Raw genomic sequence first — 285,002 nt, forward strand, 5'->3', positions numbered from 1 at the left:
ATGATTGCTGGATTCTTCAAGGTAGATTTTTATATGATATTTTTGACATTTTTATATGATAATTCCCAGCTCTGAAGACACCCTAAAAATAGATTATTGGGATAATATGCTCCCTGGACTCCCTCAAAATAAATTATTTCAACTCCAACCTCTACGGATTCCCCAAGAAATAGATTATCCTGCTTTTCTTTGTCTTTATATTTTCTTTTTTATTATTTTTGCATGTCTTTTCTTTATCTTCTTTTTTTCCCCTTCTTTCTCTTCTTTCTTTCTACCCACCTCTTTGTCTTTTTCCTTTCCCTGTTCTTCATTTCCTTTTAGTTAGTAGGTTAATGTCCTTGAGTAAGTAAGGGTTCCACACAACACTGTTATATTCTAACCCGGGTCTAACATAAACGCAAAACATTCGAACTAAGAATGCTGGGTTCTTGTAAAAGTTTCTGTAAATGTTTGATGCTATGTTATTGGCTTTGTTGGTAATTTTGGCGATATGCGTGATAAACTTTAAGTTTGAAGTAAGAGTGACACCCAGATCCTTATGTTCAGTAACAACATGCAAATCATGATCATTAATGTTATACAGCGGAACAGAACCATGTAAAAACGACTGTGCTAAGCATTTATGAGATGACAATTGCAGTCGCCACTTTTCGGACCAAAGAAAAACTGATTTAATGTCATTTTGGAGAGAATCAATTGTTCCTGTCACCTGGGTTTTTGGTAAGAAAGCTGACAGTTTAGCATCATCGGCAAAAATTGAGATGTCACTACTTTGAATGGCCTCAGGTAGGTCGTTCACAAAAAACAGAAATAATAATGGTCCTAGTACTGAGCCCTGCGGTACCCCACTACAAACTTCCGACCACGCTGAAAGAACATCATCAATTTTTACGCATTGTTTACGATTTGACAAATATGCTGTTATCCATTCAGGCAGTTTTCCCCTAATACCATAGCATTTCAGTTTTTGTAAAAGCTTGTTATGAGACACTTTATCAAAAGCCTTGCAAAAGTCTAAGTAAACAACATGACCAGCCATATTGTGAACAAAAAACATACTGGTAATATTATTCAAATGAGCTATTAAGTTAGTCATGGTAGAATGTCCGGACCTAAACCCATGTTGTTTAAACGTAAAAAGATTGTGCTCCTGTATAAATTTCCAAATGGCTTCTGAGATAATTTTCTCAAACACTTTACAGACGCGGGCAGCACGGCGGCGCAGTGGTTAGCGCTTGTGCGGCACAGTTCATGTCATGGGAACCTGTCGTGGGTTCAAATCCAGCTCCAGACTTCCTGTGCGGAGTTTGTATGTTCTCCCCGTGCTTGCGTGGGTTTCCTCCGGGCACTCCGGTTGCCTCCCACGTTCCAAAAACATGCATTTCAGGTGAATTGGCCGGTCCAAATTGTCCCTAGGTGTGAATGAGCGAATGAGTTGTCTGTCCCTGTGTGCCCTGCGATTGGCTGGCAACCAGTTCAGGGTGTCCCCTGCCCACTGCCCGGAGATGACTGGGATGGGCTCCAGCCCCCCCGCGACCCTAATGAGGATAAGCGATACGGCTGATGAGATGAGATGAATATGATATGAATATGATATGATATAACGAAACACACGTACAATATAACATGTTAAACTACATAAACAAACACGTTTGGAAAAAAAGAATATGGTTTAAGATTATTGTGCATTTTGTAAGGAAAAATACGACAGTTTGTAAGGGCATGGAGCCGTGGAGGTTGACAGGTATGATATATATGTGTACGTTTGGAATGTATATCAAATTTAAAGGTTAAATCCTCCCAAACAATTCTTTGACAACATTTTAAAATGGGTGTTTAAATTTTTGATGTACAGAATATAGTTTTGTGGATAAAAAAAATGCTACAGAGTACTGAAAAAAATAGATCTATTGCTTTTTCATCGTCATATTGCTGCACTACTAAAAGTGGGAAGTCAGAGTTTTCTAAGCTCGGACCAAGATAAAACATATTACACAGTACCCCGAATTTGTGAGTTGGATCTCTAACCTCGAGTGTCATTTCAATTATATTTTCCTGGTCGGAGGTTGGGAAACCCCGACTTCCCACCTTTCTTGGAACGCTTTTTAGGTCGTATCTGGTACCATCAGAGTGGGAAAATACCGATTTTCCAATTTTCAAGAATGCAACATAGGTATCGGATGAAATACGTCAGTAAACCCGGAATAGAACGCTAGAAGAACTCGGAAGTAAACATTGCAACAAATTCCAACATGGCGCCCTCCTTGGCGCTGCTTCTGACACCTTAACTCATTTTACTTCAGAACAAATATAGTTTTCCTTATGTCGGCTTCGTTGCTCATCCGGCAGCGGTTCTCCCAGCGCCGGCTGCTGTCCAGCCTCCAGTCCGGGAATGCCTCAATCCCCTCCCCGGTTGCCGAACCGAGGGTACGGAAGGACCCCAGCGAGCGCACGGTCCTCCTCTTCCCTGGCCAAGGAAGCCAGTTCGTGGGTATGGTGGACGGTCTGTTGCATTACCCTAAAGTCGGCGAAATGTTCGAGGCAGCCCACAAGATCCTCGGCTACGATTTGTTGGCTTTGTGCCGGGACGGTCCCGAGGGGGAGCTCAACAAGACGCTCCACTGCCAGCCGGCCGTCTTCGTCACCTCGATGGCGGCCTTGGAGAAGCTCCAGCACTGCAACCCAAAAGTATGATTTACGAGCTTAATATTTTCTCAGTAGGTATGTGTTGAAAATTAATAACTGAGTCCAAAGACCCCAGATCCTTTATTTTTCATCATGCTCGTCTGCCTTGATCTTTCCTTTAGCAACGCTGTTCGGGACGGAACATTTAAGTAGGAGGAATTGGTGAGGGGGGTGGTGCTAGAGAGTTACGTGATGGTCGTCCCCACAGTTTTTTGTTGTTTTGTTTTTGTTCGTGTAGCAGGCAAATGCTTAAATTAAGGTGAAGCCTTTTTCAAGTATAGTCCAAATGTCAACCCAAACTAAATGGTAATTGCTCTGCATTTATATAGCGCTTTTCAAGTCAATGAAGACCTCCCAAAGTGCTTTATAATGTGCTTCACACTTACCCATTGACACACACACTCGCACATCAATAGGGAGTCAGCCATGCAAGGCACCTACCTGCTTATTGGGGGCATTAGGGATTCAGTGTCTTGCCCAAGGACACTTCAACATATAACACGGAGGAGCTGGGAATCGAACCTGCAACCTCTTGATCCCAGGATGAGCGCTCTACCTCCTGACCAAACCCCAAGAGAGATTTAAAAAAGCTGACTTTATTTGAATATAAGAAATGCATGTACCTGCGTGTGCATCATGAACAAGCTGACATAGGGGGGCTGGCCCTTCCTGCATATCTCCCCAACCGCGGTGCGGCAGCAGCGTTCCCTGCTCTGTCTGGTGGGTCGCCTCGACTGGAACCTAGCAGCTGGCTTAGAACTGGTGAGGACAAGAAAAAATAATCCTCACCTGTGACATCTTTCTGTATAAATATTCAAGAAAACAGTCAGCATATAAAAGACTGCAGTGACATCTTGAAAACTATCTTGGAGAGAAATCAGCTTTTGTTTTGGCCAACATTATTCATATTATACATAACTGGAGCAAAAAAGGAGGTTTGACAGTTGGTACTTTATTCAATAATTACAACGTACTTACAATATTTGGACTCTTGCACCCATAAAATCATGGCCTCAACTTATACACCCAAATTGAACAGCAGTGGAAGTTATCTCCAAAGAACTCCATTCTTATCTCTTTCTAATCCATGTCATCAGCGTCAATATCAGGTCGCTGGAATTTCCTTTAATCTTTGAGGACCGATGTCAAGCAAATGCAAGACATAGTCCTCGTTCTCTAATTTTTTTTTTTTTTTTGCTTATTCGTAAATATTGTATTTCTTCGGCTTTGAAATTGGCACCTTGATCCAAAAACATGTGACTTTGGCTAATTTGGGTAGGGGGTTGATGGTGCTGCTAAAAATGTCAATTCTTCTTACCTATTGAGTTTGCCCTTGAATGGCTGTCCAAAAGGTAACATAAAAGAATATAGGTGTGGTAGAAAGATAAAGCACAAAGGCTCTTTAAACTCAGATGGACATTGTTAACAAATATTTAATAGAGAAAGCATTTACCTTTCAACTTTACGGACCCCTCTAACGATTCAACCCCCTTCTAATCCTGTGCCTTTTAATCCGGGGTGCTCTGTATTTCGTAATTTATGGTAAATAGTAAGTTGTCTGTCCCCGTGTGCCCTGCGACTGGCTGGCAACCAGTTCAGGGTGTCCCCTGCCCAATGCCCGATGATTGCTGGGACGGGCTCCAGCACCCCCGCGACCCTACTGAGGATAAGCGGTGCAGCTGATGAGATGAGATGAGAAAAAAAACACTCATGATTGGTTTTAACAATATATCGTGCCACGCTACTCATTTTCTAGTTATGTTTTCTCTTTTTAAATTATGATCATGTTGCCGATTTCACCAGGCTGTCGAGAAATGCGTCGCCGCCGCCGGCTTCAGCGTCGGTGAATTCGCCGCGCTTGTCTTTTCCGGCGCCATGAGCTTCGCCGAAGGTAAGCTCAGGCTCATTCGGTCACCATGGGAACAGCTCGAATATATTTTTTTCCAAACTATAAGGCGCACCCAAAAACCCCATATTTGCCAGAAATTTGAAAGGGCACTGTAGAATCCTGAGTGCCTTATATGCAGGACAGAAATGGAAATGCGATCCATATTTGTGCATTTGTTGATCAGTCGATACATTTTCCCAATAATGGTGGTTGACAGGGATGGAACAGGACAATGAGGGAGCACGGAATCCTACCAGGCTGGTAGGGACATGGATGGTTGGTAAATATTGCATAACATTATATGCAACGGGAATCGAATGAGGTCTTATATCATTATCACACAATTTTTAGTCTCATTGCCAGATATGTTAAAGATAAGTTAAACAGAAAGTGATAAAAAAAATGCCATAAAATATTGTTCCACTTTTTCTTAGCACAAAATAAGAATTGTAACAATTTAAATAGGTGCGGCTGTGCGTTTATACAGACGCTGCCCTACCTACGAATGAGATGAGGTTCCGGACGAATTTGCAAGTTGAATTTGTTCGTAAGTCGCTTCAGTGCTATATTTTGTATGCTTAAGGTTTATATAAGTATTTTGAAGGCTTGTATAAGTAACCTGTATTGTTTTGCACTAAACAATAAACATTTCATAAAATAATATGCTCTATAAAGATGAATCAAGTGAAGTTTAACTTACTTTTGGAGGGTGGGCTTCAAGAGTTAAGCTACTTCCTCCTCCGTGTTAGAAGGTGGGTGAAAAAAAGCTATCCAACCATTTTCCCAAGCGCATCAATCTCTCTTATTCCACTTTCATTTCACAAGAATTGTCTCGCCTCTTCTTTTCATTTTACACCAACCATATTGAATGGATGCACGAGATATTATACAATAAAGATGTCAAAGTTCTTAATGTGCTGCAGATACAGTATAGTATGTTTACACACAAACTAGGAAAAGTAAGCTGTACAGCAATGTCTAGATATTTTTTTGACATCCCGAAAAAAATGGTTTGTATCTGCCGTTTTTCCTACCTCGAATGTTTGTCAGTAGGGGAGCATCTGTATGAATTCAGAAAGGCTGGTTTACTTACAGAACGACCCACCACGTCCCACAATGCATTTGTCTGCATTTAGTTCAGAACGAGCAAATTACTTCACACAATGCCTTTCTCCTAATTCAGTACAAAATTTGTGCGCTTCATTAAGTCAGCAATACAATACTGTATTTCAGTGGTCCCTAACTTTTTCTGTATCACGGATTGGTTTAATGTCTGACAATATTCTCTTCAAATAATAAAATCAGCGATTTGGTAGCTTGACTCAAAAGAGTGTGATGATGAGATAAAAACCAATGTCTTTTCATGTGTTGTCAGGACCATAGTAGTCTTGTAGACAGGATCTGGTTAGAATATGATATGGTGAAATTGTGAATGTGTTTAATTTCTATTAAAAGTGTCAATAAAAAATGTTCAAACCCAGCAGCGATCCAGGTTCAATTCCCATTGCATTAGATGTTAATCAATTGTGATCAGTAGGGCTGGACAATTGACCAAAGTCTAATTGACATTGCGATGTGATGCACTGTGATAATGTAATCGATAATGTAATCGTATGACACTTCGTTTTTTTTCCAAGGATTTATGTACAAAAACCCTAACAGTGCTCCCCAAAGGAGGGCGCTGTTCACTTAAATTTAACCCTTTAAGGTAAAATACTCATGAAATTTCAATCCAAGATGTACCCAAAGTAAATTGAATGCTATTGTTGAACCATTTGGAAAATCCGGACAGTTTTGGTCTCTATTGAATGGAAACACTCAGGTTTTGACCCTAACTAAAATAATCATTGCAATTGCTACTAACATTTAGTTATCTAAATGGGAACACACAGAAATAGGTTTTTATCCTTGCTTGAATTTTGTTTTGCAATCACATGCCGGCAAGTGAGTGTAGAATGCGCTTCTTAGCTGGAAAACAGCTGAGACCATAGCATGAAATCATACCTGTTCCCAGGTCAAAGTTGAGTCATGTTTATTTGTGACGCCCTGAATCACAAAGAGTCTCAAAGGGCTGCACAGACCACAGATTATTGCAAATCACAGACTATTATAACACCATCCCCTGATCTAAAACCTACACGAGGGCAAGGTAAACCTCAAAATCTCAACATGAAGAAAACGAAGAAAACCTTAAGAATACATGAATTTATAATTACCTATTGACTTTTGGGAGCTTTTCCTCGTGTTTTGCTAGAGTCGTCTACGAGAATTCCGGAACATACTTCATCTCCCAACAACGCCCCTACAATCTCGTAAAACTGCGATCACCATCTGAAAAACTATACTAAATTTGTATTTTTATACATTTTCTAAGGGTGTGTCTAGGTGTAACTGGTGACAACATACAGACATGTCTCAGCTTCTCAACAGTCTGATGGCCCTAGTTTCAACCCTTGAAGGCAAAAGTGGGATAAAAAATGATCCCTTTCATTGTTATTCTTCAAAATCATTAAAAATAAAAAAACAGTTGTCATATTACAGGGATTCCTCATGTGCCTTAAATATTATATATAAAATTCACAATAGACTATTTTTGGGGGGAGTGCGCCTTATAATCCAATGCGCCTTATAGTGCAGAAAATACAGTACTTAATCTTTCTTCCAGCCTTGTACGCGGTGAAAGTGCGCGCCGAGGCCATGCAGCAAGCGTCTGAGCTCGCGCCCGGCGGCATGCTATCGGTGGTGGGCGGAGCTAAGACGCGCTACAAGTACGCCTGTTTGCTAGCCAAAGAGCATTGCCGCGGGCTGGGCGTGCAGGAGCCGGCCTGCGCCGTGGCCAGCTATCTTTTCCCAGACGGCAGAGTGATGGCCGGACACCGGGCGGCGCTCGACTACCTGCGGCAGAACGCCACACGGTTCCACTTCCTGCGGGTGAAAATGCTGCCGGTGAGCGGAGCTTTTCACACGGAGATGATGAGCACCGCTGTCCAGCCTCTTCGGGATGTCCTGCGGCAACTGGAGGTCAGGACACTTTGGTTATTATGAAGTGGCACACTTTTAAATTGTAAAAATGATAACAGATCTTTTTTTATTTGCCTCGTGAGGAATCACAACATTCTTATTAAATAATAAAATGTATTAGCAATATCGTTTACAATGAGGCCCCTTTGTTTTTATGATTCATTAAAGGGACAGTTTAGTTGTTTGTTTAAAGTTACAATTTAAGGTTACGTGAGCTATCACAGTTTTTGGGTAAGCTTTAGGAAGTCAGGGTTTAGGATTTAGTCAAGTCATGTTTATTTGTGACAACCTTAATCACAAGAAGTCTCAAAGGGCTGCTCAGACCAGATTATTGCAAACCACAGACTATTATGAAACCATCCCCAGATCTAGAACCTACATGACTACATGAGGGCAAGGAAAAACTCAAAAACCTCGACATGAGGAAAAGAGAAGGGACATTAGGTAATCCCCCTTCCAGGATGACCAGGCTGCAATAAATGTTGCAATAACAAATAATACACAGATATTGTCAAAATAGAGTATAGATTATTCATATGCTATAGAATGGAAGTGTGTTTTAAGAATAGATTTAAACATTTCCACTGAGGATGCAGATCAAATCTCAGGGGGAAGAGCATTCCACAACACTGGGGCCCGAATGGAGAACGCTCCCGAACCTGCTGATTTCTTCTTGGCTCTTGGGATCACTAGTCGACCAGCGTTTTCAGAGCGAAGGCTCCGAACCAGAACATAGGGGGAAAATTAAATCTGAAACATATGAGGGAATTTAGTTTTTAGTGGGTTCAGATAGAGGTTTAGGGTTCCAATTTAGGGTTAAAGTTTAAGGGATTAGGCTTCTCATTTAGGGTCAGGTTTTAGGATGTTAGCTTTTAGAGCAGGGGTTTCCAACGCGCTGTCCGCCGGCACCAGGTAGCCCCCAAATAACACCTGAGTAGTCCAGGGACCTGATCTGAATATAGCTGACCAGTAAAGGGTCATTGGGATTTTCTAGAAAACTTGATTTCTAACTCTTCAACTGGCTGGCAACCAGTTCAGTGTCCCCTGCCTACTGCCTAAAGATGGCTGGGATGGTCTTTAGCACTCCTGCGATAGTACTGAGGATAAGGAGGCTGATAATGGATGTATTTGATTTGTAACTTTCATGATGTTAAATGATCTGCATTTATATAGCGCTTTTCAAGTCAATGAAGACTTCCCAAAGTGCTTTATAATGTGTTTCACCCTTACCTATTCACACACTCTCACACACACACACACTCACACACCAATAGCGGCCGTGCAGCAATGCAAGGTGCCAACCTGCTTATTGGGGGCATTAGGGATTCAGTGTCTTGCCCAAAGACACTTCGACATATAACACGGGATCGAACCTACGATCTTTTGATCCCAAGACGAGCACTCTACCTCCTGAGCTAATCTATCTAAGGCTTTACTGATTCTATTTTAACTCTAATAATTACAACCTGGTAATAACAGTGATAACATAGCAATAGTATGATAGGTTATTTTACAAAGCTATTTCAAACTGGTATCCCTCTGGGCCAATCAGCAACAAAAGGTTCAAGACTGGCTAATAGTGTTAGGATTCTAATTTAGGGTTTGATTTACAGGGTTGTGGTTTAGCATTAAGATTTAAGGTTTGGGTTCGGGCTAAGGATTTGGATTATGGTGTTATGTTTAAGGGGTCTGGGGCTAGTGTTAAAGGGTTATGGTTTGGGCTTAGGGTGTAGGGTTTAGCGGTGGTCTAAATCATAACCAGCTTTTTTTCTGCTAAGAGTTAGGACCGAGGAAATTCTCTCGGGTGCTTTCCTCAAGGTCCCTGAAAGTGTACCTTCCCGACAGGTGCGTCGCCCTGAGATCAGCGTGTACTCCAACGTGGACGGCAAGCGCTACATGAGCGCCGATCACGTGCGACGGCAGCTAGCGTGTCAGCTCACGAACCCTGTCAAGTGGGAGCAGACCCTGCATGAGCTCTTTGAGCGGGCCCAAGGAGAGCGCTTCCCCCAGGTATACGAGGTGGGGCCCGGCCGCCAGCTGGGGGCCACGCTGCAGCGCTGCAACCGCAAAGCCTTCGCCGGCTACCGGCACATCGACCCTGCCACCATGGATGACCAGGAATTGTGAATCAAGTTTTTTTTTACCTTTAATGCTGATTATAATCAAGACTTAATAAAGGGACAGTGAATTTTCTGTGAAGCCATTTTATTTGGTGAAAAAACAAGAAAGTCCAGCTCCCTTTGAAAGACATTTCAGTGTCCCAATACATTTGAATAACACCTCAGAAATGCTACATACTAGATTGTGCTGTTGAATTTATAAAGGGGAAGGGTGATGCCCCAATCCCTTTTTCATATTTTATGTAATTTTTATCACTTTTTAATTTTTATAAAAGGCTTTTTATATATTACAATAATTTAACTTTGGATATAAATGTCCTTGTGATCTACTCAAACAAAGGCAGCAAGCTGCTATAGGTTAATGCAGACGCTCCCCTACTTCCGACCATTCGACTTACGAAAAACGGTAGATACGATCCTTTTTTTCGGGATGTCGAAAAATAACCGGACATTGCTGCAAGTTAGATTTTGTATTGTGTGCATCTTTTTGCGTGTACAGGACAGTACTGTAGTGCTTCCTCCAGCCGCGTGGCGCTGTGTAAGGTCACCCAGCATCCACACTGAAGAAGAAATCCGCCTTACTCTTCCTAGTTTGTGTCAATCTCCAGTGCGCTAAAAACTTTGACCTTTTTATTGTTTAATATCTCGTGCATCCATTCAATATGGTTGGTGTAATCTGTAAATAAGGGGCGAGTCGTTTCTTTTGAAATGAAAGTGGAATAAGAAAGCTTGATGCGGTTGAGAAAATGGCCACTTTTTACTACGGAGGAGGAAGTCGCCTATCTCTTGAAGCCCATCTTCCACAAGTAGGTTAAACTTCACTTTATTTATCTTTAATAGAGCAGATTATTTTATGAAATGTTTATTTTTCAGTTCTAAAACAATACAGGTTACTTATACGAGCCTTTAACATACTTGTATAAACCCTAAACATACAAAATATAGCACTGAAGGAACAAATTCAACTTACTAACGATGGTCCGAAACCTATTTCGTTTGTAAGTAGGGCAGCGTCTGTACATGTCAGTGGCAGGCCAGGAGGGACAAAAACGATTGCTGATTCCTGCAAGCTGCCAATACAATGTCCCGATCCGATACCATGGCAAGGCATGAAGAAAACATATCTTTTTTTTTTTCAGTATTTATTTATGAATATACATGTTTTATTTATTTTTTATTATTAATGATTTATTATTAGATGAATTTCGTCAAATTCGCTTTGAAACACTGTATTAAAGCAAAGTAAAATACCTATTATATATATTTTTTAGTTTAATTTTCGTTACTCGAGTGCTTTTATTTTTAGAATTTGTGTAATTGTTATCATGCATTTATATTTATTTTTAAAAAATTAAAATGAATACCTGATTGCAAAATTAGAAATATGGAAAAAAATATATAAAATAGACATTTACCTTATCTGATCGTACCCAATTTTTTTATGAAAAATGTTTTTTAGAATGTTTACAAATTTGAACCTTTAGAAAAACAAATTGCTTGTCAGGAGATATTATACAAATTTGTCAATTTGCCTTTTGGCAGTCTAGATTCCGTTTTTAATCATTTAGACTTGAAAATATCCCTGCTTTAAAGTCAACAGCACTCTTCAAATTTAAAGCGGAAGTGAAATTAGATAGAAGTAGAATTTTTCGCTGAAGGTCAAGTCTGCATGAAATTGAGAAAAATTGTTATAGGTGAAAAACAAACACACGATAAAAGATTTCACATTCTTGTGGCCAAAAGTCGCTCTTTAAGGCCTTTTCTTCATGAAAAGTGCGCCGTTTGTGACGTCGCTACAACTTCCGGCTTTCAAAGTGGAAACCTGAAAGGGTCAAATAGTGCTCTTAGACAAATCCCAAACCACTGAATGGAATCAGGTCGCATCTTACCCAGAATGCCCCGCTTTCCACCCGGAAACGCCACAAAGGACATTGAAGCTCCCTGTAAGACAAGGACAAGGTTTGACTGAGAAATTGAGGAAGTTTTGGGACTTTAACTGGTCAGGGATTTTTTTTTTTTTTTTTACAGTTTTGACATCACACTGCAAAACAGCTCGAAACTAAAAAATGTCCGACATCAGTCTACCTGATCCACAGGTTCTGGGTTTGATTCCGGTTCAGTTGGTCTCCAATGGCAGCCAGTTGGCGCCCCACTGACCTAAAAAGAAAAGTGGGGGAGGAATTTAAAATAAAAGACAGAAGTACCATTAAAAATGTTTTTTTTTTTTTTTGTGGGTATTATGGGAGAAAATCTTCCCCCAAGGTTGTGTTGGAAAAACCTGATGGTGGTGTCCCTTAGCTGATCCGTGACGCAGTGGCCAGGTCCCGCCTGGGGGGGAGACGAGGTTATGACTTCTTCTCGTTTTTGCTCCACCATCTTGTCGGCTGAGGGATGCCAAATTTGCAAATGAGTGTCGTGCACGCGCTCGGGCAACGTTCCGGTGCTGCCTATGTCAACATGGACGGGAGGACTGGGAGGGGTTCTATTATCAGTCAGCCTAACCAAACAAGGTCACGTACACACAATAGTGGTTCATTTTTTTAAGGCATTGAAAACAAGCCCTACGTCCATTTGACTTTGAGAGGGGTCTCAAAGTCAAATGGACCTAGTGTCAAATCTAAAATATGACTGCAGGGGCTGGATTCTAATGCCAGTTGCTGATGTTGTGCTTGTCTAGCAACCCCTAAAGCAGTGTCTAGACCCAAAAGTGGGTCACGGACCCGTTTCCATTGAGTTACAGGCCTTTGCCCTGGCAAAATAACGCTAAGAAGAAGAAAAACCGTGTCAATTACACAGTAGATGGCATAGATGCCCTGCTCGGCCTCTTCTTCCTGTTCAGTCCATCGGCACCATCACAGTTGTGTTTGAGAGGGATTACATCTCATTTTATTGTGATTTTTTTTTGTTGTATTTACTTTTTCTGCCCATAATAGTGGGTCCCAAGAAAGTTGGTGACAAAGGTAAGGAAAAATGGCTAAAAGTGACAACAACGATCAAGTCGAAGATGGAAATAATTAAATATGAAGCACGGATTGAAGGTACAGTACTGTCAATGGTTTAAAAATGTTATATTTCCAGGTTTTTAACAGTAGATTTACCTTTATTATCTAGATAATTTAGTAATTATCATTGTTTAGGTACAGTATTTTTTAATATATTGGGTACAATCTGCTATTTTAAAGAAGTTTTAAAGCAATGTTAGGCAATACTAGCTAACCGCTAAACCTAAATATGTGCTCATTTAAGACTGACGACAGCCAAAAATCAAAGAAAAATAATAATATAATATTCCATTGTTTTAATTGAGCAACGCCGGATGTCAAGACGAGTTAAATAATGCGAGTTGCTTATACGGCTAGTGACAGCATAAACACATATAGTGTATATTGATTTGAATAGTGGGCAAAAACTACTATAAACAGGCATTTTTTGAATACTCATAGGTCAAGAAAAGTGTATTTACTTTACACAACTTGAAGAGGGAGCTGACATGATTGTCTGCCATCTTGCTGCTACAGCAAGTGTGGACACGCTTGAGTCGTGGACTGCATTGGGTTAAAGTATGGCAAAACAGCCCAAAAAATAATATATATATATTCATTTCAGAATTTTTTTTATCGACTGATAATCTCAAATCCGGAAGCCCGGCAACACACAAGAGCAAAAAATAATGTACGCTTATCCATTCTTTGCATATTCTATTCAAGCAAAAGTAATAAATGACAATAAAACGGAGAAAAGACTATGTAGAATCGCAACAACCTTGTGCAATAAACTAACCTTGACAAGTACATTTTATACAAATATCGTTATTTTTGTCCCGAGGCAAAGCGTTTATTCAAATTTGTTGCCAAATATTCAAAATTAAATTAAAATTTCCTTATAAAGCACTATATTTGATAATATGCAAAATGCTATATGGCTTGCTCAGAAGTTTTTCTTGAAACTTGATATAAAATAAATACTGTACACAATAGAAATCAATCCAGTTACTTGAATGTTGGGTACATTGGGGATAAGAGTGGCACCAAATAAACACCTTTTCATGAGTAGTTCTTTTTGAAAGAGCATTTTATGCATATTTTTAAGTTTTGTTGGGGGGTGGGCTGGATGTGTGGACTATGGCTGGTAGTTTGTCCACGCCTGTGCTAGAGGAACCCCCAAAAAACTCAAAAGTTTGGGCAAAAAAATGATGCCGTTTTGCTACTTTGATCCTCTGTCGTGCTACTTTTTGAACGCACTACTCAAGGGGTCTCCAATCTGGAGCCCGTGGGGACCAGGTAGCCCCCTGAAACCACCTGAGTAGCCTGCGGACGGGTTCTGAAAATATATCATGGCCCTCATTAATTTCTAACTGTTTGGTGTTTGACTGAGCCTATTTTAGCCTTATTACAACCTAGTAATAACATAGTAATAACATGTTATTTAAGAAATACATATAAAACTGGTAGCTCTTCACGATAATCAGCAATAAAAAAAAAAGAACTCTCGGCTTCTAACAACTTAGCGACCTCTGTGTGAACCCAATACAGTGGCATCTAGTGGTCAAATATTACACGGTGGCCCTTTAATAAAGAAATAATTTCTCAGATGAAGAACCTTTCTGCTTCCTGGCCGTTTATGCAAAGGGACACATTTGCGCAATTCAACTGCTGCTCCATCCAGACATGTTATTTGTAATCATCATTCCCTTATTTTCTAGTCCTCACGAAGTTGGGGGGGTGGGGGGGGGGTGGGTAGCTTGACTTGCCAAATAACCCACCATGTTTTTGGAATGTGGGGAGAAAGCCTGGAGAAAAACTAGGTAAGCCGGTAGCAGGAATCAAACCCCGGACTTCTGAACTGTGAGACACACGTGCTAAGCAGTCAGCCACGGTGCCGCTTCTTAATTATAATGTCCATTAAAATCAAAATTTGACCAGCTATTAAACCAGGCTTGTCCTTTTTTATAACAGGGAAAAAGATAAAAGTACCTTTGTTAATAGACCACAATGGACGCCGCCCTGTAAGAAGCACAAAATCATTATATTAAATAAAAAACATTTTTCATTTATTCATTCATATATATATATATATATATATATATATATGAATATTTATTGTACTTACAGCAGCGTCCCTTTAATCTCTTTGTTGTTGAGTTAACTGCCACCACCTGGCTTGGCCACACCTTTACCTGTTCAGGTGGGGGAGGGAGGCTAAATGCAAAACTTGTTTTTCCCCAACACAGTGCAGTAAGTCACACTCATTCACAATTTTTTATGATTCTTATTGTTTTCTTTATACGGTAAGCCATTTTATTTTGAATCATCGAATGTTTATTTATTGACACGGAACACAACATGAAAAGATGACAAAAGGTATGTTGGAACACCAACTAGCTCTAACTGGACAAAACATGAATGAAGGAAGAAACGGGATTTGAAACTGGGAAAAAAACACACATTAAATTAAGACAACAAATGGTATTCTGAGATAACTACTTGTTTTTGCTGAAAATAAAAACTAAAGGAAGCACAATCATAAGGTAAAAAGACAGCAAATTTTGGAACACAACTAGGTTTAACTGAACACAACCTGAAAAGATGACAAAAGACATGTTGGAACATAAATGAGCTCTAACTGAACAACACATAAAAAGAAGACGCAGGATATTGAACGCAACGTGAAATTTAGACAACCCCATGTAGGTAGGGATAACTTGTTTAAACGGGAAATAAACAAGAAATTAAGCTCCAACTGAAGAAATCATCAAAATATCAAGACAGGATTTTTTGGAACACAACCAGCTCTAACTAAACACAACATGAAAGGGAGCTGATGAAAGACATGTTGGAACACAAACATGCAGTAACTGAACAAAACATGAAACGAAGAAGGAAGGGATATGTCTGTACCTCAACAATACATTAAAGTAAGACAAAATAGGGTCTGTAGGGATAACAACTTATTCTGACTAAAAAAAACATGAAAAGAGGCTATAACAGAACAAAACGTAAATTAAGTAAGACAAGACAACCCGGAACACAACTGGCTCTAGCTTCACACACGCTCTCTAGTCAAAAGTTTATTTTTCAGCCCATTTTATTTCACTGTGTGTCATTTGATGATTTAATCAAATGTATGAAATGACAATAATGCCAAATCCTGTGTCCCAAATCAATGTAAATATGCCATTTACAATTTGTCTTCTACCTTAAGTTAAGAGTGTTGAGGCAATTTTTTTCCATGAAATTTGTCCTTAATAACGGTTTCAAAACAATGTGCATGCAAAGTTCTTTTGTAAAAATGTCACAAATTACTGCAAACGATAAGCATATCGTCATAATCACTTTCGGTGTAGACTGCACTGAGCGAGAGAGAGAGAAGGAAGTGCCTTGCGCTGTGCGCAGGGATCCGCCCACCTGTAGTGCTCACCCAATCAAAGTCCTTTGCCAGCGTTTTTATTTATCGGTTTGAATGGTTTCTTATCGAACATCTGCATTAAGTTGTTCGGCTTTATATGGACCAAAATCAAGATGGAATCACTTGACTTAGGAACGCCACAGAGAGATGTGCAATAGTTACATTTTATTTCGGAGCCATATAGATAGATAGATAGATAGATAGATACTTTGTTCATCCCCGAAGGGAAATTCTGTACTCATGAAAAGAGCCATAAGTGGCTCCCGAGCCATAGGTTCCCTACCCCTGCTCTAACTGAACACAAAATGAAGGAAGCTAACCAAAAAAAATTGGGGAATTTTTTTAACGGAACAATACATGAATGGGGGATGATTTGCGACACATCCCTATTGGGACAAAACATTAGAATAAGACAAGGCAATGTAAGTCGACATAACAACTTGACTGAAAAAACATGAATGAAGCTACAACAGAACAATACATAAAATTAAGAAAACAGGATATGTTGGAACACAACTCGCTCTAACTGAACAATATATGAAAGAACGATGGCGGTTCTGATGAGATATGACAAAAATTAGCTGAACAAACATGAAAGTGAAAGAGAGAAAACGAGGGATGTCTCTAACTAAACAAAACATCATAAGATAACTCAAGGTATGTACGCACATATGGACAGAACAACGAGAGCGCCATGGCGACTAGACCATTGAACTTAAAATGAGTGGGTGGGTGTATCCCTTAACCACGAGGGTAGTCGGGGCACCATTTCCTGTGGTGTGTCTTTGACAAGTACAGCCTGGTGGCGCCCATCTCTCTCCAGGCCAACAAATGTTTCCACCTGGTCTCGAACCGAGGACCTTTCGCCTGTTAGGCGAATGTGCTAACCATTGTACATTACAAATAGGGAACACTCAATAGTTCTCATTGAACAAAACATGAAAGGAGGACAAAGTAACTGAACAAAAATGGAAAAGAAAGGAGAAGATATGTATACACACCTAGAAATAACAAGGAGTGCCAAAACGAAGAGGCCTAACTGAACAAAAAGAGAAGGTAAGAAAACGCAGGATACATACCCTGCAGCAGAAAAAGGATCAACTCTTATGTTGTAATGTTAAAGAAATGAAATCTTGGATTGCAACAACACACGGGATGATCACTTTCTACAGTGTTCATATGAGATTAGTCAAGAAAATAAAATATACAACTCTAATAATTAAACTTGGAAAATATAATTGTACCATCTGCTTATCTTTGTTTTAAAATGAAAACTTATACATCATGAATACGTCCCAAACAAATTCCATTAATTTTGTTTTTATTTTCTTAATAAAGGAAACATTGACACAGCTACGTTTAGACTGCATGGTTTGAGGTGGTGCGTTCGAATTATTCTTAAAGTGCTTCGCATGGGCGGGCCCGGTTTGCCTATCAGGCGTTGGAAGCGAGATTCCCCGCCCGTGAAAGATACAGTAAAGCTTAAATCAAACCGATTGCCTCTCACCTACAGTCAATCAACATGGAGAACGGTCAACCGCAGCTCATTATGATATAGTGAAGGAAATCAACTTAATATTGTTAGATGTTTGCGTGTTCGTCAAAATCACGAAGTACATTTTTAGTCTTCTCTAATAAAAACAATATAATAAATAGTGTTTTTTTTGTAATAATCCGACCGCAGAACAACTGCGCCCCCCGGAAGTAAGATTTCCGAGTGAGCGTCTGGGTCCTAACGCCTAAACTCACTTTGGCGTTTGTCATTGCATCTCGGTTGCTAGGTTATTTGGATCAAAACATGCCGCCTCAAATTCATTTTCGCAAATATATTCTTCTGTAAAAAAACGTCTTGTCTGAATACAGCGTGCAGAATCCTGCTAGCTGACGACTGGTGCTTTGCACGCCTTCCTTCACCGGTGAGACAATCTTAACGATAATAGCAACCATTCATATTTTAAATCATATTTTTGGCCCCACATTTGATCTTTTTCTTACTTTTTCTTGCAGAAAAATGTCTGGAAAGGTCAAGTGGGTGACGGATATCGAGAAATCCGTGCTCATTAATAACTTTGAAAAGAGGGACTGGGTGCAAGTGACGGAAAATGACGACTGGAATTTTTATTGGTAATAAAGACTCATCTCATCTCTCATCTCATTAGCTGCACCGTTTATCCTCAGTAGGGTCACGGGGGTGCTGGAGCCCATCCCAGCAATCATCGGGCAGTGGGCAGGGGACACCCTGAACTGGTTGCCAGCCAGTCGCAGGGCACACGGGGACAGACAACTCACTCGCCCATTCACACCTAAGGACAATTTGGCCAATTCACCTGAAATGCATGTCTTTGGAATGTGGGAGGAAACCGGAGTGCCTGGAGGAAACCCACGCAAGCACGGGGAGAACATACAAACTCCGCACAGTAAGGCCGGTAGCTGGATTTGAACCCACGCAGGGGGTTCTCAGAACTGTGCCGCACACGCGCTAACCACTGCGCCGCCGTGCTGCCTGTATGTAGGAGTATTTTATTGTAAATATGTATTCACGATTCCATTTCCACAGAGACAGACAACTCACTCTCTCATTCACACCCAGGGACATTTTGAACAGGCCAATTTATTTGACATGCATGTCTTTGGAATGTGGGAGGAAACCCACAAGCACGGGGAGAACATGCAAACTCCACACAGGAAAGTTCGATCTCATGACCTCAGAACTCTGCTGCACACGCACTAACCACTGCGTCGCCGTGCTGCCCCCTATAAAATGCAGTATTTGTTAATCTTTTTATCATCTAATCAAAATTCTCTGCTGACTGAATGCTATAGCGAGGCGTCAAGCGACCCATTATCAACTTGTTTCTTTTCTTGATCGGGCCGATACCTGTGACCTCATTTTTGGTTTTACCAATTTGGCCGTTGCCAGGATGAGCATCCAGACCATCCGCAACGTGTTCAGCGTGGACACGGGCTACCGTTTGAGCGACGAGCAGATGGTCAACCACTTCCCCAACCACTACGAGCTGACCAGGAAGGACCTGATGATCAAGAACATCAAGCGATACCGCAAGGAGCTGGAGAAGGAGAACAGCCTGTTGGCCGAGAAGGACAACAACGGGAAGTACATCCACCTCGGTAAAAAACGAAAACTTGCAATTCTTTGGCTATACAGTAAACCAATTTAAATGTTTGAAATAATGCCAGACTCTGCGACCCATATCAACAATACACAACTTTAAACTCCCCCCCCCCCCCCCCCCAGTGACTTGAGATCGTTGAGGCTCATTTTGACCTTCTTTTTTTTCCATAAATAATGGTTTTCAAAACAAGGTGCAAGCAGTTCTTTTGTAAAAAAAATTCACAAAATGCTGCAAAAGAAAAGTGTTAATTATTTTCCCTCAGTGCAGTGGGCATCTCAAGAAAGTGTACAGCGTGCTGTGTGGGCAGGGATCTCCCTACCCCTACAACTCACTCAATCAAATTGCTCTGTGTGCTTGGCTGGCGTGTTTGGGAGTTTACATTTTTTTCTGTGGGTTTCATCATAAAGTGTCTCAAACAGCAAACATACACTATTTCATGAGCTTCCATCTAAGGCATTCCTCAGCAATGTACAGCCAAAACAGGGTCTGTTGGTGTGATACCTTGACTGTAAACTGTAGTCGAAACTGAGCCCTTTATATAATGGACGGAACCATTATTTTTACCAGTTTTGTATTGGTTTTGCACACAACAAACTCGGTTGAACACAATGAAGGATTCGAACAACATAGAAGTAATTGCACGGGTAAAATTTTATCTCTGACCCATATGTACTCATGAAAAGAGCCATAAGTTCCCGACCCCTCCCTTAAACCCTCCCAAAAATGGCCAGATAAATATTTCCCATCTTGGAGAACAGAGTTAATATTCTAACTTCTTCAGATTTCGTCCCGGTGACCTTCATGCTCCCGGCGGATTACAACCTTTTTGTGGAAGAGTTCCGCAAGAACCCATCTAGCACATGGATCATGAAGCCGTGCGGGAAGGCGCAAGGCAAAGGCATCTTCCTCATCAACAAACTGGCGCACATCAAAAAATGGTCGCGGGACAGCCGAACGTCCACGTACGTACATGTAGTTTAGTGTTGAATGAAAACCCCTCATTTTTCCAAATTTTTCTTGTATAAAAAAGTAAACATTCCACAATTTTTGTTGGGGTTGTATCTGAGAAACAACAAGAGACATTGGATTCAATGATTTGGTTGGTCATTTTGAACCCAAACTTTATAACAGCTTTTTCTGTTAGCCTTGTAGGTTTCTGTTACAACTGAACAAAACATGAAAGAAAGACAACACAAACGTTCCCAGAAACACATGAATGCCATGACGACAAAACGTTGAAATATAACAATTAAACATTCACTAGCCCTAGAGAAACAAAACATGAAAGTAAGACGACGTTGAGTATGTAGGAATTACCAACTTGTTCTAAATTAAAAAAAAAAAAACATGAGAAAGAGACTACACATAGAGCTTTGCCACATGTGGACAGAACAATAACAAGAGTGCCAAGACGGTGAGACTAGAATTATAACAATATAACACTAGCTCTAACGAAACAAAACGTGAAAGTAAGACGATCCAGAACATGCACATGGATACAACAGTAACAGGGTTGCCAAAACGATAAAAGCCTGAAACATTGTTTGGGCTTCCGTAGTGACTGAGCTGTCTTCTGATAATGGGCGCAGGTTTCTAGCACCGTCCAGCGGCAAAGAAGCATACGTCATCTCCTTGTACATCGACAACCCTCTTCTGATCGGCGGCAAAAAGTTCGACCTTCGTCTCTACGTCCTGGTCACAACGTACCGCCCCCTCAAATGTTACATGTAAGAGTCCGCCCAATTTTGGGGACCATCATGACGTTTATTGCTAACCCTGCGTTGTGTTCAATGTCATTAGGTACAAACTGGGATTTTGCCGCTTCTGCACAGTCAAGTACACGCCTAGCACTAGCGAGCTGGACAACATGTTCGTGCACCTCACCAACGTGGCCATTCAGAAACACGGAGTAAGCCTTTAAATTGATTTTTACCTGCTCTCCAGATTCCCCCCAAATGATTTTTTTTAATTTCCTGCTTTCTGAATCCTCCGAAAATAGGATATTGAAATTTCACGCTTTCCGGGTTCCTCTAAACGCATTATTGTAATTCCCTGCTCTGGGGATCCTCCAAAAATATATTATTGTTATTCCCTGTTCTTGGAATTCGCCCAAATAATATTATTGTAATTCCCTGCTTTCCAATTCCCCCTTAACACATCACATTATTGTAATTATCCTCTCTCCAGAATTCCCCAGAATTATATTATTGTAATTCCCTGCTATCCTGATTCCCCCAAAACACATTATTGTACTTCCCTGATTTCCAGATTCCCCCAAAATACACGACTGTTATTCCCTGCTTTCTTGATTCCCCTAAAATACAATATTGTTGAACCCCTGTTTTTAGGAATTCCCTAAAATACATTATTCTTAGTTCCCAGCTTCTGGATTCCCTACAATACATTATTGACAATTCCTAGATTTCTGAATTCCCCCCAAATACATTATTGTTAATTTCCTGCTCCCATAATTGCTCCCAAAATTATTGTTGTTATTCTTTACTCTCTGGACTCACCCAAAATATCTATCCGTCAATTTCTGGGCCGCTTATCCTCATTTGGGTCGCGGGGGGTGCTGGAGCCCATCGCATCCATCATGGGGCAGTGGGCAGAAGACATCCCCGATGAACTGGTTGCCAGCCAGCTCACAGGGCTCACCCAAAATAGATTTCTATAATTCCTTGCTCTACGGATCCCCGAAGGGGGGAAGATTTTTCTGCACTTAGTTATATTTCGGGGTCTGAAAGGTGCGACAAAGTACAACTAAATTTAGATTTTTTTTGCGTGTTTAAGGACGACTACAATCCAGTCCATGGCGGCAAGTGGACGGTTAGCAACTTGCGTCTGTACCTGGAAAGCACCAGGGGGGAGGAGGTGACCAGTCGTCTTTTTGATCAAATCCACTGGATCGTGGTGCAGTCTTTGAAGGCCGTGGCTGTGAGTGTCAAGAAATCAAATATATATAAAAATGATAAAAACCCGACACGGTTGCATCATTTCCCCTGCAGCCGGTGATGAACAATGACAAACACTGCTTTGAGTGTTACGGCTATGACATCATCATCGATGACAAACTCAAGCCGTGGCTCATCGAGGTGGGTCAAGAAAGTCTTAAATTCTACTTTTTCTTTTTTTTTTAAAGTGACTTTTTATTTGCATTTGTATACTTCACTTTCGAGTTTCACATAAATATTACCATACGCTTACCCTTCAAATTCGTTTTTTTTAAGGATGCCTGATGCTAAACTTTTTTTAAAAAAATTTAATTTATTGAAACCAAAACTATATGTCAATAGAACATTGTTTTAAATAATAATCATTAAAATAAGCAAACACGATTTGCAAGAGGAACATTTTTTGATCAAATAATAATTAAAATGAGCCAAAATGATGTAAATTGAACATTGTTTAAATAATAATGATTAAAATGGGCAAATACATCATTTTTTAAATTATAACTAAAATGAACAAAAATTATCTGCCAGTGTAACATTTTTTTCTATCAAATAGTAATTAAAATGAGCCAAAAATATACAGTATAACTGTAAATTTGTAAATTATTAATTTAAATCAGCAAAAATTATCAAGCAAGCGGAGCATTTTTTGGTCAAATGATGATAAAGTGGGCCAAAATTATGTCAATAGAACATTGTTTTAAATAATAATAATTAAAATAAGCAAAAATGATCTGCCAGTGCACCAATTTTTTGTCAAATGGTAATTAAAATGAGCCAAAAATATATAGTGTGACTGTGGATTTTTCTAAATATAATAAAATTCGCAAAAATGATCTGCAAGCGGACAACAGTTCCTTCAAATCCATTTTTATACTCGGCTAAGGAGTTAGCTATGTAGCTATGATAGCTTCCGGAACATTTTTGTCGGAAAAAGAACTTTGACCGGGTCTGAATGAGTTTTAAAGCTTTTAATCATATTCGTAAAGAAACATCTTCTTACAAGAATACTGACTTAAAACAGAAATTGCATCCGAGGACTGTATGGATACGGGTCCCGTTTATTATTATTATTATTATTATTATTATTATGGTTAGTATAGTTATTTTAATTCCACGCAAACCCGATGCTAAAGGTATTTGCATGCTAGCAAAGAGAATCCAACCTTCTTTCTAATCTTCAAAGTCGGTGAAATTATATAATTTGGGTCCAGGTAAGATTTTGACGCTTTAAAACAAAAGATGTCGTCAAATGTAGTTAGTCAAGGAATGTTCTTAAACAATTGGTAGGATCATTCAGTCATCTCCTTCGATAGCTCAGTTGGTAGAGCGGAGGACTGTAGTGGAAATCGCTGAAATCCTTAGGTCGCTGGTTCAAATCCGGCTCGAAGGAATTTTTTTTGGATATGCTTTTAAAATGAATTTCATTAAGTACGTAAAGTCATTTTTAAAACACTGTCCTAAAAATCGTCGTTAATTGATAAAACTCACTTAATAAAAAAACTACTTATATTTTTCCTGGTCCATTTAACTCTAGAGACCCTAAGAACGCATCTTTGAAAAAATATGACCCGAGGGTTCGCCAGGGTTAACATAAAAACATTTTTTTTAAATATAAAAATGTATAACATGCAAGAAAGAAAATGATGATATCATAGGAAAACGCTGTTTGAATTCTCAAGACGAGGAAAAGGAAGTCTAAAAGCGCCTCTAGTGTTTATTACTGGTATTGCATGTAATATATGTCATGTTTACATTGCTTTATTTTGAAGGAAAATACATTCACATACATTTATTTCATTATATCTTTTTTGAAAGTTGCTGGCTATTATCAACAAGGTATTTTTCTATTTTTATGTATTTATTATTTACCCTTTTTAATTCAGAATTGAAAAAACAATCGAATATTCTTCATACATTTTATTGTAGTATGTTCTCGTTTTTTTCATTCAAAATAAAATTGAATTACAATTAGAATAGGAGAAATTATCCACCAGTGGAAGTTTATTTTATTAGGTTGTAACATTTAAAATCATTTTAATTTGATTAAAATATCATATACATAACATATTACACATAATAAAATATCATACATGTCAACCTCCACGGCACCATGCCTGTATAAACTGTCGTATTTTCCCGTAGAAAATACAAAATAATCGTACACCATATTTTTTTTTTCCGGAATGATACAGAAAATAAAAATAAATAAAGATTAAAATAACATAAAAATACTTAATAAATGATAATAAAAATGAATGACAAATAAAATACAATTTAAAGAAATTTCATTACAAAATTACAAAAAAATGAATTACATGTCAAAAAAACAATCACAATTGAATAAAAGAAATCAACAAGATGAAATAAAATTAAAATGCCATTGAATGAATTTAAAATAAAATGAAAACATAAAATACAAAAAAATACCTACTAATTGGGTTCAATCAATAATAATAATAATACAAAAATTATAAACAAAAAAACAATAAAAATAAAATCATACAAAATAAAATAAATCAAAAATTAAAAATAAATAAATGCAATACAATAAAAAAAGAAATACATTTTAATAAATAAATAAATTCACTGTTTACGTTTCCTTTAATTGGGCAAGTACAGTGGGGCCAATCCTTCTCCAGGCAGATGTTTTTGGGAAGGGGTTTGCTACCTCACATGAAACAGATAATACTGGTTTCCATGGTTACCAGTACCAGCATTAATAATTATAGAAATAAAAGTCAGAATGTTAAGGTTAAAGAACGGAAATGCCGACCATGTTTGCGCAGTGACATGACATTCTTCATCTTGCCCCTGAGGCACATTTTTGTTTGAACAGATTCATTGTGTTTGGATGCTAAAGGTGAAAACGGTGCGGTAGATAAGGGATTTCCAACCATTTTCAATCTACAAGCTGCATTTTGTTACTAAATTGCAATTAATTTACTTGAATTTCTAAAATAACAATGTATCTTGTTATTATTATGTTATTACTATATTTTTACCAGGTTAATTTTTTTAAATAGGGTTAAGTAGACTCAGTCAACCAGTGAAAAATCATTTTACCCGAAAATCACAATGACCCCAGTGAACTGGGGAGCTTTTTTCAGAACAGGTCCGTGGGCACCTCAGCTGTCCTTAGGGGGCACTCTCGTGCATGCGGCCATCACGTTGGAAACCCCTGCAATAGATATTAAGGAATCATTTTGTTTGACCGCCTCCAGGTCAACGCCTCGCCATCGTTAACTTCTAGCACGGCCAACGACCGCATTCTCAAGTACAACCTCGTCAACGACACGCTCAACATTGTCATGCCAAACGGCGAGATGCCCGACAGCCGTTGGAACCGGAGCCCGCCCAGAGACGCGCTAGGAAATTACGAGCTTCTGTGAGTCCTAGCGACCTCAATTGCCGAAAAACGCTTAACTTCTTTCAATAAAACACGATATGTTCAGATAATAGGCAAAAACACATGTTTGAACCCTTAAACCAGATTTTTTTTAAGATGTTCAGGCAGGATTTTTTTTTTTTACTATTTCCTTCTCCAGCCACTCTTGCTAGCCACCTGGCTGCAGGCTATGGTTCGCTGGTACCTGCTACTGTTAGCTTCTCCATGTACCGTATTTTCCGCACTATAAGGCGCACCTAAAAGCCTTTATTTTTTTCAAAAGCTGACCATGAGCCTTATAATACAGTGCGCCTTATATATGGATCGACATAAAGTTTTCCAACTAACTTGCAGCCGCCGACTTGATTTTCCCCTGAACGCCAAGTAGTACGTGGTGTATGCTGGGATTTATTTACCGGCGTTTCATTGGCTAACCAATGTGTCAATCATCATTTGAATCGATCACTATTGGCTAAAGTTATTTAAGTAAAGGGGGCGGATCCTTTTTATCATTTACAGGCTGGCATTGGCTGAAGCGACAAAACAAAGCCTGCAATTGGCCGAAAAAGATGAATGTGAATAGCAGGGTTGTCTACGGCATAGAGGAAACATGTTTTACCATTCTGTATTTGTAAATATTTTACTCTCCTGGATTTACTACACTCATATAAGAGGACCATGGCTGCACATTATTATTGAACACAACAACTTCGGTGAGCTACTCCGGCTATATATTTTCCGTGTATCTTGTTTCAGAATTAACTCGATGTTTCTGTGATAAGCGGTGCAGATAATGGATGGAATGGAGTGTCTATTTTTAAATTCAACTCAATTCCAAGTGTTTAGTGTCATATGCACAGTAAAGTTGCGAGCGAAAAAGAAAACAGAAACTAAGGAATGGTTGGCATTTCTTGAATCCCAAGACTTTAACCTTCCGAATGATGGAACGATGCATTTGAGTGACATGGTACGGACACCGCATCCGCACGTATTTGCGTCTTTGCAAGCTTTGGGAATGTTAAAGGGGTAATCAGTTGGACTGAATCATCTGACTGTTTTGTCCACGTTCCCATTGTAGCGCCTTATAATCCGGTGCGCCTTATGTATGGAAAATATAGGACCAAAAACGATTTTTTTCGGGGTGCGCCCTATAACCCGCCTTATAGTGCGGAAAATACGGTAAATTAAGCTTGATTTGTCCTCTGTTTCATGAACTCCGAGTCCCGGTATTCAAGCATCTGGCACTTTTTTCCCACAGTTTCCTTTTCCAGCCACTATCTTGCTGCTTTTTTCACTGTTAGCTTCTCTGTGAAAATAATGCTTGCATTGTCATCTTTTACTTTTTTGCACTGTTTCCTTTTTAGCTGCTCATGTTAAACACTTGGCTGCAGGCCTTTGCGTGCGGCTAACCGCTACTGTTAGCTGCTTGTGCTTCGTCCTTCCAGTGTCACTTGCCTTCCACAGCTGAATTCTGTCATTCAGGCCTCTTCCACTTTTTCCCACCATTTCCTTCTCTAGCCATGCATGTTAACCACTTAGCTGAAAGCTATGATCTTTTTTTAGACTCGCAGATATATAACTTTATAATCATACTACACAACTTAAAGAGGGTGATACCTTTGGTCCCTATCTTACTAAAGTTTTAGGCATCTCAACCTTTTTTCCATAGGTTTTTCCTCTAGCCACTTATGTTAGTTATTTTACTGCAAGCTATTGCTCGTCGCAATTGTTATAAGCTGCTTTGCATAAATAAAGCTTGCTCAAGCAATGTTTTACCAGGATTCTTAATAATTTCTCCTGCTGGTTGCTAAACTTAGCTGCATGTACCAGCTCTGACCACCTCTGGGTCTTTTAAGACGCCCCAGTGTAATCTGGATCTATGTACCTCTACCAATCTGAGTCTCGATAGCTGGCAACTGCCTTCCTACCTACCTACCTACCTACCTACCTACCTTCCTACCTACCTACCTAGCTCTTTCTCCATACCTACCTCCCTACTTACTTACCTACCTAATGAGCTAGCTTAACTACTTAACTACCTAGCTATTCCAACCTACTTACCTACCTATCTACCTAGCTCTATCTAGTTAACTACCTACCTCTCCCTACCTACCTACCTACCTACCCACCTCTATCTATCAACCTACCTTTCTATCTACGACCAACCTCAATTTACCTACCTCTATTATCTTTTATCACCTCCCTCCCTACCAACCTACATCTATCTACCTAACTACTTCATTCTGTGGTAAGTGAGTAGGTGGATCCCTCAACCACTGGGGTCCTAGGGGCAACACTTCCTGTGGTGTTTCTTGGGCAAGTACAGCCTGGCGGTGCCCATCCCTCTACCTCATTCAGCCAACCTTTATATACCTTCCTACACCTCTATATCCCTACCTACGTATGTACCTACCTACCAAGATTGCTCTCTTTACCTAAATCTATCTATCTATCTATCTATCTATCTATCTATCTATCTATCTATCTATCTATCTATCTATCTATCTATCTATCTATCTATCTATCTATCTATCTATCTATCTATCTATCTATCTATCTATCTATCTATCTATCTATCTATCTATCTATCTATCTATCTATCTATCTATCTATCTATCTATCTATCTATCTATCTATCTATCTATCTCATTCTACCAATTGTTTACCTACCGATCTACCTACAAACCTAGATGCCTACCTCAACTTACCTACCTACCTACTTACCTACCTACCCACCTACCTACCTACTTAAGCCTACCAACCTCTACCTTCCTATATACCTACTTCAGCCTACCAACCTCTCTAACCTACCGACCTACCTCTACCTACCTCTCCTTCCTTACCTTATTCCACCGACCTCTACCTACAGACCCATCCGTCCATCCATCCATACAGATTGCCAATCTGTGATATATTTATATTTAGGTACGACGAAGAGCAGGCTCAGAGTGACAACACCGACCTTCGGAGCCGCTCGGGTCAGTCGCTCGGGTCAAAGGGCGCCAAAGGTAGCGGTAGCCTCCGTGCGATGGCGGCTACGTGGAAGTGACTCGTTAGAAAATCATGGACGCCCCAAATAAATAACAATTATTTTATAGTTATGTTGGATTGTGCCTCATTTTGCCTTTAACTTCTCTCATAGGATGTCATTTGATTTTTTTGTATGCCAATAAAAGAACTCTTTCTTTCTTTTATTTTGAAACAACAAGCGAAATGGGATACAGTGTATATTTTTTGTTATTTTTCTAATTCCAAACAAAAAACAACCCCTGTCTTTTTTGAACATTGGTTATTTGCTTGGAACTATATGATATTATTTATATTGTATTGTTATGTATTTTGGAAATGGTATAGTTTTAAAATGTATTAACAATTCATGTTGGATGTCATTTTATTTTATTTATGCCAATAAAGTAAGTATCTGTTTCTTTTATTTTGAAACAAGAAGCAAAATGGAATGTATTGTATATTTTTGGTTCATTTTCTCTTTTCAAACTAAAAACAACATCTGCCTTGTTATACTTGTGGGTTTTTGTTTGAATTTATATCCTATTACTTCTATCATGTTATATTAGTAAGTATGTTTATACAACAAATATGTATACATATATATAATTGTAAAATGTACTAGCGATAAACTTTTTGAACACTATATTGAGTCTCCTTTTTTACCCGGTTTTGTCGTCATAATAGATTTTTCTCTCAAGAGGAGTCTTTCAAAGTAAAGTAATATCAAGCTACACAAAAGGCCATACATCATAACAAGCGTCAGTACATCTTATTTTGAAATCGGTTTCTCAAACCGGATAAGCTGTAAGACAGTCAGGCTAATTTGACAACGGTATCAGCCAGTCGTTCGCTGGTGGTACCGTTTCTCATCGTAAAAAAAGAAACCTAAAAGCAAGACGAACTTTCTCGAACAGCCCAATTGAAGAAATTCGAGGACAAAAAAATCATTGCAAAGGAATATTTAAAAGGTAAGAGAACAATGTCGAGTTGTTTTCGTCCATTTTAACTTTTTGGGTTTTTCAAATGGCTAATTCGCTGACTTCGCGAGGTCAAATTTCGCTTTTTTACAGTTAAATATGATCATTAAATAACATGTTAAGATATTTTTGTTAATTTCCGGGTGCTTGTTAATGTTAATATTGAACTTTAAAAGCCTTAAGTAAACAGGAAGTGATGAATTTAGTCGAGAATTGTGTAGTTCGAGAGTGATGAAGGGAGGGGTCGCCTTCTGTTCTGTCATTTAGCCCGCTCACGAACAGCCTGTGCTCATACTGCGGCCCGCGGGCCATTTGTGGCCAGTTTTTTTCACCCCTACGGTCCGCAGCGCATACCGGTACTTAAAAATTATACGTTTTCAAACGGTTTCTTTAAAACTGCTTACAGATTTTTGGGAATATTTAAAGATATAAATATGCTAATTATTTCAAGACAAAATGCTTTCCTCAAGAATAAAATTGCACACGCATTACATAAATCAGGGGTGGGCAGAATACAGCCCGCGGGCCACATGCAGCATGTCATACTTTTTGATTCAGCCCGCCAAATAAAAATAGTAAAATTGTAGTGACATGTATAATGGTCAATAAAGTACTACTCCAAAATCCTTGTTGCAGAGTACCTTTGTGTATGAAATGACAATATTTTTCATGAAGCATTAATAGGTACTGCGATAAGGCCAACATTGAAAAACCCAGCTTTTTTTTCTTCACTGTATTATTTATATTTATCAGGATATTTATCTTGTGTCCCTGCTTATTATCAAAACAGTGAGTTATTAGATTACCTTGCTTTACTTCTGTGTATTTTCAAACCGATTAGAAAGAAAATATGATCCATAAACAAATCTAAAATGAAATTTACTCCTGGCCTGGCCCCCCTACCAAATTTTTTAACTGACTGCAGCCCGCGAAATAAAATGTTTGCCCGCGCCAAATATAAATGATTCCCAAGTAATATTTTGGTTCTAAATTTGAATTGTGCTGTTTTTTTAAATGCAGGGGCTGAATTTTTTTGGTGGGTCATAACAATCTGGTAAAATGACTATTGTTTTTCAGGCTTGCTATAAAAAAAAATCTGAGAAACATTTATTTAGGTGTGCTTGAAATTAAGAAAACAAACGATAAGTGGTGCTAGCATCATCCCATTTTCCTTCAAGAAAGAATTGCATACCTCTGGCCTTGAATGTGCCCTAACGCCCTTCATGGTTTAAAAGAGGCTTCCCCAGGAAAGACTGCTGACCTGATGCTCAACCACGCTGAGCCCCCCCCCTGTTCTATGAAATTCTGGCGAGTCCATTGGAAATATTTGAACCAGCGACTGGAGGTCGCCACCTCCCGTTGTCATAGAAACATGCAATATTTCTTGAGTCTGGACGGATTTTGCAACATCTCAGAAGGATCAACTCACACTTTTGTGCAACACAGGCAGGAAGTGGAAAGCGAGCCTCCTCCTAACTCTGATACATTTATTATTTTTTTGTGTGTCATTGCGACTAGGTCATGTGACTCTATCCTGAAACACTAACAGGCTTGAACTGAACAAAACATAAAAACGAGACGATGTAGTATATTTACCCATTTGTGGATAGAATCCACATATGGGTAAATATACCCATATCTGTTATCTTGTTATTTATTACTTGCTTGTTTTACTCTTGTTTTACTCATTCTTTATTGTTGTGTCCTACTATATGTAGAGCGACCTTGGGTGTCCTGAGGCGACAATGTATTATTATCATTATTATTATAATATCAAGAGTGCGACAAAAGCAGGAAGTGGAAAGCCAGGTTCCTCTTACCTCTGCTATAATTATTATTTTGGGTGTCCCATGACGACGAGACAGCAAATTGCACTGTAATGTGGAATACCGACAAAACATGAAAGGAAGTTGACACATGTAGCAGCTCTGCACGTGGACAGAAGAACAAGCATGCCACGATGACAAGACCGTGAAATAAAATGCAAGAACACTAGCTCTAACTTAACAAAACTTGAAGGGAGAATGACTCGGACTATGTACTCACACGAGGATAAAAGTATAAGTAGAGGGCCATGATAATGAGTCTAATAAATATAAATGGGGAAATGGGAAAGAAGGAAGACTCAGGATATGTACTCATGTGCGAATAGAAACATAACGAGAGGGCCAAGATGAAGAGAAGTTGTGACACTAACTCTGCTTGAAAAAAACAAGAATGTAAGACAATGTAGGATATCTACTCACATTTTCATAGAACAATAACAAAATTGTCATGACGTTGAAACCATAAACTATGCTGGAACGCTAGCAAAGTCCAAATGAACAAAACATGAAATGAAGACTACGCTGTGTATGTTGGAATACCAATTAACTCTTCACTGAACAAATAACTAAAGGATGACAAAGCGTCCATTGATATTGTCTGATTGCGACACGGTAAAAATCTGCTAACAATTTCATACCATAACCCAATCAGGCAACCAGAGCTTAATCAACCTTTGCAGAAGAGTTAAAAAACTCAGACTTAGCTAGCCATTGGACTTCGGTCCTTTGCTGAGTCAACAAGCGTGTTTGCCCTGGGGGGTCAAAGCCCTTTTTAGTTACTGTCGGCCGTTGATCATGTTTGAAGTGAGGACTGCAGCTGCATGGGGGTGTGTGTGGGGATGGGGGTGAGGTATAGAGAGTCTTTTCATAATAGGGGGTCGGAAGGAAGCGCTGGTGCTCGCATAGACTTTCAAAGAGTCGTATTGGAACCTAGCCGGCTTTTCTTCTCCTAGTTTGTTAAAGAAGAATAATGTTGAGTTAGGTAAAAAAAAAAAAAAAACATGTTTTGAGCCAAAAAAATGAAAAGCCTTATATAAGCCTGTGTCTGTGTGTGTACGTATATATATATCTCATCTCATTAGCTGCACCGCTTATCCTCAGAAGGGTCGCAGGGGTGCTGGAGCCCATCCCAGCAAGCAGTGGGCAGGGGACACCCTGAACTGGTTGCCAGCCAATCGCAGTGCACACAGGGACAGAGAACTCGCTCGCCCATTCACACCTAGGGACAATTTGGACCAGCCAATCCACCTGAAATGCATGTCTTTGGAATGTGGGAGGAAACCGGAGTGCCCGGAGGAAACCCACGCAAGCACGGGGAGAACATACAAACTCCGCACAGAAAGTCCGGTAGCTGGATTTGAACCCACACAGGAGGTTTCCAAGACCTTAGAACTGTGCCGCACACGCGCTAACCACTGACCCCCAAGTTAGGGTGTGATTGATATGGGTAAAATATTATAGTTTTTTTCTAAATAAAGTATAATCTCTATTTTATCATAATTCTTTTTTAAAGCCCTAGAGTTTTTACAGGGATCTCCCAACTGGGTGCCCGCGGGCATCAGGTAGCCCCCTAAGAGCACCAAAGTAGCACACGGACTGGTTTTTGTCAGTTTTTTTGATTCCCCACTAACCACAAAACTGACAAGGCCAATGCTAGTCAAATTATTTTGGAAGTCTTATCAGTGCTACTTTCCAGGCAGCAGCCATGTCGGGCTCCTACGACGACTCCATGATCGACGTCTCCAGCGACAGTTTCTGGGAGGTAAGGACATAATTGGACAGAGGGAATTTCAATGGATGGGGATTTATTCATTTTATTGGCGGCGTCTGGGCCAGGTTGGAAACTACAAGCGCACGGTGAAGCGTGTGGACGACGGCAACCGGCTCTGCAACGACCTGATGAGCTGCATCCACGAGCGGTCGCGCATCGAGAAGTCCTACGCCACACAGCTGAGCGACTGGGCCAAGCGTTGGCGGCAGCTCATCGAAAAAGGTCACCCAATGAAATCCCATTACTTCCCCTTCCTCTAAAGCGTATTCTAAACCCTAAGTATAGGCCAAGGTAAGGAAAGTCCAAATCCGCTGGCTGCAAAGCATGTAAGGTGGAACACAAGGGACACAAGGCCTGTTTCAGTTACAGAGCACCCTAGCCAGGTCCTGACCACATCCCCAGGCACTATGGAAGAGCTGGATGTCCTTTGATTTTAAATAATTATCGAGCAATGTTTTTATAAGTGTCCGTGTCCTGTATCAACATTTCCACTTGACCACTGCTCAGTTCCATTCTTCCCCTTCCCTTACTCTTGATAAGTGCGTTCACGTTGGGTGTACAAAAGTCCCTCACAAAGAAGTTAAAAACAAAAGTGCACGTCCCGCAATTCAGCCCAGGAGCACCTTAGCCACGCCTTGTCGGCTGTACCGACCAGTCTAAAACAATCGTGGAAGAAAATGAACATATATCTGTTTATGTTGTGTTATGGGTTTTAAATTCCTTCAGAAGGCGCCGCCAGACAATAAAGTAATGAGTGGTAAGCAGAAGGTGTGTTCCTAATTCTTACAGTAATCGTTCCCTTGCCCTCCTCGAGGAGGGTAAAGAGGAAGAAATGGGATTCAGCCTAAAGTCCTTTTTTTGTTCCGTCCATCTTCAGGCCCCCAGTACGGCATGCTGGAGAGGGCGTGGTCATCGCTGTGCTCTGAGGCGGAGAAGGTGAGCGAGCTGCACTTGGAGGTGAAGGCGGCCCTGGTGGCTGAGGACCTAGAGAAGCTCAAAAACTGGCAGCGCGACGCCTACCACAAGCAGATGATTGGCGGCTACAAGGAAACCAAGGAGGCCGACGACGCCTTCCGGAAGGCGCAGAAGCCTTGGGCCAAGAAGCTCAAAGAGGTACGGTTTCGAGAAGGCCAACCTAGGAAGCTTTTCTCCGATACAAATTCAAAATTATAGGTGGAGACCATGAAGAAGTCGTATCACGGCGCCTGCAAGGAAGAGAAGCTAGCGGCCAGCCGGGAGACCAACAGCAAGCTGGAGAGCAACAACAATCCCGAAACACAGAAGAAGCTCCAGGAGAAGGTGGACAAGTGCCAGCAGGAGGCACAAAAGGTACCACCGCCACAATGTCAGACCCGAAGCCCCTCGCCCACCCTCCTCCTCAACCAGGCCAAGGAACGTTACGAGAAGTCCCTGGAGGAGCTCAACAAGCTGACACCTCAGTACATGGAGAACATGGAGCAAGTCTTTGAGCAGTGGCAGCAGTTTGAGGACAAGCGCATTCGGTTCTTCAAGGAAGTTCTGCTGGAGGTCAAGCAGCACTTGGACCTCTCCACCAATCACAGGTGGGGATCTACATCTTGGCTCCCTTGTCATGCACGAGTAAAACCGACATATTTCTCGGCAGGTTCCAGACTATCTACCAGACGCTGGAAGACACTATCGCCGCCACCGACCCGGATGAGGACTTGAAGTGGTTCCGGTCCAATCACGGACCTGGCATGCCCATGAACTGGCCTCAATTTCAGGTGGGCTAGCATCTGAATCAGAGACGCAAGCTGCAAATGCTACACCACCATCTTCACTACCTGCAGGACTAGCTGCTAAGATTAGCCTGTATGTCAGAAATGCTAGCGGCTAATACTAATGTACAAAAATATCTACCAATGTAGAAAAGGGCAGCCCGGTCCTCTAGGGCTGCATGTACTGCATGTTTTTCTTCTTCAACGCGGTTAATACAAATTATCGACCTTTTAGCAAGCTAACGGGAGCTTGTTAATGTCCCTGGTGATTGGAATCACCTGTATTGGAGAGAAACCTTCATGATCATGCAAGATGTGCTGCCCTTGAGTGCCCACCTCTGCACTAATGCTAGCACCTGCATCAGAGATGCTAGCTGCAATGCTACAACAGCATTTTCACTAGCTGCAGGACAAGCTTTTAATTTTAGTCTGTACATCAGCAATAAAAGCCACAAATGCTTTCGTTCCTTGGCAAAGATAGCTATTAATGCTAGCATCTGAGACGGACGCTAGCTCCAAATGGTACAAGACCAGTCTAATCAGCTGCTGTTTCTGACCAACCATTAATTCTGTCAGCCATTTTAGCAAGACTAGCCATTTATGCAGGGGTTGGTAACTTTTTTTTGATGCAAAAAAGCCATTAAGGAAACCATTAAGACGTTTTTTTTAAGAGCCAAATCACATATTTTAAGATGTTAGTCAACAAAAACACCAAACCTGTTCTCTAGAAAAAGGCTAATTCTTTAGCGGAATTCATTTGATGATTTGATAACATTTATGAAATAATAATACCAGAGCCTGTGTCAAATATCAATATAAATATATTACTTAAAATTTGTCTCCCTCCATGGATACTTACGCTCTTATTGACCGTAATTTTTTTCCAAAATAATGGATTGTAATGCTAGTGTCCATTTTTTATTTATTATTGCATCTGCGTTGGTATTTCTGTGTCCAATGTATTATAGTCTGCTAATTCAAAAATGATCTCCTGTCTAATTGGATATGGCTCAAATTGTTAAAGTAAGCTAATCCAATCGAATTTTCGGATTTGGCAATCAGTCCATATTAACTGTACCGCCTGCCTTCCCTTTCCTCCAGAACTTGGACTTGTCCCACGCTGTCTCCTTTAAGAGAAGGTCCATTGTCGTGAGTGCCTCATGGGCCGACCGCTCTTCGTACCATAAAAAATGGGGCGGGGCTACACTCGTTTGTGCTTCAATTTGTCTTTGTCCTACCTCACAAGGACAAACACGGGAATCAATGTGCTCACTTTCATGAGATTTTCCCGTCCGATTTTCTGACTTACGACACGTCCGGAACGAGTTTCGTCTCGCTCGGGCGAGTTCTGCTGGGTCGGCGGTCTCGCCGGCTACGCGGCACATTTTCTCGGGTTCACTTCTGGTGGCGGGAAAAAAAAAACCTTAACGTATCGCCAGGTGACGGGTATTAAACGCCTCGCTGCTCTTGAAACTAGCCATTCCAAATCGCAGCATTTTTGTACTATTTTGATGATTAATTGGATCTGATGAGAAAATATTTTTGTTTTCAAAAATTAACGATTGTAAAAACAAATTGTAACTTCGGCAGCACAATAACTTTTTTTTTTCCTGCAGATAACCAAGAAAATCCTCCTTCTGGAGACAAACAATTACCAATATATTTTTTTTTGTTTTAACCTTCTAAGACTCGAGCTTCTTGTTTTATGTGTATTTATGTCCACGCATGTGGATGCCAGCTTTTAAGTAGATCGAGGCATTAACAACATGTTACATTTAGAAAAAAAAGAAAATATGCAAAATCAACATGCCTTGGCTAAGAAAAATAGATAAATTCTTCTCAACAAAACAAATGATTGATAAAATCCTGGTTCTGAAGACTGATGCTAATAAATGATAACTTTACTTTTTAACTGCATGCTTTATTAAGCAAAATGATCCAAACACACACAATCCACATGCTCTGAAATAGAAAAATATATCAATTACTTTATTTTTATTGGTTACTGATAACTGATAAAATCCTGCTTCAAAAGACATATAAGAATAACTTTTTTTAACTAAATGTTATATTTAGAAAATAAAATCAAAACACATAAAATCCACATGCCTTGGCTAAGAAAAATATATCCTTTATCAGATACCAAAAACCTATAAAATTCTGGTTGTGGAGACAGATACTGACCTACTGACATGTATTTTTTTTTAACTATGCGATATTTTGAAAATAAATTCGAAACACACATAATCCACATGCTTTGGCTAAGAAATAATAAATCCCTTTTCTTATCAGCTAAATAATAAAATAATGGTTCTGGAGACCGCTAAAAATATTTATAATTTTAACTGTATGCGATATTTAGAAATATTAAATGAAGGAACGTAAACTTCTGTTCTTTTTACACATTGCTCTAAACATAATACAAGTGCCCAAATGCTTAAAGTTAGACATGCTTTTGGCTAAATAAAATACTGTATGTATGTAATATATATATAATATCCCTCATTCTTATCTTAGCTGTAAAATACAATTGCTTGTTCTTGTGCCTCACTCAGGTAACGAGGAGGTAGAGAGGATACACCACCAAATTGTGCTACTAGTTGTATAGAAAATCCACATCTATTGTAATGAGGAACCCAAATGCTTTTAATCTTTCTAACAAGTTGTGTTGACTGATTGAATATTACAAGCAAGGTGACTCGTTTTGTTTTTCTCCTATTCGGCCGATAAGTAACGTCATATTTTTTTCTAAAATGATCGTGTATTCCTAGTCTTAATCATTTAGTTTGTTTAGTTTGTAATAAAAAATACAAAAAAAGTATTTTCAAAGTCAATTGTATGACATGAGATTTTTAAAAAAATGAATGTCACAAAATACGCTGCCCCCTTCCTGTTGGTGGGAGAACTTTGCGCTAGCCTGTTCTCAATGTGACGCCTTTATAAAAATGTACCGTATTTTCTGGACTATAAGGCACACCCAAGACCTCCAAATTGGCCAGAAATTCGAATGTGCGCCTTATAACTTGGTGCACCTTTACATGTGGTCTTGATTGGAAACGCGTTACCATGTTTGTGCTACTATTGATCAGTCAACAGTAACCGCTGTTGCATATCAATAGTGGTAACGGTGATCGAACTGGATAGCAACGGTAAGAGCACCGAAACCGTGCGACCAGGCCGCTAGGTACATGGATGTTTGATCACAATTGCATAAGATTGAATGCAACAGGATTGCAGCGTGGAGAGCTCAGGGTCCTATCTACTAGACCACTAGGGATACAGCCGACATATGAAAAAGGCATTAGGTCTTATCGTCACACTATTTTTGGTCTCTCTACCAGATATGTTAATGAAACGGGAAAGCAGGAAGTGATTAAAATCAGTAAAAAGATTGGTTTAACATTTCTTTAACTCAAACCAAGCACTAAAATAGTGTAATAATGAGATAAACCTAAAGCATTTTCATGTGTGATCTGTATCCCTAATGGTTTACTGCACTGGTTGTCAACTGGTCTGACTTCAGGATCAACTGTTCCACCCAAATGACAAGCTTGGACCCAATTCAAGAAATGATATGATTATTCAATTTAAAGCAAAGATAGTAAAATATATTTACTTTACCTTTTCACAAAACAAATTGACCAGCTAAACCAAAACAACTTCATGTACCGTAGACACTTGCAAATAAGCCTACATCTCACAAAAACAATGTTCTAAAACTGTATTAAAACAGCCCCACACTGAAATTTATACAAAGTATTAATAAAGCAGCACTTCAATGGTAGACACTCGCACACCATTTTTATATTTCACAATCGCTTTTTCCTTCGCCTCAATCGTTGTCGCTGTTTTCCTCTTTTTCTTCCCATTATCACTAACCTTAATAGGACTCATTACTATGGAAAAGGGAAATAAAACCAACAAGACCACGATATAATGCGATGTGGTCCCTCTCAAAGGTGCCTAAATGGTAATTGGTCTGCCTTTTGGTCGCACTTTTTAAGTCATTAAAGACCTCCCAAATCGCTTTAGATTTTGCTTCACACTTACCCATTCACACACTGATAGCGGTGACACCATTATCGGTGGCGTTAGGGGTTCAGTGTCAAGCCAAGGACATGTCGACATTTTATTCGGAGGAGCCGGGAATCGAACCTGCAACCTTTCGATCGCAAAATGACCTCCTGAGCTACTGCCGCCACTGCCCCCTAAAAAGAGATCAAGCAGTTAAGTAGGGGGATTTACCCTTTGTTTTTTTCTTAGCATTACTTTGCCAAGGCAAAGGTCAGCGACCCTCTGAAAACAGGTCCGCGACCCACTTTTGGGTCCTGAGCCACCAGTTGAGAACTACTGGTCCAGTGGATAGGATCTGGCGTCCTTCCCGCTGGAATCCGGGTTAGATTCCTGTTTCATCAAATGTTATGCAGTTGTGATCAATGATATATTCTGACTGAGCAATTAATGCACAAATATGGTACGTTTTGTTTTTTTGTGCAACCATTGCCCTTAGTATACTTTGGACTTGTTATAATCCCGTGTGCCTTATATATGAAGAAATATCACAAAAGACTATTGAAGGGGTGCTGCACTTTATAATCTAGTACGCCCTGTAAGGCAGGAAATAAGATATTCATTATTTATTTTGTTTCCAGGACTGGACCCTAGACCTGAACCGGACCTTGAGCAGGCGGGGCACCAGAAAATCCCACGAGGGCGTGACCTTGACAGCCATCAGTCAAACCGGATCCGATCAGCCGGTCCCGCCCCCCAAGACCGACAACAGCGGGTACTGTTGCATCATCCTTTTTTTCCCATTACCATGGAGACTGCAAACAGCGGGAAAGACGTCTTTGCCGCATAGTTGAACGCAGGCCAAAGCGGCGCCACCTGCGCCGGTAAATGAACCGAAGTAACCCAGTTTTCACGAGTACGTGAGCGAGAAAAGGGAGCGTAAGGAATGTGGCCCACCGGAAAAATTTGATCTTTGTTCCCCTTCTGAAAGAGGCCGCGTTTATGACGTAACGTTGTTTGTAAAGGAAAAAAGATGAAGGGAGCTAATCTTAATATAATTTTAGGATTTATGTGTGAGATGCATGCCACCTATGCTAGTGTCTGCTTTGGAAACTGTGACAAAAAATTGCTACTGCTGCACCACAACATTTGTCTTTAGCGTCTTAGCGAGACTAGCTGATAATACTAGCCTACACATGCCTCTAAAGCAGGGGTCACCGACCTTTACGCAGCCAAAAGCTACTTTTTTGGGACAGATTAGCGCAAATGCCTACCTGTTTGATATGCATTTGAAAAAAACAACTAGTCATGTTATTACCCGGTTGTTTTGGTTAAATGTTGGGTTATAATAGGCTCAATCAATGTCTAAAACCCCACACATGTTGGACACCTCATTTCCTATAAAATCACAATTTCTAATCACTGGTGAGCTATTTTCAGAACCGTTCTGTAGGGCAACTCAGGTGTTCTTAGGCAGCTAGCTGGTGCCCCGCGGGTGCCACGTTGGAGACCCATGCTCAAAGGCTAGCTTCTGTATTGGTCACCCTTGAATGTAATGGTAACATCTGCCCCAGTGACACTAGTCGCTTATGACGGCAAGGCCAGTCCGTCATTACCGCATTGGAAAGAATAAACGCTAATGCTCGCCTTTACGTGAGAAACGCTAGTCGCTAATGCAAGCATCTGAATAGACAATACTATCAAATGCCTGCGTTATGGTAGCTGCTCAGTCGGTCTCCTCACAGGCATGGCCGGCTACTCATTCCGGGAAGTAGCATAGGCAAGAATAGCCTCGCAGGTTAGCATCTGGTGACACTTGAAGCTAAAGCTAGCGTCTGCCTCAGGGACATTAGCCGCAAACGGTGGCATCTGCATCATAGACTCTAGCTCCTTATGCTAGTACCTGTTTCAGGGTCCACTTGACCAAGGCAGGCTGTTGTGTTAGTTTCACTACAAGCTAATATAAGCGTCTGCTTGAGTAGCTCTAGCCTCTAATTCTAGCCTGTACGTCAGTGACACAAGCCCCTAATGGCAGCATTTGCATCAGAGCCGCTGGCTTCAACTGCTTACTCTCTAGCTTCTGTTTCTCTCTACAGTGGCAGCAAGGCCAAGCGGTCATTACCAAAGCCAAGTTGGAAAGGATAACCACTACGTTAAGCCTCTACATGAGCAGTGCTAGCAGCTAATGCTAGCATCTGCATAACAGACGCTAGCTGCCAATGCTACCTCGTTAGCTGCTGTTTCTCTTTACAGCAATGGCAAGGCTAGTCAGTCATGACTGCAGTCATATTGGAAAGAATAACTGCTCATGCTAGCGTCTATGTGATCAACACTAGCTGTTAATGCCAGCATTTGCATTACATATGCTAGTCGCAAATGCTCACCTTATGTTAGCTGCCGATTCAGTCTCGTGCCGGTGAGGTCTGCTGCTCATTCCGGCAGCAGCTTGGGCGGAAACAGCTGCTACTGCTAGCACCTGTATCAGAGACGCTAACTACAATGCTAGAATTAAACTAGCAGCTAATTCCGTCTTCTTAGTCCGAAAGGTCGGTTGCTCATTCTGTCAGCCATGTTGGCAATCCTATCTAATGTTAGCGTCACTGTGACCAGCGTTAGCCGCTTATGCTAGCATTTGCAATGGCAACGCTGGCATTTAATTTTTATTATCTCTGAAATGTACCCAATTAACAATCGTATACCTCTAGGTTTGACTAATAGATAATGGGAAAACCAAAGAAAGGAAGAGGCAGCTTTCCCTCAGCCAATCACCTTCGTTTGAGGGCTGAGCTTGGGAAAAGCATGGTGTGTGTTGTGGCTTGATGATGATCTCCTCTGTCTTAGCCCGGCAGCGCCCGCCAAAGCGGCGCCGGCGGGCTCCAACCCGTTCGACGAGGATGACGACGAGGACCAAGAGGACAAGCACGAAATGGCGCAGGAGGCGCATGAGGACCTGACGCCCAACCACAAAAAAAATGAGGACGGGAAAACGTTGGTGGCCACGCCCCCCCCCTGCACTTGTCTCCTCCTCTCGCTGCTTGGTGGACTCTGCTGGCTTTTTGATCTAGGCGCCCGATGCTCGCTGGCGCCGAGCACCTGCGCTTGTATCTTACAGTCAGATCTGACAGTTACCGTGGCCATTGTGTGTGCTCACGATTACTTAATTCGACGATTATCGATTAATTGATGAAGAAAAAGTTTTCTAAAATGACTATGGATGTCTGACAACACATTATTTAGAATGATACTGTTCATCAAATTGATAGTGATACCATTCATGCATAAGATTCTTGTGCCAAAGCTTTTTTCCCCCACATTGTTTCCTCCTCTAGCCACTCAAAGGCCACTTTGCTGTAGGCCATTACATTGTTGCCATTATTATTTTTAGCTGGGCCTGGTTCGTCCTTCAGTGTCCTGTGATTAGGGCATCCTCCACTTTTTCTCCTATTCCCTTTTCTAGCAACTTGTGTTAGACATTTGGTTGCAGGCTATGGCTCCCCGCTAGCTGCCAGTGTATGTTTTGCTGTTGCTGCTTTGTCTTTCATTGTCACTTGCCTTACACAGCTGGGTTCTTTGATTGGGTCATTTGCTCTTTTTTGTCTTCTGTTTCCTTCTCTACCCACACATAAGCCACTTGTCCGCAGGCTATGGCTTGACGCTAGTTCTAATTATTATTATAGTTAGCCGTTCCTGGTTCGTTTTTAGTGTCCTGTGTTTTGGGCATCTTCCACCTTTTTCATCTCTTTCCTTCTCCAGCCACTGTTGGTTGCAGGGCATGGCTCAATGCTATCCACTATTGTTAGTCCCTTCATGTCAATAAATTTTGCTTTTACAACCTTTTGCTGGCCTTTTTAGCTTCTCCAGGTAGCGGTTAAAATTGGGCACTTCCACTGGAATTAAGCTTGGGAATATTGTCAAGTGGTATCCATCGGGCTTCTTCCAATGCACGCTGTTAAGCTACAACAACCTCTAATGGAGAAATATTACACACGGTCGCTTGAATAAAAGATCTGACTGTAAATAATGTCATAAATGTGGTGGTCCAAAAAATCACGCTGGCTCCAATCACGCCCTGTCCTCTGTGATTTGCTTGCCAATGGGCTTTTTTACCGCAACCCCAACCCCACTTGGAGTTTTTAAATGGTGACCAGCGCCCTATTGTCTGCTGTGTCCAGATTCGGCGAGAAGACGACTGAGTGGTCGGATGAGGACACGGCGTCCAATCCGTTCTCGGGCAATGGCGACGGCAACCCTTTCGAGGACGAACCCGTCTCCCCGCCTCCCCTTTCCGTCCCTGTCCGGGCCCTGTATGACTATGAGGGACAAGAGCAGGACGAGCTCACCTTCACAGCGGGTAATCCCATCCACAAAACAAGCACCAGACTGGCTTTAGAAGCAATGTTTTCATTTTTTCCATTCCTTTTTTAATTTTCTGTTTTATCAACTCATTTTGCGTCCCAAATTATTTTGTTCATGCGTTCAGATTTGTTTTTCTTAAATCATTTTTGTCTGTTTTTTATATATGTGTTTTAAAAATATATTTTTCCCTTTTTGAAAAATTTGCTATTTGTTTTTCAGAAAAAAAATTGAAACATTTAATGAACAACTTTTTGAATTTTTTTTTTTTTTTTTTTTCAGATTTCTTAAAAAAAAACGTAAATATTTTATCAATTTTTTGTTCAAGTAAAGGTTTTGGCTTTTTTTTTAATAGTTATAAAAAATATTTTTTTTTCAAAAATCTGTATCAAAATTTGATTTCATTTTTTTAATAACTTTTTTTCCTGTTTATCAAATTGTTTTTTGACTTTGCAAAAAAAAAATTTCAAAAGTAATTTTTTTCTTTAGTTTTTTTTTTCTGGAGTGGAAAAAACACCTTTTTAAAATAATGACAAAAATGTTTTTTAAAATGTTTTGAAGAACAGGAAACCGCTGTGTATAAAAACACAAAAAACATATTTTCAAACAGATAAATAAAAAACAGGGAATTTATTTAAAAAAATATATATATATAAAATAAAACATGAATATTTTGAAAAACAAAAAATATTTAATATTTTTTTTTAAAAACAAAAACAAAAAAAAGTAAAATATGTTCACCAAACAAATAATTAAGAAAAAATAATTATTTTTTCCAAAAACAGAAAAAAAATCACAAACAGAACAATAAATGAAGAGAAATGCATCTTTTAAGATGAAATTCATAATAAATAAAATTTAGTTTTCTTTTTTGAAATATATATATTTTTAAAGAATGAAAAATAAATATATATATACACACACACAATTTTGAAATATTTACATTGTTTTTCAATACATGTATGTATGTGCATCCAATACAATCTAACAAACAAATGAATTTTGATAATGTTTTTTAAATGATAAAAAATATCCAAACATAAAAATAAAATAAAAAATCAGTAAAAAACAAAAAAACTGAAATATGACTTCGATAAATGAAAAGTAAACCAATCTTTGCTGTGATTGTTCCCCAAGGCGATGAGTTGACCAAAATGAGTGAGGAGGACGACCAGGGCTGGTGCAAAGGTCGTCTTAAGGATGGCCGCATTGGCCTTTACCCTGCCAACTATGTGGAGGATATCCACTGAAGAAGACGGAGGTCGAGTCAAGGTCACAAGAAAAAGGGCGGAGTGAAATGACACTTGTTGACTCTGTTACAGAAAAAAAATGTGTGCTCTTCCGTCTTCATGTTCTCCATGTTGCTTCAATGAAAGGGAGATTTTGAGAATGGTTGATGTGACTGGAGTGGCGCCTCTTAGTGGTGTCCTCTGGCAATGCACTTGAATGTAAACCACACTGATTGTAACTGTCTTTTTAAACCACTGACTTAATGAGATGAAAATTTATTCATAAACGACACCAATTAAATTAGAACTTGATTATAATTTATGATACTAGCCACTGTTTTTATTTCTGTTACAGTCAGAATCGTTTTGTACAAAAACATGAATATTTTATGGTTTCTTTTTTTGTGTAGGGGCCAAATTATAAAAACAATTATGTAAATCGTATTTCACGGCCTATACCACAACATTAGTCTTTTAAAAAGAACTTGTATTTGTTATAAGTAGCAGTAAGTTTATTGTATCTGTGATCAAGATATTAAAAAACTGTTGACATGGTTACTGAAAAATCAAGAAGCCATTTGCACATTTCATGTATGTATGTTAATATTTTCCCACCCAACAATAAAAAATGAATACGTTGTTGTGTGAACTTCATTTTTTTCTGGTTTCAGGAATGTCCGTTGAGAAACAGGATCTAAGTTTAAGACAGTTATCATCAAATATAATGAAATGATATGTTTAAAGTTACGTCTTTTGCTGTTTTTTTGCGTCATGTTAGTATCTAGCTGTTTTGTGGAAAAGGGTAATTTCACATTTATTTACAATCACATTAACAAATGTATCACAAAATGCTTGAAACACATTTATAACAAATCAAATAGTCTTAAAATATTCATTCGATGAACAGGGTTGGGTAGGGTTACTTTAACTTGATAACTTTCAATTACTTTTAGATTACACCAATACCAAATATGCTAATAAAAGACAAAATAAACTAAATATGAATAAAATTATGGCTCACAACACGTGGTAAGCTTTCTGTCCTGGCTTTGATCTCCGGCAAAACTAACAAAAAATGCGACAGAAACAAAATGAAAATAAATCCAAACAGCTTGCCAACATCATTTTTGCCGTTCCATGTATTCCGTTACTCCCCAAGTAATTTTATTCATATTTAGTTTCTTTTGTATTTTATTATCATATTTGGTATTGGAGTAATCCAAAAGTAATTGAAAGTAATCAAGTTAAAGTAACCCTACTCAACCCTGTCGATGAATCAGCAAATGCTTAAATTGTATTTCTACCATAAAAACCTCATTACCCACAAAGCCCAGCAGCAACAACACAGCCACGTCTCTTTGCCAACCAAACACAAGCGAGCTTCTCTTATTTGCGCCTCCTGTCATGTACGTGTCACTCGGTCTTGCTGACCACAAAACGCGCTTCTATTTACTTTTTCTTTCCATTTTTGGATATTAAAGTTACAAGAAAACCATGACAGAGCCCAGCAAGCAAGACATTTGTGCCATTTTCAAGCGACTTCGCTCCATACCGACTAATAAGGTGAGACTTTCTCCGATCGTATCCCGGAAATGACACGTCGCACTTGTTGTGCTAGTTCGCTAACAAAGTTAGCCGTCCAAAATGGAAATATTTCATAACCGTTTTTTTATATTTTAAAAACATATTCCGGACATTTCTTTTTTTGTCAGGCTTGTTTCGACTGCTCGGCGAAAAATCCCAGCTGGGCCAGCATCACCTACGGCGTCTTCCTTTGCATCGACTGCTCGGGAACTCACCGATCGCTCGGGGTGCACCTGTCTTTTGTCAGGTAACACAAACACACCCTCCTGTCGCCTTTTCTTATTTCCTGAATGGTTCCTTCTATCCACTGTCTCCCTTTTCTGGAGATTTCTTTCTGCCCTTTTCTGGATTTCCCCAAATGTTGCCTTTCTGTATTTTACCATCTGCTTGGTCCTTTTCCCGGATTTTTATCTTTGGATTCTTTTTTTATTATCCTGGATTCCACCCATCTGCTTTTGTCCTGTATTTTTTCTCCCTCTTTTCATGGATTCTTCTATCCATCTTACTGCCTCTGGATTTGTCTTCTGGCCCCTTTTCTAGGGTTTTCTGTGGTGTACCCGTCCGTTGTCAGGTAACACAAATATCTCACCTGTGTTTCTTTTTATTTCTTCCTAGATCTTTCTTTTTATCAACCAGTTCCCCTTTTTTGGGTTTTGTTGACATTTCCTGGATTTTCTATCTGCCCCTCATCCTGGATTTTTCTAACCCCCTAACGTCAACCCGTCTGCCTTTTTCTCTGTATTTTTCTTTTTGCCGAACTTAACTTCTTTCCCTTTCCTGAAATTTTTTTAATCTATTTTGCTACTTCTGGATTTGTGTTCTTGCCCCTTTTTAGATTTCTGCCCATTGATCTGGATTTGTTTATCAATACTTATCTTCCTCTCGCTCTCGCTCTCGCTCTCGTTATCGTTATCGTGGTTATTATGGACCAGAACCACCCGAACTGAAAATCCGCAAAGTGGCGGCACATCTTCATAAAAGCCTCCAAGGGGTAAACTTACTTCAGGATGCCTTGATTACTGACAGAGGGTATACTGTAACAAAACGACAACTAAAAATTTGAAAATAAAACACAGGACACATAATTGCAGTTGAATTAAGGGTTTTATTGTCATTATACACAATAGAAACGAAATTGGAGGACTTCTCCCTTTGGTGTAAGAAAGCAATTAAGAGAGTGGCCCGCTAGCTTTACGCTGGCATAGAGTAACCTCAGGTTGAACTGGGTCTCTGATGATTAAAATACAAGAGTTTGAAGTGTAGCGGTTTCCCACGAGTTGTGGCTCCACGTCATGTGTTTCATAGGCAATGGACTGGCGTTGTTGAGATTAGTCTCCGCGGGGGTTGCTTGTGATGGTTGTTAGCATTAGCAGTGGCAGTAGGCCAGACCCACAGCACTGCTATTGCCTTCTCCCGACGCCACCTTAGTCGCTTCTCGAACCTGATAATAATCCACGGAGCACTTGCTGGTGATCACCATTTTTTTGCATTGTTCTGACTTTCGTCGGAATCAGATTTAATTTAGTTTTTTTTTCAGTGAAACAATCCGCTAATAGCTAGCGGTTGCTATGCTTCCCAGTTAGTTTTGGTAGCCAGCGCCAGCCTGCTGTTTAACTGACAGCATAGACCGGCCCATCAGAATCGCAAACACAGACAATCGCACCCACCCAACACACAGAGCCCTTCCAATCTGCCCTGGGTGTCTGCTGTCTATCTTAACACAATCCGCGATATGTTGATATCAATGACATAGATAAAGACAATTCAATTACAAATCCACAAAGCGATGAACCAGTGATAGCAGAAGTGCGAAGTAGTATTTTCTTTCTTTGCTCCTTTTTTTCTCCTTGGAGTTCTTTCCCCATCCTGATCTTTTTTAGCCATGTAATTTGAATTGTTGCTCTTTCCACATTTGGCGCCAACAGATCCACCGAATTGGATTTCAACTGGTCCTGGTATCAGCTGCGATGCATGCAAGTGGGCGGCAATACCAGCGCGGTGAGTCCGGAATCACGCCGACGAACAGTCTCCACCCAAACACAGCCGAGGCAGTTCTTACCCCCCAGTCTTTTCCAGGTGTCCTTCTTCAACCAGCATGGCGGCACGGCCGGCGCCGCCAACGTCAAGTACAACAGTCGGGCCGCTCAACTGTACCGTGAGAAAATCAAGAAGCAAGCTACCGACGCCACCCGAAGACACGGCACACAGGTGACAGCCATGCACTTGTCCATCAATTAATAAAAGATAATAAAGTTGACTTTAGGAAATGACATGAGTTTGTTCTGATATGGAAATTTCATAGTGAGATTGACTTAAATCAGGGGATATAAACAATGCTAATTAGCTAAGACAAGCTGGTCAAGTGGAGTAGAAGTTGGGTGCAGGGCAAGATGAAGACTGCGATGGCGGATTACAATTTAAACTGACTTGAACACTTCCACTTGCGAGAATTCCTTGCTTCAATCGCCTGCGTGTTTTTATTTCAATCAATGCCAGACATTTTGCTCATATTGGGAGTGCCGGTTGAAGGCCTACAGCAAATGTTGTATTGGCATAAAAAAATATCTAAAGAAAACAACCCTCATATTTCATAACAAAAAGTATGTATCTTGTATCCCGGGGCTCTACTGTATATTGATGGAATTTTTTATTCGACAGCTTTGGTTGAGCAGTCAGGATTGCGCCTCACCGGAGGAGAAGCCTATCGATTTCTTCACTTTGCATTCCCAGGTCTCAACTTCCCAAAATATTGCAACAGTCTCAATGAGCGCAACACTTGATATTTGTTTGTGCGTCGGACCCACAGGAAATTCCAGAAAATCTGGAAAAAATGAGTCTCAGCTGTGTCACGCCAGAGACGCAAAGTAAAGACCAAGAAGGTACTAATATAATTATTTTCATTTTCTATTATCCGTCCTCCATTCATCGAATACATTAAAAGCCCTGTCATTTAAACACTATTGTACATGAAATATTTGAGTATTATAGACAAAAAGCATAAGTACTGAAGTAAATTGAAAATACTCAAAAGTATAAAATAAGTCTTTAGAAGAACAAAAAAAATATTGGAAGCAATAGAAAGTATTGCAAAGCACTGCAAATATACATGACATCCTGAAAACTGAACAATTACTGAAAAGTACTGGAAATTTGTAAAATACAAACAGCACTCACAAGTATGAAACAGAAACCCCATAAAAACAATTACAATCTGATTTAAGTGCTTGTTTTGTCCATAACATGTAAAATAAAAAAGTATCCTTATTTTCGTAAATAGAAAAGAACCGCCGAAATATTGTTTCAACAATGCTATTACAATTTATTTCTCCCAATTGAATATACAATGGTAAATAAAGATAATAAAGAGAATTCCACACATGTGTTAATTGATTTTGAAATACATATATATATATATGTTTTTCTTTTTTTTGTACCGTCAGGCAATTTTGAGGACGGCCCCAGCGTGGACATGCTGAGTGCTTCCCCGAAAGCTAATCCAGGTAGCTAACGGAAACGTTTTCACTTTCACTTAAGCACAACAAATACACGTTTGCAATACAAATTGTTTGATTTGCATGTAAATCACATTTGCATAACAGACACAGCTTTGTATACAATTTGCACACGTATGGCATTTTGTATAAGAAAAGGGGTCAATTCACATATAGGTGGGATCTTGTTCGCTTAACAATGGGATAAATTAGCATATCAAATGGGACATATTTGTAGATGAATGATATCTTTATAGCATATCATACATTTTTAAATAACACCAGTGTCTAAGCATGCAATTTTGTTTGTGTATTAAATTATCTATCTTGGTCCTTCGCAAATGGGCGGGTTCTTATCAGTATAAAGCAGTGGATCATTGTCATATTATTGGGACTCATTCGTAGATTTATTACATCATATTTGCATAACAAAGACACTTAAGTAACATATCAGCCTAAGCATGCCATTTTAGTTGTGCATGAAATTATCTAAATTACTTAACAAAGGCACTCGTTTGCTTACAGGTTGTTTCTCATTTGCATAAAAAGGGGATCATTTCGGTATTAAAAAGACTAAATTCCAAGCGGATTCGTACAGGTGTCCGCTTATTTGCATAACAAAGAGACAAATTGGCATATGGGCGGGATCTTAATTCCATAACAAGGTGATTTACTAGCACTCATTTGCAAGCAATTTTGCATATTTGCATAACAATCTTTCTTATACAGCGCGGCGGCTGATTGGTTAGCCCGTCCGAGGCACAGTTCTCAGGTCATGAGGTTGAGTGTGTGGATTTCGTATGTTATCCCTGTGCTTGCGTGGGTTTCCTCCGGGAACTCCGGTTTCCTCCCACATTCCAAAAACATGCATGTCAGGTTAATCGGCCGGTACAAATTGTCCCTAGGTGTGAATGAGCGAGCGAATTGTCTGTCCCTGCGGGCCCTGTGATTGGATGGCAACCAGTTCAGGGTGTCCCCTACCCACTGCCCAAAGATAGCTGGGATGGGCTCCAGAACCTCCGCGAGCCTATAAGCGGTGCAGATAATGGATGGATAAATTGATCTTTCTTATATAGGGGGTTATTAGCATAACAATGGACCAATTGCATATCAAAGGGACTAATTTAACTAATATACACAGGTATGGCAATGTATTTACATACAGTGACTCATTTGCAAATGGACGTGATCGTGTTTGCCTAGCAATAGGACCAATTAGCATTTTAAAGGGACTAATATGGCAGCTGATATGTGAAGATGTGGCATTTAATTTGAACAAATCTTACCTTTGCATCGCAAATAAACATAATTTGCATACAAAAGATGGTCATCCCTCAAAATGCTGACAGCCTTGTGTAATCGTTGCAGAAGCATCGTTTTCCCTAAAGAAGCCGGGCACCGGCAAGAAAACGGTAGGTGCTCACCACTGGCTCAGATTGGTCGACTTTTAAAGTCGACCTTCTGCACCACTGCCTCTGATTGGTCGACTTTTAAAGCCTGCCTACTTTCCTAGATGTCTGTCAAGAAAGGCCTGGGCGCTCAAAAAGTCAGCAACCGGAATTTCAACGAGCTGGAGAAGAAAGCGCAAGCGGCCGACAAACTCCGGGAGAAGGACGGCGGCCAGAAGCTCCCGGCTAGCAGCAAACAGTCCATGTGAGGTGACTCTCCGGAGACGATCTGACAATATGTTCATCTTACATATTTTCGCGTGGTGCCTTCAGTGCCCCGTCCCTCCGATTGGCCTACCGAGACCTAGAGGAGCAAAAGAAGACACTGAAGAATTTGGACAGCAAAAAACGCGAGCAAGCGGACCGGCTGGGAATGGGTCTGGCCACAAGAAGGTATTTTTCTCCAAATATTTTTCATTTAATGCGCTACGCGGGGAAACATATTTATTATGCTAATTGTTAAATTAAAAACTTTTTATCCTCAAGCTTCACTCTCACTCTAAGCTACAACCTGTAGTGAATATTTTGCACACCGTCACTTTAAGAAATAATATTCCAATGTCTTTATCTTTCTCCAGTAGCTGCCATTTTGCCTGAACTAAAATTGATTGTCCTTAAATTCGATCCCAATCATTATTAAAAACCTTTTCTGAATCTTCTTCTGATCTTAAAATGGACACCAGGTTTGATTTCAGAAACAAGCCTTTCAAATGAATAGCAAAGCTGGTAGTTAGCATTAGCGGTTAGCAGCCATTCATTTTTATATCTAATTTAATTTAAGTATGTTATCATGACTTTTGATTTCGTATTTTCTAATTGATTCATCATTTAATTATTTGCTATCAATTTTAGTATTATGTATCTATGCTTTGCTATTATTTATGTAAATTGTAATCATTTAATAATAGTATTTATGATTTGATTTTTAAGTGTTTGATGTTCTTCATATAAATGTTGATTTATTATTGACTATCGATCATTATTATGATTAACTGTTGTTTACTGTTTAATTTTTACATTTTTTTTTTAATTGCAAATTGATAAATCATAGTTCATTATTTACTTTTAATTCATTATTTTATTAATTACCATCAGATTTTTTTATTATTTTATCGTGATGATTTACTTTTTATTATTTATTGAAATATTCAGTATGTACAACACTATATAGTATTTTTTGTTTTTCAAAAATATATAATATTCATTATTTACGATGAATTAATAACTGTTTATCATTATTTTATCATTATTTGTTTATTCTTTACAAATTAATTTGATTATTCCGTTATTGTTTATTTACGTGTTACTGAAATATTAATCTATTATTTACTATTTATTATTATTATATATTTTTCTTGATTGTTATGTTTTATTATTTACTTGCTAATCATTTTCAATTTAATTTTGAATAATGTCTTTGTTTACTTTTATTTATCTGTTATTTCTTACTATTTGTTATTTATTGAATTTTTAATTGTTTATTCATTCATAGTTATTGACTATTTATCATTAGTTCAGATTTAATTCGTACGCATTTTTAACTTCATAACTTTTCTTTTTTTAATTGTGATTAATCTAATCTCGTCCGAATTTCTTGCTTGGCCCCCTAGTGGTGTTTCCCACTCGGTGGCGTCCGACATGCACATCATTCAGCAGGAGCGGCCCAATGCGGGCAGAAGCCTCAAAATGTCTCATTTCAGCGACGACGAAGACGACGGGGCACACTTCAGCTCCAGGTAGGACGCTTAACAAGACAAGATTTTCTGTCCTTATTTCCTGAACGTTTTCAGGATCAAATCCGATTGGTCGGACTCATCCTCCGGGTGGAGCAAGGCGACGGGGGAGGATTTCTTCTTGACATCTGCCATCACCTCGCTCGATGATAAGTAAGGACAACGTTGCGCTCTTTTTACTGCCGTGACCAATGAGCACGTCTGTACCCTTTTAGGCCCGCCTCTCGGAGGAAAGGTGACACCCTCTCCATAGAAGAAACCAAAGAAGCTCGCAACAAGTTCAACCAGGATGTCAAAGCAATCTCCTCAGAAATGTTCTTTGCCAAGCCAGATGTCAAAGAGGTACACGCATCACATCTTCCACTTTTTTACGCCCCACAGTTTCCTTATCTAGCCACTCACGTTAGCCACTCGGCTGCTGGCTCTGGCTGGGTATTAGACGCTATTGTTATTGTCAGCTGCTTCACCCTTTAGTGTCACTCACCTTCCACAGCTTCTCATCAACTTTTTATCTTCTGTTTCCTTATCTTGCCACTCATGTTAGCCACTTGAGCTTAAGCTTCAGCTCCATTGTAAGCTAGAATATCCTCTAGTGAATAATTACATACTGCCACTTAAAGAGGGATAATTTCACTCTGTTTAGTAATCTCCGTTTTGCTTGAAATGAAATAAATGTATTCTCCTTAAATTCTATCGTAACCATAATTGAAAACTTTTTTTGATTCTGAAGAGAAGCTTTTAAAATATATACTTTTTACAGTTTGACTGATATTTATCTTTTGAATATCATTAAAGGTGGATCACAACTATCATAATTCATAATTTATATCAGTATCGTCAGCAAAAACATTGATTTACCTATACATTGAATAATAATCGAATAATAATTTCATTCATAATCTGAAATTATTCAATTATATTTATTTTATATTTTTTTGGCTCATTTTTTGAGTTATTATTAACTATTATTATTTTTTATCATTATTGACTATTTATAGTTATTATTAAATGATTTCCTTGGTATTCACATGTACTACTTAATCTCTTATTTATGATGTATTTTATATTTACTCATCTATTTATAATTAATATTCTTTTATTTTAGCTTCTTAAACCATTATTATTATTCACTATTCATTCTTTTATTTATTTACTATTTATAGTGGTTGGTAAATATTTTTTTATTTGTTGTATTTACCTATTTATTATTATTTACATTTTTAGTAATTACCCATTATAATGTACTATTATTTAAGATAAATTGTTATTCTTTTATTTAATTTTGTGCTATCATTTATTTGTATTTACTTATTGATTTATTACTTTTATCATTTAATCATTGTAATTATTTTATCATTTATGTACTGTTTTTTGTTTTTGATCAGTTATTTTGTATATTCATTATTCAAATTTCAATGATGTATTTAGTATTGATAACTATTTTTATTTATTTGTAATTTACTATTTATTATCAATTTTATTATTTTTAATCTTATTGTTATCAGAGTCTGCAGGAAAAACACTTCAAATTATTTGAATTTTATTTTCCAAAATGATTTGCTTCCCAGCCAAATAAAATCACTATTTTTTTGTAACTCAGTCATTGGGGAAAAAAAAGTCGGTAAATCCATTAATTTTTTGTAGATAGAATATTTAAGTATTTTATTATTTTGTCCATTTTTATTTACTTTATTTAATTTTTGAAATATAATATATCTTGAACTTGTTCTGGACAGAACGAAGCAAGATGGCGCCTGGAAAGACTTTCTGGAAGTTCTTCGATAAGTTCCGCTGACTTGTTTGACGACGACAAAAAACAAGGTAGTAAGTGTCTAGCAGTTTATTTTCTTGTTGGCGTGGCGACCCATTTTTTAAAAATGCTTTCCGTTTCCCAGGTAGCTCGTACGGGCTGAACAAGGTGCTAGCCAGCGCCCCTGACATGACGCAACTGAAGACAGGCGTGCGCAATGTGGCTGGGAAGCTCTCGGTCATGGCTAGCGGCGTGGTCAGCAGCATCCAAGTGGGCAGAGCCTCAATAAAACCTTCTCTTTAGCCCTACCCTTTTTCACTTCATGTTTCTTTTCTTTTCTAGGACCACTACAGCTCTTGAAGGATCCGAAAAAGTCATCAACTGACGGAAGACAAAAAACACTTTCAATATTATCATGAATATTTCGATGACCAAAGTGCTCTTAAGTGGGTTCTGTGTCCTTTAGATCTCAAGAATGCTTTTGGGATATGCTGCTTTTCTTGAATGCCAACAATAAGGTCTATTTTACCCCCCAAAATGAAGTCCATGCTGTGCTTGACTAGAATTGCCACGCCTTTGCACCTTTATGTGGGGTGGGAATGTCTTTTTTTTTTCATTTAATGTATTTTTAAATTTAAATATATAAACGTGTTTCCTCGACAGCAATGTTGATCTCTTCAATCATAGTTGTTACTAAATAAACAAATAGATAAATTCCATAAAATATTAATTATATCATGAAATACCTAAACATATAAAATGTGGATTATCCTGATTAGATTAACTTTTTGAGACAGAATAAACGTTTGTGCCATAGAAACGGACACAAAGAAATCCTGTAATACCAAAAGATATCAAATAAATACAATTCATTCATATAATTAAGCCACATTTTATTTGTTTAACCTTCACTGTCGTTTTTCTTTTGGGTCATTTGTTTCATAAACTTTTCGCGTACAGTAATTTGTCATGTTATTTTGTGTTATTCAAATAAAAGGGGTGGGTCAAACGGGCTTATCGTTTCCCCTATTGGTTGATCAAGTGATGAACGAATTGGCTACTACACCGATCAACCAATAAGTGAAAAGCTCAGCCATTTTGACCCGCCTCCTCATTTGAGGAATATTTTGTCGTGATAAAATTAATACTCAAGTAAATGACGACATATAAATACATTGCATTTGTTATTATGTATTTGTGTTTGTGTTATTTAACCCATAGCATATATTTGTAGCTATGTATTTATGTTTGCATTTACTTCTACAAATGGCACATTCCTACACACGCTACTTCGTTTCCCAACTAATGTAACTTGGCTGCTGACCATTCTGCAATCTGATTGGCAAGTGCAGAAAGTTTATTTTTGATTCTCTACCCGGCGTCTCTTACACGGGCGGGGAGCTTTGCTTCAAGGTGACAGGGCCTCGACCCCGTCAAGCAAATGTGCCCGCCCGTATGAACTGAGAAGACTAAATTCAAACGCATTGCTTCAAACTCATTTGGTGTGATTATGGCGATGATAAAAAGCAAAATAATTAAATTTATTAAGCTTTTAAAAGGCAGTTTGGGTTTTTGATGTCATTATGAAGTAAAATTGTGGAATTATAGTTTTTTGTTGTTGTTAAAATATTAAAGGTGTATTTTTTTCTTGACTCAAACTCTGTGATCGCTGTAAAAAGTGATCATTTTGTAAAGTTACCGTTTATCATTATACTTTTATGATGACGTTTCAAAACAAGACTTGATAATACTGTACTGTTTTGCTGCAAAGTGTTGAAGTTACACATCTTTTGGTGTCTTATTTTTGTGTTTTGTTCAGTTAGTTTCGCAAAAAAAATTCTTTAATAGTTTTGTCCTCTTGCCACTCTCGTTATAATTCTATCAACATGCGAGTACATTCCATGCCAGCGCCCTTTCATGTTTTGTTTAATTAGAGTCAGTGTTCCCTATATTAAGTTAATGGTTACATCCTGTTTGCACTCTCATTTTTGTTCTATCCATTTTTGTCCTATTCACATCCCCTGGTGTCGTATCTTACATGTTTTGTTCTGTTAGAGCTAGTTAGTGTCTTGACATGTGCCACGTTGTCTCACCTGTTTTGTCCCGTTAGGGCTGTTTGTTATTTCAATGTAACATATCCACCAGTGTCTCATGTTATGTAAGAGCTAGTTTCTTTCATGTTGTGTTCACTTAGAGCTATTTGTGCTCTCCACTTGTGGGATTTTTTGGGGGTCATCTTCTCTCATATTTGTTTTGTTAGGATAGGTTTTGATTCAACTAGTTCTATGTTGTTAGAGGTACTTGTTTGTTGTCCTTTCATTTCTTGTTCAGTTAGTGCTAGTTGATGTTCCAACGTTATATTTTATTGTCTTGTCATGCCACTGTAGATTTTGTTCTGTCCATATGCGGGAATGTTTCTTGTGTTTTCCCCTTTCATGTTTTGTTCAGTTACAGCTAGTTTGTGTTCCATCATATCCTGCGCATTTTTTTTCAGATTTTGTTCAGTTAGAGCTACTTTGTGTTCCAACATGTCTTGCCTAGACTTTTTTTCATGTTTTATTCTGTTAAAACTGTCGCTCCAACATACTCTGCCTCTTCTTCCTTTCATTTTTGTTTATTTTGTTTCTGTTGCCGTTTTGATAGTAGGCAACAGGAGAGGTGTATTTTCAAGTGGGGCTTTCCCTCTCCATTAATCAAATTTTTGCCACATTTGTAAGCTTTTTATTGAATTGACTTAAAAGTGATTCAATTTATCACTAAGGAGATTGTTGACTCATCGTGTTATTTTAAAAAACTGCAGAAGCTCCAGGCAATCACATTGTTGTATAGAGGCTGTTTTGGGAGGGACTTTTCAAATTAAAATACTTGCTTTTAAAATCACAACTCTTTGATTTTGAAATGTAACGCAATTTTTCCTTTAATTTACCAATATTCGCCAATTGTCTCCCCCTTTTTCCAATATGAGCAGGGACGCATACGTGGCTAGCTGATGCGTTCAAAGACATTTGATGAGCGTGGTAATAACGAGCTTTTAGAACAATCCTCCCATTTAACTTGACTAAAATCCACATTATAGCAAATTTTAAAGAATTTATAAAAATATAAATCAGTTGTACTTCAACTCTTAATCCCCCCAACCCCCATCCGCATTTTTTCAGCTTTACAAGCAGTACTTAAACACAAGTTCCTCAAACGCTAATATAGAACTTTACGAGTTCTTAAACCCAATATTCAATTACCTTAACTGAGTTTCTTGTTGAATACCAATGGAATATATTATTCAGCAATAGTATTACTCTGAAATTGTTTTATATCTATGAACGTTAAATTAGAACTTTACGAAGAGTACGTCAACGCACCTTTCCGTTTTGGTATTTTAGGATTTGTTCTTGAACCCAACGTTCTACGTATCACAGAGGAAAAGAAAATGGAGTACTGTACTCTCTTTTAGGACTAATTAATTGATTTTTTTTGGAGATAAGAAAATGTCGTTGGTTTAAAAATATCATATTGGATAAAAAAAACCTGCAGAGCTTTTATTTTTATTTTGCAAGTTAAAAGTACGCAAAAATGTCCGGCGAAGTGAAGCAAAGAAAGAAAAAAACCGCGGATTCGTTTTCCGATTCTGCAGCCAAAACAAACGGAAACAAACATGAAAAGAAAGAACAAGCAAGCACAAAAACAGAGACGTCGAATTTGGACCTCAAATGGACCTTGTGTGTCCTCTTGCTTGCAGTCTGTGCAGTACTAGCTTGGTAAGCGATCATTTCCCTTTTAAATGTACTTATTTCCAACTCTTTTTCAATCCTGTTTTTTTCTCTTTTTGTCAGGGTGGTGCAGCAACAGAATACCAAGTTGTCCATCATGGAAGAAAAAATGACCATTTTCTACCAAAAGACCTCTAGTTTGCCCGAAATGGAGGAGAAAGTGGAGAAAGTCTGCAAAAAAGTATGTTTTCAACTACATTTTTTAATAGTAAGCAAAATGTTTGCATCAAAAAGGCAACACTGAAAATATCGAACCAAATATCATCTCCACATATGTGATAGTATTTGACAAAGTTCTGCGTGAATTCTACTTCGGCCAATCAAAAAAGGGCAGCGTGACTTGCCACGCCCTCTTTAGAACAATTAAAAACCGGGATATCAAATCGGTTTTGGTGATACGTCATGGCCAATTTCCCTTAAAAGAGCTTTACATGTTATGTACTTTCTCTAAAGTCAGTTCTGTGTTTTGTGCTTTCAGTGGAATTTTGGTCTTAAGTGTTTTGTTCAGTTAGAGTCGATTAGTTTTCCCAATTTTGTGTTCCATATTTTCTAATTCGCACTCTCATTGTTGTTTTGTACACACGTTCGTACATATCCTTTGTTTTCTCCTTTCGATGTTTGGCCCTTTACATCGAGTTAATGTTACATCATATCACGGGTTGTCTTTATTTCATGTTAGGGCCGATTAGTGTTCCAAAAATTCCATTTAATGGCACCTCGTTGTCTTGGCACTCCCGTTTTTGTTCTATCCGCGGGTGAGCACTTGACCATGGAATATTATGCTGGGAAAGTAACTAGCTCTAACTGAACTAAACATGAAAGTAAACGGCACAATACAGGAACAGCCAGTCCCATGATTAGAAGAACAAGAAGCTATTTTGTAAAACTAACTGGCTCCGACTGCACAACGCATGAAAGGGAGACAAAGGACTAGTTGTAACTGAACAAAACACAAAAGTAAACAACACAATATATGTACATATATAGCGGACAGAACAACAACAAGAAACAATGTTGGAACACTAACTGCCCCTAACTCGGGGGTCTCCTACGTGGTAGCTTCTAAAACCACCTGAGTAGTCTGCAGACTGGTTCTGAAAATCTATCCTCGGTCAACGTGATTTTCTACTAATTTTGATTTCTAACTGGGACGAGGTTTAGTGGTTTACTTAGCCTATTTGAACCTCTAGTAAATATAACCGGTAATGAAAACATAGTAATAACATGTTATTTTAGAAATGCATATAAAACTTGTAACCCTTTGACTTATAACAAAATAGTAGCTTGACGCTTCAAAAAGGTCGGAGAACCCTGTTATAATCTAACAAAACATGAGAGGAAGACAGTGCAGGATGTGTTAGATCACAAACTAGTTCTAACTCGGGGAGGTCAAACGCATTTTAGTTTGAGAGCCGCATAGTACCCCCCAAAAAATTACGGGGGCTGGGAGATTAAAGAGAGAGAGGGAGAGTACAAGAGAGAGAAAAAAGGAGAGAGATAAGGTTAAAAGAGAGAGAAAAAGAGGAGCGAGATCAGGGCAAAGGAGAGAAAGAGAAAATAGAGAGTATAAGACCCCAAGAGAAAGAGAGAAAATAGCGTGAAAGAGGGAAATGTGAGAAAGAGAGAAAAAAGAGAGCAAGAGAAAGAAAGAGCTCTGGAGAAAGGGAAGAGAACGATAGACAAAGAGAGAACTAAACAAATCATGCTACAGTTGCTTTGTAACATCCAGAGGACAGATTTAAAACTGCTGCTTATTTTCTATTGCGCTTCTCTCAGTGTTGTCTCGCGGGGCAAGATTGAATGCCTTGGCAGGCATAATTTGGCCCGCGGGTCGCATATTTTACACTAACAGAACACAAGCTGAAAGTACGTTTTTCTGACATCAAAGCGCAAAAATCCAGTGAAAGCGCCAAAACGCAGCTGTACATCAAGTACAGAACATGAGACTTATCTAGCCTGGCTCCACCGTTTCGGCAGTTGCTGTCCCATTTTAGTGAGAAACGGCCTCCCTGTTTTGTGCAGCTGGCCGCCTCGAGAGACCACCTCCAGGTGGCGCTCTCTGCCGACGGTCTCCGGCGGGACGTGGCGGCCCTGCGCGCTGCCGTAGCAACCCTCCAAACGGAGGGCAGCACCGCCTGGGCCGACCTGCAGGCCGTCAACGCCCGTTTTCTCAACGCGACCGAGACGTGGCAGGACCGCCTGGGGGCCGCCGCCTCCCAGTTGACCACCCTCAAGGCGGAGGCCCGGGAGGCCCACGCCGGCGCCGCCCTACGGGTCAACGAAGCGGAGCGCCGCCTAAAGACGCTGGAGGAAAAGCTGGAGGAGCTGCGGGACAGCACCGGCAGGAACGCCAGGGCGGTAGAGCGCGCCGAGGAGGAAGACGCCCGGCGGGTTCGGGCGCAGGTGGACTGGAACACCCGGCAGGTCCACAAAACGGAGGCGGACCTAAAAAGACTGGCCCGCCAGGAGGCGGAGCTTAGCGCGCAGCTGGAGGAGCACCTGCCCCGGGCGGAAGAGTGCGAGGAGCATCTTCCCCAGGTGGAGCAGGCGCTGCGTTCCATCGTCAAGATGGCCGCCGACCTGCGCGACACGGAGAAACGCCTGGACGAGGTCTCGCTCCAACTTTATTCCGCCGAAGACGAAATGCTGAAGACGCTAAACGCCGTCGTGGTCCTGCGGGAGGAAGTCGACGCCCGCCGGGCTAAGCGCGACGTCCTCAAGATGAAAAACGAGCTGGCGGTGGTGCGGCAGGCGGTCCGTGAACTCACCGCGGTGCTCGGGGGCGGGGAGATTCAGGAGGGGGAGGAGCCGGATGAAGATTGGGAGGAGCCAGCTCAAGAGGACATTGCACAATGATGCTATGGGAAAGTCAGACCTTCTCCAACTATTTATTTGTTTTACTATTTTAAAAAAACTATTACTTACTGTATACGTCAACCTTTTGACATTGAAAACGGGGATCGTACAAGTGCTTGAAAACACAACATTGTTCTTAAAACTTTCAAGGATTTCAAGGTTTGAAAATCACTTGAATTTAAGGTGTTTTCGCAACACTGCGGTTTGAGCCTTGTGTGAGCAGATGGAAACCCTAACAGAGCACCCCCAGAAGAGGGCGCTCTTTTCTTAAGAACGCATGTCAATATCATTAACCCTAAGAACCATTTTTGTATTTTTTTTATATGCAGCTTACTTGGAAATATGAATTCAAACCAAATTTTACTTTTCAACCGTTGGGACCAATTTAGGAAAAGAACACTTAAAGTGAAATAAAATAGAATTCCTGGGGATTTTTCTGGGTTTTTAACAACACAGTGGCATGTCATTTGGAGTCGAGGACAACAGGAGAGTTAAGTACTTACAAAAAAATGCACTTTTCTTTTAAAATCGAAATGGCATGAAAATTGAAATACGTTTCTGAAAAATCGCAATTGGGTTTATTTCCAAAATCGTGCAGCCCTAACTTCTACATGCTTGAAATTATTCATTCATCCCAAGTCTGCCCTAAATTGACAACAACATTTCTCCCTGGTGGCTTCTCTTTGCCATTACATTTCTTCTCCCCTCGTGATTAACGGCGTCTGGCATTATTTTGTATGGCTTTGGTCCTGCCCAAGAGGACAGGTGCATGCTAACCCTAAACAGGGCATTATGAAATGTGTATTAGTGTAAAGATTACGTATCAACTTTTCTTATGGGCCATGCAAAAAATGAACGTATTGTTCCCTGGTGGTAAATTCTAATGGGAAGACCTACGTAAATGTAAACTACATATCATTTTCACCCAAAACCTATATGAGGAGAGATTTGACAAAAAAACACATATAATTGCCAGTTACTCAAGATCTAAAAATCATATTTCTTGATAAATGCACATGCAAGATTAAAAATCCCATATGTAAATCTCAGACGTATTTGTGGATCTACCAAATACATGAACTACACCGGATCACTCATTTTAAATGGTATTTTTCCGCACAAAACACAATAATGCATCTCTAGAACACAAACGAACAAACATGTGCTTGTTTAAAACCGGAAGTGCCAAACTTATGAAAATGGAAATGTAATGCCATCGTTGTAGCGGTGTATTCGCACACAAATACTTTCTTCTAGTTAAAGTAGCTAAAGGTCTAAAATACTAGTTTCAAGTCAGTATTTTTGTTGTAGAAATTTTTGGGGGAGAAAAAAATAGTAGGCCTTTTTAAGGGGAGAAAAGCAGTAGTCTAGCGTTTACAAGAATACAGTAGTGTTGTTGATTATTGTATTATGTTAAATTATAAATTTGTTTACTACGTTTATCTGTATTGACAAATTTATTAATAAAAAGTGAAACATTTTCTTGTATTGTGCTTTTACCTCATCTAATGATTACAGAGCTTTCTTTCATATTCTACCGAAAGCTGGTGAAAAGAGCTGGTCAGTGCGATTGGAAGCAACCAACACTAGCAGCTAGCAGGAGAAGTTAATAAAAAGGACCGGAAGCTATTGCAGGAGCTAGCAAAAACAATACTGGCGAGCCATAGCCTGTGGAAAAGTGGCTAACATGAGTGGCTGGAGAAGGAAACAGTGGAAGACGCTTGAATCACATAACTCAGCTGTGGGGGAAGAGTAACACTTAAGAACAAAGCAGGAACAGTTAATACAATATTGGCTAGCCATAGCCTGCAGCCAAGTGGCTAGCATTAGCAGGGAGAGAAGGAAACAGTGGGGAAGAAAATGAGCCTGACTTGGAAAAGTGTGGAAAAGATGTAGCAAGCCGTATTTACACAGAACAACTAACAACACTAGCAGCAAGCTATAACCTGCAGCCTGGTGGCTAACATGAGTGGCTAGAGAAGGAACCAGTGGAAGATGCTTGAATCACAGAACTCGGCTGTAGAAGGCAAGTGGCACTTGAGGAAGAAGCAGGAGCAGCTAAAAAAAACTGCTAGCTGTTGCATTCAGCAAAGTGGCTAACATAAACTACTAGAGAAGGAACCAGTGGAAGATGCTTGAATCACAGAACTCAGCTGTCGCAGTTGAGTGACAATTTGGGACTAAGCAGGAGCAGTTAACAACAATACCAGTGAGCCGCAGCCAAGTGGCTACATGAGTGGCTGGAGAAGGAAACAGTAGGGTAAAAGTGCTGGATGCCTGACACTTAGAACTGTGGAAAGACATAGTGAGTTTTATTTTACATCGGGCAGCTAATAATAATAGTGGCTGCCGTAACCTGCAGCAAAGATGCTGACGAGAGCGGCTACAGATGGAAACAGTGAAAAAAAGCTAGATCATTATGACATCACGTTTGGGGCTCAGTTGTGCGTGGTATGTGGCTGATAAGTGCTAAATGCATCACTGGGACAAGCTACCTTAGCTAAATCCCTATTCATTTTTTTATCCAGTGCTCATTTATTTATTTTGTGTTTCTGTAACAATTTGAAATTTTTCAAAAAAAGTCAACTTGTTAGTCTGCGCCTCACTATTGTCATACTTTTATTCATTCCTTCCCCATTTTGTGTGTGTATGTCTGATACGATTTAAATAAAACATCCCGTTTTTTTGTTTTTTTCATTGCTGTGAATTTCAGTGTGAAAGCTTACACCTGACACTGGAGGATGCCCGGGTCCAGCTGGAGAGCCTGGCACGCGACATCGGTCATCTTAAGGAGCAGACGTCCGGCTTGAGCGAGCGGCGCTCCGACTTGCGGTCCAATGTGGACGCTCTGAACGGCGCCGTGGACCAAATCCAGGAACGAACCTCGGCCGTTGCGCTGGATTTTGCTAACAAGGTGCGTTTGATTTCCGTCTGTCGAATCCTGTATTCCGTGGCATGTCCACTAGTTTTGTTTCTGTTTTCTTCATTTCCTTTTCCTCTGATTGTTCCCTCTTCTTCCCTCTTGAGGTTTTTCTCTTCTTTCCATTTTTTCTTTTCCCTTGTTTCTTTTTCCCTAGCCTTTTGATTATTTTTCTTGCTCTTTGTTTATTTGTTTCTTTTTCCTTTGTTTCACTTGTTTTAGCTTTTTACTTAATTTTTCTTGGCCATTTTCTTGCTTTTCCTTTATATTTTCTTTGTTTCTTCTTTCCTATCTTTTTACATTTATTCCTTGATTTGGACTTTTTTTTTCTCTCTCCTTTTTCTTTTTGTTTTCTTTTTTCTCTTGTTTCTTTTTTCTTAGCTTTGTACTTGTTTTTTTCTTGATTATTTTTCATGTTATTTTTTGTTTATTTTTCCTAGCTTTTCACTCATTTTGCCCATTTCTCCCTTTTCCCCTTTTCCTCCTTTTGTTTCTTTTCCCAAGCGTTTTTACTTTTCCCCCTCTATTTACTTGGTGTCTTTTATTTTTTCATTAACTACTTTGTCTTGTTTTATCGTTATTTTCTCTCTTTGTATTTCAATTTTTTTAACTTTTGTTTATTTTAGTCTTTTTTGCTTTATCCCCTGCTTTACATCACTTTATACAGTGGCTCGCGAAACTATTTGGCCCCCTTGAACTTTGTGACCTTTTGCCACATTTCAGACTTCAAAGATAAAGATATAAAACTGTAATTTCTTGTGAAGCATCAATAATAAGTGGGACACAATCATGAAGTGGAACGCACTTTGTTGGATAGTTTAAACTTTTTTAACAAATAAAAACGAAAAAGTGGGTGTGCAGATTTATTCAGCCCCTTTACTTTCAGTGCAGCAAACTGTCCAGATGTTCAGTGACGATCTCTGAATGATTCAATGTTGATCTAAATGACTAACGATGATAAATGGAAACCACCTGTGTGTAATCAAGTCTCTGTATAAATGCACCTGCATTGTGATAGTCTTAGAGGTCTGTATAAAGTGCAGAGAGCATCATGAAGAAAGAGGAACACACCAGGCAGGTCAGAGATATTGTTGTGCAGAAGTATAAAGCTGGATTTGGATACAAAAAGATTTACCGAGCTTTAAACATCCCAAGGAGCACTGTTCAAGCAATAATATTGAAATGGAAGGAGTATCAGACCACTGCAAATCTACCAAGATCGGGCCGTCCCGCTAAACCTTCGGCTCATAGAAGGAGAAAACTGATCAGAGATGCATCCAAGAGGCCCATGATCACTCTGGATGAACTGCAGAGGTATACAGCTGAGGTGGGAGAATCATTCCATTGGACAACAATCAGTCGTATACTGCACAAATCTGGCCTTTATGGAAGAGTGGCAAGAAGGAAGCCATGTCCTAAAGATATCGAAAAAAAAGTGTTGTTTAAAGTTTGCCTCAAGCCACCTTGGAGACACACCAAACATGTGGAAGAAGGTGCTCTGTTCAGATGAGACCAAAATCAAACTTTTTGGCAACAATGCGAGATGTTATATTTGGTGTAAAAGCAGCAGAGCTCATCAACCTCAACACACCATCCCCACAGTCAAGCATGGTTGTGAAAGCATCATGGTTTGGACCTGCTTTTCTTCAGCAGAGACAGGGAAGATGGTTAAAATTGATGGGAAGATGGATGGAGCCAAATACAGGACCATTCTGGAAGAAAAAGACCGGAGACTGGGACGCAGATTTGTCTTCCAACAAGACAATGATCCAAAACATAAAGCAAAAGCTACAATGGAATGGTTCTCCAAAAAACATATCAAGGTGTTAGAATGGCCAAGTCAAAGTCCAGACCTCAATCCAATTGAGAATTCGTGGAAAGAACTGAAAACTGCTGTTCACAAACGCTTTCTATCCAACCTCACTGAGCTCGAGCTGTTTTGCAAGGAGGAATGGGCAAAAATATCAGTTTCTTGATGTGCAAAACTGATACAAGCAACTTGCAGCTGTAATCGCAGCAAAGTGTGGCGCTACAAAGCATTAACTTAATGGGACTGAATAATTTTGCACACCCACTTTTTTGTTTTTTATCTGTTAAAAAGGTTTAAAATATCCAATAAAGTGTGTTCCACTTCATGATTGTGTCTTGCTTATTGTTGATGCTTCACAAGAAATTACAGTTTTATATCTTTGTTTGAAGTCTGAAATATGGCAAAAGGTCACAAAGTTCAAGGGGGACAAATAGTTTTGCAAGCCACTGTACATATTACATAATCTGTGATATATGGATTAAAGCAGCGGTTGGTACAGTGGGCTGCACAGAAAGAAAGAAATGCCTTATTTTTGCTTATACTGACTGTATTTACTCATGTATACAGATTTTTTTCACCCCCCAAAAAACGCTAGTTATAATTGAGGTTTTACAAAAGAATATGACTCTGACTGAACCAATATTGAACAGTCGACAAATACTGCTGACCCCTTTTGCTCAGCATTGCATGCAACAAGGGTTGAACCCGGATCAAGGCATCGAGCGTGCCGAATCCTATCAATAGGCTTCGAGAGTTGTAGATGACCAAGTCAAGTCATGTTTATTTGTACAGCCCTTTATAACAAGGAGTCTCAAAGGGCTGCACAGACTATTGCAAACTACAGACTATTACCATCCCCTGATCTAAAACTTACATGATAACAAAGAAAAACACAAAATCTCAACATGAAGAAAATGAAGAAACCTTGAGAAAGTCATTAGCTGGTATCTATTAGCATGTACTTGTTAGCATCCACCCGTAGAGAATTTTTTTAATTTTGAACTTTTTAAGAACACCTTTAAGTACGCACCCCACAGGAAAGATATTTGATTTGATGTCATCATCACACTATTTTTACTCACAGTGCCACTCTGTACAATGTTGTAACTGAATATTATGTTGTACAACTTGAAAAAGAAATTCTGCGATGAGACAAACAAAATGCCTTTTCCTATGTCATCTACATTTGTAGTGGTCCAATGATAACACAGATTTGCTTATCATTTTTAGTGTTTAAAGATCATAATAAAAACAGATATCATACCAGTTGGTGGTACAGTAAAAGTTGCCGACCACTGGGTTAAAATCACCGAAAGAGTCCCAAGAGTCGTCTTTTAGTGAGCTCAGCCAAAAGAGCCGGTTCTATAGGAAAACAAACGTAATCCCATTCACTACCACCCCCAGATATCGTCAATGAGGACGGACGTGCGACGCATGGACGGGTTGTCTTCAGAACTGGACGCCCTCCAGACACAAGTGTCGGCGCTGGAGGATCGGCTCTCCCGGGCGGAACGCTCCACTGCGGCACGGGTCGGTGAAGTTCTAGCCGGCAGCATCGAGCGCGTCTCCGATTTACGTGCGGCGTCCGAACGCAATGCGGAAGCGCTGGAGCGCCTACGTCGGGAACTCCCTAAACTGGAGGCGGCCGACGGCGCCGCCTCGGATCGGCTCCGGGAGCTAGAGGCGGGCCGGGCTCGTCTCATACGGACAGTCAGCTTCGCGGCGGATCTCAAACCCAAAGTGGGGGCCATCAAGAAGGACCTCGGGGTTCTGGGGCCCCGTCTGGACGACCTAACCCTCCGGGTGGGGAGCCTGGCTGAGGACTTGAGCAAGGGGGGAACGGAGCTAACCCAGCTAAGACGCACTCTGGATCAAATGACGTCAGAACAAGTTTGTGGCACCGATGATACGCGGGAGCTCACATGAACGAGCCGACTGTGAATGTCACACTACTGATCCGATGTTTGTCATAGAATTGGTTTCCAAACACTAAGAATTGAGTAAACTAACCACTCCAATTTTAGAGGGTACCCTTGGCATCAAGATGGTGGAAGATCATGTCAGCTCCCTCTAGATTAGCGAGTTATATCAAAGGAATACAAATTTTTGGACCTATGAATATTTAAAAATAAAATTTGTTATTTATAAATAATTTTCTCTGTAACGTCCATTACTTTGCAGTGCCATGTCCTATCTCATTGCAAACAATGTTACACAACATTGATATTAATGAAGACAATTCATTCCAATGATAATTTACATATTTTGGCTTATTATTCATATCTATATATCTTATTGACAAAATTATTTTTTTTTAACCTCAGGGTGATGGGAAATAACAATTCCCCAGTAAAGCAAAATATGTCATTGGAATACTATTTTTTTTTTTTTATTAGACATTTTGAAAGTTACGTGAATCCGGCTGCAAATTACCATCACAATTGTCCTGTCAATTCTCAAATGTTGGCTTTTTTGCTTTAACTATTAACAAAATCCTAACCACAATTCTGAAAACTGGGAGTTACAGTACGAGTTCGAATAGAGCGAGAGAAGATTTGTGTGTTGTTTCGTTTTTAGTGTCACAATTTACAAAAACATCATGCCCAGCTCAGAAATTGCAGTTTTAAGGAACACAATTTTTGCAATTCCAAGAAGAAACGAGCTTTTTCAAATGCACCTCAGGAACCTGTGGCGTCAAGCCAGTAAGGAACTGACTGGATTGAGGACATAACTAAAAATCTCCTCGTTCGCAGTGTTTATTTCATGTCTGGTTAGTTATTGTGGTTATCTGGTTTGGATTTACCTGCCTGAACTCCTCACAATTGCAAGTACTATGCCTACTATAGACTAAGTTTTGTACTAGTGGGGCTAGTGGGTGTTAAGAACTTGAAGTCTTAATTTTTATAAGCACAAATAAATGGTCTTAGGGGAAAAAAATAAAAGCTGTTTGATTAGAAAAAATAGCCATTATAATAAATTAAAGTAAATTATTTGGCCGTTGTTTATTTCGTGTAATACATCGAAAAACAATAGCGACCAGACAATGAAAGTGCTGTATCTTAGTCGGATCAGTAGGTACTCCTTGCTACTCTTAACAATGGTAATTGATATGATCGGTTTCATACGAGGCAGAACACCCCTACCTAAAATAACAGCCTGGAGTGGGATGAGCGCTGCCAGGCTCTACTTGCCCAAGACACACCACTGGCAGTGGTGTCCCAACAACCCAGGCGGTACAGGGAACAGTGAATGGATATGTTACCACAGAATCATGACTGAGGTCACCAAGTGTGTTTTTTATTGTAAATTTAAAAAAATAAAATAAGAGTAAACCGTGGAGTGCTCCACAAGAGCTAAATATGCTGGAAAAGAAAAAGAAAAAAATAACAGTGCAGATCACGGCTCAGCAGTCCTCCATTTTGTTTTTCCGGCCCGCGCCACTTCAAGTTATTTTTGAGAGTCGGAGTTTGCAGCGCCGCTATTCTTGTGTGAAGCTGGCCAGCGCCGTCTTCAAGGACTCGATGTCCCGCCGCTGCTCCTCAAGAAGCTCCGCGTTCCGAGCCGCTTCGTCGTTGCCCCGCTTCTCCAGCTCGTCCAATCGCTGCGCCGCTAACGAATCGGCATGGGCCAGAGTGTCCTGCGCCCCGCCCACAGACGCTAGCTCTGCCCTCAGCTCCTCCAACCCAGCTTGAAGAACCGCTACCCCCTTCCCGGCTAGGGCACTCTCCTCTGTGTCCAAATGGGAAAGGAACGATTCGACCCGGGCGGCGGCCGACTCGTTACTCTCCTCGGACGCTTTGAGGCGGGCTTCCAGGTCCTCGTTCCTCTTCTGAGACTGGGCGACCACCTCGTCCAGTTTTTCCTTCATGTGGTCCACAGCCTCGCTTGTATGTTCCAGGTTGCCCTCCAAGGCAACAGTCTTGTCCGCAAGGTTCTGGACTTTGGATTCTGCGGTGGACACTGATTGCTTAAGGGTTCCAACGGTTTCCTGGAAGACAGTCCGGAAAGACTCTACCTCCAAGGAGAGCGAGGCCACTTCCTGGTTGCGGGTTTGAAGTTCTGCCCTCACCGAGTGGATCTGCTCCCGGATGGAATCGGCGGAGGCGTCGGCGTCCTGCTTGGCCGATCGGATCTCGGCCACGGCGTCCACGATGGCAGACAACTCCGCCTTGACAGCGGCGGGGTCCTCGATGCCGCCGAGACGTGCCTGGAGCTCGGCCAGCTGGCGTCGTTCCTCCCCCTGGTTGGCGGTGAACTCTGCCACACTGGTGCGCACCGAAGCGCTGGCCTCCTCCAGGCGCTGCTCCACCGTGGCCTCCAAGGATGAGAAATCCCGTTCCCGGGCCTCCTTTACCTGGCCGAGGCCATCAGAGAGCTCGCGGAGGAGGTCTGACTGCAGCTTCTGCAAGGCCTCCTCCACCCGTCGGGTTTCCTCCTCACCTTGGGCCATCCGGCTTAGGGCACCTTCCAGCTGGGCGCGACTGGTGCCCAACGATGACTCTAAGTTGTTGACCACACCTTTCAGGGCGGCCACCTAGTGGTGGAGAATCAAAATGCAGTCAAACGGAGCCAAGTTCTGAAACAAACATTGTTTTTTACACCTTATAAACTACAGAATTCGGTGGATAAGATTTGAAAATGGCCCTAGTCGCAATGCATTGTATGCGATGAGATTCGAACTCTGGGTGTGGTGGTGAAGGCCCAACACATTATTTATGACATACAAAACGGCATTAGAGCAGGGGTGGCGAACACGCGGCTCTAGAGCCGCTTGCGGCTCTTTGCCTCATCATATTTTCTATATACTGTGGCTCTTCGCCTCCTTTCATGCTTATTTTTTGCTCCCCTCTTAAAACACCATTGAATCCATCAGAGTTGATAACAAATAATAAATAATATTTTGAAATTAATTTGGCAGATTTGTCGTTTTTAGGCTGCTCCGGACACATAACTGACGGCCAATCATCTGCGTAGGTTACGTCTAATGCTAGTCAGTGCGTGGTGGGGCTCTTTGACTCTCACGGTTAAAAATGTCGGCTCCTTGTGTCAAACTTGTTCGCCACCCCTGCATTAAAGCTTACCCCATTATTACGGTTTTTATTCAATGTGCCAGAAACACTGATTTGCATTATTAATTGTGATGGGTTAAAAAAACAGTCTCTCTACTTCTTCACCCGTGCGTCAATAACCCTCACCTTGTGAAAGACAAAGTCTTTCAACAAAATTCTATACAAGCTCTTTGGCGTACATATACATACAAATCAAGAGGTTTGGGCTGAACTCTTTCCCATAATGCTCCATTATTATGTTGTACAATATGGCACCCTAAGTTAAAATAGAGCAATGATGCCCATTAAAAAAAATGCCTTTTTTTATGTCATCTACATCCTTCGTGTGTAATGGGTCGAATTTGGCGCGGTTAACGCCACAGTTCGAGTTTAATTCCAGCGATATCTATCGACTGGTCAACTGTTGCTTGGATATAACACTAAAAAACACGTGTACACCTTAACTTTGAGAGGTTCTTTTGGGGAGGGGGGAAAGGGGTCAAAAAATAACATACAGTATCAGCAAAATAGAAGGAAACTTGTTTTTACTTTCTATGCAGCCTGAAACTAAATGGCCCGGTGGTTGCCGACAACTGTCTAGAATACTTGTTTTCGGTACGACACAATACAGCGGCATCTAGTGGTCAAATATTACACAGTGTCCATTTAACTCACAGGTGTCAAACAGGCGGCCTGCGGGCCAGATCCGGCCCGCTAAGGGATTGAATCCGGCCCGCGAGACAACACTCAGAGAAGCGCAAGAGAAAAACAAGCTGCAGATTGAAATATGTCCACTTGATGTTGCCAAAGCCAGGTGCCTCTCACAAAGACACTGTACTTGTATTTATTCCTCTCTCCCTCTCTTTTCCACCACTCTCTCTTTCACTGTGTCTCTCTTTTTTTCTTTTTGTGTTGCTCTTTGTCTCTTTCTCAATGTGTCTTTTAACCTCTTTTGTTCTAACATCCTTTTTTCCTTTTCTCTCTACTCTCTCTCTTTATACCCTTCGCGCTTTCTTTTCTCTTTTCTCTCCTTCTGTCTTTCTATTTCTCTTTGGATTTCTTTCTTCCTCTCCCATTCTTTACCCCCTCTCTCACGACTTTTTATCTTTTGTTCCTCACGCTTGCTCCCTCTCTCTCTTTTTCTTTGTCTCACCCTCTCTCCTTTTCCCTCCCTCTCTCTTATTTCTTTATCTCCCTTTTTCTTTCTCTTAATCTACTAGTCCGGTCCCCGACAGAATGTTTGTTCTATCATGTGGCCCCCGAGTTAAAATGAGTTTGACACCCCTGATTTAACTGAACTTTTGGGAGATTTCGCTGTTGATAAGGGAATGTCCTTGAGTAGTTTATAGAGACCGCGCCCCCCACAAGTCCCGGAAATAAAAAAACACTAATTAGCTAATTGAAGCCACGTAGACGAACCTGTCGAACCACGCCGTCCATTTTGTCGACGACGTCTGCGCCCTTGTCCGCGTTCTCGGCGTATTTGGCGCTGGTCTGCCGGACCTCCTCCAGAACTTTCTGCACGTGGAAAGCGAGCAGAACCGCACCGGCGACGAGCACCGTGTAAAAGAGCGCCGAGCACAGGCGGCCCAGACAGCCGCCGCCGGCGGCGCTGCTTGTGCGGGTACCGGCATTGCTGCTGATTTTGTTGCCGGCGTTGCTGTTGCTTTTGTTGCCGCCTCGATTGCCGGCGTTGCCGGGTCCACCGCCGCCGCTTTTCTTGGAGGAGGGGGCCGCCACACCGTTACTTTTCTGCGGTTTGTCCTCCTTTTGCGCAGCAGGAGGGGCCCAGCGGTGGCGGCCGGGGCCGTGGGGGTTTTGTCACTCTTCTGTCGGTTCTTGGCAGCCATGATCGTGGGACTGATTCTATGTGAAAAGGGACGAGACTTGCGTGCGTTTCCCTTTTGCTGCCGTGGACGTCCTGGGACACTTTTTGTTTTTTTTTCTTCTTTTTTTCTGTCAGCGAATCAGGCAGCGAGTCGTGTCTTTCTCGCGTGGAATTTGGGACTGCCCACTGTCTTAAATAAAGTAACAAAATGTGACTTGCAAAATCCACTATACGACGAAAAACGTATTTTATTCTTCGGCTCTTTGAGAAAGTGTTTTTATGTCTTGTTTTTGACTTTTAATATATGTTATTATTGTGAGGGGGCGTGGTTGAGAATCCAAAGTCGCGCCCCTCATACGTGGCAAAGGCCGTCTGAATGGCTGCTAAAGAGCAGTGCTTGAGGACTTTAGTGTACTTTATAATACTTATCAGTACCCTTTAATACTTCTTAATCATTCAAGTTTCTTTAGTACCTTTCTGTCTTTTTTTTTTATAATTTACAGTACTTGACAACTTTTCCGTTTTTTTTAGTATTTCGTCATACTTTTTATTTTCTTTATCTACTTATGGAAGATTTTAAAACTTTTCAGTACGTTTTCATACTTTACAGTGTTTATCTACTTTTTGTTTTTTGTTCATACATTTCCATACTATTCCGTACGTTTGAATGTGTTGTGTTTGTTTTTTTACTTTTTGGTAGTTTTTAGCACTTTTCGGTACTTTTTCATTCTTTCCAGTACTTTGCTACTTTATTTGTTCTTTTAAGTACTTTATGGTTCTATTTCATTCTTTATTGCTTTTTTCAATGCTTTTTGGTACTTTTCACTTTTTCCATATTGTTTAGTACTTACTCCTACTTAACAGTACAGTAATTCGTAATGCCTTTCTGAACTTTCCACTACTTTTTAATATGTTTAACTACTTTTAAGTATTTTTCAAAATACTTTTTTTTCAGTAAGTTTTCATATTTTCGGTTATTTTCGACATTTTTTAATTCTTAGTTCGATTTCTTACTTTCCACTACTTTTCACTACCTTCTTCATACTTTTTTTCAAAGTCTTGTTTCATATTTTACAGTCATTTTCCCATATTTCAATACTTTTGATTTCTCCTTGCTGACTTTGTCAATATTTGAATATTCTCTTTAACACTTTTATTTTTTTTGTTAATTATTCCTCTTTATTATCTAATTTTTAACCTGATTTCCAATCCTAATTTTAGACTTCTATTGGATAGTGTTCTGATTTGGGGGCGTGGTTTAGAATCCAAACCCCGCCCCACATACGTGGCAAATGGCCTCTTAACGCCAGCTCTATAGTTCTTCAGGAACAAAATGTTCTTATTTTTCTATCTGTGCGGAAAAAAACAAATTATTCTTCAAAATATCAAATATGACCATACCTCAATAGCACTAATAACTTTTTATTTAATCAGAGAAAACATTACACTAGGGGAAGTTTGTTTTTTCACACTCGAGAATTTTTTTTCAATGAAAAAAAGAAGAAAATGTAATGAAAGTAAGATAAGAATTAAACTCTACAATATTGTACACTAAATAATTGTCCAGTTCCAGTCATGGCTGCTAGGGAGCCTCAAAATAACTACAGTACATAAAAAACGTAGACTGGATTTGACGCGAGATTAAAAAAAGATAAATTAAGGAACCCCTTTATAATTACAAACTACATAATAAAAAAGCAGTAAACAATAATATTTTAAACAGAAACTTAACTAAAGTTTTGTCTGTCAAGATACTGTAGTATATTTAAAATAAAATCTACTTTGTAAAAAACACATCCCAAAACATTTTTAAACAGGCTTTTTCCGAATATTTTTAACGTTTTTTGTTAATATTTGAGTATTTAGTAATTTGTTGATGTTGTTGTTGGTGACATTGCCAATGTTCTTTGACATTTAATTTTTTCCTCTGTTATTTTTGTGGTTGACATTTTTTTCGGTTCTTTTTTCTTATTTTTGTTAATTTTTAAAATCTCTGTTCGTCCATTTTATCTTTTTTATCTCATGAAAAGTGTCTTCCAGTGTCCAAATAATCGCCATAGAAACGCAAATCAGTGTTTCTGGCACATTATATAATAAAAAAAAAAATAATAATCACTTGAGATGATTTTAATTTGTTTATTTTAATGAGCTTTTGAAAGAACAATGTACTGTACAACTGCCACCGCTAATATGCTCATATCTATTATATACTGTTGTTATTATTATATATTGTGTTTTTTACATTTTTTAATTTTTTTTTTACACGTATTTATTTTTTAAATTCATCTTTACCTTGCCAATTTTGTTCCACGTTTGTGTAATGACAATAAAGGACATTCATTCATTTATTTTTTTTGCATTTTTTGTGTGATTTCTTCTATTTTCTATTGATTTTGCACATTTTTAAGTATGTTATTTACTGCTATGCTTATTCAAATTTCCTTTTCTTCCCCAGCATTGAAATTATAATAACTGTCAACTGTTTTTAAAAAAATGTTATTTTTTGTTCGACTGATCGTCTTCGTATCAGTGAGGAAAGAACTAAGAAGATGTTGAAATATTTGTTTGTGTTGTTTATTTGGTAAATTAAATAAACGCATTTACACAAATTAACTTTGTTTATATTCTTCATTAACCATGTCGAGCACACGGCCTGCAGGCAGGATCCGGTCCGTTGGATGATTTAATCCAGACCGTCGTAAATTTACAAGTATGTCGAAAAAAGAAGTGAGCGTCTTGATCATTTCTATCAAAATAGTGTGATATTTTTTTCAATAAATGCAAAGCAATTGCTCTCTTCGGTCGCTAGAAGTCGGTGTTGAGTTTCTATAGCGTAGTGACGTCATTCAATCAACTGTTAAAATACTGTAAACCAGTTAACACATTCCATGCCAAGCATAGTACTAAAAACAAAGCTAAAATTTGTATATGACATTTTTTTACTGACCTGACCTGACTCAGAACAGAAAGTCTGGTTCTGGTCCCAGGGCCAAACTGGGATTGACATCCTTGTGCTACATAGTATGTATTGCCGTGAGTAAATAGGTGCTACGTTGTGTTTGTCAGGTTTGATATCGCTTAATAAGGGGAATTTCAATCATTAATAAGCTGAGGTTGACAGATCTGATAATAATACATTTTGATTCGATTTGGGTAAAACTGATTAAAAAAGACGTTATTCCCCCAAACGCACCACGATTTTTTTTCACAATGTCTTCGAACGCACCACGAATGGAAGCCCAGCCCCGGGTGACACCGACGCCGCTCCCCGCCGTTCAGGTGCTTACCTCTTGGGATTCTTCTCTCTGAGACCCCCCCTCTCTAGCTTGATGTGGAGGACGACCACCCTCGCCTTGCTATGCTTCGTAAAAGGGGGCAACAACACCTAACACCCCGGCCCCCCTACCGGTCCTGAAATGAAGACGACGGCTGCATTTTGAGTTGCGTCGTGTCCGCCCAAGCCGGCCTCGCGAGCGGCCACCGGGGGCGAGTCTCCCGGCCTCCGAGGAGCCATGGCGGGTCTCATTAAGAAGCAGATATTGAAGCATCTTTCCAGGTGAGTGAGGAGTCGAGGGCGGTTGGCTGGGTCAATAAGGCCCCTCGGTAGTCAGCGACGCCGGCGTCGGTCGTCATGACAGCCGGCTAGAACCACCCAGGTACCAGGTTAGCTTAGCATAGCTAGCTAGCCAGCTTGCTACCTGGCCGTCAAGACCCAGTTATCCCGCTAACACGACTAGGCTAACAAGCTAGCAGGCTAATCCTTCGACAGGTTAGACCGGTCGTCCTTCAGAGTCTTGATTTATTCAAACAAAAAGAAAAATCTCAGTGCATACTTTAAGTATAAACCCTATAAACGAAAAGGACAAAGTGTGAAATATTTTTCGACGCGCTTTAAATTTAACTTGCAATGTCATTTCGTTTCGAGTCGCATTCCCTTTAGACGTCATCTAAATTCCATTTAACTGATTTTCAACAGTTTTAGATTTTTTTTAGACATTCAATTTCTTAAGGGGGGTTCTTAATTTGTTGTGACGCAACCCATGCAGTTTAGTGAACATTGCATCGTTCTAAACCAAATCGGCATGATACATCCAAACAATAATACAAGTCTCAAGGGAACAGAAAATGCTGTAAAATACAGGAAAGAAAATAGGTTGAATAAATCCAGTAAAAGAATAAATTATAACGAAGACTTTTTTTAATTCAAAAGTCGAGTCATGTTTATTTGTATAGCCCTTAATCAAGTTATGTTAATCAAGATTCTCAAGTATATTATATATCACTTGGTCGTTGCGAGGTTTGTATGGGTGTTTGAAATCCTTAAAAAATATTTTATAAATAATGGGGGGGTGCCTTTAAATGCTTGAAATTGTTGCCCTGTTTCACAACCAGTCGATTTAAAAATGACGTCGACACTACTCTCTGGTGGCTTTGCTTCGCCATTGCATTTCTTCTTCCCTCTTGATTAACTGCACCTGGCATTAGTCTGTAAGGAATTGTCCTATGAAGTGTCATTGCCCCCGATGGGTCGCGCCCAAGATGACAGGTGCATGTTACACCTAAGCAAGGCACTACGAAATGTGTATTAATGTAGCGTTTTCCCATTGGTAAATTATAATGGGAAGAACTTCCTGCAACTGAAAATGTAAGCTACGGTATATCTTAAATCATCATTTTTACTCAACACCTATATGGGGAAAGCTTAGTCAAAAAACAAATGTATACGCAATATATTCAAGATCTAAAAATCATATCTTAAAAAATGCACACAAAATATAAAAAAAATGCATATGTAAATAGTAGATATATTTTGGCTCTGCAAAATACATGATTCACACTGTATTTAATCCTTTTAATGGTATTGGATAAATTGCAAAATTGGCTTTGAAAGTCCTTAAAAAGTTATTGAATTTGGCCATTGAATTATTATTTATTTATTAATTATTTATATCTGTACATTCAAGGAAACTGTGCGGGTCAGATGTATCGACATTTCGTTCTGTATACACGTGTACTAGAATGACAATAAAGTAGATCTGAATCTGAATCTGAAAAGGTGTACGAACACTGCATTGGGAGTGTTTATCATACTTAAAGATTCAACCAAAGAAATAATCACTGACATAATTCCCCCAAATTATTATTTTTTGATTTTTTTTTTTGCATAAAAAATGTCGCTACACAATAGAGTAAGATTTATTGCATTTTAATCATTCTTGTTCTGTTTGATAAGTCCAAATGTAATATGATCTCTGAAAAAGGTGGTAGGAAAAGTGGAGATGATAGAAATCCTTGGGGGCTTAGGTAATTTTAAATACACATACATACCTTTTTATTACAGTGTCATAAAATTTATCACAAATTCCATTTTGGTTTTGTCTTTGTTTATTTTTGTGAAGTATTGTGTTATAATGTTATTCTCGCCAATTTAATTGCTTCACCGTGTCATTGTCTTCTTGCAAAATAAGGGAACTAATAAGTGTGAACATTGGCAGTGGAAGTGTCCTCATTAGCCGTGACGTCCCCCTTCCTATGCTCAAATAAATGATTTCTACCATAACGGTTAAAATGTATTAAAAAGCTCGTTTTAAATACAATATTAATATGGTTGGAATCACATTGATTAACTGTATTTTCTGCACTATAAAGCGCCCCGCATTATAAGACACGTGGAATTAACTACAGCAAGGGCTAGGGGTTGCTCCAAAAAAATGTAATAAAATTCAGTATTTGCGCCTTGATTGATCAGTCGGAGTACATCACTCATTACAATTGCATAACTGTAAATGCAACGGACATCAAACCCAAATGGCAGCTTGGAGTGCATCGAATCCTATTCACCAGATCACTAGGGATATAGAAAACACATGAAAAGACATTAGATTTAATCTTATCACATTATTTTTAGTCACGGTACCAAATTGTTGATGTTAATATTTGGATTATTTGAATATTGTCAGACATTATACTGATCCTTGGTACCACCTTAAATACAGTACAGACGCTCCCCTACTTACGACCATTCGACTTACGAAAATCGGTAGATGCGATTATTTTTTTTGGGATGTCCAAAAATATCCGGACATTGCTGTAAGTTAGATTTTGTATTATGTGCACCTTTTCCGAGTACAGTACATGACTGTAGTGCTTCTTTCTGCTGCTAGCGACATGTCGTGGCGCTGTAAAAGGTCACCCAGCATCCACTCCAAAGAAAAAAATCCGGCTTCTACTTCCTAACTCGTGTGTAAACATACAAAGCTACGTGCACTGAATCCACAGCGCACTTTGACGTTTTTATTGTTTAATATCTTGTGCATCCATTCAATATGGTTGGTGTAAAGTAGAGGTGAGCCGTTCTTTTAAAATGAATAAGAAAGCTTGATGCGGTTGAGAAAATGGTCCAAACGCTTTTTTTCGGCCTTTCTTTTTACCATGGAGGAGGACTCTTACCAAAAGTAAGTTTTTGGGTGCATTTTATAGTCTGGAAAAAACTGTAATTCCACTGTGAGGAATTCAATCCCGACAACCCACCCGAGTTGTATCTTTTGTTTACACAAACCTAATGTGGACACACATGGAGGAAAAAAATAGCCCTCTTGGACTTAAGGCAAACACTGAAAGTGCAAAAGACTTTGTTGTCAAAAATGGTGAGATTAGGGTCACAACTAACGCCTATTTTAAAAGTCGCCTAGTCACAGACTTTTGAAAGCATTAGTCGAATAATCAGAAGATTGTTTTTTTTTTTTTTTTTAATTTAACATGAACTTGATTTCATTATGTGGAAAATGATAATAGACACAAGAAAAATTGGCACAATGAAAAATAGTTTTTTTTTTTTTAACATACCGGGGATTATTACTGGTAAATGCCCTATCTAAACCAAATGGTCACAGTGCTCAGTCAGTAGGTATATTAGCCCATGAATAAACCTCTGTCTATTTTAAAGGAAGAGGCAACGAAATAAAAAAATAAAATTAATCTTTTTTTATTCTTGTAAAGCAACGGTCTCCAATGAGGTGCCCACGGGCACCAGGTTGTCCCCTAAGAACACCTGAGGTGTCTGCAGACTTGTTCTGGAAATAGCTCACTTATGCTGGTCATTTTGATTTTTTTAAGTGGTTTACTGGGTCTATCTAACCCTACTTCCAATAATTAATCTGGTAATAACCTATTTACAACATGAAAATAATATGAGATTTTGTTACATATGAAATCAGGCGCCTTTTCGGCTAATTCATAACAAAAAGTAGCTCTCAGCTTGAAAAAGGTTGGGAACCCCTGCAGTAAACCAAGAAAAAAAATATATTAACAACAGTAGAACAGTAAATAAAACAAATATGTGCATTACTGAAGTACATTCAGTGGTCCATTGCTGAGTCTGTAACAAAAGCACTTAACAATTCTAGACGGTTTAAAATCAAATGGCTTTAATGAGTGACGTTTGTCATTTTTTACGTTGAAAGAACTGCCGTTTCTCATTTTTAATGTTCGAACAATTTACCTTTTTTCTTCAGTCAGCATGCATTTACTATTTAATACGGATGGCAGGTACAGTCCGGCATAATGCTCAAGCCCCCTTTAAAGCGAAATATACAAGTATCAAATGTACAGTGCATGTCATCAAAACCATATTGGCTTGAACGTTACTTGAATCTTACTGAGGTGAGTCAACTCGTTCAACTCAAATGTTGCTGTATCACTGAGGCACTGCCATGATACGCCAGATCTGCTTTGCAAACCTCGCAAATAGTCTTTTTATTGTCTGTATCTAAGCTCCCAAACTTCAGAAGTTTTGGTACAGTTGATTGATGTTGACACCGTCCTTTCTGTATGTTACCGTTCAAGACAGAGACACTGTTGCACGATAGCGAGTCTCAGCAGAGATTATGTTCATGTAAAGATGCCCCACTTTGTTGGAAAAACGTGTCTGGCGAGGCTAGTTGACAATGGAGTTAATTGTCTGCTATTTCCACAATAGATTTTGCAGCCCTAAATAAGAGGCTGACAAAAAAGAGTTTGTGGGTCCAACGAATCACATCTCCCTTCAGGTTCGCCAAGAATTTGTCGCCTGACAAAATCAACCTGAGCACGCTGAAGGGCGAGGGCCAGCTCACCAACTTGGAACTAGACGAGGAGGTGCTGCAGAGCCTGCTGGACCTTCCCACCTGGCTGGCCATCAACCGTGTCTGCTGCAACAAGGCCGCCATACGTGTATGCAAGAAAGAAAAAACAACATTTGCCTTGAGTTTGTTTTTTTCTGTTCTGTTATTTATTGAAAAAATGCATGTTTATTCTTGATTTTGATTCAGTGAAGTGCAAACAACAAGAGTGGAGGATGGAATTCTTGTTTATTTGAGTATTTTTGATTTCCAATAATGCTTTCTAAACATGGTGGGCCACCTGGCTTTTGTTGACTTCCTAACTACAATGAAAGAAGTGTTTAAAGCCATTCCACCAATGTTTTTAGAGGGCGAGGCAGACATCTTGATCAGCGGGCTGTATTATGTTAAAAAAAAAAAATCAGCAGAAGCGGTGGGGTCAGGAGGCAAAAAAAAAAAGAATTCATTCTTTGCATCTGCCAACACAGTCTAGATCTGATACCTCGGCAATGCATGAGGCGGGAAAAATACTTTTCAATGTACATGTTTCATCAGCTATTATTTTATCAATACACCATTTCATGAAAGTAGTTTTATAGCACTCACAATTAAAGCAAGCTACGATATATATTTTCTGTTAATTTATTTTTGTTATGAATTTAATGAAAATTGAATTAGATATTTATTTTTAAATTTTGTTTTCATTTTAATATTATTTGTTTTAAAAAACTGCAATTTAAATATTTTGACATACAGTACAAATAATAAACGATGAAAAAAGACAGAACAATGGCCAATTAAGATTATATTAAATAACAAATACATGATTTGAATCTACATAATGTTTAATAAAATTAAACATTATGTAGATTCAAATCATGTTTGTTTTGAATCTACATAATTATTTGTAGTTCTTTGTTTTTTAATTCAGTTGGCTGAATTAAAAAGTCTGACGGACCATATTTGGCCCGCAGGCCATGAATTGACCACCTTAAGCTAGTTGCAAAAAATGTTTTGCAGCGGAGCAATTTATGCGTATTATCCAAGCACAAGAGAAGTAAGCCTGGTTTGTTAAATCAACAGGATCTGTGCACCTAGGGACTTTAAGCCAATGCGAACAGCAATTTCTTTTTCACGAGATCACTAGTTAGCATTAAACTGAGCTACGCTAGTCGCTATTACTAGTATGAGGATTTTTCCTTAGCGGCATGAGCCTTTTGAATAAATAGGTGCAGTTACACAATCTAAAAAGATAAATTGTTAATGATGGTTGTCATTTTGTTGACAGATACCATGGACCAAGTTAAAGACTCATCCCATTTCCTTGGTGAGTTAATCGCGATTTGATCTTTTTTTACTCAACATCACAAAAACGTGTTTTCCTTCCAGACTCTTGACAAAGTGGAAATGGAAATGAGCACCTGTGAAGAACCCCGCCCCCCTAATGGCCCCTCCCCAATCGCCACTGCGTCAGGTCAAAGGTGAGGTGAAAAATACATTTAAAAATCAGTTTGAGTCGATTATTTATCGTGGCTCGGTTTTTAGCGAGTACGGCTTTGCTGAGAAAGTAGTGGAAGGCATGACGCTGTGCGTCAACTCCATCGTGGTCCGGATCGGCGCCAAAGCATTCAACGCGTCCTTCGAGTTGTCCCAGCTGCAAGTCTACAGTGTCAACACTGCCTGGAGCCTCAGCGACCTACGCTATACGCGCATTCAGGACCCGCAACGGGGGGAGGTATGACTAAATAAGAAGAAATGAGGGCTCACGCCATTAGCTTCTAAAGTTTTATATTTTGCGACTGTTTTCGTGAGAAAAATAATTTTCCAGTTAAATTACAAAAGCATGCACATTCAGGGCCCTCAGTGGGGGGAAGTTCAACTTAAAAAGAAGAGATGGTGTATCATAATACTGCACTCAAATTTAGATATTTTCATTATCAAAAAAAATAAAATGTGAAATAAAATATAATAAAAATTCAAAAAAAAATAAAAAAATATATATATATATATATATATATATATGAAAATAAAAAATTATATAAAAATACTTTAAACGTGTCTTAACGGGGCACACGATGTGTTACCTTTTTAACTAGACTCACAAAGTTTTGCATACATATTTAGTTTTTTTTTTTACTCCTTCAGAGAATCATTTATTCAGTATTGTAGCTCTTGTATCAAGTTTAGAAGTGACCCATTCATTTTAGGCACTGCTTATCCTCAGTAGCCCATCCCAGCTAGCAGTGGGCACGGGACACCCTGAACTGGGGCACACGGTTTCTGGAATCAAAACGCTGGACCTCCACACCAAGGGACTGCGCAGTAATCACCCAGCCGCCATACCGCCCTTAGAAGTGACATCTCAAATCATTAGAAATTGTCCAAACTGTTATTGTTTTTGTTTGAAAGTTCAGTGTCTTTTGTTTTCCTACGGCGGGGGTATATGTAGGGGTCGAATAAAGACCGAGGTGATCAGATCCATTCAGTTGGATATAGTATAGCAGTTAACCACAAAAGTTAACAGTAATTGCTCTGAGAAGACAGTTATGGTGCCGTGCTACACATTTCTAATGGTCGTTAAAGTAGTCTCTGGTTTGCGTTCCAGCTCTTGAGCTTCAAAGAGATAAGCTGGCAGATGATCCGCATCGAGGCGGACGCCATCCAGAGCTCAGAACACGACATGCTGAGTGCGCCTATCCGCCTCATCACCAACCAGTCCAAGATCCGAGTCACGCTCAAGCGTCGCGTAAGCCGCATAAGAAGATGCCCGCTTCCTTATTCGTTTCCACGTCCAACCCTCCTTTTCTTGTCCCTCTAACCAGATGAAAGACTGCAATGTGGTGGCCTCCAAGCTGGTCCTCATTCTGGACGACCTGCTGTGGGTGCTGACCGACTCGCAGCTCAAAGCCATGGTGCAGTACGCCAAGTCCCTCAGCGAAGCTATGGAGAAGTCAGCGCTGCAGAGGAAGAGTCTGGCCACCGAGGAGGAGGTAAGGAACTAGGTCCAAATTGCAGATGCCGAATTTTGCTAATTTCTATTGTATTTTGGGTTGGCAGGTGCAGTCTGAGCCACCCTTGACCCAGCAGGCTCGCATCCAGCAGACGTCGGCCGACCAGAGCGCCACCATAGCCAAGCTGTTCAGCGCCTACGACGTGTGCGAGACGTCGCACCATCTGCAGATCAAGCACTTGGATTTGCACATTTGCGACGACATCCACGCTGAAGCCGATAAGATCGACAAGAAGATGAGTGGGGGGGCCATGCAGCTGTCCTTCAGCTCCATCACTCTGGACTACTACCCCTTCCACAGGGCAGGTGTGTCACCTTTTTTGTATTTTTGTCTTACAACTTACACTTGTTCTACAAAAATTGAAAAATAAAAATTTGATCAAGGCCGGGTATATTTTATGTTTAAACTTTATTAGACTCTCAAAATAGGAAGAGAACACATTGATAGATTTTGAACTTGCAAGAAGCAGGGAGAGGAGCCTTCAGATAAGAGAATTCCGTTCGTTTCTGCCGCATAAAGTATTATGGAATAAAAAGCGTGAGGACCTTTACAAGACAAATATCGCATGGATAGGTAATGACAGCAATAACGGAATTAAAAAATGTCAAGGTAATTCCTTCAATCCATCCCAAAATGTTCACGTTTTTGAAGAAAAAGAAAAGGGTATAGGGTCAAAAATTTTAGTACAACAAGAATAAGGGTTTCCAATTTTTCAGGGACCCGTAAATATGAATATTGTTTGTTTTAATTGTGGCTTTTTATAGCACAAAAAAATAAAAATCATGAATTTACAAAAGCAAACTATAAACTATTTGCACTGAAAACGCTGTACAATATTAACAATACAATACATAAACATGTTCCCAAAGAGAGTAGGTCATTTCTACCTGCAATTCCTGTAGATTTGTACCTGAGCCTAATATAGCATCATCAGCAAAAATACATTTTACTTTTGATGATACATTTTACAATTCATTTATATACAATAAAAACAATAACACAGGCACTTGAGGGACTTCCTAGCTAATGCTCATAAGAGTTGAATTGCTGTCACCAATCTGTATGTATTGAGATCTGTTTGAAAGAAATGATTTTACCCAGTGATGAGCAATTCCTCGTATTCCATATTTTTGTAGCTTTTGAAGTAGTATACAGTAATTGATTATGATTTAGTGTGTCAAAAGTTTTTCTTAAATCTATGAAACTACAGATGGAATATAGTTTCCAATTACAAACCTCATTACATATACTACTTTTATATTTGGTTTATATTAGAAACATGAATATTCTTTTGGGCTGATTCTATCAATGGCAGGCGAGAGCTGCGCTCACTGGCTGCATTACAGCGATGCCACCAAATCTCGAGAGTCTTGGTCGTGTAGCCTTCTGGACGAGTTCAAGTCCAACGTGGAGATGTTGAAGAGCGCGCTGCGAAGCCAGCAGAGTGCTCCGGCGCCAGCGCATGGCTCTCCTGGTAATCACATTCTCATTGGATTATATGCACACACACACACACACACACATTTGGTTTTGTACCCTCAGTGTCCTCTAGGGCCGATTGGCCGATTGGGCTGACTGAGGCAGATGGAGCGTTAGTAGAATGGAGCCCTCACACGCAGTGCTGCTGGTGCCTGGAGACAGGTACCGCGGTGTGCGTGTGCCGTGATCCACACCTGGGGCTAGGCTCCGCTTCCCTTCTTCCTTACCTTCTTCCTTCCCTTCTTCGCTCTTCTCATTGATTCTTGATTCATACAATGTTTCACTACGTTAATATCTATGGCTATTAAGATAAAACAAGTCTTTTCTGTTTTCCCGCTTCCTCCCGAAGGCAAGATCAACACCACGTCCACCTCGTCCTTCAGCCCGCAGAGTCCCAAGACGCAGCTCATGTCCAGCTCGCTGGTTCTCAGGATGGCCGACTTCAGCATCTATCAGGTGGGTCTCGTCCAGCCAATAGAGCGATTCGTTTTACTGGTGCACAGATTGTTTTTTCCTACCCATAAAATCCTGCTTCTGGATGTATGTAAAAAAAGTGAAAGAAGTACAGAAAGTATCAAAAACCACTGAATCGTAATGAAAAAGTTCAGAAAATTGTGTAAAAAAAGACGTACTGAATATGTTTTAAAAAGTACTGAAAAGTATTAAAGTGATACTAAAAATTATTTCTAATGTCCTGAAAAGTATTTAAAGTGTGCAAAAGTACTAAAGAGTATGAAAAAATACTGCACATTATTTTCAAAAAGTATGGAAAGGAAGGATGGATTGTACTAGATATTATGATTTAACTGTGCACAAGTACTTGAAAGTATGTTTAAAAAGTGAACAAAAGTACAGAAAAAATACAAAAGATTAATAGAAAAATATTCAGAGGTTAAAAAGTACTGAAAAGTATGAAATATACTGGAAATGATGTAGTAAAAGTGCGAAAGTACACATTAGTATGTAAAAAGAGTGAACAAAAATACTGAAAAGTGTGAAAAATTACTGAAAGCTAATTTTCTTAATTTAAAAAGTATTTAATTATGAAAAGCACTGGAAAATATGTATTAAAAGTGCAAAGATACAGAAAAATATGAAAAAAACGCGGATAAAAATACTGAAAAGTATTAAAAATACTAAAAATGATTTTTGCAAAAAGTATGAAAAGTACTGGAAAAGATGAATTTCAAGTGCTAAAGTTCAGAAAAGTATGTCAAACGAAAGTGAACAAAAGTAATGAGAGTATAAATAATGACTGAAAACTATATCCAAAGTGTATTTATAGTATAAAAAGTACCAAAAATTGTCTTAAAAGTGCACAAGTACAGAAATGTATGTTTAAAAAATGAACAAAAATGCGAAATAAAAAAAATAACTAAAAACTATTTTCAAAAAGTTAAAAAGTACAGAAAAGTATGTAAAAATGGAAATCATGAATTAAATATGCTAAAGTACCAAACATTATGCATAAAAGTGCAAAAGAACTAAAAAATTGTGTAAAAAGTAGGGGAAAAACGTTTCATAAAAATAATATGAAAAAGTACTGTTATTAACAAGCTCATGGCCAAAGTCTTTGCAAGGAGGGTCCAATAATTTTTCTGCACCTTAAATACATTTCCAACGGATACGGGCAGGTGTCCACAGCAGACCAGCGTCGTTCAAGTCCCAAGACCATGATCTCATGCAACAAGAAGTCTTTGTACCTTCCCCCCGAGATGCCGGCCGTTCATGTGGAGTTCACCGAATACTACTTTCCCGATGGAAAAGACTACCCCAGTAAGAATTAAAAGTCAATACTGTTTAGGGATACAACATTAATCCATTCTGAGGTGGGGATCTCATATTGAAATTGCGGTATAGCGAGGGATAGAAATCTTTGCAAATTTGTTGATGCCTTCTGGACCATCTTCTGGCCATTTCCCTTAGCATAAGTAGTGATTTTTGTCCCTTCTTCGTATTTTTACATCATCAAGAGCATAGTTTCCATAGTTATCTTGTTTTTACTTTTATCTTTTGTGTCATTTTAAATCTTAGACATAACTAAATAAATTCAACCTTGTTACACGAGATTCTACGTGAAGAAGAAAAAAGAAAACATCCATGTCCTAAACCCTTAACCATCAGAGTCGTAGGGGCAACACTTCCTGTGGTGTGCCTTGGGCAACCACAGCCTGGCGGCTCCCATCCCAAAAAGGCCGTGTTTTTTTTGTTTTGTTTTGCTCTCCCACATGAAACAGATAGTAGTAGTTTCCATGTCTAGCAGTTGCAGGAGAAGCCCCCTGACCTGGCTCAGATACAGCACCTTCATTCACACCATCTAGTCACTGTTGTTTTTTGGTGTAATATTTCACCCAACTTTTCGGAGATGAGCCAGATCTTGGCAGTGATGGGCAGCAGTGGGTATGTCTACTGATACTACATCCTAAAATCACTGGGAAAAAAACTCTTTCGTTCCGAAATTTAGAGTAACCAAATGTTTTATACAGCACTTAGAGTATTTATTGGCTGAAAAGTGCCTTGAAAATAAATTTTGATTTGATTGGAATCTTTGATTGGCCACAAAGATTAAAGACAAAAAGTAGTAAAATATGAACAAGGCAAGGATTATAATTCCCTCTTAGCTTTAACTTTAGCATTGGCAAAACAAAGTAAATTTTGTGTTTATATCTACGATATCTGTCATTTTTCTGCCTATTTATTCGTTTATAAAATTAAGACAGGGAGTTGAGACAAACTTGTACATTATTTGATTTTCCGTGATGCTGTGACGCAAAACAGCATTTTATATGACTTAAAAAAAATGTCTTGGAAATATAACTCGCCATAAGCACAAAAAAATTGTTTTCGACGAGGTATAGAGGGGAAAATGCCGTAATGAAGAACTGAAAAAACATTACTCTACACCCCTAATGTCGCAAGGCGGGTGTACCATATCCTGCGGTTCTACTGTAGATCAAATCCATTTTCAATGATACCCATGTCTCACAAGCTTCATAAGTCAATCGAGAATCGCTCTGGTTTGCAGTCCCATGCCCCAACCTATACGCCCAACTGAACGCCCTCCAGCTGGTCTTGGACCCCAGAAGTCTGGTGTGGCTCAACAGGTTCGCTTTGGACCTCCAGCAGAGCCTGGAGCAGTTCATGGAGATCTACAAGCTCAACGACTCTCAGAAGCCCGACGAACACGTGGACGTCAAGGTGGACGGCCTCATGCTAAAGGTAAAAGCGAATACAGAATATCCGCTCGGACTACGGAGGGTTTGTTATTGTTTGTGTCTTGGTAGCTGGTGATCCCTGCAGATGGGGAACCCCAGCCAAACCAGCCCCGTTCAGTCTCTGTGCAAACGTCGGAGATGGTGGCCACCAACACCCGCCACCCAGCCAACTGCACCCGTGCCCATTTGGAGGCGCTCTTACAGGCCTTTCAGGAGGAACAGTTTTTCTCATCTTTTTCCTTCCCGCGGTCCACCTCCTCCCTCCCGCTCCTTCACCCGGTTTTCCGCCAGCATGCCCACGAGCAGGACACCAGACTACATGACATCTATAGGGGCCTTGTGGCGCCCGGCATGAGCTCTGGGGCCTTGAAAACCCCAGCTGCTGCTGACTTCTGGGCCTTGCATTTTGCCCAGTTCTGGGTGGACTACGAGGGCAGGGGCCGGCCCCAGCCCTTTGTGGACTCTTTCCCCCTCAGCGTTTGGGCCTGCCAGCCCACCAAGATCCTACGGCACCGGGATGAGCTAAGAGGCCTGTCTCGGAGCGCCTCGGCAGAATCAGCCGGTCGCGTGCAGAGGAAGCGGCTCCTTAAGGAGTTCTACAGTGCTGACGGGGCCCCACCACCATCCCACAGTCCCTACAATGGACTTCATAAACCCGAATCCTTGGACAGTTTGCCGCCTTTCCCTATGGCGGGCAAAGATGCTGATGTGCATGTGCTTGTGCATGTGCACAAGCACCTTAGCGCTCAGGTAAGCTTGCCTCTCTTTTAATTCAGATATTAACCATCGGCACGGTTTAAATCAGTTTTTTTCTTTTAATTATTAAACTATAAATGAATGAATAAAATATAGCACCATTTTCGATTTTAAAAATTTAGCAACATGAGAAAAAAAGAGAAATTGAGTGATAACTTGGCCATTTTTTGGGTTGAAAGAACCCAAAAAGATTCACGTTCTAAATTTCCCTGAGAAGCATATCCCCAAAAAACGTAGACACAAAATATCTTTTAGAAAATGATTTGACAGAAAATAAATTGCTCAAGGAGAATTACTGCTATCTTCTGAGCTCAAAGCTTCGACAACACGAGCTTGACGACTAGTCCCTGCTACATGATTTTGAAAGACTACATCTAACTGAACAAAACATGAAAGGTTTCGATGTAGAATATGGTGGAACACAAACCAGCTCGCAGTGAACAAAGCATTAAAAAAAAACAATGCAGAATATAATGGAATACCAACTGTTCCTAACTGAACCAAACATGAAAGACAGGGAACATTCTCACGCGCAGATAGAACAACTACATAATGTGTCAACACCGACCAGCTCTGGCAGAACAAAACTGAGAGATATGATGCCAGATACCTTCCCACTCGGTGAGAGAACAAATACCAGATGGCAATGATAACAAGACCACGAAATATAAAGCTTTAACACCAGGGTCGCCAAACCTTTGCGCACAGGCGCAAAATTATAACACTATTAACCTTTTTAATCTGGCCTGCGAGAGGATACTGAGAGAAGCATAAAAAAACAATGACCTGCGGTTTAAATATGTCCACTGGATGATGCCAAAGTGACGCACCACTCCAAACCAACCACTGGAGATGTAAATTCTAGTTCCTATTTATCAAACAGAAAACATTTGTGTAAACGCTCATCCTGGTTTTATTTATTTTAAAATAAAGGTCTTTGTTCAAGCCAATACAATTGCACTTACCTGGATTTCTTAGCCTCTGCCCTGTTGTGTACCCCATAAAAACTATAATTTTCATTGCGCTCATGGCTAACATTCAAATCTGAGCCAAACGTGTGAGAAAGACGATGCAGGTTCAATTGGAGCACTAACGAATGAAACAAAAGATGAAGGACACCTGTTTTTTCCAGGTGAGCCACCAGCAGTACATTTTCCTGATGCGTCTGCAGCGGAGCATCAAAGCCCTCCAGCAGACGTTGCAGCTGGACCGCATGGGCGGGGCCCGCAAGGCTCCGCCCCCGCACGTCGAGCACCAGCGCCCTTTCCAAGCCTCTCTGGCCCTCCTGCTCAAGAGCGCCGAGGTCTCCCTCCTCCTGGAGCCGACGGAGGACCCTGGATCACCTCTCGGGTCAGAGACGAGCCCCCCAGAGAGCAGAGGGGCCCGGGAGGTGGAGGAGGACTTAGTAGTGGACCAAACCCCGCCCCCAAATCTGCAGTCGGCGAACCAGGACAGGACGATCACCGACCGAGGCGGGGAGACCGGTGCCGAGTCTTTCCCTTGCGAGGACCAAAACAAGGCAGGTGAGCCACTTTGTGGGGACAAAGTGGTGTGTCCCGCCAAGATGCCCCCGTCCACATCCAGGTATTTCCTAAAACCGAGGAATTGCCCGTTTTCCATCATTCTCTATTATTTTTTTTCCCATAACGACATAATTTAAAATGCCCAAGCCAAGGTTATGAATAATATTTTTACCATCCTCATTTTGAATAAGAGTACAGATGCAGATATCGCTATCCATGCCGATACTAGCCTTATGATAATGCATAATAGGGATGCACCATAATTATCGATCTGATGAGGGCCAAATATTACATTGGAAAATTTTGCGCACTTAGGAGAAAAAAATCCTTGATTATCACTCACTTTGACATTTTATAGCAATTAAACAATTTTATGATGTTTATCTCATCTCATTAGCTGCACTGCTTATCCTCAGTAGGGTCGCAGGGGTGCTGGAGCCCATCCCACCAATCATCGGGCAGTGGGCAGGGGACACCCTGAACTGGTTGCCAGCCAATCGCAGGGCACACAGGGACAGACAACTCGCTCGCTCATTCACACCTAGGGACAATTTGGACCGGCCAATCCACCTGAAATGCATGTCTTTGGAATGTGGGAGGAAACCAACGCAAGCACGGGGAGAACATACAAACTCCGCACAGTAAGTCCGGTAGCTGGATTTGAACCCACACAGGAGGTTCCCAAGACCTTAGAACTGTGCCGCACACGCGCTAACCACTGCGCCGCCGTGCTGCCCTTATGATGTTTATATTTTTAAATAAAATTTTAAATAAACGTTTAATCAGTTTTTTTTCCGAGTGATTTTTCTTTATAATACTTGAAATTCTATTTTATACTGTTATTTACAAATGTTTTTTTTTTTTTTTTTTGTATTAATATATATATATATATATATATATATATATATATATTTATTTATTTTTTATTACAAATGTACTTTTTTATCGTATTCGTATTTATCGAGTGCCGGGGTGTATTTTTGTATTTATACATATATTTTATTAATTCATAACTTAAAAAAATTCAAAATAAAAAAAATAATCAATTAAATTTTATATTTTAATAGTTTATATTTTTGTGTTTTTCTAACATATATTTTATTTTTCATGACTTTGTTTTATTTCTTCCCCCACGAATAACCTTGGCTGGTGCTTCACGTCTCTTTGAGTTTTGCATCCGCCCAAAAGGTGGAAAAAGCCTTTTCTTCCATCTTGGCTTTGCGGTCATCTCATATTACTTCATTCCTTCTTTTGACTTTTGCGAGTTTGTGTGTTTGTGTTTCTCTTGACCTTCACCAAGGAAAGGAAGTTTGTCTTTGGTTTCCGACCTCCTCAGCTCTTCTTCATCTAACAGCAGATCCTCCTCCCTTTATTCCATGTCCAACATGTAAGCCGCAAAATGGATCTGCGTCTTCTTTATCCTTTACGTCTTTGTGTGCTTGTACTCGTTCAGTGCTATGCTAAAGTGTTCACCAACATGAAACTTCTCAAAATAATAAATACAAAAAACAAAACTTAATTAAAGCAAATGGTGGCGCTACAAAGTTAAATTTTTTTTAAACGTTATCTCATTTTGTATTTTTGTATTTGCATTAAAATTTATAATTTATAAAAGTTTGTGTTCTTCCATTATGATTATTTGCATTTATTTAATTTTGATGTGGATGGCCTTTTATATATATATATATATATATATATATATATATATATTTTTTTTTTTTTATTTTTATTTTTTTAAATGTGTTTAAACATTTCATTAAGCTTTATTTATTCTTACTTTTTTAAAATTATTTTTCTTGTGTGTTTATTTTTTTTTTCAATATGCCTGGTTTTTATACTTTTTTTAAAATTATTTTTCTCTATATTGTATATTTGTGTTTGTATATTGTTTTTTAATTTTCTTTATGATTATTTTTAATTTTTTGGATTGTATTTTTTTTATATATTTTAAATTTTTGATGTATTTATAAGCATGTTATTATTAACATTTCTACTATTACTATTTCAGTCTTTTGAAACCTTGTCTTTGTATATTAAATATTTACTTTTTTGTATATATTAATTTTAAGATTAATTATTTTTGTATACTTTTTCTTTCATGTATCTTATTTTGTTTTTATTATTGATGTGTTATCTTATAGATTTTTCTAATATTCATTAATAATATTTATTTATAGTTTAGAAAAAATAAGTTTTATTGTTATGCACTGTATATTATTATTTCTTTTTTTAATATGATTTTTTTATATATATAATTTCTGTTATACTGTATATCTAGTATTTTTTTTACTATTATTTATTTATTTTGTGCATTTATTTTTAATTTTGTACTACAAAATATTAATGCAAGGTGCCCTAATAATAGTGCATGTCCCTTCTTTTCAGTTTTTTATTTGGTTATTCTGAAATATCTAATCAACTTCCATTGCTTGATTTTCAGTTGTTGATTCTTGACAAAACAATTTTTTTGTTTCAAGCCTGAATAATGGCCAAAGGCAAGCACTTCTCAGGGCTTGAACACTTTTTGCAAGACGTTTGCATGTGATATGCTTTTTCACTGTGAGAAAATAACTGCTAAGGAGCAACAAGTGCATTCTATTTTTTTTTGCAGTGGTCGTGCGATTCGCGAGCGTTCCCAATCCACTTTGTCGGTGTCGTACAAAAACAGCAAGAAGAGCCCGTCTCTGCAGTCCCTGGACGATATCTCCATTGACAGCTACCTGATGGAGGACGCAGACGCTTACGGCCTGCTTCTGGAAACGGGTACACTATTTATGGACTTGTATTCACACTATTCTGAGGTACAGTGGTAATTCTATATACGAGCACCGCTAGACACGATAATTTGGTATATGAGATTAATGTCAAACAAAAATCTTGCGTCACATAAAAAAGAACATCCCAGAGAGGACCGCTAGAGACGGCTCACCGCCAGCATCAGCTCATCATCTGTACTTTTGTAAATCGTACTCTAGGCCTCTTTGAGTGTGGGCATGCGCTTCAAGCCCAAAACATAGCACTTGAAAAAGACAACAGTGGCTACAGGTCGTGCTACAACTTTCCTTTATGACACTTGTCTAATGCATTTCTTGAACAGTTATTCTTTAAAATACCTGAGTGAAAGAGTTGCGAGTCCAGCTAAAGGGGCAAAAGAAAGTGGTGAATAAGAACTAAAACAGGCAAAAAAAAAAATCGCTGTAATAAAATGTTTGCGTGTATGTTTATTTAAAGTTTCAGTAACTTTAGGTTCTCAGTGCTTACGTATCATCAACAGGCTTGTACTCTTTAAAGGCATGATAAAATACCTGCAGAGAACATGAGTGTTCCCCCCCACAATCATGCAGACATGTTGCAAAATATTCCACGCGCAAAAAAGTTGGTATAGAGGTTGGCAGATTTGCCTCATATCCTCAAGATTTGTGACGTCAGTGGATGAAAACAAGACTCCTAACAATGGCGAGTGCCGTTAAAATAACATATGACAAACGTCCAAAACACACAGTGATTGTAAGTGAACAGCTATTGCCTGAAGCTCATTTTCGCTTGGAGATATTGTAACTTTGCTTACCGTGTCGCTGGGGGACTTATGACTGTTTTGTCCGAGTTGCGTGATTCGATCTCCAGAAGTTGCCTGAGGTAAGTTTTCCTGCTTCCGTTACATTGTGCATTCCTTCTATTCAATTTTAGCTTTGTGGTTTTCCCCACGTGACTTGCAATTGGTATAATATTGTCCGGATAGCTCCCCAATAGCGTAGGGGCTGCTGCCAAAGGTTTGCAGTTTTGTTTGGTCTGGGTTAGCCCCGTTAGCAGTTGGCAAGTAAGCCTGCCGTGTCCATTGTTTTTCTTCTGGCTTGGTTTCTATCTTTTGACGTATTGGTTTTTTATTGCTGGTTCTCTGGTGGCCTGGGTGCTTACTGCATGTTTTTTTCAATCGGCCAGTCTTACGTTTTTCTGCCGATCGGTCTTTGTTAGCCCTCTTCAGCAGCCGGTTAGCCTGCCGTTCCCCTGCTGAAGTACCCTCCGTTGTGTGTGTTATTTTTGCCAGTTTGCCCCAATTTGGCTGCTTGCCATTTGTTGTACCATTGCGGCAACCACTTGCAACACAAGGCCTAGGCATTCTCTACAAAAACTATCAAAACTTGGCTTAAAACACTCGTTACTTATTAACTAACACGTAAACCAATATCGGGACTGGCTTGAGAGGGGGCCAGGGTTACACGGATGACGTCACGGCTCAGGAAGTCAAAGACGAGACTGTCTTCAAAATGCATGATCTCACAAAATAATTAGAATATACCGATGAAATGTATACAGATATTATGAAAACCTATTTTCTCACGTTTTGCATGTTTTATAATTTGGGTATCCCTTTAACCCCTCCCATCCCTCCCCCACTCTTCCTGAACCACATGCATACATCGTTGCGGCGATTCCCTCATAATAAACTCGCATTTTATTTGGTTTATATTGGCTTATTTATCCTATTATTGTATTTTCTTTGTTTAGTGTTTTAGTGATCTGGAAGCTGTGTTTTATAGATGATTATGGTTGATTTGGATGCTTTAAGGAGGTTTGGAACAGACCAATTAGTTTTAATTGTTTCAAAAAAGTAAAGTTTGGTCTTTAGACAAGAATTTCGAGCTACGAGCCCGATCCTGGAGCAAATTAAGCTTGTATGAAAGGTACCCCTGTACACTCTTTGAAAGCCTTGCTTTTTATGATTTGTAATGACATGATTGTAACCTAATTATTACAATAAAGCAAAACAAAAACCAGAACACCTAAACGGTTGATAATTTTTAGAATAGAATATAATTGTCATTTTGTCATTGAAATCAACGTTGTGAAACAACAGCAACAGGATTAGACATGGCACTCCATGGTAAACATGAAATACAAACATCTCAAAGAGAAAAAAGATAAGACTGTCACGATAAATAAGCAAAACATATTTGCAACGTAATGATTAGCGAATGGCCTGAGTTATTTTAATAGTGCTACGAAAAAATATTATTGTATTGTAACAATTGTGCAATTAATCAATTTCATTTATATAATAACAATAAAAAATAAACGTAAATGTACGTTATTTATACAGCCCTTAACAAAAATCCTTTTGGTGTACTAAAATGCTTTACTATAATAACGGAGAAAAAATAAGTAAAAACCAAAAGATACAACTAAGTAAAAACAGTAAATACAACAGTATTGAATAAGATTTGATAAAATAAGTCTCTTCGAGCTACTGAGTATTAAAAGCCATCAAAAAGAAACAAAAAAAATAAAACTGTCAAATATTTTTTCAAATACCGCCTGCAGGTGGCAGTGTTGAATGACTCAAAACCTTTATACTTTTAGATAATACTGACAGCAATATTAAGAGTGTATTGTCATTGTAACATGTCAAATGTTAAACAAAACGAAAAAGTGCCATCCTGGTGGTCCAAGAACATTTGCAAGATAATTATTTTTCTGTATTTTGAATTCAACCTGACTAACGCAAAACAATTTTTATATATTTAATTTGTTCATTTATTTTTAAACTTTGTTTTTGAAAATAATTATGTAGAGAATGCTATACCCCTCTCATACTCAATGAATTTTTTGGGATTTTTATGTTCTAATGTGATTTAAATTTTTTAAAATTGTTTTTTTATTATATCTTTCATTCCTATTAAACCTAATGAAAACTAAACTTTATCGACGCGCTGCACTAAAAAACAACGGCGACCAGATGATAAAGGTGCTGTATCTGAGTCGAATCAGGAGTTTTCTCCTGCTACTGGTAAACATGGAAACCAGTACTATCTGTTTCCTGTGGGGGAGCAAACCCCTATCTAAAAAAAAATAGCCCAAGACACAGAAAGTAGAACCCCTATGACCCAAGTGGTTAAGGGATCCGTGAACCATGATATTTATGTATTTATTCCCTTCAATTATCATTTTATTCTTTTTAATTGTACTAATTATTTTCAATTAAAGTCATCCTTTATTTATTTATTTGTTAAATTTATTTTTTTAATCTAAACTACTTTATAAATCCCTGTGTGTGCGTGCTGGCGGGCAAGTGCGATACGGCTAAACTGATTTTTGTGAAAATGTACACAGTTGTAATTTAGGCCTCTTCAAGTGTCTTTAGCTATGTTTCAGCCTAGATGGTAAGGCGCCCGCTTTGAGACTGGGAGGTTCGGGTTCGCGCCCCGGCCGAGTCATTCCTAAGACTTAAAAAGTGGTCGGCGGCGCCCTCTGTTGGCTGCGGCTGCATCGGCTCGCTACAACGGGTCAGGTGCAATCGACATTTCGTTCTGTGTACATTGTTACACAGAATGACAATACAAGGAAATTATTATTATTATTATTATATGAAGTCACCACCAATAAATACTGTCAAAATCGATAAACATTTGCACTTGTGGAGGGCTCTAATGTCCTCTGGTGGCGAATTGGGTACTGCAGCTCCTGACCACTCCAACGGGCCGAATCCAATCTTTTATTGGCCTGGTAATGCCAGGCCGTAATGCTTGTTATACTGTACACTAAAACCAAAGAAAAATAAAACTTTTACATGCACAACATATTGGTCTAGCAAAATAGTACAGTATAATACTTGTTTTATTTGATGATGTTTTTGTATTGTCTGTTGATGGCCTTGCAACATCCATTGCAGCAGTCTGTAGTCTGTACAGCTCTTTGAGACTTCTTATGCTCAAGGAATGTACAAATAAACAGGACTTCTTTTTTTGCAAATATCAACTGTATTGACACATGATTAAGCAGGAAGACTGAAAAGCAATCAGAATGCAGAACACAATACATGAAGCAAATCCGTGAAGCAGCGAAACTGTAAAGTAAAACGCATTACAGCGAGGGATTGCTGTATATTTATTTTAATCCAATGTTATTTTTGAATGAATTATTTACACAGACGACACGTCCATCTCGGGGTTCAAGGTTACAACCGACACCTCGGCGGAGGCCGCCACCCCCTCCTCGCCTGGTCCCGCCCCCTCGCAGGAAGGGTGTGTGTCTCCCGACACAGTTAGCGGTGCCTCGCAGAGTACGGACGAGCCCTCCAAGGACATCGTTAGTCTCCCGAATGTCCCCGTCCCCACCCCGACTGTGTCAAGTGTCACGGACCTCTATTGTTGTGCCGTAGGTCTCGGTTCTGGTGCTGAAGGTCTACTCGGTCTGCGGCGGCGTGGAGGTGGCGGGCGAGAACACGGGTGTGGCATTGGAGGTGAACAGAGTTACGCCCGTACAGCTGGGGAACGTCAGCTTGCGGCAGTACCTCGGCGGGCGCGGCCTGGGTGAGCCATTTGCCTATTTCCCCTCCCGGGAAAACTACAAAAAAATTCGCCAACTAATTCTGTGTGCACCTTGATCACTAAAAGGCAATGTAATAAGCTCAGCAACGATTGCCATTGCATTTCCCCACTCGTGATGAACGGCAGCTGGCATTTGTTTGTATGGCATTGTCCTATGAAGCATCATCGCTCCTGTGGCCCAATATGACAGGTGCATGCTACACCTAAAAGGGGCATTAGAAAATTACGCAATTTTTAAGCTTTTACAGCGAAATAATATTGGCTCCATATATCAGCTATCGGCCCTAAAAAACCCCTAGGGCATACCTTAGTTTAAATTCACTATACAACCATCCAACATAATTATTATTTAACTTTTTGTTTTATTTTTACCCCTTAGTAAAAATCAGTCAAACAGTTCACTCACTTACTTACTCATTTTTCCTGTATAGATTAGGTGTGCTTTGCCCCAAAGATTGTGTTGGTGTTTTACGGATGCGCCTTTAAGAGGCGTGTCCGTTAACAGGCTGACATTATCTGCGCCATGAAGCACGCGACCTGGGGAAAAAAATAAACAAGGCGTACGCCAGTGGAATGAAATGCAGATGGCCAATCTTGACTGAGCTCCCACCCTCCTCCCTCTCTCATACTCCCCAGTCCCTTTCCTCTCTTTTTCCCTCCTCCACCTCATCTCGCCACTGTTGCCACAGATTTTGCGGTTTCAGTCCAGCGATTCGATTCGCACCAATGAGAGGGAGAAAGTCTCTCACTGATTCCAGCTATCTCATCTCCCAGTCCACCATCCTCGGTTGCTATGTTATTAACACCACAGGACTGCTCCTCTCTCACTAGACTCTTCGTTTAATTAAAAAAAAGCAAAAAAAAAATCCTGTTTGATGAAAGAGTAATAACCGACAATTACCAACCAATAGTCGTAAAACCAAAAATGATGTCAGTTAAGAGCACTGTTGGGCACATTATTTTTGAAAATTAATTAGTTATAGTTACTCACTACTTCCAAAAAGTAACTGAGTTACTCTATAGTAAAAGTAACTACTTACTGGATAAAGTAACTATTTTGTTACTTTAAATGGAAGTTGTATGTCAAAAAAAATTCTGAGTTGAGTCAGTTGAATAGTTATTTGTTTTCCGCATTATTTCCATTTACAGATAAACAGACTTGTAAAATCTTTCCCAATATGGTAGTTGATTGACACCTTTTCCATGATGAGGGTCCGTTCATGCTAGTTTTATTCATGCTCAAAGCGCAAATTTACATTAAACTTGGTTCTTCCTCGACACATATATTCCACCTCTCTCAGTCTTAACTTCACTGCTCGAGCGCCCCTGACGGCCGTTAAAAAAATGCATAAATTGGCCGCATCGTTGCATTAGCCGCAGGGTTGAAAGCTTGGGAAAAAAGTCGTGGCTTATAGTCTGAATTTTACGGTATATTTTTCTCCCCCATTTTTTTCAATTTGTAAATTTTTTGGAAAATGGCTAGAGAGCCACATGCGCGTGTTGCCCACCCCGTTCTAGACCTAGCATGATACAAAAAGTGCTTTTTCTACCTGTAACATTCCCATTTGTTCTCCTAGCAGGTGCGACCGAGACTCTCCCTCCGTCCACGAGGCCCCCCGGCCGCCCGGAGGTCCGGGCCCGTCTTGAGACCGGGCCCTCGGCCGCCGCCCACTCCCCATTGGCCGAGCACAACGGTTTCCTGCGTCTCCGCCTACGTGGCCATTGCTGCCACCTGCTGGCGTCAACATTGCGCAACCTGGCGCGCTTCATGGAGGACGACGCGGCACCGCAGGTCTTGCCCTTGGAGATTAGCGTGCATGACACGCGCGTGCACTTGAAGGTAAAAATGGCTTATCAAATAAAACTAAAATGATGTAACTTAAAAGAAATATCACATTGAAATAGTCATCATGTCGAGCCATTGGCTGCTATTGTTATTGTTTGCTGCTACTGATTGTCCTTTAGTGTCATTCGCCTTCCGCAGTCGAGTGATGTGATTTAAGCATCTCCCTTTTTCCACTGTTTCTTTCTCTAGCTGCTTATCTAAGTATTGCTGCAGGCTATGGCTAGCTGCCACTGTTATTGTAAGCTGCTCCTTCTTTGTCTTTAAGTGTCACTCCTCTTACACGTCTTGGTCCTGTGATTCAGGCATTTTCCCCTTATTTTCCCCAAACGTTTTCTTCCCCAGCCACTCATGTAAGCTACCTGGCTGTAGTTAATGGCTTGCCACATCTTTTTTCTATTGTTTCCTTCTCTAGCTACTCATGTTAGCCTCCTGGCTGCAGGCTTAGGCTCGGCGCTAGCTGCTTTTGTCATTATTAGCTACCCCTGCTCACTCCTTCACTGTCATCAGCTTTCAACAGCTGATCCCTATAATTTAAACAATTTCCGCTTTTTTCACCATTTTCTTTTCTAGCTACTCATATTAGCTTTGCTACAGCATATGGCTTGCTGTTATTGTTAGCTGCTTTATCATTCGGTGTCACTCTTCTTTCACAGCTGAGTCCTGTGAATCAGGCATCTTCCCTTTTTTCCACCATTTTCTTCTCTAGCTGCTCATGTTAGCCCTGCTGCAGGCTACGGTTAGCTATTAGCTTATTTTGTTAGCTGCATCTGCTTCTTCTTTCAGTGTCACTCCCCTTCCTCATATAAGTGCAGGGATTCAGACATCTTCCACTTTTTTCTACTCTTTCCTTCTCTAGCCACTCGTGTTAGCCACCTGGCTGGAGGTTCTGATTCATCTAATGTTGTTTTTATGTAGTTCATTTTTTTTTATTTCATGTTAGTTTATTTTGTGCATTTTTGTCATCCATAATCATGCTAAGTATATTTCGATGACCAGCTCAGTGGCCTTGGGGTAGGGCGCCCCCCCGTGCCTGGCAGGTTGCTGATTCGAGCCTCAGGGGAGTCATATCTGACTTATCCATTGGTACATTTGTACTTCCCTGCTTGGTGTTCGGTATTAGGGGTTGGAATTTGGGGTTTGGTCACCTAATTACTCCCAACGACAGGTGTTGCGACACATCGGTGGGGTTGAGCGAGGGGCCTGGTAACCCCCTCCTCTCTATCCATCTCCCAGAAAGAGTCAAAAATGTCAAGTCATGTTTATTTGTATATCCCTTAATCACAAGGAGTCTCAAAGGGCTGTTTATTGCAAATGAACGACTATTATTACACCATGCTCTGATCTAAAACCTATATGAGGACAAGGTAAAACTCAAACTCAAAAAAATGTGAGTTTGTTCTTGACTCTAGCCACCTACAACTAAGGGGATATGGCTCCGGTGTATGCATACAATACATACACAATTTGATGACAATGACTCTTATCTTTTTTTAATTTTGGATTTCCTGAAATTTTAGTTATGTATCCATTTAAAATATTGTACTTGCTTTTAGAGTTTAAGTAATTTAAGCATTACTGTTTATATACTTTTGTATTTATTGTATTTTCCGTGTTTATTTATGAGGTTTAATTAATGATTAAATAATTATTTCCCCCCTTTCGCAGGACGACGACCAGCACGACTCCCCTTTGGACTCGGAACCCGTCATTGTGCACGTGGACAACCTTCTCATCCGGCGAGGGGACGACGGCGCCTTCTTGGTGGGAGGTGAGACGCCTGACGCTCCCTCCCCATTGGGCAGGGATAACACGGGTGTTATAACAGTTTCCCCCCCACCTCACAGGGGACTTCGATGGCCGACGCTCATCTTTACCAGACGGTGCGCCAAGTCCTGTCAGCGAGGTTTCGACGTCAGACAAGGTGAGCTGGTGGCACTTTGACTGTTCTGGGGGAGCGGGTTACAAGACGAGCTTTGCTCCCAGCAGATGCTAACGGAGGAGAACCAATGCCTGAAGGCTGAGCTATCACAAACCAAAATGGCTCTGGCCGAGCTCCAAATGGAACGAGACTCGCTGCTGCATCAGATCAACAACCTGAAGGTCCAAAGCTCTTCATGAAGCAATGCAGAGACGCGAGAAAATTCCGTTTTTTGTGTGTTGTGATTCCTTAAATGTTGATGAATGTCGTCAGCCTGAGAAACGATCAATTTTGCACATCATGCTCTTATGTCTGTGTCCTTTCATAATAAGAGTGTTTTTTGTACACCACTGTGTTGAATGTGCGGCGAGAAGAAGCATTTCCCACGTCGGACGTTTTGGGACGCTATTTTTCTAGGAAAAACGTTTGGCGTCTTTGGCTGTCAGCTTGAATGAACTGAACAAAAAAGGGAAAAAATTATCATGTTGCACTTTGATTGTCAAAGCTGCTGAAATGATAAAATAAAATCTAACACAAATAATATAATCGTTATTTATGGCGGGAAGTGAGATCTTTACTTCAAATGTTTTATTTTGGCGTGGCCAAAGAAGATTCTGTCTATAGAGACAAAAAGATTTTAGAAAATGTTTTATTTACAGCAAAGGAATTTGAATTGTATAGTGTACTGGAAAAAACAAGGAAATTTACCACAATCTTCAGAATTCAAATACATTAAAGCATCTCTAACACACGTGAGCAAGACTCCTCATCACTGCTACATCAGGCTGATATGCTGACTAGATCTAAATGAACAAAACATGAAAGTAGATGCAGGATATGATGGATTATCAACTATCTCTCACTGCACACAACAAAGAAATGTGACGCAGGGAACATAGTTCCGTGTTGATGTCCCACCAACCACCTCCAACAGAACAAAACATGAAAGTGAGACAACACTTAAAACATTACCAGCGACTAAGACCACCATGTCACAATGTTGGAACTGGCTCCAACTGAAAGGAGGAAACTGCAGGTTATGTTGAAACAAATTTAAAAGAACAAGATATAAAAGTATACACACTGAAATAACGGTAAAAGAAAGAAAAGAACAATTTCCCTTTTATTTAGTGGTTTAGTGCGATTGAGTTTAATTCACGTAAAGTCAAATGTATTTATCTAGCCCCACAAAAATGTCTCAAAGGACTGCACAGGTTTACAATGACACAATTACCTGATCTTAAACCAACATGCTGGCAAGGAACAACTCAAAACCTTAGCGTGAGAAAAAGAGAAACCTTGAGAAGGGACCTCACAAGTGCTATTCCCCTTTCAGGATGACCAGGGTGAATTACATTTAGCATTACAGTACACAAACATAGTAAACACTAGGTAACATGTTGAAAATTTGTCCGGAAAGTGCATGAGAGCAGCGACGCTCCCGGCGTGAAAACTAGTCCAGAAAGTCTATGACGGCCACGACGCAGCTTCTCATCTCTGCCAGCTGGTCCATGCAGGCGTTCACATGCTTCAGGTCAAACGCTAGTCGGCTGACTCATCTCAAATCGTCCCTCTCCTTCATATCACCCCCAGGCAGGCAATCGGAAAAAGACAGGAAAATCCAGTATATGAGGTGGGCATCAATCATAAGCTCTTTGGAATAGAAGTGCGTCTTAAGCCTTGATTTAAAGACTTCCATTGAGGTTGCAGATCTTATCTCCGGAGGCAGGGCATTCCATAGCACCGGGGCCCGGATGGAAAACGCTCTCAAGCCTGCAGATTTCTTGGCTCTCGGAGTCACAAGTAGACCGGCATTTTCCGAGCGCAGACATCGGGAGACCAGAAAGCAATACATTACAGTAATCAGGCCGAGAAGTAATAAACGCATGAATTAAAACCTCTGCATCTGATTGGGACAGCATCGAACGAATCTTCGCTGTATTACGGAGGTGGTAGAAAGCTATTCTAGTAATATTTTTCACGTGTGACTGAAACGACAGATTAAGATCAAATATAACGCCTAGATTTTTGACTGAGTCACTATGGGTGATATTACATTTGTCTAGGTTCAGGGTAGTGTTTGAAAACAACTCACGACAGTGAGCTGGACCAATAATCAACATTTCAGTTTTTTCTGGGTTAAGGCGCAAAAAATTAAGTGACATCCATCTTTGAATCTCAGTAAGGCAAGCCTCCAGATTTCTACAACTTAACAGTCCAGTTGTCTCCACTGGCACATACAGTTGAGTGTCATCTGCATAGCAATGGAAACTAATATTATATTTGCGGATAATGTCACCAAGCGGGATCATATAAATACTAAAAAGAAGGGGGCCAAGTACAGAGCCCTGTGGAACACCACAGGGGACATTAGATTGTTTAGAGGTCAGATTGCCATAGTTAACACATTGCATCCTGTCTGACAGGTAAGACCTAAACCATGAGAGTACAGTTCCTGAGATACCAATGCATTCCAGACGAACAAGTAATATGTTGTGGTCGACAGTATCAAAAGCAGCACTGGGATCCAGCAGCAGTAACATTGATGAGGCACCGGAATCTATTGCTAAAAGGAGATCATTGGTTACTTTAGCCAGGGCTGTCTCAGTAGAGTGATTTGCTCTAAATGCTGACTGGACAGTTTCAAAGACGTTATTTTCTGACATGAAGTCATTTAATAATAATAATAATAATTTCCTTTGTATTGTCATTCTTTGTAACAATGTACACAGAACGAAATGTCGATACACCTGACCGGTTGTAGCGAGCCGATGCAGCCGCAGCCAACAGAGGGCGCCGCCATTTTACCAATGTTATAAGTCTTAGGTATAACTGCTGTGCAGCGACCTTTTCAAGTAATTATTTTTTCACAAAATCTGTCTGTCATATTCAAACATAATTATTAAAATGTAATAATTTTATTTTGAAGAAACAAATGCGGGATATTCTGTTTCTCATGCCTCTTTGAGAAATAATTACAGGTTTGTTCATTTTTTTTCCAGAAAAATCTATCAATTGCAATGTGCGAAGTTATGACAATGTGCACGTGACTCTCACAACAAACCAAAAGAGGTTAAATCAAATGAGGAAGATTATTCCCTTGAATATGCAAGTTAATTTGTTTTTAATGCTTTATTGAAGAAAAAAACTCATACACATTTCCATACAAATATTCCACTGCAGTTTTATGTTAAAATTATAAACAAATAATTTAAAATAAATTACATATAAACACCTTGAGTCCAAACATGGTAAACAAAACTACCAAAATATTTAAAACTACTAAAGCAGTATTTGGCCGCTCAGAATATTTTCATTTTATTTTGAAAAAACAAAAACGCATCCTATTTTTACGCCGGGACTGTGCGTCTCGCACACGTGTGAAAGTCCGGAAAACGCTGCCTGCGTTTTTCAAATATGAAAGATGAACTCTTCGGTTTATGGAGATATAGTTATCTCATCTCTCATCTCTCATTAACCGTACCGCTTATCCTCAGTAGGGTCGCGGGGGGCTGGAGCCCATCCCAGCAATCATCGGGCAGTGGGCAGGGGACATAGTTATTTGGTATTTATTTTTTTTCAAATCTAATATTAAAAGCCGTCTTGATATATGAACCGGGAAACTCTTTACTATATTTATGTTGTATTTGGATTTAAAGACATCCACTTAAACCAGCAGTGGGCAAACTACTTTCATCTGTCCCACTGAATAAAATGGTCAAAGAAAAATGACATTTTATACTATATATATATATATATATATATATATATATATATATATATATATATTGTATAAAATGCAATAATAGTAAATAATGTAATACTAATAGGAGTGTTTTGGTGACAGCTTTGTCACCATTGTCCCTGAGTGTGTGTGTACTACGAAAGTACTACCTAAGAAAGTTAAAAATTACTACAAAACTAAATATAACATTTTGTGCTTAAAACAGGGACTTGATATTCTGCTTATTCTGAAAAGAAAAAATATTACTACAAAACACTACTACAACAATTCGACCACAGAATTACGAATCAAGCCGTGTTTATTTGTATAGCCCTTGATCACAAAGAGTCTCAAAGGGCTGCACAGACCACCATTACACCATCCCCTACAAAACTACCCAAAAAATACTACTTGATTCAAAGCCTAGCTAAACACGACAAATAATATTTTAATAATATCACAAAAATACTATTATGGAAATACTACAGCAATACTACAAAACATCTAAAGTGATACTACGGAAATGTTGAACAAAAATCCACAGAAGTACTACATAAATACTACTACGGAGTCACTCTAAAATTCTAATACAGAAATACTACAAACACACTACAAAACTACAACTCCATTCATACTACAAAACTAAATACCAAATAATTTGCCTGAAAACAGAGATCCTATCATGTTATTTAAAAAAGCCGAGGATAAGGAAGCGTTCTTTTTTCCTACTGAAACCGATAACCCATAACGATTTTAACTGCATGCAGTATTTACAAACTAAAATAAAAATACACACACACACACACACACACACACACACACACACACACACACACACACACACACACACACACACACACACACACAAAAAGTGTTTTTTGTTTATTGTGTCTTTATTTTGGTCTCTAATCACAATAAATGTTTCAATGCTGAATGTCAAAACATGATACGCTGTTCCTGTTTTATCATTTTGTTATTTTCTATACTTTTTCAAGAGTTTTGTTCGATAGATAGATAGATAAATAGATAGATAGATAGATAGATAGATAGATAGATGCTTTATTCATCCCCGTCGAGAAATTCACACTTCCAGCAGTATCCTTGTATTAAAAATAAAACAATAATAAAGTAAAACAAATATAATACATAAATACCCAATGTAACATGTTGATATAGAGTATATAGATAGTGCTACATAAAATACACACTGCAATAAAAATAGGGTATTATGCAATGTGGGGGTGTGGTTTAATGTGCGCTTTTACTCCCCCGGGTGGAGTTAAAGAGCCTCACGGCATGAGAAAGAAATGATCTCCTCAGTCTGTCCGTGGAACAAGACTGTGACAGTTAACTATGATTTATTTGTGTAAAGAAGTGAGGTTGTTTTAAAGAGCTTTATTTATAAAGTTGAGTTGTGTGTTTCAAAACCAGTTTGATCAGACTAATCTTATTTAAAACGAATGTAGAAGGAAGTTTTCTAGAAGCTGTACCTTGACCATTTTTTTATCCCAATGCAGCCTCAAACTGTTTGGCCAGCCCTGATTTCCGGTTAGCGTTTTACTTTTGCAGCTCTAACCGGAAATCACGTGTCGTCGTCACGTGAGCTTTACACCTGCCCGTACTCCAGCTTTGTGCGGAACGAGAACCGGAAAACCAGCTGAGGAGGTGCACGCTTTCAGCTCGGGTTGGGGGTAGAGCGGGTGGGGGGGTCACTTGGAGTGGGTTGGGGGGGCACGTCATCGCGACTCTTTTCCGGGGAGGCACCGGAGCTCCTCCGAGTCCCGATGGAGCGGACTCGCTCTGCGGCATCCAAGCGGGGACACGCGCCCCCTTCCCGCGGTGAAGCGACCAAGCAGCGGGGCTTGATTTGATGGGAGATCGCCCCCCGCCCCCGGTTCCGTTTCTGGGATGGGGAGGGAGCAGGAGCTGCTGGAGGCCGCCCGCACCGGCGACGTGGCCGCGGTGGAGAAGCTGCTGAGCTCCAGGCGGGGAGGCTTGCTCGGTTCCGCTTCGGCTTCTATCCCGCTCCCGAACCTGCTCAGGTAGGTTCCGAGTTATCCTGGTCTAGGGGGGAACCCCCATCCCCCTTTACAAGCCATTTCAACTTTTCCCCCCCATAAACCTTAGGAGCTGAAATGCCACTTGAATAATGAGTAGCGCTATGCTACTATTCCTTGTATTCGTTGCAGAGGATAAAGAAAATGCTGACATAATTGTTGCTCTCAAAGCCCCAGTGTGTCATTTTTTACCACTATGTGGCACTGTATTGTCTAATACGAACGAAAACTAGTGCCGGGCATAGCGTAGCAGCAAGTTGCCAGGCAAAGATGGCTTCCACTTTAGGTAGGGATTCTACTATGTAAAAGAAATACAAATTTGTCAACCTATGTTTTTTTTAAAAAATAAAAATTAACATAGTTATGACAGTTCATGTGTTTTTGCCTAGTATTCAAATGTTTGTTTCTTTATTGAATGAAAGTTTTTTTTTACCACTAGGAGGCACTAAATTTTACACACTCTCCCTTTAAAATTGGGGTGCGCAATAATATCGGGGCGATAGTTGTCAAACCAAAAATCGTGTCACAATTATGGGACGATGATTTTTGTATTTTTTTCAACTTTAATTCAAAATTATTCATTTTCATTATTATAAGTATAGTTCATGTATTTATTTATTTATTTTTACTTTGGCTTGTGTTATTTGTTTAGTAATGTAGGTTTTAATATTTTATTTTTGATTTTATTTCATTTCAGTATATATATTTACATTATATATTACTATATTACCTTATATTACAAATATACCTATATTATATATAGATATATTTGTCTTTATTTTCTATTATTATTTAAATAAATTTTAAAAATACTTCATATTATTTATTTTTCCATTTAAATAAATAATACAAAAATTTACAAATAACTATATGAATAAAAGTAAAACAAAAAGTATTTACTGTGTTTTTATGCTTATTGTTTGAAAATATATATTTTTTAACTTTATAATTGTTCTATTATTTGTAGATGAAATACAATTATGTAAAACAATGATCAAGATAAAAATATATTTGATAAAACATTTTTTTCGTCACTTTATTTTTACTATTTAAAAGTACTTTTACTTTATTATTTTAATCGAAATGGTAAGAATTTAAGTAAAACAACAAATGAGAAAAAAATATATATATCTCACTGTTTTTATTCTTGTTGTTTAAAAAATACTCAACAGTTTATAATTATTTGTAATTAAAATAAAACTATGAAAAATGCCAGGAATTGAAATAAAACATTGAATGAAAAAAATAAAAATGTATTAAAAAAAACACATAAATGTGACTCTCCTGCTTGTGTTTGCGTGCAAAATTTCATTAGAATTGATCGCTCCTTGTTTAAAAGTGACACAGATGTACTTTTTGCTCAATTTATATATACAAGCATAATGGCCCAACGTTGCTGAGCATTCTTCTGAAGCTAAGTTGTTAGGGTCATGGTTTGTTAATAAGTGCCAGGGAGCCACTAGGGAGCCCCAAAGAGCAGCATGACCGCATGTGGCTCCATAGCCGCATATACAGGAAACAGATGGTTATCGATTTTGTTGGTATTTATTGGGGATGCTTGGATACAAAACCTAGCTAAAGAAGCTTAAGGTACAACTTCGTCAACTTTCATGAAAATCAGTTCGGCCATTTTGTAGCCTATAAGCCACATACGAACACTTACGCTGGTGCGCAAATCAGGATTTATGACTACGTTTGGACTTGGATTTATTTTAGCTACCGATGCTAAGCTGGATAAGAACCAGAATTGTTTTTTTTCTTAGCCAAGGCATGCGTGACATTCAGCATTGAAACACTTGTAATTAAAAAACAAAATAAAGACACAAACTCATTTTTGTGTGTGTTATTTTGTATTCATAGCATGCAGTTAAAATCGTTATGGGTTATCAGTAGGAAAAAAAAAGAACGTTTCCTTATTCTCGGCTTTTGCAAATAACTTTTAGATGAGTCCCAGGAGAAGTTGAGTGCTCCCAGACCCATTCGACCATATTTGGACTTTTCATTCTTTTAGAGGCGGGGCTATTCATGCTAATAAAAGAAAGAAATATTTGACATCCTGCGTAGAGGCCAGTAAACGAAATCTGTTGTTGTGAGAACAGGGAAGTTATCCAGACCCGACCCCGGCGGGACTGTTCTTGTTTAAAAGGACTTATTTACGGTCTGGCCCCCTACTGTCAATTATTGACAAAAGAAATTAGCAACTCCATTTGTATAAGACCAAAAAAAATATCTCACTAGTTTTGGACCAAACAGGCTACAAACTATTAATCGGGTCTGAAGCTTGTTCCATAAAACAGAAACTATATGCACCAAACGAGTCGGGCCTGAAATCACGACACTGTTTTCTGAAAACAGACCTGTAGTTTTGTATCTTTAGTGCTGTTCAAAATAATAGCAGTGGCATGTGACTACCCAGAATATCGCAGGTTTTAGTATATTTTTGAATGTTACACGCCAAATAAGTTACCAGCATTTGCAGTAGATTCTCAGAAAACAAATAAGACCCAGCTTTCATAGTTTGCACACCGAAGGCTGTGAAGTTAGGCAAATAGTTCGAAGGGTGTGTTAAAAAAATAGCAGTGTGGCAACCAATATCTGAGTTCATTAATTTTGGGGTAGGAAAAAACCCAAAACAGGTGTGAATGGAGTGGCGCCCGTTTAAGGACGATGAAGCCAGCACAGGTTGAATATGCATTTGTGAAAAATGGGTCGTTCAAGACACCGCTCCAAAGAATATCGTCTTTAATTAATAAGTTCATTGGGCGGGGAAGAACCTATAAATGGGTGCATGAATTGTTGGCTGTTCAGCTAAAACAATCTCAAATGCCTTAAAATGGGTTGAAAAGCCAGAGACAGATGGATGAAAACTGAAGACAACTAATAAAATGGACCATAGAATAACCAGAATGGCAAAGGCTCGGACAATGATCAGTTCCAGGAGAATCAAACACAGTCTGAAGTTACCTATAAGTGCTGTGACAGAAGATTTCTGTGTGGAGCAAATTTATTTTCAAGAACCCCACGCAAAGTCCCTCTGTTAAAAAAAAGGCATGTGCAAATGAGGTAACAGGTCGCTAAAGAACACATCACTAAGCAAAAGAAAAATGGAGGAACATTTTGTGGACTGATGAAATTAAAATGATCCTCGTTAGGTCAAGGGACCACAGACGGTGTGTGAGACGACCCCCAAACTCTGAATTAGAACCTCCAGTACACAATGAATACAGTAAAGCATGGGGGTGCAAGTATCATGATCTGGTTTCTCCTACTCTGGTGTTGGGCCCATTTATTGCATACCAGGGATCATGGATCAGTTTGTGTATGTTGAGATACTTAAAGAGCTTATGTTGCCCTAGAGTAGTGTTTTTCAACCTTTTTTGGGCCAGGGCATGTTTTTTACATTGGAAAATCTTTGTGGCACACCACTTACCAAAATGTTATAAAATGACACTGAACAGTACGTTTAATTACAATATAATTTATAATACCCCCAGGTTTTACAGCACAGAAACTTGACAATGACATATTTGCAATGATTCATAAATGTTTTATAAAATTTTAAAAAGTGACATTGGATAATTTCTCACGGCACACCTGACGATCTCTCGAGGCACAGTAGTGTTTCACTGAACAGTGGTTGAAAATCACTGCTCTAGATGACATGCCCTTGAAATGGGTGTTTCAACCAGACAATGACACCAAACACACAAGAAGATGAGCAAAGTCTTGGTTCCAAACTAGTAAAATTAATGTTGTGGAATGGCCAGACCAATCTCGAGATCTCAAACCAATCGAGAACTTGATAGATAGATAGATAGATACTTTATTCATCCCCGCAGGGAAATTCACATTTCCAGCAGCATCCCTGAGTTGAGAACAATAAATAATAATAATAAAGCAAAGAGAATACAAAATACAAATACCCAATGTGACGTGCAAATGCCTACTGTAGCGTGTTGTATAGAATATCTAAATAGTGCTACACAGAATACATATTGCAATAAAATTCGGCAATATGCAATGTAGGGGGTGTGGTTTCATGTGGGCTTTGACTCTGCCGGGTAGAGTTAAAGAGCCTCATGGCATGAGGAAGAAAAGATCTCTTCAGTCTGTCCGTAGTACAAGACAGTGACAGCAGTCTGTCGCTGAAACTGCTCTTGTAGGGTGATATCAAAAATACTGTTTGTGAAAAAAAACAAGAAATGTAAAAAGATTGTGGAATATTGTTAAGAAATCATAGAGTGAAAAAAAACTGAAAGGTGCGACACGTTGGTTGACTCTATGCCACACAGATGTGAAGCACTTATCAAAAACTGTTCATGCAACTAAATATTAGGATTGCTCAATCCTACCTTTTTTGGGGGAGGAATACAAAATAGTTTTGAGTTTGTACAGTCAATAGTAGAGACGGCTATCTTTTTTAACACACCCTTTTGAACTATTTGCCAAATTGCACAGCTTTGGGAGCGTGCCTATTATGAATGCTGGGTCTTTTCTGTTTTCTGAGAATCTACTGCAACTGCTGGTCACTTGTTTGGCTAGTAACAATAAAAAATATACTACAAACCAGGGATATTCTGGTTAGTCACATTGCACCGCTATTGTTTGGAACAGCACTGTATGTAGGTATTAGAATTGATGGAAGATGGCCCATTGAAATTGGGTCTGAGTTTTTTTACGTAAAAAATAGAGTCTTGGCAGCTCACAAGATGGCCCTGGATTGTTATTGTTGACAAATACAAGAAACGTAATGATGATAATACAATTTGTAGTAGCAGATTTTGCCACCTGACGAGTCAGGCCTGAAATAATACAACACTAAAGTCCGTCATTCAGACTTCCTGAAGACAGTTAATGACCCCAAGATTGAAAATCCCAATAAATAAAAATCAATTGATTAAGCCAGTTTTGACAGCTGAAGAATCGGGCCTAATTTATTAACACTGAAAACCGTCATCCAGAATGTGTGACCTCAAGTTTGGAAACCTGAAAAAACAAAAAATCAATTTATCGGGTCTCTTTTTTTCTGATTAGTAATCCACCACCAAGCCTCAGCGGGCGTGGAGTCAATTTCCCATCAACCTTTGCTGGACATGAAATATGCGCCGAACGGGATTCATCTTTTCTTAAAACGAGGCATCAAATATTCATCTGCCGCTGAACGGCTCGGTGAAAAAAAACGGTATTAATCGTCGCCCGACCGAGCCTCCATCAAACCAGATACTGAGTCGAGAATTTGCTACCGTGATGATGATGAGACGGGCATGAATCATTGATTGGAGTTGGTGAAAAGGTTTTGGCATCAAGCTAGGGTTTCCAACTAGGATTATGACTACAATTTATGGTTTTAAAGCATTCCTATGGTTTCCAACTACCGTTTCAAACAAGAGTTTCTGCTTCAGCATTTTTAGGATTTCAAACTAGGGTTCGGACTCCATTTTAAGGATTTAAAGCGTTTTTTATGGTTTCCTACTGGGGATTTGCCTTCAAATTGAGATTTTATGAATTTTCAGGGTTCCCAACTAGGGTTGAAAAATGAGGCTTAACTCCTTGTTATGGTATTAAAGTGATTTTAGGGTTTCCAACCAGGGTTTGGATGCCATAGTAGTGTTAAGGTCAGGCTACGTTTATTGTTAAAGTTTCAAATTAGGGTTTTTAAGCGTTTTAGGATATTTTCAGAGTAAGGTTCCAACTTTAAAGTAAGGATTTAGAGCGTTTAAAGGGTTTCCAACCATGGTTTGGTACTGGAGTTTCAGCCTGAACTTAAGGTTTTTAAGCGTTTCTAAGATTTCCAACTAGAGTTTGGACTCCATTTTAAGGATTTAAAGCATTTTTAGGGTTTCCGACTGGAGCTTTGCCGTCAAATTGAGATTTTCAGCGTTAACCAGGGTTCCCAACTAGGGTTAAAAATGTTGGTTTTTGTAGCTTTAATTTTGAAAATCGTTAGGATTGAAACAAATGATTCTTTACTGCAATCATTAAATGAATTTGCCTCTAGGTGTTGCTGGTGCTCCATCATAAATCTTTTTTTTTCCCCTGAAGGATGCTAGAATTTCCTACACTGATAAATTTAAATTATGTTATTACTTGAGTTCTTTGAGTTCTGATACGAATGACTAATCCCAAGAAAATGGAATAAATAAACTAGGTCGTTTGAAAAAGCATACACAATTTTTTAACACAGAGAATCAATGATAAAAAAAAGAGGGGGCGGCGGAGGTGCTGGAAATTATAGGAGTTTTCAATGCTGAAAATCTGGTAGTTACTACCACAAAAAGAAAGTTTCCCACAATAATATCCTGAGTGGATTTGGGGGATTCCCTTGTACAGAAAAAAACGCTCATTCCCAAGAACCAGCAAACATGGTGTTAAATCTGAAACCGTCTTGTTACTTGTTGTCGCGGAGAGATTTGGTCTCGTGCTCCAGATGGTCGCAACGTATGGCCAAAGTGCTGAGCTCAAGGCCGCAGAGCAGGCCCGCACGGCTGCTAATGATCAGCTCCTCTTTTTATACGGATCATGGACGCTTGACCAAATCATGCCTCTTTGGGCGTGGTCTCAGATATCTGAGATATCTGAGACCACCAGAATCAGATGACGGTGTTTGAAGTTGTTAAACTTGTTAGAAAGCCAAAGAAGTGAGAAATTTGCGTATTGTACTGTACTTGAGAATGCCCCTCCAATCGACATAATTACGTACGATGAGAACATTATTTTATCAATTACATTCAAACCGGGGTTAGAAAGTTTACTTTTAGCCATAACTTAAGGTTTTAAAGCGTTTCTAGAGTTTCCAACAAAGGGTTTAAATTGGGGTTTGGATGGAGTTTTTGGGTTTTAAAGCATTTTTCACTTTTCAACTGGGGCTATGCTTTCAAAATGGGTTTTTGGCGTTTTTAGGGTTCCGAACTAGGATTTTGAAATTATGGATACAGCTTATTCTCATGGTTATAAAGCCTTTTAAGGTTTCTAACTAGGGTTTAGGTTCCAGATTAAGGTTTTTAATGATTATTAGGGTTTCCGTTAAGAATGATTTGCAGCACGCTCCTTGACTCATCTTCTCACTACTTCCTGTTTCATCCCATTGACCCCCCGCCCCTCATAAATACCGCTCAGCTCCCCGCCTCCCATGGCTTTGCCCTTTTCCATCTCTGCTGAGTCATTTAATGAGCAGCCCTGGGGTTGGTACTGCTAGAATTAGGGGCTGGGTTACAAACCCAGGAGTATTCAAAAGAACAAAGGGTATAATTGTTCCTGGCCAGAAGGGGGCGATGTACAGTTAAAAGTCTACATTATCAGCACTAATACTAATTTTGTGTGATGAACTAGCAAAAAAGTGGAGGTTTTGTGTTTCAGTTAAAAATATTTTTTTTCATTTGAACATATGTTTTACATGCAATTAATTACACACTTAAAGGGACAACGTATTATATATAACCACAATTTATTTGCCGTATTGTGTAGGGCAGTCAAAAACAAGTGCTATGAAAGTACAAGGCAAACAAACTACGAAGATTGGAAGTGACCATGTAGCAACCCTTTCCTTCAAATAGTTTTGCCTCTCGTGAGGTTTTTGGTTTGTTATAGTACCCGTTGCAGCAATATGGCCGACATTCATGTTAGCTCCCTCTAGGTGAGCTTCATGTTATTTAAAATAAATACAAATTTGTCAAACTACAAGTATGAAAATAATAAACATTTATAGTATAGTTTATGTATTTTCTTTTATCATTAAAATCATTTTTTTTAATTAAATGAAGTCTTTTTTTTTCACTATAAGGTGCAAAATATTACACATTGTCCCTTTAAAAATAGTAATAATAACATTTTTTTTACTGGTAGCCCTTTGTGTTAGTAACACAAAAATAGCTCTCAGCTTCAAAAATTGGCAACCCTCCACTAGGAAATATTTCTTATTCCAGTTGCGTCAAAACTATAACCAGGGGGCCATTTGTGGCCCACCTTCCACATTTTTATGGCTTGCCCCATTCATAAGAACATTTCAAATATAATATTAAAACATTTTTCGTGCCCTCCCCCAGCATGTGGAAAGGTGTCAACGTGAACTGCACAGACAGCTCAGGATACACGCCGTTGCATCACGCCGCGCTCAATGGACACAGGTAAGGCATGTCCGGCAAAATGGCTGCTTTCTCAGGAAGTTAGCATTACGATAAGACGAGATATGAAAAAATCGGATAGGGCCAAATGCTTAAGTATATATTTAACGTGGGGTGCGTTGTTTGAGGTGTCCTTAAAAAGTTGAGAGTGGAATTGTTGTCTCTATTAAGTGTGTGTTCTCCATGCCCAAATAATTTCAAAGAGCCTTTATATTTTTGTCCACCCCACTGTTGGTTTAAGATCAGGGGACGGTGTACTTGTAACCTGTGCAGTCCTCTGAGACATTTTGTGATTAAGGGCTAGACAAATAAATTTGACTTGACTAAATATAATGAAAAAATAAAGGAAAACGAATAAAATGATTAAAAGAAACAAAAGCATAAACAAAATACAAAATATAAATTGTAGAACAAATAGATAAAATTAAATAAATAAATACAATTGTAATAAAAATAAACAAGACAAATAATTTAAAAAATAATAATATCAGTAAACTAATAAGGTAAAAAAAATTAAAATAATTAATATATGATGTAAAACTAGAACTTGAAGAAATATTATAATTAATTAAAAATAATCAGATTACAAGAATTTAAAACATATACATTGAATATAAAATTGAAAAGTAAAAGATACATCAAAATAAGATATAAAATATAGATAAAAATAAACTGAAGCATAAATGTTTCAATAAATGAAAAAATAACATAAACATAATACTGAATAAATAAATGATAAAGTATATCACATAAAAAATAACAAAAAAAAGAAAACAAAATAATAAAATATTGCAAAATAAACACTAAAATGAGCAGATCAAATACAAAGACAAACTTAAAAAATGTGAGTGTTAATAAAATTAAGAAACTAAAACATAAAATAATAATAATAATAATAAGTCAGACAAATAATAATAAAGTAAAAACGTAAATACAAATATTGAAATTATTAAAAATAAATAAATAAGATAAATCTATGGAATTTGAAAGTTTATAAAAGAAAATATTAGGACATTAAAAACGAATTAAAAAACAAATGATATCACAAACGAACTTTTTGATAAATCTACTCTAATAATAGATAAAAATAAAACCAAAAATATCCAAACTGATGGATAATAAATAAATAAAAATCAAATAAATAAATTACAAATAAAATATCTAAGTATTTTTAAAGGTAAAAAAACAACATTAGGATAAAAATGAATAATAATAAATATTAAAGAAGGGAAAAGGAAAGAATGCAAATGAGCCGCATGACTGAGGACTTCCTCGTTATGGTTGGATGGCCCCGCCCCTTTTCTCCCTATTGCATTAACGCCCTGGCTTCTGGTGACTTGGTTTTCCGGCGCTGTCCAGGGAGGTGGTGCTGAAGTTGCTGGATTTTGAGGCGTCCAATAACGCTGCCGACGCCAAAGGTTGCCTTCCGCTTCATTTGGCCGCCTGGCGCGGCGACGCCCACATTGTCAGCCTCCTCCTCCGACACGGGCCCGAACCCTGCCGAGTCAACCAGCAGGTACTACAAGTAAACGCCTTCTTCCCATGAAAATGACAATCATCTCTATAATAGTCCCCCTTTTCGTTTTAATTAGCCTATCCCTAGAAAGAAATGCCCAAGAACTTCTTACATAACATCCCCCCTTTTATAGTCTTCTATTTACTATTTTACCAGAAAGAAAGGTCCTGCCCCCAATTAATTCTCCTTAAATGTCCCCCTTATTATTTTCTTCTAATTAACACCTGGCTGGAAAGGAGGACGCCGCTCCCGAGAAATTAATCCATAATCGTCCCCCCTTTTGTTTACTTGTAACTTCCATTTAAGCAGAAAGAAATGTCTTTCCTCCGAGAATTTCTTTCACAAAAGCGCTCTGTTTTATTTCAATTAACATCTCTACACACAAAAAAATGCCTCACCTCCAAGAAAATGTTCAGGAAGTGCCCTCCTTTTATTTCATCCTAACTAACATTTACCAATAAGAAAAGTCCCTCCTCCAAGAAATGGTTCCACATTATTCAGCTTTTTTATTTTAATTAGCATCCCCCAAAATAAAAGGCCTCGCCCTAGGAAATTCTTCCATCATAGTCCCTTTTTTACATGAATTAGTATCACCCTGCAAAGAAAAACCCCACTCTCAAGACATTTTTCCTCAATAGTCTCCCCTTTTATTTTCTCTAAATAACATCTAACCCCAGATAATGATGATAATAATACAATATATATTTTGTAATATCCCAAATAATTGTTTAAAATCAGGATGTATTTACGTTTGATTATTTTACTTGGTCGCATTTAAATGTATTACACCTTTTTTTAAGTTTACTGATGTTTTATTAACTTTTTACAAAAAACAATAATAACAATTATTTTATGACCTCATCTCATCTCATTAGCCGCACCGCTTATCCTCAGTAGGGTCGCGGGGGTGCTGGAGCCCATCGCAGCAATCATCGGGCAGTGGGCAGCGGACACCCTGAACTGGTTACCAGCCAATTATTTTATTACCATTTATATCAATATTAAAGAAATTTATTTTTATATGATATATATATATATATATATATATATATATATATATTTAGTTTTGTTGAAATTCTTTTTCTGTTTTTCAAAAGTTTTTTTTTAAATATTTTGTTCTTTTTTCAAACACAGGATAATTTTTTTTTTAAATTCTAGCACTTTTTTTAGAACACAAAATAAAAGACAAGAACAAAACATGAAACATTAGAAAGATGATTTTCATTTTAAGAATGATAATTAAAACCTCATTATGTATATACTTTATATATATTTATGTGTATATATATATATATATATATATATATATATATATAAAATAATGTACATTTTTTTCTTTTTCCCCCATCAGAACAACGAGCGTGAGACAGCGCTTCACTGCGCTTCTCAGTACGGCCACACAGAGGCGGTATCGGTTCTTCTCCGGGAGATGACCGATCCTGGCATGCGGAACAGCCGGCAGGAGACACCCCTGGACCTGGCCGCACTTTACGGGCGTTTAGAGGTAAAAAAAAAAGAAGAAAAATATAAAAAAAAAAAAATTATATATATATATATATATATATATATATATACACACACACACTCAGTGAGGAAAATAAGTATTTGAACACCCTGATATTTTGCTATTTCTCCCACGTGGAAATCATGGAGGGGTCTGAAATTTTCGTCGTAGGTGCATGTCCACTGTGAGAGATAAACTAAAATGAAAAATCCAGAAATCACAATGCATGATTTTTTTTAACGATTTATTTTTATAAAACAGCTGCAAATAAGTATTTGAAAACCTGTGTATTAGCTAGAATTCTGACCCCGAAAGACCTGTTAGTCCGCCCATTAGAAGTCCACCTGCATTCCATGTATCACCCTAAAGGTCGTTTGCTGAATAAAGACATCTGTCCACCCCATACAATCAGTAATCAGTTTAACTTGTAACATGGCGAAGACCAAAGAGCTGTCCAAAAACCCCCACAGACAAAATTTTACACCTCCACAAGGCTGGAAAGGGCTACAATTGCCAAGCAGCTTGGTGAAAAAAAAGTTCCACTGTTGGAGCCATCATTAGAAAATGGAAGAAGCTAAACATGACTGTTAATCTCAATCGGAGTGGAGGCCTATGCAAGATATCGCCTAAATGATTCTAAAAAGGCAAGGAATCAGCCCGGAACTACACGACAGGAGTTTGTCAATGACCTGAAAAGAGTTGGGACCAGCATTTCCAAGGTTACTGTAAGTAATACACTGAGACGTCATGGTTTAAATTCATGCATGGCATGAAAGGTTCCACTGCTTAAACCAGCACAAGTCTAGGCCCGTCTTAAGTTTGCATATGACCATTTGGATGATACAGAGGAGTCATGGGAGAAGGTTTGGTGGTCGGATGAGAATGAAATAGAACTCTTTGGTCATAACTCTACTAAGCGTGTTTGGAGGAAGAAGAATGAAGAGTACAATCCGAAGAACGACATCCATACTGTGAAGCTTGGGGGTCGTAGCATCATGTTTTGGGGGTGTTTTTCTGCACATGGGACAGGATGAGTGCACTGCATTTGGAAGAGGAGGACTGGGGCCATGTGTTGTGAGATTTTGGGGAACAACCTCCTTCTCTCAGTCAGTGCATAGAAGATAGGTCGTGGCTGGGTCTTCCAACACAACGACCTGAAGCACACAACCAGGAAAACCAAGGAGTGGCTCCGTAAGAAGCATAACAAGGTTCTAGCATGGCACTCTCCAGACCTGAACCCAATCAAAAATCTTTGGAAAGAGCTCTAACTCCGTGTTTCTCAGCGACAGCCCGGAAACTTGACCGATCTAAAGAAAATGACTAATGACTATAAATCGGGAAAAATTCAACCACAACAAAAAATAATAACTTTATGGCAGCCATGTTGGTAGGGGAACTTCGCATTGTAATACAGATTGAACTTTTTTCCAATCATTTACATTTAAATCTTTAAGAAAAGTGAAAGATTTGTTTTTATGGTATCTGATTATTTGTTTTATGGTACCATTACAGAAGGGGCAACTCTATGGCGGCTATGTTGGGAGGGGCAACTTTTCCTTGCTTTGCTTTGCAAGGGGATAGAAATATTTTGTGTTTGTGTATTTTTACATTTTAAGTTTGGAACCCCTCAGGTCGTGCGCATGCTAATAAGCGCCCACCCCAACCTGTTGGTGGCGCACTGCCTGTGTCACACACCGCTCCACCTGGCGGCACGCAACGGCCACCTAAGCACAGCGCAAACGCTTCTCCAGGCGGGCATGGATGTCAACTGCCTGGTAAGGAAAACAAAATGATTTAACAAGAAAACATAATATATGTTTGTTTTTTTGTCAGGGGGGGCACTCTAAATATTTTGACATAACAGATTATATAAGTCTCCTGTTGCACGTTTCCTTGATATTAAAATGGTTGACTCCAGGAGAGTTTCCATTACTATGTCTATGTATTTGTTCATAGTATATTAAAAAAAAGACTTGCCAGCTTTTGTGACGATTTTTTTTCATATACTTTTAACGTTTTTTATTACTACCTTTCATGGCGTGTTATATGAATATATATAACACTTTCTAGTTTTTCTCATTTTTTAAAAATATGTTTTTTGTCTTTAGAAACAATTTATTTCAGAATTCGAAAATAGTTTTGTTTCATTTTTTGAAAAATATTTCCCTAAAATGTTTTTGACTCTGTTTTTCTATTTTTTTAGAAAAGGGAGGAGGGGTGTTTTTATTTTAATCCTTTTTTATTTCTTATGGCTTGTTGTACTGAATATATAATATCTTTTTATTTTGAAAGTGAATTATATATATATTATAATGTTTATTTTTGTGTTAGTGCTAGTTTAGCTTTTTGTTTTTATTTATTGGGAGGTGGCACGCTGTGTTATTTAATGAATATCTAAATGGCTTGTTTTTCAACATTTATTTCCTTATTTTTTGAAATATATGTTTTAAAATAATATTTTAAAACAATGTGTCTTTTTAAAATATTTTTGTTCTTGTTTTAAAAAAATATATGTATATAATTTGTTTTCCATTTTTGAATTTTGTATGACCCTTTTCAACAAAAAATCTGTTTTTTGAAATACTCTTTCTGTTTTTAGAAGTATTTAAAAAATGTTTGTGAAAGAAAAGTTTTATGATTTTTTTTTATATATTCTGTACCCTATAATATATTTTTCCGACAAACATTTTTGAAAGACAGATTTCTTTCCACGAAAAACGAAAAATGTTTTTTAAAAACCCCAACAAAATATTTCAGAAGAAATGTTGAAAAACAACACTCAGTCTTAAAATAACAGACCATAAAAAAATAGTACAAATTGAATTAAAGCATTTTTTTCAAGTGAATGATTGATTTATTATTAACAATGATAGTTTATTAATAATGCAATAGACTTAATGATTTGTAAAAAAAAGTAAAGGTTTTTCTTTGCAAGGAAATAAGGATTGTCTTAGTTAAGAGTTGTTCTACACAGAGAATAAAGAATATATTCTGCTTGATATCCACACTTATTAAAATTCCAATCACATCTATTCTTTGACGCTAACAGTTACCCTAGCCTGATTTCATGTGTGACAAGGTTGCATTTTATGGTTTGGTACTAAGTGTACACATTACACAATAGCGCACGTGCAAATCGTTGTGGATCATGAAAGAGTTTGCAGTTTCCTGTCAGACGCCGCGGTGGGAAACCAGGAAGGAAGTTTCTGGCCATAAAGGAAGGGGAGGGGCCAAAAGGGGGCGGGGTTTCAACTTGATCACTGCCTCTCACATGAGAAGCGTTTCGGTCCGGCATCGCGATCCTTTCACTGTGAAAACTTGTAAGTAGTTTCGAGCTTCTGATTGGTTTAAATTTCTTCACATCGAGGGAAAAATGTTTGTTTGTTTTACCCAGGATCTGCTCGATTTTAATTGATTTTTTTTTCAGACGGAGAACGGAAGCGCCCTTCACGAGGCCGCCCTCTTCGGGAAAACCGACGTGGTCCGCCTCCTCCTCCAATCAGGTGGGGGCACACACAGGGGGAGGGGGTTACACTCTGTTACCTCATTAATCTCATGACCTCAGAACTGTGCTGCACATGGGCTGACCACTGCACCGCCGTGCTGCCCAAAACAAGACTAAAAATGAGAAAAATATCTCCCATTTTCGATTTATCTAATCCAGACTATTACATAAATTCCGATTTCCATGCACGTGTGCGTATTTGTATGCGGCTTATGAGCTCCAAAACGGCAGAACCGAATTCTGTAAAAATGTACTTAGTAGTACTTTAGGCCATTGGGAGTGTCTTTAGCTAGGTATCGTGTCAAGACACCACAATAAATACCAACAAACTAATAAACATCTGCTTTCCGTGTAGAAGGTACTCTGGAAGTGCATGCAGTCATACTGCTCTTTGGCACTCCCTAGAGGCTCCCTGGGACGTTTTCAATAAACCACGCCCCCAACATCCACACTCAAGAAATGTTTTTATATATATTTGTACTAAAATAACAACAAGCAATATTCAAAATAAGCAAAATGATCTACCTTTTTTTACATTGCAGGGCTTAAAAATTCGGAACGATTCCATTAATATGTTGACTGTTCTAACGACTGCAGTATTTTTGTTTTTTCCATAACCCTGACGGCTTCTACCACTCCAAAAATGTCTTTGATTAATCATAACCGATCGATGAGGCAATAAGGAGTTCATGAATGCCTCAATAGTGTTCTTTGTGGGTATCTGTCCCAGGTATCGACACCAATCTGCAAGACAGCCGCGGCCGAACGGCTCTGGACATCCTGAGAGAGCATCCGGCGCTTCAATCTCAGCAGATCACGGCTCTCATCCAGGGTACGGTCACGCCCCTTTTGAGCCCCATTTTTACCATCTGTCCTTGATAGGAAAATAAAAATATATATATTTTTTTTTGGTTTTGCTGTTTTTCGTAGAACATGTGAAGGAGGAATGTGATCCTGCCCACATGGTGGAGGAGCCCGTGCGCAAATGTCCGGTCCCGGCACCGAGGACCTCCATCCCTTCAACAACGGGCTCGTACACCCATGCGCACAAAAGTCATTAAGAGTATTGTGTTGAAAATATGTAAAAGGGGTGTGGCCAGTCAGGAAAAATAAATAATTTTGATTCTTCGTATCTGCTGATGCGAGAATAATTTCCTTACACAGAAGATTCCCTACTATTCAAAAGTTTGGGCTGATTTGGAAAATTCCATTCTTGGACAAAAGCAAAGTTTAAAGTCAAGTCATGTTTATCTGTATAGCCCTTAACTACAAGGAGTAGTCTCAAAGGGCTGCACAGACCACATCTATTGCAAACTACAGACTATTATGACACCATCCCCTGATCTAAAACCTACACGAGGGCAAGGAAAAACTCAAAAACCTCAACATGATGAATGAGGGAATTCCCCTTCCAAAATGTTGCATTAATAAACAATAAAATTAAAAATAAAACCTAAAATAATTAAAGTATAATATAAAATAAAAAGGATGACCAGATTGCAATGGATACAGCATCAACAAACAATACACAGATAGTGTCAACATGAAATATAGGTTATTCATATGCATAAGAATACAAATATGTTTTAAGTCTAGATTAAAAGTGTTCCCCTGAGGTTGTAGATCGAATCTCAGGGGACAGAGCATTCCACAGCACAGCGGCCCGAATGGGGAACGCTCTTGAACCTGCGGATCTCTTCTTGGCTCTTGGGATCACTACTAGACCAGCATTTTCAAAGGATGGATATACCGTGTATCTATATATATATATATATATATATATATATATATATATATATATATATATATATATACTTTTTTTCCAAATAAAAATCCTTATTTCTAACATTCTCAAAATCTTGTCTATATTTTTGATTTATTTTGCAGTTCATTTGAATAATAAAAATGAAATGATTTTTCGCGGAAAAAACAAAACTGTCTGGGTGAGCCCAAACTTTTGAACAGTTACATTTTAGATTAAAAAGAAAATGATGTCACCAAATTGTTGGGTAAACATTAAAGCAATAAAAAATAATATCTATGTTCAATAAATATTTGGGTTTTAAGTATTTATGCAACTGTATTTTCAATTTGATCAGACTTTTAATTCGATTGGATTTTGTAATTTGCAATTTGTTTTATTTTACATTATAGTTAACAGAATGTATTTTTTCTTGTATTGCATGTAATATTATTTACAATTTTATTTATTATTTTCTTTTTATATAACATTTTGTTGCAATTTCATTTAATTCAATATTATTTGTTTTGTATCATTTCTATATATTTTTTTATTAGTATTTTATTTTATTTTACATTCACCTTGCTACCCTAGTGGTGATAAGCGGCATAGAAGTTGGATGGATAGATGGATTTTTTATTTTTATTTGAGTTTAATTTGTTTTTTAATTTGAATTTTGTATTAATTTTCGGTGTCTTTCAATTCATTTTTAATTCAAATCAATGATGTAATTTTCTTTTTCTTCTATTATTTTTAATGTTATTTTTAATTCATTTTAGTTTCATCGTATTTTTTTTTATTTGTATTTCTATTTATTTTAAACGTAATGTAATATTTTTTTCGATTTTCTTTAATTAATGTGGTTTTACTTTTATGTATTTATTTTCTATTTTATGAATGGCGTTTTGTTGCAATTTCATTTAATATTATTCATTTTAAAAAATTAGATTCATGAAGGATGTTTAAATTTTAATTGAATATTTAAGTTTATATTAATTTTTAGTTTGTATTTTACTTTATTTCTAACGCAAATTAATGATAAAATATCTTATTTTTATTTTGTTTTTATCAAAGTTGTATATATTTTTCAATTTATATGATTTTATGTGCATTGTGTTTTATATTTATTTCAATATTATTTAATTTATATTTCTTTAATGTGATTATGTATAAAATATTTGTATGGAGCAAATTTAAAACTAATGGTAAAGTTAAAATACAGAAAAATGAACAAAAAATATTAGCAAAGAGGTAAATTTACATCATTTGAATGGACACAAATATTGATAAAAACATGTTTTCATGAAGGAAGGACCACAAAGGGACACTGGGGAAAAGACTTATTTTTTCCAAAATAATATTTGTAAAGTAAGCAAAAGGATTCTTTATACAAGCAGTGTCTGAAACTAGTGTCAAAAAGTTACCGGACAACAGGGCAGACAACTATGAAAAGTTGCCCGCCCCATATTTCACAACTTGAAACACAATTAGACGACTTGCCGCAAAAAAACCCGTTGATGCAAAGTATTAAGGATTGATAATCAGAATATATAACAGAACAACACTTTAAAATTAAGTTTATTATAAAATGAAATGATCTGCATTTCTATAGCGCTTTTCAAGTCAATGACTTCCCAAAGCGCTTTACATTGTGCTTCACATTTCCCAATAGCGGCCGAGATCTGTGCAGCCATGTAAGGTGCTAACCTGCATATTGGGGGTATTGGGGGTTCAGTGTCTTACCCAAGGACACTTCGGCATGTAACACGGACAAGCTGGGATTCTAACTGGGATCCCTTAATCCTAAAACGATCGCTCTACCTCCTGAGCTACTGCCGCCCAAATGAATTATGAATCTAGTTATGCCATTCATTGCATGTATATGACATCACTGTATTCCATCTGCCATCAGCATGTACCTGTATTTACTGATTTTCATTCGTGCAATGTTTGCGTTGCGTCATCTGCTACAAGCCACGTGGACTCCTCTTTCAACGATGCTTTCAATGTGCGTTTACGTTTTTTAGCGTCATTAATTTTGTTAGTTTCTTTTGAATATTTCTTCTGGGGCTTAGGTTTTGGCTTGACTCTTAACCACTTCTCCATTTTTCTGGTGTTCTCTGTGCGTCTACTTTGCATAATGATATGCAAATGTACGACCTTATAACGCTCGGGAAAGCACGAAGTTATTCCATGCGGGCTTCTGATTGGCTGCCTAGTATGCAAATTGCAAAACGAACCGAAATTTCCAAACAGAACGAAGATTTCAAAAGAATAAAGCAAACATTTGATTTGAAAGAAAAATCCGTTTTTTTTTCTTTTTCTTTTTTTTTCCTTGAAAAAGTTGTCGGCCACCGTGGCGGAGACGTTTTGTAATCTGTACGCCTGACGTAAAAGATGCAGGCCCCGGGCGTCCGGGCAGACGTTATTTTAGACAGTGATACAAGCAAGAAAATTGTATTGTTTTGATTTTGAAAGACCACTGCTGTCCCCTGTGTTTGTATTGTGTCACTGCATGCTAGCTGAAAAAAACAAAATGCAAAAAACAAAAAAATAATAATCATCAAAGAATAATTTCAACGATAATGAAACAAAATATAAGACGTGTATTTTTAAATGATTGAGAAAAAGGGACGAAAATTCGTTTTTGAAATAATAATGCCCAAATGAGCACGGCGACGCAGTGGTTTGCACGTGTGTGGCACAGTTCTGAGGTCATGAGATCGAACCTCCTGTGTGGAGTTTGCATGATCTCCCCGTGCTCGCGTGGGTTTCCTCCGGGCACTCCGGTTTCCTCCCACATTCCAAAAACATGCATGTCAGGTTAATTGGCCGGTCCAAATTGTCCCTAGGTGTGAATGATTAAGCGAATTGTCTGTCTCTGTGTGCCCTGCGATTGGCAGGCATCCAGTTCAGGGTGTCCCCTGCCCACTGCTCAAAGATAGCTGGGATGGGCTCCGGCACCCCCGCGACCCTACTGAGGATAAGCGGTGCAGATAATGGATGGATGGATAATGCCCAAATGATGGAAAAACAATGAATCCTTTGCTTTTTCTTCTTTTTAAGTGGAGACCCCGACAAGTGAGCTCTCCAAACTCCTGCTAGAAATCCAAAAGTGCCGCGACGGAGGCGACTCCTTCGAGGATTTGTGCCACGTAGTCTCCTCGCACTCGGGGGATGGCTTCGGCACCGGGCGGTCCTCGCAGGACGGGCGGCACGACGGCAACCTCCAGGTAAATGAGCTTGAATACTATGCGCGGAATCAGGAGAGACGATCCTTTTATTAGTATTCGTAGTTAAAACCATTGTTTTTTTTAGCTCTTTCATTTGGATTTACTTTTAACGGAGATGCAACGGTGGTGTACCCTGGGATTTTTTTCTATGACAGAAATCTGCCTTGGCTCCAAAAAGGTCGAAAAACACTGGTTTAAAGGGCGCGGATCCTGTCATTCGAAGCCCTCTCAAAATCGGCATTAACAAATTGATATTTGACTTTTATCGGAATTTTTTCCTCTCCATTTGAGAATGTCCTTTTTTTACTTTGAAAAAAACAAAACCAATTTTGTTTTTTGATACTATTTTGGGGAAAAATGTTTAGTCTTTTTCTATTTCTGAAAAAGAAAAAGTCTTTTGGGGCCGATTTATTTTCTTTCTCTCCCTCCTACCCAGAAAGAAATCTCTTCCTTATAGTATATACTTTTTTTCAGTTATTTTTAAAAACATTTTTCATTTGATTCTTGAAATTTTTATGTACAAGAACAAACTGTAACCACCTATAACCATACATCAATTTTCGTGTTTTGTGTCATCTTTTTTCTCGTTTTTTAAACACTGGTTTAAAGCAGTGTTCTTTAACCATTGTGCCGTGAGGAATTGACCGATTTTATCTTTGCAAAAAAGTATTGCATTGTTCAATATCTTTGATTTCTTCCAGTCATCAGCTGAGTACATCCATCCACATAAGTAGCCGCAGATTGCTAATATTTTATCGATTTATATACTAATCATATGCTCAAGAGGTAGTCCAGGGAAATATACTGAATAACTTATTTTTTTTGCAATAAAAATAATAAGTTTCAACTTTAGTAGACAATCAGAATAAGGAGAGAAGACATTTATGGATTTTGAACTTGCAAGGAGAACAGGGAGAAAAGCCTTCAAATAAGGAAGTCCAACCTGCTTGAAAGGACTTTCACTGAGCCATTTATTTTTATTAAATTTGTAAGTTTTCACAGAAAATGAATAGTAATTTATAGAAATAATGTCAAAACCTTGCATGTGATTTTCTCTTTTTCTGATTGTTTGTTTTTCTGTTTCTGAAAAATAATGTTTTTTTAAGGACTTATTATTTTTCTGTTTTAAAAAAAGCAGTTTTCCAAAAAATTCTGCTCCTTGAAATAAATATATATATATATATATATTTATAATTTTTTTTTTTTGAAACATTTTTTATTTCTGTTTATTTCTGGTTTTTTTTAAGTCGCGCCTTTCCTCGCGGTGGGTTCTAAGACCAGACACACGGTGGGAATTTTCAAAGACTCAAAGAATGGGAAGTTTTGTTTTTCTTTTATGATTTTGATTGTCTTGTGATTTATCAAAAAAAGAGCTTTATAAACGCAAATTAAAGTCTATTGAGCCCATTTAGTCTCTTTTGATTGTAACATTTTCTTTTGATTTTGTCAGCCTAATTTTGCTAAATTGCACTTATTAAGTTTAACCGTTAGGGGGCACTATCTGGCTGCAAAGGATTAGCTATAAAAACGCTGAAAACTGACTTTTACTTTGATTGACAGGACTTGAAAATGTCCTGATCATTTCAAAATTGTATTATTTTCTCATCCTGACCTAAAAGTTTTCAAATGTTTGTGCAGGTGGAGAGCCCCCCCTCGGCTCCCACCCCCGAAGAAGAAGAAGAAGACGACGGGGGCGGGGCCGCCCGAGGAATATGGGAAGCCTTGACCCCCTGCAACGGCTGCCACAAACTGGGATTCTCCACGGTACTTGAACACAATGCAAAATAGCTAAATCATGGGCCAATAATCCTTTTTCATTTATTATTTTAAGGTTAATTAGGAAAATAAGATCGATAATGACTAAAAAAATAAACAGCCCCCTTAAATAAAATGGGATTTTTTTTAATTGATAAGGACACATCATAAAAATCCACCAGAAATAAAAAAATACTCCCTAAAATAAAAAAGGTAATATTAATAAGAAAAATATAAAATAAATACCCAAGACCCCTCACCTCCTAAGAATAAAATGTGGTAAGGATTCTTTTCTTTTTTGCAGGGCATTAGTGATAATTACAACATAGTTAATTTGTAGTAATAATATGAGTAGTATTGTTGATAAAAATACAACAAAAAATACCTCCCAAAATAAATATATATGGCAAGGATTCTTATATATTTTTTATGATCTTGGGATTAATTAAAGGATATACATTAAAAAATACCCCCAAAATGAAGTAATATTACTGTTTTGCGGTTAAGGTTAAGTAAAAAATGTAGAAAAACAATCATTCAAAAATATATTTAAATATTAATGATAAAATGTGGCAAAGATTCTCACTTTTTGAGGGGGGTCAGGGCTTGTAATATATATATATATATATATATATATATATATATATATATATATATATATATATATATAGATGGAAAAAAAAATCAAACTGAAAAAAAAAATCATTTTGTGTCAATCCCAAAAAATAATATTCATTTAAAAAAATAAAAGAATCACCCCCAGAAAAAAGTATTTTAAATTATTTTGAAAATAGATAAATCACGACCCAAAAATAAAAATGAGCTAGGATTAGTTAGGGTTTATAACAAAATGATAATAACAAAATACAAAACAGAAAATGGCATCGATTCTTTCTTTTTGAGGCGGAGGGATAATTGAAAAATATATATAATAAAAAATAGATAAATAAATAAATATATATATATATATATATATATATATATATATAATCCTCCCCCCAAAAAAGAAAAAAACAAACAAACAAAACTAAAAACCCAATGTAGCTTTTTGTGGAGGGGTTAATGATAATCGAAAGTTGTATTTAAAAAAGAAATTTCAAAGAAAAATACCCCCAAATATATAATTGTGGCAACGATTCTCTTTTCCTTTAGGGTTGATTAAGAAATAACAATTAATAAAAGGGTTGAATATTATAGATAAAATAAAACACACTTCTGCTTGGCAGCGGTGGTGAACAAGTGCACCGCATCAGCAGTTCTTTTTTCTCGAATTCTTAGCGGTTACCGTGGGAACGCCAAGAAAAAGATATGAATCATAGGACCCTTTTCTGGCTCTCACATGCTTCCGAAAAATCAAAATAAATCTCTCTGCAGCATTTCAAAGTCCAAGCAGTTTGTTTTCTTTCCTTCCAAGGAAAATTTGACGATCGTAATCCATTTTGAATTAGAATATCGGAAAATTGTCAACGGGAAGATTGCGGAGGAATTCTGTTACTATCTGATTTTCTCAACTAATCTCTTTAGTTTTTTTAGGCTTCGCTTCCATTTAAACAATTGTAAACAATAATAATAATAATAATAATAATAATAATTGTTGTATCATACCTGTCAACCTCCACGGCTCCATGCCCTTACAAAATCTTGTATTTTCCCTTACATAATACAAAATAATCTTACACCATATTTTTTTTCCAAACGTGTTTATTTATGTAGTTTAACATCTCATATTGTACATGTGTTTCGTTATATCCTATATATTGTTAATTAACATCTTGTTGCTCGACATGAATGAGGTTTATCATAAAATTTAACATTTTCTTATTCAAATTATTAGTTCGTTTTCTGCATTAAATTATTGTTAGTGATATATTGATTTAAAGGGATAACCACAAACCTGTCTTTTTTATTTTCTCCTTTTATACTTCAATAATGATTCATAATATAATGCATCAAAGCAAGTGAGCCGTTTGAGAGCCGAGTTGAGTTGAGCCGAAAAAGCCGGTTCTCTAAAAAGAGACGGACTTCTTTTCATTAAATCCGAGGCGGCAGATGCATGCGCACAGTAGCATCGAACCGCTCGCTTCGTTTGCAACGGAAAAAAACGATACCGAGATAGAGGCTACCGCGGCGAACTCGTTTCACTTGATCGATTTGCCGTTTCGTGATAGTCGGTGTATACCGGATGGTACCCATAATTGACAAATTTGCGTTTTTCCGTACAGATTTTCTTGTACGTCGTACTCGTCTTAAAATGCATAATAAAAGACTTTGTACGGCAAAAACGTACAGGTTGACAGGTATGTTGTATTGTCAGGACCGGAACGGAAACAAGACCCACTTGCCTGACGTTTACCACAAGTTTTATTGAAAGAGTGAGGAAGGACTGCGCCCACGATCCGGTGTTAGCTGGGCGTGGGAAGCAAGTCGCTCTCCTACTTGGATTGTGATCCGAACATGGAAGTGGATCTTCCGTAGAGAGCGATGGCGGTGTCAGGGGGGGAAAACTGGTCAGTAGCTGGGACTGGATAGCAAGACGTGGTCGAGGTCGGAAACGAGTCGTAAGCCGGAAAGGGAGAGTACACGTAGTCGGGATCCAAACAGGTCGTAAAAAAAAGTTAAAAATAAAATAAATACAATTAAATCGTGAAAAACTGAGGGAAAGATTCTTGTTTTTGTACTTTTTATTTGATTTATATTTTAATGATAATAATAATAAAAAAGTTTATTAATAAAAGCTTAAATAAAATTGAGATAAAAATAAATACAAAGAAATGAGAAAAAGAATTAAAGAAAAATAATCGGTCCATGATTAAAAGAAATTATAAATAAATATAATCATGTGGGAAATAAGTAAATAAATAAAAGCTAAAATGAACATGATAAAAAAATACATCATAAATAAAAAAATAAAAGAAAAATAAGATTGAGGCAGAGTAATTAAAAAAGAAGAATTATGTAGTGAATGTTGCAAATGAATAAATGAATAACAGCTAAAATAAAACAAAAATAGAAATAAAAACGCATGAATAAAATGAATGATGAAAATAAATAATCTGGTAAGGACTAAAAATGTAAAAAGGGTAAATATTGTGGGGAATTAATAAAAAATAATAATAATAAAAATAGAAATTAGAATATTTAATAAAAGAAAAATAATCCGGCAAGGATTCTTCATTTAAAACAAAGGGGGAAATGCAACTAATGTGGTAAATTAAGTAATTGAAATAAATGAACTAAATAAATACAAATGTGGGGTAGCTTATGTTTTAATTAATTTATTTTTAAGGGTCAGGCTTTTTTTTCTTTTTAAACGGCTGCCTTCTGACCTTTTTATGGGGGGTGCAAAAATCTGGGGCAAGCATTCTTTCCTCCTTTTTCTATCTATAAAAGTCACGCGCTGGTTGGTTAGCTAGCTATTGAGCAGCTTCCTTGTTATTCTGTGCACTTCCTGTGCAATAGGACACAAGCGCTTCTGTCTCGGTTTTTCCTGGGGGGGGACCTTTTGGGTGGGGTCCCTCGTCCCCGGGCTCATCCTCATTCTCAAACTTCCTGTTGGAGGAGTCGAAGGAAATCCTAGCGCCATTTTAACACTTCCTCTGTATTTTTGAACAATTTATTTTTATTTTTTCAAATTATTTTCCCTTTTCTTTTCTACGGAACACGACAACATCAATTTCGTAAGTTTTTCTCACGCTATTTGTGTTCTGGAATTTGTAAAGTCATTCATTTGGCATGAAAGAAAAGAATCTGTGATTTCTGTTCTTGTATTTGTATGTGAGCCCAGTGCTCTCTGGGTATTGTAGTGAAACAAGCACAGTCAAGTCTGATTCCTCTACAATGTGTGAGGAAAATAGGGTATCCGATTATTCTGAATTATGAATAAATATACATGAACATATTATATTTCACGTTATATTTTTTATAAATACATTTATTTGATAAGATTGGTTTGGAAAAATAAAAACAAACTAAATTTTTTTGTAGAATATATATTATTTGTGTCTTTTTAAAATTTTATTTGTTTTTTTCTCCATTTTTCTTGATTTGTATTTGTATATTTTGTATTTTAGTTGTTTTTTTATTTTTGTTTCATGTTGTATTTATCTTTACTTTATATATTTATTTTTGATTCACGTATTTCGTATTTAGTTTATTGTGATTTACGTTTATCTTTATTTGGAGTTTGTTTTCATTTTACATCTATTTCATCATTATTATGTTTTAGAATGTATTCTTATTTTATTTCCTTTTTATCTTTATTTGTATATTATTTTTACTAGATTTATTATCTGTATTTCCTTTTTTATTTAATCATTATTTGTATTTCAGATTTTATTTATTTAGTTCTATTTCTATTTTATATTCATTTGCATTTTATTTTTTTATTAATTCATGTAATTTTCATTCTTATTTTATTTTAATTCCATCTTTATTTATGTTTAATTTCTTTAAATATTTTGTTTGTATTCTATTTGTGTTTAGTTTATATTTATTATTAGTATTTTATATTTGTTATCGTTGTTTATAGTATAGATATTATTATTTTTTTTTTGCCTATATTTTTATTCAGTTTTATCCATTAATGTCATTTTCATTTTATTTTTACTTCTTCTTTCTGTGTATTTTAGAAATTATTCTATTATTATATATTATTTCTACTTTAACTTTATTTGGATTCTATTCATTTATGTTATTATTATTTTTATTGCAATTTCATTTCATCTTTATTATTATTATATTATATTATTATTATTTTAATTTTAAATTGTATTAATTTCCTTTCATTTTTATCTTATCTTTAGCCGTGTTTTATTGTGTATTCATATTTATTTTGCGTTATCTATATCATCTTTATCTTTAGTTCATATTTCATTTTTATTTGTACTTTATATTTTCTTTTCTTTGTATTTTATCTTTATTTTCCGTTTTATAACAAATAATATGTGTTTTCTTTAGCAAGACACAATCAAAATATGTGCATATACATAAAAATGCACAATTCAAGAAAATACATGTACATGATTTGAATGTACACAATGTTAGATGGAAATTACTTTTTAATAGAGGAGGGGACACGGGGGACAAGATTGCCACCAAAAATATTTATTTGTAGTTGTTTTTTAAACTGAGCTAATGCGAATACTGAAGGGGAAGTGCCACTCACTTAAGGTCTGTTAGGAATTTAAATGTTAAAATGTACCGTTTACCAAATTGTTCAAATTAGTTATCTGACTCCATTAACCAAACACAACCTAGATTCTCCAAACAATGCGCACTTGTTTCTTGATGGAAAAATGAACAAGAGACTGGCACTTCCACACGGGGGCAGATTTATTTTCTTGAATAATTTAGCTAAGTGAACTCCATTGAATATATGGCCGAATTAGCCGAACTAGTGTCGCTCAAGTCTCCGTCAAGCATCCTCAATCTTCTGCTTTTCTTCCTCTGCCCATGTTTTTTCCGCAAGCTGGCGTGCCAATGAAAGCCCCCACGTGGCCCCACCATCTCAGAGAAGAGCGTCCCGATGTCTGAAAAACTCATAACAGCAGAGCGCTTATCAAAACAACTTCTCCAAACAATGCCTGCTGTTCTGCGTCAGAGTTCTGTTATCAACAGAACTAAACAAAACATTCCGCATTCAGATCAGCGTGACCTGTAGCCCACTCAGATCTTCATTGCACTCGATAAATGTAACTTGTATTTAATCATATAAAATCTTTTATAGTAAAATGTATAAAATCCTTCAAGTCTCGTCCCATTTTGTGTTTTTTTTCCCCCTTGTTGGTATCGCCTTATGTGCTCTGCGTTTTCCCGTCAGGATTCGGAGCGTTCGGGGGAGGGGCCAAGGAGCTCGCCGTGGTCGGACGTCTTCCCGCCCGAGGACGAGGACGACCCCTTCGAGACGGTGACATTCGCCGTCTCTCGCAAGCCTAGCTCCTTGCAGGTGCCTCGGCGCCCCCTCGTCGACGTCGCGCTCGACAGTGAGTTCCTCCTCGTTGCCTCTTCATTCATCTGAAAACTAATTCCCAAATTGAGGAAAGTAGTCAGTTTGATCAGTGCAAAATATCCTCAACATAAATACTTCATTATCGTCGTGTGGAAAGCCCTACTTTTGTCTAAATGAAACTCTTCAACTCACTTCAATATAGTTGTAACAGTGTAGCAGTTAAGCTCTATTTTTGCCTAAATGAAGCACTCAAGTAACTTCAACTTAGTTTCAAGGGGACCAAAATTAAAGCAAAACCCTCATTTGGTCTACATTAAACTCCTCAATTCACTTCACATACCAGATTGGTGGCAAAGCACTATTTGAGTCTAAATGAATCTCCTCAACTCATTTCGAGATAGTTCCTTGGCACAAAAGTGGCGGCAGGTACTCATTCTATCCAAATGAAACTCCTCAACAGACTTGAAAATGGTTCCATGGCAGCAGCGTGGCAGAAAACACAATTTCTTTCCAAATGAAAGTCCTTAACTCATGTGGCAATAGTTTCTAAGGCACCAAGATGGCAGAAAAGCACTAATTAGTACAAACGAAACTCCTCTCCTCACTGTAACATAGTTCCTTAGGCAAAAGGATGGAGATGAAGCACTCTTTTTGTCTAAATCAGGGGTGTCAAACAGGCGGCCCGAGTGCCTTATCAGGCTGTGGGAAGCGCAAGAGAAAAACGGGCTGCAGGTTGAAATATGTCCATTTAATGTTGCCAAAGCCAGGTGCCTCTCACAAGCTCTGTACTTGTATTTCTTTTTCTCTCTGTCTTTCTCTCTCTCTCTGTCTCTCTCTCTCGCTCGCTCTCTCTCTCACACTCTCACTCTTTGTGTCTTTTTACCTACCTTCCTTTTCTCTCTTTTTTCTCTTTCTCTCCTTCTCTTTTCTCTCTCTCTCTCTCTCTCTCTCTCGCTCTCTGTCTTTTTACCTTCTTTTGCTCTCTCTTTCTCTCTCTCTTTCACTCCTTTGCTTTTCTCTCCTCCTCTCTTTCTCTCTCATTGTATTTCTTTCTTTCTTTCTCTCTCTTTCCCCCTACTTCGTTATTGCTTTTTATCTCTTGTGTTTCTCACATTCTCTATCTCTCTTTCTTACTTTCTCTTTTTCTTTGTCCCAATTGCTCTCTTTATCTCTTCCTCTCTTTCTCTTACTTCTTTGTCTCTCTTTTCTTTCTCTCTAAACTACTAGTCAGGCTCCCGAGAGAATGTATGTTCTACCGTGTGGCCCCCGAGTTAAAATGATTTTGACATCCCTGGTCTAAATGAAGCTTTTTAACTCACATGAACATATCATGATGTTGGCAAAGCACTGTATTTGTTGAAATGAAACTCCTCAACTCACTTGACCTTAGTTCGTAGGGCACCGGAGGGACAGAAAAGCATTTTTTTAGTCAAAATAAAACGCCTCGACTGACATCAACCGAGTTTATCGGACACCAAGATGGTGGTGATGAAACTCCTAAATTCACTTCAAAGTTGTTCCTTAGGAAACAGCATGGCATCAAAAAACTCCTCTTATCGAAATGAAACTCCTCAACTTACTTGACCATAGTTTATAGGGCATTTTCTGGCTACTTCATCTGGCTCGTCAAACTAAAAGGGTCAAAATATAATTTATATATATATAATATATATAAAGCCCACCTCTGGTCTAAATGAAGCACTTCAGCATACCGAGAAGACGGCAAAAAACAACATGGAAATCGAAAATGAAACACCTCAACTGATTTCAACATAGTTATTAGGGCACCAAGATGGCGGCAAAGCACTGCTTGGGTCTAAATATCACTCTTCAATACACTTCAACATAGTTCCTCAGGGACCGGGATGGCCGCAAAGCCCTAGATTAGTCCGAGCGGCCCTGAAAGGCGTCATGACCGGCTTATCGTCGACGTCCAATTCATTTTTTCTGATTTTATCGGAAAAAAAAGACTCTGTAAAGGCAACGCGTTGCCACGGCAGCCGCCTGGAGAGTCACCTGCTGGTTTCCATGGCAACCGTGTGGGCCGCTATCCACCTGAGAGAGGCCCGAGCGCATCAGCCATGACGAAAACATAATAGCATTCCTTTTAATGTGACATCGTATTTGACTTGAATTCAGTCTGTGGATTTTTCATTTTATGAGGCAGTTTTTCCCGCGCCTCATCTGGTTATCGCTAACTACTCCGTTATTGGTATTGGCCTGAGAGAAGAGCTATACAAAGAACTGAGTGTGTCTGTATCTCAGATTCAGATTCAGATCTACTTTATTGTCATTCTAGTACACGTGTATACAGAACGAAGTGTCGATACATCTGACCCGCACAGTTTCCTTGAATGTACAGATATAAATAAAATGTTGTATTGAGTTGTAGTATTGAGTGCTAATAATATACTAAATAATTATGGCTATGTATAGTATTTTACAGTAGCGCAAATAGTGCAAGAGGAGTAGCCAACCAGATGTGCAAAATGGGCAGTCAGGCAAACCAGTCAGGTAAACAGAACAATAACACTGTAACAATAACGCTGTAAGTACTGTAAGTACAATAGTGCAGAGAAACAGATGTGCAAGGAGTGGCTAGCTATAAAGAACTGCCAGTAGTGCAAAAAGTCAAACAGAACCCACAGATGTACAGATTAGCAGCAGTTTAGATTTACTATGTGTTTGAGTGACCATTTAACAGTCTAATGGCCAGGGGGACAAGACTATTGTGGAACCTGGTGGTCCTGCACCGCACACTGCAGTACCTCTTCCCAGAGGCTAGCAGAGTGAACAGTCCATGATGGGGGTGAGAGGGGTCCCTGATAATGTTCTTAGCTTGGGATAGGCAGCGTTTCTGGCCAATGTCCTGAATGGAGGGAAGAGAAGTCCCGATGATTTTCTCTGCTCTGCTCTCCTGTATCAATATAAATATAAATATATATATATATATATATATATATATATATATATATATATATACACAAGTATTGGCATTGAAAAAGTACAATGAAAAATAATTGAGTTTTATGTATCCGCTCAGAGTATCGCGAACTACTCCGGTATCGCTATAGGCCATAAAAAAGAGCTATAAAAAGAGAAAAGAGTTCAATGTATTGGTTCTAATTATCGGAAAGTACTCATATGTCGAGTATTAGCCTGAGAAAAAAGACAATAGAAATGGTTTTAATTTTATGGATCTGCTTTTAGTATCGCCAACTTCAGTATCAGCCTGAAAAAAGAAGCTCTAAAAAGAATTGAGTGTGTCTGTATCTCCTGTATATATCAACAACCTCTTAAAAGTCAAGTATCGGCATTAAAAACGTACAATAAAAATTGATTGAGTTGGATGTAGAGTATGTGCTGCGAATATTGACAACTACGCAATAGTCGAGTATCGGTATTGGTTTAAAAAAAAAAAGACCTGCAAAAACATCTCCTGGAATTATCGGCAACTACTCGAGTCGGATAATGGCATAGAAAAAAGGTGCCATCAAAATAAAATGTAGTTAGTGTATCTGCTCTGAGTATCGCTATCTACTCGATAGTCGAGTATTTGTATCGGCATGAAAAAAGTGCCATCCAAAATAATCAGGTTGATAAAAAATAAAAATACTCTCTCTCTCTTTCTCTGTCTCTCTCTCTGTCTCTCTCTCTGTCTCTCTCTCTGTCTCTCTCTCTGTCTCTCTATGTCTCTCTATGTCTCTCTCTCTGTCTCTCTCCCTCTATGTCTCGCCCTGACTCTCCCTCTTTGTCTCGCCCGGTCTCTCTCTGTCTCACTTTGTCTCTCTCTCTCTCTCTCCCTCTCTTCCTGACTTTCTCTCTCTCTTTGTCTCTCCTTGTCTCTCTTTATCTCACTTTGTCTCTCTTTGTCTCACTTTGTCTTCCTCTCTTATTCCCTCTTGGTTTCTTTGTCTCACTTTCTCTTTCTTTCCCTCTCTTTCTCTCTCTCTCTCTCTAAATTTCTCTCTCTCTTTGTCTCACTTTTGCTCTCTCACTCTCTTCTCTCTCTCTTCCTTTCTCACTCTCTCTTTCTCTCTTTTATTTTTCTCTTTCTCGCCTTCACTTTCTTTCTCGTCTTCTCTTTCTCTCTCTTTCTGCCTTTCTCTCTCTTTTTCACTTTGTCTCACGTTCTCTCGCTCACTTTCTTTCTTTCTCTTTTAATTATTCTTTCTTTTTCTCTTTCTTACTTTCTCTCTTTGTTGTACTTTCTCTCTCTCGCTCTTTCTCTCTCTCGCTCTCTCTCTCTCTCTCTCGCTGTATCTCTCTTTCTCTCTCCCTCTTTCCTCCAAGGTCACTCGTCCTCCGTAGGAGAGCAGGGGGTTGCCGGTGACCATGGCAACCACTCCACAGGTCCCACCCCCGACTGCTCGCCCCCCTCCCCCGACACGGCCCTGAAGAACATCCAGAGAGTCATCCACCCACAGGTAGGGGAAAAACAAAAGGAGGGGAAAAAACGGTTGACTGCCTTTGATGGCCAAAGACGTCAAATATCTTCATCGACTATGGTGCCATGGGCAGATATGGACGTCCAAATTATTATGATTTATTTTGTACCTTCACAGTGAATGTGTCGATCGGCACAAATTGAGCATTGTCAGCGCTGATTAATATTTTATTAATGAATCAAATATTAATGAATTAATTGAAAAGCAAAATGAAGTGTGAGCCGGCCAGCAGATATCTGTTATTGTTTTTACGACTTATTATTATAATTTTATATTATTTTATTTTTTCAGATTCAAAACTTGTTTTGTTGTTTTTCATTATTACTTTTTGATGCGGGCAGCACGGCGGCGCAGTGGTTAGCGCCAGTTCTAAGGTCTTGGGAACCTCCTGTGTGGGTTCAAATCCAGCTACCGGACTTCCTGTACGGAGTTTGTATGTTCTCCCCGTGCTTGCGTGGGTTTCCTCCAGGCACTCCGTTTTCCTCCCACATTCCAAAGACATGCATTACAGGTGGATTGGCCGGTCCAAATTGTCCCTAAGTGTGAATGAGCGAGTGAGTTGTCTGTTCTGTGTGCCCTGCGATTGGCTGGCAACCAGTTCAGGGTGTCCCCTGCCCACTGCCCGATGATTGCTGGGATGGGCTCCAATGTGACCATTGTTTTTTTTTTTTAGAATTTTATCTTTTTAATGTGAATGCATTCGTTATTATTTTATATTCATTCTTTTTATCATTAATTTAAGAAATATAAAAATATTTTCTATTTTATTTTATCATTTGTTGCATTTATGTTTCATTCTTTAGTTGGATTATTTATCTTTCATTTTGGTATTTCTTTAATTATATTATTTTATTGGAGGTTATTATTTTGTTGCCTTAAAAACGTTTTTTTTTAAATATTTTATTTCCTTTTATTATTCATATTTTTAGTTTATTGTGAATTTTTTTTGTAATTTAATTTGAATACTGTATGTATTGTATGTATTCATAATATATACAGTATTTTTTTATTGGTTATTTTTTATTTTTAGTATTGATTTTCTCTTTTCTATGGCGTATTGTATTTTTTAGTTTTATGGGTTGTTTTAAGTATTTCATCATAAATTTATATTTATTATTTTCTTTGTATACATTTTTTAATCATTTACATTTTTTTTTAATTTGTTTAAATTATAATTTTGATTTTAAAAGTATTACTTGTCCTTCCCCGCAGCCCAAACAGCGCACGTCCCTGTCGTCGAGCGGGGACGTCCAACGGGCCGCAAGCCACTGCTTGGAACCCAGTATTAGCAGCAGCCCCCCCATTTTCTCCCCGGTCAGCCCCGAGCCAATCGAGAACCTGGAAACGTCTTTCCTTGGTGGAGGTAACAGCACATTTCCTGCACCTACCCCATTTTTTTTAATATTTTTCCCACCCACGCTGCTGACCTGCTCTGGCGTCGCCACAGCAACCAGGATCTCTTGTTGTCATGGCGACGGGGGTTTGACAGACAGATGTGGAAAAACGCTAGTGTGGGCTGCAGATTCGTTTCAATTTCAAAATAATATGTGGTCGGCATTTTGATTGACCTGGGGCTGGGGGCTTCAGGGGGACTATACATTGGTTAATTGCAACGATTATTTAGCTGTTATTCTCACGAAAAAATGATACCTAGTGCCGATACTGTGAAAATATACAATTGTTAAAAAGATGAGAAAATAAATTTGATATATGTATTAATAAATAAATGAAAAAAATGTTTATGTACCATAAAATTAACTCCTATTTACCAAAATAATAGTCAAGACTGATACCTCAATAAACGCCGGCATCGGCACTGATACAAATATTGGTATTGGTAGTGGCAACGGTGGCAAATACTATTATCGGCTGATACTATCAGAACCAGGGACTACAATCAGAATCAGAGGTAAGGTAAAATATTAACTAACTATCGAATCATAACGGAATCTATCCAATACCATTTTGTTTTTCCAGTCGGGTAGATACCGATACTCGAGTATAGTAGTTGTTGAAGTAACTACCTTTCCAAAATAATTTGAGAAATATTATTAAATCGCAGCGTAAAATGTTCCCAAAGGAATAGAGACTGGTATCTGTACCGATACCAGCTACATTTAAAGGTATCTGTACTTTGACATTTACAGGAAATAAATAAGACATCAAAACGTCACAATTTTAACCTGGTATTAAATCTCTAATGGATGGAATCAGTCAGAACTATTGAGATTTTAGATGACACGTTTTTTTCCATTGATACCGATACTCAAGTTTGTCACTGGTGCCAATACCGCATCCTGGTACTTTTAGCTTCCAAAAATATTCTGAGAAATATCATTGAATCCCTGCGTAAAATGTTCTTATCAATACAGATACTGGTATTTGTCCCGAAACCAGCTTCATATAAAGATATCGGTACTCGATATAAATGCTATTAGCGTCTTATTTTGTTTCTTGCTCTTAAAAGTCCAAATTTAACCAGGCTTTGAATCTGTAACGGATGGATTCAGTTGGAAGAACATGGGGACATTAGATACCACATTTTACTGATACTCAAGTTGAATGTCATTGATGTCAATACCACAGGCTGATATAATTTTATGTACAGTTAAAGTAACTTCTATCTCCCAAAATATTCCGTAGTATGTCAATTTCCTTCCTGAAAATTACAATTAATTAATAGTATCAGTCGATTAATGTAATTTATTGATATAATTAATCAATATCAATACTAAAATCTCTAGTTCCTGTTTCTTTAACTGGCCACTAGAGGGCAAGTGAAAATCTTATGTTCAATACAGCCGATTTTATCACTGATAATGATAATAGTATATGCACTTGGACATACATAGTTTCAAAAGTCCTTTTTAATGATCATTTGGGGATCGGTGCTACCAAATGAACGATATCGGATACCAATAGCACAAGAATATTTTCAAGAAATGAGTCTTGATATTTATTTCATAGAGGTATGGATTCTTGGTATTTCTTTTCTACCGTTTCCTGCCCAACATTTCCCTCATATTATATCACTTCGTCTCACCTTTTATTTGTCAGACGTATTGTTGTGTTTCCTCTGCAATGCGTAGTACATCGCGCACGACAGAAAGTAAGGGAAGGGAAGGAAAGAAAGAAAAAGAGAAAAGTAAAAATGAGAGAGAGAGAGAGAGAGAGAGAGAGAAAGAGAGTGAGTGAGTGAGTGAGTGAGTGAGTGAGTGTCCGTTTAGGTTTTCCCAGACGGAAAATGAAGCGATTTTGCTTCAGCCCAAAATGTTTACGCAACAAATCCAGCGACCTGAGTGGGTGCTTCATTCATGGTACCAAAAAAAAAAAAAAAGATTCTTGCGCTCTTTCTTTCCCTTTCAATTTCTTCCTCGCTCGCCCGTATGACTGCATTGGAATCTTCCAAGCAATTTGCAGTTATCTAATTATGACATTCCTTATTTTTTGGCTTATTTTAAATTATTAGTTTTAAATTTTATTATCAATATTTATTATGTTGTTTGTCAGTATTATTATATTTTACTTTATCATCATATTTGTTTACAATTGTATTTTTTTATTGCAAAAATATCACATGGGGGCTTTTTAGTTAGTAAATTGATGTATCTATGATATCACATTACTGTAATTTTTAATACATTTTAATGTGTTGGTTAATCACTTTTTTATTTTTTTATTACACATTAATCACAAATGTATTTATTTAATATTGTATCTTTATTCAATTTTTCTACTATTTTATTGCAATTTTGTATATTTTCTCATTTTATCATATTATTGTCTTTTTTACCTTTTTATATTTTTTAAATATTTAGTTTTACCTGTTTTATCTTTTCCATGATCTGAATCTTTAAAAAATTAGAAATAAAATGACAAAATAGTCCTTTTGAAAAAATGTTATATTTTTTAAATTCTACAGGATCATAATTGGTTTTATTTATTATATTACTTTAATTTTTATATTCATTTTTATTTTCGTATGTTTTTAATTTTGTTCTTATTTACTGACGTTATTATATTATTGTGAAATCAGACACATGATTACATTAAATTTGGATTTGTATTTATTTTTTATTTATTTAATAGACTGGTATAAGTATATATATATAATATATATATATATATATATATTTTTTTTTTTACAAATTTTATCATATTATTGGTTTTTTACATTTTTATATTTTTTTAAATATTTAGTTTTACCTGTTTTAACGAATTATAAATAAAATGACAAAATAGTCTTTTTGAAAAAATGTTAATTTTTTTTTTTTAAATTCTACAGGATAATAATTGGTTTTATTTATTATATTACTTTAATTTTTATTTTCGTATATTTTTAATTTTGTTTTTATTTACTGACGTTATTATATTATTGTGAAATCAGACACATGATTACATTAAATTTGGATTTTTTCTTTTCTTTTTATTTATTTAATAGACTGGTATAAGTACATATATATATATATATATATATATATATATATATATATATATATATATATAAATTTTTTTTTTTTTTGTACTCATTTTATCATACAATAAATCATTTTCTTTGCCGTCCTATGGCGCTCTGTGTTGCCACGGCAACCGAGCCGCTCACCTGTTGACGAGGCCCCAGCTCAACGTTCATGGCGTCACTCAGGAGTCGTCATGTTGCCATGGCGATATTTCGTTTTATTAGCACGCTTGAATAGAAAGCCTCTTTTGGCTTTAACTTTTGCTTGCTATCTGTTTAGATTGCCATCTTGCAAAGCTGTTTATATTATAAGCTAGCTTGCTAGCTAACTATCTTGAAAATATTCACACAAACCGTTTATCTTGCTATATTGCTATTTAGCTTGTGCGCTATCTATCTTTATCTTGTAAGTTAGCTTCCTATCTGCTCACCTAATTACCGTAACTACCTACATGTCTACCAACTTACCTATGTACCTGTACACCTTGCCGTAAACCTACCTGCTATCTAGCTAGTTAGCCTTCTTGATTTATTTCCAGCTATCTATCTTGCTACCTTGCAAACATTCACAGAAGCTGTTTATCTTGCTATTTTGCTATTTAGCTTGGAAGCTATCTACCTTGCAAGATTGCTAGCTATCGATCTAACTAGCTTGCTAGTGAGCAATTTAGCAAAATTGCCATGTGTTTGTCCGTCCGTCCGTCCATCCATGCAGCTATCTAGTTAGCTTTCTTGCACATGATCTCAGAAGCCATTTATCTTGCAAGCATGCTACCTTACTATCTTGCTGTACATTCTGTTAGCTATCTATCTAGCTATCTATCCGGCTATCTTGCAAGATTGATAGCTCTGTATCTAGCTACCTATCTTGCCCACAGTCTATTTCACGAGCCCTTTACCTATCCGACCTTCCTACCTTGCCATCTATCTGTCGTGCTAGCTATCTCGCAAACATCCATCTTGCCGTCCTCCTATCACAATATGCTATCTCATTTTAAGACATCTCTTCCTTATTGGGTCTTTCCAATCCAAATTATTTCTTACATGCTAGCTTTCCATCTAGCGTTAAGAGGCCCCCCGCCTGGCCTCTATTCACCGATGACTTCACGCTTCGGTCCCCCACTTCAAGCCCATCTCGTTTTGAGCCGTCGAGCACATGAAGAAGAAGTCAGCAGTTGTTCTTGTGGTCTTGTCATGCGCAGACGACGCCGACCGGCGCAAAAGTCACGTCCCTGAAGAGTTTGCCGGCCTCCTGCACGGCTCGTCCCCGCGGTCACCGCCCCGCCCGAAACCCCAGCTACTGTACCGGACAGTCTTCCATACCAGGGTCAACCAGGATCTGGGGCCGCAGGCAGGGGGAGGGGCCAAAAGTCCCGCCCACCCGGACAGGGCCTGCACCCTGGGCAGGATGAGGTCGGCGCCCCGGGAGGTTCTGGACCTGAGGAAGGCCAAGACCTTGTCCAAGTCCGAGTCCGACCTGGTGCAGGTGACCCCCGTGCAGGTAAGTTTTAGTTTTTGGGTGAAAATATTCTCAGATTTTCCCATCACATAAGGGAATGTAATTCTAATAACTCTCACTGCTGTTTTTTGTGCTTTTTGTTTTAAAATATAAATAGAAAAAAAAGAATAAATGAATAAAAAAATGTTATGGTTTAGTTTTTTTCATTATCAAAGTCAAAAAATATTTGTAAAGACATTCAAAAAGTATATTTTTACATTTGATTTAGATTTTATTTTAGTTTGTCATTTTCTTTTAGTTTTTTATCATTTATTGATTTATTTTCTTTATTTTATTTTTTTTTAATTATACTATTTAAAATTATTTCTTTTTACACTCAGTTTGTTTTATTCATATGTGGATTTTTTGTATATACATAGATATGTTTTTAAACAAAAACTTTTTAGGTCATTTTATTGATTTGTTATTTATTTTCTAATTAATTTAGTTATTAATTCTCATTTTATTTTTATTGTATAATTTTATCATAGAAACAAACAATTTAGATATTATTTATTTTAATGGGTTCTATTTTATTGCATTGTAAAATACCTATTCTTTCATTAGAAACAAAGTTTTTATTATATATTATTTATTATATATTTTTAATTAATTTTTTGATTAATATTAATTGTGTCATTTTATTTTGGAATCATACAAATGGAAAAAAATTGTCCATTTAGAAGCAACATAATGATTGTTTCTATTGTATAATTAGAATGTTATTAGCTCCAAAAATGCTATCTATGTGATAATAAAAACGTATTTTGATACAAACAATTGCAAAACAAATGTTTATTTCATTTTTTCCCCTTCTCTATTTGTTTGAAATGTAAAATATGTTTCTATGCAGGAGGAGAACATTTGGGATTGCGGAGCTCATGGACAAGAATATGCAAATTCCGGCCGCGCCGACTCGATATCGCCGGCGGCAAAGTTGGAACGGACGCCATCGTTTACTGCCGAGTGGGAGGAGGTACGAGTATGAGGACCGATGCCGAACCTCCAAAGTTTAACAAGTCCTAGAAAAGCAATTAAGATTTCAACGTCCGTCAGAAAAAAAAAACCCTGGATTTTCCTACATAATGACGTTGCATCGCCAATTAGCAGCTGCTAACTAACATACCAAATTTAGCATATTTCCCAGCAGCGAAAGCGACCTTTGCGGAATTTTGCCCGATTGGAGAGGGGGGAAAGACGAGAGAAAGGTCATTCTCCGCCTAATGAGCGCCGGAAAGGGGTCGGACCCAAGCGCGCCGTTATTAGCGCCGCCAATTAGCTTCCCAGACGTTACACTTACCTCTTTTTTTGGGCAACTTTTAGTCAACTTTCATATTGTCTTTGTACAGATCGACAAGATTATGAGCTCCATTGGTGCCGGAATCGGCAGCGGAATCGGAGCTGGACTGGACCACCCGGAAAAACAACAGTCAGGTAAAACGATTACACGGAAAAACAACTGGAACTTGGGGGGGGGGAAAGGGCTGCCTGGAGTTACTACCACGAGAAAATATGTCTTCTTATGTCCCCCCAAAATCTTAGATGATATTTTTAAGGATTTTTTTTGAGAAAACATTTTCAAATGGATAAAAAACATTCACAACATATATCTCAATATTTTTTTTGCATTATGACAAGAATGAAATATTTCAACTGGGACAGAGAGCCACAGAGAGATATATATAGAGAGAGAGATGGGAAGAGAGAGGGACTTAGAGAGAAGAGGGAGAAATGGAAACAAGACATGGGAAGAGAGAGAGAGAGAGAGGGAGAGAGAAATAAATATAGTGAAAAGGTAAGGGGGAGAGTGAAAGGGGGAGTGAAAGAGGGAGAGAGGGGAAGATAGCAAGATGGCAAGAGGGTGTACAGTAATGTATTTATTCAGCCAGTATAAAACCATAAACATGATATATACAAGAAATCATTTGACACATGAACTCTCAATAATGATAATATAATAGATGTAAAAGAATAAAAAGAATAGAGTAAAAAAGATATTGTAGTGTATAATACAAGATAATTTTAAAGAATAGTTTAAAAAGAAAGGGGAATGAATAGAAAGATGGGGAGAGAAAAAGGGAGAGAAATATAGTGAAATGTTTAGAAAAAAAGATGGAGAGAAGGACATATGGAAAAGAGAGGGGAGAAATAGTGAGAAGGTAGAGTTAAAAAGACAGGAACAGATAGAGAGAGGTGATGAAAAGGAAGATACTGAGAGATGGGAAGAGAGAGAGAGGGGGAGATGGAAAGAAAGAGGAGGAATGGAAAAAGATGACAGAAAGAAAGGGATGAGATGTAGAAAAACAGAACGAGAAAGTGTAAAAAAAAGGAGAAAGAGGAAGACAAATAAATGGGGATAGATAGAAATACAGGAAAGGAAGGGAGAGAGAGAATTTGAGAGGGGAAAAGAGAGACATGGAAATAGAGATAAAAAGAGGGGGAACAATGAAAATAACGAGTGAAAAGGAGAGGTAGAGAAAGGAGGCAGGAGAGAGTAAAAAAGATTGAACAGGATTCAAAAAGACAGAGATGGAAAGAGAGAGGGGGAAAGCGGGTGAGAGAAATAACAAGAGTGAAACGGGCGATAGAGATTGAAAGAGAGAGAGGGTGAGAGATGGGGGGAGACATACAAATCAAGAGAGAGGAAAATAGAGAGAGGGAGGGGAGAGAAATACAGAGATAGAGAAAGAGAGGGAGTAGGAGGAGGAGAGAGAGCGTGGGAGTCTTCATTCTCTCATTTTCTTTTGCAAGCAGCACACAAGACATTTTTCAGCACACACATACGCAAAGCGCAACAGCTGAGCTCTGCAAGCAGCTGCTGCAAAGGCTCGACAAGACCCCCACCCACACCCCCACCTCGGAATTACCTCAACCTCCTTTTTGGAGGAATCCCCCCTGTGGATCTTGACACCCCGGGTTGGATATTTCTATTTCTGACAACCACGAGGACCAGATCTCCTTTCGTTCACCCCGTCCCACTCCCCAACCCCCTTTCAGCATGCTCTTACCCTAACCCCCTCCCCTCGTTGCCCCCTTCCCCAAAATGGCCAGCTCTTTTGACAGCCACTTTCTGCGGCAGCAGCATAAAATGTGGCCGATGGCGCCGGCTTCTCTGGACTGCCGCTGTTACGGGGGGGTCGCGGACGGCTCGTCGCTAATGAAGCGCCCCCCTTTGGGTCCCCCCATGCTAGGTCCTCGATGCCCCTCGCTGGCGCAATGGTTGGACTCGCTCGGACTCCTCCAGTACCAAAACCACCTGATGGCCAACGGATTCGACAACGTCAACTTCATGGTGAGGGATTATTAATTTTTTTGATTTGGGGGAAGGGGGCATCTTTGTTGAGTGAGGAGGGCACAATTTATCCGCTTTCTCCATCTTATTCATCCTTCCGAAGGAGAAAAGAGGATGTGGTTCCCATAGCGACGCACGTGGTCGGTGAACACGAGGACACGTTGGCATCTATGCCGCGGGGAAGGCGGGGGCGGGCAAACTTTTTGATTGGCAGGGGGCATTGAGTTAAAAGAATTCGGTGCAAGGGGGCAGGGCTAAAAATAAACCCAAAATAATAAACGAATCCCTCCGGATTATATGTCGCACCATCCAAAATGCATAATTAAGAAGGACAACGGCATATACCCACTAGAGTATAAGTCGCATTTTTGGGGGAAATTTCTTTCATAAAACAACCCAAAAAATACACGTCATCTTAAAAGGCGATTAAAGATGAAAAGAAAAAAAGTCCCCCTGCGTGAAATGTCCCCCTTGACATAAGTCACTCACCCAAACGTCACTAAAACGACTGCGTATTTCATTTTTGGGGACTGTACAGTAAAACACAGAGCATTTACAGTACATGTCATAGCAGGGGTTGGGAACATTTTGACCAAAGAGCCATAAAAGCAAAAATATATTTTTGTCGAGAGAACCCCACCAAATCGATATAAATATACCACTTAAAATTTGCCTCCCTCCCGCAGTTACCTGAGAGTGTTGAGGCTCATTTTGTATTTCTTTTCTTTTTCATAAATAATGGTTTCAAAACAAGGTGCAAGCAAAGTTATTTGGTAAAAATGTCACAAAATACTGCAAACAAGGACACCAACGTATTTGATTCAGTGCAGACAGCACTGGGCAGAGGAGAAAGAGTGCACGTGTCCTGTCCTGTGTTCCTCCCATTTCTACCTCTCAACCAATGAAATTGCTCTCGGTGCTTTGCTAGAGCTTCTGGATAAAACGTTTGTTTTGGGTTAAAGTTTGTTCTGTGTGTTTTCAGTAGTGTCTCAACAGTGAACCTAAATTGTTTGATGAGCTTCCAAGTAAAGAATTATTTAGCGATTTACAGCCACAACAGGTCCTGTTTATGGTAAATTCTCGACTGTAAACTGTAGTTAAAATTGTGTCCTATGTTTACTGGACCAAACCCCTTAAAATTCACAGTTGTCCCGGCTTTGCATGTATGATAACAGGCTCGTAATGAAGCAATATTATCAAAATTGCACAAGTCTTCTATTATTTCTAAACCATATGTACTCAGCTTCCCAACCCCTGTTGTATAGAAATCACTATTGAGTCAGTTGAAAATATTTGCTTTGGCGAAATGATGCCTTATCCTCTGAACATTCGTCTCCTGATTTATTTGGTGATAATCTGACTGTTCATTGAGATTGATAGTAAAGCACATAAGGGTTTTTGATACAATTGATATTTGGGAGATCACAGTTTGGAATCGCTGGTTAATCACATTAAAAGGAACTCGTTTACGCGTCCATCGATTGGTAGGAAAAGGTGGCGTCATTTTGCCAAAGTCAATATTTTCAATACGCTAAAAAGGGATTTTGATACAAGGTGAAAATGCCACGTGATTTACTGTTCCATGAAATTCCCCCCAAAATGAGATACTAAGTCATTTTAGTGACGTTTGCGCCAGGGGGGGCATTTCAAGCGAGGGGAGGGGACATTTTTTGGCGCGACACAGCAGGGTTAAAGTTATCAGGCCTTGAGCGCCCTCTTTTGGTTTCGAAAAAGTAACATGTGAAATGATAGACTTACGTACATTCGACTTACGGATTCCGGCAGATACGATAATTTTTTTCCATGATGTCGAAAAATAGGTCACCCAGCACCCACCCGGAAGAAGAAATCCGGCTTCTACTTCCTAGTTCGTGTGTAAACATTCTATACTGTCTATGTCTGTACTATCTGCAGCGTGCTAAGAACTTTAACATTTTTATTGTTTAACACCTGGTGCATCCATTCAATATGGTTGATGTAAAGAAGAGGCGAGCCGTTTCTATTGAAATGAGAGTGGAATAAGAAAGCTTGATGCAGTTGAGAAAATGGTCGGAACGCTTTTTTTTTTTGCCGCGGGGGAAGATCTGTTGAAGCGCAAGTCGCAAAAGTAAATAAAACTCAACTTTATTTATCTTTATAGAGCATATACTATTATGAAATGTTTATTTGTAATAGTAATCTAATCTAATCTATACTTTATGAATAAAGTATCTATCTATCTATATCTATCTATCTATCTATCTATCTATCTATCTATCTATCTATCTATCTATCTATCTATCTATTTTTAGTACAAAACAATACAGTTTACTTATACAAGCCTTAAACATACTTATATAAACCTTAAAGATACAAAATATAGCACTGAAGCAACTTACGAACAAATTCAACTGACGATCGTCCGGAATCTAACTCATTCGTAGGTCGGGCAGCGTCTGTACTTAATAATGTGTAATAATAATTTCACACATAAGTCTCACCAGAGTATAGGTCGCACCCACGGCCAAACTATGAAGAAAACTGTGATTTATAATCCCAAATATACAGTACATTTCAGCAAATAGTTTCTAAATCAGGGAGGTCGGACATACAGTCCGAGGGCCAAATCTGGTCCGAGGGCCAGATACGGCACGTTGCATAATTTATTTCGTTTTATTTGTTTTTTTGACTGCTTTAAAATAGAGTTTTCCCGCGTAGCTAAGCCTGGTGTTTTAGCTTTCTAGCATAGTGTTTGTTGTCTACTGTAATAACGGCAACCATCAGTAAAAGTTCTGTGGGCAATAATTCTGAGTTTCAGTGATGCTGCTTTTACTGGATTATAAAGAAAACAAAATTGCGTGCAGTAATCCCCCACTTTTCACGGAGATTGCATTCAAAAACATCCCACAAAGTTAAAACATTTATTTGCTTATTCCTCAAAAACATTTACAAATAAAAGTCCTGTATTTTATAACAGAACAGGATACACTTTACATTAGACATGTCAAACATATGGCCCGCTGGCCAGACCCAGCACGTTGGATGATTTAATCCAGGGCCTCTATAAAATTCTGAGTATATACAAAAATTAAACAGGACTCTGTCAAAAAAGGTCAGGATTTAAAAAAAAAGTCACAAAACAAATGTTCCCTCTGGCTGCTATAGTGCAGAAAGGATATACTCAATTTAAGTAGGCCCAGCTAAATAGTTTGATCTAGTGCACTTCTAAAACCTTTATTTTACCAGCTCAGTAGCCTAGATGGTAGTGTGCCGGCTTTGAGACTGGGAGGTCGCTGGTTCGCGCCTCGACCGACACATACCTAATTGGTATAATGGCGGCGCCCTCTGGCTGCGGCTGCACCGACTCGCTACAACGGGTCAGGTGTATCGACATTTCGTTCTGTGTACATTGTTACAAAGAATGACAATACAAAGGAAATTATTATATTATTGTATTTATTTATTATTTGTTTTCAAACCACTTGAGTTTGTACCGCATGGTGAGTGGGTGCAGGGGTAAAATGGCGTTCTCTCGACTGTTAATGAATCCAGTTAACGCATTCAATGCAAACATGACAGTTTATTTCCCCATTGTTTGTATATAAATATGTTATTCTTGGAAAATATCCCTTGTTATCCATGCTTATAATATGTAGTCTACTAAAGTAGGTTAAGTGATGAAGTATAAAACTAAAAAACTGCAGTTAGTTAAACACTTTCGATTGACATTCTTTTACTGTTCTGGCCTGATTAAGAACAAAATGTCTGAGTTTGACATCCCAGCTTTACGTGATACTTTGCTGTCATCATGTGGAACTTATGGAAGAATGCATGTACTCTGTGGTCCTGTCCTAAAGAAACCATATAATTTTCTATGATCAAACATTTTTGAGAAAACGCCAGGGAGCCCTTAAGACCTTATATGGCTCCTATATATATATATATATATATATATATATATATATACAGTAAAGAAGGGAAGTATTTGAACATCCTGCTATTTCTCTATTCCTCCCACTTAGAACTCATGGAAGGGGTCTGAAATTTTCATCTTAGGTGCATGTCCACTGTGAGAGAGATAAACTAAAAAGAAAAATCCAGAAATCACAATGCATGATTTGTTAACGATTTTTGTGTGATATAGCCGCAAATAAGTATTTGACACCTGAGAAAATGAATGTTAATATTTGGTACAGAAGCCTTTGTTTTCTATTACGGAGGTCAAACGTTTCCTGTAGTTTTTCCACCAGGTTGGCACACACTGCAGGAGGGATCTTGGCCCACTCCTCGACACAGATCTTCTCTCGATCAATCAGGTTTCTGGGCTATCGCTGAGAAACACGGAATTTGAGCTTCCTCCAAAGATTTTCGTTTGGGTTCAGGTCTGGAGACTGGCTGGGCCATGCTAGAACCTTGATATCCTTCTTACGGAGCCACTCCTTGGTTTTCCTGGCTGTGTGCTTTGGGTCGTTGACGTGTCGTAAGACCCAGCCACGACCCATCTTCAATGCACTGACTGAGAGAAGGAGGTTGTTCCCCAAAATCTCACAATACACGTCCCCAGTCATCCTCTCTTTAATGCAGTGCACTTGTCCTGTCCCATGTGCAGAAAAACACCCCCAAAGCATGATGCTACCACCCCCACACTTCACAGTAGGGATGGTGTTCTTTGGATTATACTCTTCAATCTTCTTCCTCCAAACACGCTTAGTGGGATTATGACCACAAAACTTTCGCCCATGACTCCTCTGTATCATCCTTGACATGTGCTAGTTTAAGCATCTTCCGTGCCATGCATGATTTTAAACCATAAAAGTTTCAGACCCCTCCAGGATTTCTAAGTAAGAGAAATAGAGAAAGAGCAGGGTGTTCAAAACTTATTTTTTTCACTATATATATATATATATATATATATATATATATATATATATATATATATATATATATATAATTTATTTCCTCTTTTGAATTTATGCCACAGGGGGCAACTTTTGATTGGCAGACCACAATCAGTTGAAAAAAAAAACTAGGCCAGGGGGGCAACGCCAAATGGGAAAAAAAATATCCTATTTTTTCTGCAACTTGCCTCTAAATCAGTGTTTCTCAACTAGTGGGTCATGACTCAAAAGTGGGTCATTTTTTTTGTGGGTCGCCGTGGCAAAATAATGCTGAGAAGAAGTCCAGAATGTGTGATTTTATATATATATATATATATATATATATATATATATATATATATACTGGACTGTCTCAGAAAATTATAATATTGTGATAAAGTTCTTTATTTTCTGTAATGCAATTAAAAAAACAAAAATGTCATACATTCTGGATTCATTACACATCAACTGAACTATTTCAAGCCTTTTATTATTTTAATATTGCTGAATTTGGCTTACAGCTTAAGAAAACTCAAAAATCCTATCTCAAAATATTAGAATATCATGAAAAAGTATACAAGTAGGCTATTCAACTAATCACCTGAATCATCTAATTAACTCGAAACACCTTGCGAGGGTTTCCTGAGCCTTAAAAACACTCAGCTTGGTTCAGTAAACTAAATCACAAGTATGGGGAAGACTGCTGTCCATAGGACCATCATTGATACCCTCCATCAGGAGGGTAAGACACAAAAAGAAATTTCTCAAAGAGCAGGCTGTTCACAGAGTGCAGTTTCAAAGCATATCCACAAAAAGTCTGTTGGAAGGGAAAAATGTGGCCGGAAACGCTGCACAACCAAGAGAGATGACCGCAGCCTTAACAAAATTGTGACGAAGAGCCGCTTCCAGAATTTGAGGGAGCTTCAAAGACAGTGGGCTAAAGCTGGAGTCCAGGTATCAAAAGCCACAGTTCACAGATGTGTCCGGGAAATGGGCTACAATAGCCGTATTCCCATGGTCAAGCCACTTCTGAACTCAAGACAACGGAAGAAGCGTCTGACTTGGGCTATGGAGAAGAAGCACTGGACAGTTGCAGAGTGGTCCAAAGTCCTCTTTTCAGACAAAAGCAAGTTTTGCATTTCATTTGGAAGTCAAGGCGCCAGAGTCTGGAGAAAGGCTGGAGAAGAGCAAAATCCAAGTTGCTTGAAATCCAGTGTGAAGTTCCCACAGTCAGCAATGGTTTGGGGAGCCATGTCAGCTGCTGGTGTTGGTCCACTTTGTTTCATCAAGTCCAGAGTAAATGCAACTGTGTACCAAGAGATTTTAGAGCACTACATGCTTCCATCTGCTGAAAAGCTCTATGGAGATGAGGATTTCATTTTCAAGCATGATCTGGCACCTGCCCACAGTGCCAAAACCACCAGTAACTGGTGCACTGACCATGGCATCACTGTCCTTGATTGGCCTACTAATTCCCCTGACCTGAACCCCATCGAGAATTTGTGGGGTATAGTTAAGAAGAAGATGAAAGACACCAGACCTACAAATGCAAATGAGCTGAAGGCCGCTATCGAAGCATCCTGGGCATCAATAACACCTCAGCAATGCCACAGGCTGATTGCCTCCATGCCACGCCGGATTGATGCAGTAATCCGTGCAAAAGGATTCCCAACCAAGTACTGAGTGCATCAATGGACATTTTCAAATGTTTGATTTAGTTTTGCTGTTATAAAATGATTTATTTTACTTGGTCTGAGGAAGTATTCTAATATTTTGAGATAGGATTTTTGAGTTTTTTTCAGCTGTAAGCCAAAATCAGCAATATTCAAATAATAAAAGGCTTGAAATAGTTCAGTTGATGTGTAATGAATCCAGAATGTATGACATTTTTGTTTTTTTAATTGCATTACAGAAAATAAAGAACTTTATCACAATATTCTAATTTTCTGAGACAGTCCAGTATATATATATATATATATATATATATATATATAATGTTAGCAGCACGGCGGCGCAGTGGTTAGCGCTTGTGCGGCACAGTTCATGTCATGGGAACCTGTCGTGGGTTCAAATCCAGCTCCAGACTTCCTGTGCGGAGTTTGTATGTTCTCCCCGTGCTTGTGTGGGTTTCCTCCGGGCACTCCGGTTTCCTCCCACGTTCCAAAAACATGCATTTCAGGTAAATTGGCCGGTCCAAATTGTCCCTAGGTGTGAATGAGCGAATGAGTTGTCTGTCCCTGTGTGCCCTGCGATTGGCTGGCAACCAGTTCAGGGTGTCCCCTGCCCACTGCCCGGAGATGGCTGGGATAGGCTCCAGCCCCCCCGCGACCCTAATGAGGATAAGCGGTACGGCTAATGAGATGAGATGAGATATATAATGTTATATATAATGTGATTTTGATCATTAGTTTTACTTGTATTTGATTATTATTTTTATTTTATTGTTTATAATAATTATTTTAACATTTTTAATAAGTGTTCAGAACTAAAATAATAATTTGTAAAAATGTGCTTTTTCTACTCAATTTCTTAACGTGTTTCTTGTAGAATTAAAAATCATAAAGTACTGTCATTCAGGCATCTGGCTCTTTCCCTCCGTTTCCTTCTTTAGTCACTCACGTTAGCCATTTGGCTGCAGGCTATTGCTCGTCGGTAGCTATTATTCTTATTATTAATTTATACTGCTTCATCCTTCAGGGTCAAATGCCTTCAACAGATTTTATTGACTTTTTCCCCCCCACTGTTTCCTTCTCTAGCCACTAATATTAGCGATTTGGCTGCAGGTTATAGCTCGCCACTAGCCAATATTGTTATTGTTTGCTGTATTGCATGCTAAATTATTGTTTGAGGCAATTTTTGTGCCTTTTACCACTGTTTACTTCTCTAGCCGCTTATGCTAGTCACTTCCCCACTCGCTTCATCTCAATTTTGTTGTGGTGAACCTTTACAAACTCCCTTTAATTCGAGCAAAATATTCTATTGATGTTGCAACACTTTTGTTTGGTGATGTGTGTGCTGATTGTTAGCCACATGTAACTAACTTGTGCTTTTGTTGGTCTCGCCAGGGCAGCAACGTGGTGGAGGACCAAGACCTCCTGGAGATCGGCATTCTTAACTCGGCCCACCGACAGCGCCTCCTGCAGGCCATGCGGCTCTTGCCTAGGGTGAGGAATGAAGTTTTTATGGGCTGATTTCGTCAAGTTTTTTGTACATTATATGGCTTGATTTTGTGCACTTTTGGGGACATTTGATGGACTGATTTTGTCCACTCTTTGGTACTTTTCCCGGGCTGGTTTTGGCAACTTTTAGGTTTCATTTTATTTGGGCTGGTTTTGTCCACTTTTGAAAAAAAAATGTCCACTTTTTATAGGGTTATTTAGTCAATTTTTGAGGGGAAATTTTAAGGGCTTATTTAGCCACCTTTTTCAGGACATTGTATGAGTTATTTTTGTCCAATTTTTGGACAAATCACGGGTTGATTTTGTCCACTTTTGGATAAACTTGTCCAATTCGTTGATATTTTAAAGGGTTATTTAGTCTACTTTTTGAGGAGACATTTTAAGGGCTGATTTAGCCACGTTTTCAGGACATTTTATGTGTTTGTCCAATTTTTGGTCGTAACTTGGGCTGATTTTTGTCCACTTTTGGATAAGCATGTCCACTTATTTGACATTTTATAGGGTTCTTTAGTCTTTTTTGAGGGGACATTTTAAGGGCTGATTCAGCCACTTTTTCAGTTTTCTTATGTGTTGTTTTGGTCCAATTTCTGGACGTATCACGGGATGATTTTTGTTCACTTTTTTGGGCTGGTTTTTGCATGTCTTTGCCAGTTTTTGAGACATTTTAGGGTTTGAATCCGTCTACTTTTTTAGGACATTTTATGGGCTGATTTTGTGCACCTTTTTGGACTTTTTACAGGCATGTTTTGCCAACCTTTTGCGAATCTCCTTCAATTTTTGTGACATTTTAGGTTCTTATTTTTTCCACCTAACGTGTCCAATTTTTTTCCTTGGGGTGGGCAGGTTCGGCCTTTAGGCTACGAGGGCAACAACCCGTCATCTGTGTCGGAGTGGCTGGACTCGCTGGAGTTGGGCGAGTATGCCAAGAACTTTTTGGTGAACGGTTACACGTCCCTGGAGCTGGTCAAGAAGATGTGGGAGATGGAGCTCATCAACGTGAGTCCGTAGCAGGAAAAAGTGGGCGGGGCTGTCATTTCGGGGGGCGGGCCTTGCCTTGTCACTTCCTCACTTGGCCTTGTTATCTCCTTACATAAGAACGTGGGATGCAAGATCTTAGACAGCGGTGGGAAGGGGGGTTGCGAGAGGGAGGGAGGTCACCCACGTGCGCACGTGCACATGCATCTGTGGGAGGCATATGCCATACGCACACAACCGTACACAGACACACAAAAACACACACAGAGCACGCTAAAAGACCAGCAAGTGGCGCGCTGATTGTTTTTTTACAGACACACACCATTTTGTATATACAATAGGTAGATTTGTATGTTTGTTATATAAAGGGTGAGAGAGGGAGGTGAATAGACAAGGAGAAGAAATGAAAGACCAGAGAAAGAGAGAGAGAAAGAGTGAGAGAAAAGGAGAGAGGGAAGAGAGAATAAGTAACAGTGATGAAACTACAGATGGAGAAAAAGAGCATGATAGAGAGAGGGGGATAAAGAAATAGAGGGAAATAAAAAGATATATAGAGGAGACAGAGAGTGCGGGTTATAGAGGGAGAAGATCGATGAAGATAAAAGTAGGTAGATAGACGGGTGGAAAAAGAGAATTTAATAGTGAAATAGAAGATACAGATTGAAAGATTGGTAAATGGAGAGAGGGAAAAATGAGTATACGAAGAGACAAAGGTAAATAGAGGAACAGGGAGAGGAAAAAGTGATGAGAGAAAGCAGGGAAAATGAGGGATAGAACATATATAAAAGAAGAGAGGTGAATAGACTATTTATTTATTCTATATAACACGCTACAGTGGGCATTGCACGTCACACTGGGTATTTGTATATTGTATTCTTTTTGCTTCATTATTGTATTGTTCTCAGCTCAGGGATGCTGCTGGAAATGTGAATTTCCCTTCGGGGATGAATAAAGTATCTATCTATCTATCTATCTAGAGGAAAGAGTGAGCAAGACAGAGAGGAAGAAATTGTTAGATATATAGACGGGGGAGAGAGAGAAAGAGAGAGAGAGAGAGAGATAATTAAATGGATGGAATGGATAGTGGTGAATAAAGAGGGAGAGAGAAGTGAATAGACGAACAGTGGAAAGGAAAGAGAGATAGAAAATGCAGCGAGAGTAAGAGTGAAATAAATACACAGAGAAAGGGATGCGAATAGAGGAGAGAGAGCAAAACACAGAGAGAGGGGGCGGTAGAGAGGGGAGATAGAGAGAAGGGTGAAGAGAGCCTGGAGGGGGGGTGATAAACAGAGGGAAGATGGAACCCCGCAGTACCATTTGAATGTGCACCGCAGAAATTGGCCGCTAGAGAGCGTCCAAACATTCCAAATGAATGACGCCATCTGCGAGATGGATTTTTTATGTCCAAATACTACATTCTAGAGAAGTCCACTGGGTTGCGCTGTCTACCTGTTAAATCACCCGGACACTATTGGTTATCTCAGATCATTTATGTGGTTTCATGTTTATTTGTTTTTTTTTACATCATATTTACACTTTTTCTGTGTTTTTCTTTTAGTTTATCAACCAGTCAGCACTGCAATTTTCCAATTCCATTTTTTATTTGCTTTAAACAAACCACACACAAGTAAAAAGTGCCTCTTAGTGGCCGTGTTCTGCCATTGCTTCTCCCCTTCAGAGTAAGAGTTTGGATATTTTTGTTTCAAGCTCCTCACTCCAAGACCTGTTTTCTTCTCCGTGTGCACATGCGCGACACAAACAAGCTGCGTCTTGTCCTGTGCATTCCTTGTTTTGAGGGTGACAAAGTGCGCATGCGCACAGATGCAACCAAGTATACCCAGGACAGAGCGCCTTTCTCTCTCTCTCTCTCGCTGTGTTGCCATGGCAACTGGCTGCAGGTTGCCGTGGCGACCATGCAGTTCCTTGAAGTGCGTGTGCGCGTTTACCTGCAACGCGTGTGCGTGCGCGCGCACGTTCTCACCTTTTGTGTTGACATATTGCGCAACCACACGCTTCCGGGATTTAGAAGAAAGACCGCGGGGGCGGGGCTAGGGAGGAGGGGGTGAGTAGGGACAGGAACCGACACATTGATCCAGATTCCTTTTTTAATTCACAAAATTGACTCTAAAATGCGATTAATCCGTGAATTTGTCGATTAATCCGATTGATTAGTTTTTTACAGCAGTCCTTCCATTTCATATGTTATTGTTCATGTAAAATTTAAATTCAAGTGATAAAAATCAAAATAATTAAAGAGAAAATAAAATACATTTATAATATGTTAAATGTATGCATACAGAATATACTGCATATATGTGTGTGTGTGTGTATAATATGTATATTATGTATACAGTGGCTTGCAAAACTATTTGTCCCCCTTGAACTTTGTGACCTTTTGCCACTTTTCAGACTTCAAACATAAAGATATAAAACTGTAATTTCTTGTGATGCATCAACAATAAATGGGACACAATCGTGAAGTGGAACACACTTTATTGGATATTTCAAACTTTTTTAACAAATAAAAAACAAAAAAGTCAGTGCGCAAAATTATTCAGCCCCATTAAGGTAATACTTTGTAGCGCCACAGCTGCAAGTCGCTTGTATCAGTTTTGCACATCGAGAAACTGATATTTTGGCCCATTCCTCCTTGCAAAACAGCTCAAGCTCAGTGAGGTTGGATGGAAAGCATTTGTGAACAGCAGTTTTCGGTTCTTTACAAAGATTCTCAATTGGATTGATGTCTGGACTTTGACTTGGCCATTGTAACACCTTGATATGTTTTTTGGTGAACCATTCCATTGTAGCGTTTGCTTTATGCTTTGGATCATTGTCTTGTTTGAAGACAAATCTCCGTCTCAGTCTCAGGTCTTTTGCGGGCTCCATCAGGTTGTCTTTTAGAATGGTCCTGTATTTGGCTCCATCCATCTTCCCATCAATTTTAACCATCTTCCCTGTCCCTGCTGAAGAAAAGCAGGCCCAAACCATGATGCTGCCACCACCATGTTTGACTGTGGGGATGGTGTGTTGAGGGTGATGAGCTCTGCTGCTTTTACGCCAAACATAACGTCTTATTTTGTTGCCAAAAGGTTCGATATTGGTCTCATCTGACCAGAGCACCCTCTTCCACATGTTTGGTGTGTCTCCCAGGTCGCTTGTGGCAAACTTTAAACGAAACTTTTTATGGATATCTTTGTGGTGAATGAAATGGCTTCCTTCTTGCCACTCTTCCATAAAGGCCTGATTTGTGCAATATACAACTGATTTTTGTCCTATGGACAAATTCTCCCCCCTTAGCTGTAGACCTCTGCAGTTCATTCAGAGTGATCATGGGCCTCTCGGCTGCATCTCTGATCAGTTTTCTCCTTGTATGAGCTGAAAGTTTAGGGGGACAGCCCGATCTTGGTAGATTTGCAGTGGTCTGATACTCCTTCCATTCTAATATTATTGCTTGCACAGTGCTCCTTGGGATGTTCAAAGCTTAAGAAATCTTTTTGTATCCAAATCCAGCTTTAAACTTCTCCACAACAGTATCTCGGACCTGCCTGATGTGTTCCTCGTTCTAAACGATGCTCTCTGCGCTTAAACAGACCTCTGAGGTTTATTTATACAGAGGCTTGATTACGCACAGGTGGATTCCATTTATCATCATTAGTCACTTAGATCAACATTGAATCATTCATAGATCCTCACTCAACTTCTGGACAGAGTTTGCCTCACTTAAAGTAAAAGGGCTGAATAATTTTGCACACCCACTTTTTTGTTTTTTATTTGTTAAAAAAGTTTACATTTTTCAATAAAGTGTGTTCTACTTCATAATTGTGTCCCACTTATTGTTGATGCTTCACAATAAATTACAGTTTTACATCTTTGTTTGAAGTCTGAAATGTGGCAAAAGGTCACAAAGTTCAAGGGGGCCAAATAGTTTTGCGGGACACTGTATATACAGTTTTTTTAAAACCTAATCTTGTAGATAACCTCGACATCCCAATTGGTGGTTCGACAATTTTTAGCTCATCCCTAATTGAGTTTTATTCCGAATCCTACTTCATCGCTAGACATTTCTCATATCGTGTCTGTGACCTCCCCCAAGGCACGTTTTCTTCCTTGCTGCATCGATTTTTTTTCTCTTTTACTCTTCTCGCCCGGCTCTCAATCGTGAATCACGTCCTTTCGTAGTAAGCCGAGCCACGCCGTACGAGCTCACCGTCGCCATGGTGACCAGATGGAGAGGGGGAGGGAAGAGAGAGCGGGGGGGGGGGGGGGGGGCAAAAAGAGAGGGATCAGGCAGAGACATGCAGCCGAGCTAAGGAGACGATATCTCCGCGGAACGTCAGGGCGAAGCAGCAAGACTTAGTGGACCCAGCCGACCCCCTCCTGGAACGGGTTCGGCGACAGGTTCGAGTAGCCCCCCCACCTCCTCTCTCTTGATGAGGTGAGCATTGACGCATTCGAAGTCTGTCGTCGTTCTCGGTGTCCTCTTCGAAAATGCTGACTGGCGATTGTGTGCTGGGAAAAAAATGGGGGGAGTAAAAAATGAGAGGGGGGTTGGTGAGAATTTTAGCTTGGCGTGTTCAAACTCGGCTTTTTTATTTTTTATTTGACTTTCTTTTTTTGGAAGAGGCCAATTTTTCAACTTAGGCTGACGCTTTTTGAACTTTTTATGGCAGCAGGAAAGAAAAACCATGAACGGGTGTAATTATTGTTTTCAGGTTTTACTTCTGTATTTTTTAATAGGGGCGATTTCCCAATTTAGGACATGTCCCAACTCAGCTTTGCTCTTTGTTAACGACTCGGAATTGCGCAATCCTCCAAAATGGCTCCCTAGCTTGCTCGTTGCTAATATGAACTCATAATTCATAAGTAATAATGAATTCATACGCCTGAAATTACCTTATGCTTTTTTTATCAATAATTTAAAAAAAAAAGAATACAAAAATAAGTTTCTCCTCTGGCTTGGCTCCTCGTGTTAGTATAGTCAGACTTTACCTAAATTAGTAGGCTGCTTACCCATGCTAACTTTAGCGGGTAATACTCACACCCTGAAAGCCATTTGTTGCCATATTGGTTTCGACGCTTTTAGAGTTAGCATAGCATTTTTTCTTTTTCTGGACTTTCCTATCCGCCACAAGCAAAACGGCGTTCTTGAGAAAAGGAGCTCAGCATATCTAAACATCCACACATATTTTTTTGTTTTTTTGGGGGGTGATTCCCTAACTCACCTCATCACTTTGTAAATGACCAAAAATTGGGCGATCCTCTAAAATAGCCCCTTAGCTAGCGCGTCCCTATTGTAAACATCACTCATAATTCAAAACTCACTCATACACACCTGGCAGGAACTTGGTCAGAAAATTGGTCTCTCCTCTGGCTAGGCTACTAGTGTTAGCATTAAAGCTAATAACCAATCTTTACCTAAATCAGAACTGGACCATGCTTGCTGAGCAAGAAAAACTATTTTACTTATACTGGTAGCTGCTATGCTAACTTTAGTGGGTAATAGCCATACCATACCATTAAAGCGTTTTTTTTTGGCCGTGTACCTTGCCTAGCGTTAGCAAAAAAAATCTTCTTTTTCTTGACTTTCCTATCTGTCACGCAAAAAAATCAAAATGGCCATAGGATGGAAGCGGGCTGCTAGGGGTTGAGAAAAGGAGCTCAGCATTTCCCTAAAATCTTCAGGTTATTATTATTTTTTCGGGCGGCAATTAAACACTGGTCAATTCTCTAAAATGTCGCCTTTGCTAGCATGTCATTAATGCTCAAAATGCATAATTCAAAATGCATTTACAAACACCTAAAATGTGTTAATGATCATTTTCCTTGATATTAAGAAAATAAAAATGAAAATTGTTTTCTCTTCTGCCTTGTCTACTAGGGCTAGCGCTTAAGCTGATAGTCAAACGTTACCGAAATCAGGATTTGACTACATTAGCTTAGCATGAAAAGCTTGGCTACCTGTAGTTGCTATGCTAACCTTAGTGGGTAATAGCTACACACTTGTACACAAAAAAACCTTTTTTCCTTTTTTTCTGGATTTTATATTATTATTATTATTATTATTATTATTTTCTAGCGTTATCATTTCTGCTATAGCTCACGGCATAACAGACTTTCCTGACAGACTCTCCATAAACAACTCAAATTACCTCATGCTTTTTCATCAATATAATAAAGAATATATAGGTTGGTGTCTCCTCTCGCTAGGCTACTAGTGTTAGCATCAAAGCTTGTTTTAAAACTTTTTTGTTTTCGTTTGTTGCTATATTGGTTGCTAGGCTGTTTGCGTTAGTAATTCTGCTACAAGTCATAGCATAACAGAATTTTTTTTTTCTTCTCCTGGATTGTCATCCTCAAAAAAACGGCTCTATAGCCAGCACGTTGCTAAAGTAATGCTCATAATTCATATTCAAAAAACATTTCTAAACACCTGATACGACCTCATGCCAAGGAAAGAATATTAAATTGAATTTCTTCTCTAGCTAGGCGATTAGTGTTAGCATCAAAGCAGCCACTAGTATTAGCATTGAAACTAATAGTCAAACTTTACCCAAATCGGGACTTATTCTGCTTAGAGTGAAAGGCTAGGCCGCTTGCTCAACACTCAAAGAATAACAGGAAAAAATGTTCTCTCCTATCCATCTCTCAACAAGCAAAATTGATCCTATTTTCTTGATCCTCTGCGAGGACCAAATGATGAACCTGTTAAGTGCCATTGAGGAATAAGAAAAAAATCAAACCTCTCAATTCTAACATCATATCATTCCATTTATTTTCTTCTATTACTGCATGATGACTTTAGAACAAGCGGTTACCCGGCAACCAACAAAAGGATGGTGTGGGGGGTGGGGTGGACGTTTGCAAGGTGTTGGAAGCAATAAAACGCTTACAGTGGCCAATGAGGCGTAAGGACGAGCAGCCAATGGCAGTTGAGCCCGCCCACTCGCCGACAGATGCGTCTTTATTTATAGCGCAAGCGGCGTCAACTTAAAAACCTAAAATGTGTGAGAGGGGGAAGATGAAGCTTGTTCTATGGTGCAGGGGCTTCGGCACCGCCGTTGTACACGATGCCGCTGCTGTGAAATAATGACATTGTTCAATGCGCAGGCCATATGTTTATATTTACTTTATGATGTCTGTGTTATACTCAAAATAGTTTGAAAAAAAAAATCCAAATTAATATGTATTGCTTCTGTAGAGCATAAATGGGTCAGCCGGTGCCGCAGATGCTGCTCACGTCAACATGATTTATGCTCTCCAAGTTGCTCCAATTCGGGCAAAATTTGGACGCGAACACGTTGTGTTTTCACGGCACAAAATATCCATAGCCTTGAACAAAGGTTGTTAGTAGCCATGCAAACGCTAGAAGTATCGCAACCTAGATGCAGATTTTTCTACTTGGCTAGCTTAACAACCAATGTATGCTAAATAACAACAAACTGCGATCTGGTGTGGTAATTAGCTACGAAAGTTAGCATAGATATTACAAGTAGCCTCACATTTTCATAGTAAGCTTGATTTGTTAAAGTCATGAACTTGGATAGCTTAACAACTAATTAACGCTACATGAAAACATACTGCAACACTGGTCCGGTTAACATAGCAGCTACAAGTAGCCTGACTTTTCATACTAAGCTAGTTTAGTTAAATCATAAACTTAGTTAACTTAACAACAAATGTATGTTACATAACAACAGATTGCGACAATGGTTGGCAAAGTGGCTACAAGTAGCCTCACTTTTTATACAAAGCTATCTTAGTCAAATCATGAATTTAGCTTGCGTAACAATGAAAGTATTCTACATGAAAACGGCGTATAACGCTACAAGTAGCTTGACTTTTCATTCCATTTTTTTTCAATCATGACCTTGGCTAATTTTACAACAAATGTACGCTACATGAAAAGAAACAAAAGGCCACACTAGTTTGGTTGGCAAAGTGGCTACAAGTAGTCTGATATTTCATACTAGGCTAGTTCAGTTAAATCATAAACTTGGCTAGCTTAACAACTAATGCACGCTACATGAAAACAAACGGCGACTCTGGTGTGGTAAGCATTGCGGCTACAAGAAGCCTTTCTTTTTATACTCAGCTAGCTTAGTTAAATCATGAACTTGGCAGCTTAGCAACGAATATATGCTACCTGACAACAAATAAACGGCTACCTGGTGTCTGTATTAGCCATTAGAGTTAGCATAGTGGCTACAAGTAATCCGGAATTTTATCCTGACCAAAAACCAAGTCTGCCAACTTGTCAATTGGCCACAGCGCTAACCAAACCAAAATTGTTTTTCTTTAAAGCCCCAAAAAGAGAAACAAATGTTTTGATTCTGCACCAAGGTTGTTAGCATTGTGTGGTTATTACCTGCCACACTTAGCATAGGTGCTACAAATAGCCTGACTCTTTCCTATCTGATTTTTTTTTCCCAGATTCTGAGCATCCTTTTCCGTTTGTTTTTTTTGTTTTTTTTCCGGCACGGCAGAGCGGTGGACAGCCGCTCTTTGAGTTTTATTTGCGGCGCCTTAATCCTTCCATCAAAGTCGCTCCCATCTGCGCTAACGAGATTAGCTCGTGTGGCGGCTGGCCAACCACAGCAGGCGCTAACTTCACGGAGAGTGACGGTGCCACGCAGGATGCTATGGTTTTGGATGTTGCCACGGCAACGGTCAAACCTCTGCTCAAGGTCTTCCCGTGATAGCGCTAGGATTAGCATCTTGTCATATTTTGCAAATCCCGCCAATGACATGCTTAACATGTCTTTTTTTTTTAACGTGTGTTTTTTCATGTTTGGGAAAAATAAGTTCTATATTTATTTAATTTAATGCACAGTATGTAGTTATTTTCTGTTAGTATCATTTAGCAATTTGAGTAAGTGTGAAGCACGTTGTAAATCACTTTGGGAGGTTTTCATGGACTTGAAAAGTGCTATATAAATGCAGACCATTTACCTAAAAACCCAATAAAAAAACGAATTCATTAATAATAATTAAATATTTTTAAAATTAAAAGAATATATATTAATAACCTAAGAAGTAAAAGCGCATTTAAACTGTCTAAAAATCTTTGAACAAATGGAAGGAAACAAGGGAAAAAAATCTCAAAATAGAAAAAGATGAAAAAAAAACCCCATTCAAAAAAACAAAAATATCTGATGAACTGATACAAAAAACGGACATTAATTTGACTGAATAATGCTTATAAAAATGATGAACACGTTTTCAAAATAAAAAAAAATCTTTTTTGACCATTTTTCGAATCCTAATACTGGCGGTTGTGTTTTCAGGTTCTGAAGGTCAATCTTCTCGGGCACCGCAAGCGTATCTTGGCCTCGTTGGGGGACCGACTCCACGAGGACACGCCCCCGAAACCCCCCCGGGCCGTCTCCTTGCGGGTGAGTAGGGACCCCGCCCCGTTTTCAAGCCGCCCCACCCCGACCCCAACCCAGATCCTGTCGTCAGGATCCCGGCGGAGGAAGCGGTGGGACCCACACGCCCCCCCAGGTGGTCTACGCGGGGGTCCCGGGTGGCTCCCTGGACGTGAGCCAGCTCCTTATGCAGGCGGACGCTAGGAGGCGCCAACGCGCCAACGACGGCTACCTGGACGACGTGCCCAGGTCCAAACTGGAGAGACAGATGGCGCAAGTGAGCATGGTGAGTGTTGCCGGCTTTGATAAGCACCGCCCCTTCGCTCTTCTGATTGGCTGCTGTTGTCCGCAGGCCGGCGAATGGTGCGAGCCGATTACCTTGCGCCCACCTAACGAGGCCACCTCCACAACCCCCGTCCAGTATTGGCAGCATCATCCCGAGAAACTCATCTTCCAGTCCTGTGACTACGAAGCTTACGTGAGATTTTGCAAACGACCTTGGAAATTTTCAAACAAGGGACAACAGCAAAACAAGGACCATCGGGTTCCCTTATGCTTCATTCTTTATTCTCCCATAAAACCCGGACAAGAAAACCATTGAGAAAAAAAATGAAAAAGGAATCCCAAACTTCTGAAAAATATTGGTAAATGGTAAATTGACTGCATTTCTATAGGACTTTAACCAGTCACTCTAGACTCCCCGTCGCAATTTACAATGTACTTTACACTCACCCGATCACAAAACGAGTCATCCATTTAAGGTGCCTAACTTCGACATTTAACTCAGAGTAGCCGGGTATCGAACCTGGAACCTCTTGTTTTCAAAAGAAAAAAAGATTTAAAAACAAATTAAAAAATGTTCAATAAACATTTGAAAAAATCCGAACAACAAAAATTCAGTAAACAAAAAGAAAAAAAAAACACAAAAACATTACCATAATAATCAGAAAAACAGAACATATATTTAAAAAACAGAAAATAAAAATCAGGAAATGGGGAAATTCTCAGGAAGACGTAAAAAATATGAGCTCAGGAGGTAGAGCGATCGTTTTAGGATTAAGGGATCCCAGTTCGAATCCCGGCTTGTCCGTGTTACATGTCGAAGTGTCCTTGGGTAAGACATTGAACCCCCAATTACCCCCAATAAGCAGGTTAGCGCCTTACATGGCTGCACAGATCACGGCCGCTATTGGGAAATGTGAAGCACAATGTAAAGCGCTTTGGGAAGTCATTGACTTGAAAAGCGCTATAGAAATGCAGATCATTTCATAGAAATGCAGATCATTTCATTTCATTTCATTTCAAAAGTAAAAGAAAAATATTTGAAAAAAAAAATCCCCGAAACAGAAGAAATCCAAACAGGAAAAAAAGCAATATTCAGAAAATGGGACCAAAAAAAATCATAAAATCAGAAAATTATATTCAGAAAAACAAGGAAAAGCATGAAGATGCGAGAAAAGGGGATTTTTTTTTTTAATGGGTAGAGATCTGTAAAAACAAAAGAAAGATTCTCTGAAAATTTGACAAGAGACAGGGACAAAAAAAAATGAAAAAAATATTTTTAAAAACTACAAAATATTTAAAAAAACTGCAAAAACAGAAATATAATCATGCAAAAGTAAATATCAGAAAATATAGTTCCAAGAAAAATTGTAAAAAGGTTTTTTGCAGGTCCACTTCACATTTGAAGTGGTAGTCGTGAGTAAATAGTGACATTATCCTTCAAAATCATGACTTTATCTACTATTAAGTTACTTGAGATTTTACAGCGTACCTCTTTTAACGAACTCAATTTGTTTCAGGATCTTGCTCATGTAAAGAGCCAATTTTCCCAGTATGAAATCAGTTAAAATTAAAGGGACCACTCATGTCAAGTCACGTTTATTTGTATAGCCCTTAATCACAAGGAGTCTCAAAGGGCTCTACAGACTACAGACTATTAATACACCATCCCCTGATCTAAAACATACATGAGGGCTAGGAAAAACTTAAAAATCTCAACACGAGGAAAATGAAGAAACCTTGAGACATTATTTCTCTATTTTTTTCTGTTGCTTTCCCTTAATTTTCTCTTTTTCTTTTTCCCGGCTTTCTCTCTTATTCTTCTCTCTCTCTTTCTCTTTCTTTCTTTCTTTCTTTCTTTCTTTCTTTCTTTCTTTTTCTTTTTTCTCTTCTTTTTTTCTGTCTTTTGCAATTTTGCTTCTGTTTTGCTCTCTCACCCTTTCCTTCTCTCTTTTCTCTACATTCCTTTGTAATAGTATCCTCTCCTCCAATGGATTTTACAATACAGTAATCCCTTGTCTATAGTGAGGATTAGGTTGCAAAAAGGAACTGTGATAAGTGAAATCTGTGAAAAGAAACCTTTATTTCATTTTACAATTATTATACGATGTAATACTTTACCCTGAAACAAAAACCCAAAATGGAAATCTGTTAGGTAGCGAAACCGTGGAATGTCTTTATTACACTGTCCTACCAAAAGCATACAAGTAGACCCTAAATAGCTATAAAACACATCTTCCTAATCACTAAAACACATTCAAGTGCTAAATAAACATAAGAAATACAGTATAATAATAAGTAGACTAAGATAAATGAGAGCTATTAATGAAATAAAATGTGAGTTTATTATGAGCACCATAAGCAATGTGTGCACGTGCTGCTGAGGAAGGAGAAAGGGGGCTTATGCAAGAAGAAGTCACAACGTCTCAACGTATACATTTTCCCCGTATTTTATATATTTTTGATCTTTTTAATTGTGTAATAAATTTTTACCCAGGTTTTATTTAAAAAAAAACGTCCGATCTCGTCCCGTTCTGCTCCAATAGAGATCGTCTCTGTCACTGGTAGCAAACGTTGTCGTAGATTTTTTGATCTTGTCACAGTATTCTGCATAGTCTCTCTTGCTGTGAGTAAATAGGTGCCGCGTTAGGTTTATTATTGCTTAACAAGGGGGAATTCCAATCGATAATCAGGTGAGCAATTGGCTGAGATTGACAGGTATGATTTCGAGAAACTGTTGATGATACGTAAGCACTTAATGTATACCTAAAATTAAGGTTGCTGTTCCTTTAAATGAAAGCTTAACATTTTTACAGCACAATTTTTTTTTTGCCTCCTCAACTATATGAGATAATATTGCCAGAGAACAGTCACAAGCGGTCTCTAGTGAGAGCCTCTGGGACTGCTCGTGAACTGGATTTTCCCACTTATATTGTTTTGAAGTTTTTGTATGTAAGAGGTACCACTATACTTTAAAAAGGATTAGTGATAAATAGAGAAAAAAGTGACTTCTAATCACTGTTTGAAATTAAATTCATCTTTTTGGTGCAGTATTTGGGTTCCATGCTGGTGAAGGAGCTTCGAGGAACCGAGTCAACGCATGATGCCTGTGCCAAGATGAGGGTAAGGATCGACCCGCTTACAAACCCCCTTTAGGAAGCCCTCCCTTTTTATGGGATACCCCTTTCACGTCCTCTTTTTATCTCCAAGAAGTCGACGGAGCAGATGAAGAAGGTGCCCACCATCGTCCTCTCCGTCTCCTACAAGGGGGTCAAGTTCATCGACGCCACTAACAAAGTAACCGGATTTACTTTTCTTTATTTAAGATTTATTTGTACATTTTTAAAGATTTTTGATTTATTTTCCAATTTTGTCGGGATTTTTATCCACATTTTTGTTTTCACATAAATTATGTCAATTTATTATTACATTTTTAGAGGTATGTTTAAGCATTTTCACTTATTTTCCCATTTTTCGATTATGTTTTTTATTTTGTGAGTAATCTTTCATTTTGCCATTTTTGAGAGACATTTTTAATTGTATTTTTTTTCTTGACTTATTATTCAATTTCTTTTTGCATCTGTCCTCCAATTTTCAGAAGTTTTCTTGATTTTGCAAATGAGTTAATTTTTAGGGATTTGTTTTTTCAAATTTTTTTCAGATTTACTATTATACTTTGGGGATATTTTCTTTTTTTTTAATTATTTTTTTCAATTTTGCGGATTTATTTTTCCATTTTTTTCTTGTTATATTTATTTCCATTATTAGGGATTTTATGTCCTTTTTAGATTTGTTATTCAATTTTTAGTGATTTTCTTTTTTTAATTATATTTTTTAGATTTATCCTTCCCTTTTTTTAAGACATTTCTTACTATGTAGGGCCTACAGCAGCAATATAACAAGATAGGCATTTGTATTTTAATCCTAGTTATTTTTTATTTATTAACTGGTGGAAAAGCAATTTTTTTTCTTTTAAATATTTGTACTCAATGAGATCTCATTACATGTATTGTATTTTTTTAAATACATTTATTTGAATCCTATTTTTTATGTGTGAATTACAGTCCTCGGATGCCCTTCTTTTTAATTAAATACATATTTACTTCTATTTATCTAAACCAAGAGTGGACAACCTTTTTGAAGCTGAAAGTTACCGTTTTGCAACCGATTAGCGCGAAGGGCTTTCAGTTTGGTGCGCATTTTGTAAATAACACACTATTACTATGTTGTCACTATGCTATTACCAGGTTGTAATTATTAACGGTTAAAATAGGCTTAGTCAACCACTGAAGCATCATGCCATTTAGAAATCACATTTCCTAGAATATCACAATGACCCATGATGTTTTTCCAGAACCAGTCCGCAGACTACCAATGTTGTTTTAGGGGCCTAACTTGACTTTACTACTCTGATCGACAGATCAACATGAATGGAAATATTCCTAAATGAGGGTACCTGCGCTTTCTGATATCAAAATAGTCCCACATCAAGCCTTACTGATGAATGTTTTCAAGTGCTGTGTAGATTACTTGCAACACATTAAGAGTGCTCTTGTATGTCGAAGTGTCCTTGGGCAAGACACTGAATCCCTAATTCCCCCAATAAGCAGGTAGGCGCCTTGCATGGCTGACTCCCTATTGGTGTGTGAGTGTGTGTGTGTGTGAATGGGTAAGTGTGAAGCACATTGTAAAGCGCTTTGGGAGGTCTACATTGACTTGAAAAGCGCTATATAAATGCAGACCATTTACCATCTACCTGGTGCTTGCGAGCACCACTTTGGAGTCTCTAAACATGGCTGTTTCCTAGCATACAATTCTTATCGCCATGTTAACCATTATCCTCTCTCTTGGAATTTTGCTTTTTAACTGGCCTCCTTTTTGTCTTGGCCGGCTGCACCAAAGAGGCAGATGGACGCTGAATAATAAATGCTCTTTGTTTTGCGGAATGATAATAAGCCGGCCATGCCGCCGGCCGATTGGCTTGGGCTTCTTCTTCTTCTTCACTCTTGATCGATTCAGTCTGATTTCGTGCAGAACACGATCGCTGAGCACGAGATCCGCAACATCTCGTGCGCGGCCCAGGACCCCGAGGACCTTTCTACCTTCGCCTACATCACCAAAGACCTCAAGTCTGGACACCACTACTGCCACGTCTTCACCGCTTTTGACGTGGTACGCTCCAAAAAACACACTCTATTGGGGTTTTTTTTTCTTTTCAGGGAGCTCAGTCTTTCTCATCTGTGTTGTTCCATTTAGTTTTTAGCCCCTTTTTATTATGTTTTATTTTGTTGAATTTTATAATATTTTTTAAAATAATTTTTTTCATTTTTAAAGAGTATTTTTTCTGTTTTTCCCACCCCAAAAAACATTTTACATGTACAGTCATTGGCATTTAAAAAAAAAAATCTTAAATATATTTTACATATACATACACGTGGTACCTCCTTATACGAGCTTAATTTGTTCCACGATTGAGCTCGTAGCTCAAATCGATTGTGTAACGAGCGAATTTTCTCGATTTAAAATAACTAATTGGCCCTTTCCTGACCTCCCGAAAAGATCAAAAAGAAACCTAAACAGCTAAGAAACACATCTTCCTCATCACTAAAAACATATTAAAATACTAATTAAACAATAAAGATTAAAAATTGAAATATACTAAGATAATAAGATATAATAATATATATATATACAATAATATATAATAATATATATATAATAGATATAATATAATAATAATAATAATAGATATATTAATATATAATAATATAATAATATACTAAGATAGTAAGATAATAAGATGGGAGCTTATTATGAGGAGTAACGGTGCAGTTTTGATGATACTCCAGCACTCATTGTACACGAAATGTTGTGTTCCAGAACCTGGCATACGAGATCATCCTGACCCTGGGCCAAGCCTTCGAGGTTGCCTACCAGTTGGCCCTGCAGGCCCGCAAAAGCGGCCACGGCTCCTCCACGCTGCCCGAAAGCTTTGACGGAAAATCCGGCAAACCCGTGCCAAAACCTCGCGGCCTCCGAAAATCCGTAAGCCCCGCCCACTCGACCTCCGTCAAAACGGCCTAATGAAACCTCGTTATTTTTCTGTGTCAAGATGGAGCAGACAGAGCCCAAAGGCCACGCCCACGTGCCGTGGATCGTCGAATCCGAGGCCAAGAGAGGAGTCAACACCAAGTACGAGACCACTATTTTTTAACGATGGGCGGGGCGGGGGGCGGGGCCTGAGTCGGCGGGCGGCCTTTCCTCCTCCTCCTCCACCTGCATGATAACTTTTGGCTTTGTTTTGTTTTTTTTAAAGCCAGGGGGGTGCTTAAGTGCACTTTTATTTCCACCTTTAGGGGGCAGCGTTCGCCCCCGCCCCCTTTTCCACTTCCTGTTTGTCAGTCAGTCACATCCTCTTTTTTTATTCCTTTTCTTTCTGCATTTTTCTGAATCGACTGAACGTCCGGCCCCCTTGACGACTTGATTGACAGGGTCAGCAGCTGAGACGGTAGTCACAGCGACCACAGCAACTGGAAGATTTTGTTTGTTTGTTTTGTTGTCATTTGTTCCTTTGGTTCCATCGAAAATGTAATTGGACAGTTTCTTTACGAAAAAAAGCATGTGGCTCGTGAGAAGCATGGCGGACATTTTGCTAGGGAGGGGGTGGTCACGAGGGGCGGGGGGGCGGTGCCGAGGGGGCAGTCCCGATAAGTGATGTCATCTCATTTTGCAGGACGGACGCTCATGTCTTTTACTGTGGAAATCAAAGAATGTAGCCACACTTTTCAAAAGGACTACAAACACGGACGCCACAGGCCCCTTCTTTGTCCCGCGATTAATCTCGACAACACACACAAACAAACTTAAGGGACTGAATGTTCTGCTCCAGTATTTTCTTTTTTTTTTTCCTTCCGTGGGTTACCATGGCAACAAACAAGAAGGCATTTTTCTTTACTTTTATTTGGAAAGGTTTCCGGTTTCATTGTTGAATTCTGTGCAATGTTCATCTAGCGCCGTCCTCGACATTTATTTCAATGCACTCGAACAACTACTGTACATCCGAGGCTATAAAATGTACATAAAATAAAATATTAATGTCAAAGATGAAGAGTTTGTGGCACTGAAAAAAAATATAAAAAAGAAAACTTGTACTAGATTCTATAGTATTGGGAGTGAGTTGTAAATAGGCTTGGGGGCTTCCAGCACGCATTTTTTGTAATTTTCTGCCATTATTTATAAGCCTGTAAAGCAAACATGGAATAAAATATCAATTGTACAACCATGATGGAGACTTGAGTTGAGATTTTTTTTCACGTTTATGAATGTTCACGCTTTAAAAATGATTTGTGTTTAATTATATTTCTATTTTCTTTTGGTGTTGGAGCATACTTTAGTACTGTCATCATTTTCCTTTTTTCTTTCTGACCAAATTTAATCGAATTAGACTACTTCCACATGTTTAGCAAACAGTATTTCGGGGGTTATTTTTCTTGTAGAAAATTGTGTATAATATAAATACCTAATATATATCATTTAAAATTATTGTACATTTAGTTCTGGAACAAGGTTAGAAAATGTATTATTGAATGAATTATGTTTTACCTGCAGACGTGTACATGTTTTACTGTACTAAAAACTGTCGATCGCTTTCATTGCTGATGTCATTCTTATATTTCCCACCAAAGGCGAGTTAAATCAAAAAGGCTTGTTACGCATGTTATTACTTAAAAAAAAGAAAAACGTTTCAAATACAAAATAAAATACAATCTGACTGCTTCATGTAAAAACACCATCATTCTTTAATAAGTCACAAACTTGAATACGCACAAAATATTAAAGAGGATATTAAAAAAGACTGTGTCAACAGTTTGTTTCAATTTGTTATAAAAAAAATCTGATAATATTAATGGTCTTCATTTAAACCGCGCTTTTCAAGTCAATGAAGACCTCCCAGAGCGCTTTACAGTGTGCTTCACCCTTACCAAAGAAAGAGAAACTGATTTTTCCTCTAGATGAATATTTATGCATGTTTTTCAATTACCGTAAACTCCAGACTATAGAGCGCACCTGATTATAAGCCGCACCCACCACATTTCGGGGGTATATTAGCTGCATGCGCCAACATTCAATAAACTCATACAAAAACGAAATTAACCCGTACCCGATACAGACCAAAAAAACACAGCTGGCAAAATGAACGGAAAATGATACTGGTACTTAACATTTAATGCAGACCTGCGGAGTCCAGGTGCCCGTTGAAAGTAATCCAAGGAAAAAAGTGTATATTTCCTAAGGTAAGGGTGGGAAAAATATATATCCACTATTGTCGGCCGCATCCACAAACACGTCTCACCTTTACTTCACTTCCCGTCAGCCCGTGTTTGCCCTGCCCCTTCTTTCTCATTTGCTCGTACAAAACATATCAGAATAAGTTTCTAAAATAATCATCTTCCTACTTATAGCTGACGTCACCAAAGTCGTCTTCCTTTGATGACGCAGATGAAACTCAACTCTATCTCCCGATGGAGGAATCTGCCACACTAAACTGGGAAATTTGGAGGCCTGCCTCACCGAGATAAAAGAGTGGATGTCACTCAATTGCCTGCGTCTTAACTCTGAAAAGACTGAAATGTTAGTTATTGGTCCATCTAAGTCCCGTGACTTATTCTCTAAAACTGCTGTGAACATCGACAATTGCCACATCACACAGAGCGACTCACTTAAAAATTTAGGTGTCATATTTGACCCTGATCTGTCCTTTCAAACACATGTGAAGAAAATTACTAGAACCGCTTTCTTCCATCTTCGTAACATTGCTAAAATTCGTCCTATACTTTCTCAGTCAGATGCACTACTTTCCGGTCTTCCGATGACCAGACTCAAGAGTCTTCAGCTGGTACAAAATGCTGCAACGAGGCTTTTAACAAGGACAAAAAAGTCCGATCGCATCACCCCAATTTTGGCTAACCTGCATTGGCTCCCTGTTAGCCTGAGATGCGATTTTAAGGTTCTCCTATTACTATACAAAATCATACATGGACTCTCCCCCTCATATCTCTCAGATCTGATTTCCCCCTAAGTCCCGGCCCAAAGCCTTCGTTCTGAGAGCGCCGGTCTCCTGGTAATCCCAAGAGTCAAGAAGTGTTCCGCTGGTTCGAGAGCGTTCTCCATCCGGGCACCGGTGTTGTGGAATGCTCTTCCCCCTGAGATCCGATCTGCTACCTCAGTGGACATGTTTAAGTCTAAGCTAAAAACTCACTTCTACTCTATAGCATATGAATAACCTAAAATTCTTATATGTAATAATCTGTGAAGCCCTTTGAGACTACTTGTGATTAAGGGCTATACAAATAAAAATGACTTGAATTGACTTGACTTTGGTCTGGGAAAGAGACTTTGTCACATAGACGTCGTCCCACGCTCCCCTTATTCAAAAACACGCTAGCACCACCCTCGCAAAGTAAAGTTTGCGCGCAATAGCGCTGTTTCCTTCTATATCGGACTGCCCGATTGCGTTTAGCTTGAATGTTGCGTCATGTGCCTTTCTTTTCGCAATTTGCATGATGAAAATATGTCTACGCTAATTTAATTTGTGCACAAGCTAAAAAGTTGCAGTCTAAATCTTACCTCTTGTAACCGAGCGCCGCTGGCAGCCGTTAGAAAAATTACATAAATTGGCCGCATCACTGAATAAGCCGCAGGGTTGAAAGTTTGGGAAAAAAGTAGCGGCTTATAGTCCGGAATTTACGGTATATTTTCGTACATAACATATGTAGTACGTACTAAATATTATTATGTTAGTAATGTGTAATATGTATGCACAATTGTCATGTTTTTACCTGGGGAAAGGGGGTTTAAAATGCATCTTATTACCATAGGTTTTAATCCCCGCCATACAACAATTTCCCCTCAGAATTAACGACGTATCCCCGATCTTCCGTACCCGTGTCACACTAAGCAAGCAAATTCAAAACAATACATGCGTCCAGATGCAGCAGGACGGTCTCTATAGAAACAGGCTGTCAAAACATCCAAATGTGTTTGACCATCTTGAAGGTCGCCTTTCGTTCAAGAAGATATTTTATAGATTAAAAACTACGAAATGTGACAAGTATTCCGTCAACCGATACAAGCTTGCACAATTTCCCAGGTTAATTGAAGGCTGCACGGTTCAGCGAGGCGGTTGTATTGTTTTTGTGTGTTATTATTATTGTTATTATCAGTAATGTCATCATCATTATTATTATTACGGGTGACGTTTCTCCAACCCGAAAGTGTGTTTGATTTCATCAATAGTTTCAAATTCTACGCTTTTTTTGTCGGAATGACGTAATGTTTAAAATATATTTCAAGAGAATATTTCGTAAATTTAAAAATTCACCAAGATTTAAAGGACCCCGGCAACAAACAGGAGTTTGTGTAAATTCCCAGGTTACGTCAAGGCAGCACAACCGACAGCGAGACCTTGTCACCAAGCCGGAAGTTTTTTTTTCATTTTGTTTCGATTTGTTACAACTTTTCCTCTACAGTATCTTCTTATATCAGTTACCTACAAGATATATGAAATGAAACTTTTTGTGGGATTTTGGGCGTTTTTGTGCTGCTCGCTATCGTCTGCTTTGAAGATTTTGACGTCGGTACCACTCGACTGCTCACAACAGGTACAATTAAAAACAATTCAATTCAAGTTCATTTAACATGATTATATAACGTTTGTATGTATATCTGGTATTGTTTTCAGTGTCTTTTCATTTTTAGTTTTATTTAATGTTTTTATACAGCAGTTAAAGCCCTATTGTTTAATATTTGACCACTAGATGGCACTGTGTTGCCTGGTGCGAGCACAGCGCGGCGGTAGGATGCCTGTTGTAATGTAAGAAAACACAAAAAAAGAGTAGCCATGGAACATACACACAATTATGTTTGAATTCTAATAGAACTAAACATGAAAGGCAGACAATCATAACTGATCGTTCATTTAAATGCGTTTTTAACTGTTTTTTTTTGCTTTTAGGGCCTCTCATGCACAGTCAGCCTCAGTAAGTTCATTTGCACAATGTCTTTCTTATTTTCTTTTGTTCTTTCTTTCATTCTTTTCTTTCAGTTTCTCTTTTTTTGTTCTCAGTCTATTTTTTTCTTTCTCTTTCTCACTTGCTATCTTTCCTGGTCTCTTTCTTTCTTGTGTTCTTGGTCTCTTTCTCTCCTCTTTTTTGGGTCCCTCTTTTTTTTCTTTGTCCCCCCCTTTCTTTCTTCTTTCTGTTCTTTTGTTCTCTCTTTTCCTTTCGAGATTCCCGGATGAAAAAAATAATCGTCACCAGGTAACTGCCTCCTGGACAGCGGTTGGCTAAAAGTCCGCAAGTACACTCCAAGCGGTCCACAACGATTGAGGGTTTCCGTGACGACGGTCCAGGACGACGCAGGACATCTTCATCCCGTCCTGCTCGCTGATTGGACCTTGAAGGACGACGGTAAATCCATGTTCTCTTACGTATCACCCCACAAAAACGAGATTCCAGAAAATTGGAAGTCGACGAGAATTCCTTTCTTTGGGCAGGCAGCATCAGTTACTTGAAAGCGACCGAGCTTCACGTGATGGTGATGGCCACCAATCAGCATCTGTGTGTCCGATACTCCTTCAGAGACAAACTCCCTATGAGGAATCCGCAAGATAAAATGGTGGCTACAAAAAAAAATACTATCCAGTAATCCCTTGATTATGGCAGTTGGCCAGGACACCCCGCGAAAAGAGAAAATCTGCAAAGTTGCGTCGCACCTTTATAAAATCCCCCAATGGTAAAACCTACCTCGAGATTTAATTACCGACTACGACTGTAACAAAAGGACAACGATAGATCTACAAATAAAAACACAGATCACAATTGCATAAATGGTCTTTATTGTCATTATACAGAAGTACAAAATTGGAGGGCTTCTTTCATTGCAAGAAAGTGATATAAAGAGCGGCTGGCTAGCTGCACGCTACAACCACATATCGTCCTGAGTCAGGTCTCTGCAATGATTTAAATACAACTGTCCCAAATGTAGCCATTTCCCACAAGTTGTAGCTCCAGGTCATCCGTTTCATGGGTAAACTAGTGAGATACAGGGGTAGCTTTTACGGATTGTTACGTAGGTTAGCCATAGCAGTAGTCCAGCCTCGATAGTTCCTTCTCTCCGGACGCCGCCTCAGTCTCTTCTGGACCGGATAACAATCCACGGAGCACACACTGGAGATCACAAGTTCTTTGCGGTCTTCTGACTTTCCTAGATTTATTTTCAATGTAAAGAGTTGCTAAAAGCAAAACTTGTCTGTTTAGAACACGCTGCACGGTATGCTCGATAATATCAACGACATTTCAATTAAAAATCCGCGAAGCAGTGAATCAGCGCTAACTGAAGCACGTTTTAGCGAGGGATTACTGTACAGTATACATATTTTTACTGGATAACCTTATTCGAAAAAATATATAAGGACGTACAGAATCCACATGTTTTGGCTAAGAAAAATCAATAACAGTACTCATTCTTATCAAATACAGACAACCAATAAAATCCGATTACTTAAAAAAAATAATTAAATGCGTGTTATATTTAGGAAACATAAAAATATGTGTTTTTTTCCCAGTGGTCGTTCTCGGCTCATATGCTGGTATTGGAGCCGGGACACGAGTATCGGGTTTCCGCCTTCAACATCCCCAAACCCGAATTAGGACACAGCGACTATAATGTCAGCCAGAACCTTTTTGTTCCAGGTGAGTGCCCCACGTATTGGAATTTGAAAAACAGATTTAGACGCATAAATAATGAATATCAATAAATAAAATGAGAAAAAAATGACAAAAAAATTATGAATAGAAATATTAAAGGAGTAATAAAATCTATGTTCTGCTAAATGATGTATGATTGTTTTTTTTTATTTTAGTTTTTATAAACATTTAAAAAACCTCAGCCCCAGAAGAAAGATTCAAAAGAAACTAACAAAATTTATGACGCTACAAACCGTAAACGTACATTAAAAGCATCGTGGAAAGAGGAGTTCATGTGGCTTGTAGCAGACGACGCAACGCAAACATTGCATAAATGAAGATGAGTAAATACAGGTATACCTGTATACTGATGGCAGATGGAAAACAGCGTTGTCATATACATGCAATGAATGTTACAAGTAGATTTAGAATAAACTTAGTTTTAAAGTGTTCTGTTATATATTCTGATTGTCAATCCTTAATACTTTGCAACAATAGTTTTTTTGTGATTAGTCGTCTTTTTGTGTTTCAAGTTGTGAAAAATGGGGCAGGCAACTTTGTGGCTGTGCAGGCAACTTTTCATAGTTGTGTGCCCTGGTGTCCGCTAACTTTTTGTCACGAGTTTCAGTCAATGATTAGAATTTAGAGTTTTTGTTGACAAAAACAAGCAGATAAAATTACCCAGGCTAAATACTAGAAATTGTCGTAATTAGCAGTTGACCAAAACTTGACTAGATGAGAATAGAATAAGGTTGACAAAATGTGATGAAATGAAAAACATTTGCTTCAATTTTTAATCATGATGGAGTGAATCGTGCTTCCGTGTTAACGTCTTGATCCTGGAAAAAAAAAGACACTCATCAAACATATTTTTAAAGTGTTGTTCCGTTATATATTCCGATTATCAACCCTTAATACGTTGCAACAATGTTTTTTTTTTTTTTTTTTTGCGATTAGTCGTCTTTTTGTGTTTCAAGTTGTGAAAAATGGGGAAGGCAATTTTATGTCTGGGCAGGTAACTTCTCAGAGTTGTCTGCCCTGGTGTCCGGTAACTTTTTGTCACGAGTTACAGTCACTGATTATATACATATATATAATTTACATTTTCCTTTTTTAGTAAAATTAGAAAACCAAACTTGAAAAAAATAAAACATTTTCACCTGGTAGACACATTAAAAAGGTTTATAATAATACCAAGAATTATTGCTCTGTGTCATGTATTAAAATAAGAGAACAATAATAAAAAGCAAATGCTGTTTTGAGACGGAAATAATAAAGGACACATATCTCCAGTTCGGTCAAATTAATTTTCCACTTTTTTCTTGACTTCTCGTTATGATTCAGGATGCCAAGACTCCAAAATGATCCACACCCAATTCTGCATCCAAAGAGGTGATGGAATCACTTCTATTTACAACACAAAGTGGCTTATATTCTTAAAAAAAACGGGGTTTTTTTGCATTGTAGGAAGTCTTTGGCAGTCCAACATCAGCTTGTCAGCCATGTCGAGTGAAACGATAGTCATCGGTTTCAGTCCCGATCCCTTGTGTGAAGACTACAGGGTGATGGTGGACTGTGCGTCAGTTCAACATGTTGAGGACGTACGGTTAGTAAAACAGGTGAGTGGGGGGTTTTTTGGTTTGTTTTTTGTCACTTCCTCTTAAAAAATGACCTAAAAAATAGTTATAGCTTCCTGTGTGTCTAGCAGTGTTCATTTTACCTCTGAAAAGTGATGGGTCCCGGGGACTTGCATGCTCAAAAATCTATGGGTCCCAACAGAGATCTATGGGTCCCCAAACTTTGGTGTGCTCCATGCCCTCACAAACTGTCGTATTTTGCCTTACAAAATACAAAAAAATCTTTTTTTTTCAGACATGTTTATTTATGTAGTTTAACATGTTATATTGTACATGTGTTTTCTTATATCATATATATTGTTAATGAACATTTTGTTGTGAGACACCGAGTAGCCCGACATGAATGAGGTTTATTACAAAAAAAAGTTCAAAAATTAAGTCGCTCAGACGTTTACTGTAGAAGGAAAAAATACATGCAAATATAATTAAGTAGAATAATACATTTTCTTATTCAAATGATTAATTCATTTTCTGCATTAAATTATTGTTGGTAATGTACTGATTAAAATGGATCACCACAAACCTGTCTTTTTTCATTTTCTCCTTTTATACTTCCTTTTTTTATTAACTTATTTATACAACATAATAATTCGTAATATAATGCATCAAAGCAAGTGAGCCGATTGAGAGCCGACTCTCTTTAATGAGTTGAGCTGAAAAAGCCGGTTCTCTAAAAAGAAACGGACTTTCACTACACAACTCGAACTAGGGATCGGCGTGCTCGAACGGCGAGACCAAAACAACAATGGCGGATCTGCCTCACGAAAAGTTTGGAGTGCGGTAAATCTTTGTTAAAAAATGATAATGACAATTTCGTGTCAAAAAAGTTGCGTCCCGGGGACGCACGTTGATTTGACACGATGCGTCCCTAGCAAAAATAATGCGTCTAGGACGCAGAGACGCGGGCAAAAGAGAACACTGGTCGACATCTCTAACAAATTTAGAAAAAAGAAGCTTGTATGTCTTTGTTTTTAAACCAGATTTGAATAGATTTTTTTAGTCATCAGGCTATTGGTTGTCGAACCAAAAACGGGTAAATATGATGTGACTGGTTAAAAACTGAAAACAACACTAGAAAACTAATGAGTTTTACAAAATAACAAAAACACATTTACCTTTATCTCCCTTCCTCCTAAAAAATTGTATCAGTAAAAAATAATTTAAAGGTGGGGCATGGAGATTTTTAAATTTAAGGCTGCAATCGTGACTTTAAGCCAGGATATGGCGGCAGAGTAACACATGATTTGCTTGCATTTCTTAGACGCGCTCGAATAAACTCCTTTTTTCATCCTTCTATGGGGTTTATTCTGCCCTGAACAAGTCTTATAAAAGCAGATAGGCGTATTAGAAAAGAACTACTGCCAGGAGCCAATCGATTGCAGTGCGTGTACTGGGAGGTAACCGTGGTTCACAACTTCGCCCAATGGGAAAGTAGGGTGGGACCTTGAGTTGCCACAACAAATGCACATGTTTATTCATTTTGTTGGTATTTATTTTGGATGCTTGACATGAAACCTAGCTAAAAACACTCCCAGAGGCCTAAAGTCCAACCGTGTAAAGTTCCTCAAAAATCAACTCAGCCATGTTGGAGCCTATAAGGCACATACAATTTTATATATATGTATATATATTATCGATATATAATGTATATATATATATATATATATATATATATATATATATATATACATACATCCATTATCTGCACCTCTTATCCTCAGTAGGGTCGCGGGGGTGCTGGAGCCCATCCCAGCCATCTTCGGGCAGTGGGCAGGGGACACCCTGAACTGGTTGCCAGCCAGTCGCAGGGCACACAGGGACAGACAATTTGCTCGCTCATTCACACCTAGGGAAAATTTGGACCGGCCAATTAACCTGACATGCATGTTTTTGGAATGTGGGAGGAAACCGGAGTGCCCGGAGGAAACCCACGCAAGCAAAAAATTAGATTTTTTTTTTTAAAACTAGTAATACATGTATCATGTTTAGAAGTGACGTATCAGTCTACAACAGCAGCAGGATTCAATCAGCTATCAGTAGCATCCTTAGTAACAGGTGATACTAAAAGGTTTGTGCCTGACTTTCCAGGTCAACAATACGCGCCTGAACGTCTCATTCGTCCTCAGCCGATGGCCAAGGTCCTGTTGCCGATTCGACGTTTTGGTGAATATCCATTTTTTTGTCATCCTGATTTCAATATTAACTTTAAAGAGACATTGGGTTTTATTTAGCGCTTCCTAGTGGTAAAAAACATTCATTCATTGAAAAAAAACAACAAATTGATACGAGTAATAATCAAAATTACATGAGCGATCATATAAACGTGCTTTAAGAAAATACTCGTAGATCAAGACATTATTTTACATAACATGAGGCTTACCTTGAGGAAGCTGACATGATGTTGGTCATCCTGCTGCTACGGATATCCAAAAGCCAAAAAAAGGCTGGGTAAAAAAAATCTGAGGTAAAATGATACTTTTTGCTCACTTTGACTTTGCATAGTTAATAATCTTCGTCGTTCCATCTTGCCACTTTTTTTCAATTGCATGAAAGGTACAGCGACATCTAGTGGTCAAATAATACACAGTGTCCCTTTCAGCAAGCAAGATTATTTAACTTAGAACAAAATTATTAATAACATTTGATATTTAGGAAAATAAGTCACACTGTTGTTTCAAGTCAGGAACTATACTCATAGGTCGAGAAATGTGCATTTATTTTAAAACACATGAGCCTCTCCTAGAGGGAGCTGGCATGGTCGTCTGCCATCTTGCTGCTACGAGTACCCCGAAAAACTAAAAACCGTTTAAAAGGCTGGGCAAAAAAACTAAGAAAAAAATTGCAGTTAGGTCACTTTTCGTTTTGGTATTTTGTATTCTTCGTTGTACTTTTTAGCACTCGTTTTCAGTTGCGCTGCACAAAAAAGTGACATATTGGCGAAATTTTACACAGTGTCTCTTTAATTGAAATACTTCCAAATATTTTTTTTGTATTTTTATTTTTTTTATGATTTTCTTTAAGATCAAACCGATGTTCCCGAAATGTGGAGAAGACTGCACTCGTCATCAGAGAACGTCGGACATTTGTTCAGGTTTGGCTCATCAGACATTTACAATTTAGTTTAAGTGGAAATACTTCTAGTACTCCAAGTTTATTATTATTATTTTCTAATTCATGGAGAAACAGTAGGGCTTAAGTGTCATTTCTACACTCTAATTATTTAGTGTTTTTAAACAAAATGCTGAAAGAATTGGGGGGAAGTGTAGCAAAAAGGACTGAAGATTCACTGAAGATTGGAATATTGAAGGAGAAGTCGCCAAAACAAAAATTCAAAGTACCAAAAATACTATATGTAAGAAGAAAGTATTAAAAAACTAAATGCTAGTAATGGAAAGTACTAAAATGTACTCACTGGTGTGTGTGTATGTGTGAGCTGAAAGTGACTAACTAGTAGGAATATATACTAAAATTACTTAATAGAACTCAAAAGCCAACAAAAGAAGAGAAGAGAAAAGAAGTAAACGTATTTCAAGTTACTCACTTGTATGAAAATATAGTGAAGAGGTAAACCACAAAAAAGTTACTAAACATCATAAAAGTACTTATAAGTACTCTAAAATATGAAAAAGTACAAAAAAGTACTGAAAAGTACTACAAGTACTGAAAAGTACTAAATGGAACCAAAAAGTAAAAAAGGTACAGAAAAGTACTGAAAAGTACTCAAAAGTCGAACAAGCATGACTAAGTACTAAATGCAACTGAAACGTAGAAAATAGTACTAAATGGTAGCAAAAATACAGGAAAGTATTTAAAAGTATTTGCTTGTATAAAAAGTCGTAAAAGCATCATGTGACCTTTTTAGCCTCGCCTACTCATGCCACAGAAGCACCTCAATTCACATCTGTGATTGTGGGCGGAGTCCTCCTATGTGCTGGAATTTTCGCAGTATTTTCCTGCATTATCTGCAGGAAACCAAGTAAGTCCTGTAGACCTGTTTGACCCTGGTCGTGGACAAAAACTCAGGATTTGTTTTTTATTTCTCCAGAGAAAACTGGTTCCGGTTCGATTTCAGATGAAGACCAGAAAACAACAGAGCAGCAGCAGCAAATTAAAAAGAGGCCCAAGATCCTGGTGATTTACTCCCAAGACCACCACCTCTACAGGGACATTGTCTTGAAGCTGTGCGCCTTCCTGCAGTCCAAATGTGGCGCAGAGGTCCTGATGGACCTACTGGACACAGGCACAGTAGGCATGGTGGGCCGGGTCTGCTGGCTGGAGTGGCAGCGGCGCCAGTTGACCAACCCTAGCGACAAAATCTTGGTGTTGTGTTCGCCGGGGGTCCAGGCCAAGTGGCGAGCCATGTGCGGCCACCGGCAGGTGACTCTGAAGGAGGATCTCCTGTCCCCAACTGACGACATGCTGACCCCCTTCCTCAACCTTTTCCTGCCAGACATGGCCCGAGCCGGCCGGCACGGGAAGTACCTGGTGGCGTATTTCGATGAGATCACCAGCGACCGGGACGTGCCGTCGGTTTTTGACATCGCTGTAAAGTACCGACTGATGAAGCATTTTGAGGAGCTTTACTTCGGACTGCTGGATCTAGAAAAGTACCAGCCGGGGCAAGTCCACCACATCCAGGGCATCGGTGGAGACCAGTACTTTGAGTGTGCCTCCGGGAGAGCATTGAAAACGGCTATTGAAACTTTTCGGGCCTACCAAGTCGAAAATCCTGACTGGTTCGAGAAGGAGTGCGTTCAGAGTGAAGAAGACCTCCTACTTGGGTCTAATTGCCTTGCTGACCAGCACCAGGAAAAAACCCTTCTTGAGTGCCTGCCTCACATTAGACAAAAACTTCCAGTCTATACATATGAGGCAGACATAAGAGAGATTAAAAGCGCTGTTCAAGTCCTAACCCCAGAACCGAACTCCAAAGTGGAGGACTTCTCGGTGGAGGAACTTGTACCGCTCGTCAACCCTGTGTGCAGGCACCGGCAACAAGTAGTCCTGCCTTATCGGGGTCTTCCAGACAATCCCAGGGCTGGTTTTGTCGTGGTGTCTGGAAGCCAGATCCCAGAGGAACACGATGAAGAACCAGTAATCGGTTCCCAGGGATCAAACCTACCTGGCTCAAGCTCAGACCAGATAAACCAGTTTGTGGAGAGGAACGAGGAGCGACTCATTGCAGAGGGTTCAAACCTTGGATCAGATCAAGGCTATATTTCTAAGATGCCCTCACCTCTTGGAACTCACCACAACGAAGACCCACTTGAGGTTCTGGCAAGGCTGCAGGAGGAACTTTTTCTACAAAGTCTGGAAAACTCAGAGTTGGATCTGTAGACCAACTTGAAGAATTTACCAACCTATGAATGGACCTTTGTCAAAATATGTACCTCTTTGTGCCTTTAGCTCAGGAAACTGACATCACGGAATACTCCAGGAAGGACATTTTCTCCATACTGGGGAGTTCTCACTTTGACCTGTAGAGATGACTGGGTCATTTGTAGGTGACTTTCTGCCAAATATGCTCCCCTTTATACCACTACAAGGAAGGCCACACGGTTAGGTGGCTTTGGGTAATAGGGTTAGGATACGCAGGCCCTGGAGTTGATCCGGGCTGCAGGGATCTGAAGATGTCGGAGCAGCCTATTTTGTTATCAGTGATGGTTTAAGGAGTTAGCCTGTGCTTGTCCTTGAAACGTTGAATCCACCTTCCTGGGTTTAAAGACTTTTGTGTCCGAATTCCAAAGAGGTGCTGAGAGGTGGAACCAGAGTGTGTTTGGGGTGTCGGGTGATCACAATTGTTATCTCTTGTCTCTCATTACATGTTTTACTTCAGAGGTTTTCTAGGATAGTGTTTAAAAAGGTGAGAAGGATGTGGAGGATATACTGTACAACCCAGCTAAATATCCTTATTTTATTATCTTGGCTGAATTTAGCCTCAAGTCGCTTGCATGTAAGCAGGTTAAATTTAGCTTGGCTCGGTTCGAGTGGTGATTTATTCCTTACAGCAAGCTTGCTCCTGTACAGGCTAACAATTAGGCTAAGAATACCTCCAGAGATACATCTGGTACTTCTACTGTCTTGCGTGTGAAAAGTAATTGGGTTTTTTAGCATTTCCAAGGATTTTCTCTACATTTTGCATTATTTTAACTGTCCTGCACTCAAAATTGACATCTGGGCTATACTGTATTGTCATTCTATTAAGCCCTTTTGACTTTTATAGGAGTGTTTTTACTGCCATTTTATATACAGTATTTCTCGATTGTTTGTTCTCAGCTCAGGGATGCTGCTGGAAATGTGAATTTCCCTTCGGGGATGAACAAAGTATCTATCTATCTATCTATCTATCTACTGTATATATAGTTCACGCTGTATACCAATCTCTTGTCTCTCATTGTATGTTTTAATTCCAAAAGTTCACTACAGCCCCTTTTTATCCTTCAAAAAACGTGCAATAAGAGCCATACACAGGGTAGGATGTCGGGATTATACTAATATTTTATTCATGCAGTCCAAATTATTAAAATTAGATGATTTACTACTAAGATTTACTAAAATGTTTCACTTCACAACTGTTATTTAAGGTCAACAAAAACATAGTGCCAGAAAACATCCAAAAATTATTCATTCGGAAAGAGGGAAATTATATCTTGAGGGGCTGTAGTAAATTCAAAATCCCAAAGGTGAGAACAACCAGGAAAAGTATGTGAGTGTCTGTGTGTGGAGTCAAACTGGAATAATTTACAGAGGTCAAACAATGTCCAACTATTCATGTGTTCAAATTTAAATACAAAAAAACATTACTGGCGAAATACAGGGATGAAGAAAATGGAATATGAGTAAGATTGGAAATACTGCATTTAACACTATGGTTAACTTTGTTGTTATTGTTGCTACTATTATATCATAACTGTTATTATACATATATATTTTTTTATTGTTGTTATTATCATTGGTGCCGCAGTGATATTTGGTAACTAGTGGCAATATGACATTGAGGGATGGGTATTATGAAGATTAGTGTATAAAATATGTGACTATTGTAATTATTGATATCTGACCTATGTAATAAGTATATCCATGAGATTTTGTTATATTAGACACAGGGGGAGAAGAGGATTTTTAAAGTTGTATTTAATAGGGAAGATAAAGGAGTAAGGAAAATAAGCGTCTGCTTCTGACTACTTTTCGAACATGTTATGTGACGTTATTTTGTTGTTGACTCATTGTTTTTGTCCTGTTTTTATTTTAATGTTCGAAATAAAGTTTTCATTCATTCATTCACGCTGTGCTTAATTAGTTATACTGGATTTCTTTTATTCCACTACCCGCCTGGGCAACTCCACACTAACTCACAACACACTCTTGTCGCTATTGTAATGTTGTCATGTAGATCTACAAGCCAAAAAATTCCAGATACAAATCCACCGAATAAATCAATAAACCGTGTTGGCGTCGTAGTGCGATATCTCAAAACCAACCCACAAGCCCCTCTCAAACTGTTTTCTCCATGGATATACACAATTCACATAGGTAACCCTTTTTACATCACAATGGTGATTTTCTTCAAAAGGTGAGATTTTCATGCCTGGAGACTTCACATACGATCTTGGGACCAAGCAACAGGTTATCCATTTATTTCTAATGGGGTGTTAAGAAGTTGGATGAAAGCCCTAGTTAAGACGGAGAGGAACGAGTAAGAGTAGCGGGGGGTTAAAAAAAAGATTTCTGGGAAAGTTGCAGTCCAGGAACCGGTTCTGAATGATTTTCTCCAGACAAAGTGAGCCGGAAAAGACCTTTATTGGACACCGATCATGGATTGGAGTTTACAGCAGCAAACAACTCCACAATGTATAGGTAGTAGTAGTACGGGATGTGGAGAGCGATCCCTGTAAAAGGGGGAGGAATAAGTAAGGATAAAACATGAACAGGTCTGACTTCCTATATGTCACATGGTCCCGTTTTGAGGCTTAAGTCCGTTCCGTGTCCTCGGTCGTCCTTTTGGGCCACGTGGCCCCCGGGAAATATAAACACCGTGACATCATTAGTCGCCGGGCGGAACAATTCCAGGGAGCGCTTGTTGCCGTGGCGACGACAATCTGCCTGCCTCCTCTTGCTCTTCCCCTTTTCGCCACTTCTTGTATTCCAACTCAGACGATTTTATTTTAAACCAGGGGTGTCAAATATGCGGCCAGCGGGCCGGATCAGGTACGTCAACAGATTGAATGTGGGAAACAATGCTAAGAGTAGTGCAAGAGAAAAAAAAGATGCTGTTTTTAATATGTCCACTTGATGTCACCAATGCCAGGCTCCACTCAAAAACACTCTAACTGTATTTATTTCTCACTTTCTTTTCTCTCTCTCTTTGCTTTTCTTTTTCTTCTAATTTTCTTTTTCATTCTGTCTTTGTCTATCTCTTTCTCTCTTTCCTGTCTCTCTCTCTTTCTTCTCTCCGTCTCTTTATTTCCCTTTTTTCTCTCTTATTTTTTTTCTCTCACATCTCTTCTCGTTTTCTCTGTCTCTTTTCTCTGCCTTTGTCTTTCTTTCCTTGCTACTGTTCTTTAACTCTCTCCTAATTTTTCTCTCTTTTTGTCTTTTTTTTAAATCTTCACTCTCTCTCTCTTTTCTGTTTCTTTCTTGTCTCTATTTTACTTATGTTTTTTCTTTCTATCTGTCTTCCTTTTTCTCTATTCCTCTTTCTATTTCTCTCCCTCTCTTGCTTTTTCCCTCTCTCTCGTCATCCCCCCTTTCTCTTTTTATTGTCTTTCTCCTTTTCTTTCTCTATTTCTCATTCTCTTTCTTTCTTCAATTCTTTTTCCCTGTCTGTCATACTCTCTTTCACTCTGTCTGTCGTCCGTCTGTTTGTGTCTACTAGTCCCAAGTCCAAGAGTTTTTTTTAACAATGTGGCCCCCAAACGCAAATTATTTAGACACCCCTGTTTTAAATGATGCCTGACGTCATTCCTCCCCCTATTGAGGTTATGCGCTGCAGGGAATAAATTAATACAAGAGGCACTAAATGCGATACCTTGACTTCCGAAATAAACTTCTCTTTCAGTTCAATTTCCTCTATATTCTATCATATTCAACACTGTACATTTTTTTTCAATAGAAATACAGGACAACAATCGTAAAGTGCGAACGAAGACACAAATAGTCTGTTATATTTGAGTACATTTAAGGATAAGCCACTCATTTCTGTTCTTCTCCGAGCTAGCCGTCGAGTAAAAATGACATCACAGATATTTGACAAATAACAGCTCGACAAAAATATCAAGAAAATATAATATAAAATCAAGGAAAACTGGGCAAATATCACGTCAAATACAAAGATAAATAAATTATATATAATAAAGTAATAAAAGTAACATAAAAATAATAACTCAAATAAAAGATTAAGAAAATCTGATATTAAATAAAGAAACACATGGCAAGATTATTATCGGGGTGATAGCAGACGAACCAAAAACAGGCCAAATGTCACGTCAAATTTAAAAACAAAAACAAAAAAGTAATCAAAATAACCCCAAAAGTGAAAATAATATTCCAAATTTGTATTGGAAAATAACAATTGACGGATATGAAAAAATACAATCCCCCAAAAGGTTTTATGAATAAACATATTAAAATGATGATAATAATAAAAATGGTTTGGAATAGATAGAGACAAAATAGATAAAATAAATATAAATAATCACATGAAAATAATACGCATGTAAAATAATTACTATTGAAAAATAGTAATTAAAAAAACTGTAAGCCAAAACGTATTTAAGAATAACAATTTTTAAAAAATGTAAAAAAAAGGTAATAATATAAAACATAATAAAAACAAAATCAATTAAAGGAAACAATAACAGTTGTTTAAAATAAAAATTAAAACATCTCCTGTGTGTTTTTTTTTTCTTAGTTATCGTGCATAGGTGATTGGCAGATGCTAATAGTTGGCATGTTCTAGTGTTTATGTATGTATTTTAATGTATCTACCGGTTGACATTCAGTATCGGACCACTAGTATCGTGTTTACAAGCTAGGGATTTTCATTAAAATCATATGTATTTTCTTCAATAAACGCCCAAGCATCCCCAAGTACAAATACTTGCCCCCAAATGCCACAAGAGAGCAGCATATACTTTGCCCCTCACTTGGACATAGTTCCCTGGCCCCATGGTGGCACCGGAGCCCCATTTATTCAACCTCTTAAATCAACGTGGCACCAAATAATCATCAGTAATTATATTGGAGGGTTACAAATGTCATCTCATCTCATTAGCTGCACCGCTTATCCTCAGTAGGGTCGCGGGGGTGCTGGAGCCTATCCCAGCTATCATCGGGCAGTGGGCAGGGGACACCCTTAACCGGTTGCCAGCCAATCGCAGGGCACAGGGTTACAAATGTCTACGCTAATTCGGGGCTAGCAAAGGACGTCGTTTTATCAATAAAGCTTTGTACAGAAAAAAAACATTCAAAAGACGTACGTGCCTTTGAGGTGGTACTGCATATTTTACAGCATCCTAAATGTCGACGTTTATGCACTAAATGTGATCCATTGGTTAAGCAAAGCTGTTCAAATAAATGTTAGCTTAGCCAAAAGCTATGACGGTCTTATTTGGTAATGGAGCACTTGTTCATGGACATCAGTATCGTAGGCAATCGCCATGTTGTTTTTTGGGGGGAACTTATATAATCGTGAATATCACTTTCGACTGTGATAAAAAATACATAAAATGTATTGATTATATATGTATTTGGTTTGGAGAAAAAAAAAGAAAACATCCTATTTCATTTTGAAAACAATTGCATTTCACTGACTAGATGGGATGTTCGATACCACATTTTTTTGGAATGGTTTCGATACCAAATCCATGCAAATTCTATATTTGAAAACAAATCGAGAATAGTTTATTTCAATGCATACTGGTATCATCTATCATCAATAGGACCGATACCTTTTTTAAAAGGCTGGTATCTGGACCTGATATCCATACTTAGAATCATAAATTCCAATACCAGTTTAAAAGGGGATAGCAACTGCACTTGCTCATGTCTTATTTTGGAAGTTTTTCACCAACTACTTTTTTGACTGATACCGGTACCAAAAACCATACATTTCCCTTTCTTTTACAACTAAAAAAAATATATGTTTGAGGAAATAATTATGACAGAATATTTTTCAAATGACCACTGGTATCGTATATCTTAGTGAGTACCGTTACCTTTGTAAAAGGGCTGGTATCCGAACCTGATATCTATACTCAAAATCATAAATTGATCTTTCCTCTGCAAAATGAGAAAAATATTTAAGGACATTCCAACAGAATATATTCGTTAAATGGTTACTGGTACTGGCTACCGGTTCCGATATCGTGTATCAGTATTTTCTCACGTCTTATTTTGGGGGGTTTTCACCAATGACTTGGGATGTTCAATACCACATATTTTCAACTGATATTGATATCAAAAAACGTCAATTTAATTTAATAGATGCTAATGCATTTGTTGCATTACCATTAGAAGCTATTAGCAGCTTTGTAAAGCTAACATTTCTAGTTAGCATTTGTGACACTATTAGCAGCTTTGTAAGGCTAGCATTTGTGGCTATTAGTGGCTTGGTGATGCTAACAGTTGTAATAAGTGTTCATGACACAAGTGTTAGCTGCTAAATTCATTAGCATTAACTGCTAAAGTCATGCTTCTAAAAAAATCAATGAAATCCATACCAAGGACTGGCAGCGTGATCTAAGGACCCTTTAATACTTTTGGTTTAATATCCTCGTTGGTTTTCGACAGTCCGGTTTAGGACTGCGCGACAGCTAGCGTATTGACATAACCGTGCGGGCACATGTCGCTCTCGGAAACGCCGCGCGAAAACCGGGCCTGGTTCCGATAGCGTTCCGTCCTCTTCCGGGTTCCACAGCGCTCGGTGAGCTCCAAGAACTCACAAACCAGGAAGAAGACATTCTTGAAGAGCAAAACCGAGGGGGGATCGTTGCGTAAGTAGCGCACCGTCAACAGTGGGGCATTGATTAACATTCCTGTTGAGAAGAACCGAGTCCAAACTTTTGGTACTGACGCCAGCTGGTGGAGCCACAACACGGGGACGAGCAAAACCACCAGGTAGACCGAAACCACCAGGTGGCGGAGATAGGACGGGGTGACCTCGTCCCGTAGAACCGCTTCCACCAGGGTGAAGCTGTCCACCAGGTCCAAACAGGTGGTGCTGAAGTAGCTGCGGGCCTGGTGCCGGCTGCTTCCGTCCAGGTCCTCTAAGACCGCGTGGATCAGGCAAAAAAGCAACGGCGCAGATAACAAACTGACCGTCTTGAAACCAGTTAGTCCGAACGGCGCGTGGGGGTCCAGAAGTTGCTTGACGGGGGTCTCCATAACCAACACCACCTTGGGTGCGAAGGCCAAGACGTGGACCAGCCAGGCCAGGTAGGCGTAGGTGAACTCCCCCAGGTGGCCACCACCGTTTTTCTGATGAAACCCGCATGCGCGTTCCCGCTTCCCTCGAGCATTCTTGACGAAGAAAACCCCCCACCCCGAAAGCACCACTAGGTCCGTGGCGATCCATGAGCACCAGGACAGGTCGGAAAAGGCGATCAGGTACCAGTCCAGCACCCCCCCTTGAGTCAGGAGGATCAAGAAGCACAAGGTCTTGTAGAGGAGGGTGCGTGGGGGACGAGGGGACGGCAGAGGGGGCCCGGCGTGGGACGAATCTGCCGCCGAGGTCATTATGCGGAAGCCGGTGGCGGATCTGCGTTCCTCGTGATCAGCGGTCTTCTGGACTCCAGGGAAGGGGGAGGATGAGTCGAGAGGGTCCGATTGTCCGCGAGCATCGTCTCACGGCGCTCCCATTTTCTGTTTTTGTCCCCTCAGCCTCTTTCTTTATTTATTTCTTAGAGAGTGGATCCGAATTAAAGACATGGATTCTGCTATGGAATGGACTCAGAGTATTGTTATTTGGGATTTTTCTCTTGTCCCCAGTGTCCCTTTGCGTGTCACACCCATGTAGGGAGTATCGTGTTCCAAAGTTCTTGGAACGCATGGACTTTTCTCAGTAACGAGAATTATAACGGCATTACGTAATTAGGATACAAAAATGTAATGGTATTCCGTTAGTTACAGAAAAAAGATGTAATCAAATTACAGGTAGATCAAGTTAAAATGACGATTACTTTGCAGGATTCAAATTTTATTTAAAGGTATATTTTACGTATACATAATGCGCCGATAGACAATATGTGTCTATCATCATTTGAATCATTGACGCGGCTTGCGCAAACACCGTAGAAACGTCCGGATATGTTGTGGAGATTGCACGGTTTACATGTTTTCATGGGCGTTACTAGGGGGGAACAAGTGTGGGCAATGCCCAAAGAAGACTGGATGTAGTAGTGAGTGCAGTCTGAAAATGATGGGAAAAAAAGAAACAAAAGAATAAAAGGAAAAAGGGGAAAAAAAGCAACAAAACAATAAAAAAAGGAAAAGGCAGGAAAAAAAAAGTTAGAAAAAGAAAAAAAATAACAAAGCAATAAAACAGAATTGTAAAAGCTAGGAAAGAAAGAAACAAAAGAATGAAATAAAAATTAAAAAGAGAGAAAAAAGAAGGAAATAAGCAGGAACAAATGAGAACTGGAGGAAAAAGCAACAAAAACAAAAACAAAAAAACCCTAAAAATCCAGGAAAAAAGAAACATGGAGAACAAAATAAGTAAAAAGCTAGGGGGAGAACAAAAGAAGAAGAATAAAAAAGGAAAAAAAGAAGAAGAAAAAAGCAGGCAAAAATCAGTTTTTCAGTATATTACTACTAATAATGTAATATTCTGCACAAAATGCATGAATACGTTTAAAAAAATATTTATTATTCTACTTAATATTACTAACATTTATCTTTTCACACTGCCGTGAACTTTTGACTCATTTAAACTGTTTTATACCAATCAACTTTAAACTGGAATCGCTGCATGACACACAAAAAAAATGTTTATTAGAAATATTGACTTTTCAGTGCAACCACAAAACTACAAAACACAAGTATAAACTTTACATTCATTTAAAGAATGTAATCAAGAAACACATCCCTGGAAACAGTGTCATGATTACCCAAGTGGAGCCACCTGGGGTAATCATCTGACGCGCGGGAATGCGCTCCCTGATTGGTTTATGTTCCCTTTTTAAGCTCGCTACGCCGAGACCTGTTTGTCTGAGGATTACTTCTGTACCCCGTAAGACTCTTCCGATTACCTGTGCCTTCTTGTTTACCTGATTCTGCCTGCCTGCCTCTGATTCGACCTGCTTTCGTCCCACGCTACGATCTTCTCTTCAGTCCTGGTAAACTCGACCTGCCTTCGTCCCACGCTACGATTGATCACGTCTCCCGCTAACCCTTACGCTTCCCCAAATAAAGAATTGTACGAACGCTCTGGGGTCTCCTGCTCTGTTCTGGTCTTCCCTGACAGAGCAGGAGACCCCAGAGCGTTCGTACAATTCTTTATTTGGGGAAGCGTAAGGGTTAGCGGGAGACGTGATCAATTGTAGCGTGGGACGAAGGCAGGTCGAGTTTACCAGGACTGAAGAGAAGATCGTAGCGTGGGACGAAAGCAGGTCGAATCAGAGGCAGGCAGGCAGAATCAGGTAAACAAGAAGGCACAGGTAATCGGAAGAGTCTTACGGGGTACAGAAGTAATCCTCAGACAAACAGGTCTCGGCGTAGCGAGCTTAAAAAGGGAACATAAACCAATCAGGGAGCGCATTCCCGCGCGTCAGATGATTACCCCAGGTGGCTCCACTTGGGTAATCATGACAAACAGTACTGTGCAAAAGCGTTTGGGGGGTAATAATAGCTGTGCCACTCTTGCCCCCCGAGTCTCTTCCTGTGTCGACCCCTTCTTAAACGAATGTAGTCAAAATGTTCAAATATACCGCTTTTGTGTGATAATCATGGACAAAAAAAAAAAAAAATACTAGAATTTCAAAATGTTTGTTTGGTATCACCCTTATCCCCAAAGTCTCTTTGTGCTCCCCTCGTTTTTAAGTACAAGAAATAAATCAATCAGACGGGTCACTCCTTCATTTTTTGCCTGAAATGTTAAAAAAGTTATCCAAACTAAACAAAATCAATTTATTCAACCATTTGAACAAAAGTATAAAGTCTCACAAGCATTAGCAAGAAATTATAAATGTAATCAACATTTTTTTACAAAATCAGATCTAAAATTGAACGAAACATATAGAAAGAATATGAAGATAAATCAATGAATAAATCCTTCGTTCTTGTGGCCTCAGGGACAATATTTTGAGACCTCTGGTCTTAAGACCGTCCTGAAAGTAGAACTACCATAACAAAAGGACCAGTCCTAGGGCTGTACTTTAAGAGAAGCAGTCCAAGGACTGTCCTGACCGTAGACACGCTGCTACAAAAGTACTAGTCCTAGGAATTTCCTGAAAGTAGTAGCGCTGTATCGGCCAGATCTTCAGCCACGTCCTTCAAAACCACAGATTTGTCTGCCACGTGGAGCATGGACTTAAGACTGGCCCAAAAAAGGTTCCGCTTCCTCTCATCCTTGGGCCACTCCAGGTACGTCTGCTGTCGGAGTAAAGTTCTCAGTCTCAAGTACTTCTTAGGCAGGGATTTTGTAGGGATTGGTTCCAGTAAAATGAAGACCAAAGAGTCCTGCTGGATGTTAACAGCTCGGTGCTGGGCAAAGAAAAGCTCGTAGTTACACCATTGGCTCTGGACGAAATGTCTGGAAAGGACAAAAAGGGTTTTGTAGCTGGACTCCACACAGTTGATGATGTTGTCTATGATCCAATCCCCAGGTACAAAGTCCCGCTCATGGACACAAAGGGAAAGTCCGGCGTTCTCCAAGGTGGGTACCAGTTTGGTACTTACAAAGTCTGTGTCCTGGTGACTGTAGGAAACAAAAGCGTGGTAGGAAAAGGATTTACTCTTTAGGAAGTTTGACCGTTTGGTTCCTCTCCTCTTGACCCGTATCCAGACCCACAACATCTTGGTGTACCAGACCCCGTCCAGTTTATAGAAGAGTAAACCCAACATGGTTCCTACCATTAGTAGCACCGTGAAACCAAGCGTGGCTTGGAGCCAAGTTTCACAAGCTATCATACTAGTTCTGTAATCGGACAGAGGAAGTCCTGCTAACTTTACCGGGGTGCTGCATAAGTAATCCAAAGGCCAGTCCATCATCCAGGATTTGTTGACCTTTGTGAGGAACCAATGAAGGTCACAGGAACATATGAATGGGTTGTTCCCAGCATTGAGGATCTGAAGTTGGGGTAGGTCCTCAAAGATTTGCCGGGAAAGAGTCGTGATGGCGTTCTGGTCCACCTGAAGACTGACAAGATTCGGGGCGTTGAGAACTTCTGGGAGAACCTGGATGCTGTTGGAACTTAGCTGGAGGTGGGTCAGCTTAGGAAACCGAGCCAGGTCCGCTTGGGTCAAGGCGGTTATTCCCGTTTTGGACAAGTAAATTCGCTCAAAATTCGGCGACAGGTACTCGAAAACCATGTTCCCCAGATTGTTGTTCCCCAGATTGAGTTCTGTCAAGTGAACCGGCCACTGGCATCCTTGGTCCAAGTAGATGGAGTTGGAACTTAAATCCAGACTTTCCAGTTTCTTCATTTCCTTAGTTTGTCTGGAGATGAAGGACAAACTAGAGAATCGGTTTTTGCTCATCAGCAACCGTTTCAGCCTGGGAAAAACTGATGTATAGGAACAAGATGGCCACCAGAATCCAAAGTCCGAAAGTAGGTTGTCAGACACGTCCAGGGTCTCCAGTTCTGGTAGGGTGGAGATGATGTTACACGGTAGAATGTTCAGCCCACTTCCGGAAAACTTGACATAGTTCAGATATGAGGCATCCTCAAAGCTCATGTTGAAAACTGGATACCGGTACTGGTAGTGGATGACAGTATCGAAAGTTATACCCCGAAGACTTATACTGTGGTTGGCCGGGTGATAATGAAACTGGAATCCGTCTGCGGTATCTTCACTGTAAGTGATGTTGACGAAGAAAAACTCCCTGATCGAAGACAGTATTAAGTTCTTGACAAAAACTTCCAGGAAAGAGCTGTTGATCCAGGTGTTTTCGATGGTCATGTTTTGCAGGTATGGCATTGCCGGAAGGTTCTGGAAAGGGTCGCCTGTAACGTTGCAATCATCTGAGAAGACGGTGAGGAACCTCAGACAACTTAACCGGGTAACATTCAAATCCAGGAGGAGGTTTTCCAAGATCTCAAATCTGTTACAGAAGTCCACATAAAGAGACAACTTCTGCAAGGACAAGGCCCTGAGAGCTCCGGACTCGTATTTTTGCCAAGGTGCTCCAGAACCTAGAACCAAATGCTCCAAGGAGATGTTCCTCACAGGTTTGAAGTCGTCCACAAGAACAGAAAAGGCTGTTTTGCTTCCTAAGGACAGAACCTTCAGACTGGTGAGGTTCCGAAAACCGTCAGGGAGCCGATACGCCTTGTAGAGGTTGTAGGACAAGTCCAAGAATGTCAGCGCAGACCCTGAAACTTCTGGAATGGTTTTTAATTGGTTGAAGGAGATATTGAGAACTCGAAGAGAGGTAATGAGTCCAAAAACCCCAGCTGAAATATTGCTGAGTTGGCAATGGGTGGCCTTCAGGAAACACAAGAGAGGAAGTCGGGGGAAAGTTCTGATTCTGAAGCTTTGGATCATGTTGTGAGAGATGTCCAAGTATTCTGTGATATTGGGGACATATCCAGGAAAGGACGTGAGGTTCTGATAAGTCAGGTCCAGGACTCGCCTCCTGGAACTGACGCACATTTTAAAGGGATCCTCATCTGGATCTTGGGTTGTGTAGACTGCGGTCAACAGGGTAAGGAACAGAACCAAAAGAGAACAGGTCCTAGAAGAAATGTGAACATAATAAGAAGGTTTTCAAAACTTTGGTATTAATGCTGATACAGTGAAACCCCGTTATACTGCATTCCAAATAAATAATGTTGAAAGACTAAAGCCAAAATGTGTAATATTTGACCTTGAGATCGCACTGTTGTCCGGTGCGAGCAAGGGCCAGTGCTACAGTGCACAGCATGGCGGCTGGACAGCAGATAAACATGGTGTCGACCTAATTGCGGATTCCACTGGGTAAAAAAAATACAAATTTCTTAACCTATGATTTTTTTTAATAAAAAGTAACATTTGTATGATAGTTCATTTATTTATCCTAGTATTGAAATCAATGTTTTTTGTCTTTTTTACTAAATGAAAGTCTTTTGTACGCCTTGGCGGTAGTACATATTATACACTGTCCCTTTAACTAGATCTAAATGAACAAAACATGAAAGATAGAAGACGCAGCTCATGTTGGAACACAAACTAGCTGTACCGGAGCAAAACATGAAAATAAGACAAAGCAGAAATGATCGAAAGACTAACTAGTTACCAATGAGAAATTATATGTTTTTTGGGCCCCTCATTACTCCAATTTCACGGTGCAAATGATTTCATGCTCCTGGATACTATTAGGTCCTGGCGTGGCCCATGTAATAGATCCAGTGAATGTAGATGAAAAATAAGATTTTAGAGAAAGGTTTATTGACAAAAAAGGAATCAGATAGTGTACAGAAACAGAAAAAAAGAGGTTTAAGATGATCAGAATTCCAAGACACGTAAGTGACACTAACACAGGCTCCATGACGCATCCTTGCTACGTCAGGTGAAAACAATAAATAGATCTAACAAAACAAAACATGAAAGGAACAAGATGGAAGATGTGAAGGAGCACTAACAAGCGCTAACTAAACAAAACACGAAAAGAGAGGATGCAGGGAGATAGAACAATGACTTAACAGAACATGAATGAGAGACGACATGGGGGATTCTCTTTTTTTCAACATAGAATTTTGTGTTACAAACAATGATAAAGAGAGGAGCAAAAGCACAATAATGGAGATCCAGGTTTGAAAAACGAAGAGGTCACACAAATAACATGACCATTACCGACCCACAACTCTCTATTAATAATGGCGTAACCGGGGGTCTACGGTATCGCCCAAAATGGAAAAATGAAAAAAAAGTAACTGTATTTACCTTTGGGATGACATCTTAAAAGGAGAAATCAAGCATGGACGAGTCAAAAGGTTGAAATGTGTTTTTGCGTTCACTTCGCCAATTTTCTTCCTCTTCTTTCACAATCACAGCTACTTTGAGTTTCTGCTTTTTTTGTTTCGCTCTGACACACCCTCACTCTGATTTTTTGTCAGGACGGAACATTTTTCTCTTTTGGAAAATAAATAAAATGAAAATGTTATATATACATTTTGCATTGTTCTTACAGCGACTATTTTTGCTTCCCTTCGAAGCTGGGATAAGACTGATTATTATTCAAATCGTTTTCATTTCTCAAACGAATTGTATAATAGGCGCTTTGAAAAAAACGTGTTATTTCTTTATATCAAATCTTTATCACTTTGGGGAGGATTACTACGTTGAATTCTTCTTCTTCTTCTGCTTGTTGGTGTTGTTGTTGTTGTTATTATTATTATTAGTACTATTATTATTATCATTATTATTATTGTTCTGTCTCTTCTTCTTCTTAATATTATTATTATTATTATTATTCAGTCACTTTTTCTTCTTCTTTATTATTATTATTATTATTATTGTTATTATTATTGTTATTATTATCATTATTATTAATCTTCCCCGCGACCCTACTGAGGATAAGCGGTGTAGCTAATGAGATGAGATTATTAATCTTGTTTTTGCTGCTGTTGTTGTTATTTGTCAACATTGAGAAACAGAAAACAATCTAATGTACTGTACAGTACATTCTGGATTTTAAGGCCCACAAAAAAAAAAAAAACCCAAAAAACAGATATTCAAAAGTGGGCCTTAAATTCCAGAAGATACCATGACTTAAATATAATAAATATATATCTTTGGCCCAGAGAGGACTAGGCGCCACCAGGCTATACTTTCCCAAGACACAGCACAGTAAATGGTGAATCCTGGTGGTTAAGGGATCCAACCAACCAACCAGCCAACCAACCAGCCAACCAACCAACCAACCAACCAACCAACCAACCAACCAACCAACCAACCAACCAACCAACCAGCCAACCAACCAACCAACCAACCAACCAACCAACCAACCAACCAACCAACCAACTACCTAACCAACCAACTGCACAACTTATAGTTAAGGCAGACAAGTGGAAGCTTGATGCTGGAGGCATCTGACTCAAGCTTCCATGTCTTGTCTTTCTAATGCACAGTTAAAGACGATTAGAAATGGGTGGTCCTGCTGCCTTAGGGTACCCCCCCCCTCTAGCAGGAGGTTTAAAGATACTTTGTATGATGGACAGCACACATCACAAAACATTTGGTTGTGACCATGACCACCAATGTGAATTATTATCATATAATATCGTGAAAATGTATGGAGGCTGCAATGATAATAATGATGACGTTGTGAATAGGGATGGTGATGATAATGATCATGATGGTGAAGTGACTGCGCATCCATCGAACTTATGTAAATACATAGTTTTAGATCATAGCAATGAATAACTGAGTATGTTGTCGATATCGCTTGAGTTTCCCAGCTATATACATTTTATTATTTAATCATCACAGCATTACTTCAATAATAACGTCAGGGTTAAAACTTGAGATTGTAGTAGAAGGAAGGAAAAACACACTCAGAGTGGGTTTTTGTTAGCCTCTTCCATCGGAGGTACGTGCTTCCAGGATCAGCTCAAGGAAGAACACGCACCTCTATTTTCAGTAAGCTCATTTATTCTAAAACAAGAGAAGGAAACTACACATCTGATCAGTGGTTTATATGAACACAGGAATTAATCGGATTGGTTTGGATAGTAATCACATATTTAAATGCAGTGCTAGATGGTGTGCGAGTATAATAATAATAATAATAATAATAATAATTTCCTTTGTATTGTCCTTCTTTGTAACAATGTACACAGAACAAAATGTCGATACACCTGACCCGTTGTAGCGAGCCGATGCAGCCGCAGCCAACAGAGGGCGCCGCCATTTTACCAATTAGGTATGAGCAATAGGGATAGTGAAACTTTGTAAACACAATGTGTCTCTGTAAGAAGAAACACAAGCTTTTGAGCGGCTTGGAATGTGGGAGTGTCAAGGCCATCTTGAGATCAGCTAGCAGGCCTCATAGTGGCTTTCAACTTTTTAATCAGAGGCACATCCCTTGGTGCCTGAGAATGTATTCTTCTAACCTTGAAGGTGCTTGCGAAATGGTAAAACCACACACTTATTGAGCACTATAGAAATATAAACGTATACTGTATCCTTTTATATCCATATTTTCTGAGCAAAGGTCTTCTGGTGCGTCATTCTTATCTTATCAAACAACCTACAAAATCCAGCTGTGTGCAGTTTTAACAAAGGTCTCTTGTTCATTGAGATCCTTTCTTTCATCTTGTAAGGTGAGTTCCCAGAAAAGCTCGTTAGAGTTACATTTTGTTAAATCCACGCTTTTTTCCTATAAGAGAGGGGCAGAAACATTTTTGGATGCCCTTTGACCGTGAGAACTGTCTCCTGATCGGACAAGCCCAGAGAATTCTACCTTTTACCTTAATTTTGTAATAAATGTCCTCAACTCCATTGCTACTTTCCAGCTCTATTTTTCAAAGTCTGAATAAAACATAGCAGTGAAACATCGGAATATTCAATATTCGTTAGGTGTTTTTTTTACATGGAAATACACGGGAGATATAGCTGTAAGACACAAATACTACGGAAGTCAGGAGGTAGGATTAAATAAGTGTATGCATCTTTGTATTCCATTTCGGACATGTTACGTTAACATTATTTTTCTATTTTTTTGTGTTTTGACTTGCTGTTTTATTTTTGTTTTTATTATTTTCCAAATAAAGTTTTATTTATACATTTATTCATTTTATATGTTTGTGGTCATCCTCCATGGCTGTGATGGGAATGTGATGTTCAAAAATAGGAAGTGACACTCCTGAACAGTTTTGAATGAACCTTAATTTACTTGAAAGGAACCGTGCCTCCTAGTGGTACAAAAACTTCCATTCAGTAGACAAAAAAAACATTGATTTGAACAAAAATACATGAACTATTATACCAATAGTGATTTTTATGAAAATGAAGAAAATCCCTAGAGGTTTGTCTGGGATCTTGCTGCTATGCTGTGCCCTTGGGACTTGTTTTCATTCACATTAGACAATACAGTGTAATTTGCAGTATTTCTGTTGCAAACCTCTTGTAGTAGTATTTTTGTAGTAATATTTCTCTAGTAGTTTTTTATATCATGGTATTAGGTATTTATATTTTTAGTATTTCACTAGAAGTGTAATTGATGTATTTCCAAAGCAGTATTTTAGTAGTAATTTTGTAAATTTTTTGTAGTAATTCCATAAAAGTATTTTTGTAATACTACTATAGTTGTATTTTTGTGGTATTTTTGGAGTAAATAATTCTGCAGTAGTATTTTGTTATATAGTATTACTGTAGTAGTATTTTTTGGAGTAATTATATACCATTTTTTAATTTTTGGAATGAAAGCAAAATAATACATGAGGTCCCTGTTTTTAAGCACTATATTGAATGTTTAGTTTTGTAGTATTTATGTAGAATTTTTGTTGTATTTGTGAGGAAGTATTCAAATGGACACACAAAATGACAATGGGGACAATGTTGGCACCAAAAAAAGTTACAATTTGGGGCCCCCTAGCGGTTGCGGGGCCCTAGGCAGCCGCTTAGCCCGCTTATGTCTGCAGTATTTAAATAAGTATATACTATGGCGGGCTTGTGTAGCGATGGGAAGTACGGCTCTTTTTAGAGAACCGTCTCTTTTGGCCTGACTCAGTGAAAAGAGTCGCTCTATTGGCTTCTAAACAGCTCTTCAGATTTTTAATTTGAATTTTATTTTCCACAAAATGAATTAAAAGAGAGGAAAACATGACAAAAATGAATACAATTGAAATTGTCTTTGTTGTCATTGTGAAACATTGCATGCAACGATATTAGACATGGCACTCCAGGGTATACATGTTATAAATATTTTAAAGAAATAAACAACAGAAAAGATTATGAGGATAACTAGGGAAAAAATATTTACAAAGTAGTGCTCAGAGACTTGTTTAAGTTATAACAATAGTGCATTGAGAGACTAGTGTACACAAAATAAAAGCAAGGAAAAGGGAGGGAAAAGTATAAAAAATAAAAAGCAAGAAAAAAAGAAGTATAAAGGGAAAGAAAAAAAGAAATTGAAGAATACAAAAAAAAAGAAAAAGGGAGGAAAAAGAGGATTAAAAGCAAAAAAGAGTAAGAAATATAGGGAAAACTGAGGAAAACGAAAAGGAAAAAAGAGAGAAAAAGCAAGAATCAGAAAAAAAGAAGAAAAAGCAAGAGAAGTAAAAAAGCTAGGAAACAAAAGAAGAAAAAGGTTTGGAGGGACTCTCTTTATCGGTATCTCATCTCATTAGCTGCACCGCTTATCCTCAGTAGGGACGCAGGGGTGCTGGAGCCCATCCCAGCAATCATCGGGCAGTGGGGAGGGGATGCCCTGAACTGGTTGCCAGACAATCGCAGGGCACACGGGGACAGACAACTCACTCGCTCATTCACACTTAGGGACAATTTTGGACCGGCCAATTCACCTGAAATGCATGTTTTTGGAATGTGGGAAACCGGAGTGCCCGGAGGAAACCCACGCAAGCACGGGGAGAACATACAAACTCCGCACAGGAAGTCTGGAGCTGGATTTGAACCCACGCAGGAGGTTCCCATGACTTGAACTGTGCCGCACATGCGCTAACCACTGCGCCGCCGTGCTGCCCCCTTTATCGGTATATTGCCAATAATTCTATACACAAAATAAAGTCATAATTCTAAAAAACTTCTTATTCTACTAATTTATAATCACATTTATTGATTTAACTTTTTATATTAGGCAACTGCAGAAACTCAGAATCTCTGAAAAACACAGGACGCAACAAAATGTAAATTCAAAATATTGACTATTCAGGGCAACCACAAATAAACTATAAAACACAAAAATCAACTTTACTTTTTGGATGTAAAAAAAGACAAGACAAAATAAAAGAGAATACTAACCTTTTGTAATCTCAACAATTTAAAGTCAACAACACAGAATCCATAGAAAAATGCTTATTGACTAAACAGAAGAGGGGGAAAGGCGCTTATATGCTGGGAGTCGGCTCCTGTAAGCCAATTCAAAGAGTCAGCTGGTAAAGCCGTTTTGTTCTTAAACGACACATCACTATGTTTGTGTTGTAAAACTTGGGAAACAAAACTCACAAACACAAAAACCACGAAAAAAAATCTAAAAATGAAACTAAAATATCCTCTTTTCTGCCTTTGAGGAATCGTACCCTCGTCACGTTGTTAACCCAAAAAAAAAAAAAAGAAAGAGGAAGAGAAGTAAAAAAGCAAATCTGCTCTATGAAGTGTCAAATTCAAAAGGCTAACAGCGATTTACAAAAACTGGAAGTGAGATTGGATATGTAAACTATGTAATTTATCGGCGGTCATTTTTCAAAAGCAGTTATACAATCAAAAGGACTTTCTGTGTTCCAATTCTTTTCGTCAGCGGTGTTTCACTTGCCAATCATATTGTAGAAGTACTTGAAGACAAATACAGATAAACCACATCTTAAACAAGACCAATTCCCCGGAAACGTTTTCCTTTTTTTAAACCTGTAGACTGCCTAGTACATCAAACTTTTATTTTGCTTCTTCCTTTAGCATCAGTGCAAGTCTTCAAAACAAAATTAGGTTTGTCGTTGTATTAAAAGCGAAAGAGATTTTAAAAATAGTCAAAGTCTTGAACAAGATATTTTCATATTTTTTGCATTCTAGTTAGCAAGTCAAGTCAAGTCATTTTTATTTGTATAGCCCTTAATCACAAATAGTCTCAAAGGGCTTCACAAGTTATTACATTTAAGAAGTTTAGGTTATTCGTATGCTATAGAGTAGAAGTGAGTTTTAAGCTTAGATTTAAACATGTCCACTGAGGTTGCAGATCGGATCTCAGGGGGAAGAGCCGTTTTTGTCTTCGATTTTTCTTTTTCTTCGGTGGAGCGGGAAAGCAGGGCGAACCCGAGTCCCTTTGAAGCTCGTTCGGGATGTCATGGGTGGTATAGAAAGTGCCCGAAAAGTCGAAATTTAGACGCCCACCCTTATGTTATGACATAAAATGGCCTACATACTGTTAACCTGAGCCAATTGCTCCCCTTAGTAATGATTGCATTTTCTCTTATCAAGCAATAATAAACCTTACAAACACAACGCAGCACCTATTTACTCACAGAGAGTCAGACTATGTAGAACAAAAACAAATGTAATTGCGGCCCCCAAGATGATCGTTTGATGCCCCTGCCTGTATATGAAAAGCTAAAGGGACAGAGTGTATTATTTTCCCACTCAATGTAGCCGTATTCAGTCGTGCCACCGAAAACGAGTGCTAAAAGCACAACGAAAGAAGACCAATTATGGAGACTCAAAGGGACCAAAGTGCTACCTTATTGCTTTTGAAAATAAGAGGAATAAGCAAAGAAAAATTAAAAGAAAAAAATCAATAGAAAAAACAAAAGAAAAAAAGGACAAAAGAATCGAAGAGAAAAATGAGTAAAAAGGAATGATACAAAAGAAAAATGAAAGAAAGAAAAAAGAGAATAAGAAAAAAGAAAGGAAAAAAATGAAAAAAGGAAAGGAGAAAAATTAAAAAAAGAGAAAAAAAATTAACTCGAAAAATAGGAAAAAAAAGACAGAGTGATAAAGAAATGAAAAGAAAAAATATTTGATTTTTTTCGTTTTTGTCTTTTTTTCTCTTTTATCCATCCATTTTGTTAACAAATAACATTACCAAAGCAATACATTTCATATTTTAGTATCCTAGCTAGCAAGATGCTTGTCGTGAACCAAAATGGCCGACACATGGTAGGTTTTTTTTTTGTTATTTAATTTTCTGGTTTATCATCCTTTTATCATCAATACCATTATCCCGGAGATCCTGGTGGAGAAACTCTCTCACCTAGGACTCTCTTCCTCCATCTGCCATTGTTTAATGGACTTCCTTTCAAACCGCCCACAGTCCGTGAAACTCTGCAACCATGTCTCTCCCACCCTAATACTGAGCACTGGCTCCCCCCAAGGATGTGTACTGAGCCCTCTGCTTTTCACCCTCTGCCACCTCCGACTGCTCAAAGACCCACCTCAAAAACACAATTGTTAATACGCTGACGATACTACCATGGTTGGCCTCATCTCTGAAGGGGACGAGGCGATGTACAGGGAAAACCACCTCATACTGAACACCACAAAAACAAAAGAACTCATACTGGACCTCAGGAGGAAAGGTGGGAACCCAGCACCACTCATTATAAAAGGAGACTGTGTAGAGCAGGAGTCGCCAAACTTTTTCCTGTGAGGGCCACATAACTTTTCCCTTCTCTGTAACAGAAAAAGTGTGATGATTGCAGGAGTGCCTAAATGTAAAAATGTATTGTTTTCCAGAAAGCCACAATCAAACAACCCTTTCTGGATTCTTCACGTAACAAAAGTCAGAAAATAAATAACACTATTAATGAAATAAATAATGACCAAATAACCCTCTCTAGGCTCTTCACTGAAAAAAAAAGCCAGGAAATAAATAACACTATTTATGAAATAAAGAATTACCAAATAACCCTCTCTGGGTTCATTTGTTTTACATATATATATATATATATATATATATATATATATATATATATATATATATATATATATATATATATATATATATATATATATATATATATATATATATATATATATATATATATATATATATATATATATATTTTTTTTTTTTTTTTTTTACCTGCAAAATAGATGGTAAATGTCAGTCTCACACGACACCATTTACTTGAACAAATTTCATTAAATCACGTGAGGTCCCCTTTAACATCTCATCTCATCTCATTAGCCGTACCGCTTATCCTCATTAGGGTCGCGGGGCCCCTTTAACATATAAATACAAAATAACATTGCCATCAATTGGTACTTTTCAAGAATCATTTAACAAAAACGCCATAACTATACCTTCCAAAACAACTCAATTTGTGTTATATGGAAACAAATATACATATTTACATGACAGTACTCTTAACCCAGTCCCGCATAACGTAGCATAGCTCACTCTGTTGCTTATGCTAACAGACGACTCACTCGTACTATTTCACTTTTTGTAAACTTTACAGACATCACAAACAACCTTTACAAACATATTTTCACATATTATCCTCCTCACAGTAAGTGTGTTACCAGTATGAACATCTCATCTGCAAAATAGATGGTAAATGTCAGTCTCACACGACACCATTTACTTGTTGACATTAACAGTGATTTATTGAACAAGTCATTAAATCACTTGAGGTCCCGTGAGACTTGCCCCAAACACCCTTCTCTGACCTGTGAGACTATGTCATCTAGAGGTGATATGCTGGTACTTCACTTTTTCTGCTTTACAAAACAACACTAAAATCCCAAAATATAACATTTTAACTTGTCAACAATCCTTGTTGCGCCGTATAAAATAGTTACTAACTAATAGTTAATCATGAAAATAGTTCATAACTAAGGAACATTTTATTGCAAAAGTCCAACTTTATTATCAAATACAAATACACACATATGAAGAAAAAAAATAAATCTTTCTGGTATTGTTCGTCACTCAAAACAAAAACAAACGGAACTCAGAGACAGTTTCTTCCCCAGAGCCATCACCACCCTTAACACACACTGCACAAAAAACCTAAACTCTTGCAAACACACTACCTCATACAGATGTAAAATTGTATTCATGCCTCTGCTCATTTTGCACAATGTTGCCTATTTTTGCACTACCGCATATTGCACTGATACGATCCCAAAACTGTATGTAACACCCTACATGCCCACACTTTCTTGTGTAAATATTGTGTAAATTATAACCTTTATCTTCTTTGATCCTTTATCTTCTTTATTTTCTTTTATCCTCACTGTAAAATGTGATACTGGAGTGCCATGTCCAATTTCGGTGTCACAATATGTTCAACCCATTTTGTAACAATGACAATAAAGGTACATTCTGTTCTATTCTATTCTATTCTATTCTATTCTATCTTTTTTTGTTTGTTTTTATTTGTCTAAAGTTTACTAGTATACGAAACGATTCATTTGAATAAAAATAACATTACCAAAAGAGTAGATTTTCACATTTTAGCATCTTAATGAGCAAGATGCTTATAATGACACAAAATAGTCTACACGTTCGTTTGACTAAAAGAGTATGTGGTGCAGAAGTGGTGCGAAAAGAATGAAAGGAAAACCCAAATATGGTTGGACAGGTGGGGTGAAACGTGCTCTGGATGTGATGTTGGTTCTTTCAATGGATGCAAGAGTGTGTGCTAGGAATAGATTTGAATGGCGAAGGATTGTTAAGAATTACTGGTATCGACGCATATGATGCAGAGGGGGTAAACCAGTGTATGCTGTTGGGCCTCTCTGATGATGAAGGGTTGCATGGCACAGCAACCCACAGCGTGTTGAGCTGTTGGCTTGATGATCAGCATACCTGTCAACCTCCAGGGCTCCATGCCCTTACAAACTGTTGTATTTTCCCTTACAAAATACAAAATAATCGTACACCATATTTTTTTTTCAAACTTGTTTATGTAGTTTAACATCTTATATTGTACATGTGTTTCGTTATATCATATATATTGTTAATTAACATTTTGTTTTGAGATACTGAGTTGCTCGACATGAATGAGGTTTATTATAAAAAAAGTTCAAAAATTAAGTAGCTTGGACGTTCACTGTAGAAGGAAAAAAATCCATGCACATATAATTAAGTAGAATAATACAATTTCTTATTACAATTATTAATTCATTTTCTGCATTCAATTATTATTGGTAATATACTGATTAAAGGGATAACCACAAATATTTTCCCATTTTCTTCTTTTATACTTCCTTTTTTCCTTCTTTATACAACATAATAATTCGTAATATAATGCATCAAAGCAAGTGAGCCATTTGAGAGCTGGCTCTCTTTAAGGGGCCGGTCACACAGACATTTGCGGCTGAATCACGGCCAGAAATTTCTGCCTTTAAGGCAGACGCTATTGGACGCATTGAGATCGCCATTCAGACGAGATACGGCAGTGCTTAACACGAGGTCGGAAATTCGCGCGCGGGTGGCAGCGCGAGATAGTTTTGCGCTGCTCAATTCTTAAGAGCGCGGGTACACAGCCTTTCACGGGCGTATCGAGGCTGAACCACGGCCAGAAATATCTGGCCGTGAAACAGCTGCTGTTGAACGTTTTGAGACCGCCATATAGATGAGATACAGCAGTGCTTTACTCGCGGTCGGAAATTCACACGAGGTTGGCCGCGCGCAAAACTTTTGAGCTGCTCAAAAGTTTGAGCACGTGTTAAACTGCGTGCCGCACACGTGGTCAACACGAGGTAATGACGCGGAAATGACGCGGAACGACGTGCTCTGGCCGCGGCCAGGGCGTGGTTACACATGGGTAGGACGGGAAATTTCAGCAGGTAATCGTGGCTGGAGCATGGTAATAGCATGTTCTGCGCCTGTATCGCGGTGTTATTACGTGAAATTAGCGTGTTACGCGTGTGACAGTCAAACGCCTTTCTCCGCGTATATACAGCGCGATTTGCCGAGCACACGTCAGTTGTGCTCGTGACGTCAAGGGGGTGAACATGGATCCCCGTCAGCGTAGTGACCTCGTCTTAATCCATTTTTATTTCTTGACATTTCTTTTCAAGATAATAAAATAAAAATGATGCCATAGCTTGAAATCTTGATCTTCACGGGACTGTGTTTTGAGCGGTTATGATTTCTACAGTGTTATCCGAGAAATGCATCCCTGTCGAGATTTGCATCCCCTCGCTACTACAACCACTTTTACCTCGTTTTATCTCACTTTTAGGGAATGTAATGGCGAACATATAACCAAATCCACTTCGTCTTGCTATTGTTGGGAATGTAATACAACATAAACCATTCCGTCTTTGTTTTTGTTGTGAACGTAATCGAACGGTAAATCCTCCCCTCCTCGCGTGAACGCGCATTCTGCTGCGCTTCCAACAAAAGTGATCGTATTCTATATAAAACGCTTATTAAAACAATAAATCGAGCTAATTATAACAATTGGGAGATCCTAGTCTATATAACGCGTTAATTTAAACAATAGAGTGCGATCGTATTCTACAAAATGCGTTTGTTAACGCGGATGAAAAAGTCACCAACGTCAATGCACGCTTAACAACAAAAGCGATCGCAGCAGAATGCGCGTTCACGCTAGGGGGTGGGGGGGGGGGTGGGAGTTGCGTAGTAGTCGGATTTGGGCACAACACCGGCTCGGGAGCTTTTATACCCGTCCGTGGTCCACACGAGAAAATGACGCAGAAATGACGCGATGAGGAAGCAGAACAGTTGCCGGCGTCTCTTTTGCGGGCATACCACCGATGAACAGCGGGTTGGCCAATTTTGCGCATTTTCCATCGCGGGCAACCACGGGCAAATAAAAAACGCAAAATTTTAGCCGTGATTCGGCCGCAAACGGCTGTGTGACCGGCCCCGAATGAGTTTAGCCGAAAAAGCCGGTTCTCTAATAAGAGACGGACTTCCTTTCACTACACAACTACAACATGGATGCAATGGGAAATCCCCAGGCGGCAGACACATGCGCACAGTAGCATCAAACGCTCACTTCGTTTGCAACGAAAAAAACGATACAGAGATAGAGGCTACTGTGGCGAACTCGTTTGACTTGATTGATTTGCCGTTTCGTGATAGTCGGTGAATACCGGATGGTACCCATAATTGACAAATTAGCGTTTTTCCGTACAGATTTTCTTGTACGTCGTACACGTCTTGAAATGCATAATAAATGTACTTTGTACGGCAAAATCGTACAGGTTGACAGGTATGGTTCAGTGTCAGGTTGGAAAAAGCGGAGGGGAATGAATGTTTGGTAAATGTGAATGTGTTATCGACTCAAGTCACCCCCATTGAGGAAAAGACGGCTTTGGTATATAGATAGAATAGATATATTTTTGCTCGTACAAAAATTATCATACTCTGTACACGATTTTACATGATCAAAAACGTATAAAATAGGTAGAAAACGTATACATTGACAGGTATGACAATTGGTGGACCCATATATTGTTCTAGAGAGGGATGTGCGCTACCAGGCTGTACTTCCCCAAGACGCACCACAGGAAATGGTACCACTACGTCCCCTAGTGGTTAAGAGATCCAACCAGCCGACCATAAGTACAATAATGTTCGCTCGTAATCAAAATGGTTGTAATGACATCATATGGCCACCGTGTGACGCGAGTCCGTCACCCTTCGGCAGAATCCGAATGGAGCCGAAGATCGTCGGATTCACCCGAAGGAGATATCCGGGCAGCTTCAACATAAACAGCAATGGCGGAAGCGGCGGCAGCGTCCACGGCGGCCCCAACCACATCATCAGGTTGGACAAAACACGTCACTTGCAGGTAAAACTGACACTGCCGCCTTTCAAATATGAACAAGGAAGCTTTTGTGTGATTTGGGCCTTGAACTTGCAGCGTTTTGACGACTGTCAACGGCGCTGTAGCGCTTAGCGTTAGCGCTAGCTTAGCTCGACTCTTGTGTTTTTGTTCCATTTTCCCATCTTGTCCTTGAATCGACGTTGTTTTAACGACGCATAGACGACGACAAATCGCCCCCTTGAGCGTGAAACGTCGCGTTTATCAAGTATGAAAGCGTCGACCTTGTTTCCCTTTGGTTGGATAGAATGCTACAACATTGACTGACTCGTAATGATAAAAATGTGAAAAAAGGTAAGGTAGGAAACAACCTGGTTCTAACTGAACAAAACATAAAACGTAGACGACTGCCTACAGTAGTAGACAAGAAGAATCGTTCAAATAATCGCTTGCTTAATTTATGGTCACAATTTCTTGCATCATTGTTTTACTCTGATCTCGCGCTGAAGAAACGTAATAAAGCTGGAGATGTTAGAATACCAACTGATTCTACACCGAACAACACTTTAACAGATGGTGATTAAAATCTGCTGGAACACTAACTTTTCTAACAGAACAAAGCATGTTAGGAACAATAGTGCCATTACGATGGTACACTAATTTATAGTGTTGGAACACAAACTAGCTCTAACTTTACAAAACATGCAATCAAAACAATGCAGGTTATTTTGGAACACTAGCTCTAACCGAACAAAAAATCAAATTCGGAAGGCCATGCAGGATATGTTTTCACACAGAAAACTAACAAGAGTACTTTAATGACGATACCAAGAAATATAATGTTGGAATATTAACTAGTTCAAACGGAACAAAACGAAAGGCTACACTAGAAACATTTCCACACACGGTCACAACAACTAGAGTGCCGTGATGACGATATCCTGAAATATAATACTGGAATGCTAACTTGTTCTAAGTAAACAAAAAATGCTAGGGAGACGACACAGGATCTGTTATAACACCAGCTAGCTCTAACGTAACCAAACATGAAAGGAAGACAACGCAGACCACATTTATTTGTACCAAAACGAAATTATATTGGAACACTTAAAACGCAGGATAAGGGTAAAAAACAACTAGTTCTAACAGAAACAAAACATGAAAGCAGACAATATAGGATATGTTGGTGCCCAAACTAGCTCAAACCGAAGAAACGCCAAAGTAAGACATGTTGGAATACCATCATAACAGAACCAAAACATGAAAGTTGGACGGCTAACTGTTATGGAAACTTATAAGAATACACCAAAGAAGTTCTCGCTTGATGCAACGTCAACAATTCATAGTTGGAAACTAATTTTGTGTCTCCCTTTTCCAGGTATTTTTTGCACGGCCTCTGCAAAGAAGGTGACAGCTGTCGCTATTCTCACGATCTGATCAGCAGCAAACCCGCGGGAGACATGCGTTGCAGATTTTACCAGAAGGGAAATTGCGCATTCGGAGAGCGATGCAGGTGAGCCATCAATTTATTGGAAAATTCATTGATCGATTGATAAGGTGGAAAAAAAAAATTGGGATGTCTACCAACAACAACTCGGTGAAAGAAACCCAACATTGTCCCACAATTCAACAAAGCCAAAAAGCCGATTTCATAAATGTAGACACAAATAAGAATCTAGCGACAGATAAGGAATCTGTATCGGATAGTGTAGAGGAACAGAACAAGAACGTTTTCAACTAGCTTCAGAATTAATGGACAATAAAGCGATGCTAACGCAGGCTCAACAACACAGCTTGAATGCATAATGTTCCAACACTAACTAGATTTAAATGAACAAAACTTCAAAGGAGATGACGTGGGATATTTTTGAACTCAAACTAGTTTTCACTGAACAAAACGAGAAACATAAAAGGCAGTGTCCTGGGACACTCACCAAATCTACTCAAAACATTGAAGGCAGACGACAAAGGATTTGATAAAATACTACTTCTAAATGAACAAAACATGAAAAAAGGACAATGCAGAAGGAGGAGATGCTCTTACAAATGGATGGAAATATAAAGGAAGTACCACTACAAAGAGACCATTAAACATATTTTGGATAAATACCTGGTTCAAACTGAACAAAACATTAAAGGAAAACAATGCAGAGTATTAAAAAAAGTTGGAACATAAACAAAACATGAAAGGAAGATGACACAAGAAATATTCCCACATGTGGATAGCAAAAGGCAGGCACGCTAACAACTTGTAACTGAAGAAAAACATTAAGTAATATTTTTTTTCGTGTTTTGTTCTGGTAGAACAAGTTAGTATATCCTGTATCGTCTTGCGCTCATGTTTTTGTTTGTGTTTTTGTCTTTCTTGTTTTGTTCATTTGGATCTCATTGGTATTGTAGCATTATATTTAATTTGCTCATCATCAGGTCCACGTGTGGGAAGGTTTGTTTTGTTGTCTGTCTTTCACATTTAGTTCAGTCTGGGCAGGTTAGTGCCCGCATATTCTGCATTGTCCGCTGGGTTAGACCTAGATAGTGTACCTGCATTATATCTCATGGTCTTGTTGATCTGTCCATGTTTGGGAATGTTTCTCCTTATTTTGTTCAGTTATAACCATTTGGTATTCCATCATGTCATGCATTGTCTCTTTTATGTTTTGCTCAATTGCAATTGGTCAATAGTCCTGCGTTATATTTAACGGTCTTCTTGTTGTTCTCATGTGAGAATGTCTCCTGTCTCCAACCTTTCATGTTTTGTTCTGTAACTGTCGATTGGGCGTAAAGACAGCGTCTCCTTTTGGGAGTCAGATGAGGCTCCGTTGTCAGAGTGCTGAGAGCGCCCAGACGCTGTCTACTTTGTGTCTGGTTTCGTCCCCATAGTTACCGAGGCGCCCGCTCCTCCCCCTCCTCCTCTCATAGCAACAACAATACGGTGGAGCTACTGGCAGAGATTACGATGCGTCGGCGTTGACAACAAGTCGCATTCTTTCGTCCTTGTGATTGCCGTCAAGGCGCCCGACATGTGCTTGTGTGCGAGGCGGGTGTCAGTTGCGACTGGCTCAATTCCCCCCGGGCTTTGCCTATTGTGGTGGACTCAATGACCCCCATCCTGAAAAAAGGGACGGGGGCGAGCATTGGATTCTGCATAGCAATTGCATAAGGCTGTTTCGCCCTCAATATTTAGGCACCTCGTTGTCCTTGGGACGCTGGTATATTTTTATTTTATTTTTTCTTTCCTTGAAATTGACGTGTGAAGTCATGTTGATGCTGTTTTCTTTATATATATATATATATATATATATATATATATATATATATATATATATATTAGATAGATGGATGGATAGATAGATATATGATATATTTATATATATATAGATAGATATAGGGCAGCACTGCGGCACAGTGGTTAGCGCGTGTGCGTCGCAGTTCTGAGGTCGTGAGATCAAACCTCCTGTGTGGAGTTTGCATGGTCTCCCCATGCTTGCGTGGGTTTCTTCCGGGCACTCCGGTTTACTCCCACATTCCAAAAATCGTGCATGTCAGGTTAATTGGCCGGTTCAAATTGTCCCTAGGTGTGAATGAGCAAGCAAATTGTCTGTCCCTGTGTGCCCTGCGATTGGCTGGCAACCAGTTCAGGGTATCCCCTGCCAACTGCCCGAAGATAGCTGGGATGGGCTCCAGCACCCCAGCGGCCCTACTGAGGATAAGCGGTGCAGATAATGGATGGATGGATATATATATATATATATATATATATATATATATATATATATATATATATATAAAATCATTAAGCCTGGGCGATATGACAAACATTGTTATCACAATAAAAAAAATTCTTATCAGTCGATGTCGACAATTATCACATCTTTTTTTTCTTTCACATTTTGCTATTTTTAGAAATATACAAAGTCAGAACAAATGCACTGTGACAAACTAGTTTTTCGCAAATATTAGGAACATGAAACAAACGTTAACAAAATTTGGTCATGAAGACAAAAAACATTTCACATAATCTGAGGTAGACCTGCAACACCCCCCAAAACAAAAAAAAAACATAAATACCCAAACTAACTTCAATTTACACTGCGCAGTATGTTAAAACCTTTTGTGTATGAAGTCAAAAGGTGTAATGATATTTGTTATAAATTCAAATGAAACTTCAATTATTTTACATTAAATAAAATAGAATTTCGGCACAACTATAATTACTAATAAGTGTGATATCCCTCTGTAGTCTCCCATAGCCACTCAACACAATGTTTAAAGTGTGTCTTACTTTGTAAACAGTAGATAGTCGGAGTTTAAATTCAATTCAAACATTTGTTCACACAGGGAAATCCGATAAAGCCAGGGTCTCATTCACGATGGTTCTCTGGTTACAGCGATCAGTGAACAATAAACATGCATTACATTAAGGCTACTTTAGCAATCTACTGTATATAAAGCTTACTTATGAGATCCCAGCGACAAGATGGTTAGGGGTACGGGCGTGATTACAAGATCTGGGCGTAAATGGGCAGCAGACAGCCAAGTACGTCAGGCAGAAGGCAGGCTGAGGTTGAAAGATGTCATCGGAAATGCATGCATACGGCGTCAGGGACTAGGGTCTACCCATTTCCAGCAATGGTCAAAAGCTGATCCAAGGCAGAGGAGAGACATGGTGCAGGCCGAGGTAACCAAATGGAGGAGAAGGTATGTGGTCCAGGGCTGTGGAGCTTGGAGTCCAAGGAGCCTGGACAAAGTGGGACCTTCCAAAGCAAAGGATCACCTGGCCAGAACTCTAGAGATTGGAACCTTTCCGGACCTCTTTCTTGTTCCGTTCAGTGTACGACACCCTTCCAACACCAATCATCCTGTACAGGTGGGGGTTGAGTGAGAACCCACAGTGCAGGCTATTTGGTGGGAGAGGGTCACTGGCGCATATACTGGCAGGATGCCAGACTGCTCTTAGCCAGGGCAGATACCGCTGGCGCCACGACAAGGTCCTCGGTGCACTGGCTTACATCTAGGAGCAGGAAAGGCGAAAGAAGCATCAACCCAGTCCAACACATTCCATCCGGTTCGTCAGGGAAGGGGAGAAGCCAGCATCCTCTAAGAAGACCCATAAGAGCCTCCTGCAAACAGCACCAGCATGGCAGATGAGGGTAGACATGGGAAGGAAATTACACTTTCCCCAGGTAGTCCAAACTTCCTTGAGGCCAGACATCGTGATTTGGTCTGAAAAGGCCCAAAAGATCATCCTAATTGAGCTAACTGTACCGTGGGAAGATGGATGAAGCAAAGCCCATGAAAGGAAAAAATGAAGAACTGGTCCAACAATGCAGGAACAAGGGATGGCCTGTTCCGCAGTGGGTTTTTATAGACCAGTAGTCTCAGTTTGTCTACCCGGTGTTGTGGGCTAATGGTGTTGAGCTGAAATCCAGAAACGGCATTCGGTCTCGAACCCCGGACCTTTTGCGTGTTAGGCGATTGTGCTAACCACTGCAAATAGTGGTCGAGGCGCAAAATGGCAGTTCCAGAGTCTGGTATCACCTAACGGGAAACTGAGCTTGAATATAACGATAAGTGAAATCTATTGACGTCAAGGACAATGTCACCGTGTTCACGCGTTAACTACAAGTAAAGATTGGCCTTTTTATATCAAAGGCGTAACGTCTTTCAAGGGAATATTCCGGAATTTCAATCTACTAGAATAATCGTTGCGCTAATGTTTTGATGCACTATTTTCATTCCATTATTATGATGAGTTAGGCCAGTTTTCCAAGCACCGTTGTATTTTATTGCCTGATAGTCTTTTCTCTTTACAGTCTTTATTACATGTTTTGCCATGTCTAATCTTGTTGCATACAGTGTTTGACAACGTTGATGTCAATGAAAATAAACAAAATTCAATTCTATACCATTAAAACATTTATATATTTCCCGCAGGTTTGAACATCAGAGCTCAGAGCAAGACGAGCCGCCGCCGGAGCCGTTGCCTTCCACCTCACGAGCCAGCCAATCCGATCAGGAGCTCAGTGGGCCGTCCCCCGGCCCAGGAGCCCCAGATTGGGTCAACGCCGCCGAATTTGTGCCGGGGCAGCCGTACTGCGGACGGGGTGAGTGCCGGATCCTGTCGTTTGGTGCTCAACGTGAGACTTGACCTTGTCTGTAGCTGATATGCTAACCTATTGTTTTCTTTGCGAACTAACAAAACAGCGTTGATCTCCTTGGAAACAACAGATGGGACAAATGATGATGAGTGTGTTACATAGTGACCCTATATAACACACTGTTTAAACACTGTAAAAATAACACAGCTGTAAAAAAATAATTAATTTATTTAAATTCAACACTATTGGTTTAAATAACAAGCAAAAACAAATGTATTATCTCATAAACGGGATTTTTTTTTTAATATATTTAGGCTACTTCCACTCTTTTCTCACTGTTTCCTCTTCTACCCACTTTTATCAGCCACTTGGCTGCAGGCTAAGGCTTTCTGCTAGCCATATTATTATTCTTAGGTTTTTTTACATTAGTACTGTGATCCAGTTATATGTTGATCGGCATATTCAAACTTCTCTTGTTTCCTTTTCTAGCCACTCATGTAGCCACTTTGCAGTAAGCTAGACTTTAATTTATATTATTAGCTGCAACTGCTTTGTCTTTCAGCATCACTCACGTTCCATAGCTGGTAGTTTATTTTTGCCACTGTTTCCTTCTCTAGCAACAGACATTAGCCACTTGGCTGTGGGCTATGGCTTGTTGCTAGCCGCTATTGTTCGGTACTCGTGCTTTGTCTTAATATTACTTTAGAAATGACAAATGACTTGTTAACAAAATGTTTACTTCAGAGATTTTAGATAAAATATATATTTTCTTATGACTTTAAAAATGAATAGATTATCTACTTTTACGTGATTATTTTGTTATATAAAAAAAAATGTTTTCATAATTAAATTTTTTTCATTCGTTTACTGGACTGTATTTATTTAGTCCTTTTCAAGTCACTAAAAACCTCACAAACGCTTTACAATGTAGTCCACACTTACACATTCACACACCGACGGGGAGTCAGCCATGTGTGGCGCCTATCTGCTTATCGGGGACATTTAGGGGTTCATGTCTTTTTCAAGGACACTTCAACATTTGACTCCAAGTAGCCAGGAATTGAAACTGCGGGCTCTCGGTCCTAAGACGATCACTCTAACTCCTGAGCCACAGCCTTCCCAATTTTTATCGGATTTTGGCATATGAGTTCCATATGTCACACATGCCTTGTCTAAGAAAAATAACTCTTTCATTCTTATCAAGTTTTTTTTTGGTGTAGCCTTATTTTGGAACACTATATTTTCCTGACATAGTATCACACTTAACGACAAAGTTGCTAATCATAGTTCCTATTTTCCAGAATCGGCGAGCTCTGCCGTCCCGCTCATCGAGGAATCGGAGGCCGCTCCGGTGGACAAAGAGCTGAGCAAGCAGCTGTGCCCGTATGCAGCCGTGGGCGAGTGCCGCTACGGCCTCAACTGCGTTTACCTGCACGGCGACGTCTGCGACATGTGCGGCCTGCAGGTGCTGCACCCCAGCGACAATGATCAGCGCTCCCACCACACCAAGGTAGGCCCGTAACCTCTGAGGAGTTTCCACCATTTTAACACATGAGGTCTTATATAGCGATGCCCAATAAATCTTTTTTTGTACTACTGATAAAATCTTGCCCGAGGAGACTGACAGAATAATTTGACTGGAGCAAGGCTCAGTCTTAATACTCCCCCTATCACTAGTAAAAGCGTGTTCACAACAAAGGTAAGAAAGTCCAAATCTTCTTTATCTTCCAAAAACGTGCAATTAGAACCATACACAGGGTAGGATATCGAGATCATACTAATATTTTATTCCTGCAGTCCAAATTATTAAAATTAGATGATTTTGTAACATTATTCACTACACAACTGCTATTTAAGGTCAGCAAAAACATGGTGCCAGAAAACATCCATAAATTATTCATTCAAAAAGAGGGAAATTATAACCTAAGGGGCTGTAGTGAATTCATAATCCCAAAGGTGTGAACCACTAGGAAAAGTATGTGCGTGTCTGTGTGTGGAGTCAAGCTTTGGAATGGATTGCAAGACGAGATCAAACGGTGTCCAACTATTCACCTGTTCAGGTTTAGATACAAAGGAACATTCCTGGTGGAATACAGAGATGAGGAGGTGAGTGGTGCGGGAGATTGGGAATAGTGCTTCTAGTTAACTTTGTGTTATTGTTGCTATTCTATATCAAAACCTTTATTATTAATATCATTACATTTTTTTGTTATATCATTGGTATATTTGGTGGGGAAGATGAAGGGATAGGTAATATAAGCATTTGCTTCTTACTACCCCTTTTTGAACATGTTATGTCACGTTATTTTGTTGTTGGGTTATTGTTTTTGTTCTGTTTTTATTTTGATGTTCGAATAAAGTTTTCATTCTTCAAAGCAAGGTGAAAGAGCGAGGGGCACAAGCCTTGTTTCAGCTAGGGCGCACCCCAGGTCGCGCGACCATGGCATTACAGATTAACTGGAAGCAATCATCCGAGGGGAAAATTTCCTTAGCTTTCATTTTCATGATTTATTAGGCAACATATTTATAACCAACAGTGTGTCTTGTATCAACATCTCTACTTGAATAAGGCTTGATCCCATTACTCCCCCTTGCCTTTCCTCTACCCCTTACTCTTGAAAAGCATGTTTAAACACCCAGCTTTGTAAAATTACAACTTTTTTTCAAAAAGTGTTAGAAATGTTTTTGTTATGGACTTTCCTTACATTAACATAGTCATTGGGTTCAATTGTTAAGTCAAGTCATGATTATTTGTATAGCCCTTAATGACAGAGTCTCAAAGGGCCGCACAGATTAAAGACTATTGCAGACTATCAACTATTATGACTCCATTCCCTCATCTAAAACCTATATGAGGGCAAATAATACACATATTATCAACATAAAATATAGGTTATTCATATGCTATAGAATAGAAGTGTTTTTTAAGCTTAGATTTAAAAATTTCCACTGAGGTTGCAGATCGAATTTCAGGGGGAAGAGCATTCCACGGCACCGGGGCCCGAATAGAGAACGCTCAATGATTTTGGGTAAGAAATTCTGATAGAAGGCTATACCTCATGTGCAGAACTTTCACAATCTACAAGCACTTTGACTGAGGGACAATACTTTGTTACCTTGGACTAGAATTATCATAATAATGTAGTATACTAACTTTCTCATAAAACCTTACAAAAACGATTTCATTTTCATCTACAAAGGCCTCATATAACACCATCTTGGTTGAAACATTTTTTTCTTTTATGTTTTACTATATCAGGGTTTTAAAGGGTTAAGATTAGGGTACTAGAAGCCTCCACAAAGCAAGTAAGCTGAAAGAGTAAGGGGCGGCAGCCCTGTTTTGACTCAGGAGCACCCTAGCCACGCCCCCTCTGCATTACCGACCAGGTAGATACGAACGTTTTTTTCGGGATGTCTAAAAATATCGTATTGTGTGCACCTTTTTCCGAGTACAGGACAGTACTGTAGAGCTTCTTTCCGCCTCTACCGGCGTGTGGTGGCTCTGTAAGAGGTCATCCAGAATCCAAAAATAAAGCTTCCTCTCCCTAGTTCGTGTGTAAATATACTGCACTGAATCTCCAGCGCACTAAGAACTTTCACGATTTTATTGTTTAATATCTCGTGCATCCATTCAATATGGTTGCTGTAAAAAAGAGGCAAGCCGTTTCTTTTGAAACAAAAGTGGAATAATAAAGCTCGATGCGGTTGAGAAAATGGTTGGATCTCTTATTTCCGGCCACTCTCGAACACGGAGGAGGATCTCCTCCTTAAAGCTTATCCAATAAAAAATTAAACTCAACTTTCTTTAACTTTATTTCTTTATAAAGCATATTATTTTATGAAAAGTGTATTTTTTAGTACAAAACAATACATGTTACTTATACAAGCCTTAAACATAATTATATAAATCTTAAACATACAAAATATAGCACTTAAGCAACTTACGACAAATTAAACTTACGAACGTTCGTCCGGAACCTCGTTCGTAAGTAGGGGATCTGTATTCGTTTGTCGTGCAGGAGAATGTCAATTCATACAGGGGGTGCTGCGGGACAAGGAAGGATCTCTAAGTATCATGCGTCCCTATAAGTGCATGTCAAGCTCAATTCGATTTTGCTTTTGTGTGCAGGCTTGCATCGAAGCCCACGAGAAGGACATGGAGATCTCGTTCGCCGTCCAGCGCAGCAAAGACATGATGTGCGGCGTGTGCATGGAGGTTGTCTTTGAGAAAAGCAACCTGAGCGAACGCCGATTCGGCATCCTCTCCAACTGCGGACACTGCTACTGCCTCAAGTGCATCAGACGCTGGCGCAGCGCACGCCAGTTCGAGAGCAGGATTATCAAGTACGGGGTTTTTTTTCTACTGTTTTGATGACAATAGAACGAAAATTGGGATGGTGGATTTGTTACAGCCATGGAACTTAGCAAGGGGGCCTTTTGTGCGCCTCTTTCGATTTTTTTCGATATTACAATATTGTGGAACGAGGAAAATGAGATTTTGGATTGAATGATAATGGAAAAGCATCGTGGGAGTGAAACATTTTATTTTCTGTTTTTCAAAACACACACACACATATATACAGTGCGTCCGGAAAGTATTCACAGCGCTTCACTATTTCCACATTTTGTTATGTTACAGCCTCACTTCAAATTGTATTAATTTAATCTCTTATCTCAAAATTCTACACAAAATACTCCATTATAACAATGTGTAAAAGTTTTTGTTATTTATTTTTTTTATTTATTAAAAATAGAAAACTAAGAAATCACATTTACATAAGTATTCACAGCCTTTGCTTAATACTTTGTTGATCCACCTTTGGCAGCAAATACAGCCTCAAGTCTTTTTAAATATGATCCCACAAGTTTAGCACACCTATCTTTAGGCAGTTGCCCATTCTTTGCAAGTCTCAAGCTCAATCAGGTTGGATGGGAGACGTTTGTGCACAGCCATTTTCAGATCTCTCCAAAGATGTTCGTTCGGATTCAAGTCTGGACTCTGGCTGGGCCACTCCAGGACATTCACGGAGTGGTTCTGAAGCCAATCTTTTGAGATCTTGGCTGTGTGCTTTGCGTCGTTGTCCTGCTGAAAAATGAACCTTCACCCCAGTCTGAGGTCAAGAGCGCTCTGGAGCAGGTGTTCATCCAGGATATCTCTATATATTGCTGCATTTATTTTTCCATCTATCCTGACTAGTCTGCCAGTTCCTGCTGCTGAAAAACATCCCCACAGCATGATGCTGCCACCACCATGCTTCACTGTAGGGATGGTATTGGCCTGGTGATGAGCAGTGCCTGGGTTCCTCCAAACATGGCGCCTGGCATTCACACCAAAGAGTTCAATCTTTGTCTCATCAGACCAGAGAATTTTGTTTCTCATGGTCTGAGAATCATTCAGGTGCTTTTTTGCAAATTCCAGACGGGCTTCCATGTTCCTTTTACTAAGGAGTGGCTTTCGTCTGGCCACTCGACCATACAGGCAGTAGCTCAGGTGGTAGAGCGCTCGTCTTGGGATCAAGGGATCACAGTTCGAATCCCGGCTCGTCCGTGTTACATGTCGAAGTGTCCCTGGGTAAGACACTGAACCCCTAATACCTCCAATAAGCAGGTTAGCGCCTTACATGGCTGCAAGGCCGCTATTGGGAAATGTGGAGCACATTGTAAAGCGCTTTGGGAAGTCATTGACTTGAAAAGCGCTATATAAATGCAGATCATTTCATTTTCATTTCATTGGTGGATTGCTGCAGAGATGGTTGTCCTTCTGGAAGGCTCTCCTCTCTTCACAGAGAAACGCTGGCATTGTCATAATGGAGTATTTTGTGTAGAATTTTGAGATAAGAGATTAAATTAATACAATTTGGAATGAGGCTGTAACATAACAAAATGTGGAAAAAGTGAAACGCTGTGAATACTTTCCGGATGCACTGTGTATATATATATATAATATATATATATATATATATATATATATATATATATATATATATATATATATTTGTTATATATTTTTTCTGCTTTCTGAAGAATATATATTTTTTTCTAGTTTTTTTTTTTTTTATACCATTTTTTTCCTTTTGAATATATTTTATTCCAAAATGCTGTGTTCATTTTTTTTAAAGTATTTTCTATTTTTTGGTATACAAATATTCTTTTCCAAGTGATTTTGAACTTTCGTTCTGTTTTTGGAAATAACCTTCATTTTTTTCCAAAGTGTGTTTTTTCAAATTTTTTTTGTCTTTTTTTTTTAAATGTTTTTTCTCAGATTTTTAAAACAGTTTGTTTTTTATTATTTGATTATTATTTTTATATTTTTTGAAATATACTTGTTTTGTGGGTTTTTTCAAACAATTTTTTTTCCTGTTGTTTCGAAAAAAACGTATACTTTTGTCTGCTTTTTAGAATATTATTGGGTTTTTTTTGTGGCTATTTTTCCGTTATTCGATAAAAGGTGTTTTTCTGTTTTTGGGGGATTTTTTTTTTCTTAGAAAAAAAATGATTCTGTTTATGAAGCTTTTTTTAAACAAATATTCACAGGTTTTGAATATTTTTTTCTGTTTTACTTTAATTTTTTCTTATCTAATTTTTATTTTTGTTTTGTTTTTCAGAATATATAAATAGTAAAATGTGTTTTTGAATGGAGATAAGGGGCTGGAAAAACATTTCAGACTGTAACGTGAACGTAGTGTAAGCTAGGGACGAGGTGTTGTTGATGTTTTTGGGGAAAATGCCGTAACGAGGGTGCGTTAAGAAACTCAAAATTCCGCACGGTAAAGTAAAGGTTTTCCTCCACAGATCTTGCCCGGAATGCCGAATAACATCCAACTTTGTCATCCCGAGCGAGTTCTGGGTGGAGGATAAGGAAGAGAAGCAGAAGCTCATCCAGACGTACAAAGACGGCATGGGGTGCGTAACGCAGGAATTTCCATCAATCCAACACGTAGATCTACTTTCAATCGAACCGTCTTATTTGTCCGGATTGCAGGTGCAAACCGTGCCGCTACTTCGACGAGGGCCGCGGCACCTGCCCGTTCGGCGCCAACTGTTTCTACAAGCACGCCTTTCCGGACGGCCGCCTGGAGGAAGCTCAGCCCCCCCGACGGCAAAACGCCTCCAACAGCAGGAATCGGGTATGGCGTTTCATGACCTTCCCCGCCAAAATGTTCTGCGTGGAATAAGATTCCAAAAAACATTAGAGGAAGCCTGTGTTTTTGAGGTGTTCTTGTAGAATACTTACTCTAGTGTTTACAATGCCCAAGTAGAGGTAAGATCTTGGGCCTGCTTCGATCGTAAAATGTCAAGTCGGCGCGTTCGGGCTTGTCTCTCGCCAGTTATTTTTTTTTAATTTTTAATTCTTTCCTTCGTGGAGGATCTTCACAGCATGCTCTTACTTTTTCTCAAGTAGTTATTTCTATCTATATACCTACCATGGTCATATCCCTCTGAGACAGGTGACCAACAGTAAGACAAACACATACACAAAAACAAAGAAAATTAAAAAAGGAAAAGGTAGCAAAAAAAAAACACAATATGACCACGGCCAACCCAAATGCCCAAACACCCAAACAAATGATGCACCTCGGCACCCAAATTGGTCATGCTTTCGTCCCTCCAGATGAAATGGGACACCAGAAAGCGGCCATGTCATTTGGGTCAGGAATGACACAACACACTCTTCTCTTCAACAGCAGGGCCCGACAGCTTTCATTGGTTTACCCCTGCTTCATCATACAGGTGCCCTGCCCATCCCTTAGAACGCGTCCAAAGATCCCACTATTCTTTCACAACACCTCTCCACTCATTACTATTACCAACAAGAACTCTAGCTTCCACTATATTTCCGAAAGTGCACTCATGACACTATCCATACATGTCAATCGCTGCCTTCCTCTTGGTCTCTTTCCATTGACTTCTGCTCTGTATATCTGCTTCAACATTCGCTCCTCATCCATCTTCTCCATGTGTCCAAACCAACCGAGTACTCTTTTTTTCACACGCTTGCTCAGTTCCACAACTACTAAAGTTCTGTCCCTCACAATTTAATTTCTCAATCTGTCCAATCTTGTCACTCCTAACATACTCCTCAAACACTTGATCTCAAAAACATCTAATTTCCTTCTCAAGTCTCTGCGCCATACAACACAGTCGGCACAATCATAGTCTCATACAGTCCCCTCTTAACATTTATACTCATACTCTTGTTGCTCGACGATCTCCTCAGAGCATCAAAACCTTGATTCACTCCGTGCGTACTCAATTCCACCAACTGTAGCCACATGACAACCCAAGTACCTAAAGCTTTCAACTTCTACCAGCACCTGTCCATGCAACCTCATTTTTAACGCCATGCCCAGTCCTTCATGTGAACACTTCTTCACCTTACTCTTGCCAACATTCACACATTAATTACGCCTATCACACACTCTTTCCTCAGAATCAGCCACAAGCGCTGTGTCATCTGCAAACAACAACTGACTTAGCTCCTGCACCATTCCACTGTTATCCATCATCTCTCCACCTCTGCCAAATAGTTTTGCATTCACCTCTCTCACCACGCCATCCATGTACACATTAAATAGCCATGGTGACATCACACACCCCTGTCTCACACCAGTCAACACAGGGGACCACTCACTTGTCTCACGCCTTACTCTTACACATGCTCTGCTGTTCATATAAAAACTCTTCAAAGCTTCCAACAACTTTCCACCCACTCCATACATCACCTGCCACAACGCCTCTCTATCAACTCTGTCATCTGCCTTTTTCAAGTCCATGAAAGCCAAACAAGCATCTTTTGCAAAATATTTCTCACACACCTATCTTACTGCAAACACATCCTTTAGTTATTTAAAAAAAAATGCTTACCAAACTATCAGTTTAACTCCTAATCACTAAATCCAAAGGAATTTTCCTCTTCGTTATTGGGGTAAAAGACGCGCGGCTTCCTCCTTTCCACCTCATTTCTGCTTCTTGCCAAATGCTTACAAGCTTTACAAACTTTCTTTCAGCTTTTTGGCCATATCTTTCACTATTGGCAGCTTGGAATCTGCAGAATTTATTTTTCTTTTTGGTGTCATTTTGTTCAGTTTTACTTTCGTTCACTCCACGTCCTGGAGATGCACACTTCAGCGCCAAACCGTTCATTCATGCGCAGTGCAGACTTGATTCAAGGGACTCTGCCCCAAGTAAACCCCGAGCTGCGTAGTTCAGCCGAAACGCACAGTTTGGCGCTGAAGTACGCATGGCCGGAGCAAAGCTTAGTTTTTACTTGGACGGCTAGTTAAAGCTTTGGGTTTATTTCAGGCTTGTTTATCAAATCAAATGAATTTGTCAGGTTCGAGCGGGTTCGGGTTTATATACCCACAGGTCAGGTCGAGCTGATTTTTCTAGGCCCGATCTTACCTCTATGCCAAGTGAGTTCAAATGAAGCGGGACGTTTATCGGCACAAATATTTGGGAATCTGACAGATATCGGTATCGGCGTCTTTTTTTATTCCACGGGCCGCTTATTTAGACTCTGAAATTCTGCTTTTTGAAGATTTTTTTTCTGTTTTTCTTGTATTTTTTGAGGGGGACTTCTGTCTTGGAGTTATTTTTTTCTCATTTTTTCTGCTTTTCTGAAAACGTTTTTTTTTAACTTTCTTTTTTCACAAAAAAAAACATTTTTCACTTTTTTAGGAAATGTGTTTTTTATGTTTGTAAAAGTTTTTTGTTTTTCTAATACAAACAAAATTCTGTCTTTTGAACTATTCTGTTTTTCTGAATATTTTCGTTTAAAAAGTATATTTTAGAGCTATTTTTAAAAATATATATATTTTCTTAAGTTTTTAACTTTTTTTTGTAATATATTTTTATTGTATATTAAATATATATTGAAAAAAAAAACGTTTTTCTGTATTTCCAAGTATTTTTCATTCGTATTTTTAAAGTATTTTCATTTTTTTTTATGTCGTAATAGCAATACTTGGTTTCTTTTCTATGCCTTTGTCATGTTCACAAGGGATGGGAGAGCTTAAGATCAGTCACATTGGCTCAGCATGTGTATAGGCTGTTGCGATTGTAGGCGCTTCAGAATTTTAAGACGGTACATCGAGTTTCGTTTTATCTTTAAAGGCAATTCAAATAAAATTGAACAATTTACAAACAAGTGTCTTAATCACGGCACGTGTTACTTTTCTGTACTAGACGTTTCCCCGCTGATTATTTTTTTAGATAGATAGATAGAGAGATACTTTATTCATCCCCGTAGGGAAATTCACACTTCCAGCAGTCTACCCTGTTGTTTATTAACAGATGAACATGATGCCCTAGGGGTGCTTGTAGCGAAGTGGATGACGTCACGCCAGTCCAAAATTTCGACATCCCTGCGGCAGATGGAAAACTTTTCTTTGTGAAAATCCAGGGATACACCACCTCGTGTTAGCAAGTCCGCCTCCTCTCCGATTCTCCCCAGTTTTCGTGTTTCTGTTTAGCGGCGTTGAAGCCGGATTGCTCCGGGTAGCTCCGGGTGGCTACACGTTAGCGTCCGGAATGCTAAACGTGAGCCACGTTTCCGCAAAACACAGCAACTGCGCTCCCTGTGCGCTTCGATGTTTTCCACCAGCACTCGATGATCTTATTTGGTCGTGAGTTCGCATTTACCATGATTACGGATGGTACCGAAGACTTATAACTTTTAGATTTTCTATGACTGTCAAATCCGGTGCAGCTTGAACAACAAAGTTGAGTTTCGCTCCTAAATTTGCGCATGCGGCTTTATAACTGGTGCGCTCGGTAGTCCGGAATCGATGGTAATTAAAACCCTCTTTTTCTTTGGGGTTAGGGTTCTCGCCACTCCCGCCTGTGGGACATATTGGACGAGCGAGACAGCGGCGACTCATTGGACAACTCTGACGAGGAGACGGTGACGCTCGAGCTTAGCGAGATGCTCCTCATGCTATTGGCCGCCGGCGGCGACACCCACGACGAGGACGACGAATCGGAAGACGAGTGGGACTTGTTTCACGAAGAACTGGACGACTTCTACGAGATTTATCTATAACGACGCAACCGGACTGTCTCTTGCCGGTGCTGGCTTTGACTCCGCCCCCTTTGGCAAACTCCTTATATGGCAGTGGCTCGAAGCAGGCCATATGTAAATGAACTTCAAAATGAAATGAGATTCCCGTGACTCCTTCCTTGTCCAATGAGTCATTTTCTCCTTAATCCCTCATGAAATCATTTTTTTTGTTACTTCCTCATGAGAACATTTTCTTGTTACTCCCCTTTGAGAACATTTCCCGATTAATCCCCTCTGAGAATATTTACTTATTACTCCTCCATTAGATTATTTTTTATTTACTCCCCATGAGATAATTGTCTTGTTACTTGCCCATTATATCAATTTCTCGTGACTCCCCCATGAGAACATTTTCTCGTTAGTCTCCCATGAGATTCCTTCACTACCCCCTCATGAGATCATTTTCTCATTACCCCACCAGTAGAACATTTTCTCGTTACTCCCCATGACATCATATTCCCCTTACCCCTCCATGAGATTTCCTCATTACCCCACAGTTAAATCATTTTCTTATTACGCCCCCATAAGGACTTTTTACTCACCCATGACATAATTTTCTTGTTCCTCCCTAATGAGAACATTTTCGTTTTCCCATGAGATTTTCCTGTTTCTCACACGAGATCTTCTCGTTACCCACCCATGAGACCATTTTCTTGCTACTCCCCCATGAGATTTCATAATTTTTTTTTTTTTCGTTAGTCCCCCATTAGAACATTTTCTTGTTCCTCCCCATGAGATCATTTTCTCGTCACTCCCCCACGAGATAATTTCCTTGTTCCTCCCCATTTAGATATCCTAATTACGTTCTCATGACATATTTTTATTACTCACCACGAGAACATTTTCCTATTACTGCCCCATTAGAACATTTTCTTGTTCCTTCCCTGAGATCATTTTCTCGTCACTCCCCCATGAGGTAATTTCCTCGTTCCTCCCCCCTAACCCGTTTGCACCTTAAAGTCATAAAGCCGGCCCGTTCATTTCAACAAGTGCAATATTAAGCTAGCATCTACTGACTTAAAAAACTTTAGGAGGGGGCGGGGCCACCACACTTTTTAATCCCACTTGAATCGATGACAAAAGTTTCCCGGCATTGTGGGAAAGAAAATGCGTTTTTGTTTCCAGGCAAATGTGTGTTTTTGTATGTTCCACGGCGTCCATCTTAACTTGAAATTAAAAGTTTATTATACACGGCTCATTTGGGCTACTCCTTTGTTTTTTTAAGTCTTTTTAAGGTACAGCAGCATGAGATTGGAGCATTGCGAAGGGATAGTGAAACTAGTTTTATAGTTTTCGTCATCGCTATTCATCTGTTTTTTTTTGCCTTTTAGTTGTATTTTTCTTTCAATTCATTTCTATATTTGTATTCTCTTAATCTATTTTCCCTTTGTATGATCATCTCATCGTTTTCCCTTATTCCCAAATTCTCTAGATATTTCTATTTGTCTTTCTCTAGCGCCTTTTCTCTATTCATATTTCTCTCATCTCATTTTACTCTTATTTCTCATCTATCCCTCTCGATATTTTTCAATTTTTTTCCCCACGGATGTTGGTGTACCTGATCCATGGCGCCCCCACCTGGCTAAGTGAATGAAAAAAAGATACTACAGTACTAGGTTTTTCTTTTATTTGCAATTGGAAAATAAGATGGTAGAGCACGTCAGAAATTCAAAATGGACTGTCAGGTCATCAGGTGATGTGTTTGCAGACTTCCTATATCGGAACGGCGTGCTTTTGATATGTCAGGAAAGCGCTCCATTGCTGCAGTAAAGCTGGTAAAGTGTTCGGCTCAACGCCGGACCCAGGTTCCTGGAAAAGCACAAGAGGCAGGAACTTCAATGTCTCGTTTGGGGGTCTCTCGTCGCGCAGTCTTGCGGCACATCTGATTCTTTCCATAAACATTGTAATCCGTTCTATGCTGATGTCAGGAATCAGGTTTGTTAGAAGACCGTAACACAGCAGGACTCGGGACCAGGATGAGGGAAAGACATTTTTGAGGAAATGGCGGGAATATCTAAAAGATCGTACATGGTGTGACACACAGTGATTCCCTGATACTGGACCATTTTTTTGCTTGGAATCGGTGTTGGACCACCAAATTAGTCGAGTACTGAAACTTTTTTCCACATACAAAGTAATGGCGATATTTTGAAATGTTCCTATGCATTCGAAAATAGCCAAAATAGGACTATAACAAGCACCTAAAGAACCATAAATACCCAGATACACGCAAACCACCATAGTTACACAATAAAAATACAATGTAAATATAAACATCTTTTACTCCGGGCGTACAACTAACAAAACGTCTCTGCCCGGGTGGCCGACAACTTTAAGATTTTTTTTTTTTCCATATCAAACGTTTATTCCGATTCCGAAATCTTAGTTCGTTTTGGAATTTCTGTTCGTTTGGCAATTTGCATACTCGGCAGCCAATAAGAAGCCTGCATCGTATAACTTTGTGCTTCCGGATTTTCCCGAGCGTTATAAGGTCGATCATTTGCAAAACGTAAACGTACATTAAAAGCATTATGGGAAGAGGAGTTCACGTGGCTTGTAGCAGAAGACGCAACGCAAACATTGCATGAATAAAGATGAGTAAATACAGGTAAATACTGATGGCAGATGGAAAACAGCCATGTCATATACCTGCAATGAATGTTATAAGTGGATAATAAACTTAATTTTAAAGTGTTGTTCTGTTAAATATTCTGATTAACAATCCGTAATACTTTGCAACAATGTTTTTTTTTTGCGATTAGTCGTCTTAATGTGTTTCAAGTTGTGAAAAATGGGGCAGGCAACTTTATGGCTGGAAAAGTTGTTTGCCTTGGTGTCCCGTAACTTTTTGTCATGAGTTTCAGACACTGATAAAACATGTACCTAAACAACCATTATTATGCAAAATATGAATTAAACGTGCAACTAATCTGCTACAAATACCCCCAAAAATACACGTATCAACGATAAAATACCATGTGGAGGATCTACACAGCATGCACTAACTTTTACTCAGTTATTTCGATAAAGAAAATGCTTACCAAACTATTAGTTTAACTCCGAATCACCTAATCCAGAGAAATTTTCCGCTTCTTGCCAATAGCTTACAAACTTTCTGCTTTTTGGCCAAATCTTTCACTATTTGCCGCATGTAAAATTTGATTTTTTTCAGTGCCATTTTGTTCAGTTTTACTTTTGTTTGCTGCACTTCGGCGCCCAAACAGTTCATTTAGGGTTCATTTACACTTGATTTGAGGGACTCGGCCACAAGTAGATCCCGAGCTGCGTAGTTCAGCCCTAACGCACAATTCTGTGCAAAGTACGAACGGCCGGAGTAAAGCTTCGTGTTTATTTCCGTCTCGTTCATCAAATCAAGTTAATCCGTCTGTTTCAGGCGGGTTCGGGTTTATATACCCACGACTCGGGTCGGTTCAGGCTGAATTTTTTAGCCCTGATCTTACCTCTACAAGCACCTCACCTAAAATTCAAGAACTTTTCTAACTTTGAAAACACATTTTCAGGGATTTCAAGCACCCGTAAGAACCCTGTATCACGGAACACAAATAACTTTTGAAGCTTTCTCCCAACCTTTGTAGTTTCCCGTATCGAACGTTGGACAGCAGCTTCTCCTTTCCTGCTTCGCTTGTGCACTCGCCATACGCCGTCAGGAGACTGAGGAGCGAAGTTTTGAGTTAAGAGCAGTTTTACTGAAAAATTGTCAGTACAGTAGTTATAGTTACTAGTACAGTGCCCTTCAGAAGTATTGTCACTCCACCCCCTATAACTTTTTGTTGTATTACCACATTTCAGGCTGTAAACTTAGATAAAAAAGCTGAAAATATTTTCTAAAGATCATCAACAACATATGAGACACAATCCTGACGTTACAACAACAAAATACTGATAAGTAGGTGTTGCCAACTGACTCCAGAAGTTCCCTGATGACTTTTGAATAATCCAATGTCGACCTAAATGACTAACAATGACAAACAGTGTACCCGTGTGTCATTAAGCCTCAGTATAAATCAGGGGTCTCAAAGTTGTCGCCCCAAGGATGATATTATTATAAAACTTAAAGGGACTGAGTGTCCATGTCGCTCTACTCTGTCGTGCCACCGAAAACGAGTGCTAAAAGCACAACGGAAGAAGACAGACTATGGAGACTCAAAGCGACCAAAACACACACAAATAAGCAAAAAAGAAAAAAAATGGAGAAAAAGGAAAAAAAGAGACAAAGAATGGAAAAATATAGTCAAACTCAAGAAAAAAAATGAAAATAATTTTTTATATGAGACAAATACAAAATTGAAAAAAGACTAAACAGAATTGTTTTGGTGTTTTTTTTCTCTTTAGTTCCTTTCTTTTAGTCAAGTCAAGTCATTTTTATTTGTATAGCCCTTAATCACAATAAGTCTCTAAGGGCTTCACAGATTAGTATACTATGTTACACAGACTATTTTTCAGTCGACAAGAAGAGTAGGTTATTATTCATAAGCAATGGAGTAGAAGTGAGTTTTAAGTTTAGATTTATCCTTTTTTCTTTGTTGTTCTCCGGTTTCCTTTTTTGCTTTCTTTTCCCTTACTTTTCTTTTTATTCCCGTTTGCCTTATTTTCTTATTTCTTCTTTAGTTTTTATACATTTAAAAATATCTCATCTCCCATCTCATCTCATTAGCCGTACCGCTTATCCTCATTAGGGTCGCGGGGGGGCTGGAGCCCATCCCAGCCATCTCCGGGCAGTGGGCAGGGGACACCCTGAACTGGTTGCCAGCCAATCGCAGGGCACACAGGGACAGACAATTCATTCGCTCATTCACACCTATGGACAATTTGGACCGGCCAATTCACCTGAAATGCATGTTTTTTTGGAACGTGGGAGGAAACCGGAGTGCCCGGAGGAAACCCACGCAAGCACGGGGAGAACATACAAACTCCGCACAGGAAGTCTGGAGCTGGATTTGAACCCACGACAGGTTCCCATGACATGATCTGTGCCGCACAAGCGCTAACCACTGCGCCGCCGTGCTGCCCCATTTAAAAATATTTTTTTTTTCATTCTTTTGGCCTTTCTTTGAAAAGGCTAGTTAAAAAAAGGGGTATTTTTGCTTACTTTCAATCTCCGTAGTTTGTAGTCCTTCTTGGACTCATTTTTGGTGGCATACACATTACGGCGACTTCTGGTGGTCAAATATATCAACACTGTCCCTTTAAGAACAGCGGAATGTTTTTTTCAGCGCTGTTTTTGTGGAAAACCCCATTTGGCCTAACCTCACCCAGGTCCTAGCTTCAGCGGCCCCCAACTCAACTGAGTTGAAGACCTCTGGTTTAAAGGCACCAGTTCTGTGGTGTGCTCAGAAGTCTGTGAAAGGAGACATCAAACAGTACTATGAAGACCAGAGAAGCCACCAGGCGGGTTCAGTATAAAAGTGTGGAAAAGTCCAAAGCAGGAATGGGATTAAAGAAGATTTCACAATATTTTGCAAGCAATAATATTTAAAAAAAAAAAAAGAGAGCATAAAACCAATGAAACCCTAGCAAGAGATGAATTGGAATACCCAACAAGACTTATCTTTTACTCTAACGAAAAACTAACACTGCAGGAAATCAAATTCGACTTTGAAGCATTTCGTATGAAGGTACATAAAAACTTATATCTCACGGATTTTTCTACAATAAATAAATAAATACAATTGTCAATACAACCAACATTACTTAGATGGCCTTCAAACCTAGATTGATGACCTAATGTTATGGTAAGAGCTAATCACTTTCTCTTTAGCGTTATTTTTAATGCTCAATCACAAACCCACACACGCTTGATTAACCAACTAATGTTATGATAAGAGCTAATATATCAGTCTCCATCTCAACGTGCCTCTCTATAACAAAGTACGCTTTCTCTTAATCCCAAACACGCTTTTTGAACAGACTCGGGTATGTCGGCACGAGTTAGCCTAACGTTATTGTTCCTGCTTCAGTGGCTCCGCCCCTGGTTGCTTATCCATTCAGAAGGCCTGGGGTGAGTAGCGAGCGGGGAGGGGCATGGGAGAGGGAAAGTCTGGGCTACAACTTAGACCCGATAATCGGCCCGTGGGATAAATAAATATGCCATACCGATATCCGTTAAAATTCCCAAATGAAGGCGCCGATAATCATTCTATCTCGAGTCCTCGGCGGCGTTTCCTGAACGCGTCACCTACCTGTGCGGTGTTTTGTATCGCTCCAAGATGGCCGCCGCTTTGTCGGCAGACAGTCCGCTGACTTGCATCAGTTGCCTGGCGAAGGCTTCCCGCACGGTTTGACTCTGACGAGGACGAAGCGCCGCTTGAGACGATGAGGAAAGGCGCCAAAAGGGAAAAGGTCTTACCTTGTTCTTGACGGCGCCGTAGTTGAACTCGGCGAAAGAGAGAAGGGCGGCGTCGTGGCGGAGCGCCGAGTCGCCGCTCAGCTCGCGAGAATGACTCACGAGCGTGCGATTCTGTAGAAGTTGGCGCGCGTTAAATCCGGTTTGGGAACACGCGTCCCTTTCTAAATCCGAGCTTGCCGGGATACGAAATCTCAGTTCCATACATTACACGGCAGACCAACATATTTCAGAGGTAAAATGAGCTCCAGAGGATTTTAACGTCACACTATTTCTAAGGAGTGGTACTTACACAATGTTATTACTTGGGGGGGAGAAAAAAAGAGAAGAAAAAATGAAAAGGAGAAAAAAGAAAAAAAGGAGAAAGGGAAAAGGAGAAAAAAGAGAAAAGGAAAAAACAATAGAAAGGAATAAAGAAAAAGAAAGAGAAAGAAGGAAAGATAAAGGAGAGAAAAAAAGAAAAATGGAAAAAAAGAAAGAGAAAAGAGAGAAGACAAGTGAGAAATAGATAAAGAAAAAAACAAAGAAAGAAAGAAAAAATGAGAAAAAGAGACAGACAGAAAGAAAAGGGGAGAATACAGAAAGAAGAGAGAAAAAGAAAAAATGAGTGAATGAAATATAGAAAGAGAGAGAGAAAGAAAAGAGAGACAGAAAAGAGAAAAGAAAGAGACAAATAGAAAAAAGAGAGAAGAAGACAAGAGAGAAGGCAAGAGAGAAAGAAAGAAAAAGAAAAAGAAAGTAAGAAGACGGACAGGCAGAAAAAAGAGAGAAGACAAGAGAGAAGAGATAAGAGAAGAGAGAAGACAAGAGAGAAGAGAAGAGAGAAAGAAAGAAAAAAAGAAAGCGCGAGAGAGCGAGCAAGAGAGAAAATCCAAACCGGCCTGACTTAATGATTGCCCGGGCCCAAGATTTCAACTCTACCCTGGTTGTTATTCCACTGTTTTTTGGGCGGTCGTGTATTCACAACCGGCAGTTTTTCTCAATTCGGTCCTTTAAGACGGCGCACATCCGTTGCTGTAGGTGAGTTTCAAGGGTACCTTGTAGAGTTTGTGGAGTTGCGCGGTCATGACGGCGAGGTAGGCGGCCGATTCTCGGACGTCCCGGACGCGTTTGAGGAAAAAGCCGTCCGCCACCTGCGTGTTGGTGACCGCTTGCCTCAGCGTGGATTCGGGGATGCTCAGCCGAGACGCCGACTTCCTGGAACCTTCCACCAGGTAGATGGGCTTGCGGAGGCCGCACCTCTTCAGGCGGAACTGAGCCAGGAACGCGGCAAAAGAACATTCGCAGGAAAAATGAAAACACGGGTATATTCGCACGAGGGCTGAAATTAGGGGCCAGGTTATAAACGTTAAAACAAAATGAACACAAGGGGGCGTAAGACAGGCAGAGCCAACCACGTCAGGCTCTGTCCTCACGCCCTCTACCTGATCTGTTCATCCTGTTCTGTTCCGATTGTGTTGAGCAAGGACCACATCTACTTTTATTGTGATCTACTGTGTTTTATTGCCCATTTGTTGTGATAGTATTGAATCCCAAGAAATTGGTGATAAGGGGAAGGGGAAAGCAGTGACAACGATCGAGACGAAGAAGGGAATGATTGCCAAATTTGTGGATGCTGTACAACCATCTGCCATTGAGGTTCAATACATTTTTTCAAATTATTTTACTTTCTATATATAATATTTGTTTACACATTTTGTGTATTTATGGTTGTTTAGGTACATATATAGTAATATTTTGGTTTATAGATGTTTAAGTAGACATTTTATTCATATTATGAGTATTTATGTTTGCTTACTACACACCTCATACATATTTTGAGTATTCATGTTGGCTTAGTACACGCTTCATACATATTTTGGGTATTTATAGATGTTTAAGTGGACATTTTATTCATATTATGAGTATTTGTTTGCTTACTACACGCCTCGTACATATTATAAGTACCGTGTTTTCCGCACTATAAGGCGCACATAAAATCTGATTTTTTTTTTAAAAAGGTGACTATGCGCCTTATAATCTGGTGCGCCTTATATATGGATCAATATTGAATTGCTAGGTCTCGCAACTAAGAGAAGCAGCCACCGACTCCATTTTTCGCATAGAAGAAGTGCGCTGTGCATACAGGGAAATATTAAACAACGATTCTCTTTTATTTGTGCGTTTGTATAAAGACCCTGAAATGGCTCCTATTAAGAGACACGCTTACAACGCAGAGTTTAAATTCAAGGCGATCGGTCACGCAGTAGAACACGGAAATAGAGCAGCAACACGTGGAGGAAGCATGAGGATAGGCTGCGCCAAGTAAGGAAGACTAAACAAAGTTTCCGTGGCAATAAAAGCGAGATGGCCACAGTTAGAGGACACACTTGAACAGTGGGTTGTTGAACAGCAAGTACAAGTGTCAGTACAATCACTATTCGAATGAAGGCAACAGCGCTGGCACGGGAACATTAAAGAATTCAGAGGTGGTCCTACTTGGTGTGTGTTTACATTTTACAGTTATTATGTTATTACTTTATTGTTATTGTTTTGCACTTGTTGTTATTGCACATTACGAGTGTCACTATATTGCGATTGCACTAATGTTTAATTTACCATAACAGTATCAGACGTTTTTTTGCGTGTTGACTAAATGGAGGAAAAGTAAAATGTTATGCCTTGCTGTTGTTCAAAGATGTTAAAGATGTGTCACGAAAATGCTTTATTTCAGAGAAAATAATACAACAGCTGTTTATTCATTTTGGGAGTGAATGAAGATTGTGGAAAGCTTGTTTGTTATCTATTAATAAAGTTTGACTGACTTATCTGACTGTTTTGTTGACATTCCCTTTAGCGCGGCACCATCTAATGGTTGCATAATGTAACTACATCCTCTACTGTAGCCAAGTCAAGTTAAGTCACATTTATTTATATAGCCCTTAATCACAAAAATGTCTCGAAGGACTGCACAGGATTCCAATTACAAAATTGCACAATTACCTTATTATCTTAAACCAGCATGCACTTATAGCGCCTTATAATGCGGTGCGCCTTATGTATGGAAAAAGTTTAAAAATATAGCATTCATTGAAGGTGCGCCTTATAACACGGTGCGCCTTATAGTGCGGAAAATACGGTATTTATGTTGGCTTAGTACACGCTTCATACATATTTTGGGTATTTATAGTTGTTTAAGTACACATTACATCATATCTTAAGTATGTATTGTTTAAGTACACATTTTGTAGTCAAGGGATCCGACCAATCGGAATCAATCCGTTATTTAGGGTGGTCTAAGTGCACGTTGTCGGAATATTTGGGATAGATTTTCTTATTAAAGTACACTTTTTATAAATATTTTGGATATTTATGGTTGATTCGGTACACATTGTGTGAATGTTATGCGTATTTCTGGTCTTTTAGTAAACGTTTGAGAAATATTTTGCGTATTTATGGTTGTTAAGGTAGACGTTTTATTCATTTTATGAGTATTTAGAGTTGTTTAGTACATGTTTTAAACATATTTTGGGTATTTAGAGTTGTTTAAGTACACTTTATTTCGTAATTTGGGTATATATCGTTTAAGTACACATTTCATAAAGTATCTATCTATCTATCATGATTAGTAGAATCTTTGGGATATTTAGAGTTTTCTAGGTGAACAGTGTATGAATATTTTGGGTTTTTACAGTAATCCCTCGGTTATCGCAGTTAACGGGGACCAAAACCACCCGCGAAAAGTGAAAATAGATAGATAGATAGATAGATAGATACTTTATTCATCCCCGAAGGGAAATTCACTTTTCCAGCAGCATCCCTAAGCTGAGAACAATCGAAAATAACTGAGAACAATCGAAAATAACACGGGAGCTGCTGGAGTGGCTGCCATTCGTGACGGCAAAATCCGCAAAGTAGCGACGCCCCTTCAAATTTTTTTATTTTTTTTAATTTTTATTTTATTTTATTATTATTATTTTTTAGACCCGCGAAGCTCTGAACCTGCGAACGTGGAACCGCGAAGTAGCGAGGTCCCACTGTATTCTTATAAATGTATTATTTCAAAATGTATTTATTCTTAATTTATTCTTATAAAAGTATATTTTGTGCATATTTTGGATTTTTATGGTTGTTTGGATACACATTTTTTGACCATTTTTAACATTTATGGTTTTGGGGTAAACATTTGGAGAATATTTTGCGTCTTTATGGTTGTTTAGGTAAACGTGTCATTCATGTTATGTGTATTTATGGTTGTTTAGTTCACGTTTCATTCATGTTTTGGGTATTAAGTTTTTCAAGTCCACTTTGCATCATATCTTAAGTATTATTTAAGTACGCAACCAAAATCTTCTGGATATTACGGTTGTCCAAGTGCATGAATATTTTGGGTATTTATTCTTATTGAGGTACTTTTTTTTGAATATTTTGAATATTTATGGTTGTTTGGATACACTTTTTATGTCTATTTTAAATATTTATGGTTTTTGGGTAAACATTTGGCGAATATTTTGCGTATTAATGGTTGTTTAGGTAAACGTGTCATTCATGATATGTGTATTTATGTTTTTTTAGTACATGTTTTCATTCACATTTTGGGTATTTAGAGTTGTTTCAATACACTTTTCTTCATATTTTGGGCATGTATTGTCTAATTACAGAAATTGTGGTTAAGGGATCCAACCAAGCAACCAGAATCTTCAGGATATCACGGTTGTCTAGGTGCACAAATATTTTGGGTATTTATTCTTATTAAGGTACAGTTTTTATGAAAATTTGGAATATTTAAGGTTGTTTAGATACACATTTTATGAATATTTTGAATATTTATGGTTTTTGGGTAAACATTTGGTGAATATTTTGCGTATTTATGGTTGTTTAGGTAAATGTGTCATTCATGTTATGTGTATTTATGGTTGTTTAGTACATGTTTCATTTACTTTTTGGGTATTTAGAGTTGTTTAAGTACACTTTTCTTCATATTTCTTTTCTTCATATTGGCTCAGGAGGTAGAGCGCTCGTCTTGGGATCAAGGGATCCCAGTTCGAATCCCGGCTCCGTGTTACATGTCGAAGTGTCCTTGGGTAAGACACTGACCCCCAATACCTCCAATAAGCAGGTTAGCGCCTTACATGGCTGCAAGGCCGCTATTGGGAAATGTGGAGCACATTGTAAAGCGCTTTGGGAAGTCATTGACTTGAAAAGCGCTATATAAATGCAGATCATTTCATTTCATTTAGAGTTGTTTAAATACACTTTTCTTCATATTTTGGGTATGTATAGTTTAATTACACATTTTGTGGTTAAGGGATCTGACAAAAGCAACCAGAATCTTCTGGATATCACGGTTGTCTAGGTGCACAAATATTTTGGGTATTTATTCTTATTAAGGTACATTTTTTATGAAAATTTTGAATATTTAAGGTTGTTTAGATACACATTTTATGAATATTTTGAATATTTATGGTTTTTGGGTAAACATTTGGTGAATATTTTGCGTATTTATGGTTGTTTAGGTAAACGTGTCATTCATGTTATGTGTATTTATGGTTGTTTAGTACATGTTTCATTTACTTTTTGGGTATTTAGAGTTGTTTAAGTACACTTTTCTTCATATTTTGGGTATGTATAGTTTAATTACACATTTTGTGGTAAAGGGATCTGACAAAAGCAACCAGAATCTTCTGGATATTACGGTTGTCTAGGTCCATGAATATTTTGGGTATTTATTCTTATAAAAGTACACTTTTATGGTTGTTAGGATACACATTTTATGAATATTTTGCATATTTATGGTTGTTTAGGTAAACGTGTCATTCCTGTTACGTGTATTTATGGTTGTTCCAGAACAACTTCAGTAATATTTAGGCTATTTATGGTTGTTTAAGGACATATTTGATAAATATTTTGGGAACAATTTTTTTTAGGATGTGGCTATTTCAAAGCAGTTTCAGGGGATCAGCTTAAATGCCAAATTGGCTTAAATACAGGTATACAGCAAGTTCTCATCATACCTTCTGCTCCCTGAAGCGGCCGTCAATGATGCTGCCGCAAAGGTCGTCCATTCGCTTCCTTTCGATGATGTAATCGAGAACCAGCTCTCTTCCTGCGCTTGCTCGAGACTGACCTGCGCAATTTCTCAAGTTAGCGCCGACATGCCGCCTTTGCGGTCCACGAGAGCGGAAGTCGCACCTGAAGTGGCCGTGACTTTCTCCCGGGCCACCCACAAGAAATCCCCCACGTTGAGCCTCCTGACGTCAAAATTGACGTTCCTCCTCCGCAGCTCTTGAACTAGTTCCTGTTTGCAATGGCTGCTGCCGCTGCGAGAACGCCGATGCGTGATGAAAAACGCAACTCCAAAAGACAGAAACGCCGTGCTCACCCGGTGGTCTCCGCCACGTCCACGCAGAGGACGATGTCGAAGGTGCCGGGGAAGAGCCGTTCTCTACTCGTCGGCCTGAAAAAAGGAACGCGTTGTTCATCTAAAGCAGGGGTCTGCAACCTTTTTCAAGCAGACAGCTACCTTTAGCTACTAAATAGCGCAAAGGGCACCTAGTTCTATTTGCATTTCCAAAATAACAACTTGTCATGTTAATACTGTATTGATACTATGTTATAAAAAAGTTAGTTATTGGAAGAAGGGTTAAGTAAACTCAGTGAACCACTAAAAATCACAATGACCTAGCACTGGTGAGCTATTTTCAGAACCGGTCCAGCGGCACCTCAGCTGTCCTCAGGGGGCTCCCTGATTCCCGCGAGCACCACATTGGAGACCCCCGTTCTAAAGAGAGTCATCAACACAGCCAAGGAAATCATGAGTTGATCTCTGCCTAGTCTGTGGGACATTCGTGGCTCATGAAGGACTACTCTCACCCTCGCCACCACCTCTTGACCTGCTAACCCCTGGCAGACGCTAAAGATCCATAAAAGGGATTGTGTCCTGTTTGACCACTAGATGTCGCTGCATTGAGTCATGCAACTGAAAACGAGTGCATTAAAGCACAAGGAAGAAACTACGGAAACTTAGTGACCAAAACGCTTTCTTTTGCCATTAGGCCTAGCCTTTTCGATGTTTTTAGGTACCCGTAGCAGAAAGATCGCTGGCAATCATGTCAGATCCTACTAGTTCAGGCTCCTGTTATATGATATTAATGGAAAAATGCACTTATATATCATAGTTCATGTACAGTATTTTTGTTTATTGTTAAAATTAATATCGTTTCTTTCAATAAACTACACCACTAGGAGGCGTTTAATAAAAAACCTAGTCCCTTTAAAACAAGGACCAAAAGGCTCAGAGATAGATTTTCCCTCAGGGCCATCACTACCCTAAACAAGCACACAAGACTGTGAGAAAACATACTTTGCTGACAGATCGGAAAAAGAATGTTAGTATTTTATTCCTTATCTCTTATTTTGAAATTTTGTTGCTGATAATTTCATTCCACTATAGTTCGGATGCACTTACAACATGGGCCAGTCTACAAGCACTACCCCGTAAATAATTTCCCTATTATCCTAACATTCTTTTTTTCTTGGTTTTCTTTTTAAAGTCTTTTACGACAAGTTTACTCCGGAGTGCCACGTCTAATCTCGTTCTCAACAATATTCACTATGTTGTTATCAAAGACAACCAAGACAATTCTGCACTAAAATGATAAAACTTTCAAAAAGCTCAGCAATACTCCAAACTACCACTAGAAAGCCCAAGTTTCTTGACTTACTGTTCTCCGTCTTGGTCTTCTTCATCACTTCCAGTGAGGTCCACAGCCACACCTTCCTCTTCATCATCTTCCTCATCCTCTTGGGGCCCTTTGGTTGCATCCGCTGCCAAATCCAAACGCCGAGCCAAAGAAACACCTTCCTCCGTCAGAGAGTATCTAACAAGGTGAGAGGCCAGTCAGCAGTCAAATCAATCCATTCTCTCCGGGGTCAGCCACAGCAGGGAATCTAATTCCATTTTTGGCAGTGAGGTTCCAATGTCAAATGTTTTGGAGCTTGTTGGGACATTTATGTGAAGGTTATTTTGCCAACTCTACCAATCCTTTTACTGTAAGCCCTCATTTCCAAGGATAATGGGGACCACAAACCCCTATGACATGCGAAGTAGACCCTTCCCCATTTTCAACAAGCGCACGCAGCAATAGTCAAACTGGGATAATGGATCACACCCACCATGGTGATGTTCATTTAAGCAGGTAAGAGTGGTGCCCCACAAGTAACTCTCTTGAACCCCCCTGTGCTAAGCAATAGTCGACAGAGGGTAAGGGTTCGTGGACAAAACAGTGCAGTCCATTTAACCTGGCCCGCGGTGGCGCTTCACCTGCCCAAATGAAAAAGAAAAAAAAAAAGCTCTGCCGAGGATAATGGATTGCAATCACAACCGTGCATTTCAGTGTAGACAGGCCAAAAAGAAACTTCGAACGACAAAAGTGTCTTTTGCTGGTGACCGTTCGCAGCAATGTGGAATGGGGGATAATGGATCCAGACCGTACAAGCCAATTCAGTTTTGAGGGGACAGACACCAAAAGAAGATCGAGCAATATGTGATCGAGGATTACATATTGTGGTTGCACAAGTTCCTTTTTTTGTGGACACAATGACGATAAAAGAGCCATAAGGCCTGGCAAAAGCTGCTCTGTGCTCTGTCGGTCCCTGTTCGCAGTAATCTGGGATTGGATATAATGGATTACGGCCGCATGTGTGCACCTCATTTTAGGCAGAAATAATGGCAAAAAAGAGACGCAACACTCGACAAAAGTGCGCTCTGCCTCCGCCCGCAGCTGTTAACAGGATAATGGATGGCGGCTACAACCGTGCATTTCATTCTGGGTAAGCAAGAATGGCCCGACAAAATTGCCTCCTGCTAGTCCCTGCCCGCAGCAATATGCAATCGGGGATAATAGATCGCATTTTTGGTGGGTACAAAAGCAAGAAAAAGCCTGACAGAATGGTCCTTGCTTGCATTTGGAGGGATTTGGGATTAATAGTTGGGGGTCGAACAAGTGCAGTTCACTTTTTGGTGGGGACCATGGCAAGAAAGCGCTGCAAAGCCTGCCAAAAGTGTGCCCTTATGGTCCCTGCTCGCAGCAGTTCACTTTTTGGTGGGGACAATGGCACTAAAGTGCTGCAAAACCTGCTAAAAATGTGCCCTTCTGGTCCCCACTCGCAGTTGGATGGAATTGGAAATAACAGATGGTAGCCGAACAAGTGCAGTTCACTTTATGGTGAGAACAATGGCAAAATAAAAAACGTAAAACCGGTAAAAAGTGTACTTGCTGGTCCCCGCTCGCAGCAATATGTGTTTGGATCACAGTTGCACAATGGAGTTCACTTTTTGTTAGACACAAATGCATAAAAGAATTACCAGGCCCAACAAAAATCTGCCAAAATGTGCGATTGGGCATAGTGGATCGTGGCAGGGCAAAAAAAAAGAGCCACCTGGCCTGACAAAAACCAACAAACACTTTTTTAAATCACTAGAAGGTGCTAAAAATACACACTGTCCCTTTAAGTACATTTGACACACTGAAAATATACTGCTATGATTTGGAAAGTTACCGCGCAGGATTGTGAGTTTTCACCAGCAGATTCCTCTTGATGAGGGTGGCAACAGACGACCAGGCTGCATACTTACTCCCAAGCTCGGGCTAGGGGTGGCGAGAACGGACACATTTTGTGTGAACATAATGAAGAAATGTAAAAGAAAGTTGAGAAGACTGACCACTGTGAAAGATTTGTCGCAGAGATGCTGCGCTTGGGCCTGCAGCTCCATCTTGAACATGAAACCTTTGCTGCCTGCCGTCTGCACAAAAACGCGACGCTTGGTAATGGATTTCCACACAAAATGAAGAGAAAAAAAAGAGTGGGGCCTATGAGTACCTTACCTGTGAGTGTCTGAAAAGCGTGAGTAGTACAGCGTAACCACCAGATCCTTTCTGGGGTGCATACTCCTTCCTCTTTCTCTTGGTGACCCCTCTTACACATTTCTGGTCCTGTTATTTTCAACATAAACAACATTTGATGCAGTTTCCCACCACCTGAATTACTTTTGTGAAAACAACCAAGTGTGAAAAGGGAGCAAGTACTGTACTGTATCCCTCTACTTCACGCTTTGACGCCCACGGTGCATCTCGAGTTGAAAAATTATCCACGATCCATTACATCCAAATTGCAGATTGCTTCAAGTGGTGGCTGGCAGAGCACAGATCTGTCATGCTTGGCGTCTTTTTTGCCAAAAACGGACTGCACCCGTTTGGCCATGACCCCTTATTCCCGGTCATTTATTGCTGAGCAAGGGCCTGCGGAAGGCACTTTATTCGGGCTTGGCGGCTCTTTTCTGCCATTATTTAATCATAAATGATGTGCACATGATTGGTCACAACCCATTATCCCAAATTAAATATTGCTGCGAGGGTGACCAGCAGAAAGCATTTGTGTTGAGCAGGACAGCCCTTTGTTTCTTGTTATTTCCACATGAAATGAACTGCAACCGAGCGGCTGCAATCTATTATCCTGGTCAACTATTGCTGCAGTTGGCGTTGGCTGAGGGCATTTTTGGCCCTGTTGGGTCTTTTTTTGCTATTTATTTTTACCAAAAATGACCTGCACTCGTCCCACCGCCGCATGACCCAATCGCATTTTACGAGTTGGGGCCAGCACAATGCAGTTTTGTTGGGCCCGGCGGATCTGCTCATTTGCCGTTATTTCCTCGTAGATTGAATTGCACCCATTTGGCCGTGATTCATTATCCCCGGTCGACTATTGCTGTGAGCAGGGAAAGCAAATTTGCAAATTCCTGAGTGTTTTTTTTTTTCCTTCTGTTCTTTCTGCTTAGAATGAACAGTACCCTTGTGGTTGCAATCTATTATCCTCAATCGCAAATTATTGTGAGCAAAGGCCAGCAGAGGGCACTTTAGTGGGAAGAATTGCCGTTCTGGCCCACATAAAATAAACTGCACTGTTTTGGCTGCAATCTACCATGCCCAGTCGACTATTGCTGCCAACAGGGGCCGAGAAAGCATATTTGTGTCACACGTGGTGGCTCTTTTTTTCAGTCCTTTCCGCTTCAAATGAACAGCACCTGTGCAGTCGCGATCCATTATACAAATTCAGCTGTTGTTGCGGGGTAGGGGCGGCAGAGTGGATGTTAAAAATAGGAGGTAGATTTCTTTGAAGATTTTTCGCACATTATAGGGGGTTCTGCTCCCCGTTAACCATGATAAATGAAGGATTACTGTATATGTTGTTTGCGAAGGCAGCAAATTGAAAGTTGGCCTTGTTTTTTTTTTTTTTTATGAAAAGACAGTAGATTGCTAAATTGTCTCTCACCACACTGATGCAATCTGGAATTTTGTCTTGAACGTGATAAATAGGCAAGGCTTCTCCAGGGACGGCTGCATCTTCACCTGAGGGAAGAGAAAGAGATGCTCAAAACAGACTAATGCTAGTTTAATCAGTTATTTCAATTACCGTATTTTTCAGAATATAAGGCAAATTGGATTATAAGGTTGGAATATCTTACCAAAAAATACGGTAAAATACTTAAAATAAATAAATATGTTAAAAATGGCGCCTTCAAAAAAAATAAAGAAAAGCACACAAGACCATAAGGCACATGAAATTATATCGGCTGTAATAGTAAAGCATGCATCGTAAAACCCTTCACAATAAAACATACAAGCTAAAAATTATGAAATCTGGTTTCACCACCACATCGACATAATTTATTCATAAATGTAAGAAGTTGCATTTCATTATAATTATGTATTTCCGATTTCATTTACCAAAATAACAGCCTATAAAGTGCATTGGATTATCAGGTGCACTTCTGAATTTACGCCAAATTTGGGGGTTTTAGGCGCCCGAATATTTGCAGAAAATATGGTATTCATATGATGCTGATTATTGAATTTTTGGGGTTAATGTTGCTTTGTGTTGGTGACATTTTTTTACAATATTCTGTTTGAGATACTTTTGCAATGCTATTTCCTCCTGTAGGATTATTATTGAACAATAATTGTCATTTTGTGAATTAAAGACCTACTGTAATTCATTGTGTCTGTGTATATTCAATCTAACTCACCGCACTCCCTGTAGTGTTGTTGCAACTTTGAGTCCAGGATTTTGCATATGCCGTCTCCAAAATTCTGGAGGATCTTGGCCTCTCTTGCATCCTGAAGCGGAAGAGGATATTTATTGAGAGAATTGATGGCCTACAAAACAAAACACAAAAACAAAACAAATGTATAGGTCAGTGAGTCAAAGACAGTCACAATTTATTTCTTAATGATAAATTCAAGGACTTGTAGTTGAAGCTAACAATAATTGTTATCATTCAGAGCGAGTGGCAGGTCCCCGTGCTGTTGAACTGGCTCTTCAAGACACAGACACAGGTTGCAGTCTCCAAGCATTGGGAACAATGGACTTAGGCCAATGCTGTGGATACAATATTCAAAATTTGACCGTAGTAACATCCTCACCACCTTCTACTACTCCTTCATTTCCTGGTTCCACTCCATCAGTATACAGAATACAAACCGCCTGTTGAACACTGAAAAGGCCTGGTCCAAAATAATAGGCCAGCCTCTAAGAGCTCTCACAACCCTGTGTGAGCAACAAACCACCAAATCAGCCCGCAGAATCCTTCAGGACCCTACACACATCCTGTTCCCGGAGTTTGTTTGGCTGCTGTCGAGAGGCAGACTTCGCTGCCGCGGCAGCAGGACTCAAAGGAGGAGGACTGGCTTCATTCCCAGGGCTCTTCAGCACCTGAACCCGCACCCACCCGGCCCCTAGTGTTTAGTAGAGTTCTGCCCCTGCTTCATTCACGAAAGTGCACTAACCCATTTTTTTGGTACTGGTTATACTTTTTATATATTTTATTCACTTTTAAACATTTTATTCAGTCTGATTTATGTTTGGACTTCAGCACCTTACGGTTCAACATTGGATTTTTGTATGTATGTATGTATGTATGTGGGTGGGTGTCGTATACTACTCTGTATTCCTTTCAATCGCCCCTTGGGAAAAAAATAAAGTGCTTTAATTGAATTTATTGATTGATTGATTGGGTCATTTCCTATTTGGATATGACACAGGCTAAATGTCGCTCCGCTAAGTTTCAACCGCCGCTGCTTGATGAGGGTGGCAACAGACGACCAGGCTGCATACTTACTCCCAAGCTCGGGCTAGGGCTTGTCTTAATAATAAGTCTTAATAAGTTAAGCTTCACAACAACAGAGCTGACATGCTCGCTAGCTGAGCTGCAAGAAAGCACGTTATGGAAGTGGAGAGCTGGGCACAAGCTCTAACTTGGTCTCGTCGCGTCCTCGTGGCTCGCTCATACGGTTGCTTCATCTCCAATTGCATAGTTATTTGTGAAAATGCCCATTTGTCCTAGATTTTATAGATTGATTTGTTGTTTCTGAGTAATGAGGAGCAAGAGGAAAGAAAAACAACCATAAAATGTATATTCTAATTCAAACCTTGTGATCATTTCTAAAGGGACTAACAAACTGTTCTAATGAATCAGAGATGAAAATGTCTCAGGGCTATAAAAAAGTAAGAAGGGTGTGAAGTAGATGTAAGATCTTCAGCCCGAACCCCACCCTGAACCAAAATTCGGGTCAGTCCTAAAATGTCAATCATTAGTTTGGGTTTGGCTTCTCTCTCACATCTGTAATTGTTCTTTGGTAATTTTTCTTTGTGGAGGTGCAACTTTTTTAACTTTATATTCACAATAGGCCTTAAACAGCACATGTGCGACTTTTATCAGTGAAATAAGTATCACCACCAACATAGGAACACCGCAGGGATGTGTCCTCAGCCCAATCTTCTAAAAGCTCTTCACACAGGACTGTGTCGCCTCAGACAAAGACAACATCATCCTGAAGTCTAGTGGCGAGTTTAGTGACATGGTGCGAGGACAACAACCTCACCCTCAATACGGAGAAGAAAAAGGAGATGATAGTGGACATGAGGAAGAGGATGAAACCTCAACAGCCACTATTTATCCGGGAGCTTGAAGTAGAGCGGGTGAGCTTAAAGTACCTCGGCGTGCACATTGCTGAGGACCTTACATGGACCCTCAACACCACACAGCTGGTCAGGAAAGCTCAACAGCGACTGTACTTCCTAAAGAGGCTGAGGAAGTTTGGAATGTCAAGCAAGATCCTTCGCAACTTCTACAGCTGCATTGTGGAGAGCATCCTGACCAGTTGCATCACTGTTTGGTACGGCAGTATCACAGCCATGGACCGCAAACGCCTGCAGAGAGTGGTTAAGAAGGCTCAGAGGATCACCAGGACTCCACTGCCCTCTCTGCAGATCATATACTGTACCACCGCAGAGTCCACAGGAGGGCTGCTTCTATCATTAAGGACACAACCCACCCACATCACTGACTGCGTACACTCCTACCCTCAGGACAGAGGTACAGGAGTGTGAACCGCAAGACAACCAGACTAAAGAACTCTTTTCACCCCTCTGCTATAAGACTCTTAAACGGCTGCTGATATGCCAAATGGGTTGAAATGATTGATGGAAAAAGTTATTTAGGGGACTGTCTAAAGACTTTGGCTTCAATCAGTTATCCCTTTTTTTCTTTTCGGCTGATTTGTTTATTTTGTTATTGGATGTTTGTTAATAATAAATGTGAAAAATAGGATCCTCTTTCCAAACAGTTTAACAGGAATAAGTCATTTGCATTGAATCTATTTAGAAAAAACTAATTGCTTAGTACATTCAGAAGTGTTTGGATTTTAAAGTACCTTTTGATAAGTGTACTGGATCTTCAAGCCTTTCTCCCGGGCCTCATCTCGGAGTTCAGTGAGCCACTGGAGGAAGAGTGGATTCGGACACGCCGGTACTGGTCGTTTGCGGCCCAAACGGACCGGCTCAGAGGAAGACATGTCCCTGGAGAAGAACAACAAAGAGACACGCTCCTCAAGTTTTGTACGAACAGCAAATTCTGCTTATTTTTATGGGCTTGAAGTCTGCACGAAAACATATAATTCCAAAAATAACATCAGTACGCCTGAAAAGTGAATGCTATACAATTCTCATGCCATTTGTAGTCCAATCTGGAGTTTTTTACTTCCGGGTCTGTCACAAAGAAGAAGGTAACGCGGTAAGTCCTAAGGCAACATTGCCGTCTAGCGGTCGTTTATGAATGAGCGCTCGTATAAGAAATCGAAGCCAGGTATTCTTCCCGATGACAGTTGTCATTTTTAGAATGTTTAAAATTATAGAACGTTACGAGTGCAAGTACCTATTCATCCTGCAATTACTCTTCACCATGTATTCTCTTTTGAGAATTTATTACGTGTTTATCCTCGAGTGCCACGTCTAATCTCGTAAATAATATTCACAACGTTGTGACAGTAAAGAAATACAGGTCTGTCTCAGAATATGAGAATATCTGAAGAAAGTATTTTATTTTCTGTAATGCAACTGAAAAGAAAATGTCATACATTCCGGATTTGTTACAACATACCTGTCAACCTCAGCCGATTGCTCCCCTTTTAAAGGGACAGTGTGGAATGTTCTGTGGCTCTTTGTTGTACAAAAAACTTTTTTTCATAAAAAAAACATTGATATGAATACCTGAAATACCCAAAATACTTGAACTATAATACCAATCTTTATTTTATTTTATTTATTTTTTACAGTCATAGGTCGAAAAATGTGTACTTCTTTTACATAGTGGAATCCCTTCTTAGGTCGCCGCCATGTTTGTCAATTGTCTTGTTGCTTGCCATGGTTTACGTTAGCATTAGACAACAGTGCCATCTCGTGGTCAAAAATCAGACACTGGGGCTTTAATGATTGCAATTCCCCTTAGAAAGCAATAATACATCTTGCAAACACAAAGAGGCACCTGTTTACTCACAGCAAGACAGACTATAGAATAAAACAAGGATCATTTGTGGAAAGTTTATTGTATTTACCAAATAAACAACACAAGTTATTCAATATCCTTCCTAGTTTTTTTTCTTAGTTTCTCATCTTGTAGTCAATTCAATGCTACTTATTTTACTTAGAAGTGTTTTTCTCTTTTTTCCCCACAAAAATTTAATATACAGCGTACATAATTTGTAATGATCAAAAATGTATAAAATACCGGTAATATTTATAGATTGACAGATATGATACAAATGAAATGAAATATTCCAAGCCTTTTATTGTTTTAATATTGCTGATGATGGCGAAAACTCAAAAATATCAGAATAATATAGAAGGTATACTAGTGGTCTGTAACCCACCATCAGCAATATCAAAACCACGAAATACTTTAGTTGATTTGTAACGAATCCAGAAAATGTTTTTTTTATTGCATTACAGAAAGGAAATAACTATCACATTATTGTTATTTTCTGAAAAAGTCTTGTACTCTATTCTGGGTTGATTTGATTATTTCCTGTCCCACCACTTGATTTATGAACCAGTTGACATTTCCTCTGATTGGCTTTTCCAGACAGTTACCCTCTCTGGATTGGACGATGTGGAATTTCCAGACCGTTATCCATGCCTCTGCCTGCACAAGTCCTCAGGCCGTGAGGGCGTTTGCTAGATTCCTCTGACAAGACCTGACAAGAGAAAAGGAATCCGACTGCGCCCTGTCATCCAGCTTGGCCTCGTAATCCCTTCTCTGCTTTCCAAAGATTTGGCTGTGTAGTGATTTGTGACGCATGGCATAAGTTGGTCAGATGCCCGCTGGAAGAAAATCGGATAAACTGGCTGGAGATAAAAGAAGGCTTGGTTGACTCAGCTCAAGTGGGTTGGAAGGGGATTTTATTTCTGGTCAAAATAATGCCAGTGCCACGGCACATATACTGATAATCATGCTAGCTCTTTCTGTGGACCATTCCCTAAAACAAAGTGAAACATCTGTTTCAACGTAACGTCCCCCTTGTAATCAGTTTTATTATTCTCCACCCTGGAGTCAGACAACAAGTCCACACTTGTCATTGGGGCGCCAGAATTCTGATAGCCCATTTGACACTGAACGTAAAGGCAAGGGAGATATGCTTCCTAGCAGCTATTTCCCCTGTGTTTGCCTTAAACTTCCAGGGATGTGCGATGAGGTTGGTGTCTGGTGAGGCAAAGTCAGATCAAATAAATGAAGCTATATCCGATTCATCGTTTGTCAGGCAGATCAAGAGAACACGCTATAAACTGTAGCATAGAAAACAACTTTCTTTTAATCATAAATAAAGCCTATTCGCTGCGTCTTTTGAATGAAAGCATCAATAACTTCATAATCCTCCATTTTGAAAAAAAAAAAAAAAAAAAACCTGCCACAAAAAAAATGACTGGATGGGTTGATTTGCAATAAGCTTGCTCATGTTAATACTAATTCTTTTTTTTGGGGTTGAGTTGTGCGCCAAATCTGAGTCCTTGGTCTTACTATTACCCAATGCCATGAGGCAGCAGAATTGCGCGCCTCAATCTGTATCTGCAGACGCTTAGCATAATGATACTTTAATACTAATTGTATCGTATTGTATAATATAATAATATCAGATTCAGATTCAGATCTACTTTATTGTCATTCTAGTACACGTGTATACAGAACGAAATGTCGATGCATCTGACCCGCACAGTTTCCTTAGATGTACAGATATAAATAAAATGTATTGAATTGGAGTATTGAGTACTAATAATATACTAAATAATTATGGCTATGTATAGTATTTTACAGTAGCGCAAATAGTGCAAGAGGAGCAGCTAACCAGATGTGCAAAATGGGCAGTCAGGTAAACAAGTCAGGTAAACAGTAACAATAACACTGTAACAATAACACTGTAAGTACAATAGTGCAGAGAAACAGATGTGCAAGGAGTGGCTAGCTATAAAGAACTGCCAGTAGTGCAAAAAGTCAAACAAAACCAACAGATGTACAGATTAGCAGCAGTTTAGATTTACTATGTGTTTGATTGACCATTTAACAGTCTAATGGCCAGGGGGACAAGACTATTGTGGAACCTGGTGGTCCTGCACCGCACACTGCAATACCTTTTCCCAGAGGCTAGCAGAGTGAACAGTCCATGATGGGGGTGAGAGGGGTCCCTGATAATGTTCTTAGCTTGGGATAGGCAGCGCTTCTGGCCAATGTCCTGAATGGAGGGGAGAGAAGTCTTCTCCTCTAGGTGTGTCAGGCTCAGGTGAAGCGCAGAGGAGATGGCATCCCCGGTGGAGCGGTTTGTCCGGTAGGCAAACTGAAAGGGGTCGAGTGAGGAGGGGAGACTGGAGGTGATGTGCTCTTTAACCAGTCTCTCAAAGCACTTCATTATGATGGGAGTCAGTGCAACGGGCCGGTAATCGTTGAATGATAAGATCTGGGGGTTCTTTGGCACTGGGATGATGTTGGCAATTTTGAAGCATGATGGTACTGTGGCTTGGTCTAGCGAGGTGTTGAAAATGTCTGTTAGTACACAAGCCAGCTGATCGGCGCACTCCCTAAGGACCCGCCCTGGAATGTTGTCCGGGCCTGGAGCCTTCCGTGTGTTGACCCTTCTCAGGGTCTTCCTCACTTCAGTTGAGTCCAGGAGGAGTGCTCTTTCGTCCTGATCTGGAACCGCTTTCGCTGCAGGGGTGCCATTTTGTGCCTCGAACCTCCCAAAGAAGTTGTTGAGGTCATTCAGAAAGTCCATGCTAGTGTCCTGCACTGGGGCGGTGGTTGGCTTGTATCTGGTGATGGCCTGAATGCCTTTCCACATATCCCTGGTGTTGGTTGTGCTGAGGAAACGGTCCTGGATTTTTTGACTGTGCGATCGCTTTGCTAGTCTGATAGCACGGTTCAGGTTAGCCCTCGCTGATCTCAGCGCCTCCTCGTCACCGGATTTAAAGGCAAGGTTCCGTACCTTTAGCAGTTTGCGTATCTCAGCAGTCATCTAGGGCTTCTGATTGGCACGGGTGCAGATGGTTTTGGTATTGCTGACGTCTTCTGCGCATTTACTGATGTAGGCTGACACACATATCATTAATATAATGTAAACATTCAGCAACTTTAAAAAAGAAAACCCCCAAAATCGTAAAGTTAAACAAGAAAGTAGTCAAAAACACGGTACGAATAACATTTTACTAATTTTTTGCAGTTCTCAGACCAGATCCACCCCCCTGGTGATGTGCAAAATCTGCAAAGTAGAACTAGAGGCCCAATTTTTTTATGCAAAAAGATGTAATTGTCAGATAATGGATCATGGTCGCCAAGTTCAGCTTTTTGGTGGACAGAATAGAAGAAAATGCTACCTGGTCCGACAAAAAATCATTCCCTTTATTGTAGTCCCTCATTTATCAAAGATAATGGGGACCAGAAACCCCAAAGATATGCAAAAAATAACTGCAAAGTAGACCCTTGCCCATTTTTAACATCCGCTCTGCCAGCCCCCACTCGTAGCAAAAGTCAAAATAAAGACAATGGATCGCGCCTGCCAGGGTGACGTTCATTTATGTAAGAAAGAGCCCAAAAAGAGGGGGCACACAAGTTCCTCTCTTGGCCTCCGTGTTCGGCAATAGTTGACAGAGGATAATGGATCGTGAACAAAACAGTGCAGTCCATTATACCTGGGCCACAGTGGCGCGCTTCTGTTCCGAGCACTAGATAGTTGGGTTTAACGAATTACACACATAATCGTGCCTTTCAGTTCAGACTGACAAGAATAGAATATAGCATGACAAAATTGCTTTCTACTGGTACCCTCACGCAGAAATATGGGATTGGGGATAATGGATCACAGCCGCACAAGCACAGTTCAATTTTGAGGGGACAGACTTAAAAAATGATCCCCGCTCGCAGCAATACGTCCTCAAGGATAATAGATCGCAGTGGCACAAGTGAAAATCTCTTTTGGGTGAACATAATGGCAAAAAAGAACCGACAGGCCCCACAAAAATATGCTCGACCAGCCCCACCTTGCAGCAATATGCAATCGAGGATATTGGTATGCAGCCGCAGGAGAGAGTAGTTTACTTTTTGGTGGACAGGACGATTAAAAAGAAATGCCAGGCCTGAGAAGAATGTGCTCTGCGGGGCCTTACAGCATGATGTAATCGGGGATAATCGATCGAGAAATATTTTTCAACCCGCCTCCCCCCGACTGTATACCTCCCATTTAGATTCATAGTAGTCTCATGAACTTCAGTTGCAAATCTGTGCTAAGCAATACAACACACATCACAAAGACTCCATATGATTTCATCTAGACGTCCCTTTTAATGTGAAAAGTTGTTTTTTTTATAGAAAATTCTTAATAAATTGCTTTACAGTAAATCCCACCGGTCATTTTTACATACAGTAAAAAGCTATAAAAGTATTCTTATAGGCAATCCCAGCAGAATCCCATGTAAAAACGAAACCGTTCGATACACACAAAAATAACAGTCCTTCCGGTTTATGGAGTAAGATCGCTGTCAAAAAGGCATATCCACAAAAAGATGTAAAAGACCATTAGTACCGATAAGCTACGAGTACAATGAAAAACCTACGTGCGTAAAAACCTACGTGGTGAAAAGCCACAAATACACATCAGAAGGCTACGGGAAAACTCATGTGTCAAAAAGCTACAAGCACAAAACCAAAAGCTCCGGGAAAACCTACGGGTTGAAAAGCTGAAGAGTACAAATCAAAAAGCTACGGGAAAACCTGTCGGTTGATAAGCTACAAGTGAAAAACAGATATCTCCAGGAAAACATATGTGTCGAAAAACTATGAGGACACATCAAAAAGCTACAGGAAAACTTACGGGTTGAAAAGCTTACGAGTACAAATCAAAAAGCTAGGGGAGAACATATGGGTTGCGAAGCTACAAGTACAAAACAAAGAGCTCCAGGACTATGAGGACAAATCGAAAGCTACAGGAAAACCTATGAGTACAAATCAAAAAGCTACGTGAAAACCAATGTGACAAAAAGCTACAAGTACAAGCCAAAAAGCTATATGTACTAAATAGGTTGGTATGTGAATTTGGAAGACGTCATGACAGGGGAAAGTAGTCGAGCTCCGATTCCTCCACAAGCCCCAAAACAAGTTAGATATTAATGTTTATCTTCTTTTTGCAATGCACAAGCACAGGTTGAAGAATCGCAGCACGAATGATTTTCCCTTTCGTCTGTTTGAACCTTGCTTGACGTCATCTTCATTTTTATACTCGTAAGCTTTTCCCGAAAGCTTTTTGATTTGTACTCATAGTTTTTTGACCTGCAAGTTTTCGTGTAGCTTTTTGACACCTGGATTTTTATGCCTGTAGGTTTATGATTTGTACAGGTACACTTTTGAACCCATTTCTTACCCCAGAGCTTTTTGTTTTCTACTCGTATCTTTTCGATCTGTAGGTATTCCCGTAGCATTTTCATTTTCACATGTTCTCGTAGCATTCCTGTAGATTTTTGCTTCGTACTCGTAGCTTTTCGGTACGAAACGTCGGGAATCGTCTTTTTGCGTACACGCCTTTTTTGCCAGCGATCACCCTCCGTACCGGTTCCTCCTCCCTCATTGACCGGCAGATCCTGTGGTGTCATCGCTGTCGCCGCCTCCTAGAGGAGATCCCGGCGCGGATCCCCCTTCACCGCCCCCCTGCCGCGCGCCCTTGCTCTTGAGCAAGGCACTCTCGGGGTGGGTGGAGTGCAGGTGCAGCAGCAGCTCGTCCTGGGTGGCGGCTGTGTGGCCGCATTGCTCGCAAACGTAGAGCTTGTTGCGACGTTCTTTGTAGGCGTACTGGAGCGTCACGTTGTGGATCTTCTTCATGTGCGACTCCAGCGAACAGCGTTGCGTGAAGGCTTTGTCGCACAGGTTGCATTTGTAGGGGCGTACACCTGCGTGGGAAAAATAAATACAATGATACACAGATACCTGAAGAACTCTGTATTGGAAAGAATCCATATCAGACCTAAAAATTGGAGCAAGGTGTTTTCCGAATTATAAAAGGTGTACTCGAAAACCCTAAATTGAGTTTTGAAAGTGCTTCTCATATACCGTAACTTACAGTAGATGCAATTGGAAATGCATAATCACAACTAAATGACACTACATACGGTAACTGTTCTGCCTTTGGGAAACATACAGAGTGGTCTTTGACTGCCCTCTTGTGGTTAATAAGTGAAAAAAATAGAAGCACTGAACTTTGACGCCAGCGTAAACGCTCATTTTGAATCCTTTTTTGTTGTCTTGTTGGACAATAATTGTCCGTAAGTATGAAATGTTTTGTGATTTCTTGAATCAAAATCTTTGCTTACGGTAACATTTTGTAGAAAATGACGTACTCTTGTTTTTTCATTATTTTCATTTCACCGTTTTAATTCAGGGGTCTCAAACTCAATTGAGTTGAGGGCCGCTGGACCTAAGATATGGGTGAGGTTGGGCTAAACGGGGTAGAGGAAAAGAAAAGTAGAGGAATGAAAACTAAAAACGGAAAATGGAGAAAAAGAAAGAAATTGAAGAAAAAAAAGACATAAATGAAAAAAGCAATTTTTTTTCTCTCTTTTCTTTTGATTTTTTTCTTTTCTCTTTTATTAATTTTTCTTTAGCTTTTTTCTTGAGTTTTACTATCTCCTTTCTTTTTTCTCTTTTATTTTTTTAATTTATTTTCTTGTTTCTCTGCTTTTTAAAAGTGATAGGGTATGTTTTGGTCACTTTGAGTCTCCATATTTCATCTTTTTCCATTGTGCTTTTAGCACTCGTTTTCGTTGGCACGACAGAATACAGCGACATCTAGTGGGAAAATAAACACACTTTACCTTAATTTTTCGTATTTCGGCGGTTAGAAATGAAATGGTACGGTTTGATCACTTTGAGTCTCCATAGTTTGAATTCTTCCTTGTGTTTTTAGCACTTACCGGTGTGCGTGCGCACGTGTCTTTTGAGGTCGAAGGTGTCGTTGAAGCCTTTGCCGCAGAAACTGCACAAATGGCGCTTGGTCTCGTTGTGACACTTCATGTGGCGGTTCAGCATGCGCTGGTGCTGGAATGTCTTGTGGCAAATCTGGATGGCAGAAAACACGTTGGTATTGTTCCCAAAAGGCATCGTTGCCCCCCCACGGCAGAGGTAAGATCTTAAGACCGAACCAGAGTCCGACCCGAATATTAGCCAGAGTAAAAATGTCAATTATTACGTTTGGGTCAGGTCGGGCTTCTTTCTCACTGACTTTTTCTAAACTTACTTATAAATTCCGATTGGCATGTGTATGTGTGTGTGTGTTTGCGTTCGTATGTGGCTTATAGGCTCCGAAAAGGCTGAACCCACTTTTGTGAAAATTGACACAGTTGATCTTTAGGCCTTTACGAGTGTCTTTAGCTAAGTTTATTTTTAAGGCACCCCCAATAAATACCCACAAAATTGATAAACGTGATGTCATGCCACTCTCCCGCCGAGACAGTGGTCCCCGTTTGTCCTCCTTTACGGGGCGGCATTAGCTCAGGAGGTAGAGTGCTCGTCTTGGGATCAAGAGATTGCTGGTTCGAATCTAACAACCCCAACAACCTGGCCCAAGGAGAAAGCCCGGAAAAAACAGACCATTCTGCTTGTTTTTAACAGATATCGGTTCATCGATCCCTGAACCACTTGGATCGTAGCAGCCCCACTTCTGTGGTGTGTCTTGGGCAAATACAGCCTGGCGGCACCCATCGCTCTCTTCAAGCGTAGGGGTTTTCTTTCCCACATAAAACATATAGTCCGAGTTTCCTTGGTTACCAGTAGCAGGAGAAGCCTCCCAATGTGACTCAGATACAGCACCGTCATTATTTGCTCACTGTTGTTTTTATATGTTTATTCAAAAATGAATACTAAAATGGAGTGCTAAACTAGAGAAAATGCTATTATTGTACAAAGAAAAATATATATTTTAAAAACTTTTCTCTGTGCTTCTCTCTCTCTCTCTCTCTCTCTAAGTGCTGCGCTAGATTCTTATGAATGTACTGCTGCTGTGGTTTATGGCCCAATTTTAAACCCTTTAAAGTGATTGATGGAAAGTTGTCGGTTAATTTAATCTCTGCAGACAGATACACATAATAGATTTGAAGGTTTATACAGGGTTGAATTTTTTTATCATGAATCACCTTTCCTCCTCCTGAGTCCTCACAAAAAGAAAATGACATTTCGGTTTGCTTCGGGCTCTGTCCTGCAAATCAAGTTATTGGGTAGGTTTTAAAACCTGTGAACACGGGTCAAGTCGGGGTTGGATTTATTTACACCTGATCTTACCTCTACCCTACGCCACGGTCCCTGTGCATACCTGACAAGAGTACGGCGAAGCCGTCCCGCTAGGGGAAGTGTGTCCGGCTGATCGTACCAGCGGGGAATTGAACCTGGCTGGGGCGGCGGTTGTCGTCATAATGCCGGGAATCTCGGTTCTGTGAGTGAGGCTCAGTGGGGTCAAGGTGGCAAGGTGAAGGTCAGCGTCGGATAGGGGTTCACCTGTGGTCACCTGTGGGGGGATAAAGGAAGTCACTTCTGCAACTAGAATAATATTGATGCTTGGTTTTCTTATCCAATCAGAAGTCGACGCCTCCAGGCAGTGATGAGACTAATGTATTACAAAGGAATGTATAACCGGAATGCAATTACTGTACCTTTCCCAGTAACGAGGACTATAGTTCTGTATTATTAACATTTTGTAGCTCGCCTGCCGTTACAACATGGTGGATTACTCTACTACTTGTTGAAAACAGATCATGAGTTACAAAATCCTTTTATCAACCAGAGAACATTTTTGAAGCTCCCATTCTGATGTTATTTTATTTGAAATAAAATTCTTACTTTAAGGCATCTGGATTTCTCATTAAAACTATATTTTTATTGTGCTCATGGTCAACATTCAAATAGCTGGCTACATTTTTGTGTAAATGTTTTTTTAAATTAATTCTATTTATCAAGGTTTTAAATTTCATGTCACGAAACACACGAAGTAGAGTTTTTCAATGCAAAAAGATGAAATTTAGTGCTTTAGAAAGGGAGTTGTTATTCTTAATTCAAGTTTTTATTAGTAATTATAAAGTTTGCTTGCATATTTTGTGTGCTTTCAAACTAATTGGATGAAATGGTCCCTTTATAGACAAATAGACAAAAAAACACAACAGCAGGTAAATGCAAACCAGAAAAAATGGATTGGCTTATGGTATCCATTTCAATCATGTAATGTCGACGTATCGGATGCAAGACTCTCTATCTGCATTTAGAAAAAAATAAATACATCAGTCATTTTTTCCCCTCTACCCCCCATGCCCAAGACTCAAAAAGCTTGCCAACCACTGCCTGAAGCCCCCTAGAAACTAGGATGTCATCTTCAGCAAGTAGCAAAATGGCCTCCCTGGCTCATTCCAATTCCACAAACACAAACCACAAAGTCACGTTTAGACCAGAGTGAGCTCTTGCCTTTATTTTGGAGCGGACGTACACCAGGTCGCCCTTCCTGTTGACCTCCGACCTTTGGTCAGGAGGGTCCGCCGGACTTGGCGGCCGTCCCAGCGACGTGCAAGACGGCAGCTCGGGCAGCGACTGTTTGGCCAGGCAGAGCGGCGCCACGTCGGCCGGACTTGCCTCGGCCTCCATCTTTGAGACAGGCGGCGGGAAGATGGAGACTGGACAGAGATTGGATATCGGAAAGTTTGATAAGATATCACGAGAAACATTAGTCCATATCAGCAGGTGGCAGCAGATTACTTTAAAAATATATTCTATCGTATTTTCAGCACTTTAAGGTGGATGACATTGTGACTACAGTAAGATCTACTGTGTTTATTCATGTATAAGCATTGAGCTCTTTATACACTTACGATATCTATCTATCTATCTATCTATCTATCTATCTATCCACCATGGTCACATCCCTCAAGGGGGGTGACCGACAGCAAGACAAACACATGCAATAACAAAGAAAACTAAAAAAGGGGCAAAATTGCAAAAAACACACTTACGATATACTGTATATAAAATCAGTAGTTAAACGTACCAAACTAACCAAAATCACAACTGGAATCGAAACTGGGTGGCGGCGGTGAGAGAGCCGACACTTTACCACTAGACCACCAGTGATACTGATGGCACATGAAAGGGCAATGGATTTTATCACATTTTCTGTGCCAGGATCACAGATATGGATAGTGCAAATTGTTCGGTTGGGTTTAATTGTCTCTCCACTTCTTCACCTGTGTCTCAACAACGTAAAATTTCATATGTATACATGCTTAAAAGTGTTTGTAATGTAGTTTGTTGAAAGACTTTCAGTTTTCTCCAATCCCTAACATTTAATTCTGGCCAATTGGGGGGTTTTAGGTGCACCTTGTAGTCTGGAAAGTACGGTAATTTACTGCATATTTAAGACTATAAGGCCCTCCCCCAAAAAAAAAAAAAAAAAAAAAAAAAACAAAGGTGTGACTTATAATCAGGTAAGCCTTATAGACATGAATAGTTTTTGAAGACATTGGTTTAATGCAACTCGTATAGTAGTTTTAATTTCATGCGCCTTATACAGAGGTACCTCTACTTACAAATTTCTCCATATACGAAGCTTTCGGGTTACAAAGTACCTTAATGGGAAAAGATTACCTTTAGTTACAAAGGTGTTTCAGGATATTTAGTCAAAAATACAGTATTGTACGCTTTGCCTTTTGCCGCTCCCAGAGTACTACCTGGACACTAGGTCCGTATGTAAGAATCCCGGCTTGCTTTTCATGTCCTCTTCCCGCTCTGTTAACAGCTAACTGTATGGTACTGCTACGAAGAGGTATCATTCACAATGGACCCGACGAAAGACATGCAGAAAAGTGGACAAGGAGAAAAGAAGAGGAAGAGACTTTTTCTGGCCATCGAAACAAAGAAAAAGATAATAAAAAGGTATTAAAACACACACCTCTGTGCAGGAGAACTTCAGAGACAATAAGGAGAAGGACACAGACATCTTTCTATCAGCCCAAATAAAAGACATTTAGGCTAAATTCCACAAAGTCTCTGAAATTGTGGAAAGGAATCACCCAGAAAAAGGGCTGACTGGTCAGGTATTGCTCCTGCCGCATTTCAGACGGATGGTCAAAAGCCGACAAAAGCAGACGTTATTGGTTTTTCAAGAAACGCCAGGCAAAAAAGGCCAAGGAAAAGTAAACAAAGAGACAAGTTAAAATGTAAATGGTAAGTTGTACTATTTCTTTTATTCTTTGGTAAACAAAGCTTACAAAGCTACACCTGGAACAAATTAGATTTGTAGGTAGAAGTACCACTGTATATGAAAAAGATTTTACCGTCATTTCCGGACTATAAACCACAATTTTTATAACACAATTTCAACCCTGTGGTTTATGCAGGGATGCAGCTAATGTATGCATTTTTTTCTGACGGCTGTCAGAAATGGGCAACGTTTTCAAAATTCACAGTTTTTTGGGCTTTAGAGGGCATGCATTGTGGAAAACAGAAACTAGCCGTTAGCACTGTGCTCCACAATGTTTAATACACGAAGCCTTTGGTCATTTTCACCCAAAAATTGCCTGCACACCTGACGCCAAAAACAAAATGCATGTCAACATTTGGCGTCGCACGCGGGAGGCGCTAGCATACCTGTCAACCTCCACGTCTCCATGCCCTTACAAACTTACTTCCTCTTTTTTTCCCTTACAAAATACAAAATAATCTTAAACCATATTTCTTTTTCAAACGTGTTTATTTATATAGTTTAACATGTTATATTGTACATGTGTTTCGTTATATCTTATATATTGTTGATTAACGTTTTGTCGTGAGATACTGAGTTGCTCAACATGAATGAGGTTTATTATAAAAAAAAGTTCAAAAAGGAAGTAGCTTGAACGTTCACTGTAGAAGGAAAAAATACATGCAAATATAATTAAGTAGAATAATACATTTTCTAATTCAAATTATTCATTCATTATCTGCATTCAATTATTGTTGGTAATATACTGATTAAAGGGATAACCACAAACCTGTCTTTTTTCATTTTCTCCTTTTATACTTCCTTTTTTTCTTAACTTCTTTATACAACATAATAATGTCAGACAGGACGAAAGGAAGACTGAGATCACTTGCGCTCGTTTCTTGGTTTTATTGAAAGGAAGGAAATGACAAGGTGGGATTCTTCGATCCGTTGGTTGGCGGATTGACGGAACTTGACAGGCGGGTGAAGGCTTGGCGGGAATGGTCGCGGACAGGCGTAATCGTAGTGTTCGGAAAAGAGTTCAGGAGTCAGACGGGCAGGGCAGATTTACAGAAACGGGTCGGCAACGGAGATCAATCAGAAGAGAACAGGGAGCAGGCAAAGAGTCAGAGGTACGGGCTTACTGAGCTGAAGGCAACAGGTAGCGTGAGTAAAATCCAACAAAGTGTAACTGGAAGCTGGGGATTTAAATATACAGGGTGCGCCAATCAGCTGTCCTGGCTGTTGGCGCCAAATCCTGAACACAGGTGTTCCCGATCCGGGTGATTGTGACAAATAATTCGTAATATAATGCATCAAAGCAAGTGAGCTGTTTGAGAGCTGGCTCTCTAATGAGTTGAGCCGAAAAAGCCGGTTCTCTAAAAACAGACGGACTTCCTTTCACTACATCAAACTGCTCGCTTCATTTGCAACGAAAAAAAACATACCAAGATAGAGGCTTCCGCGGCGAACTCGTTTGAGTTGATTGATTTGCCGTTTCGTGATAGTCGGTGTATACTGGATGGTTCCCATAATTGACAAATTTGCGTTTTTCCGTACAGATTTTCTCATACATCGTACACTTCTTAAAATGCATGAAAAACGTTCTTTGTATGGCAAAACTGTACAGGTTGACAGGTATGCGCTAGGTGTGCGCATGGCTTCACTTTTGAATAACCACTTGGTAAAAACTCATCGGACCAGAAAGGCCTGCAAAACCAGAAAAAAAGTAAGAGAGCGAAACAAGAGGGAAAGATAAAAGAAGAGAGAAACCCAAAGTAAAAATGTAAATAGGAGCTGCAAATGGTGTGTTCTTTGCCCGCTAGCAGGAGGGGATGTGTTGTTTATTTTTTGTTTTTATTGTCACGTCGCAAAGTGGAAGTAGCGACATCAAGCGTTTAAACATTTTAGCAATAATCCCCGATAGTTTCCGTGGCGACTGCTGCAGGCTGGATATTTAATCTCAGTTTATTGTTTGCTCAGCCCGCCCACTTTTCTAAAGAATGACCGAGTTTGTGCGTGTTTGCGTGTGTGCACTTGTGTTGCGCTGCTTGTGTTCGGGACTCCGTTAGCAAAGGAGGAAAAACTTGATCCGTTAGCGTCATTTGTAGCGCGCATTTCCCTGTGAATAATGGGAGAGTCCCTTTGTGCAGTAGTGTGGGTGTGTTTGCTCAAGGTGTATAGCGTCTGCAGGGTCCGTTATAAGTCCCGGCGTCTAATAAACATTAACTGCGTGGAGGGAATTTAAGACAGACGCGCAAAAGGCGACACAAACACAGCAAAAACTCTCTCAAGAAACAAAAAATATTGTGATAAAATCACATTTTTCTGTTGTGCGAAAATGTTTTTCACCCATTGCGTATTCCTTACAAATCAACTGAAATATTGCAAACCATTCAAGGTGATTCTCTGTGTGTATGTCTGCATATTTCTTATACTGTACCCAGATTTTTCTTTAAAATACGCTAAATGTATATAAAAGTACTTTAAGCATTCACTTTAAGTGTTTGGGATCATTTAATCCCAAATCAAATGCATTTCAAATATTTTTTTATATTTTAGATAACTTCTTGGTGAAACACATGCTCAATTTGATTGTACCCGCAGTGCAATGTAATCAACTTCCCTCAAAAGGTGTAGGCCATAGAATAATAAAATCTTCTTTTTTTCCCGTTATAAATTTATAAACTACATTAAACTTAATTTCATTATGCAGTTAAATGTTAGGAATTTATATTTTTCTTGATATTTTGTTTAAATTATACTTGTCTCTGTAGTACATTTTCCAATTTCCTGTTAGAATGTGATCAATTTACTCCCAAAAAGACTACAATTCCATGAAAGCCATTGCAGAAAGTGAGATCATTTGATTTTGGTGGAAGTTCAGTTGCTTGCATGAGGCACTCTTAAAGTTCTACCATCCATCCATTATCTGCACTGCTTATCCTCAGTAGGGTCCCGGAGTGCTGGAACCCATCCTAGCCATCTTTGGGCAGTAGGCAGGGGAAACCCTGAACTGGTTACTAGCCAGCCAGTCCTACAATATGGTGGTAACTTATAAAAAATGTTTATTGAGTGCAAATTAAAAAAAAACATATTAGATTTAGGCACGATTGGGGGGTTATCGCTCAGCCCCACGATGTGGCAGTTCAGGATTCAATTTCTGCTACCGCAGCCTCCCCGTGCAGAGTTTGCATGTTCTCCCCGTGCCTGTGTGGGCACTACGGTTTCTTCCCACATTCCAAAGGCATGCATGTCAAGTTATTCGTCCAGTTCAAATTGTCCCTAGGTGGGAACGAGCGTGTGAATGGATGTGTCTCCATGCGCCCTGCAACTGGCTGACAACTAGTTAGGGGTGTCCCCTGCCCACTGCCCTACTAAGGATAAGCGGCACAGAAAATGGATGGATGGATATTAGATTTAGTATTTAAAGTTTTGTTATTCTGTTGAAAGTTAGCTCTCGAAAAGTGAAACAGCTTAAGAGCTACAACTACATTATTTTAAAAAAAACACCTTGTTAGGTTCCACCCTGTTAGGTCTATGAACAGGTTGGAGTGGGGAATTATCAGGGAAAATCAGGTCAGGGTGTAATAATAATGCTAAAATTCTACATTATTCATATTATAATAATATGAAATTCATATAGTATAGATGTATGTTTTTATGAAAAAAAAAAACTTTGAAAAAATAAACTTTGTTGGTAAAATGTTAGTTAGAAAATGGCAGGGTGGATAACGTTCAGAGACACCGTTTAAAAAAAAACAAGCTATATGTGTAATTGTATCCATCCCTGAGCTTGACCACGATGCATTTCTTAGTGTTAAGCATATTAGTGTTGTAAAAAAGTCATAAAAACATGGAACACGCGATGTTTTTCCTTTTTTTTTCAAAATCATGACATGAAAATCTTGTGAAAAGATTTTTGTTTCCAAGAGTCCTATATGTATTTGTGTTGCTGTTTGCCCTCTTATCCACCAGGGGCGGCAGGGGGGATTTTCTATACGTAAAATTCTAGCTTAGCATGAGTCTTACAATACAATAAGATAAAAAGTGATTGTCGAAGACATCTACAAAGCATATCCAAAAATAGGGTTTACTTTTCACGGTTTTGCTACTCTGTGTATTTGCATCGTGAATTATGTTCTGCATTCTGATTGGCTAAACAGTCCCAAAGATGGTAGTTATTTGTCATAAATAAATAGATAAATGAAAGGCAAGTCATGTTTATTTGTATAGCCCTCAATCACAAGAAGCCGCAAAGGGCTGCACAGGCCACCATTCCACCTTCCCCTGATCTGAAACTTACGTAAGTGTAAGAAAAAAACTCAAAAATCTCAGCATGAGGAAAATAAAAACACTTTTAGGACTTTTATGAGTGCTTCAAATCCTCGAGGATGCTTGCATTTTAATGCTGTGTTTTGAAGGTCAGGAAAATGCTTGAATTTGGGGTGAAGTGCTTGAAAATGCTTGAACTTCTTGCGGTTGCCATGTCTCTTGGCAGCCTGCTCAGGAGGCTTGTCATTATGGCATTGTCATATGAACCGACTTGTCTCACCCAAAAGGACAGCTCGATTTAGAAAACCTGCTCTTTTGGCTCGGTTAACTGAGTAGAGCCGGTTCTTTCGACTCCTAAACAGCTTCTAAGACTTTTTTTTTTTTTTTTGTAATGATACAGTAGGTTACCACTAATGATAAAACATTATGCATCAAATTATTTCGTAATTAGTAATTTCATCTATTATGCAGGGTATCCCTGAAAATCACACAAAATGTAACTTAATTCACAGATCTACAAATAGAAATGGTAAAATACAAAACAATTTTAGCTTTTTACGCACTGAAGAGATTTAAAGTCGAACAACAACACAAAATCCCTGAAATTGCAAAACAATAAAATATTAATTAAAAATATTAACTCTTCAGTGCAAAAAAAAATCACTATTTACTTTTCTATTTTAAATACCATATTTTCCGCACTATAGGGCGCACCGGGTTATAGGGCGCTACAATGGGAACGTGGGCAAAACAGTCAGATAGTTCAGTCCAACTTATTACCCCCTTAACATTCCCAAAGCTTGCAAAGAAGCAAATACGTGTCGTAGACCCGTGCGGATGCGGTGTCCGTACGATGTCACTCAAATGCATAGTTCCAAATTTCATTCAGAAGGGTAAAGTCATGGGATTCAAGAAATGCCAACCATTCCTTAGTTTCTATTTTCTTTTTCGCTCGCAACTTTACTGTGCATATGACACTAAACACTTGGAATTGAGTTTAATTTAAAAAAAGACCCATCATAGAAACATCGATATCACTCTGAAACAAGATACTGGGAAAATATATAGCCGGAGTAGCTCACCGAAGTTGTTGCGTTCAATAATAATGTGCAACCATGGTCCTCTTATATCCGTGAGTGTAGTAAATCCAGGAGAGTAAAATATTTACAAATACAGTAGAGAATAGTAAAATACTGTTTACACTATGCCGTAGTTCTACCCAACATGCTATTCACATTCATCTTTTTCGGCCAATTGCAGCTTTGTTTTGTCGCTTTAGCCTATGCAAGCCTGTAAATGATAAAAAGGATCCGCCCCCTTTACCTCTAAATAACTTTAGCCAATAGTGATCGATTCAAATGATGATTGACACATTGGTTAGCCAATGAAACGCCGGTATATAAATCCCAGCATACACCGCGGACTACTTCGCGTTCGGGGGAAAATCTAGTCGGCGGCTGCTTGCATTAGTTGCAAGACTTTGCGACTTAATATTGATCCACATATAAGGCGCACTGTTTTATAAGGCGCATGGTCAGCTTTTGAAAAAAAATAAGACTTTTAGGTGCGCCTTATAGTGCGGAAAATACAGTAATTTATACACAGATTCTCTGAAAAACACACAAACAATATCGATTAAAATAAGTAAAACAAAAAGCAAAAGATCAGCAGTCTCTAAGATTGAAAGATTTATTTATTTATTTATTTATTTATATAAGAATGATTTCATTTGTTGAATAAATGCTTCGACCTGTTCTTTGATTTTTATGATTATAATGATGATAAAAAAATAAAGGTTTGTTTTGGAACCTATCCGCCGCCATAAACAAAGGATCACTACTGTTTTTGCAAACAGTAAAATATTTTTAGCTGATATTTTCTTTTGCAAGAAATTTTTTGGGCCCCAACTAACCCATGACCCAGCGGCCCCCCAAAAAACTGAGTTTGAGACCCCTGCACTACACCAAACAGTGACATCTAATCTTACGCACTGTCCATTTAAATCAATGTTGTTTTTAAATGAATGACGTTTTTTTATCACTAGGATCCGCGAAATAATACACACTGTCCCTTTAAATAAAACATGCTTTTGGCTCCAATCTTTGGGGACTTTTGTATTTGAAGAAGAGGTTTTTGGATGTTGTGTCAAGTTTAAAAAAAAAACAAGTTATTATGGAGCTTGCCACACTGACATGTTGGGCAGGTAGAGCGAGTAACGGCACATACCAAAAGTGGTGAGACCGTTGTTGGGCTTGGTGGAATCCCTTTTAAGCCTGTGGAAAATTATTTGAGTAGCCTCCGTCTTTCTATTTGTTTATTTGGAACTAAAACTTGTACAATAATTCAGACTTTTTTCCTCTCTTGATTTTGATTGCAACCGTTGTAATAGAAAGAACATTTTTTCAAAGTTTTTTTTTTCAAGTAACTTAAAACATTCCCTCCCCCAATCTGAAAAACAATTGCATTCTAAAATAACCAGGGTTACAGAATGGACAAAAACGGACCAAGCCAATTATTGGGGTGATTTGACCCAGCAATCAGTGTTGTTTTGAGGAAACAACCCCTACACAAATGCAACCCTCTGTTAGTTCCTTAGTACAAGTGAGTTCTGCAGGGAGTTAAAATAATCCAAATTTGGGTCCAAAAATGGATCAACCCAATACTTGGGTTAATTTGACCCAATATTATATGTTTTTTGCTGAAACAACCCCCACAAACATTCAGTCATGTTTAAGTTATGTTGGATTAGAGATTCTGCAAAGAAGTTGAGTTAAAATAACCAAAGTGTGGGTCCAAAATAGACCAACACAATACTTTGGTTGACTCTACGCATTTTCCAGGTCTTTTACACAAAATGACACAATTTGTAGGTTGCTTTAAATAAAATGACCCCGACTGTTTAAAATAAAATGAACCAATGTTATTTTGAAAAAAAAAAACAAAAAAAAAACTCTTTTGGCAGGAATTATTCTAGAAATAACTAAAATGTTACAAGATTTGAGGGGAGGTTGTTTCTGCAAAAATCAACCCCAAATCCTGTGTTGTTTTGCAGAAACATCACCCCCAACATTGCTTAATGTATTACATTTTTTTGTACAAGATAATTTTGCAAAGAACACTAGTGTCAAAAAAAAGCGACCAACCCAATACTTGGGTTGACTTTACCCATTTTTCCGGGTCGTTTTGTGTTTAAGTTATTCTAACCAAAATGACCCAGTCCGTTCATAATTAAATTAACCAATTTTTTTTAAAGCAACCGAAGCGATGGGTGGAATCGACCCAAGTATTAGGTTGCTCCCTTTTTCATCCCAAGCGTGGGTTGTTTGACACAACTGTTTTTGAGACGTATCCCTTCTTGCTGACTTCGATGCAATACTAAAAGTTGTGGGACAATGATGGCACAGTAAAGGGGGGCTTAAGGGGCAGGGTGTCGGTTGCTGTTTGTTATCTGATGTTGACGGTCAAACCCCAACAATGGGGATTGTTGTCTTCAGGGGGTATGTTTCAATGTAAAGTTGGGGTGGAGGGCAAAAAGTTGGAAAACGAAAGCTTCCAAGTGGGCAGAAGAGACATTTGACATTTTATTATGTTTGGTGACACGTACTATCCCTTTTTCTTATTATTCTGAGTTACATGCATATATTTTTCAACGGCTGCTTATTTATAAGGTTTCTTTTTCTTTTTACTCACATTCAGATCAGCAAGATAGACAAACAATTGATATTCCTTTGTCAAAATGAGTTACTTCTTCAAATAGGAAAAACAAAAGAGTATTGACAGCCAGGTGTCAATCATTTTTACTGACCTTCAGTTAAATCTTAAGTGCGGCTTTAACTAGAATTCAAGCTTTAACTCGAGTGAATTTAAAGCAGGTCCAACTCATTCAAGGTTTTGAACAACTAGACGTTAATTACTTTACCTGAGATTGCTGGGTTTGAGTTAACTTTTTGGCTTTGGTGGGCTCCAGCACCCCCGCAACCCTACTGAGAATAAGTGGTGCGGACAATAGTTGGTTGGCGTTAACTGTTTAATTTCAAAGTCAAGTCAAAGTAAAAGCTTTAACTTGAGTTAATTCAAAGCAGGTCCAACTCATTCAAGGTTTTGAATAACTAGACGTTGATTACTCTGGGTTTGAGTCAACTTTTTGGCTGGGATGGGCTCCAGCCTCCCCGCAACCCTACTGAGAATAAGCAGTGCGGACAATGGATGGTTGGAGTTAACTTCTCAATTCCAAAGTCAAGTCAAAGTGAAAGCTTTAACTTGAGTAAATTTAAAGCAGGTTTCAACTCATTGCTGCCGTTGACAGTCTGACGTCAATCATTTTAACTGGGTTTTAGTTAACTTTTAATACCATGGTCAAGTCAAAGCAGGTTTAACTCAAGTTAGACCTTTATTTGAGTTAATTTGAAACTGAATCAACGAATTCAGTGTCATTAACAGCTATTTGTCAATGCTTTTAACTGAGCTGGCTGGGCTTGAGTTAACTGTTAAATGCTGAAGCAGGGTTAAAGCAGCTTTAACTTAAGTTAACTACACAAAATAACTCAATTGTTTGTGTTGTTGTGAACAAAATGACCCAGAATGTTTAAATTCAAATAAACACTTTTTGAAATACTTTAGATATAATACTTTTTTTTTTTTTTTTTTTTTTTTTTTTTTTTTTTTTCCGGCAGCACGGCGGCGCAGTGGTTAGCGCGTGTGCGGCACAGTTCATGTCATGGGAACCTGTCGTGGGTTCAAATCCAGCTCCAGACTTCCTGTGCGGAGTTTGTATGTTCTCCCCGTGCTTGCGTGGGTTTCCTCCGGGCACTCCGGTTTCCTCCCACGTTCCAAAAACATGCATTTCAGGTGAATTGGCCGGTCCAAATTGTCCCTAGGTGTGAATGAGCAAGTGAGTTGTCTGTCCCCGTGTGCCCTGCGATTGGCTGGCAACCAGTTCAGGGTGTCCCCTGCCCACTGCCCGGAGATAGCTGGGATGGGCTCCAGCCCCCCCGCGACCCTAATGAGGATAAGCGGTACGGCTGATGAGATGAGAGATGAGACTTTTTTTTCCAGAATTCTCTTAAAAATAACCCAACTGCACTCTAAAAGTAGAGGTAAAATTGGGATCAAGTCAATAAGTCAATACTTGAGTTTATTTGACAGTTTTTTTCTGGGTTGTTTTACACAAAACGACTCAATTTAAGGGTTGTTCTAAACCAGGGATGTCAAACTCAGTTTTGTTTTGGGAAAGCATCCAGACTCTCTGTTCTCGTCTGGATCAGAAAAATAATTTCAAATGAAAAATTGCAGCTTTGTTTTTCAGTATTATGCTTAATCATTTAGCCTACATTGGTAACCATACATATTATAATCACGGATGACAAGGGATCTTTTCTAAACACACTATATTTATTTCCATACAATGGGGAAAACAATTTTCATATTTAGCACTTTAACAGTTAAATGAATGCAGTTTTACACCTGAACCTACTCACCATGACATACTCAGAAATGTATGGCGGGCTGGATTAAGTCATCCAACGGACCAGATCTGGTTATGTTTAACATGCCTGTTCTAAACAAAACGACCAAGAATGTTTGGAATCAAAATAAAATTCCTTTTTTCTCTTTTTGCAGAATTCTTGTGTACAAAAAACATGAGAATTTTTTTTGTTGGGGTTGTTTTTGCAACACAACTCAAGACCTTGGGTCAAATCAACCCAAGTCTCGGGTTGGTCAATTTTTTAACCCAACTATTTTTGAGTGAAGTCAAACCTACACAAGGTTTGGTCTCGGTGGGGACATTCTTTAAGTGATTACGATACCTGCCAACATATACGCTTTTCCTGTAGTTTATACCTTGTTTGATTTCAATTTGTGTACGCGGTTAAAGTTTTTAGTACGTTTTCTTTTTAGAAAATCAAGGTTTTGTCTTAGACTCATTTCATCTTGCCCATCGTCTCAGTCACTGGTAGCAGACAACGTCATCAAATTGCTAATATTGGCATGATAGTCTACATAGTTATTTATGCTGTGAGTAAGCTTTATTGTCACCTTTTACGGGGAATTGGAAACATTAATAAGAAGAGCGATTGGTTGAGGTTGACTGGTATGGATTAGATAATATTGTGGGGACAAAACAATGATTGCTTGACATTGGCGGGCACACGTCCCCCTCCGTCCAGGCTAAAGCTGCGCTAATGAGTGAAGTTAATAGTTACTCTTGAACGGGATTTTTTTCAATGTACATACAAAATTATGTATTTGATTACAAAAAAATTACCCAGGTATTAGATCGATCCCTATAATGAACCCAACTGTTTTTAGAGTGAAGTTAAGAAGAAAACTTGGAGACAGGATTTTTTTTTTAAATGTAAAGTGATTTAGTTGACAACAACAAAAATTAGACCCAAATATTAGGTCATTCCCTGTTTCAAACTCAACTGTTTTTAGAGTTAAATTAATTATTGTCATGTTTTTCTATTTTTAAATACTTTTTGTACCTATATACAGAATACATGGAATTGTGGATAAAGCATTTCTTTTGTTTTCTACTGTAAAGACCAATCCAGGAAAAGTCATAACATTTAAAGTTGAATACAATATAATTTATGGAATTGTTTTAGCAACACACTGGCAAGTAATTTTGATCTGAGGATAACGGAGTTATAGTCAAACTTGGGGACAGTATATTTTAAATACAAAATGATGCATTTGATTACATAATAAACCCAAATGTTTTTAGATAGTTTTTAATAGAAAAACTTGGAGGATTTTTTTAATATAAAATGATTTACTCGACAACAACAACAAAAATCGACCCAAGTATTAGGTTGTTCCCTATTTAAAACTCAACTGTTTTTAGAGTGAAATTAATTCTCGTCGTGTGGTCCTCATTTTAAATATTTTTTTTTGTCCTATAAAAGAAATACAGATTACATGGAATTATGGATAAAACATTTCTTTTTTTTCTTATGTAAAGACCAATCTAGGAAAAGTCATAACATTTAAAGTTGAATAAAATATCATTTATGGGAGTAATGGCGAATAATTTTGATCTCGGGATAATGGGGTTAATAGTTAAACTTGAGGACGGTATATTTTTAAGTAAAAATTATGTATTTGATTTTGAAAAATGTAAAAAAAAAAAAGAAAACTGGATCGGTAACCTATTCAACCAAAGTGTTTTAGTGTGGCGTACAAAAGAGTTAAAACAAGGAAATCAAATAACTTTGCTTGCATTTAGAACCCATGTACAAGTTGTCCACCCTACCCGTTACTCGGCCTCTCAGTCCCGTTACACCGCCGCCCCCTACCAGGTCCGATACCCGGAACAGAAGCTTTTTAAGCCGAACTTCAGGCGCACTCACCTGGGATGTAAACATCTCCGCGTTCGTGGTCCGGCAGCTCGCTCCAATTCCGCTTTCCGGGCGACACATTCGCCTTCTTCACCAGAAAAGCTCGCGGCATGTCGGCTCCTTCCACTTCCTTTTCTTCTTCTTTTTTTCCCCTTCTTCCTTCTCCTCAGCTCACCTGAGAGTGACCTGCAGGTGAGGAGTCCACCTGAGATAAAGTCCGTTATTCCCGGCCTGGGGGGGAGGGAAGGTGGAATCCACCGGAACCGCACGCACAAGCGAGGTTCGGTTCGGGTGGCTTTTTTCACCTTAGGCGGATTCCAACTGCACAGGTAGTCGCTTTTTAGACTCCGGGCGAGCGGCGGTAGCGCGCATGCGCTGCAGAAATAACGGTGACAGGACTGGGGGAAAAAAAGAGAGAGAAGGGAGGGAACTTGTTTCTCTCTTTGGGGCGGTGGCCTCCGTTTACCTGCTCGACCGGTTTGCCCCACGAAGAAGGGCTGCAAATCGTCGTCAAAAATCTCCATCAGACGGCGAAAAAAATGCAACTGAAACCGGAGAAAAACAAAGAAAAAACAATGGACAAGGATAAAGATGAATGTGGCAGACTAATGTGTTTTATTTACTCATATATATATACTGTACATAGCTGTCAACATCCACGGCTCCATGCCCTTACAAACTGTTGTATTTTCCCTTACAAAGTACAACATAACCTTACACCATATTTTTTCCCCAAACGTGTTTATCTATATAGTTTAACATGTTATATTGTGCATGTGTTTCGTTTTATCACATATATTGTTGATTAACATTTTGTCGTGAGATACTGAGTTGCTCGACATGAAGGAGGTTTATTATAAAAAAAAGTTCAAAAATAAAATAGCTTGGACGTTCACTGTAAAGGAAAAAATACATGCAAATATAATTAGGTAGAATAATACATGTTCTTTTTCAAATTATGAATTCAATTTCTGCATTAAATTATTGTTGGTATGATACTGATTAAAGGGATAACCACAAACCTGTCTTTTTTCATTTTCTCCTTCTATACTTCCTTTTTTTCTTAACTTCTTTATACAACAATAATGATTCGTAATATAATGCATCAAAGCAAGTGAGCCGTTTGAGAGCCGGCTATCTTTAATGAGTTGAGCCGAAAAAGCCGGTTCTCTAAAGAGAGACGGACTTCCTTTCACTACATAACTTCCACATGAAATCCGAGGCGGCAGATGCATGCTCACAGTAGCATAAAACCGCTTGCTTCGTTTGCAACGGAAAAAAAAACGAGAAAGAGGCTACCGCAGCGAACTCGTTTGACTTGATTGATTTGCGGTTTCGTCATAGCATATACCGATTGGTACCCATAATTGATAAATTTGCGTTTTTCCGTACAGATTTTCTTGTACGTTGTACACTTCTTAAAATGCATATTTAAGGTACTTTGTACGGCAAAAACGTACAGGTTGACAGGTATGTATATATATATATATATATACTGGACTGTCTCAGAAAATTAGAATATTGTGATAAAGTTCTTTATTTTCTGTAATGCAATTAAAAAAACAAAAATGTCATACATTCTGGATTCATTACACATCAACTGAACTATTTCAAGCCTTTTATTATTTGAATATTGCTGATTTTGGCTTACAGCTGAAAAAAACTCAAAAATCCTATCTCAAAATATTAGAATACTTCCTTAGACCAAGTAAAAAAATAATTTTATAACAGCAAAACTAAATCAAACATTTGAAAATGTCCATTGATGCACTCAGTACTTGGTTGGGAATCCTTTTGCACGGATTACTGCATCAATCCGGCGTGGCATGGAGGCAATCAGCCTGTGGCATTGCTGAGGTGTTATTGATGCCCAGGATGCTTCGATAGCGGCCTTCAGCTCATTTGCATTTGTAGGTCTGGTGTCTTTCATCTTCTTCTTAACTATACCCCACAAATTCACGATGGGGTTCAGGTCAGGGGAATTAGCAGGCCAATCAAGGACAGTGATGCCATGGTCAGTGCACCAGTTACTGGTGGTTTTGGCACTGTGGGCAGGTGCCAGATCATGCTGGAAAATGAAATCCTCATCTCCATAGAGCTTTTCAGCAGATGGAAGCATGTAGTGCTCTAAAATCTCTTGGTACACAGTTGCATTTACTCTGGACTTGATGAAACACAGTGGACCAACACCAGCAGCTGACATGGCTCCCCAAACCATTGCTGACTGTGGGAACTTCACACTGGATTTCAAGCAACTTGGATTTTGCTCCTCTCCAGCCTTTCTCCAGATTCTGGCGCCTTGACTCCCAAATGAAATTCAAAACTTGCTTTCGTCTGAAAAGAGGACTTTGGACCACTCTGCAACTGTCCAGTGCTTCTTCTCCATAGCCCAAGTCAGACGCTTCTTCCGTTGTCTTGAGTTCAGAAGTGGCTTGACCATGGGAATACGGCTATTGTAGCCCATTTCCCGGACACGTCTGTGAACTGTGGCTTTTGATACCTGGACTCCAGCTTCAGCCCACTGTCTTTGAAGCTCCCTCAAATTCTGGAAGCGGCTCTTCGTCACAATTTTGTTAAGGCTGCGGTCATCTCTCTTGGTTGTGGAGCGTTTCCGGCCACATTTTTCCCTTCCAACAGACTTTTTGTGGATATGCTTTGAAACTGCACTCTGTGAACAGCCTGCTCTTTGAGAATTTTCCTTTTGTGTCTTACCCTCCTGATGGAGGGTATCAATGATGGTCCTCTGGACAGCAGTGATTTAGTTTACTGAACCAAGCTGAGTGTTTTTAAGGCTCAGGAAACCTCGCAAGGTGTTTCGAGTTAATTAGATGATTCAGGTGATTATTTGAATAGCCTACTTGAATACTTTTTCATGATATTCTAATATTTTGAGATAGGATTTTTGAGTTTTCTTAAGCTGTAAGCCAAATTCAGCAATATTAAAATAATAAAAGGCTTGAAATAGTTCAGTTGATGTGTAATGAATCCAGAATGTATGACATTTTTGTTTTTTTAATTGCATTACAGAAAATAAAGAACTTTATCACAATATTCTAATTTTCTGAGACAGTCCAGTATATATATATATATATATATATATATATATATATATATATATATAAATACATATATGTGTGTACAGGATATATATGTACAGGATATTTGACTGTATCGCAGATACTTTTGCTAATGTTTGGTCTAATTGGTCTCATTTTTTACTGAAAAAAGTAGATATCAATAAATAAAACAAAAAAAGCAAGGTAAATATTCATAGTACATATATTGCTAGCACAACTAGTATTTTCTAGCTACAGTAATCAGCTAAATACAAAGGCCTGTGATGATGTAGCCTAGGGACCATGCTTAGAAAAGCACAAGAGAAAAATGAGCCACAGTACCTTCAGTTTTAAATATGTTCACTGGATGTTGACGAAGCCAGGCGCCACTCCCAATTAACTACTGCAGCTGTATTTGACTACCATTAATCAGCCAGAGAACATTAAGGAAACCCATTCTGTCGTTATTTTACTTAATGTAAATGTTGTTTAAGCAATACGAGAAATACCCTTGAAAAATATAGCACCTGGATTCTTTAAGTTTAAAGAAGTTTTAGCTCTTTCTTATAATATGCATGGAATCTAACAGCAAGGTTCCCGAAGTTAGATAAACATTTTCATAATAAAAAAAGAAGAAAGACTAAAAAATCATGAAATTATTCGTTGAACTGAGTATTTGTAAGCTACTTGTGTCACTTTGTTGTCTGCATTCGTTTTACCGAGTTAAATAAACTGTAGTGGAAATTAATTCAATTTTTTTTTTTATCTTAGTGAAGCAAAACAAATATTGAGGGGAAACCCCCTTTAATAATCGATTTAGAATCAAATCTTACATGCTTAAAAATATTATTTAATTGTATTGTGAGCCTCCAAAAAGACCCCCAACCCTTCAGCTAAGCCAGACTTTTTGTGCCAATCATTTATTGGTCTGGCCCCAGTAAGAGTGTTTTTCTAACAAGTGGCCCCCGACCTAGAATGAGTTTGACACCCTTGCTGCATTGCGTGGTGCAACCAACTCAACTAAAGGAAGAAATAAAAGAAAGTCAAGACAAGTCATGTTTATTTGGAAAACCCATAATCACAAAGAGTCTCAAAGGGCTTCACTGACCACAGGCTCTTGCAAATTACAGACTATTATTACACCATCCCCTGATCTAAAACCTACATAGATAGATAGATAGATAGATAGATAGATAGATAGATAGATAGATAGATAGATAGATAGATAGATAGATAGATAGACAGATAGATAGATAGATAGATAGATAGATAGATAGATAGATAGATGGATAGATAGATAGATAGATAGATAGATAGATAGATAGATAGATAGATAGATAGATAGATAGATAGATAGATAGATAGATAGATAGATAGATAGATAGATAGATAGATAGATAGATAGATAGATAGATAGATAAATAGATACTTTATTCATCCCCGAAGGGAAATTCACATTTCCAGCAGCATCCCTGAGCTGAGAACAGTACAATAATAAAGCCAAAAGAATACAATATACAAATACCCAGTGTGACGTGCAAATGCCCACTGTAGCGTGTTATATAGAGTAACTAAATAGTGCTACACAGAATACATATTGCAGTAAGATTCGGTAATATCCAATGTAGGTGGTGTGGTTTAATGTGGGCCTTTACTCTGCCGGGTGGCGTTAAAGAGCCTCATGGCATGAGGAAGAAAAGATCTCTTCAGTCTGTCCGTACATGAGGACAAGGAAAAACTCAAAAGCCTCAACATGGATTGCGCATGAGGTAATCCCCCTTCCAGGATGACCAGGCTGCAATGGATGTTGCATTTACAGACAATAAAAATTAAAATGAAATATAAAATAATTATAGTATAATACAAAATAGAAACAACCCCATTGCCAAAAAAGATGACAAAAAAAGAAAAAAAGGAGAAAGTTCGAAAAGAAAAAATGACACAAAATTTTTATCATCTTGAGCAGGGGTCTCCAACCTTTTTCAATCTGAGAGCTACTTTTAGTTACTTATTAGCAGAAAGGGCACCCAGTTTGATATACATTTTTAAAATAACAACTTATCATGTTGTTACTAATATGTTATTGGTTGGTTATCTTAACCACTCTTGTCGTGCACCATTTCCTGTGGTGTGTCTTGGGCAAGTACAGCCTGGTGGTGCCCATCCCTCTCCAGGCAAATAAATATTTCCACCCCGTCTCGAACTGAGGACCTTTCATGTTCTAGGCGAACATGCTAACCACTGCGCTACGGAAACACACTATGTTATCACCAGGGTAATTATCGGAAGAAGGGTTCAAAAAGTCAACCACTGAAAAAATGATTTCCCCACAAAATCTGATGATCCAGCGCTGGTGAGCTATTTTTAGAACAGGTCCGCGAGCACCTCAGCTGCAGTTAGGGGGCACCCTGGTGCCCGCGGACACCATTTTGGAGACCCCTGATCTTAAGCAACTGGTTATTATTTCGACTTTTAAGTAGTTGGTTTGTTTTTTGTGCTCTTAATATAAACTTAATTCCGAAATATTTCAAATAGATTTTTAAAATACTGTACTTGGATTTTAGCCAATATTTTTTACTTTACTTTCTTTAGATAGTTTTTTTGAAATTCAAATGTAATATCGTTTTTGAATAATAATTAAAATATTGTATTAGATGACTACAATTTCATGGAAAACGTTTTTTTTACTTTAACATGGAATACAATTAGCTCAAATGGGCGAAACAGCCATAAACTTACCTTAAAGGGACATTTTGTATTATTTGCCCTCTAGATGTCGCTTTGTTGTGTCGTGCAACCAAAATGAGTGCCAAAAACCACAAGGGATAATATAAACTATAGAGACTAAGAGTGATCATATTTCTTCTCTTTTTTTTCCCAGTCTTTCGCCAGGTTTTTGGTTTATGAGGTACCCATAGCAGCAAGATGGCAGACAATCATGTCAGCTCCCTCTAAGTAAAACTCATGTTATGTCAAATAAATGCTAATTTTTCAACTTACGAGTATTTAAAAAGAATGTACGTTTGTAGGATAGTTCTTGTATTTTTGCTCATTGTATTGTCCCACATAGGCTGCTATCAGTCAATGCAGAGGTCCAACCCATCTGTGGAGAGCGGGATGAGAATTTACACCAAAAAACAACGGCGACCAGATGATAAAAGTGCTGTATCTGAGTCATATCAGGAGGCTTCCCCTGCTACTGATATTCGTGGAAACTAGTATTATCTGTTTCATGTGGAGGAGCAAACCCCTACCCCCCAAAAAACGGCCTGGAGAGGGATGGGCGCCGGCAGGCTGTACTTGCCCGAGACACATCACAGGGAGAAAGTAGTGACCCTACGACCCTGGTGGTTAAGGGATCCGTGAACAGTGATATAAATCAGGGGTTGCCAACCTTTTGGAACCTGATGGCAACATTTTTGGTGACTGATTAGCACAAGGGCTACCAGTTTGTAATGGATTTCTAAAAATACCAATTTATGTTATTACTATGTGTTTACAGTGTTATTATCATGTTATTACCAGGTTGCAATGATTAGAAAAATGGTTAATAGCATATATACCCACTAAAACATTGTTTTAAAGACACTCATCATGTCAAGGAGTTCTCATACCAATTAAATAAAATTTCTTAGAAAATCACTATGGCCCATCACTAGTGAGCTATTTTAAAATGCAGTATCCAGGCTACTCAGGTGCTCTTAGGGGGCTACCTGGTGCTCACAGCCACCATGTTGGAGACCCCTGGTATAAATTAATATATATATATATTTTTTTTTTAATGATTAAAGTTTTTTTCAATAGGAGGCGCTAATAGGTAATCATCATTAAAATGAAAAAGGAATGTACCACTTGTAGTAATGGTAGTTGGTTGTTTGACACTACACTTAAATCAATAGAAACTACGATATCTTATTTCAGCTGTAGCATGTGCTATGTGGCTAACTTCGAGAGGACAGGATTTTTTATAATTACCGTATTTATTTGTGTAAAACAGGCACGCTAATTTTTGATTAATAATCGGCTTAACATTTTGATTCACTTTTTGTCAGATCAAACTAGACATTGAAAGTGACAAAGATTGAATACGTGCCGCCATGATTAAAATCATTAATCGACCACGTAAAGCGGGGTGGTCCAAACTTTTCAGAAAGTGGGCTAGATTTGGTAAGCTGAAAATGTGTGAGGGCCTGGTAGTCTTTGAACAATCTTTGATAAATTCACCATCCATTAAAGGTTTGCAGTGCTTGGCATTCAGTGTCACGACCTCATGGCTCGCCTTTGTAGCATTTTCATTTGACTCACAGGGTCTCGTGAAGAAGCGCTGCTGTGGCGTTAAACCAGGTTCCAGTTTCTTCACTGTTCTCAGCTTTTCCAGTTAGTTTTTGTAGTCAGCATGTTTCGTCTGGCATATTTTAAGCAATTCATTAAGAGAAAAGAATGAGAATCTATTCTTATATTAAACACATTTATTTATTCATCTTGATACTGAATTAGTTACAGGAAGTACAGAAAAACTAAATTGGTTTTATAAAGCATTATTTCAGCTAACTATCTGGCTACCTTTTTAGCTTTCTATCTACCTACATTTTTAGCTATTAGCAAACTAGCTAGCTAGCCTTTTACATTTTTTGCATGCTATCTAGCCAACACTTCATCTTTTTTTGCTAGTTATCTGGCTAAATTTTGGCCTCCTCTGGTTATTTATTTTGCATTTTACTCTTTTAGCTATCTAGCTAGCTTCCTGATAGTTTTTTACCTGTTTTCCTTTCTAGAAATCTATCAAGCTCCTTTTTAGATATTTAGCAAGCCATCTAGCTAAATAGCTATTTTAGAAATTCAAACCAAAGTAGTAAGCAAAAGTAGCTCTTAGCTTGAAAAAGGTTTGAGACCGTTGATCTAAATGAGACAGACTTTTAAAATGATGTCTCGAACTTTTCAAAAATTGTTACTAAAAAAGGGAAGAATAAATAAAACTTTTTTCACGTTCCACTTAAAAGTTACATGAGGTTACAAATAGAACGACTCTCATAAATGTTTTTTTAAATTGGTTTAAAGAGTCAGACGCGCTCACTTGATGATATACATTTTTTTTTGTGTTCAAGATCACTACTTGCTCCCACCACACACACGCATTCTTATTATTTTTGTATTTTTATTAAGGAGAATGCACGACACGGCCCGACGTCGGAATCAATAATAATGCAGGTTTTCATGCAAAGGCTTCTGTGTGACTTTGTGACATAGGAGAGGCCGAAGGGAGTGTGGTATGTCGCCCGGGCGGTCCAAGGAGTTTTGTGTGGCACTCCAGAGCCACTTCCTCCTCATCTCTCGCGCTTTTTTTCTCGTTACAAGCGCAACATAGACAATTAAGATACTCTTGTTGACAACATGCATTTTTGAGTTGGTAATTAGAATCGTCTTTTATTGTCATTGATAATGACGTACCAAACTTTGTTTTGAACAATATAAGATGTGGCAGACCAGGATAAACATGTCATAAAACACTTAAAATAAAATTAAAATAAAGAATATTAGTATAAATGATTTACAAGGTATTCCTTGAAGACTGCACCAATTTAAAAAAATTGAGTAATGACATTTGGAACGACACATTTCCCTCATAAAGGTTAATAAATAAAATTTGAATATATATTTTTTGACACAATTTAATTCAAAAAGATCATGAACATATGTTCCCTGAGGCCATGTTAAAAGTTTACTCACTTATAACTTACTACACTGAAAATAACAAATTTTACATTTTGGCTTATCACACAAAATAAGAACGATGAAAGAGCAATAAATCTTATTCCATGTATAGCAAAAGTTTTTATCCACAAAAAATATTCAAAAATGTAAACTCGCTTTTTGACATTTTGTTGAGGATTTATATTTTTTGGGTTAAATCTTTAAAGACAATATACCTTCCCGATGTGCACTTGTTATATAATATTCTTAAGAATCTGTCATTATTGCCCATTGCCCTCACCTGTGCCCGCTTGTTTGGCGCCAGCTGCTGCTCGTTGCCTGATTGGCTCCCCTCCCATTTAAACTCAACGCTTCCATTCACTCCTTGTCAGTCCGTCAGCGAACCTCCGCACATGCAAGGCAAGCACTATCTGACTCTGGCTCCCGTCTGCCCCGTCCTTACCTGTATCCTGTTCGTCTGCCCCTGGCTTCCCGGTCGTCTCCGGCTCCCTGACTTTTTCCTTCCTTCGACCATGCTCCGATCTCCCGTCCCGGCTACTCAACTCGTGTCAGCCCATCGACCACGCTCCGATCTACCGTCCCGGCTACTCAACTCGTTTCTGCCTGCCGATCCCGCGAGCTCCCTGCTCCTCCTGCCCAGCGATCGCCGGATTGCTGGTGCTTGCT

The 285,002-nt window shown here is 39.0% G+C and overlaps 16 protein-coding genes and 1 non-coding gene across 25 annotated transcripts; 11 read left to right on the forward strand and 6 right to left on the reverse strand.

Moving 5' to 3' along the window:
• The first annotated feature begins 2,200 nt into the window (after positions 1 to 2,200).
• On the forward strand, positions 2,201 to 9,787 carry mcat (malonyl CoA:ACP acyltransferase (mitochondrial)). The gene is made up of 4 exons (XM_088348310.1): positions 2,201 to 2,688; positions 4,489 to 4,576; positions 7,239 to 7,594; positions 9,440 to 9,787. The coding sequence occupies exons 1-4, from the start codon at positions 2,323 to 2,325 to the stop codon at positions 9,719 to 9,721; spliced, it is 1,092 nt and encodes a 363-aa protein (XP_088204436.1). The 5' UTR covers positions 2,201 to 2,322; the 3' UTR covers positions 9,722 to 9,787.
• LOC148356955 (uncharacterized) lies at positions 9,783 to 18,195 on the reverse strand. Its single transcript, XM_088348311.1, has 7 exons — positions 18,115 to 18,195; positions 14,824 to 14,890; positions 14,688 to 14,717; positions 11,993 to 12,098; positions 11,800 to 11,871; positions 11,604 to 11,655; positions 9,783 to 11,536 (listed from the first exon to the last, which is right to left on the reverse strand). Exons 1-7 carry the CDS (start codon positions 18,178 to 18,180, stop codon positions 11,465 to 11,467), a joined length of 465 nt encoding a protein of 154 aa, XP_088204437.1. The 5' UTR covers positions 18,181 to 18,195; the 3' UTR covers positions 9,783 to 11,464.
• On the forward strand, positions 17,698 to 29,247 carry ttll1 (tubulin tyrosine ligase-like family, member 1). Its single transcript, XM_088348308.1, has 10 exons — positions 17,698 to 18,035; positions 18,127 to 18,243; positions 19,040 to 19,248; positions 20,035 to 20,215; positions 20,843 to 20,980; positions 21,054 to 21,162; positions 22,047 to 22,190; positions 22,262 to 22,348; positions 25,432 to 25,595; positions 28,521 to 29,247. Exons 2-10 carry the CDS (start codon positions 18,131 to 18,133, stop codon positions 28,642 to 28,644), a joined length of 1,269 nt encoding a protein of 422 aa, XP_088204434.1. The 5' UTR covers positions 17,698 to 18,035; positions 18,127 to 18,130; the 3' UTR covers positions 28,645 to 29,247.
• trnay-gua (transfer RNA tyrosine (anticodon GUA)) lies at positions 23,514 to 23,600 on the forward strand. The gene is given in 2 exon segments: positions 23,514 to 23,550; positions 23,565 to 23,600. It is a non-coding gene; the product is annotated as a tRNA-Tyr (tRNA).
• Positions 29,248 to 29,405: 158 nt separating the features above from the next.
• pacsin2 (protein kinase C and casein kinase substrate in neurons 2) lies at positions 29,406 to 45,148 on the forward strand. Of its 4 annotated transcripts, XM_088348304.1 has the most exons (12): positions 29,406 to 29,572; positions 33,104 to 33,169; positions 33,244 to 33,400; positions 34,056 to 34,291; positions 34,352 to 34,507; positions 34,565 to 34,740; positions 34,803 to 34,923; positions 36,019 to 36,066; positions 39,570 to 39,703; positions 41,770 to 41,916; positions 43,101 to 43,279; positions 44,419 to 45,148. In XM_088348304.1, the coding sequence occupies exons 2-12, from the start codon at positions 33,113 to 33,115 to the stop codon at positions 44,529 to 44,531; spliced, it is 1,524 nt and encodes a 507-aa protein (XP_088204430.1). In that variant the 5' UTR covers positions 29,406 to 29,572; positions 33,104 to 33,112; the 3' UTR covers positions 44,532 to 45,148. The 4 variants fall into 4 exon arrangements, with proteins under 4 accessions (XP_088204430.1, XP_088204432.1, XP_088204431.1 ...); XM_088348306.1 differs by lacking the exon at positions 41,770 to 41,916; XM_088348305.1 differs by lacking the exon at positions 36,019 to 36,066.
• Positions 45,149 to 45,867: 719 nt separating this feature from the next.
• On the forward strand, positions 45,868 to 57,399 carry LOC148356959 (ADP-ribosylation factor GTPase-activating protein 3-like). The gene is made up of 16 exons (XM_088348050.1): positions 45,868 to 46,073; positions 46,223 to 46,341; positions 48,020 to 48,092; positions 48,171 to 48,302; positions 48,753 to 48,824; positions 48,901 to 48,973; positions 49,535 to 49,594; positions 50,954 to 50,997; positions 51,099 to 51,238; positions 51,307 to 51,426; positions 52,644 to 52,769; positions 52,824 to 52,919; positions 52,982 to 53,108; positions 54,503 to 54,590; positions 54,662 to 54,786; positions 54,859 to 57,399. Exons 1-16 carry the CDS (start codon positions 46,005 to 46,007, stop codon positions 54,874 to 54,876), a joined length of 1,482 nt encoding a protein of 493 aa, XP_088204176.1. The 5' UTR covers positions 45,868 to 46,004; the 3' UTR covers positions 54,877 to 57,399.
• A 523-nt stretch (positions 57,400 to 57,922) lies between these two features.
• Positions 57,923 to 62,518, forward strand: LOC148356960 (inhibitor of nuclear factor kappa-B kinase-interacting protein-like). Its single transcript, XM_088347595.1, has 3 exons — positions 57,923 to 58,271; positions 58,347 to 58,464; positions 60,306 to 62,518. Exons 1-3 carry the CDS (start codon positions 58,087 to 58,089, stop codon positions 61,137 to 61,139), a joined length of 1,137 nt encoding a protein of 378 aa, XP_088203721.1. The 5' UTR covers positions 57,923 to 58,086; the 3' UTR covers positions 61,140 to 62,518.
• Positions 62,519 to 63,506: 988 nt separating this feature from the next.
• Positions 63,507 to 68,015, forward strand: LOC148356961 (inhibitor of nuclear factor kappa-B kinase-interacting protein-like). Its single transcript, XM_088347459.1, has 3 exons — positions 63,507 to 63,590; positions 63,853 to 64,053; positions 67,274 to 68,015. The coding sequence occupies exons 1-3, from the start codon at positions 63,507 to 63,509 to the stop codon at positions 67,793 to 67,795; spliced, it is 807 nt and encodes a 268-aa protein (XP_088203585.1). The 3' UTR covers positions 67,796 to 68,015.
• A 1,130-nt stretch (positions 68,016 to 69,145) lies between these two features.
• ckap4 (cytoskeleton associated protein 4) lies at positions 69,146 to 73,097 on the reverse strand. Its single transcript, XM_088346742.1, is given in 3 exon segments — positions 69,146 to 70,403; positions 72,337 to 72,707; positions 72,710 to 73,097. Coding segments are annotated over 3 exon segments (1,485 nt in total). The 5' UTR covers positions 72,768 to 73,097; the 3' UTR covers positions 69,146 to 69,347.
• Positions 73,098 to 75,954: 2,857 nt separating this feature from the next.
• Positions 75,955 to 102,673, forward strand: bltp3b (bridge-like lipid transfer protein family member 3B). Of its 4 annotated transcripts, none has more exons than XM_088346738.1 (22): positions 75,955 to 76,301; positions 80,794 to 80,956; positions 82,133 to 82,171; positions 82,234 to 82,325; positions 82,390 to 82,579; positions 83,450 to 83,590; positions 83,667 to 83,834; positions 83,902 to 84,160; positions 85,171 to 85,329; positions 85,684 to 85,790; positions 86,969 to 87,110; positions 88,360 to 88,553; positions 88,619 to 89,299; positions 90,438 to 90,889; positions 92,129 to 92,215; positions 93,440 to 93,591; positions 97,754 to 97,911; positions 97,985 to 98,135; positions 99,731 to 99,993; positions 101,665 to 101,767; positions 101,844 to 101,920; positions 101,983 to 102,673. In XM_088346738.1, the coding sequence occupies exons 1-22, from the start codon at positions 76,258 to 76,260 to the stop codon at positions 102,115 to 102,117; spliced, it is 3,957 nt and encodes a 1,318-aa protein (XP_088202864.1). In that variant the 5' UTR covers positions 75,955 to 76,257; the 3' UTR covers positions 102,118 to 102,673. The 4 variants fall into 4 exon arrangements, with proteins under 4 accessions (XP_088202864.1, XP_088202866.1, XP_088202865.1 ...); XM_088346740.1 differs by having other exon boundaries at positions 99,734 to 99,993; XM_088346739.1 differs by having other exon boundaries at positions 75,957 to 76,301; positions 101,986 to 102,673.
• A 4,696-nt stretch (positions 102,674 to 107,369) lies between these two features.
• anks1b (ankyrin repeat and sterile alpha motif domain containing 1B) lies at positions 107,370 to 174,658 on the forward strand. The gene is made up of 29 exons (XM_088347274.1): positions 107,370 to 107,683; positions 115,741 to 115,821; positions 117,178 to 117,334; positions 118,686 to 118,838; positions 120,470 to 120,613; positions 122,266 to 122,341; positions 123,074 to 123,175; positions 123,274 to 123,396; positions 127,151 to 127,317; positions 127,930 to 127,944; positions 128,956 to 129,081; positions 134,891 to 135,053; positions 139,313 to 139,446; positions 140,680 to 140,830; positions 145,129 to 145,427; positions 146,278 to 146,400; positions 146,774 to 146,858; positions 148,616 to 148,716; positions 156,638 to 156,736; positions 157,595 to 157,747; positions 167,011 to 167,118; positions 167,186 to 167,377; positions 167,444 to 167,569; positions 170,425 to 170,496; positions 170,584 to 170,670; positions 172,408 to 172,545; positions 173,254 to 173,418; positions 173,486 to 173,565; positions 174,107 to 174,658. Exons 1-29 carry the CDS (start codon positions 107,550 to 107,552, stop codon positions 174,147 to 174,149), a joined length of 3,597 nt encoding a protein of 1,198 aa, XP_088203400.1. The 5' UTR covers positions 107,370 to 107,549; the 3' UTR covers positions 174,150 to 174,658.
• A 2,893-nt stretch (positions 174,659 to 177,551) lies between these two features.
• il17ra1a (interleukin 17 receptor A1a) lies at positions 177,552 to 189,036 on the forward strand. 2 transcript variants are annotated; one of them, XM_088347123.1, is made up of 11 exons: positions 177,552 to 178,034; positions 178,388 to 178,412; positions 178,692 to 178,841; positions 178,928 to 179,049; positions 179,999 to 180,125; positions 181,464 to 181,511; positions 181,587 to 181,738; positions 183,845 to 183,919; positions 184,778 to 184,847; positions 185,619 to 185,732; positions 185,802 to 189,036. In XM_088347123.1, the coding sequence occupies exons 1-11, from the start codon at positions 177,939 to 177,941 to the stop codon at positions 187,091 to 187,093; spliced, it is 2,271 nt and encodes a 756-aa protein (XP_088203249.1). In that variant the 5' UTR covers positions 177,552 to 177,938; the 3' UTR covers positions 187,094 to 189,036. The 2 variants fall into 2 exon arrangements, with proteins under 2 accessions (XP_088203249.1, XP_088203250.1); XM_088347124.1 differs by lacking the exon at positions 177,552 to 178,034 and adding an exon at positions 178,127 to 178,246.
• A 510-nt stretch (positions 189,037 to 189,546) lies between these two features.
• tmem121b (transmembrane protein 121B) lies at positions 189,547 to 194,630 on the reverse strand. The gene has a single exon (XM_088348269.1). The coding sequence runs from the start codon at positions 194,489 to 194,491 to the stop codon at positions 193,553 to 193,555; it is 939 nt and encodes a 312-aa protein (XP_088204395.1). The 5' UTR covers positions 194,492 to 194,630; the 3' UTR covers positions 189,547 to 193,552.
• Positions 194,631 to 196,865: 2,235 nt separating this feature from the next.
• LOC148356967 (toll-like receptor 1) lies at positions 196,866 to 200,926 on the reverse strand. The gene is made up of 2 exons (XM_088347673.1): positions 200,837 to 200,926; positions 196,866 to 199,649 (listed from the first exon to the last, which is right to left on the reverse strand). The coding sequence occupies exons 1-2, from the start codon at positions 200,848 to 200,850 to the stop codon at positions 197,189 to 197,191; spliced, it is 2,475 nt and encodes an 824-aa protein (XP_088203799.1). The 5' UTR covers positions 200,851 to 200,926; the 3' UTR covers positions 196,866 to 197,188.
• A 12,279-nt stretch (positions 200,927 to 213,205) lies between these two features.
• On the forward strand, positions 213,206 to 231,671 carry mkrn1 (makorin, ring finger protein, 1). Of its 2 annotated transcripts, none has more exons than XM_088348040.1 (8): positions 213,206 to 213,343; positions 214,695 to 214,829; positions 219,251 to 219,420; positions 220,716 to 220,924; positions 223,544 to 223,758; positions 226,207 to 226,317; positions 226,397 to 226,541; positions 230,237 to 231,671. In XM_088348040.1, exons 1-8 carry the CDS (start codon positions 213,270 to 213,272, stop codon positions 230,453 to 230,455), a joined length of 1,278 nt encoding a protein of 425 aa, XP_088204166.1. In that variant the 5' UTR covers positions 213,206 to 213,269; the 3' UTR covers positions 230,456 to 231,671. The 2 variants fall into 2 exon arrangements, with proteins under 2 accessions (XP_088204166.1, XP_088204167.1); XM_088348041.1 differs by lacking the exon at positions 213,206 to 213,343 and adding an exon at positions 213,471 to 213,670.
• Positions 231,672 to 232,078: 407 nt separating this feature from the next.
• mus81 (MUS81 structure-specific endonuclease subunit) lies at positions 232,079 to 251,953 on the reverse strand. The gene is made up of 15 exons (XM_088348108.1): positions 251,588 to 251,953; positions 248,902 to 249,031; positions 248,148 to 248,224; positions 246,704 to 246,811; positions 246,541 to 246,621; positions 246,378 to 246,466; positions 244,541 to 244,696; positions 243,199 to 243,273; positions 243,009 to 243,136; positions 242,831 to 242,943; positions 237,875 to 238,090; positions 236,841 to 236,951; positions 236,674 to 236,777; positions 234,062 to 234,145; positions 232,079 to 232,282 (listed from the first exon to the last, which is right to left on the reverse strand). The coding sequence occupies exons 1-15, from the start codon at positions 251,726 to 251,728 to the stop codon at positions 232,216 to 232,218; spliced, it is 1,680 nt and encodes a 559-aa protein (XP_088204234.1). The 5' UTR covers positions 251,729 to 251,953; the 3' UTR covers positions 232,079 to 232,215.
• Positions 251,954 to 257,011: 5,058 nt separating this feature from the next.
• Positions 257,012 to 276,049, reverse strand: ovol1a (ovo-like zinc finger 1a). Its single transcript, XM_088347275.1, has 6 exons — positions 276,035 to 276,049; positions 275,581 to 275,966; positions 262,186 to 262,391; positions 261,047 to 261,238; positions 259,653 to 259,797; positions 257,012 to 258,632 (listed from the first exon to the last, which is right to left on the reverse strand). Exons 2-6 carry the CDS (start codon positions 275,678 to 275,680, stop codon positions 258,310 to 258,312), a joined length of 966 nt encoding a protein of 321 aa, XP_088203401.1. The 5' UTR covers positions 275,681 to 275,966; positions 276,035 to 276,049; the 3' UTR covers positions 257,012 to 258,309.
• Positions 276,050 to 285,002: the final 8,953 nt, after the last annotated feature.

The sequence above is a fragment of the Urocampus carinirostris genome, chromosome 11 (assembly GCF_059441175.1).
Source record: "Urocampus carinirostris isolate Australia breed hairy pipefish chromosome 11, RoL_Ucar_1.0, whole genome shotgun sequence".
Classification (NCBI taxonomy): Eukaryota; Metazoa; Chordata; class Actinopteri; order Syngnathiformes; family Syngnathidae; genus Urocampus; species Urocampus carinirostris.

Coding starts and splice junctions, on each gene's coding strand:
- ovol1a (XM_088347275.1), bottom strand. CDS start 275,680: ATGCCGCGAGCTTTTCTGGTGAAGAAGGCGAATGTGTCGCCCGGAAAG. Junction 262,392..275,580: donor CGGAGATGTTTACATCCCAG/GTGAGTGCGCCT, acceptor ATCTCTGTCCAG/TCTCCATCTTCCCGCCGCCT. Junction 258,633..259,652: donor ACACGTGCGCACGCACACCG/GTAAGTGCTAAA, acceptor TTTCCCACGCAG/GTGTACGCCCCTACAAATGC.
- mkrn1 (XM_088348040.1), top strand. CDS start 213,270: ATGGCGGAAGCGGCGGCAGCGTCCACGGCGGCCCCAACCACATCATCA. Junction 213,344..214,694: donor ACAAAACACGTCACTTGCAG/GTAAAACTGACA, acceptor TCCCTTTTCCAG/GTATTTTTTGCACGGCCTCT. Junction 219,421..220,715: donor GCAGCCGTACTGCGGACGGG/GTGAGTGCCGGA, acceptor CCTATTTTCCAG/AATCGGCGAGCTCTGCCGTC.
- bltp3b (XM_088346738.1), top strand. CDS start 76,258: ATGGCGGGTCTCATTAAGAAGCAGATATTGAAGCATCTTTCCAG. Junction 88,554..88,618: donor TGGACGGCCTCATGCTAAAG/GTAAAAGCGAAT, acceptor GTGTCTTGGTAG/CTGGTGATCCCTGCAGATGG. Junction 93,592..97,753: donor CGGCCTGCTTCTGGAAACGG/GTACACTATTTA, acceptor TTATTTACACAG/ACGACACGTCCATCTCGGGG.
- ttll1 (XM_088348308.1), top strand. CDS start 18,131: ATGTCTGGAAAGGTCAAGTGGGTGACGGATATCGAGAAATCCGTGCTC. Junction 22,191..22,261: donor AGTCTTTGAAGGCCGTGGCT/GTGAGTGTCAAG, acceptor TTTCCCCTGCAG/CCGGTGATGAACAATGACAA. Junction 25,596..28,520: donor CTAGGAAATTACGAGCTTCT/GTGAGTCCTAGC, acceptor ATTTATATTTAG/GTACGACGAAGAGCAGGCTC.
- LOC148356960 (XM_088347595.1), top strand. CDS start 58,087: ATGTCCGGCGAAGTGAAGCAAAGAAAGAAAAAAACCGCGGATTCGTTT. Junction 58,272..58,346: donor GTCTGTGCAGTACTAGCTTG/GTAAGCGATCAT, acceptor TCTTTTTGTCAG/GGTGGTGCAGCAACAGAATA. Junction 58,465..60,305: donor TGGAGAAAGTCTGCAAAAAA/GTATGTTTTCAA, acceptor TGTTTTGTGCAG/CTGGCCGCCTCGAGAGACCA.
- anks1b (XM_088347274.1), top strand. CDS start 107,550: ATGGGGAGGGAGCAGGAGCTGCTGGAGGCCGCCCGCACCGGCGACGTG. Junction 118,839..120,469: donor CACTTTACGGGCGTTTAGAG/GTAAAAAAAAAA, acceptor GGAACCCCTCAG/GTCGTGCGCATGCTAATAAG. Junction 172,546..173,253: donor TCTTCACCGCTTTTGACGTG/GTACGCTCCAAA, acceptor GTTGTGTTCCAG/AACCTGGCATACGAGATCAT.
- mus81 (XM_088348108.1), bottom strand. CDS start 251,728: ATGTCTTCCTCTGAGCCGGTCCGTTTGGGCCGCAAACGACCAGTACCG. Junction 236,952..237,874: donor AACTCCACAAACTCTACAAG/GTACCCTTGAAA, acceptor CAACTTCTACAG/AATCGCACGCTCGTGAGTCA. Junction 234,146..236,673: donor CGATACAAAACACCGCACAG/GTAGGTGACGCG, acceptor TTCGCTCCTCAG/TCTCCTGACGGCGTATGGCG.
- mcat (XM_088348310.1), top strand. CDS start 2,323: ATGTCGGCTTCGTTGCTCATCCGGCAGCGGTTCTCCCAGCGCCGGCTG. Junction 2,689..4,488: donor TCCAGCACTGCAACCCAAAA/GTATGATTTACG, acceptor CGATTTCACCAG/GCTGTCGAGAAATGCGTCGC. Junction 7,595..9,439: donor ATGTCCTGCGGCAACTGGAG/GTCAGGACACTT, acceptor CCTTCCCGACAG/GTGCGTCGCCCTGAGATCAG.
- LOC148356955 (XM_088348311.1), bottom strand. CDS start 18,180: ATGAGCACGGATTTCTCGATATCCGTCACCCACTTGACCTTTCCAGAC. Junction 11,872..11,992: donor CTAAGGGACACCACCATCAG/GTTTTTCCAACA, acceptor TTTTCTTTTTAG/GTCAGTGGGGCGCCAACTGG. Junction 11,537..11,603: donor TGGAAAGCGGGGCATTCTGG/GTAAGATGCGAC, acceptor TGACCCTTTCAG/GTTTCCACTTTGAAAGCCGG.
- LOC148356959 (XM_088348050.1), top strand. CDS start 46,005: ATGACAGAGCCCAGCAAGCAAGACATTTGTGCCATTTTCAAGCGACTT. Junction 51,427..52,643: donor ATGGGTCTGGCCACAAGAAG/GTATTTTTCTCC, acceptor TTGGCCCCCTAG/TGGTGTTTCCCACTCGGTGG. Junction 53,109..54,502: donor CCAAGCCAGATGTCAAAGAG/GTACACGCATCA, acceptor TGTTCTGGACAG/AACGAAGCAAGATGGCGCCT.
- tmem121b (XM_088348269.1), bottom strand. CDS start 194,491: ATGACCTCGGCGGCAGATTCGTCCCACGCCGGGCCCCCTCTGCCGTCC.
- il17ra1a (XM_088347123.1), top strand. CDS start 177,939: ATGAAACTTTTTGTGGGATTTTGGGCGTTTTTGTGCTGCTCGCTATCG. Junction 178,842..178,927: donor TTGGACCTTGAAGGACGACG/GTAAATCCATGT, acceptor TTCTTTGGGCAG/GCAGCATCAGTTACTTGAAA. Junction 181,512..181,586: donor CCAATTCTGCATCCAAAGAG/GTGATGGAATCA, acceptor TTTGCATTGTAG/GAAGTCTTTGGCAGTCCAAC.
- pacsin2 (XM_088348304.1), top strand. CDS start 33,113: ATGTCGGGCTCCTACGACGACTCCATGATCGACGTCTCCAGCGACAGT. Junction 34,741..34,802: donor GACCTCTCCACCAATCACAG/GTGGGGATCTAC, acceptor ATTTCTCGGCAG/GTTCCAGACTATCTACCAGA. Junction 41,917..43,100: donor AAAAATGAGGACGGGAAAAC/GTTGGTGGCCAC, acceptor TGCTGTGTCCAG/ATTCGGCGAGAAGACGACTG.
- LOC148356961 (XM_088347459.1), top strand. CDS start 63,507: ATGCTGACGAGAGCGGCTACAGATGGAAACAGTGAAAAAAAGCTAGAT. Junction 63,591..63,852: donor TTGGGGCTCAGTTGTGCGTG/GTATGTGGCTGA, acceptor TGTGAATTTCAG/TGTGAAAGCTTACACCTGAC. Junction 64,054..67,273: donor CGCTGGATTTTGCTAACAAG/GTGCGTTTGATT, acceptor TACCACCCCCAG/ATATCGTCAATGAGGACGGA.